Source organism: Arvicanthis niloticus, chromosome 22 (genome assembly GCF_011762505.2).
Source record: "Arvicanthis niloticus isolate mArvNil1 chromosome 22, mArvNil1.pat.X, whole genome shotgun sequence".
NCBI classification, from domain to species: domain Eukaryota; kingdom Metazoa; phylum Chordata; class Mammalia; order Rodentia; family Muridae; genus Arvicanthis; species Arvicanthis niloticus.
Genome location: NC_133429.1, coordinates 46,663,809 through 46,952,166, shown reverse-complemented (window position 1 = coordinate 46,952,166; position 288,358 = coordinate 46,663,809). Strand labels below are relative to the sequence as shown.

Genomic DNA, 288,358 nt, shown 5'->3' with positions numbered 1-288,358 from the left:
CTGAGTACACACCTATCATACGTCAGTCCAGGCATGCATCCCACATTTGGAGATATCAACTGGGTCTTGGTTTCAGAAAGTTTGAACTTTGGTTGAGAGAGACAGAGAGACAGAGAGACAGAGAGAGAGACAGAGACAGAGAGAGAGAGAGAGAGAGAGAGATAGAGAGAGAGAGAGAGAGAGATAGAGAGAGAGAGATAGTATAAGCAAATAAGATAAATGAATATAATATTTACTTTGTATTGGGAAGTCCCTCTCATGGCAGTGCCCCAGTGTCAGCTAGCTGAGGGCTTGATGAGTGGCTGAGCTTCCCTTGTTCTTCAGTATGGTCTCCAGTGCTCACTGCATGTTGCATCATCGCCAAAGTTCCTGATGCTGTTCAGACATCAGCCTCCTCTTCGAGAGCATTCATTTGGGACCTCAGAGTCCTCGGCTGCTCTTTCTAAAGTTACCCACAACCAGAGCATCCATGTCACATTCGAACAAAGTCACTGTCATGATTTGCTCAAGAAACGATGGAGGACAGGATGAATAACCTGAGTCCATAGCAACTGTCACTGCCATACAGTGGAATGACACGAGAAGCATCCTAGTGTTTAGTGTTCTCAGGCCACGCTGTGCTGGGTGCATGGAAGCATTCTGAAATGTTGCATGAGTGGTACACAGGTATGACATGCTGATTTTATTTATATTTCAGAATTTGTCTATTTAAAAAATGTGTTCTCTATGTTGGGAGTCCTTAGGGTGAAAAACTAAGATTCTAATGTTTTATCAGCTTTTGTTGTTTGTGATAAACAAGAAAGAAATAGCTCTTTTGAGAAGCTTGTTTGTGTCTTACTTTATTACCTTCTTTCTGGATAACTTTTTTCCTTCCAATTGCAATTAATTTGAAAGCAATCTAGGCATAAATTCACTAGAAGGGGAAGTCATAGATTCGACTAATTTTGTAATACATTTCAAATATTAGAGTTATGCAGGAAATTCATTCTGAGAAGGGAAGACATTTAATTTCTCACATGTAGTTGAAAAGGCAAACTAATTAAATCCAGTTTGATAAGCTTGAAATATAGCTGTTTTATAGTAGGGGTGAGTTTTCTTTATTTGTTGCTGAAAGCACACTGTTTTGTTTTGTTTTTTTTCTTTTTTAGTTTGTTGTTTATATACTGGTGTTGAAATTGTTGAAATCATCCCTCACCTTGTTTGAGCTCTGCATTCGTAACTGCCACAGTTACATCCTAGGAAATGTACATGTCACAGGATAATCAATGCTTTTAAGCATTACTGCATTGGGATCATGGAAATAATCCTGTAATGCTGTTCATCTGAGGTCCAGGAATAAAGAGATCTGGAAGGTTGTCAAGGAACCAAATAATTTCCCACTCTTCAACAAAAGGATGCCTACGGTGAAGATGCTATTTCTAAGATAACATGTATGTTTCTTTCTGGGTTTTCCGTTTTCAGAGGTCGTTGGCTGCCTTTGTTCTGAGTAATACACGCATTTAAGTTTTGAGAAAATAAGTAAAGCATTGGGATATCTCCAAGTTCCACTTGGTAATTCCATGCCTTTTGAGTGCTGTGTTGGGGTAGAGACAAATGGAAATTGTTGAAATCCTAAAGGCCTGCACCACAAAGGTTTTTCCTTCCAAAATCAACGTGCAGGGTTAGAGAGATGGCAGCAGTAAAGTACCCAGCGCCCACTCAGCATGAAGATGTGAGCGTGGAATCCTAGAACTCACACAGGAGGTTTGGTGTAGGGAAACACCGGTGGTCCCAGCAATGGGGGGACAAACAGCAATGGCAGAAAAAAAACCAGAGATCCCTGGAACTCAGTGGACAGCTACTCTTGACAAATTGGTGAGCTCCTGGTTCCCTGAGGAAGAGGCCCTGTCTCAAAAAGAAGAGGGGAGTGGGGGCAGGGAGTAATAGAGAAAGACACTTGAAATCAACTCGTGGGGTCTGCATGCACTCCCCTACACTCAAATACATACATTTATGTATGTTGCACACTCACACACACAAACACACACATATGCACACACAAACACACACACGCACAAGCACACAGCCAAATTCATAACCAAGATGAGCATTGCTTGTGATAAAAGCATTTAAGACTAGTAGATGAAACTCTCTTTTTCCCATGCCTTCCCTCACATGTGACTGAGAAAATAATAGCATTAGTGTCAGCGGAAGTTCCACACCCAAGTGCTGAGTTCTACCAAAGAGACATACACCAGGAAACCCATGGTGCTCTCTGCTTATTATTGTCTGGAGGGCCCCTTCTCAGAAACATCACATACATTAGCTATGCACAGGATGAAGCGGCCTTATTACTTTAACTTTATGGCTTCTGTTCCCCTTGCCCTTGAAAGTGTTTGAGCGTGATTACCACATCATCGTTAGATGTGGGGCCAGGCAGCATCCCGTCATTAGGAAGATATGCAGAGGAGGTTAATGGCCCACAGAATTAAGTTTGCTAACTTGATTAATTATTCTTAAGAAACGACTTATTTCTATAAGATTATATTGGAAGTGGTAGGAAAAAGACTCACAAGTAGTCAAGCGTCAAGTCATGATTTCATTTTGAGTCAACGCCTCAGATAGTTGCATTACCTGGAAAATTAAACATATGTAACTGTTCTTAAAAGCATAAATTACACCGATGAGGAGGATTGGGTGTGATATTTGAATCAAATACCAAATTGCTCTGACAGAAGGAAGAATCTGCTTTCCTCTTGCTTGATGCCCTACTAAACATACTGCGGGCCTCACTAGGCACTAGAATGTATTCAATTATTTTCATACTTGTTCATATTTGTGACATATTTAAATAAAATGGACACTATAACAGTGCACTTTTTACCTTGGCTTTAAGAAGACAGTGTATCACTATGAAGAATTAAGCTTTATTACCAATTCTCACTTCCTGCCTCAAAGGAAGCCCTATCACCTCCTCTCTTAGGCCTGTCACGGTCCCAGGGTAAGTGGCTTCCCTCCATCTCTTTTGCATTACCCCACTTTATGCTTGACTTTTTTCCCCATGGCCTTATTACTTCCCAACAGTTCACCTTTTTCTTAGGTTTAGTATTTATTCTCTCTCTGTATTGGGATATAAAGTCCAAATGGCCATGGGGTTTTCCTTTTTGATTCTTCTATAATTAAAGGGGTTTGTGACAGGCACATTCTGGGAATAACCAGGGGTTTATTGACTAATTAACTTATTTGATCGTGCCCGTTAGTTCTGAGAGAACGTGCAGGCACACTGACTTGGGGCACTTTGCTTCTTGAACACTTTTAACACTTTTAGGCTCTGATTTGGTGCTTGTCCTCTGTCCTCTTGGAAAGACCCATTTTTAACTTTACTGTTTATGCACCCGGACTTTTCTGGGCTTCAACTGTAGAGTCCTGGGATTCTTTTCTCCGCTCTAATACTAAGCTCTGCTTGCATTCTGACAAAGTCAAGGACAACCAAAATTATCTGATGTTTTGAATTCTTTAGTTTTTTTTTTTTAAAGAATTGAAATATTTCTTAAAAATTTGACAGATGTACACAATGCATTTCGACCACATCCACCCATACCCACCCCTCCACCTCCTCCTGAAACCCTTCCCAATGTCCTCCTCTCAAATTTACATCCTCTTCCTTTTTATCTAACACACTGAGTCAAAAAGTAGTGCTGCCAAATGTGTGGGTGTGAAGCCATCCTCGGAAGATCACAGTCTTTATAGCACTTATGGTCAAAACATTTTGATATTTAAAAAAAATAGCCATTTTATCGAAATGAGAAAGCGTCAACATCAGTACTGTGTTTTATTACAATGAATGTAGGTATGTGAATAAATTTTAGTGTCCAATAGATGTGCCCTTTCCAAGTTTTACATATTGATTTCTGACTCTACTTTGTAATTACAATACAGGCAAGAAAAAGCATTTGCATGTAATATACAGTAGCTGATTTTGCATAAAACTTAAAAATTAATGCGTATCCTAGATTGGAATAAAATAAATTTAATTCTGTCTATGGCTGTAAAATTCATAATCCTTGATCTTACCATGAAAGGTATGTAGAAAAATTATCTATTCAGGGCCATTCCCATGTGGATTCATTCAGTGCAACTTTGCTAGCAAGAACCTGTGAAAATGCTAATCAACCACATTCCTCATCAGTTAAGCCTAACTCTTTATTTGTTTCTTGCTTTGAGATAACTCTGAGGAGGCGATGTAGTGTCACCATGGGTAATGAATGATGCATGTTTGAAATAGTGACCTTAAAACAGCACATTTCTCTTAAAGGAATCAATTTATGCACGGTTGCTTATGCTCACATTCTACCAGCAATTATGGATCATGTCTTTCCTATATAAATGATAGAAAAATCTATTTTAATCAACATTAAATTCCATGAGACTGCAACATCCTTGGTCCCCATTATCAATGGATATTGCATCAAGAAAATAAAAATTAATGGGAAATACAAAAAAAAATTGTATGGAAAATACAGTTTTGTTTGAAAACTAAAGGTTTGGAAAATCAGCAGCACACTGGGAGTATAATGCAACTCAGGATAATGGCGAATTTGCTCACTGAAGGTACAGTCATCAGTCTGGGCTTCCCTCCCATGACATCATCAATTTGCTTCTTCCCCATGACATCATCAACCCACTTCTCTCCATGACATCATCAATCCACTTCTCTCCATGACATCATCAATCCATTTCTTCCCCCATGACATCATCAATCTTCTTATCCCCTATGCTTTTGTTTTTTCAGGCCACTTGCTTCTATCTTCCTTTATCTTTGGAGTTTTCTTTGTTTCTTATTTTGCACTGTTTCCTTACAAGAGCTTCTCCAGTGCCATAGATTAAAATCGAATTTCTTCCTTATTATCTTCTTCCCCTGATCCTCTTTAATGTTTTTTGTTCTTCAGCACACAATATGCTGTTCTGTTCATATAGTTACTAATAATAGAAAATTAGAACCAATGTTCTACATGGTATTTTCTCATGCCTCAAAGCATATATATATATATATATATATATATATATATATATACACATACATATATATACATACATATGTATATATGTATGTATGTATATATATATATGTATGTATGTGTGTGTGTATATATATATGTGTGTATACACACACACACACATACACACACACACACACATACACACACACACACACACACACACATATATATATATATATATATATTTTTTTTTTTTTCTCTCCCTGGGCTGGAAAAACGGCTCAGCACTGGCTGCTCATCCAGAGGACCTATATTCAATTCCCAGTATTCAAGTGGCTCAGAACCATCTAGAACCCCAGTCCCAGGGTATACAATGCCCTCTTCTGGTGTCTGCGGGAACTGCAAGCATGTGGTGTACAGATATGCATGCAAACAAAACACCATTAGATACATAGATTATATATATGTATGTATACATATATATTATACATACATATATATTATACATATATACATATAATATATATATTTAATCTTTATATTTATTCATCTTTATTTTAACATAGAATCTTGACTTTTTAATATTAAAGACCCGGTTGCTGACTGTACATGTCACATGATATCATGTTTTCCATGCTGGCCACACTGGTCTTCACATTCCCAAAGCAGCCATGGCCTTTCAGTATGCATTCTATTGGGTGTTTCCTTCACCACTGTTTACTCTGATAATCTTAATCTGTGGTTTGAACATCACTTTTGTATACTGGCACTTTTTTTTTTTTTTTTTACAAAGTTAAAACTAAATGGTGTTTCTCGTATTATTTTTCTCTTGTGACATTTATGTGCGTTGTGACATACATCAACTTTTCTGCTTGTTTAATCTGTGAGCTCCATGAGGGAAGACTTTGAGCATGCTCTGTTCAGTACTATCTATGACCCCCCATGGCTATCTAACCAACAAGGAAATGAACGACAAACATACATTTTTGTATAAGTAAGTCTTATAAATCATATAACTTTAGTTACGTCTGAACTTAAACTGTCAGGCTATTCCATCAAAGGTTAGAGCGAACACATAGCATCTAGGGTGGATTTGTGCCAAGTCATTACTGTTTCTTCACCTTGTTTTCTGCCATAGTCAAGCCAGTCATACAGAGTGATAATAGTTTGAAGTAACTTGACTTTATTTTTAATTTCCTGGTTAAGACCTGTCTAACTCTGGTCAAGGTTTTTAACATCTATGACCATATCTTTAAAATAAATGATGGCTTCTACTCCTGTCAGATCATGACCAGTATTATATTGAATGACATATCTAAAGTCTTAGGAATATTGATATCACAAGGTTGTGAGCTTTCAGTTCTAATTGCCCAAGATACTATGTGTAGCAAAACATTCTACCATCCAAAATCACATACGACCATATTTAGAGCTAAAGTATTACTTGCAGTGAAAATAAATCAGAGAATGTGTCTGCTGACTTCTCTTTACCCAGAGAGCTCAATCAAAACATAAGTTCCAAGACTTCTGTCATTGTCCTCTGATTAAGCTTCTGCAGTGACCACGCACATTTGCATTTTGATCAAACCTATTGACCAAAGCAGGTGTTCCATTAACTCCACTTTGATGACCACTGTCTCAACACAACCTAGTTTGGGATGCTGTGGTATTTTCAGGTCCAAACTCCAAAGATTTTAGAAGCCAACAGTGATAAATGAGACTGTGTTTCCTCAAAGGGCATGTTTATTTTCTTCTGAATTGTAGGATTATTCAAGATGCTTTATGAAATAAACTTAATGCTGAAATTAGAAGATATAAGAGCAGCCCCTTTCCCCAAGGCACTGTGCGTCAGACCATACCATAAGCTGCACATAAATCTCAGCTCTTACACCTGTGTATATTCTTGTATTTGGCAAGGAACTCTATATACCATTGAGACGTGATATTATAAATGTAGATGCACTTCAAAAATAATGTGTTTTCAGGAAGAAAATCCACTATTATTTATTGTCTTGACATGTCGGCTTACATTTTATTAAGAACATTCTTTAAAGGAGGCTTTTTTATATTAAGCAGCAGCCATAAGATGTGAAGTTATCAGGAATAAAACAATCAGAAAGTATTGTAAACAGAAGATTTTATACAACATTTTTAAAAATTCAAGAAAGTTCTAAACATCTCTTGATAAATCTTTCCCCATATACAACCTTACTTTTAAAGTGATTGATACTAAGCACTCAAATCCAATGGCTTCTTAGGTAAGAGTAATTTAGTCGTCTCTTTTAAAAACACAAATGTGAGAAATAAAACTGACTATCCAGTTACAAAGATGCTTAGGGCATAAAATCTGTATGAAATATCTTCTAGATACCATACACAGGCTAAAAGATACCGTACACATGCATAATATGCTTCCAGTTTTTAAAATAAATAATTTTTGCTTATGCTGCGAAATACTTTAAAAGTGATTAAATTATTTAAATGTATAACATTTACTTTGATGAATTTAAATTCAATTGCTAAATATTAAAATAAAATTTATATCCTGCCAGCTTATTATGTAAACATATTTTCCTCTAGATCTGTGGAAATCATCTGAGTTTCACATTTATAACAGAGATAGTTCAGAGACTCACTGTCTTTGACTCTCAAAATGTTAGGGAAAAAAATAGTTTAGCTGTGAGAATCTGAGCTAGATTCTGACTTCTTACTATTGAAAGTAAGACACATTTTCTGTTGGGTAAATTAGAAGACTTGACAAGGAGAGCTGGAAAGAAAGTCACTGCCTTCTACCTATCTATATCACACTGTCCCCGGAGGGATTCGGAAGCCTCTGTGGGAATGCTCATTTTGGCAAGAATCATAAACCACTACTAAGAGGGACCAAAACGATGACAAAAGCCAGAGTCCAGAGAAGACTGGGCTGACCAGTGTCTTCTGCACATGACTGGCCTCCTTTATGCACGAACTTACAAATTCTGGGATCACCTGCATAAAACTGCACCAGATCAAGCTAGTCAACACTTCAGCATGGAGGAGAGAAGGAGTTCCTGAGCCCCTACCACTCAGTAAGGAGTTATTGACACTAAATGGCTTTTGGGGAAGGGAGGTTCAGGTTTTTTAAGGGCATGGCCCCCCAGTAGTTCCATCGTACTTTAGTGGATAGCCGTACACATGTAGGTAGGTGGCTTGCACAAATTAGACTCTGAGGGCTGTAAAAGCCAAGTGAGGATATGAAGTTATGAGGGCGAGGGGTGAGTCTGCAATGAATTGGGTAGGGAAAAAATAGCAAAAATGATCAAAATACATTGTATGCATGTATGAAGCTCTCAATATGTTAATTACAATGTTGTATGTCTCCCTCTCCTTCAAATTCCAACAAGCAACAATCCCCTTCTTCAAGATCACCTTAATCAAGAATATCTCAAAATGCTTGGGTCAGGTTTTGGACACAACTAATACCACCAGATTCTCCTTAAGGATACTAAATTGTGCTTTCAACCTAATGAACAATATTAAATTGTTCTTCAAACACAAATCTCCTGAGGAGTTCACCAGCTTTTTTTCACTCACCATTCTCTCCCTTATGTGAGCTTTGAGCAGGCTTCCCAAGGATCTGAGGAATACATCAGACTTAGATGATTCGTAGACCTTGGGTTGCTCACATTGTGTAGTGTGTCTTTCATGTTCCTTGTTTTCAAATGATATTGAAATGTGATCGTTATCAGAACACACAATAATTTTTAATTGAAGTTCTGCCTCATCCAGCTAGTAATATGATTGTGTCTTCTATTACTCTGCCAGATAAAAGTCAAATTCTGCATTGTGAAACTGAATTATAGCTCTGGATTAACAAAGAATTCACAATATTTCCACTTGCTGAGAAATATCTAGAAGCAGATCTCCTATGGATATGTTTATAGAAAATGACAAGGTTCAAACAATGCTGGTGAATGTTTGAATCACTGAGAAATCATAAATGTTCACTAACAATGAAGTATTTAAAAAAAACAGAAAGAAGAGGAGAATTTTATGTGTACAGTTTAAAAAGCTGCGACATAGCTGTTTCAATGAATTGACGTCATTAGAGAAGAGGCTCTAGACAGGGAGTAAGGTGAGCATTCCTTTGCTTATGTGGCATGACTGCCCCAGATCAGTGCTTGTTCGGAAACCCCCCGTTGTGTTTATGAGGTTTTACATACAAAACCAATGCAAAAGAAACTTGTTTTCTTATCCCCCATAAGTGCCATCACAATAGAGAAAACAGAAAGTGTTGTGAAAATAGAATGGTGCTGTGTTCAATTATATGAAACGTTAGACATTTACAACACCTATAGCATCTACAAGAAAATAATGTTCCACACACAAACAGCAAAAGCAAGGGGAGACCAAAGGAAATCTAAAGCAAGTTCCAAGTAGAAACGCTCCTCTTGTTGGTATCCATTCATTTTACAATCTAAAAACTTGGCTGTCAGTTAATAAGCTCGGAAGAGATGGTTGGATCATGAGGATAGTAGCTTCATCATTGATCAGTTCAAATTGAGAGAGTAGATAACTGTTGACATCATTTTAAAATACAGTATCTCTGATCACATTTCACTTCACTTCTTTGATTCCTGACTGCATGAAGAGGAGCAATATGATCCTTCCTTTCACCCAAACCCAGTAACCATGGAAACAGCAACTGTGGACCGCCACCTCTGGAACCTGTTGCTTATCTGACACATTCTGTCACTTTCCCAGGAAACCAAGACCCTAGATAGGCAAAGGCTAGCTTGTACCAGGGGAACTTGTCAACTGTAGCACAATGTGATGCAGGGTTGGCTCTGGTGTATGTAGAGGCAAGCTCTACCAAGGACAGAAAACACCTGAGGCATTGCCCCTTTGAAGAGATAGGAAGCTCAGGAGCCCCACATTTAGACTAATTCCTCCCCCACACCATACACTCATGGCTTCTATTTGTCTTTACTAAGTGCTGGGGTGTGTAATGGTTGGTGTTGGATACCAAAGGCTGAGCTTTGAGCTCCTTACTTTCCTAATGCTTAGGCCAAAAAGTTCTTCAAAGCACCATACTGTGCGCTGCTCATCAGCTCATAGAATTTTTAAATTGATGAGATTAGAAAACAAATATGGAGACAAAGTGTGGGACAGAAATTGAAGGAGGGGCCATCTGGAGACCATTCTACCTGGGTATCCATCCCATGTGCAGTCACCAAAGATAGACACTGATATGGATGTCAGGAAGTACATGCTGACAGGAGCCTGATATGGCTGTCTCCTTGGAGGTCCCCCAGAGTCTGACATACCCAGAGACAGATGCTCACAGGTAACCATGGATCTGATCAAGGGTTCCCAATGGAGGAGTTAGAGGGGAAACTGAAGGAGCTGAAAGGGTTTGTGGCTCCATGAGGAGAGCAACAATACCAACCAACCAGAGCTCCCAGGGTCTAAACCACCAGCCTGGGAGCACATAGGGAGGGACCCATGACTCCAGCTGTATATGTAGGGGAGGATGGCCTTGTTGGTCATAGGTGGGGGAGGAGATCTTTGGTCCCATGAAGGCTGAACACTGAGTGGGGGGGAATTTGAGGATGGGAACATGGGAGTAGGGGGTAGGTGGGGACACTCTCATAGAAGCAGGAGGAGGGGTGATAGGATAAGGGGCTCCTGGGTGGTGAGGGGAATGGGGTAAGGGGATAAAATCTGAAATGTAAATATAATTTCCAATAAAAAAAGAAAAACAAACAAAAAATGAAAAAATTGTTTTCTCAAATCATAAGCCTAAAATATCTTTAAGCCCCCCCCCCAAAGAAGTAAAATTCAAGTCAGTAGAATTACAGATTTAAGTGAACTTATCAACTATCACATAAGGTATCTAATACAAAAGAAAGATGACCTAATTAAAGAAAAATACTATATATTTGTATCCTAATAATTATTTTAATGACCACATCTGGTATAAAATTACAAGTCACACAAAAAAGAAACCCATTGCAGTTGTTAAGTCAGTCAGCAGAAGATATCATATCTCTAAAATAAATACTGTAAATATGTTACAGTAGTTATAGAAAATATGGACAAAATAGATGTAAAGGAAAACTTAAATATATAGAATGCTAAATGCTAAAGTATAAATTACAGAGCCCAGACAATTTTCCTTAACTAGCTATTTAGAGAATGATGGAGTTCACTAGAACAAGGGAAAAACCTTGACCAAGCCCCTAACAAACAAGGCTGGATATTCATTATAACATTGATGCAACTAGTGAAAAGATAAATGTCCCATCAAATGCTGCAAAACAGATGTGTGAGCAGGATCTAATCCAAAACACTAGGAAAAATGGAATGAAGAAAGTGGCCACATAAAGGTCAGTATCATCCTAATTATATTAAATATAAATGGAATAAATACACCAATGAATGAAGATCTGATGTTCACCTAAGTTTTTGCTAACCATAAATAGGGAGATGGTATCATACCACAAATGACAGTGATGGTCAGTGTTGCTAACATGACAGAGTCTAGAACAACATGAGAGATGGCTCTCTGTGAATCCTGTGGAGATGATCTTGATTGTTTTAGCTGAGGTGGAAGGACTTGCCCATTGCAGAAGGCACCACTCCTTGGTTGAGGTTCTCTGTCAATGAAGAAGAGAACTGAGCAGCAGCACTGATTCAACACTGTCTGCTGCCGAGTTGTACAAGCATTGTGATCAGATTCCGCCATTGTGATTCCCTGCTTCAGTGGGCCCTGGAACCACAATTCAAAGTTAGTATGTTTTCCTTTCAGTGCTTTTGTCAGGGTATTGTATCACAGGAACAGGAAGAGAAAATTAAGATAGTAAGATAATCTAAAACACTTGCCATACTATTCTGAATGAACAACCTAGAACATTTACAGTAATTAGAGACAAATTACATTTCAATATATTATGTAAACTCCCTAATCTTAATTCAGAGGACATCACTCATCTAAACATGTAAATAGGCCATAATGTATTTGAGAAAAAAAAATTGACAGAACTATTGAGAGAAATGACACATTTATCATTAGAAAAGAAAACACCAGTCTATTCTCTTAATTATTGTTATAGTAAGTATTCACAAAGATTAATGAGAATATAGAAAACTTGAATATCATTGCCAAGTAAATATACCCACTTGGTGTTGATACAATGACCCAACCAGGTAAAGTAAAAGCATGTTCGAAATGTTCCCCAAGAGAAAATTTTATGCCATAAAACAAGACTCAATAAATATGATAGCTCTCATAAAATGTTCAAACATATATCTACCATATGGTTCCACCACTACCACAGTTATATATATGTATATATATGTGTATATATATATATATATATATATCCACAAGAAATGAAAGAACTGTCTACAAGTGTCCATAAATGTTTATATTTCAATAGCTCCCATCTGGAAGCATTCTAAGCATTGCCATCAGGTAGAAATAAATTTCATAATACCTGCAACATAGAATTTTTATCAAAAAAATTAATAAACTCTTGATATCTACAAAATGAAATAAAAGCTAAAATTATCATTTAGAGGAAATAGATAGACCAGAATACATAATGTATGATTCTAGTTATAAAGAATTCCAGAAAATTCTGGGAAACTTACAGTGACAGTGTGTGCAGTGGTTGGTTGGGCTGAGAAGGGATGGCAGAAAACTGATGTGACAAGAAGAATCAGAGGAACTTCTGAGATACCACGAGTTAGTCAGCCTGCCTGGTAGACAGACAGACAGACAGACAGACAGACAGACAGACAGACAGACAAGGAGGGAGGGAGAAAGGCCATGGCTAGGAATAAAGGTGGTGAATTTCTGAGATAGCTGACTTCTTCCTCATCCTCCTGACTTGAAACTGCGTATCTCCCAAGTAGGATGATGTTTATTTTTGTGATAATAACTTCATGGTTTTATGCATGTGTTAAAATATGTACACTTTTAGGATTTATAGTTTATTGTTCATCAATTACACCTTCAATAATATTGTTATAGTAGAATTGTCATCTTCCTGGTTTCCAGGAACATGTCTCTGAAACCCTAAGAACACTGAGGTTAAAATAAGTCAGCCATAAGAACGAGACAACCAAAGAGTACATATGGAGGGACCAGTGGCTCCAGCTGCATATGTGGCAGAGGATGGCGTTGTCTGGCATCAGTGGGAGGAGAGGCCCTTGGTCCTGTGAAGGCTCAGTGTCCCAGTGTAGGGGAATGTTAGGGAGGGGAGGTGGGAGTGGGTGAGTGGGTGGTGGAGCACCCTGGTAAAAGGGGGTTTCTGGAGGGAAATCTGGAAAGGGGATAACATTTGAAATGTAAATAAATAAAATATCCAATTAAAAAAAAAGAATGAGGCACTTTTTGTTAAAACAGTTTTTCATTATCTGGAAGAAAGAAAAGCTATATAGGATTTTGTCATGGTGCTCACAGCATTTCCCTCAGTGTAAACCTCTAGTACCCTCAAGTGTAGAGAAGGCATTCCTCTCAGGATTCCCCAGAGACCAAAAGAATGAGCTATTTAGTACAGAAAATGCTTGTTTTTAAAAAAGCCTCTTTTTTATTTTTATTTTCTCCCTAAAATCATGGAACCAAATTTATATGAATTGCATACTGATAGAAAGCTTGCCTTGTTCTAAATTCCTGTGACATTTCTTCTGGAATTAGACTTAAAATGGCATTTCTTATATTTTAACCTATTTTCTTGTTTCCTTAGATTATTAACTTAATAAACTTACTCACTTTTCTTCTTTAGTGCTTATAGAAGAAATGTTGAATTTTCTTATGGGAAGATAATTAAGAAATAAATATCTCTTTAAAATAAATAAAACACTTCATAATCAATACATATTTCTTTCATCCTTATTTTGGATTGAGTAGTCAAGGAAGACCTTGAAATGGCTCAGTGATTAAATATTTGCTTATGTCACATGAGAGCCTGAATTTTGATTCCAAGCACCCATAAAAAAGCCAGGTGCTCATCCTCACCACCCAGGAGGGACCTGAAAGAAGGAGCTATTGAGCAGCTTAAAATGTTTCTACATGTGTTCTCTGTCTGGAGGGTGAACATTACTTTCCTCTCGCTTCTATTTATTCTGCTAAAAGGCATATCAATTGGGTGCCCATGTATCCAGATTTACATGAATTACATGCAGATTAGGGAGCTTGCAAGTCTTGTTATGCATCCTTTAATCCTAGTGTTGGAGAAGCAGAGACAAGAGTATCCCTGGAGCTTGCTAGCCAGTTAGTCTAGTCAAAACAAAAAGATATGAATATAATTAAAAAATACATGTAAGGAGAGGAGGTTGATAGGGGAGGGAAGGAGACAGCAAAGGGTGGAAAACTTCAGAAAGCGTCGTACGTATTTATGAGAATGTCCAAGAACAAGCTTGACAGGACAGAAACAAACAAATAAATGAGATGGTGATATACAAAGATACCCAGTCTGGAGCTCTGGCCTACACATGCACATGGATATGGGCACACATGCACGTGAGCAAACACATATGCATGCATTATAAAGATAAAAAAAAATGTTTTAAAGTTTTAAAAACTCACAGACCTAGTAGTTTAGAAAAATATTATTTTTTAATTTTATCATATCATAGAACTTGAAGATTTCCCCCTTTTTCTAAATCCACTTGAAATCCCAGTGTATATTTAGAGGAAGAAAATATGAGAATGGTGTCAGGGAGGGAAGGTGACATTCTAAATTCACTTTTCTCAATTTCGCATGTGACAAAGCCATTTATAAAATAAAATACAGTAGACTTCTCAGTCATGTCCCTAGCACTTAACAGTCTGAAACACTCTCATGTACTTTGGATTATCTTCCATGGATTTTCTGTATAATCATTTTTTTAAGAGTATAATGTTAATATGTCAAACTGAAGGTTAAGATATTGGACTGAGATAAAGTAACCTGTACATACATAAATAGTACCTGGAAAGGATGGACCAATGGATGACAGATGGATGGATGACTGGATGGATCTATAGATAGATAGATAGATAGATAGATAGATAGATAGATAGATAGATAGGAACAAATATATATAGATATATAGACATATAGACATATAGACAGACATATAGACATACAGACATATAGACATACAGATATATAGATACAAAACTGAACTGTTTGTATCATGAACTAAACATTCTTTTTATAGGGTACCCTAGATAATAATCAATTTATTCTTACATTATGATTTAATAATTTAAAGCAGTTATTTCATTTCCAAATAACCAGACTGACGTGAGCATTAGCTATATGTCATTAAACAAGCAATCTAATATTGATGCATTAAAACTAGTTTTTATAATTAAATATTAAATCCCAAGAGACTAACAGTGGTTAATGATATGATAACATTTATCTTAACCTGTAACAATTACCATAGATATCTATAAGTATAAAAATAATACTTTGAGAAAGTGACTTCAACAGTCACATTCAAATTGTATTTATCACAGAAGAGAAAAATGAATAATATCCTTTTGGTCCATTGAGTAGAGACTGTGTTCCAGGCTGTTAAAGCCATTACTTGAACAACTGCATTTTATGATTATTAGTTTATTGTGACAAAAATATCATTTATTTTTTAAAGTTCTAAAATATCAAATGCTATTTCTATGTTTCATAGATTTAGGGTTTCATCGTAATATTTCCAGAGATTTGATAATTTAACTTGGTACATTACAAACATTGCTTGAGAATCAGAGAAGATGCATTAATTTGATAAAGCAAAGGTCTTGATATATCGTGTTTCCCTATGTGCCTCGCTGACCTTTAAAAGATAATGTGACGTTTTCTTTCTGGTGTCTTATCTGATCTCAAAAATAAATGAACAAAAGCAAAAAGCCTTCTCCCTCTGATTCTCAAGGTGATATTTAAGACTGACATCCAGCTAGCAGAAGATCTCAAAATTTATTCTTGTCCTGTGGGGATAAGCAAATCATTAATATAAGAAGGTATCAGGGCCATTAAGTGCTTTAAACGTCCACGATAAAACTTTAAAATCAATGAGAACCCTGACAGGAAGCCAATATGAAAACTGGAGGACAGAAGTGATGTACTTTGAACAGGTAAGTAGCCTCACTCCACAAAAGAGACGAGTCTGGAGATTGATTTATTAAGAAATCGAAGCACCAAGATGTTGAACCAGTCTGGTCCCAGCGATTATCACATTGTGGGAGTTCCAGGACTGTTCACATACCTCCACTCAAAAGATGCGTTGCAGGAGATAACCAGCTGCTAGCAGAGTCGCTTGTTACTGGACTCAAATGAATAATCATGCTAACGTTTTATAGAATAGCATGTCGCATTCCACAGGATCCAGGAACAATGAGATTCACACCTGTAAAGAGTTCAACCACAGGCATGCTTTAACCCTAATACCACCTGAACTACAAACCATTATTGAATGCAAATATCAAAATGAAAGACTCAGTTGGTGCCGCCTGTGCCCTGGACTACTCACCCCCAGCCCCTACCTACCCATGGGGGTTGGAGGTGAGGTGGCACGCAGTTACAGCAGCAAGCTCATCTGAACACTGCCCACACTCACAGCAAGCTCATCTGCTGCAAGCGCCTTTAATACCCTCCTCGATTGGTACCAAGAAAGCATCTCTTCTAAGTAGTTCCCGATTGGCTGGTATTGTGTCAGCAATCCTTGGTCTCTCAGGCAGTCTTCAATTAGGTCCTCCTGCAGGAGATGCCTTTGCAGCTAGGCAGTCCCTCCCCCCCCCCCCCCAGCATTTATGTAAAGGTGGCCTCTGCCTTCCTTCTACAAGTTAGTTTTAAGCTGCACTTTTGATCTGCAGAGTTTCCAATTTACAAGGACAGCTTTAATCCCTTTTCAATATATTTTTGTGTATATGATACCTTTGATGAAGGGTATGAGCTAATTCTGAGTGGTTATCACAAGCCATGTGAGGGCTGATTTAACTTACAACTGATATGCACATTTCACAGATATGGAGACCAAGGGACATCAGATAAATCATGCAAGCTCACCATGATTGCATGACTTGGAATGTCAGAACTAGCCTCCTGACCTTAGAAACTACAGGGCTGACATGCAAGTAGTATTTTAACCTATATGTTGTCATTCACACCTTGAGGTATACATATATATTGTATATTTGTGTATATATATTATATATATAATTTGAAAAATATCATTAACTGCTGTCACTTTTCTTAGTGCATAAAACCTTTCAATAACAGTGTTCGTACTCAAGAGACTTTGATATTATAGATGAAAATTTGCTCTGTGACTATTTCTTTTTCTTCTAAGGTTTAAGTGAGGATGGATGGGGATTGGGTGGTGGGGGAGAGGAAGGGAAAGGTTCTACCAAAGCTGGTGATGCAGAAAAAAAAACCTTAAGGCTACTTTGATGTAAAGGAAATTAAAAGGTTGAATGGTGGCCTCCTGTCTGAATGGAGAAAGCTTCTCCTAGAAGCAATAGGCTACCAAATGACCATGTTCTACAGGGACCTCTACATTTTATGTTCTTGGTTAGGATCCTCAGAGGCCCACAAACAATACAAGCTACAACCACACCTTTTGGTTGCTCATCAGAAGTAGAAAATAAGATTATCCTGTTGATGCAACATGCACTTTGGTTCCAGGTCAGAGGGAAATGAAGCTTGCTGGCTGGTTTTCACAGTGCGGAGGCTGATGAGGGAGAAAAGTCATGAAGAAATGTACCTAGGGGTAGATCTTGTGTGTTATGCGAGCCAAGCATGACTTGCTCTCTGGCATAGTAGTGGCATGACTATTAATGAGGCAACTGAGTCCTTTATAATTAGATATAAGACCTGATCCACAGGGTAGGATTAATGTCTGGTAGTGTGAACCTGGTAAAAATTCCATGACTAGCGTGGTCATGTGTCTTACTGAGGAAGCTGGGTTTTGTTTGTTTGTTTTCTGAATGAGCACATCTCCTTTATGAAATAGCTTCACAAACATGTTTGTGATTCCATAGGTTATAGCTACTCTCAGCCTTGATCAGAGATTCTTTTAGCAGTGGGTTATGAAACTTCAGAGACTCATAACTGGCCAAGAGGCTGACAATAAATGATTGTAGAGTGTTCAGCCATAAGTGTGGCATCTATATCAAGTCATCCAGGAATCATGTAATATTAGAAATGGGAGAAAAAAACAATGTCAGAGCCCAAGGAAGACAATAAATGTTTTAGACTGTGGTCTTCTATACAGGGCACGGTTACTATACACATGGACCCATAGCAGCTAGGATTACCTGCATGAGGTATTACACTGAGGGGAGAGAAGAGGCCCAGGAAGTCTCTCCTGAGGATTCCTAGGCTAATAGATACACATTCTAGTGGAGTAGGGATTTGTGAGGTCCGACTCTTCTCTGAGAAGCTATTGGTAACTAACCCTTGCTGGAGGAGGGGCAGATGGTCTCTGTCCTGCTGTAGCCAATGGTTGCTTGCCTTTGCTGCTGAAAATAACTCCTCACCCATGGCCACGAAAGTAACTGCAGATAAATTAATTGGGTCCAAATAAAAAGATTCAAAAATAGGAGGAAGACTGACTAGGAAAGGAAGTGAATGAATAAGAGGGAGAGGGCAGGGGACTGGGGTGAATACAGAAAAATACACACACACATAAACAAACACATGTGGAAATGTCGAATTTGAGTATGCCGTTGTATTGAATCCATAGGATCAATAATTAGATATGTTAATATTGGCATCTATAAAATTTAAGGATTTAGCACAGGAAGAGGTGTACAGTCACCAATGATTTTGTCCCCAAAACTACACCATAGTCAGATAAAATGCACTTTGCTTTCATATTATAAAACTGAAAGTATGCATATAGTATCTTCATTTTAATGGAATCCAAGCAAAAGTTTAAGACATGGATTTTTGTTTTATTCTATCACTTGTATAAAGTCATGTTCTGTAACAGGAAACAATGTATAAAACACTAACCATTTCTAAGCAATATTGACCATCTTGATCCCAGGTGCTCTCAAGGAAATTCAGACTCCTAACATCATATTATAAATTGGTAATTAATATGTCTGATCCTTATTGTGGCTAAGAAACACCTCAGAGTTATCTTTGTTCAGTTATCAAGATAATCTCTCTCAACACATTGTTCATTATTGAGGGAAGGAATTTATTGAGCAGGTTCCCAGTAGTTCCTAAAGGACTCACCGATTGCTTACCAATTCTTCATCTCCTGGCTGCTATCCTACTCCAATGTACCATCTTCCTCTGAGCACCGTTGGGCAAGAGTGAAAAAGATGTGTATACTACAAATTTAAAATTCAAAACATAAACCCCATACAACTGAAGAAATATGAATGACAACTTCAGAGGCATTTTGTTTGTTTGGTTGGTTGGTTGGTTTGGTTTGTTTGTGGGTTTTTTTTTTTGTGTGTGTGTGTTTTGTTTTTTGAAAACGCTTTCTCAGGTCATAAATGGGACTTTGATACCCCTTTCCTGACTCCTTAGGAGATAAAAATAACCAAACACAGGAAGATGAGGGTATCAGTTGAACCAAGACTGAATTAGATATCTCTTTGAACAAGCTGGATGCAGAATTCCTATTCGGAAATACTGATGTGCAAGTCATGTCCCTCACGTTGATGGCTGCCAACCTGCAAACAAACAAAATGGCTCTGACAGGCCATTGCAGCTGGGTTTAGAAGAGCAGTTGCAAGTCACACTGATCTGTAATCCTGTATTTCTTGACATAGTAATAAATCATAGGGCTGTTACCACCATCCCTTTATCATTCTCTTACCTGTACTAGAAAGCAGGAATTCTGGGAAGAAATAGTATATTATCTAATTAGAGGGATAATTAATTCCTCCAGCCATCAGTGTGGCTTAAAGCCTGCCTTCTTGGAGTTGTACCCTTAGCCAGGTCATTGATTCTGCTTAGCTGGAATGTTAGTTATCCACCCAGTCCAGCAACTTCAGAGGAACCACAGATTTTCCCTTCATAGACCTTTAATTCTGCCACGATCAAAATGAAGAATTATACAGGAAAAATCCAACATGTTGAGGTTTTTATCCCCTCTTCCTTCAGTGTTGAGTGGTTACATAAGTGTTTGTGTCAAATGGCCAGGAAGTTGGGAGCTGACAGAAAGAGTGGATAGAGGTAGTTAATACTTGTGGAAGATGGGACCAAATGACTCTTTAAAGAGGACGAGCCAGATTGTATCTGGTTCTAGATACTGTCACTAGACCTTTTGACATATATTCTAATAAACTACATAAAGTGAACATGCTAATATCACAATTCATATTGACCAAGGAAGTTTAAACAAAGTGTCAGCACTTTGCTTTATTGCTATAAGACTCCACTTCCTTATTTGTATAATAAATAAATGCAAAACATCAGAACGTTAAGTTACTTTTGCCTTCCTGTAGGCAGGCAGGTGTAGTTGAGAAAAAAAAAAAAAAAACATATGCAGGTGGGTGCTGCTTCAGGCAACGTACAGAAGCAGGCTTCTGAAATCGTCATTGTAGTCAGTGAGCCAGAGCCTTTGTACAGCAATGTGTGGAGAGGTCTTCTTCCTAAGAAACTCTCTATTGTTTTCATAGATGTCATATGTCTACATCAGAAACTGACATATGTCTATGTCAGAAAAAAAACTTTCTTTCATCCCTTGTTCCAGCTGTTGACATTCACACATATCAATTGAAATGCAAATTATACCAAAATACTTAACATGCTTTCAAACCTGATTTGGGTAATATAACTGAGCACCCAGAGGAGATCAGGGAGGATTATTGAGCTTAGCAGGTTGTAAAACAAGTGCATTTAATATCCTATTGTTCTAATCATACATCTTTGACTTTTGATGGGACAATAACAGTCCAGTTCTGAGCAGAAAAATCTAGCCATTTGCTTAAATCTGCCAGTATTATTATGATAGGTGTCCATGTTTGCTCAAGAAGCCCAGGATCCTTTGTAACCTTCAAGACAATCACAGCATAAAGTCATCAAGATGACTGGAGATTATTACTTGACTTAGTCAACATTCTCTTGTACCAACTCAAGGTTAGTAGTGTCACTTGTAAATGGTACTGACCCCAAGAAGAAAAATTGTTTCCATTCTAATAAGAATGATGCTTCTTGCTTAATTGGGATAAAAGATTTTTAAGAAGAGCAGAATCAGGCAAAGCGTATATAATCACATCTGCTTACAACAGGCTTTCACTCTACTTCTTTCTGGAAGCACTGGGTACTTACTGGCTGCTGGGATCCTCTCCTGGATGATGTAAGAGACTCTAAGGTTTATGTGATATGTGTTAAATGCTCAGCTGGGTTCTAGAAGCTTTCTCAGGTTTGTTAGGGCTACACAGGCTTGCCATAGAGGACTGGTCCTTCCCCATCATTCCAAAGATGCACGTCTGTTTCCTCAACTTCATTCTCATGGGCTCATTTCTAGATGGTACTTCAAAGATTGAATAAAGTCATTTCCATTTGGTCTCCCTGCTAACCCTGCTAAACATTCAGCATTCCAGGCATTCCAGGGCTCATGTCTGTCACCAGTTCTTCTGAACTGGTTCCACTCTAGAGGCTTTCTCCATACAGTTTTGAGCCAAAACAGTTTTGAGTTTTACTTCTCATTTTTAGGGGAAGTTCACCATTCTTGATGTGAATGAGAGTTCCGACCTTATAAAGGATAGCTTTTGTTTACATCACATCAGATGTGATAAAGGCGCATACCCCACACTGTCTTTAAATACTCACACACCAAATGAATAGAATACTCTGTAGTATTGCATGTTAGGTTAGAAATGTATTACAAAGAGTTATAATAGATATTAAAGGCACTACAGTTGGCAAGGTTTACAAAGAGAAAAGTAGTATAGTCAGAGCAAAGTATAATCAGTATAACTCAGAGTTAGGAGACAAATGGGTAAAAATGCATGAAAGATTTGTCAACCTGAGTCCTCTCTAAGAAGGGGTTTAAATTTCAGCCTGAATTTCCAAGCAAAGGCAAGATGTACTGTCATGTTCTTTTTAAGAAGAACACTCAAGATGGTTGCTGTAAAGTATTTTATAGTTAAACATTTTGTATAGGAGCTATAGAGACGGTTCACTTCATAAAGTCCTTCCCGTTTAACCGTGAGAACCTGATTGGTATCCTCAGAACTCACATAAAAAAGCAAAAAAGAAAAAAAAAAAAAAACCAACAACAACAAAAAAACTGGCTGCATTAGCTTCCACCTGTAAAGCTATGGCTGACGCAGTTTTGAAATACAGTTAAGTTTTAACAGAAAGAAAGATAACTTTATTGGGTTCTATAAATGTAAAGCAGCTGAGCATAGAGCTGGAAGAAGCAACTAGACTGTCCTGGAGATCCAGGGCAAAGGGGAAAGTAACATGATGTCAGTTATGAGAGAGGGAACAGTCACTGAGTTACTAGAGCTACAGAATAACCTGAGAGTTTAGTGTCACAAATGTGAAATATAAAGCCGTGATCTTCAGAGTCTTGGAAGTGCATGGAACAGGGAGTGAGGTTGGCTCATAAGGAGTTCATTAGATAGGAAAAATCAACTCTGGTTGACATGAACCAATTTGGTATCTAAAGTAGCTAAAAGAGAGGGTTGCAAATGTGTCCAGCACAAAGACATCTTAGATGCTGAACCTGATATGATTGTTGTATAACCTATGCCATACTGTATTCTATGAATTTGGACAATTACCATGTTTAAAATTTTTAAAGAACTTGACTATGATTTTAGGCAACCATAAAAGAAATTCTTTGCCATGTATGTATTTTTAATTATACTGAACAGAGATGAAAATTCTCACTCACACTTCCTCCAACATCTGACAAATAATCCCTATTTTATCATGAAAAAATTATGGCGTGATGGTTTCTGTTATTCAGTCAGTCTTCTCTGGTAAATGGGAGTTTTGAAAAATAAGTGACTTTGATATCTGTGCTCACATAATTTCTGAACAATGTAGTCATATTTAGAAAATGCATCTGTCATAATTTTTCATGGAAACAAGCCTGTGATTATCTATGATAATATAAAAAAAATTGGGGCACACTAATGTCTGAGATCCAAAAGATTTTCTTCTGTCTTGCACTGTTTCTCTGGTGCAACACTGACTTAGTTGGAATAGTTTACAACTATTTCAGAATCTATTTCCAAACTCATTCATAAATGTTCTTTACAGGATCAGAATCGATAGAATGAACATTTGCTAGGTCGGCTTGCACAGGCAGATAGAAGGTCTGCCCCAGAGTGATGGACGACTCACAGAAGCTTCTCTGATGGAGCTTTCTGCAGGACTTGTAGGCACATCAGTCGGTCAAACTCCTCTTCCTAGAGATGCTTACTACTTGGACAACTTTGGCAAGGGCCTATGTGAATCCTGAACACCTCAGCTTTCCTACCTAGACACTTACGTCTGTTTGCTCTATGAGTTGTATGGCCCTCTCTCCTCCTTTCAGCAGGAAATGGTTTAGTTTGGAGGAAATTGCCACAAAACTACCCCCTATATATTTATGTATGTATGTATGTATGTATGTATGTATGTATGTATGTATGTATTGTGTATGTGTGTATGTATGAATATGTATGCACGTGTTATGTGCATGTGTGTACATGGGTATTGCCTTCTTCTTCCTCTTCCTTCCCCTCCTCCTCCTCCTCCTCTTCCTCTTCCTCCTCCTCTTCTTCCCCTCCCCCTCCTCCTCCTCCTCCTCTTCCTCTTCTTCCTCCTCCTCATCTTCTTCCTCTTCTTCCTCCTCCTCCTCCTTCTCCTCCTTCTTCTTATTGATACGGGGTTTCTTACTGAACTTAGAGCTTGCTGTTTTGGCTAGACTAGATGATCAGAGTATCAGGAAGACCGCCTGTGCTCACCTTCCTGCCTGCATTCCAGAATTATCTTTACAAGCACCCATTGCTATGTATGGCTTTAGTGTGTGTGTGTCTGTGGCAAATCAGATCCACATGGCTTCACAGAAAGTCTTTCACACATTAAACCCTCTTCCGGTCTTGTTGTTTCATCCAGACTCCAGGATTTGTGGTGAAGACACCTGCATCTAAAACAAGTCTTTTTCACCCAGGTGGGTCCTACTTAATGATTTTGGAAACACTTTCACACACTGATTCACTGGAATATACTTTACTAATTTCCTAGGCCTCTCTCATGTTGGTAACTCCAGACTGCTATTACACCAGTTTCACTGTGCTTTTAAGTAGCTAATTTTTTAATGTAAATTTGTCCTGTCTGAAATTACAAAGTCAAAATTCAAAAAGATTGACTTTGGTCACATTTCACTTTTTTTATTGGTAAGGGGGAGGTAAGGTCTCAAGATTACCCAAGATAATGACATTGAAAAAATAATTAAATAAAAAATATTTGAAGCCCATCTGGCATTTTGTCAAATATGGTATCCTGTTTTATGTTGAGACACATAAATGATACTTTAGCACGGCACTTAAAATGCAGCTCCTGTGACTGAGAAATTGAATTTCAATTTTCTGTAATTTTAGTCTAAGTGGTTGAATATCAGATAACGTAGCTTGAGAGAAAGTAAAATATAATGTCTAAATGAAGAGGAAACACGCAGTCTCCTCCCAAAGTACTTTGTCTAAAGAATTAAAGTTCTGACAGATGTATGCCTTGCATCATGTGATGAAACTGACATCTGGCACCATTGTCTGCCCAAGGCCTTTTAGCTGAATGAGGCATAGGTTCTAAGAGGGAACCCACTACTATTCTCTTAAGTAGATATAGCCTTAAACTGACTCCTAATGATTTATTATTTCACTCATAGAACAATGCATCTCTCAGCTCTCATGATTAAAGCATTTATTAGCAACACACAGTGACTAATTCTTAGACCTGGAACTGGCCAAGGTGCAGAGAATAAAAGGCAGTTAAATAGTGAAACCAAAATGGGGCAGCTATCCCACTCTGTCCTCTCGAGACTCAGGGATCATTGTGGAAGAGAGACCAGAAAAGCCTAAGAGTCAGAGCTAATGCCTTATGGACACAGCAGGGAAGCTGCACATACGAATGCACAGGGTTATGACAGCATGCACAGGACTTGTGCAAGCTTAAGTCACACAAGCATGGAAAGAGGCATGGCCATGAAGTCCCACCCCCAGGAGCTACTAGAAACTGATACATGCTGGGAGAGAGGAAGTCAGTCCTTTTCTAAGATTGTATCTCTTGGTAGACTCACCACACTCCAACTGAAGGCTAAACCAACAATGTCTGGGCAGTGAGTATTGTTCTTAATAGGTTAAAACAAAAACTGTCAGGACACAGAGTTGGGTGTGTGTGTGTGTTTGAGTGTGTGAGTGTGTGTGTATAGGTATGTCTGTGGGTCTTGTGTGTGTGTCTGTGTGTATGTGTGTGAGTGTGTGAGAGTGTGTGTGTCTGTGTCAGTGTATATGTGTGTGTGTGTTTGTGTGTGTGTCTATGTAGGTGTGTCTGTGTATATATATGAATGTGTGTGTCTGTTTGGGGTGGGGTTAGGGGGAAGGAGAATCAAACCTGGGAAGAACTGAAGGAGGAAGGTGTGAATATGGTTAAAGTATGTTATCCAATTTCTCAATGAATTAATACACATACGTATTAAAAGGAGTTTACTGAGGAAATTTAAGAATCAACTTGTACTGTGCTCAAAGCTCTGACAGCACACTGAGTGGGAAAAGTTAAGACAAATGTACATGTATTGAGGTGAACATTTTTATGTTCTAACACACAAAGGAGACTGGAAATAGTCTAGAGAAATTAACAGGTTAAAAGCAGAAGGGGAATATAAAAACCCAGAAATTTGTAATATTAATATCAACACAGTTATGTTTTCAGACTTCCACATCTGCTGTTCCTACATCCATGGATTCAACCAATCCCAAACTGAAAACAATCAAAAATGCTCGCTTTTACTAAGTTTGAGCAGATGTCTTTCATTGTCATTCCTTAACAATATATTATACATCCTTGTCCATTCTATTTAATTTCATGAGATACAAAAGATGATCTGTAGGTGACATAAATTACACAGAACAATTGTAAATGATATGTGAGATGCTATGACATTTTTCGTAATGATGCAAGCTTCTGTGTGTTAGCTCTTTCCAAGAATGGGATTAGTGGGCTCACAAAGGTAGGTCAAAGGGTTATCATTTGTCCAGTTTAGGGCCTGAGCATCATTGCAAAGTCACCATCTATAAGAAGAGGGCCCTGACCTTACCAGAGTCCAGCCAGACTGGCACCCTAGTCCAGGGCTTTGATTGTCCATTATCTACCCTGAGGCACATAGCTGGATATAGAACCAGGAGAATAAACAAATACACTGAGAGCAAAACAGTTCAATGTTTTATTTTGATGTGGCATGAGTAATCTGAGTTATGACCACTTAGAGGTTTTATTTTTTTCTTTTAAAATAGAACTTTCAGATTTTTTCCTAACTCCTGTTTTTGCTTGTTTTATAGTTTTATAGCATTTCACAAAGTGAAAACATCAGTTTCTATCTCTAATTATGTTCAAGACTGATGTCCTGAGTTGATCCTTCAAAACTAAGGGGATAGGCCAGATGTGGTATCAGTAACCCCAGCATGTCTATGATGAGATGGGAGCAGAGACAGGAGAATTACCCAGGAGGTCCCACTTCTGCTATCCTGGAGTATGTAGGATGAAAATCAAGAGAGAAACTTCCTCAACAAAATGGAAAATGAATTGATTCCCCAAAGCTGTCGTTTGATCATCTACCAGACAGTATGGAACATGCATGTATGCACACACACACACACACACACACACACACACACACACACACACACATTTTCTCTTATTCTTTTCTTATTTTGTTTTTTCAAGACAGGGTTTCTCTGTATAGTTCTGGCTGTCCTGGAACTCACTCTGTAGACCAGGCTAGCCTCAAACACAAGAGATCCCTCTCTACCTCCCGAGTTCTGGGATTAAAGGTGTACACCACCAGCACACACTTTCTCTTAAAGATTAAAGGCATTAAAATGGTTAACTTGTCTGAATATATAATTCTAAAATATACACAAATAATTAAAAGGATCATGAAGAAAAGTGCTCAAGGTTACTAATCATTAAATAAATCCAAGTCGAAACCATGTCAAATAGCGTCTTACCCTCAAGCAGAAGGCACAGTATAGAAAAGGCCCCCCGCAGCAAATACTGCTAAAAGTACAGAGTGCAATCGAAGTCTGCTGCTCTTAGAATATCAAATGGTGCAGCTGCTACGGAGAATTGTGTAAAATTTCCAAAAAGAACAGCAACACATCTGTCTTCTGATCCAGTAACCATAGCAGCAAATGTGTATGTAGCCATAGCAAGTGGAAGTAGCTACTGATGAGATACCTGCATGTTTGGGTTTATTGAAAGGTATTTTGAATACTGAAGACCTAGAATTAACCAGGATTTCCATAGGAAGATGGATGCCTAAATAAAAAATACTATACTTGCTATGTAATATGATTCAGCCATTGAATAGTAACAGTCTCCTTTCACTGTGACAACATGGTGAACTGGCGGATGTTATCAAATCTAACAGGCACAAAAGACAAGCAGGTCATAGCGCCTCCCACCCCCACCTCCACCCCTGTCAATTTGTGGAAACTGAGAGATCTAGCTGTAAAGACCAGAATGATGGTTGAAAAGTGCTGGAAGGTGCATGGAAAGAGATAGTGGTTAGCAGGTTCCAGGGAAGTGTCGGGTAGGAGGAATGAGTTCATTGTTCCTCAGCAGAGCAGAGCCTCGGCAGCTGACAATGGCTTTGCCTAGTAGAGAGAATATTTAATGCTCCCTACACAAGGGAATCATACATGTTCGAAATGACAAATATGTCCATGATCCCGAAATGATCAATAGACATTGTATGTGTTGAAATGTTAAACTATACTCCATGAACACTCACAAAGTATTTAGAAAACAGAGTCTGGCATAAAGTTGGTACTAAGTGAAGGTTTGAATTTAGGGTAAGAAGAAACAAATTTCCTGAAGGAGAAAAGCTGAGGTAAAGTCAGATTTTCCTTTCCTAAGTGCAGTCTCCACTTGTGCTGTCTTGTTACTTTGTTGCTCACTACCTAGTCTGTCTCCATTCCCTCTGCTCTTTCTGTCGGTGGCCTCTGGTTTTCTGCACCAGGCCTCTAGAAGAACAAGTTTCAAAAAATAATGCTACAAGGTGATATTTTACCAAATATCTATGGAGTGATTCTACTTAACAACCCAAAGTGTACCTTTTAGGCTAAAAGGATAATTAGAAATATTGAACAGGCAGTAACATTTATATCTCTAATATATAAAGAAATGTTTTTATGTTTTATAATTTTATGTGTATAAGTGCATTGCATGAATATATATCTGTAGCACATGCATCCTTGGTGCCCACAGAGGCCAGAAGGCTTCAAATCCACTGTAACTCGATTTATTGGTGTTTTTGAGTTACCATGTTGATGCTGGAAATCAAACCCAGGTCCTCTGTAACAGCAGTGTGTGCGTGTGCATATATGTGGGTGTGTGATACTTAGTAAAATCTATTTATTTTATGCTTATGTGTGTGTTCTGAAGTATAGGTTCATGTATCTGCAGAAGCCAAAGAGGTCAGAAGAGATCATTCATTAAAACCCTCTTTTATCTGCCATGTGAGTGCTGGGAACCAATTGCTCTACAAATGTAGTAACCATTGATCTACCGAGCCATCTCTCTACCCCCCCAAGAGATGTCTCTTTTAAGCAACAGAAGCAAGGTTCAGAATAGTATATGGTTTGCTATCCTCTGATACACAGGCAATAAAGTTATCTATTCAGAAACAATAGCACATGATAACCTAATAAAAGTGATTTCAGAAGGATATAAACAAGAGTAGAAACAAGCATAATTTGACTCTGAACCAACTTAAAGCACGACCTATGGGAAAACTAAATTAGATTAAATGTTAAAAAGACACACAAAAGTTGCCGTTTAATTATTTTCAATGTGAAAATACATCTGTTACAAAGGCATCAGATTTCAATCATAGCAGAAACTTAGAAAAAAGTTTTTTTTCAAAGACGTTAAGTGACTAGATGGTTAGTATTTAATGTGCAGACATCGTATTATGCACAGAATCACTCATATTTCCAAGAATCTATACTCTTTGGGCCCCTCCTATGCCACATAGTAGTGGGCTAGAAACGGAGCTAGAAAACATACTTTATTGAGAAATTTTGGTTTATTCATATAGAAATGTATTGATCATACTTTGAATAATCATCATTAAACATTGTTGCCATATATAAAAAATTGTTAGGCTATCAAAACTTCAACAGATAAGAGAATATAACAAAAAAATACACGTGTAAAGATAGAGGAGCTGTGTGCTGTTTTTAAGTTGTCTTCATCTACTCATTTCAAAAAGTTCGTGTTTCCAAGTCCAGTTACTTCCTTAATATTGTTGGATAATGTTATGAAATAAACAGCAAACATAGATATATGATTTTCGTAGAAATGAAAGACTCTCTTATTGGTCAGGGTTCCCTAGAAAAGGAGAGGCAGTAGGGTATGAGATTTCTGTACAGAGACTCCTAGTTTCCCGTTTTTACAAAAGACACTGAGAGCTGCCTGCTACCCTCTTACTATGTTGCCTTTCTACCTAATAAACAGCAGAGGTTGGTTCTGCTTTTCACATCTAAAAGCCTTGAGTAACACTTTAAATCTTAGGTTTGATTAGATAATCAAAGCAGGTAGGGCATATTTGCAGAAGAGAGACTGAAAGACAGAAAGAGCCAGGAGAACAAACAGCAAGTTCTGCTGTGAGATTGTATCTCCTGGAAATGTTGGGTGCTGCAGCCACCAACATAACCACCTAATCATGTGCCAGTCAAGGACAGTAGACCCGGAGAAATGGAAAGTGAGATGACCACGTGGCCTAAACCGTACACAAAAAACTACAGGTGACTGAGCAGTGCTGGGAGGCGGAAGCAATCTTCCCCAGGTACAAGCACGCCGATTGTTAATCCAGTATCATATAGTCAGCCCTACAACCATCCACGGCATCCACAGATAAGTAACATTATATAAACTACATGGGTTGTGTGTATGTGTGTATGTATGTACATATGTATGTGTTTATACACACACACACTACCACTGATAACAATGATTAAAGAAAAAGATAATATGAATGCTAAGGAAAGCGGGGTCTATGTGAGAGTTTGGAAGGAGGGAAGGGGGAAATGATCTTATCTTGTCATCTCAAAAAACTATATAAGAAATAATAGGTAATAGGAGTTTACCTAAGGGAAAGTTTACTAAATGAAGATGCTTCTAACCTGATCTAGATCAACCACAATTCACATTTGCTCTAAATTATCCACATATATTTAGATACTTAGTGAGAAGACAGAGCCAAAGGAAACAAGAAAAGGAGTGCCTACAACCCCACGCTAGGACACAGACACACACTCATTGATTTTGTGCCCTGCATTCTGGAAAAAAAAAAAAAAAAAAAAAAAAAAAAAAAAAAAAAAAAAACACCAAAAACCAAAAAACTTAAGAATGAGTATTTCCAGAGTAATCATTGAACAGCACAAGAAATGTCAAGACAAATTAAATACATTCCATCTTGTATGGAAGATTTGATGAAGGTCTTCTGAACATTGAAAACACAAGATGTTTCGGGAGAGAGAAAAATTGAAGCTTGTATTGGTCCCAGAGAGCAGCATTGCCCACAGGACGTTTCCACTATCATAAGGCAAGTGTGTAACATTTACTTCAAGCTCAAAGGTTCTACGCTAGATAGTAACACATTAATACAAAGGAAAAAAACTCCAAAGTCTCACAGATTTCTTGAAGCTTAAACGGCTAACAAGGCTCCCTCCCACAGTTATATGAGCAGGAAAGACTACTGGGGACACTGGCCTGTTCAGCTTCCTCCAGTCCCGCAGAGCGCTCCAGTAATATAACTGGTGTTACCTAAGACTGTGTGGGGTTTCCTGTGATGCCTTCCAACCATCCATAATTCTGTAAGTAACCTCACCTCACGTAGCTTTTTGTAAAAAGAAAAAAAATGTTGCTCTTTGTTCTAGAGTTCTTTGTTTCTCTACTCTTACATATCTACTTTGTTTGTGGATTCTTAGTGGATTCTTCTTTTAAAGGTCTCCTAACAATATCTGCTCTGGCTTGGCTCAGCTTCTCCTGGCTCAGCTGTTACCAACTGTCTTCTGGGTCAGCTAGCCCAATTCTCTCCCCGCTGCATCTTATTTTTGCTCCTCTCCTCTTTTCTAGCCCTCCTCAATCCCAACTACCTTCCTCTACCCCTGCTTCCTAACCTCCCTGCTCTCTCCTAACTCCTGCTCCTGATTCCCAGTCCTACAACACCCCCCTCATCCTGCTCCTTAGGCCTCTTGCTGCCTACTCACACTCAGCCTCTACTGGCTTTTGTATCCTCTCCTGTTTCCAGAAGTCCAAGAGCCAAACCTCACTGAAGAGTATTGGGTCATTTAAAGGGCCAGACACATAAAATACTTCATACTAGACCCTCATCCGTATCCCTCCTATAAACAATCGTAACAAACTCATTAGCTTTATGTGTTGAATTTGGTGGAATAATTATTTTCGGTTGTGACTATGTGGTAGGTGTAAATATTTGTTCTTATCTCCCATGAACCACCAAAGAATGCTTAATAACTAAAGATACACAGAAAGAAATAAGACCACTAAACAAAGGCCTAAGGATAATGCCACAAAAAGTTAAAAAAAAACACTATGGATCATTAGGAGGGAAAAATTTGTTAAACTGTGGCCTCATAACTCAAAAAACTTAATTTTATTTAAATGAAAATAATTAATTTTAATTGAAATTTGCAATCTATTACATAAACTATGATCTAATGAACCTGGCAAAAATACAAAGTACATGGGATTGTAGTAGGTACATTTCTGAAAATAATTAGACTAGTTTAAACTGTGCAAATGGGCTTTCTTTTGGGGCATAAGTTTGTGTATCCTAAGGTATCCTTGGGACATAGTCACTTCTATCCCATAAGAATGGTAAAGTAAAATAATTTTACAAATATTTAAAAATAATGTCCAGTGAGACACATTGATATGATGAATGGTTCACTTACAACTGGGCATTATACGTAAAGTCAATTGAAAGCCTAAAACTTATTTGCAAATTGAAAGACATCATAATTATTAATATCAAGTCACCTTCCTAAATTTGTCAGAATGATCTGAAATACATATCAGTATATAAGATTTTTTTATTCAGGTTTATCATTTTATATTTCTGAGACAACGTCTCACGTAGTCCAAGTAGGCCTTAAACTCCTGCTCTCCCTGCCTCAGCCTCACACGTGCTAGATTTTCAAGCACCACCATGTCTATGCTCAGCTCCTGAAAGCCTTACAGAGCAAGGGTACCACAGAAGAAACAGGAGAGAGGGAAGAGAGGGATGAGGGGAAGCTACGTGAAGCAATCCTCCACATGTCAAGTTTCCTCAGATCTCAGCATCCAAATTCCCTCCATCTGGTAAACCCTGAAGATTGTAAAAGCTTAAACAGGATGGGGACTGTTTCACAGTGAGGTTGGAATTAACTGAGGAATAGAAGCATGTCTGTGACTTACTGAGGTCCTTCTGTGATGGAGTATCGTGGACTCTTCCAGGTTAGCTACAAGCTTCCTCTTGAGGCAAAGCGTGGGTTGAGTATGCCTTAGCCCACGTAGAGACAGGAGAAATGAAGAGTAAATGTTAACCTATTAATAGCACCAGAACTCGGGAGTCAAGAGCACACTGTTCTTATATTTTTCAATTCTGTCTGTGATCCTCGTGAGAGCTAAATTGTAGGAACCAATTTGAGTCTGATTACACGGCTGTGAAATAGATATACTTTTATATCTGTTACTTTTTTAAATCACTAAATGAGAAAAAAACACTAGACTAAATTTTCCACATAATTGTGGGTTTTTTTCAAAGTAAAGTAAGGTATATGTTCACTCCAGAGAGAGGGAGTCGGGGAGAGAGGGGGAGACACTGGGGGCGGAACAAACTGGATGGCAAGATCAAAGGAGCTTTTCTAGTTTTTCTGGCTTTATTTTTGTGTATTTATTTTTTATCTGAAATGTCCCATACTTTTCTACTTAAAATGTTTTTTATGATTCGGTCCAATTAAGAGGTTCTTAGCTCATTACCTTTAATTACCCCCAGATAGCACAACCCTAAGGCTCCCCACTGAAGCTCTGCTGAGAACCACCTATTCCTTTATTAGGAAGCAGAGGCTGGGTTTGCTTTCTGTGTAACCTGAGAAACCCTACAATAACTACATTTTTTTTCCAACTGTGTTCTAGAACTTCTGAGTGCCTGCACATCTGTTGTGGACACCCTGGTCACTGTGGCAGTAACTTGATCACGCTCAGGTTCCTGCTGGTCACCTTCTCATCTTACAGTTGGGTTTCTTCTACACTTTACACACCGGTGACCTGTTTTGTTTATTTGCCCCAAGGACAGTTGCCTTCATACTGTAAATTGTGACAACCTTTCCTCAAACCTAGACATATAAAAAGAATATGAAGTAGTAAAAATAAAAATCCTAAAACAGAAAAATGAAATATTTACACCAGCACTAGCAAAAACGACTGATTTTCCAGAACAACAGTAGTTCTTGTCAGTGCCTTTTGATTGGGTTTAAAACACTCTCTTGAGGAGAGATGGCTGTTGCTTATATACCGGTGGATGGCCCCCAACACATGTGCATATATATGCACTACAACTAATTCTATTCAAGGAACTATTAATAACGGAAATCACAAAAGCAATCAGAAAACATAAAATTGGAAGGTGTCTTAAGCAGGGCTAGTGAAACAAAGCATCACGTCCCAGAGTGTTGTGTGGACCAAAGGCGCAGAACTATCCAGAATAGAAAAGTGATAGGGTTGACCACTAGGGGGAACTGAATGGAGATAAAGATCCATGGGTATAACTAATGTACATCGTTTAAGTGTATGAAATTTACTATGAATAAACAAAAAATAAATCATTAAAACCACAAAAAGATTCATCCTTCCAACACACAGGTACTTCACAGACATATAAAATAAAATAAAATAAAATAAAATAAAATAAGGTGTCCTGGTAGGCTGGTGGGGTGTTATCTCTTGACTACAAGAAAGAAACACTTTAATCATCCTGTTAAGAAAGGTTTTCTCCAGGCCACAATCAGCTTAATGAGCCCCCTGGGGTTATTTTTATCATTGATAATGAAGATAAAACTCAAATTTCCAAAGTTTTATGAGATTTCTTGTGGATGGCTCTGCATAATGAAACCTACTTCATAAATCCCTAACTTTGTCAACTTCATTTACCTGCCCACTCTGCAGATACCCATTTCGCTCAGAGGCTCAAGCCACAGTACTGGCAATTAAAAATAAATGTATACATCATTTCCACTCCAGGGGTGCTGAGGCTGAGCAAGCTTCCCCACAGTTATTGTTCTCACGAGGTGAACCTTTCAGTTCCATGCAGACCATTCCTATGTTTTCAGGAGGCGCTCTTCTGAGACACCCTTGTACAGAGGAGTCCTTCGCTGGCCATTCTGTAAGTGATTGATCCATGCCCTTCAATAGAGAAAGCAGTGTTTCTATATGTAGGGGGTTAGCAGGCACCAGCAAAAGGATCATAGTCAAAGCACAGGGCATCTGAGGAGCTGGGTGGGCCACAAGACAGGAATCTCAGTAAGATAAAGCCAGGAGGGCGGTATGCAGAACCGAATAAGCGGGGCCGCCTGCGCTCTCAAAAGTAACAAATACTGAGGCGAATTTGAAAGGTAAACAGGAAACAGAATGACAGACAACAAATGGTAGCCTTGAAATTCCTGTCCTAGAAGCTGAGGTCTGTCACCCAGACACGTGAAAAAAATCAAACTCAGGAAGTCTTGAAGTGTAGCGTTTGATATCTGTGTGTTTTCATGCGAGAGCTGGTGAGGTAAATATTCAGAAATGATGGTTCAGGAATGAGCCCGAATTTCTCTGCCCTTACTCCTTTGATGATTATTATCTAATTTAAGGGTTAAAGACCTCACTGTGGTCAGGCTTGCTGTGGCCTTACCTCAGACTGTCCGTGGATATATAGAATGTATCTGAAGGCTGGAGCACCGAGAGCTCGTTCCCATACCTTTCAGGGCTGACTCTCACTCCAAAGCTGTTTTCATAGCAGTGGAAGCCTTAGGGCTCACCGTTTTCCTCAAGGTGGATTTCTCCCTGCACTCTCTCTGTCTCTTCACAGACTATGCTTCCTCTCTAGTGATTTCCATTAGATTTTCTTGCATTTTTATTATTGCTCTTTTGCTTCTGGTTGAATATTTATAGACAGAAACCACAGACTGACTCACAGAACAAACAACTACACATTTACTTCCCTATTTGGAGCAGCCTCTGGCTCTCAATCAGTGCTGTTCTAGACTTTCTAGAAGAGCCTTTCCCGAAGCAATCATTTTACACGGCAGGGGGATGGCTTAAGAAAGAGGTTTCAAGAGTATTGGTGTTGTAAACATCTATGTTCACTCAAATTATATATTTAATCAAGTGACACAAGAGATTGAGATGTAATAATGACCAGTTTCTCACTGGGATGGTTGAAGTTAAGATAAATTTGGAATTCATTAAATGATCTCCAGACCATAACAAGATTTTGCCTGGTGTCTTAAAACCACTTTCCAAGCACCCTGCGACATTCTCCAGCTGCATTCATGCCACAGAATACATCTTATTAACACTGGGTCTGCATTCATTTCAGCCTATTTATCGCTACAGGCGTGTGTTCTTCTGGAACCTTCTCCGAATTATTCTAATGGCCCCATTGGCTTCCCTCTCACTCCATTTTTTCTTTTGTTTTTGTTTGTTCAGTTTTGTTTTTGTTTGTTTTGGCTTTTGTTGTTGTTATTGTTTGCGACAGGGTTTCTCTGTGTGGCCTTGGCTGTCCAGAAACTCTGTAGACCAGGCTGGCTTCAAACTCAGAGATCCAGCTCACCTGTGCCTCCCTAAGTGCTGGGATTAAAGACTGTGCCAACATATCCCAGCTTCCCTTTCAGTTTTTAAGTAGCCCCCTTATGTTTTGTCCATAAAACATGTCACCTATTTCTCATATAGTATTCTCTGTTTAATAAAGTTAAACTATGTCTTCTTCACATCTGCGGACATCTATTTTTTTTCTTCTTCATTTTCTTCTTACAGAATCTTGGTGTGTGTGTGTGTGTGAGAGAGAGAGAGAGAGAGAGAGAGAGAGAGAGAGAGAGAGAGAGAGAGAGAGAGAAGAGAGAGATCATAGCTTGCATATGTAGGTCATAGGACAACCTTTTTGGTCATTCCTCACCTGCTTTATCACTTAGGACCAACATTTAAATTTCACATCTAATTATTTTGACTAAAACATTGCATTCTACTAGAATGGGGTAAAGAGATTGTACAGATTAAACATCTGTTCAACTTGGGCTCCCAAATTGAAAAGCTCCATAGCAGGCATTCAATAAAAATATACAAAGAAATAAGAACAAAGGTCGAAGAGAAGAAAGGTCTGATAAATCGAACTTTAAATGGCAACACAGGCTATTACAATGTTAATTTCACTACTTTATAAGAAAGAAAACAACTGAGAATGCTACATATTGCATGATTGTAACCACGTGATATTCTCCAAAAGACAAAAGCGATTATTAATCCATCTTGAAGTTGTTAATGGAGGGTGGAGGTTTGTGTGATGGCTGTTTGATTGCCAACTTGATGTACTTGGAAAGAGAGAACCTGAGTTGATGAACTACCTCCATCAGATTGGCCAGTGAACTACCTCCATCAGATTGGCCTGTGAACTACTTCCATCAGATTGGCCTGTGAACTACCTCCATCAGATTGGCCTGTGAGTGTGTGGGGCATTTTCCTGATTGATTATCTTTTTACCATGGAAAATGCTTTACCTGAGCGGGTATTGTGATGCACACCTTCAATTCCAGCACTCCAGAGGCAGAGGAGAAGGATCTCTGAGTTTGAGGCCAACCTGGTTATGATGCAGCTGGTATGAGGATGCAGGTAACCATAAGATAATCACGTATTTTAGGGAAGGAGTATGGAAGGGAATTTCACAATTTCTCCTTCAGGTTGTTTGCTACAAACCTGAAAGTACCCTTAAAGACGAAGTGTTTAGGAAAGTGGCAGAACTGTGTTCTCTTCTATGATCAATGGGTTCCCTCCTCATAGAAGGTTGGCTGGCTTCATGGTACCAGGCACTATTTGATGCTTGTTGAGATGGCCAGAAGTCAAATTGGACAGATGTTGTTCAACATGAGTGCCACTCCTATACTGTTAGGGATATCTTATGGCTGCCACAGTTGAGGTTAATAAGCCTCATGGATAGAGAGGGCCGTTTAATGACCACTTCGCCCCTCAGCAGCTTTGAGTAGCCCTTTCTAGTACATTGAAGGTTAGACCTCAGATCCAAAACAACGGCTCCGAATCCTGTATGTAAGGTGCATGGCATCTTCAGCAACAGGGACATGCATCCTATTGGGTGAGTGATCCTCTGTAAGGCAGACAAGGGCAAGCAATGGCTCATATTATCTGTGGGGGTCTCCCTGACACCCCCGACCAACGGCTCAAAACAAGATTTCCCATGCCTGGTGATGGAATTTCGGCAGACAAGTGGATGGCTCTTGAAGTAAATATTAACATCTCAAGTGGCATATGTGTGTGTGTGTGTGTGTGTGTGTGTGCGCACGCGCGCGCGTGTGTGTGTGTGTGTGTGTGTGTGTGTGTGTGTGTGTGTGTGGTCTTAGACTTATATAATACAATTTGCTGTGGATATTTCAGATATTCATGGTGTTAGTTACTCACCTTTCCTCTACATCTGTATTGTACCCCTCCCCCTCCCTAATTAGACCCCTCTGTTTTTCCATTTCGTTCTTCACATCACCAGTGCCCTGTTATTCCCATTGCTAAATGTGCTCTCTCAATACTCATCCTTGTGTTCACAGATAAGTGTAACTCTCATCCCTCATTGCTGATCTTTCTGTGGTCAAAACGCAGATGACAGATGACTGGACTGTGAAGTGCTTATCTCTGCTCATATGTCCTCAACACAGCCCTCCCACCTAAGCTTAGGGAACATGAGAGAAGAGGGGCTGGAAGAGTCTAAGAGAACCCAGAGTCTGCTGCCATGTGTTGTCTAGATAAGAAGGGGAAACGACATCCATAGAATGTGAACACTATGGCTACTTAAGACCTGAACAATGGCAGCACCCATACACATGGCAATATGGATGCAGGAAATTCATGGGTCCCTAGGTAAAGAGCTACAGGCAATGAATTACTCCTAAGAGAGGGAGTTTTAATCTTCCCCATGGATGAGCCTCCAAATAGTTATCTAATACCAAGTGCAGGCATTACAAAATATATGCACAATTAATAATAAACAGACTTTAGTAGATTATACTCATATAATTATTCACAAACACACATATGTAAGGGTAACAAAGGAAAAGAGGCTGTACATTTGGATGGGGTAGGAGAACATGGGAGAGATTAGAGAGAGGAAAGGGAGATGGGAAATGATGTAATTACATTTTAATTAAATAAACAGACATCTATAAATACTACGTATGATGAAACATAGTTCTATAACTTGAAATACATTTTTAAAACCTTTTTAAATACTATATTCATCATTTTGCAGTATTGGAAATACATCCATGTGTTAGAAAATGATATGTAATTACTAGCAGTTTGTTGTTTTGGGTGTTGTTTGTTTGATTTTGGCAATATGGTATTCATTCCTTGAATATTATTTCAATCCATCATTCTACATTTACTCTTACTGCTTAATAGTAAGTTATTTCATGCAAATTATTTCCGTCAAATGTTTGTAAATTGGACTAATTTCTTACTGACACATGACATAAATTAAAAGTCTTAATATATCATTTATCTTCCCTCAGAAATAGTTTTTGAAACAGTAAAATTTATCTTCATATCATATTAAGAAGTTAGTTACATAGAAATATTTGGTGTGTAAATTGTATTGCCTTTAGCTCTATTTACTTCAATATTTTAGTAAAATACACAATATTTTTATATGAAATATAGGATTATGTTTCATAAATATTTTCACAAAGTTATCTTGATATATAAGGTTTCCTCAAAACATGAACAATCAAACCATGCATTGCATCTGGAAAATGAGTGTACTGATGAGATTTCAAAAACCATTCATTCACTGTTTCATGCTATACCAATTTAAAATTTCTCAGAGCATAGATGTAGGAATATCATTTCTACAGGATCTAGTTCAGTAGGTATGTATTGTAGAGCTTTATTATAATCTTCACAGGAGTTTTGTTGAATTTTCATTGAGAAATATGTATATATTAACAGCACCTGTGCTATAAAAATCTACTTAGAGAGCCCTGAATATCATGTTAGATATTATTAGACACTTAAAAAGTGCCTCAGGTTGACACTCAGAAGTCCAGACTTATTTATTTTATACAATAAAAGAACAACTCCATGAAAATTTGATGCAGTATAAGGAATTACCCTGAAAAAAATTGGTTTGTCTAATTCAAAAACCTCCAATTCAATCACACTTTCCAGTAGAAATAATTCATAAAGCTGTCAACTGGTGTCAGTCAGTTGCATGACAAAGATGATGTAAATGTTCAGAGAGTAAGTTTAACAGAACACTCACACTAACTTTTCCTAAAGCCACCTTCTTACTATTCTACTCCTTGTATTCCTAAAAATCTCATCCCAATGAGCCATGGATTAATAAGAACCCTAGCTACATATACTTAATGATTAAATTAATTAAATTTTGGCAAAAATTAGGAACCAGAGTCGTCTTACAAAATTCATACTCATCAAGGGTGTCCCTTTTCCTTTTTCATTAGACAATAAAAATCATGGCAGACTGACAGATGACATGGTCCATATTTAAACACTAGATTTTCCAGATAATGGGATGCACATTCACAATTATCAATTAGAAGAGAGGGTTAAGATTATGTGATGAGTAAATAACTCACAAAATATTTGTATCGTTTATTCTAGATTTTTAATTATATTCCATAAAATAATACAATGAAGTGTAGAAAGTCTGAGGTCCGGCTTCTGAATCATATTTTGACAGAACATTCTAAATGAATAGATTTAACGTGATGGGTAATATTGGTTGTCAATTCGATGGAATGCAGAATCACTAAGGGAGAAACCTCTGGGCATGAATTCTGCATTGTGAGATGGTGATGAACCTGAGGGTATAAAGGATAAAAGATTATGTCTTAACAGTGACATATTTGACAAAGAGTAAGAACTGTGTTGTTTAATGTTGACCGTCTACCTGTCAGGACCTAGAATCACCTAAGGGCATGCCTGCGAGGGTATTCTTGAATAAGGTGAATGAAGCATGTAGATCTAGGCTAACTTCTGGAGTGACTAAAAGTAATCAGAGTGAAACAAATACCAACATTCATCCCTCTGCTTTTTTTTTTTTTTTTTTTTTTTTTTACTGAAGATACAGGACGTCCAGCTACCTGAAGCGCCCACCACCCTGACTCCATCTCCTACTAGACACTAGATAAACCTTCCCATCTTTAATTGTTTTAGTTTTGTTTGTTTGTTTTGCCACATCAATAGCACAAGTAACTAATTCTCTTAGTGTTCTAAACCATTTTTCCTATTATATATGACATGGTAATAGCCATGTGTATCCTTTGCAATTCAGAGATACATAATATAGTGTAAATATAAAAATATAACAGTAAAAAGTAATATAAGAATTAAACAACCACCCAATGTTAATTAGAGGGTGAGTGGAGTCTGTTTTATCTAACTTTAATGGCATTTAGGATGGATATAGGATGTGATGGGCGATGGAATGCAACAGATGATTCAATTGCAATCCCTGTGGTACAACATTTGACACATGACAAAGCTGACTGTGCCTTGCAGTGTATCACTAAATGATCCTGAGTGCATATGATGTAGCTTGGTGATTTGCAAATGCAGCTCTTACATGAATGTCAAGCGCTGGGAAACACCAGCCAATAGTCCTGATCCAGATGAGAAGTTGTTCCTGAGGCGAATTGATATCAAAGCCTACTGTGCCCCACTAAAGAACGAAGTGTGAGAAGGAAAAAAAAACATATAAAGGATATTTAAAAGACACTGAAACTGAATATATTCGTGATTTAGTTCAGAGAAATAGTTTGTTAACAGGACATGATAGTAAATTATAAAAAATAATGTATAAAAACTTAATTAATGTTAAGCCCCACCCCTATGTGTCAAAAGCTTTATTGCAAACATGAAGTTGGCAGGCAGAAGATAGGAGAGAATTTGTGCAGTGTGTACGTGACTGGGGGTTTGTATTCAGGACACAGGGAACATGTTTACACTCCATGCCCCCCAGCAGACAGGCAGCACCAAATGAACTCAATAATATTTTATAGAATATTTTTTGTCTGACATTGCTTTGGTTTGACATTTTTATATCTTTCCCACTCTTTTGCTTGCATATTATGTTTTCCAAGTTTTATATTTGTGGTGTGTCTGTTTCTTGAGATTGTTTTGAGTATTGTTTTTATTTTTATTTGTATTTTTTTAGCCTGTTTCTTTTCTAAAAAGAAAGAAGAAGGTGTAGAGTTGAAGGGGTGAGAAGGTGGGTAGGATCTGGGAAACCACAATCAGGATATATTGTTTGGACATTCAATGACTTTATGCCTAGACATCGATAACAAAAGTCACAAAATAAAAAGTGAAACAGGGAACTGAAACTTACCAAACACAGTCGTGCAGCTGGCCAATGTACATATAAAAAGATAGAACATTGAATTGAGTCGATTCTTTTGGGTTCTACATGAAATCTTATTATGCGGTAAGTAGTGAAGCATTCAATTCGTGAAATGTCTGGCGGCATGTAGTGTTTGGATGGAAATTAACAGGACTTCTTCAATGCCTGTACGAAAACGAAGTAGTGAAGCCACTACAGAACAGTGCCTGGTGTGACCTATCGCAGTGGAAAATATGCAGAACCTCACATGTGTGAGTCTATTCCTAATGTGTAGATGAGCAATGGAATTTATTCAGATAGCATAATAGGCAATAGAATCACAAATGTTAACAACAACACAGCAGGAGAAAAATAAAGTTCCATCAATAATGAAGAAGGTTCGTGTCTCTTGCTGTATTTGTACAATGGGATGAAATACGTTGGAACCATGAACAGTCCTAATCTATCACTGGATAAATAATGAATGTTAAACAAGAGAAACGAACCCTAAAAATAAAACTTTATACAGAAATAATTGGTTTCCATAACATTTTTTTTTTAAAAGAAAGCTCTATTACTTGCACTTAGGAATATATTTTAGCTGTACATAAATAAAGGAATTTGAGGAACAGAAAAGGAAAATTTGGAATTTTCATGAACTCGCCATAGTTTCCTGACCTATAGATTTCGTCTTCTTGTTCTGAAATTTTGAAGCTATACATTTTAGTGTGTCTATCTTTCTCCATATATAAACTCAATCACATCAGAACAAGTAGACATGTAAAGTAAGATTTATAGGCAAGTATCATGTAAAATGTTATAAAGATTTTTTAAAATGGAATCTAAACAGACAGCTTAAGAGAAGATTGACAGACCCTCAAAGACACACCAATACCTTATGTAAGTAGAACACTTAGAGCGTATTTTAAATACTGTATAAACTGTAATCAGCTTGGCAAGTTGAATTTCTGATGTTTCGTGAAATCTCTGTCTGATGTATGTCTACACCAACCTTTGTAACAAAAGTCACATGCAAAGACTGTTTCTGAGTGTGTAAAGTAATCGAAGTTGTCTTCTATTATAACAAATGATTATTGAGAAACAGAGTAAGGGAAAAACGAACAGACACACCCCCCAAAATGGGTTTATGATGGTAATAATAATAAAAATATTGCTACATGATAGTAATAAAATATTATTTTTAGTTCTCGATGCAAATGGGAAGTAATAAGAAATTGTGTTTTTCCGATTAAGTAGCCTTTGGTGGTGAGATGTTAGGTTAGGTCATAAATGCACAAAAGCCAGCTGTGCCAACCTAACCACAGAAGGTAAAACATGGCAGCAAAATAAATCCTTGAGAGAACAGGGAACCCTACATCATGGCTTTGGCTTTGTTTTATTCCCCACAAATTAAGTAATAGTATTTTACGTTCATAGGCCACATATTTAAGAGAGAGAAATGTAGGCTGGCTGCTATGTGAAATGTCTGCCAATTTCTTTAGGAATGGGTGTTTATAAATATCCACAGTATGACCTTCCACGATTGTGTGTGTAAACACTGAATAAGGGTGACCTGCTGATGGTGTGAACAGTAAAAGGCCTGAGGGGGGTTTCTGCTCCAGTGGTGCTCCTTAAATACTAATGGGTACTTTTTTCCCCTTTTATTGGGTATTTTATTTACATTTCAAATGTTTCCCAATTTCCCTTCTAGAAACCCCCTATCTCATCCCCCTTGCCTGCTTCTTTGAGGGTGCTCCCCCAGTCACCCACCCACTCCTGCCTTCCCGCCCTGGAATTCCCCTACACTGGGGTGTCGAGACGTCATAGGACCAAGGGCCTCTTCTCTCCCATTGATGCCCAACAAGGTCATCTTCTGCTACATATGCAGCTGGAGCCATGGGTCCCTCCATGTGTACTCTTTGATTGGTGGTTTAGTCCCTGGGAGCTCTGGGGGGTCAGGTTGGTTCATATTGTTGTTTTTAACTATGGGTTTTTTGGGGCTCCATCCTGGTTCTCTGTTCTCCCCTATTTGCTTTTGCGAGGTAACCTCACCCACTCCAGTGACTAAATTTAGATATATATCATTAACTCCCCCTACACAGTCCATATTTACATCTGTAACTTCAGTCATCTTCTGGGCGTTTCCATCGAATGTTTCAACTTGCCAATTACAAAATGGAATGTATAACTTCTCTGCAGAGCCAGGAGCCAGAACTTCTTATATGCTTGAGTTTGCAAAGGAGCTTTAACACCCATGCAGGAGCCCAAGTAGAATTTGGAAACTTATGTTAGTTTCTTACTCTCTGTCAGCAGCATGTCACATCTCCTCCTCCTCTAAACATCCATCATCATCACCACCACCACCACCATCATCATCATCTTTATTCTTTTCACCAGCCAGATGATCTTGTTTCCTGTAATGCTGCCAGTGTTCTCTGCTGAGAAGCCGAGTCTGACCACACAACACAGACACCGACTTAACATGCTCCACTTCTCCATAATTCTTGTCCCTGTCACTTGAACAATGTTTAATACTTAACAGCATATAAAAACCCACTTTTAAGATCTGGTTTGGTGCCTTATTTGCATGTATGTCTTTGCTAGAATACAAATTTCTCCAGAACCAGTAGGAAGCTTCAGTCCTCGGCGCATTACTGTGTATAATAAATATTCATGGAATGAACGTATTTGCATGGCTGCTTGCTATAGACCAATCATGCTTAAAGTAGGGGATTATTAACCTGCGATCCATAAAGAGAGCTCATGGATTGGTTTTCTAGGTTAACTATGACTCAAGGTAGCATTGTTTTAAAACCAGAAAATTATAGGCTAACCTGTAATCTTGACAGTAATAACATCATAGATTTTTCATAAATTTAAACTATTAAAGTTATTTGGAATTTTTAAGCCTGTAAAACAGCATCTATTGGTTTCTTCTGGTACAGGAACTATTTTCCACTGCTAGCCTGTTCTGTCCTCATACATAAAGTCATGTAACTAAACAATTATTTAAAATATCTTAGAAAAAATATCCAGCACTGCGTTTTTCTTTGGAAGTCTTCTGTACTTGATTTTATTTCTTGAAGCCGCGAAGAACAAACAAAAAACATTAAATCGTCTACTTTACCATTTGCTTTGAAAACAAAGTGAACCAAAAACAAACTGGGAAATTTATTATGATCCTTCTGTCTGAGAAAATACACTGGTCACTCTGCATGGAAAGCATAACAGTACAAATAAATAGTAAGGAACTTAACTGAGTGACTATGAGATAAAATAAGGAATGAGTTAAAAGGAAAGAAACATAGAATTAAAGCAGGAAGATAAGAATTTATGTGCTGGGGCTGGAGAGATGGCTCAGCGGTTAAGAGCCCCGACTGCTCTTCCAAAGGTCCTGAGTTCAATTTCCAGCAACCACATGGTGGCTCACAACCATCTGTAATGAGATCTGACGCCTTCTTCTGGTGTTTCTTAAGACAGTGACAGTGTACTCATATTAAATAAACCTTAAGAAAAAAAAAGAATTTATGTGCTAAGAGTTGAGGAACACTTGCTGGGCAGTGGTGGCACACGCCTTTAATCCCAGCACTTGGGAGGCAGAGGCAGGAGGATTTCTGAGTTCAAGGCCAGCCTGGTCTACAGAGTGAGTTCCAGAGTTCCAGGACAGCCAGGGCTAAACAGAGAAACCCTGTCTCAAAAAAAACCAAAAAAAAAAAAAAAAAAAAAAAAAAAAGTTGAGGAACACTGATGTGTCAGATACAGGAGTCCACTGGGCAACAGGATAGGAACCTTCTCCTGCAGAATGCTTCTGATCAGAGTCTTGCCAAGGCTAATGATATTCTCAGACAGGAAAACTAACACAGAAAACTTGAGGCATTTAGGAAAAATATGAGCAAAGATGAGAAAGAAATTAAAAAAAAAAAAAAAAACAGGCACATCAACTTAATATGTAATTGAGTGAAGTATTTCCAACCCCACATGGATGACAACTGATTTTTTTTACAAAAACCCATTGCTCATCACACAGAATCTCTCTATGTAGACCCGTGTAAGAACCAGACTTTTAAAGGGCCCAGGATGGCTGATCCACTTGGCTTTCTCTAGTTCATGAGTCTGACACAGCCCATCTCAAAGTTGAAGAAATTCTTCTTACATGTGATGAGAGCGTTGGTTTTGAGGGCAGCTTAATCATACAAAGGAAGAAGTGATACAGAAAGGCAGGTTAGTTTCTGCCAAGTTACGTTCCCTGTAAGGGATAAACAAAAGGGACTTCCTGTCATGTTCCTAGAATGGCTGGGACCTTTCTTGTTGGTCACGGTGAACCTCCTGTTTCTAGTAAAACGTGGGTTCCTTGGGGGGGGGGGGTCTAGCTTTCTTGACATTTCAGCTTTGTTACTCTGGACTGCGTCCTAATGTAATCCATTTTTGTCTGGTCTCTTTGTTTCTTGTAGAGGAACTCAGTCGGAAACCAAGACCCCCTGAATACTATTTTTAAAAATCTGTTTCTAGATTTGTGAGTTTAATTTAACCTTAGTATAGTCAAGTTTGGTTTAGTTATATGTGGCCTGTAGAATTACTTTCAAACTTCCTGCTCTCAATTTTACCACATGTACAGTAATTTTAATATGTGTTTTGTGTATATTTTGTTTACCAGTGGCCAGCAACAAGTAACCCTTGAACCTTTACACCATCCTTTCTTGCCATGGAAAAACAAAGAACAGCAAGGAGAAAACAGATTTACATGGTAAAACAGGTTCTTTCTAGAACCGTGGGATAAAATAAGAGGGTGTATAGTAACTTATTATAGAAGATACTATGCACAAATCTTTAAATATTTTTTTCATTTAACACATCTGGATACACAGATTACTCTGTGTTAGGTATTGACTGTAAAGTGAATTGACAACCAATGGCAATGGAGTGTAGGGAGAAGGAAGGTTTTAATGAAATCAGCACAGACATTATAATTCAATGTGACATGTGTTACAGACACTGGATGGAAAAGGATCCTTGGTATGTAACAGGAAGAACTAATCTGACACATGTCCTTCCTATTAGTGGAATGACATTCTGGCAGAATATGACGTCTCTGTGGATAAACAAAACAGAAGACAGACAGAAGACAGTCATTGTAAACTGAAATGTGAAAGAGCCTGATGCCATCTGATATGTAGGTAGTGGCAAGGCACTAGAAGCAGTCAGTGAGCTTTGGAAAACACTGGGGAGAAGGTGGCAAGGGGCAAACCTGGAAGAGGACATAGGGCTTCAGTTAGTGAGTGAATGAATATCCCATTGCCATTGCACAGGTTCCGTTTAATATTGGTAAGATGCATCACCACCACCACCACCACCACCACCACCACCACCACCACCACCACCACCACCACCACCACCACCAGCAGCATCATCGAGTATGTTGCCTTGTAGCAGGAAACTTATTCTGCTACACTGTATTCCCAGTGGAGGTTCGTGATTAGGCGGTAGAACAGCAGGTGGAGCTGGGAGAAGAAGAGAGGAAGGGGAGGAGAAGAAGGAGGCTATCAGCCATGGTGAACCACGGATGGGTCAAAAGCTGTCCTTGGTAGCAACTTCTATCAAAAGGTTAGATATTGGGTACCAACTCTAATTGTGTGGGCATCTTGTTGATTGAGCATTTCTAAATATATAAATCCTTTAGGTAATCATTAAGTTTTAAGAGTCTCATTTTTACTGGGTACTGCAAAGATGGCAGATATTGTCTGGGATTCAGTCAAGCTTTGTGGTGTAGCAGGATATCCCCCCCCCCCCCCAGTACATTTTGCAATAAAACTTGGTAATTTGGGAGGAGCTAATGTGGGAGGAGAGAGGAGAGGAAGAGGAGAAGGAAGAGGAGGAGCTAGGAGGAGGAGAGAGAGGTATTAGCCATGGAGAACACTTGGGTCCAGAATAGTCCTGGGTAACGATTTATATCTTAAGGTTAGATATTGGGAAACAACTCTAGTTGTGTGGACAAATTGTTAATTGAGCATTTCTAAATCTATGAAGCCTTTGGATAATAATTAAGCTTTAGACTCTCATTTCTACTGGGTACCGTGTGGATGGCAGGACAGTCTGGGCTCAGCCAAGCTTTGTGGAGACAACATGGTGAATTGGCTGATCTAGCCACCATGATGGCATCTCATGGGTGCCAGGGCTAGTGTTTCTGGCTGGCTGCTTTCAGCTGTGGAGTTCTTGGCTTCAGAACATGGAGCATGGCAGCCTGAGCTAAGCAGAGCTGCCACCACATAGATAGTCAGCCCATACCAGTGCCATTTAAATATTAACCTCAACATTGTGGATGCAGTGTGGTGGATTGGCATAGCCATCCCCCACGCCTGCATCTCGTGGGTACGCATCTAGCTAATCAGAGCCCCTGTCAGGGCTGAGGAACAGAGGGAACATGGTGGCTGCCCGGGAACAAACCGGACTGGACACCGTTTTCTAACTATCACTTCTACACTGCCTATTAGAAGTGCCCCCCGTGGATTACATTATTATTTAAATTCTAAAAGCAGGTAGGCTAAAATCATTATCTTAGTTAACAATAATTAAGAATTAATTAGTACCTAACATCACATTCCAGAAATAATTAACTTTCTAAAAAGTTAAGATAGAGATCTGGCCTCTTGTCGTGGCACCTCCCGTAACTCCAGCAGTCACGTGGTGAGAAGATTGAAAGTCTCAGCTCTGCACTGGATATAAAGTGTGGCCCACATCAAAGTAGCTCCATGTGGCTCTTAGAAGAAGCCCACACCTAAGTTCTCAGGTATCTAACCTTTCTCTGAGCTTCTCTCTTTTTCTTAACCCACATTCTTAAGCCTACTAAAATATTTTATTGAACCTAAACTCACTCTCTCACACTCTTTTCTCTCTTCTCTCTTCTCTCTTCTCTCTTCTCTCTTCTCTCTTCTCTCTTCTCTCTTCTCTCTGTCTTCTCTCTTCTCTCTGTCTTCTCTCTTCTCTCTTCTCTCTTCTGTCTGTCTTCTCTCTTCCTTCTTCTCTCTTCTCTCTCTCTTTCTCCTCTGTTTGTGTATGTTCATGTGGGCAAATGTTATTTAATTTTTTATACTTAAAAACAAAAAAATGTAGTATGTCCTGAACCCTTGGCCTAATCTCATAGACTCTCGGGTATATTTTATCTTCGTATCTCTGGTTTTGTACATTAGGGGTGAAAAGATGATATCTTTTTTTTACCCATTATATGTATTGTGGCTAACACTCCTATCACAAAAGACAGTTTAAGAAGAGAGAAAAAACCAATTAATCAGTTTTGTATGGCAAAGGAAGCTTCAAAAATGAGAACTCAGAACTCAAGTCAAGCTGGTTTTCATGCCAGGTCTGATGAGGGATGTGGGACTGGCATGGTGTGGACAGCATGAACTAAGAGGTGTCATCAGATATGGCAAGCAGAGGGATCCAGCAGCTCCTGCTTCCTTATGCTTCCTCGTTTTCTGCTTAGACTCTCAAGTTAGAGTTCCTTCCATCTGGATATTGGACAGAACTACAAGTATCTTCTGACCTGTTTTCAGGAAAGTTATTCCAAAGAGTGATCTTTTCCTTTGAAAAAATATATTTTAGGCATATAATTGTATGTCTTTATTATGGTACAATGTTTATACTCTGGTTTCTCTTCAGAGCTGCATATTCTTTATATAGTATAGTGTGACATTTTGATACCTGCCTGTGATATTTAACAATCAGATAAGCATGCCTGATATCTTTAACCTTGACACTTATATTTCTTTGTAAAAAGCTTTAAAATCCCAGTAGCTTTGGCGAAAAATGGTGTGGTATGAAGGTCTTATTTAGGGCCGATCATTCTGCATCTTTTTATTCCCTGCAAGTTGTCCAGTTTTGGGTCTCTGTGTTAATTACTCTCCACTGCAGGAAGAAGTTTCTCTGATGGCGACTTAAGGATGCATTGGCTTATGGGAATAGTAATAAGCCACTACATGGTATTTTAATCTATGCCATTTAGCAGAATAATAGTAATCGTGGCCTTGCTTTCCTACCCACAAGCTATTGACCAGCTAATGGTACCAGATGTGTGTTCAGTCTTTCTTAGTTACTTTTCTATTGCTGTGATAAAAGACCATAATAAATTGTTTTCCAGAGTTAGTGAAGATGTTGCTGATAACGATTGGATAACAACGTAGGAAGGCAAACAAGAGTGTGTCATGATGGAAGCCATCGGAAGAGAGTCTCAGTCATAGAAAGCTTTCAGTGGTCACACATTAGTGAATCCGCGTCCTTAGGAGACTTCTGCCAATCTTTCATAGAATCAATCTTTGATTGAAAGATCACTGGGGGAAGACTTTGCATCGGCCTTTACTTTCCCAATGTTTCTTAAGGAATCTCACTGTTAATTCTTTTCTAATCTTCTGTTACCAAGCCTCTCTCGGCCTCTCGTCATTGAACCTCCTCCTTTTTAATTTTAAATCAGTTTGTAGCAGGTCTTTCAGGGCAGGGTTTTGTTGTTTGTTTGTTTGTTTGTTTTTCCAGAACTGACAGAAGGGCTCTTTAGTTCTTTAGGTCATATTTCAAATCAGTTGAAAAGAGAGGCTGGCTGGGCCTCAGAGAGTTTGTACAACCAGTGCTTCTGGGTCACCAGGAAATGCAAAATGGAATGATTTGCTTCAGGAGACAGTCTGTGAGAGGTTAGAAATCATGAGCTGGCTTTGAACCTGGATGGTTTCTCGAGGCTTTCAGATGTCTACAGCCATCGAAGAATAGGTTCAAGCCTCTTGTTTAAAATGTAAACAAGGGAGACAAGAACACACACACACACACACACACACACACACTAATTCATATACACATACACACACTCATGTACACATGCACACACACAAAAGGGAGAAGAAAGAGACACAGAATTGGAAGCTTATGGAAATCAACTAAGAAGCAGTGATATTATTCTTAATAAAGCATCTGGAAATGAGAGAAGGCGGGAGATCATAGCGGTATGAGTATCAGAATAAAGGTGCTCATTAGAAACAAGGGGAAAGGTAAGGTCGGCTGAAGTTGGTGATGTGTATGGGACATCTCAAAGTGAGTTTGTGAATACCAAGTTTCATAAATTACAGCCCCCCCCCATCATTCTGAACTCTGAAGCACAGCATCTCTAAACCTACTTTATAACCACACTTCTGTAGCAACTTGGAGTATCTAACACACACAAAATGTTATTCCTTGCCACCTCACATCTCTTCTTTCCTCCTCGCAAAAGCATTTTATGCATTTGTCTTTTAAGGTCCATTTTCTTTTCCTTTAAATTACAAGTAGATCAACATTCCATAGCATGCGCTGGGCGTGCCTCTACCTGATTCACAGATGTGAAGCTTTTCGTTTTCACAGCGACAACCTAGGCAATTAATATTATAATATACAGTTCTTCTTCCAGGCTGAGACTCAGTGTTCTAGTTCCTAAGTTGCAGAAGCAGGCTTCAAATCCACCCAGGAAGTGGCCTTTAGTACTGGCCTCTGATACTTTGCTGCTCTACAAGAAGCAATCTTTGCTTGCTCCTTCCTGGGCAAGAAATTGCTGTGTGTTGTCTCATTTGAATTGCTAAGGTGCCTGATCTGGATGCCCACATGGGCTATCTCCTTCCTTTGATTTGTAGTCATGTATGTAAATGTTGTAACTTGATACATCTCCTGCTTTGCAGTCTTTTTAAAGCAAAGAGACAGCTTCTCCTTCTCTGTACCTACAACCTAAGAAAGCATAGCCCTAAAGCAGATTAGGTACTCCACAAATCCTGAAATCAAAGCTGAGCGGACTCCGTACTACTGACTTGCTGTGTGGTGAAACTTAAAACCTGCACAGCTCAGCTTCCTCTACTGAGGAAAGGAAGGACATCTCTTTGTGTTTGCTATAAAAATTGATTTTAACATGTCCTGATACCCCCTGGCCATCTATTGTTTTCCTTACTGGTTGAGCATAATGAACTTTTCACAAATGGCTGTAGGTAATTGATTCGGTCATTGAGATTACATATGTCCACTGGAAAGCATGAAGTAGCCACATCCAGTTAAAGTCACAGAAGGTGTGTCTAAGATGTAATAATAATCAAACATTTTTACCTTAGTGTATAGTGTGCAGTTAATCACCCACTTCTTGTTTGAACATGTAAAAACTAAGTTTTATTTTTATCTGATGCATCATCCAAACAAAGTTATAGTCATAATTCTCACATGACAGCAGAGAGAGAAGGCTTCATCTCAGCTTTATTTGAAAGTTTGCCCATAATATTATAGTATTTCCATCTGTAACATTAAAAATAATTCAAAACCCCTCATTAAGGCTAATTATATTTATAAGATAGGAAATTAAAATGAGAAATATTGAGAATAAATATCTAATAAGATCAGTTGGGACAGAGAACTAATTATTTTATGAGTGTTTTATTGTTCTCCATAGAAACCATTTTCTTTGCTAAGAAATCATGGAAGATAATTTCATCCAGCTTTGTGCTTTACTCCCTTCCTATTCTCATAAGGAAACTTTCCTTGAAAGATGTTCTGACTGGCAAAAGATAACACACAATTGGCTCTCCTTTCTCAGACTATGGTGCGGATAACACGTGACTCACAGTCTGTGATTATAACCCAGGCTAGACCGGGAAATGTTTGGAGAGCTACAGAGTGGCCATCATTGCAAACCAAACATTACATGTGCATCATTCTTTCTTAAATATGTTTCCTAGACTGAGAACCGTTGTGCTTCACTAGGCGAGAGGAGGCTTTGTTTTAAATAAAATGGAGTGCTTTTTAAAACCTATAGCACCTTTTAACATGTGGTCTCTGTTTACCCTTCACGTTCTTTTGTGAATAAAACTGTATACAATGATGTATAACAGGATATCTTAAAGCATATACATAGTGAGGGATGATTAAATTTAACTAAGCAACATGCATCATTCCATATAGGTATCATTGCTGTAGCAAGGACCCCTAATGTCTAGACTAGAACAAAGAAGTAAGCTCAGGCAGGAATCTAAATCTTAGGCTAAAGCAAGGAAGTAGGCTTCACACATGAAAATGACTTTGGGCTAGGACAGGGAAATAGGCTCAGATACTTTGGTCATCCTGATAAGCCTTTAGAAACACTTATCACAGGAGTGTTCATGTAATTGGGTTTAATGTCCTGCTTTCTCTTTGACAATTTGTGTTTATTGTATTGCTTGCATCTATTGTATTGCTAGTCCCTCAACCTAGAACTGACCTTAATACATGCATGTAATCAAAGTGGTATAAAAGCATAAAGGAGGAGTGGGTATAGGATGGGGGTTCTAGGGAGGGGAAATGGGGGAAAGGGATCACATCTGTATTGTAAATAAATAAAATATCCAATAAAACCCCCTAATGTCTAGTTTCCTCAAGAATACGTTCATCTTTCTATACAACAGATCCACAGATGCACTGAATTTCCTCCTTACTTCCTCTCTGTCTCTCTGTCTCTCTCTCTCTGTCTCTCTCTCTTTCTCTCTCTCTTTCTTTCTCTCTCTCTCTCTCTCTCTCTCTCTCTCTCTCTCTCTCTCTTTCTCTCTCTGTCTGTCTCTCTCTTTCTCTTTCTCTGTCTTCCTTTTTAAAGCCACTTCTTCATAACAACCCCATTCACTCAGGATCACAGGGATCATTCACAGAGATTCTCCATCCCACGAGACCAACATTTTAGGTTCTGTGTATGAGTGTCGTCAGGAATACTAGCACCTTATTGATTGACTCAGAAAAATGTGTTGGTTTTTCTTTCATGTTGCAAACAGCCAGGTCTTACCACTGAGTCGTATCCCACCACAGGGACAGGATCATGACCACCATGTGGGTTAGAGGCACAGTGGAGTGTTCCTTTGTCTTTAGTTTCAAGCCATTCACTTTTGTTAAAAACAGCTTCCCAGAAGAAATGTAATCCTTGCCCTCACAAAGGATGAAATTCTGGGGAAGGATAAGGTCAGGTGCAAATGGCTCATTCAGGAGAACATTTTAGTCATCCCAGGGATTCCCCATTAGGGCTTGAGTTACGATTCATTTACATTGTCTAAAAATAAGCTTTCTATCCTCAATAATACCTTACTGCAAGCTTTAGTAGTGAAAGCACTCCCTGCTAAATGGACTTGGAATTAAATGAAGCAGTAAAGCCACTGAGACCTAACAGTTATAGGGAGACAGAGGAGGGTGTGCTCAAAGTTACTAGAGTCCTGGAGCCTCATTGCGCTCACTCCCTGCGAGAGGGGAAGGTCTCAGAACCTTGGAGCAGTGACCTCTGAGGAAGAGGGAGCTAGCTTGACTGATTGGAAATGGGAGAAAAGAAAGCCCCAGAGCAAAAGAACGTGTGAGCTGGATGAACACAGTATGTCGAGCTGCAATGGAAACCTCTCAGGTGAGTGTAAGCTCTTCCAGAGCCGTGTGAGGTTTCCCGAGGGCTCCTGGGATGGCATTGAATTGGAAGCCTGCCTGTGTGATGGAATAATTTGTTTAGAGCAAGAAACAAAGTTTCCAAGAGCTTTTTTTTTTTGTATTAGACAAATACAAAACGAAATGAAAACCTAAATTAGTAGTCGTCAGATGCTGGAGACGGAGCTGAAGAACTGACTGCCGATCAACAGTACCGTTTCCAGGGATGCACACATTTACCAAAACTCAAGACTATAACAGCCACAATGTGTGCATTTTCCTTGCAGGAAGTCATACTTCAAAACCCCAAGAAAATATTTAAAATGAGCATGCTTCAGTTAGAATGATGAGACTATCATTGTAAGTAAAGAAGCACTTACACATTGGTGACATGTACAGAAAGGCATAGCTGACTTCACATGGTGTTAGATCAGTAACAGTTTAGAAAGTGAGGGGAGGGGCTTTGAACTCTACACTTTGCTTGACAAGTGCCTGTAGACATGCATGCATTTTAGTAGATGGATGATCGAGATGTAGATGATACAGATAGACAAATAGATAATAGACAAGACATACAGATGTTATGTAGATGACAGAGAGATGGTATGTAATCTGTACATTTATTTCATTAATACTGATAGCATCGAACCAATTAGAATGTTGAATTGTGGTTTCCCCCCAAAAAGAGAGGTATTGCTTAGTCTCTGTGTGATACCTACCAACAGCAAATACCTCAGGCTGCGGCTATAGTTAGTAGCTGTAAATATGTGGACTAGGCTACCTGTAAGCTCCAGGCAAACTGGCGGTGTCCTTACCTTTATATGGTTAAGATATTAAAAAGTGCACAGTTTTTCCTCTATGCTAGAGGGAGGATGGCATGAGGACCCCGGGACCACTGTGTTCCTAAACATGTTCCAGAGGAATGTCTCCTAAACTTCAGGATGCTTATTTCTCATCCAGCAGGATGATGTGTCTTACCAGGACCTCAGTATGCTAGTCACCTGGTGCTCAGGTAAGCAGCCTGCCAGGGTACTGTGATCCATGTCTCGGATCAGTGTGAGGATTCATGAAGTGCTCAGATGGACAGATTTCCTTATGATCCATCACTAATTAGAGAGGGCTGGAAAATTTTCACATTCTTGAAGCAAAATTCCAAACATATTATTTCTGTCCTTTAGCTATGTCTGGTGGTTCTTGCCTTCTCTTCTGAATGATACAGAAAATAATCGGTCCCAAGCACTGAGTCTAAGCTTCATATTCACGACTGAGCTAACCTATGATAAAGATGGACACTATTTCTCACAGAGGCAGTACCCAGGTCTGTTGTTTAGCTGAGCTAATAGTAGTTCATAATTGTTCCTCAGAAATTGTTGGGAGTTGACTTTTAGCAGAAAGCAGCTATCAGCTTTGCAGCCATCTTGAGCCATATACCCTGACATGAGACTTGGATTACAATAGCCTACAACAGCTGAGCACACTCTGATAACATCTTGCTTTAGATACCCAGGACTTTCCTTGGGTGTGTGAGATTAAAGGTGTGTGACTTAAAGGTGTGACTTAGAGATCAGATTTAGAGACAAGACCTAAGGGCATGACTTAAAGGTGTGACCAAAAGGCATGGCTTAGAAGTGAGACATATAAAAGGCGAGAGGCAGACAGGAGAGTAGAGAACAATTTGGAGTAACAGAGATTCAGACACTAGGAGTAGGAGTAGACATTAGACACTCGGGAGAGAACAACAGGAGTACAACTAGGAACTAGAATGAGTACAACTAGGAACTAGGAAGTAGGAACTCAAGACTTGGGACTTGGACTAGGAAGAGAGACTGAAGAATAAATGGGATTGAATCACACTCTGTCTGGTCTCTATTCTTCGAGTTCATCCTCACTCTCTCTCTTGCTGAACCCTGACCTGCAGACCGGAGCGGCAGCTTGGGTTGGGAAACAGTGGCCGCCAAGCTTGGAGTGGAGAGGGCCGCAACAAGAAATGATCCATTTCCTGTACGAGCCATGTTTGTGAATGGACATTTATTATCCTGAGATCACAGCCCCTTTTAGACTATTATCAGAGTGGACCAAGATTCCTTAGCTCTCCACAGCCTCAACACCAAGTGATACTCTGATTAGTTTTACCCGCTTGACACAAGTGTCTCTGAGCTAGGCTCAGAGAAGTCATTTTGGCCTTTCTCACTATGATGTCTTACAAAAAAAAAAAAAAGTAATGGCTTAGTATGGGAGTTGCTCTAGTTGTCTGGTTGGGCTGACTATGTATCTGTATCTTTTCAACCACCTATGAATTGAAACTCTATCTCATACTGGTTATGAACATTTGGAGCTAAAGATATATAGAAAGGTAATTCATTGCAGTCAGGTCATGAGGGTGGCAAGAATTAGTAGTGCTCTCCAGGAAGACTCAAAGGTGGTCAGACAGCTACTAGGAGATGGCAGATCAGAATTCAGTCTACCTGGCCTGCTGGTACACTACTGCGTCCCTGGCAGAAGTGTGTACTGTTTAACCTACACAGTCTGTTGTATTCTACCACAGCAGCTGGGGCAGCCCTAGACATCGGGTGTTAATCTCACGGAAGAATAGCCACTCAGCTAGTGACCATTGAGAAGGCCAACTTTCTGAGCTGGACCTTGGTTGTACCACACTTAATGCTTAGAATCCAGGTACCCAGAGTCTACTCAGGGGCATGAAGGCATGTAGCCTTGAAGTTACCATCTTCCTGCCCCAGCTGTGCTCCCAGGCCCATCTGGATTCAGAGATTTCAATTCTAGAAAAGCAGCACTTGCAATAAAAGCCTGCTACTACGGTTCCAAAGGGTTGAGCATTGAAAGCTGCAAATTTAGCAAATGGGTTAAATTGTTCCAGAGCCTAGAGAGAAAAAGACAAAGACAAATCACACAACAACACAAAAGAACGGGAGGGAGGGGCAGGCAAATTAATTTTTAAGAACTGCATGTTTTCTTGTGCTTCCTCTTCTTTGAAAATAAACTAAAGTGATACATAAGCACACAAAAAAAATCTTAATCGCAAACACCCAAGAACATGACCTTGCTGTGTCTCTACCTTGCTTCTTTTAAACTTTATCACTCTTTATTGTTAATAAAATAGACATTTATAGTCTTTGTTAGGTACTCAATTCTTATCTTCCACAATTACCCACTTATATATACTATTTTGTTTCCCCCTGTAAAAACGGGTTGTTTTTCTAGAATATTCTGTTTCAGCTTTTACTTTTGAACGATTAACTTCCTTAAAAACATTTAACATTCATTATTATTAGTGCATGTGCTTGTGCACACACGTGCGTGCATGTGCGCCAGTACACAATTGGTCTTGTTTGCCAGGTATTCGGAAGTCACAGGACAGCTTACAAGCATGGGTCTTCTCTGCCATGTAGATTCTGAAGGTTGAACTTGGCTCATCAGGCTTGGTGGCAAGTATCTTTAGCCAATGAACTTTTTGGCTGGACCGTTTTGAAGTTAACGTCCTCTCAAATTATTTTCTGCTCACTACACACATTGTCCTGCTCAAGTCTTATGGAAATACTGTTCCTCTTTTGTAATTGCAGAAATTGACATTAAAATTTTGCTCTGCAGACTGATTAGGGGAGACACAGTAATTTGTATCCAAGTGATCCCACCTTACTGCCTCTGCCTCCAAATGTGTGTAATATGAATAACCGAGACTGCGTCTAATGGAGTATCGCATTATGAGGATCAGGACAGGAAAGGCCAATTAAATGGGCAGAAAACTGTGCTCTAGTTCTTAAATCCACGCATTTACAGTGCACAAGATTTTTCTCTAAGTAGGGAGGAGAACAGTCTTGAAGTTGTCTAACCTTTCAGTTCCAACCTTTCCTTCCTCTTTTCAACTTCCCCTAGAAGGACATGTTGGGAGGCGGGGAGAAAGAAAAGAAAAACCAAACCAAACAAACCAACATCTGTGGGCTTTACCATAGTTTTTAGCGTTACTCTTGCTCAAATAACTAAATCCCGTCTTAAAAACTTAAATAATGTGAGAGACATAAAGGAAAGGAATTATTTACAATTGCTCACCAACCACTCCCCGCAACTTCCACACTCTCAGTGTCTTGTGCTATTTTTCTTTTCTGCGTTATGTTTTTTTTTTGGAAGGATTTGGCTCTGATGCACACTTTTCTCCAAATTCAGTCAAGCCAGCACTCATTCCTAACGGAAGACCTTAACTGAATGAATAACTAACGACTGGATCGGTGGATGGATGGATGGATGGGTCGCGCAGCCTTTTCTGTCCTAGCTCTTTTCTCTGCATTCTGCAGGCTCCTCTCTGCATCCTTATCTAGAGATTGCATAACAGGCCAGGTCTCTCGGGCCACCTCACACCTGCCTCTTCAGGTTGGGCGCCAAAGCCTTAGGCTGGAGCAGGTCTGGGCTGCCCAGCCACAGCAGATCGCTCCGGGTCAGAACTAAAATCCGAAGTGGAGTGCCCGGAGCCACAGAACCCGCGCAGAGCAGCGCCAACCGCTGCGCCCTCAGGAGCATGCTCAGTGCGCCTCCCTTCCCCGAGCCCCCAGCCCGCGCCCCGCTCCCGCGTCTACCCCCGCACCGCACCCAGGCTTGCTCCCGGGCACCCCAGCCGGCCTTCTCTCCCGCACCCCTCCCCCGGGCCTCGGCAGGCGAGGACACGTCAGGGGACATAAATAAATAAATAAATAATTCCATTCAGCGGATGACAGCGAGGCGAGGCGGCTGCAGCTGGGCGGGGGGACCGGGAGAGCGGCGGTGCGCACCGGGTGTCAGAGCCAGGTAAAGGCGGTGCTCCCAGGGAGGACGGGAAGAGGAGGGGGAGGCGGGAGGAGGGCGAGTGAGGCTACCCAGGAACCGCAGGCGAGTGCGGAGAAACAGCAGCCCGGTGGCTCTCCGAGTGCTGCGAGCCCTTATATAGACAAAAATCCCTTAGCCGAGAGAGCGCGGGCTCCGGTGGGAGCATCAGGATCCCCGCAGTTCGGGGATTCAGAGGTCTCAGGGTCGAGGCCCCCAGCTGTTGGCGCTGCTCCCCTATGCTGTGTCGTCTCCTCTGGGCACAGCGGAACACCAGGCGGGCACTGCCAGATGAATGCCCCTGCGCTGTTCGCCAGCATCTCCCGGGACCCACAGCGTCTAGGGTGGTGTCCCTGAAGTGGGTGTGGATGGTTGGGGAAGTGCCTGGAGGGAATGGCTGCTCTTTCAGCAGAAGACCCTCGCCTGCGGAGAAGGGAAGGTGTTCTGTTTTGGTCCCCAGGAAACCTGGGTGGAGGACTCTGGACGGATGCAGGAGAGGCTGTGGCTTGGCCTAAAGGTTATATTGTCTTCCAGGGACCCAAGAAGGGCCGGTGCCACCCTGTGGTCCTCTGGGCTTCCTGGGCTACTTTGTCACTCTGGGGACAGCAGTCTTGGCCAGGTAGCACACAGGTGGTTGTGAGCCTCAGAGGATGCTGCTTCCTTTTTTACTTCCACTAGCTGATCGCTTTGGGAGGGGCAGTAGTGCCCTAGGTCTCTCTCATTTCCTGGTAGGACTACTCTGGGGGAAATCACACACACACACACACACACACACACACACACACGCGCACGCACGCGCGCGCACACACACGCGCACACACACCAATTTCTCTGCAAGCGTTTCTTTAACTCCCTTTTGGTGGAGTATAAGACAGGGCCACATTGAACTGTGTGGTGGCAATACAAAAGCTAATAGTCCATGTCCCCCTACCAGCTCAAACCAAAAGGAGGTACAGTGAAGGAATAAAAATAGCAGGAATGATGCGCACGGCTCTAAAAAGCTCCGGCAAGAGGAAACCGTGGGCACAAATGCTTTTTTTTGGGAGCTTCAGGCTTCATGGCTGAATCAAGTCAGCTAGGACAGGAAGACTTTCAAGGCCTTCCCAGGTTCACTTGGCTGTCTTCTGTCACCCAAACCACAAAGGTGTGCATACAGAGAAGGCAAGAGGAAACTCAGAGTTGGGTGTGGGCTGCAGAATGCAGGTGAGAGTTGAACAAATTAAGCCACATGAAGATGGTAAGGCAATCCTAACTCTCGAGGTTGTGCTTTTAAGTTCATCTACAAGGGAGTGTGACTGAATAATTTTACTGATGCGGAGGGAGGGGCAAGGCAGAGGGGAGCTAGCTCAGTGTATGCTGCAACCACTCATAAAGAAAGAAACTCAGGAAGCCAACTGGAAGAAAGCAGTTGAGGATTAAACTCTTGAGTCCTATCGTTGTGCAATGCCCCCTTCCACGTTTTATTCTTTACTTTTATTTTGAAGCAAAGTCTTGTTAAAATAGTAAAGCTGTCCTTGGCGTCTGTGTAGCCCAGGGAGGCTCTGCCCTGGCCTTCCTCCCAGGGAACAGGGGCTACAGGCAGGCGCCACTCTTTTCCGAAGCAATCTGCCTGGTTACCAACAGTTTCTAACTTACAAAACACTACACAGCCCAGCAAATGCCCAGTTTGTCTGAAGACACACACATATCGTTTATAACATCGGCCCCGTATTTGGGGCCTTTATCTTTTCTATTGGTAGAGAAGGCAGACTACTTCAAAAAATGCTCCTTATCCAGAATTACACTCTGGGTTCCTGAGGTAAAGTAAGGGGCCTCTACATGGTTCTTTTGACTCTATACTCATTCATCAAACACTCTGGAGATATACACGGGAGAAAAAGGAAACAAAATACAGAGTCAGTGAGACCCAGAGACCACAGTGGTTTCTGCATTTTTGTAAGGGTCTGTGTTTTATGAATAATTCTGTCTTCATTTTTTCCCTTATCTACAAAGTAAGATTGGTTGCACCCGTTCTGAACTACCGTGGAAAATAAACTATGGGAAACCCTTAGAATAGACATTAGCTAATTTTGACTCCCCAGCTCCATTCCAGTTATCCTACTGGGATTACTATGATGTGGTCTCAAGAAATTCATATTCTGAGAAGCGTTTGCACACACACACACACACACACACACACACACACAAGCACACACATGAAAAGCATGGGCTCTTAGTTATCTGGCTAATTTTTCTCAGCACCGTTTGTCCTTCAGTGTTTACCACTTCCTCTTTTTTTTTTTTTTTCCTCTCTGAGTGAGACCTATATCCCAGTTAATCGGAACAGACTTTAGCAGTTGTAAAAAGTATTGTCAGATTTGCCACAAGGCACCTTTTGGAAGTGGCATGCCCAAAGCACTTGGCTCTGCATTCTTCATTGTGAGTGATCCTGTGTGAGTTGGTAATAGAAAGACTCCTTCTTCAGGAGTTCCCTGCCTGGGACTATCTTTGCCAATGTATTGATTGTTCCTCCCTTTTGGGAAGGAATATCAAGTTGCAGTTTCTTCTGTATTTTTAGACAAGAGTAATTTACTCATTCCTGGAAGTTGAAAAATATAGTATCCTTCGTGTCTTTTAGAGTACTATCTTCAGGCAGGCTGTTAGAGTTTTCTACAAACATATAAGAACTTTATAGAGTAGACGTGTGCACACTTACACTTACAGACATGTTTAGGCTCAGGGCTTACTCTATCGGCATAGTTAGTGTCTTAGTCTGCAGTGTTGTTTTTCTACCACAACATCTGATGCCTGATAACGTAAGAAAACCAAAGACACAGATTTGCCTTGTGGTACAGATGACTGGAAAACCCAAACATCATGGTACTGGCATGTTCTTAGTATCCCCTGATGACATGATAACATGTGAATGTAATAGGGTAAACATGTACATACAAAAATGACCAAAATTGTGGGGTGGTCTTAAGTTTTAACAACTGTGACCCCGGTAACTAACCCAGCCCCACCTGACCTCACTAATTTGTCAGAAGCATTATTCCTATGTGAGTGGTATTCTCCAAATCCCAACTCCCCTTTCAAGTTGTCAGTAGAACTTAGCACAACACCATTTTGTAAGAAGTTCAGCGCTCTACGTGAGTTTTGTTGGGGACAAACCAGATTGAAGCCATAGCGATTATTCAGTGAGAGAGCTGAGACAACAGCCACCTGATCCTAGGTTCTGTGTGATACTTCTTTTGTCTTGCATGAAGTTAACCGAGGGCAAACACTTGTTTCTCTGTTGTGTTCTTCAGTGCCTGGCACCTGGTAGTTCTGAAAGACAAATTATAGAAAGAAAGAAGTCAAGAGCAAAAGAATCAGACATGACACGAGGAGAGAAGGAAGGAGACAAAGAGCAGCAGAGTGACCCTCCTCTGTCTCCAGCTCTGACTCGAGCAGGAAGTACCATGGGGACTCTGCCCTCCAAGACAGGAAAGCCAAAACTCTTTGGCAGGGCTTCTAGCCTCGTGTTCTCTCCAGCCATCTAGTCTGTAAGATGTATCTGCGTGAATTACAAAAGCATTTTCTCTTGGGTGGTGAATTAGCAAATGGAGCACACACACCTTAAATATCAGCATGAAACCCACCCAAAGCAGACAGGACTTAAGACACACACAAAAGACTCCTTCATGGACTCTGGGTTTAAGTTCCCCCTCAGAGAGAGGTTAGCTGTGTCTCATGCCACATGAGAATTGAACTTCTATGATCTTTTTGAACATGGAAGAAGATGCTGAATGTGAGGTATCACAAGTCACACCTGACAACTAGCATGGATACAACAATCACAGAAGACATCCTTACTGCATCTGTCCCCTTCCCACCCAGCCTCTGACTTACTTCAGTGGTTAAGACTCCTCCTGGTTTCCAAGTCTTGACAATATCTATCTTCATCAGAACTTCCTTGAGATTGACCCAGGCATTGGGAATCTCTTCAGTCAAATATTCCATTTTATCATACATTATGCTTATTGGGGAAAGCATTCTATGTGTGCTTGGTTCTTGGGAATAGAGATCAATTATCTGACTCATCTGGAATGAGCAGAGATCAAAGCAAGTGCTCTGAAGACTGGCCTGCCTGTATTACGATTTTCGGCTCTGCTTTTAGTCAGTTCGGACTAGTTGTTAAATCTCTTCCACTCTTGGTTCCTTCTTTGTAAAAAGAAGATAAGAACAAATTTCATATAGATTAGAAAGATTAAGTGCCATAGTGTTTGGAGCTAACACATGTATAGAAATAATTTAAGGCATTGTAGCTAGCCAATATTAATATCAGCCTTGGGGTTTTAAAGGTTATTTTCAACTTCACTGGCTTATTTATCTTAAGAGATTGGAAAAGCCAGCTAGATGACATATTGGTGGTGCATAATTAAACATTGAATAGGCTCATTTATTTGGTGCCTTGTTTTGTGTCAGGCTTCCTCAAAACTGTTTGAATCAGCCAGGTACTCAGTTCTTGGGAGGGAGGATCAAACCGGTCAGGAGTGCAGGGCCCCTTTTCATTGTGTAACAATTTGGAGGGCCATCCTGGGCTACATAAAACATTTCTATAATGAGAACAAAACAATCAAAATAAAAACACCCAACCAACTAAAAATTAGCCAACCAACCAACTAACTAAACAATTAAAGGGGCAGGGGAACCAGTTGGATCAATAGGTCAAGAAAGGCATCAGGAAAGGACTGTCTTGTGATATTTAATGAGCAACAGAACATTTCAAAGTATTTCAGAGAAAGCTTTATTTCCTCAGTTGGTCACTTAAATGTTAGACTCCAAAGGCTAGGGTACTGTTTGGAAGATCCTTTGCTTTACACTCAGAATGTAATGGAGCAGCCCAACACAATTTGTAGAAGACAGATAATAGTACAACTACCCACATTGGACATCCAGCAAGTACTGGGGACTTTCCTGTGTGTGTGTGTGTATATATATATATATATATATATATATATATATATATATATATATGTATATGCATATATAAACTGGAAAAAAACTAACAATATTTGAAAAGGAGCTGGCAAAAAGTGTTTTAGAATGCAAGCAGCCCAGGGTTCCACCCCCAGCACTATAAAATAAATAGAAACAGTTAATTAGAAATTAAAAACCGAGTTTAACAACAATAAAAACCAGTCCAGGTAGGGTTGGACTAATTTATACTTGGGTCCACTAGAGACATCCCCAATATATTCATAAATATTGGTGTTGATAAATGATGCACATATTTTGTAAATAATTTTCCTGACCTAATAACAAAGCTCTTGCAAGCACCTCCATTAATATTCATGGGAATCCCTAAGGAGTTTCTGTAAAATCCCACAAAGTCGTTGAGTGACAGCTACACTGTGCTAAGGGAAAGTTTTTTCCTTCAGTTTCCTTTTCTGCTAAAGGTATTTATGGGTGTTTCCATGGCAGCGTTCATGTAGTTTAGTGGCAGAAATCACTTGTTAATATTTGACAATATTTGCCACTGTAGCTTTAGGTTGAAAGTATCTTCTTTAAGCGTATACAAGTGAAATGTTTGCTTAGATAATGATGTATATAAAACAATGGTATTCTAAAGGAAATGTTTTAAATACTTATTTTCTCACTAATAATACTACAAAACTATTAATTAATTCTCCATCAGATTCTGTTTCAAGAAGTTTTCCTGGCACCATGATATATTGGTTAGCCTTATACTACTACATTGAACTCTCTGAGAGAGGAAATTTAGAGATAAAATCTGGTAATTTAACCCCCAATCTTAAAGGATCTCGGATCAGTGGGACAGCAGGCATTTCTTTCTGTTTGGTGAGGTTGGCGACATCCTGGCACATTATGGTGGAAATGTCTAAAAGACAGGGGTCACATCCCAGAGAAGGATTGGGATTCTGTAATCGTGTGTCGGTATCCTCCGTAGCCTTATCTTACAGCTCCAAGCAATTGGGCTGGGTGAGGGATGTAGCTCAGTTGGTAGAGTGGTCAGCTAGTAGTGGGCACAAAATTCTGGATTCAGTTCTCAGCACCGGATTTCATGGATGAAGTAGTTCATGCGGATAGAACTGAAATCTATTGTATGTATCGCTGCCCTTCCCTCAAACTCTGGGGCTTAGTAGAAGTGACCACACTTGTGCTGGACAGCTCCCTAGGCCACTTCCAGTATTCTGTAGCCTTTTTTTCCTCATAAACTTATTTACTCTATATCCTGCTCCCTGCCCCCTCCAGGTCAGCCTCCCCCCACAACACTTCTCCCATCCCCCTCTTCTCTGAGCAGGTGCCCCCCCTTAGGTATCTCCCCACCCTGCAATTCTCTGCAAGGCTAGGTAGGTGCTTTCTCTCCCACTAAGGCCAGGCAAGTTAGCCCAACTAGAAGAACATATCCCACAGACAGACAACAGCTTTTGGGATAGCCCCCTCTCCAAGGAGACTGCTTCCTGTGGCCAGTCGGGAACACTGGTGGAACAATAAATACAGCAAGCCACCCACAAAACTTTAGACCCTTCTTCACTGCCTCCCTTTGTTGTTTCTTTCCTTCCTCCTTCCTTACTCTTTCCTTTCTTTCTTTCTATTTTGTTTTTCCTCTTTCTTCTCCTTTTCCTTCTTTCTCCTTCCTTCTGCCTTCCTCCTTTTTTTCCTTTCTTCTTCCTTTCATCTCCTTTCTTCCTTCCTTTCCTCTTTCCCTTCCTTTCTTCCTTTTTCCTTCCTTCCTTCCTTCCTTCCTTCCTTCCTCCCCCCCTCCCTCCCTCCCTCCCTCCCTCCCTTCCTTCCTTCCTTCCCTTCTGTTTCCACAGTGCATTCACTGCTGTCACATTAATCCAGACATTTGAAAGACCTCCTTCTCTGTCATTGTTCTCACGGTTGTAGGCGATGTACAACTAAAATACACATGCTGTTAGAGACTCTTTTTACTGCTGACCATCTCACTGCAGATAAGTAATACTAATACTAACAATAATGGTAATTCCCACTACCTATATCCTCAAAGGATAAAATTTGAATCAGTGTTCCTGGCTCAGATCTCACTGTCATCAAGCACAAACTGAACTGAACTGTTTCTGTGCCTTGCTCAGACTCGTTCTGTCCCCTGCATCATGTCTGGGGTCATGCTGCCCCCCCCCTTTTCTGAAATGCTGTTGTTGTCCAGCATTTCTGTTCTCAATATTAATTTTACGTTTGGAGATGAGCTTGGACTCTACATTCAAATTCTCTCTAACTCAGGATAGGTCAGAGGTTTCTAACCTCCAGTGGTACTGCTTTTCAAATGTTTTATTTGCTTGTCTGCTGAGACAGTAGTAGTCTTTGTACAAGACTTTTATTTCTCGGCACACTGTGGATTTCTGATGTCATGGATAATGATGTGTATGTTTATGTCTTCTGTGACCATTTCGATGGACTGTGGGATGGCAGGAAACTTGGAGCGCACTGCAGTGTTTCCAGTAGCATGCCTGGCATAATTCAGCATCTTCAGTAAACCACACTCATTTGTTTCAAGGATACTTACAAAGGGGGCCTATTATTTTAAGTGTGGCTCCAATTATGACTAAATCCCCTCTGCTCTTCTGTGGTGTTTACTCAGTTTTGGGGGACAACAAAACAAATCACTTTCTTGGTTGAGCAACTGTGTATCTACGGTGACGGTTTACAAGCCTCGTGTTTCCTCTGTCTAGTTAACATTCTCAGTTTTCCCATCTGCTTTTCCCGTGAGTTGGCTAGGCTCCAATTCATAAGCACGGCATTCTTGAGGCACAGAAGTTTGAGAAAGTCCAGAAACACACAGATGACTTCAGTGATAATGGTACTTATTTGAACAATTTGAACTAATGTTTATGACATATTTGGCCATCAGTATAATCTAGTGAGTTGAATTAGAAAGGCCAGGAAGCAGGAAATCAAAGTATACATAGGGTCTACTTCAGAAAGCTCTGCTTTGTAATCACAGAACTGAGCATGATCATGGCCTCAGGGGAATGAATCAACAGGTGAAGGATCCACTGGGAGGGATGAAGGAAGCTTCACTTTAAATTGTGATTTCAGTCGGAAACTAGGTAACTGTTCTGGCTGGTTTTGTGTCAGCTTGATACCACAAGGTGCAGTTATCAGAGAGGAAGGAGCCTCCCTTGAGGAAATGCCTCCATGAGATGCAGCTGTAGGGCATTTTCTCAGTTAGTGATCAAGTGGGGAGGGCCCCTTTGTGGGTGGTGCCAGGCTGGGCTGGTGCTTCTGGATTCTATAAGAAAGCAGGCTGAGCAAGCCAGGGGAAGCAAGCCAGTAAGCAACACCCTCCATGGCCTCTGCATCAGTTTCTGCCTCTAGGATCCTGTCCTGCTGAGAGTTCTTGTCCTGACTTCTTTTGGTGATGAACCTCTATGTGTAAGTGTAAGCCAAATAAGCCCTTCCCTCCCCATCTTGGGTTTTTGGTCATGGTGTTTGGTTGAAACAATAGAAACCCTAACTAAAAAAGGAACCAATACAATTTTCTGTCTTCTGTATATTAATGAGATTGGGATATAAATGTGTGTGTGTGTTCACGCAAGTGTGTGATAACTGAGCTTAGAGATATGAGACCAACAACGTTGTTAGGGAAAAATATGATAGAGAACTTATGAATAAAGATAGGGTTTTTTTTGAGCACTTCTGTATGTCAGATGGATTATTGTACTTTATCCATGATTTCTGAAGCCTTTAGAAGCATAGTTTTTACCCTTGTATTATACATGAGATAAAAAAAAATCCATGAGGTGAAATATTTTGCCATGTTGACACATCTTCTTGGAGATGCTCTCTAGACTTAGACTGTTAATCTCAAAACATGTCTATTAGTATGTATACTTTAGTGGTTTCTAAGACGGTTTTGAAGCAAACGGCCCCTAAGAGATGTTTAAAAGAAGAGACTACCAATGGATATCTAGTAAGTTAGGCTCTGTCCCACGGTTATCAAGAATGGTAAGCGTCTCTTGCAATTTGGAGGGAGTATTTTGATCCAGAGAGATGATCAGGGCTTAAGAGCACTTGCTGCTTTTTCAGAGGACCTGGGTTGGTTTCCCGGCACCACTTAGCAGCTCACAACTCTCTATAACTCCAGACTCAGAGGATCAGACGCCCTCTTCTAACCACTGTGGACACTGCGTGCATGAGGTGCACATATATATACTCAGGCACACAACCACATACACACAAAATCAAATTAATAAATATTTAAAACTATCGAATAGAACATTTCAAGAATAGGTAGGAAACATGTGGATGTTCTACCATTAGAGCCTATGAAAGCAAGCAATTCAGGACCACTATGGCCTGACAGTGATACCAGAATCTCAGTTCCCTCGTAAGAAACAGCAGGAACCAGGGACACCCTACACCCTTTTGTGGTGGGTACCAATGGATGTCTAAACAGAGTAGAAAGACTTTGGTACAGCTTTTGGCACATTTAAAGCCAGAGAGTGTGATCTTTTTTTCCGTATACTGTCTTCTTCTGAATACTACTTTAGATTTTCAGTGATAAGTAAGAATAAAATAGGTAATCCTTTTTTAGTGTATTGTCATATGAGTAATCAAAATGCCCCAAAGAGAAACAATTATGTCACTGAGGCAAGCTGTTGGTAAATCTAGAACGCATCTCTCTGTAGTCTGTCTTGTTCTGTGGTGTTCTCTTTCATGAATACGCCATTTTCTTCATGTCTGTTAGGTTGCCCCTTTGATCAGAGACTGGAAGTGGACACATAGATCTCCATCTGATTTTTGACTTATCAACAACTAAGACATTTGACTAAAATCTATTTATCAACTCTCAGAACCCAGCTTGCTCATTTTCAGAAGGTAGGGAAGCCCATTTCTTGTTTGCTTTTGTGTGTGTGTGTGTGAGAGAGAGATAGTGAATAATATCTTTAAATGATTGATTTGATCATTTAATTCCAATTTTATTACTTCTTTGGTGAGTCTTCAGGAAAAACTTTCTTAATCATGAAGAATTCTATTCTTTACATAATGATTTATGAGTTTTAGCAGAACAGTTCATAGCCTAAGCCAAAGAGTAAATTCATGATAGAAACAACATACTGAATTCCCAATAACATGCATCTTTCCTATGTGTAAAAATTTCTAGTTTGGGGAGCATATACAAGGATACTCAGCTATTATTATCAATGTTGCCCCCCCAAAAAAAATCCCACCCAAAAAACAAAACAAAAAAAACAAACCTAAAAATTCAGGGTGATGTTTTCACTTAGCTTCAGAGTTAGTGGTCACATTTGGATATCTCAGGGGACAATTAGAGGGGAATTCCTTTTTCTCCAGATGTCATTGTGCACAGAAACATATTTAAAAAGCTACCACAAAGAGGAAGATGATCGTATTACCATGACTTATAGCTGTTCACGTCAGAGTGTAAAACACATAACATCAGGATTATTGACATCCGATAAGTGCCTCTTATGTCTGTGCTCCCTTCTCATCCCCTTTGCCATGTAAGGCAGATTATACACAGGTATACCTGCATATACAGGCAGGGGGAGCAAATCTGCAGCAAGATGAGTCACTGATCCAAGTGCCCAAGAGTCAGTACCTCAGCAGATATTTCAGGGCAGGGAAGATGCTGATGGCATGCTGAACCTCCTCACACATCGGAAATCTGTGCAAATCAGTAAATAATTAAGGGTTCTAAGTGAAGTAATCTGCAAAGAGGCCCAGGGAAATGAGCCCCTTTCTAGCTCCGTCTCTCCCATGATACTATAATTTCCTAAATATTACGTTCACCAATTATGAATAAAATCTAAAGTAGAATTAAGTGTTAAAATAACCAGCAGAGAACACATCTTTCCTGAATAGAAGATGATAAATTATTCATTCTTTGGGGATGAATGCAGTGTGTCATCTGTTGTCTTTAAGGTAGCTACGTCACTGTGCTTCCATGTGTTCTATACTTTTCCATCAACCAGGAACACTTGCACAGCTGTAAATCAACTTCTAAAGTCTTAGAAGTCTTAGAAAAAGGGCGTCTGTCCTAGAACTACAGAACATTCATATACATGTCGGTCTGTCTGTCTAGGCATGGAGGTATCAGGTGCTCATGAAGCTAAGAGAACAGACTGTCCTTGGATAAGTGCAGAGAGAAGGCAGACACTTCACGTACCACTGGAAACACATGGACACATTAACACAAGGATTGTGTTAATGCAGATGTTATTGCCGCTGTCTGTGTTTTTAAATGTTGCTCTAGGACACTGCCCCTTAAACCCAGCATGTGAGATATTTGAGTTAATTGGTAAAGTGTGTAAAGCAAATGCTTTATTTTATACAATAGTTCATGATGTCAAAGTGTAGACTTGTGGACAATCACTTATCTAATGAATTTATTCACTTGGTAAGTTGTTGTTTTCTGTGGATGGCCAGGACTCTGGTGTTAGCTCTGCTCCCACTGACTACAGGGACGATGGGCATAGCACTCATATTTTTCTTATTAATGTCTAATAAGATTAATGCTAGATGTTAAGTACCTAACCGTATATCGGCCATGCTTCAAAAGCTTTCCATAATTCACCTCATTAAGAAGTACGACAGCCCAGTGAGGTGGAGGTCCTTGTTACAATTTTATAGAGCCGTGCAACCAATAGGAAGTATTGGCATCGATCTACAATCTAGTAGGGAAAGGAAATCTTTTCATACAACATAGCCAGGAAGCAAATAAGAGTGTTTTGTAGTTATGATACAGATTAGAATACTTTTCAGAAAATTTTTAAAAGGTGGATATTCTAATTTGTTTCTTCCTGACACTCCATTTTTTCCTAGACAAAGTACTTTATTATGTATCATGACATTAAAAGAATTCTGATGTGTCTGCAAATTTTTATTGAAAATACTGGCTTTTAAGGAATGAGGTCTTCCCTGCTCTCTTTGGTTTGTTTGTTTTGTTTTTCTGCCTTGGTTATTCTTTACAGTTCCTTATCTCAGGATGACTATTGACATTGGAATGTTGTTATTTATTCGCTCTTCTTCTTTTATTTGGTGTAGTATCCCTTCCTAATAGTCATGTAGGTCCCACTTAACTATTGTGTGTCACTAAAGTGCTTGATCTATTTTCCTAAAGCAAGAAGTGCGTTCAGAGGAAAATGAAAGAATCGATGAGACTTGCTGCCAGTGTTCCCTGCATAGCCACAGGGGACGCATTTCCAGACCCCAGTTGATGCTTTAAACCAACAGTAGCATCGATCAGCGTTTCCTCTACCTACGTTTCTCATATAATTTTTCGCCTTGTCACCTCTAATAAGCTCTTTGTGGCTTCTCTTTGGTGTGCTTTATACCAGCACCGCCACTTCTCTTACATGCCTGAGCATTGTTAAGCACTGTTAATGTTAGTCAAATGCTGTCTGTGCCCTGGACTACTCTCTGCCTGACCCTACCAGCCCTTGGGGGTTGGAGATGAGGCGGTGTTGAGTCAAAGACACAGACTCCAGTAGCAGGTCAGGAACACTGCTGCAAGCTCCTTTAATACCCTCCACCTGCGCTCCCATTGGTCCCAAGAAAGTGTTTCTTCTAAACAGCAGCTCCTGATTGGCTGGCATTGTCTGTGTCAGCAGTCCTTGGTTTCTCAGGAAGTCCTCCATTTGTTCTTCTCGCAGCTGCTTTTGTGGCTGTGTGGCCCTGGCTTTTACACAGAGGTAACCTGACTGTTCCTGCTACATCTGAACATACTCACTCTAATGCCTAATGCCGGCATAGCAACAAGTAGCAAATACGTGGATACACTAGACAGAGATACTTTGTGTCCTGGGCTACAGGATTTCATCTTGTCACTTGGAACACTATCCAATTTCAAAAGCCTGAACTGCTTATTTTTGGAATTTTGCCTTTATTACCTTCAGGTCGTGGTTACTCAATAGAAACTGAAACTTTGGAATGTACAACTGGACGAAAGTCTACTGTAACAGATTCCCTTCTCCCTGAACTTAAAGCGGCAGATGCCATAAAACCATCAGCATCTCTCCATTCGATATGACACAATAATGCGAGGATAGACAGAATGAATGATTCAGAGGAAGCTGCAAGATCCTAAGAAAACGTCAGTGTGCTGTCCCCTGTGGGGCACATCAGCATCTCTGTGGAGAGTAATCTGGCCACTGTGCTGTGGGGAGAACATTAATTACACACAATAATGACCTGCCGTGGGAGGACGTGCAGATATAAGATCTGAGGCTCGAACAGGGATTATTTCCTACATCATCAGTTTTCAAATAACACATACCACTCACATGAGCAAAAAATAGTCCAGCGAGGAAATGTATGGGTATTGATTGATTTTATTGCACGTTGGTTAATAACATAGATTTATTAGCCTATCTCAGTATGAACCTGGATCTGTTGTTTATTTTTGTTTCCTAGGGTTTCCCACAAAGGGAGGGCATGGTTCTTAAAATTATTTAATCTGCTTAGAAATTTAATCATGTTTGCTAAGAGACACCAATATATATATGTATATATATATGTATATATACATATATATATACATATATATATTGGTTATTTCGAGACAGGGTTTCTCTGTGTAGTCCTGGCTGTCCTGGAACTCACTCTGTAGACCAGGCTGGCCTCGAACTCAGAAATCCACCTGCCTCTGCCTCCCAAGTGCTGGGATTAAAGGCGTGTGCCACCACCGCCCGGTGACACCAATATTTATGATGACATCTCATACATACATGTGTTTTAAGTTTTATTTTTTAAAAGTGAATGATTTATTCAGCATTTTTAACTATTTTGCATTGTTTTAGTAATCTTATTTTCTTTTCTGCCTTGTGTCTACTTAGTAGCATCTATATATGAATTATAGTCTTCGATAGTTAATGGTTTTTGTATGGAAGTGTGTGAGTGTATGTATGGAGTATGTATATATATGAGAACAGGTGTAGAGGCCAGAGTATGATCTCATGTGTCCTGTTTTAGCATTCTCTACCTCATTCCACTGAGACAGAGACACTCACTGACCACAGCACTGGAGCCATGCTGGCTGCCAGAAGGCCCCAGTGATTCTTGTCTTCTCCCCAGGCAGCGGTGAGGTCAGAGATGCTCCTGAATCACGAAGTGTAACCTTTCAGTACACTCTTGTTGTCTTCACCAAGTTTTCAGAAGGATCTACACTTACATTTTTTTGGAATTAGAACGTGAGAAAGAGAAATTGGTTAACAAAATCTGATACTGTGTATAAGCCAAAGTTTGGGAAATGAGGCTTTTATCTGTAACCCCACATAACTCTGCTGGCCTTCTGGCATCCCTAAAGGCTCTGTTCAATTGTTAGCACAATCTAGTTGTAGAATGTGTTATAGAAATGTTCAAGTGAGTTGGGGAAAAAGTTGTAAACCCACGGTCCACCCATCCCCTGTCTTCTGTGTTCATCTGTCCTGTAGAATCAGCTCCCCCTTGATTGTCCATGTGCCATACTAGAAAATTAGGGGCATTGTAAAAGAGAGATCACATGGGTCATGGGCCTCTGAGTATTCCTGTGGGCAGTTGACTGAATTGTTCACTGATGCATGAAGACCCATCTTGACTCTGGGTGGGACTCTTCCTGGACAGGGGATCTTGCACTGGGTGGTCATGGAGAAGGTCAGCTGACCCTGACTGTCGATGCAGGTTGACCCTCTGCGTGAAGTTCTTGCTGCCTTGAGTGCCCCACCATGGTGGGCTACACTTGGAACCATGAGGTAAAATGTGTATCTTCTCCCCTAAGCTGCATCTGTCATAGTGTTCATCACAGAGGCAGGAAAAGAGACCAAGACATGTTTGCTTCATGCATTGTAATTAAAATGTTACTTTCTCGGCTCTCAAAACATAACCAGTCAAGGAAGTAAAAGAAATTATCAGGTGGAGTTACACATAACCCACTATTTTATAGGGGAATTCTCGTTTATTTACCTACTTACAATCTTTTTTTTTTCCTCTTACATGTTTCATTGTTAATTGAATGCTTCTTTTGACTGACCAAAATAACAGAAAAATATTCATATATATATATATATATACATATATGTGTGTGTGTGTGTGTGTGTGTGCATGTGTGTGTGTGCACAACCCCCTATTTTATAGGGGAGTTCTCATTTATTTACCTACTTACAATCTTTTTTTTCTTACATGTCTCATTATTAATTGAATGCTTCTCTAGATTGACCAAAATAACAGAAAAAATATTCATATATATATATATGTGTGTGTATGAAAACATATGAATACATATGTATATTCAATACATATAATACACACATATAATGAATATATATGAATATATTCATATGTATATATGCACATATATGTTCATATATACATACACACACACATATATGTTAAAAACAGGGAATTATATAAGGCAGGTATTCCTGAATGTCTAAGGCTCTTCTGTGAGCACTGAGATAAAGGGCCACCTTGGAAATGTTCTAGGATTATGACCAATATTCTCAGTCTCTTATGTTTCTAGGTAACATCGACATGTAAATCATAGGCTCACTAAAGGCAAAGGTAGTACATGGCTCCAGACTGTATCTCAGAATGGAAAATCTTTTAAATAGTCAGTTCCAGCTCCAGAACAGAACCATTTTTGTAATGAAATCCCCAGTGTTTGCAAAAGCAATGGTTTGGGTGTGCTTTTCACTTTACTAACAGGGACCAGCACAGTATGAGAGGATCCAAGTGCCATCCTGTAACATTATCATAGAACCAAATCTTACTTTGTAGAACAGCATTGTGTGCCTTTGTGCCTGCCATGCTTTTGTCCATACACAGGGACGCAGCAGCCAACATGGCAGACGTGTGCACCAGGGCCTTCCTCCACTGGTGGGATTCTGCGTGCGCAGCCGTGAGATCTAGGCTTCACGCAGCCATTGAGCCGCTTGCTTTCCCCAGAGGGTACAAGTAAAGTGCCTCTCTGCAGGGAGAAATGCAGCCTCTGTCCAGACTCGGAATCTGCCAGACTTTTATCTTGGCCATCTTCTTAACTATGAGAGACAAGTTTCTGGGCTCTGGGAGTTATGCAGTAGGTTTTTAGCAGACATCTCCTTTCTACATCTCCAGACTGTGTCTTAAATGACTGCAACACTGAAACTTAATACACACACACACACACACACATACAAAGTGACATAATTTCAGTATAATTTTCTTTGCAATTTTCATTCTAATCTTGTTTTAAATATGCCAGTCATCATGAACAAAAAAAATTCCTTTTCTCTTGACACTGATGTTTACATTTTGTCATTTTAGAATCTCATGTTGGAAGGACTCTCTGTCAGGGTGGGAAGTAGGTTTATAGGAAGACATGTGTCATGACTGGAAGAACTTCAGATGTAATGGTCTCACAGATAACCTCTGTGAAATCAACACTGTAAGATAGTCACAATAACTGTGCCAATAGCAACAACATCCTTGGAGCATCATGGTCCAGAACACCATAATCCACAAAGACACTCCTGGACTCAGCTTGTCAAAGCTAAGTTCTAATATGTGTAAAGAAGACTGTGTAAGTGATATTTTCGTAAACCATTCTGTTCTCACAAAAAGTAAAAATGAAGAATATTTGCCGCCCCCAAAGCTCCCTTAATGCCAGAAAATCACAGAGGGGGTCTGTTGGGTCCTGCTCTTGCCCCAGTGTGCGGCCTGACCTTGATCCTGCACTGACTTGATTCAGTTAGTTGTTGGCATTAAGTCTAGCCAAGGGTGGGTGGCTGTCTTCTAAAATGCCCTTCAGTTTTGTTGAAAGGGGAAACTACTTATAACAGTCACCGGAAGCTCATAGTTCCCAGAAGCCAGCCAGACCTACAAAGAAAAAATGTAAAGGACACGCAACAGCATGGTGCCTAAAGTAGCTGGTTTTTGACTTTGCCACCTCAGGTCTCTAACCTTTAGGTATAAATAGAACAGACATTTTTATTGTGCCACGTTTCACCGGGCATATAGTAGAAAAATTAGGGGCACTTGTTATTTCCTGGACACAGAAACACCTCAATGAGACCTTCATAGTATCACTCATGGGATTTTTTTTCTCTTTGCTTCTAAAACAAATACTTTGTCATTATTTTGAGCAAAACCAAATAGACTTTGATAACCTAAAGTATAAAAAAAATCATTTCAACACAGACATTCTGGGCGGGCGACTAAAATAGTCTAAACATGCATTTATCCTCCATATGCTCCTTTCCCTCAATTTATTCCAAAATTGATGGGCACTTTGCTCTGTCTTGATGAAAAAAATGCCTCAGATATTCCTTATGAATATAATGAATGCATATTAGTTGAATATTGTTTTATTTGACAGTCATTTTGGAGCGTAGCCCAGCGTAAATGGAAGACTCTGCTAGACTTGACTGGTTAGCTATTCCGCTGTTTCTGTTTGGCTGACTTGTAAATGTCATGAAGGGATGTTTAGTAAGTAGGATGAGGCAGGAGAACTGGGTTACCTTTATTCTGGAGAAAAGTAGGGCTCACAGCAATTAATCTCTGCATTTGTAGAGGTGAGGTGTCGCTCACATGGTATGCTTTCTACCACAGTCTCAGTGCCGTCCTTACTTAGAAGGTAAATGGAACTCACTTCTACTCGGGCCTAACAGAATGTTTCGATACTTCAGCCAATTAAAAATCATATCCTGCCTAAGATTTTATTCAAGACCTTGTAAATTTTGTTATATGTCATGGTATAAAGACATTATTTGGCTCCATGGCTGAATAAGTTGACAATTGATTGGCATTTTTGAATGATTAGTACTCTGAGTTAATGCTGTGGTATGAGGGCAAAACCACTTCAGTGTTTTAGTATTATTCCTAGGCTTATTTCTCTATTAAATGGAGAATAAATTCTTAACATCTATGTATTATAAATTTACTCAGAATCTCTAGTCCTATGAACACAGCTAAATAAATTATTTCTTGCTCTGGACATCTAAACAGGCATCAGCAGTGCTTTATGAGATATGTCTCCTCCCTGTCACCTCTCACAATTAATATTTTTAATTGAATGCCACTTGGTAACCCTGGCACTTTTTTCATCTACAGTTTAAAAATTTCCAAACTTGTGTGTGTGTATGTGTGTGTGTGTGTGTGTGTGTGTGTGTGTGTATTGCCGCCAGCAGCAACAATGTTGAACCGGGTTCACCTGTAAGAGAGGCTGAGAATAGGGAAAGGCGGGAAGAGATGAAGCCAAGACAAAGTTCTCTGATCAAGGCTCGAAGTTTAATGTAAGACCATCAAATAAAAAGGGGAAGATCCAACCCCCACAGGAAGAGTCTTCTTTGGCACTTCAGCTCAGCAGCATGGGTGAGGGGTGTGCATCCTAGCAAGCTCAGCAGGCAGTCTATTCAACTCAACTCCTGTGGCAGACTTTGAGTCTCCAATGCAGGCAGCTTCCCAGGTCCTTTGTTACTGGGTGTCTAGTGGTAAACAGTGTGTTCCATCCTGCTCAGCCTGACAGGCTGACAGCCTTGGGAAAGGTACTATCTATCTATCTATCTATCTATCTATCTATCTATCTATCTATCTATCTATGTATCTGTACACACACACACACACACACACACCATTTTGGTAAAAAGTTACATTACTGAAGTTTTATAGACCACCATACAGAACAGAGCTTCTTCAACCTTTTGCCCTTGGGACTTTTTGTCTTGGAATATTTTTATGCAGCCCTAGATACATAGGTATATAAATTAGCTACGGAAGCACAGATTTACTGATAAAGTCATTTATTAATATGAAAACAAAAATCTCACACTAATGAAATTCATGTGTTTGCTTATTATTACATACTTAAATAGTGACCAGATATAAACAGGATGTAAAACTATGTTAGCCTTTTATTCAGGATTGGTGGATATTTCCATGTTTTAATTGTCAGTCAGTTCTGAGAATGCTGCTCCAAGCTAATGCATGGTATGAAATGTGAAAAGTGAATTCAAGGCCATTTCAGGAATTGCTGTCCATCCTGTCCTAGATGCAAACGCAGATTCACTCAATACACACACACACACACACACACACACACACACACACACTGAAACTCAGTATGCAACTAAAACAGTAGTTTTAAAACTCAAACTAGTAATGCTGCAGTGTGACACCAAGCTTTGCTGACTTGCTTCCTCCTTGCTGAGCGATGCACGTTGATTACTTTCAGTTCCTGAGGTAAAACATGATGACCAAGTAACTTGCAAAACACCATGACCAGGGAACTTGTGAAAGAAAGAGTTGATTTGGGTTTTGTTTCCAGAGGGATAAGAGTCCATCCGAGTGGGGACGCTTGCCAGCAGTCAATAGACAGGGCGGCCAAAGGAGAGGCAGACAGCCAACAGGAAGTAGCTCTCAAAGCCAGCAACAGGAAGTAGCTCTCAAAGCCAGCCCCCGTGTGACGTACTTCCTGTGGCAGTGCCCAGCCTCTTAAACCCCCCACAAAGAGTGCCACCTACTGATGAACAAGTACTCAGCTATCAGGCCCTTTGGAGGACATTTCTCATCTAAACAATCACAGAAGGAACCAGTTTTTGTTCTGGAGATGGAGCGAAGGCCCAGCAGTAGTGAGCACTTGTCTGTCCTGACAGAAAACCCAGGTTTGATTCCCAGCACCCGGGTGGTGGTTTACATCTGTGTACCTTCAGTTCCAGGAGATCCACTGCCCTCTTGGGTCTTCTTTGGGCACCAGACATGGTTTGCCACATACATGCACACGCAGGCAAAACACACATATGCAAAATTAAAATGAATAGGCCTTAAAAACATTAAAGTCTTAGCTTCTTACAATGAAGCCATCTTGTTTCAATAAAAGCAGAAAACTTTGAATCCGCTAAAAAGCACTGCAGTTTGTGGCAGATGACGGACAAATCTGAGCCAAGGTGTCTCAGGCAGTGGTCCTTGATGCTTCGCAGCGTGTTCTACATTTAGTTACCCCGTTATGCCCCACCATGACCCACAGCTCTGAGCCAGAAGCTGTTGAGTCGAAGGACCCTTGTCTCATAGGTAAACTGGACAAATCTGATGATTTTCTAAATAACAGACTTTATTCTCACAACTCGAAGCCTGCAACCTATCAAGGGCTTTACAGTCTATTTCAAATTAGGAACCCATTATCCCCGTGTTCATAATAAAATGACAGGCTCTCCGATCGTATGATTTATTCATGTTTATTTTGGTGTAGCGAAGAGCAACAATAGCAAAGCATTAAGTAGGCTTGTTGAGGCGCGAATAATTTTTGAGAACTAGTCTCACCATGACTGACTTAAAGTAGCGATTAGCTCTGACCTCGAGTGAAAGGGATTCTAATGCCGCAAAGCCACAGTGGCTTTTCCCTTCTTGATGGGATCTTTGTCTTCCCAAACCTTGGGAGTTTGCTTGTCAGAAATAGCATTTATTCTAGTTAACATTTTGGTTCTTGCATCTCTTGATTCCTACCTCAAATGTATAGCTATCCCCAAATGCTGAACTCTCCAGCTAGGAGACTCTTCATCCCTGGGATATAGCTTTATTTTAATATTGTTAACTGATACAGATTTTGTGTGATCCCAGGGACCTTTGCCTTAGGGAAGGCACTACTTTAGTATCAAATACAGAATATTGTAAAGAACTTATTGAAAGCATTGGTTGATGTTTGTGGCCCAAACTACCTCCCCTAATATGGCCTTCGTGCTGCAGCCTGTAGACAGTACTTGTTAATGACCGATAACATTGGATGCTTAATTGCTATGCAACACAGCCTACTAAGATAATGTTTATTACCAAATATCGAACCATATTTTCTTTAGCCTACACACAAGCACTTATCAATCCATATGCCTAATGTAAGTTATTATATTATTATATATATGGATGTGTGGCTTCTGATACTTTTAAGCCCATTGTGTTTCTAGGTAATCTAAAGACATCTTGCATTTTGTCCTAGCATGCCTGAAAGCTATGGGAAAAAAAAAAGATGAGTAAAAGTGCTTTACATTCAAGATGCATGAGGGCAAGTTTCAGACTTTTGAATAACTTCTACCAATTGGCCGAAACAACACACCGGAATTTCCCATGTTCTAACATGTTTCCAGTGATCCCAATGTCCTAGCACAGAGGAAGACAATGGAGATACAGACTGTGCACAGCCATTAAGGTAGATTGTCCCCTTCCAGCTGAGAGTATACAATAGTGGTGTGAGTCACCCCTGTCCACCCATGTGACATGGCTGTTCTCCGGCATTACCTCTTTTTTTCTCAGATATATATGATGCAAGGAGAACATTTATTTTTAAATTACAGATTTGCATTAAGACTTAATTACAATTTAGTACCATAAATCACTTTACATAGTTTCTCTGTTCAAAGATGAATTATGAAATCCAAGAATCTTGAAAAGGATTAACCCTCGTATTCGCTCAATATTGTTCATTAGTTGATGTCCTTGTACTGCGAGAGAAAGGACCTGTGCTGTATTCTTTGTTACCATACTTTTATTACTCTCTGTGCTAACCTGTGATTTTTTTAGTGACCAGTTATGAGACTGTTTTCCTGGCCACAAATCCATGAGATAGTCATGTGTATCAGACTTGGCCCAGGAGATTTAAGACAGCATTCCACTGAGCTGGTGGCCGTGTGGTACATACATGATGACAGAGCCACTGGGTAAGGGGAGGAGAAGGGAGCAGGTGTACAGAACAAACCCACTCTGATAATTCTGGTTGGTTAGGTTGGCTGGAAGTGAGCTCCAGGGATCTTCCCGTCTCCTGTCCAGCACTGGGGGTTACAGATACTCACAGCTGTTATACCTGACTTTTTCTCAGGGGGTTGGAGATCTGAACTCAAGCCTTCTTGCTTGTGCATCTGGCACATTATTGACTTGCCATTGGCCCCTTGGAAAATTTCTTCATGGCCAGTGCTTACAACAAAATGTTGGGCTAGTCCAGAGCAGCAGTATTTATTTATTTATTTATTTATTTATTTATTTATATATTTATGGTTTGTCAGCTGGTTTCTATGTCCCTTCATTGTGAGAACATAAACAGTATCTTCTATGGCTTCTTTGAGCAGAAAGAAAGAAACTGGAGTTGAAAGTCAGAAGACAATGGGTCAGGAGAAGGTCAGACAAAAAATACTGAATCTCTGATACTTTCACTTGGTAAAATCATTTTGTGACCGTCAGTAGTATTTATTTTTATTTTTCTTCTCTCTTCCTTAAACTACACTGAACAGAGTTTGATTTATCAGTGCCCCAAAATCCCTGTCTGAGAAACTGAGAAATGGGCTTTATTATGTTATTCTGAGTTTTGCCAAAACAAAACAAAACAAAACAAAAGAAAAGAAAACCAACTCTCCGAGTATTAGAGATTCAGTTTTCAAATTGTAGATGCAAAACAAAACAGGTCAACTTGGAAAATTCTCTCCTTCTTCATGTAATGGCCCTTTCCATGGAGAAGTTTGGATAATTACTGACTTTACAGTGAGGTGTATTTATGAAAGAGGAAGGCAGCACAGTATTGTCAGTCTGCATCCGAATTAGCATTATGTAGGCAGACATGACCTTGCCCAGGGGATGAAGATGAATCTCCTGCCTGCGCATCTCAGAAGTGATGGCATTTGTTTTTCCAGTCCCATCAGTTTGAAAAGCTGATGACTAAGGCCTTTCTGTTTCTGGTGTCTGTACTTTTACCTGGGTGACACAAGGGCAGGATAAGGCCTGTATGTCTGCATGGTGGGAAAAAGAAACAGAAAACTGGTTAGAGAAAATTAACAAGATCCTCACAGAAGAGGGAAGCATCAAGTACTTGAGAATAAGAAGAATTTAATGAACAGGCACACCCCACAGAAGGGAAGCACCGGGGTTATTAATGAGAAATGGAAACGCACAAGCAATCACCCCTGTACAGTGGAAAGAACACATGCAGGGTTTTTTTTCCCGGTATTTCCTTTTAACAGTGCACCATTTCAGGCAATTACTCTCTCTGTTAACAGCTCACCATTCACGCCAGTGTCTCAGGGCAGAGCCTTTCATTTACTTGTTTGATCTGCAAACTTGTCCTGTTATTAAGCCAAAGTACAGTTTGGCATGAGACAAAATGTCTAATTTTCTCTGCTGGGAAATATAAAGCTCTCTGGAGTTGTGCTGCTTAGTGACACCTGGAGGGACTTTTACCTCACTAATGCTGGGAATCGAACCCAAGACATTGTAGGAGCCCGGCAAGTGCTTTACCACGGAGCCACGCTCCTAGCAAAACATCTTACTAGTGAAGTTTGAAGCCAGGGCTCCCACTAGTTGTCTCAGAAGTTGAGAGATCCACTCTTCTTCTAAGAGGATTGTAGGCTGTGTTATGATCACGAGCTTCTCATTGTCCCATCCTTCTGCTCTGAGAGCTCGGTTTATGATAGCTCTTAACACCGTCTACTAAAGACTTTTTGGTATTTCCAGCTCACAGTGAGTAGTAGAATCTTGTCACACTCCATCTGGTCATTTTCCTTGTGTAAGGGAGTCCCTCGATCCAGGTATCTTAGGGGTAGATCCTGTCTGTAACTCTTTCTATGCTGCCTGGACTTAAGGCTATTACCCATCATGCCCTCTTCATCTGCTGGGCCAAGTATAGAGTATTGACATTTATTTATAAATACCAGCCACGGTCACATCTTCTGTAACATTTAGTCTTATATACCCAGTTCTCTGGGACACCCTCTAATACATTTCAGTTATTGCCTGAATTTCTGAGCTGTGGTTTCCTGTTTATTCCTAGATTACAGAGATTGTGACAGGGAAGCAGAGCATGTGGAAATGCAGAGTATTCCTGCCTGTAGGTACAACCTGTCTACATTTCTACACCACTCCCCAGATGCTGCCCTTTTCTTCTCTGATAACTCAGGTTGAAATAAACAGGAAATGACTGCCCTAGCCCTATCAAGCCTTGCTGTCAACGTGAGACGACTGTGAATATGCTTTGTGCCTCTCATGTAAGCGAGCTAGAAAACTGTCTTTTAATGAAGCATGAGCTAACGTTAGAAGCACCCATTTAATTACATGTTCAAACATCACTATCAACCTACTCAGGTGTTGCTGGGATGCCACACGAGCCATGATCGTCTTTCTTCTGGTTTGAAAAACTTAAGCTGTGGTCTGCCTCTTCCTTAGCTTAGGCTGTTTAAAATAAAACGCAGAAGTTTGTCAAATGCTTCAATCACATGATATATTGATAAAATCAACCAGTCTGTAAAGACTATACTTGTCTTTTCCATCATCAAGCATGTAATAAATCTCTTGTGCACTTTCTAGGTGGTATTTATTGTTTTGGCTTGGCATATGATTTTATATATCTTACATATTATATATTCATGTTAAATGACATTATGTTAGATTAAAACTACTTCTATGTAGTATAATCTCCACAAATAGTTCTGAGTTTTAATAGATGAACGTAACGTACTGTTATTGCTGTTGTGTTGTTTCTGTTTGTGATTTTTTTTCTCCTCCAATTTGTAAGATGTAAAAGTGGTGTCCTACCTGTCTTTTAGTACTGTGTGCCAAACATTTAAATAATGAATCATTTTCAGAAATCCCTCTGGTGTTTATCTTTTCTCTTGATGGGGGGAGATAGTCTAGTGCCACATTGGCCTGTGGACATTTGTTCTAAAGCAATAGCTTATTTGCAGTGTGTGTGTGTGTGTGTATGTGTGTGTGTTTTCCTTTGTGTCAGTCTGTTCTTCAATTAGTTTGTCCAAGAGACCACCAGTGTCTCTGAGTGTCATGCCCACCACAGTTTTATGATGAGACTGGCTGCATCTTTGGTAACGTGCACGACCTCCGCCTCCACCTCTGCTCTGCCTCGGACATCGCTGCGCCTCCCCCGGCTGTTATTTGAATCTCATGGAGGTTTTTGACTCCAGCTATAAAAAAGAAAATTGTAATGAGATTTTCCAAGTGCCACCATTCCTGTAAGATCTGTGTTTCCTGGAGTAAGGATCCAAGAAATTCTTCTTTCAGGTTGGTCAGCTTATCTCTGGAGTTACTGTGTGCAATACTCTGTCTTTGTAATGTAAACTCGTTTGTTGAAACTAACTATTTATAAAATATGAAAATAGGAAGAAAGCATAAAGGGTATAGAGAATAAAAGTAGCAGACAAGGAAAACTGGGCGGTTAAATGGACCACTTACATTCCCTTCCTTAGATATTACATGCACCACATTTGTGGCCTTGGAGGTTCAAAGCACAAATAGTAAGTGTAGCAAACCTCGCCTTGCAAAGTAGAGAGAGGAGAGAGTGTGCATGGTGCTGTGCCTTGTGGTGACTATAACTGTGTAGCGCTGTGCCACATGGGCTTGCAACAGTACACAATAAACACCTGCATGACACACACACACACACACACACACACACACACACACATACACACACACACGCACACATGCACACACACAGACAAAGAGAAGTGGGTGGCTAGCAAATCCAGATAAACCAGTCTACCTGTAATGTAAACTTGTCAGTAGTGTAGTAGTGTAATGGAACAAAAAACATGACCTGAGGATCTATAATCAAGCTCCGTTCTGAAATGGCTGAAATGGCTGTGGAGCCCAGCATTGTTCAGAAGATCCACAGTTTACAACTCTTGATAGTGCCCCAGGCCCTGGCAGAAAGTAACATAAACCCTTAATGAGCAGCTCAACTTAACTCACCTTGTAACAATTCCCACACAGTAAAGATCCAAGCAGTGCTCACTTCGAAGACCTTCTGAAGCAAGAACCGGGGGAAGCTGCAGATAAAATCAGATCCACAAGGATGCTAATCATAAAGTTACCACGCAGTTGGAGTGTGAAACTATCTCACACATCCGGTGTCAACCCCATCCCACTGACTCAGTATCCTCATAGATTATGTAAAGTTCTTGGCAAACAAGCCGAGACGGGCTTAGCTGCACTTATAGATGGTAACAACACACTACTTAACAACTTTATATCAGAAATCTGCAGCTAGAATGGCTGACTGAATCTCAGCTCCAGAGTTAACTAGCTCTGCATCCTTAGAGAACCTTTCTCATTACTTTCTAACCCATTTCTTAAGATCTGTAAACAGAGATAATGACTATCTGAGAGAAATCCTTCCTATATAGCACCCATTCGGTTGTAGGAGCTGTTTTCCCTATGAACTTGGTAGGCTCCCTTCACTGTGGGCTAGAGTTAGAGTCATGTGACGTGAGCACATTTAAATAGGTCTCGTCAGTACAGTCAAGAGGGAAATGGAAGGCCGGCTAGCAGTGAACAGCATCCCTAATGCAGGTGTGAAGCAGAAACCGAACGATACACCAGTGTGGGTAAAACTGTACTGTTTAAGTTTGTTTATGTTTGAAAAAAAATTGTATGATGGAACTGTTAGCCAAAGAGGCAAATCGTTTAAAATTTACATCAACGGCCAAATATATATGTATAATTTCACATGTGAAAGTTTTTCCCTTTCAATTGTTTAAAATATAATTAATTATCTACAAAGTGGTTTGTATGTGAGTACAGTACAGGTGGGCAACATATATGTTATATGTGTGTTAGTATACATACATATGTCTGTGTGTTTGTAACATATATGTTATACACAGACATATATGTATGCTAACACATATATATGTTACAAACACAAATATTATATATATATATATATATATATATAATGTTACAAACACACACAGACATATATATGTATACTAACACACATATATTACTAGCACACATATGTGTATAGTAACACGCTAATGTGTCACTAACACACACGTGTTAGCAAGAATAATCACAGCACCTTTCTGGAAAGAAAACAATTATGACCATTTAAAGAAATGAGATTTTACATCTCTTTATGACTATTACTAAGAGTCCTTGTTTACCCTTTAAACGTCTGATCGCTTTGTGTCTGTCTTGATTTTTGAAGGAAGAACATGTGACTGAGAAGCGAAGGCTAGGACTGAGACTGAATCCTCACTAACGAGTGCAGTCAGTTACGCTCACTCCCAGAACTTAGGCGACTTAAAAATGACTAATAGAGCAATGGTTGCTTTCCATGAACACATTACATCCCCACGTCCGTCTCATTAATCTCACGTAGCCACACAGTGCTTAACCGTCTTACAGATGGTTACTACTGAGGTTCAAGGACTTTGGTGACTAGCCCACGGATAAACAACAGATGTGGGGTTGGCCTGGACATGGACACAGGAGTTCTGCCTCTGGCTTAGGACTCCCTGTAGAGGGAGAATTCAATTCACATCAGAAATTAGCAGCCACTGTCTGTCTATGAGAACACACCTCCGAGGTCATGATGACTTCACCATACAAATTTGCTCACTTTTTCTTTGATTATTTTTGGCCCTGGACTTCTGAGGTTACAATGGTGGGAGATTGGTCAAATAAAAGGGAAAAGCTAGTCAGATGCAGACAGAGGGGCCCTGGATTGCATCATATCCATTGCCGCCGAGTGAAAGGGATTCCAACTTTCATCTGAATTTATAGCATGTAAGAGTCAACACCCACCGAGGGACCATTCTTTAACATTCATAAGTATTTGTAAATATTACTTAATGTCATTTTCCCACTTGCTAGAACATGGATGGAGTTGTTAGAAGTACTCGACCTTTAAATGCAGAGTGTTTAAATTAATTCATCTTATTACTTCAGTTTCACAGTTGAGTGGTCTCGTAAATAAAACTTTCCCCTCATTAGAAGTGAAGCCAGTCTTGCAGCTCCCCACAGGTCTCGTCTACTTCACACCATGCTATGCCTCACACATTGACCTGAACCCAGGGGAGTCTGCACAGTCCGTGAATCAAACCAGAAATAATCTCCTGTAGCAATGTGTCGTAACCTCAAGAATGGGGGAAAAAAAGTCTATTCATTTTTTTTGCACTTAATTAGGAAGAAAAAAATTAAATGAAGTCTTCCAGAAGTATTTAAAGTTTAACAGAGCAATATTTAGATTTCTCAGCTGGTACAAATCTCATCTCTACCTCTCTGTTGAATGGTGTTATGCAATTCATATTCTCTCTCTCTCTCTCTCTCTCTCTCTCTCTCTCTCTCTCTCTCTCTCCTCCTTTCCCTTTCTTTCATGATTATATATGTGATGCTTGTGATTACTTTTGCTAAAGAAAAACTTCAGCCTCAATAATTTACTTTTAACATTCAAGTAACGACATGCTTTGTGCCCACAGCTGTTCCAAGGCGGTAAGCAATATTAAATGTGACACCTCTCTATGGGTAAATTATAGTCTACTCAGTTTCCATTCCCTTTTATGTACATAAAGCCTCGTCTATTTCCCCTATTTCTTTCATAGAGGTCTCTTTCCCCCTACGCCCTGTGTTATTCAGACTTGACTTTACCCTTTTACACATTTCTTTCCTAGTAAAATATCTTTCTTCACTATCAGGTTAGTCTTGCTAAGCTGATGGGTTGCTAGGCTTTGGTTCTTACTGTATTAAAAACCATTTCTCCATCTTATTAGTAAATATATTCATTTTTTAAATCCAGGATTGTAGCTCCAGCAAAGACGTGAGGCCTTCTAATGCTGCGTTAGGACTTATGGAGGAAATAGACTCTCTATTTTACATTTATTTGTAGGAAAATGTCAAGTCAGGTACCTGACAAGGGTATGTCTCAAGCTTCAGATTCTCAAACGTGAAATAGATGGAGATACTTGGTGGGAGAAGGAAGCTGATACAGAGATCGACAAAGCCTAGTTATGCAACATTGTGCTTTTAGTTTCTACCTGTAGTAAATTTCTGGAGTTCACCATTAGAAATATCTAGATGATTTCTTTGGTGGCTATGCTTAGCACCATCTCCAACCTGTATTCAGTGCAAGTATTACACAGCATGTTAGGAAGGGCTCCACTCAAATACCATGCACACATTGATCCCGTGCCTTCTGGATGCACCCCTGCATCCTAAAGTTCCAGCATTATGTCTGTCAACTGGAAGCCGTTAGCATCTTCCCAGTTGCGAAGGGCACACAGGTTTCTGAGATTTCTAAACAGCTGCTGTGGGTAAGCTTGTTCCTGTTTAAGATTCAGGATAATCTACCTAGAAAAACAGCAAGTCTCTCTCTTATCTGGAAGTTACCAGGAGGGTCACTCAGCAGCGAGCCCATATTTCCTCTAAAGAGTAAGCACTTACTACAGAACTCTGAATGGGTAAGAAAAGTGAAAAAGATTTGGACAGAGAGCTGTTGGAAAGACTGTCGTGAGCTCAGGGGAGGTAGATGGAGATTGGCATTCTGGACAGACAGGGCTTACTTGTATTACCTTCCGGGGAAGACTGAATGCTGCTGATGAGAGTATACCTGACTTACAGGTGTTCATCGCACCAAAAAGTAAATGAATTAGTGTGATGTACACCTTGGGGTACATATGGCAGAATTGTAAAATACATTCCCCCAGTTCTGATAAAAAGATTACAACCCCAAATGTACTTGCAACTCTTTTATACAAAATTAATAACTCAACATTAACTCTCTATGGCTCTGGTCTAGTTTGTGTTCCTTGGAGTTGAAGGAAGCTGGGCACTCGTAGAGTTGTTGTTTTTATGTTGCAGCTACAGAACACTCATGCTAGTGCAGGATCCCAAAGCTACATCATATTTTTTGTTGTCCGCAGATGAAAGAAGAGCAATGTAGCTCTTTTTTTATAGACTGCTTCCACCTGTGAAACCCCACATGCTTCATTTCAGTGATGTGCCAGCAGCCTGTGCCGCCATATTTTTGTGTCAGTTACTCCAAAATCGGCACAATCTGACTACAGCAAATTAAACTGCTCAGTTTGATGATGAACACACTCCTGCCAGCAGCTGTATTTTATTTGTACTTCACGATTAGTAACCTTCCATGGCAGAGAAAAACATTAACTCTAGTTTATAAGCATACAAACCACACTTAGCCTGGTTCCTTAATGTGCCCAGAGTCACACCTTTAGGGTCATCCACTCCCAGGTTTGTGCTGTTATATAATGCTTCAGAGCTGCATGTCGATAGCCTTGAAGGGTGGGCACAGCACCTCCAATCAGGGACACTGCACAGACACAAACAATCTATGATTTGACTTATACCCATGCAGTGAATGCCGTGGGATCTCAACACGCGTATTCCTTATCTTCATAAAGACAAAGTATTAAAAAATATCGGTGTATTAGAGAGAGAGGTCATTGGGGTGGGCCTACCAGTGCAGGGTACTGACTGTCTTAGAAGATAGTACAGCAAGTGGGAATCTGTTGGGAGAAGAAGGGGGCAGAAAAACATGATAGGATTCTTTTTCATCCCTGTTTTTGGTATCCCCTTCCCTTCATTGCTCCTTTGCTCTCCCTCCTCCCTCAGAGATGTGCCTAGCTATAAACTAGACTGAAGGAAGGCACCAGGTCCAATGAATGGGTATTCCTTGCCTCCTGTGATTTCTGCATCCCATGCATGTGGCATCCTTAGAACGAAAGAGCCCCTTCAGAACTCCTTCTGCCAGCATTAGAGTAAACTGTGCAGTGCCACCAGAGTTCTTTTCCTGAGGCCTAAGGCTAGAATTTTCTCTGCCCATTATTTATTGCTATCATGGAGTCATTAGCTTTTGCCATTAGAACTATGCTCATGCTAACGGTGTTACAGCTGATGTATGTGCTCCAGATTCTCATTACAGGCTGCTGACCTCTCCCTATAAATCTGAGCTTGAAGTTACCAGCTTTCTACTTGTTGGCCCTAATTGGAAAGTTCTCTGCTATATACAGGTACAGAATGTACGATCAAAGCTTGAATTTCTGCCCCTTATTAACATTGCCTTTGTGACTTATTCCCTCAATTCTCTTCCCGTTGGAAATCTAGCCAAAACACATTCCTCAGCTTCGAATACAAGTGTGCTTAGGTAGAACCCATTACATACCGCGTAATCCACTAATCAGGAATAATGATACACTGACCGCTACAGAATGTTAAAATGGCCTTTAATAATTCATTACTCACATGTCATTTTTTTTTACTGAATAACCTAGAAAAAAAATTATGAAACTTTCAGCAGTTGAAACTTCTTCTAGTGTTTGAAACATATCCAAGTACAGACCATATAATATTAAATGTTGTGAAGGATATGTATGAGATACGAAATAATTTCATAGCCCTTGTCCTTCAGATGGACTCTGTTGGGCAGAGATGAATGTGTGCCTATAGGAGGAAGAGTGGATGTTTCTGACTTTCTTCATCTATCAGAAGAAAGTATTTCCTGGATATAATCTTTCAGCTTTCTCACTAAAGTGATATGTTCATGCTGGGCTATTTTTCAGGAGGCTATCACAATGTCCCTTTTAAGAAAAAGGACTAACTCTGCCCTGTCCTCAGAAACCCTTGAGCAACCAGATGTCCCTGTTCCGGGTCTTCACATATGACTTAATTAAGATCAGTATAATTCAGTGACACTCATCTTAAATGTACACTTAGACGTTTTGGCATATGCACACATTGAAATAATTATATCACTTGGTTCATTTAAATAGCATTTTAATAGAGTTGTTTGGGATATTCTAAATGAATTTTATTCTCCTAAGAGTCTTTATCTCCTTATATTAAGAGATGTTGAAGCAATTTCAAAGAAGATAATCTTGACCTGCGTGATCTAATGAGATGAAGTAATCACAGTCTTGAAATGAAGATATGTGCAGAATTATTGTATGTCTAAAAAACTAAATATAACCACTCAGATACTACTCTGTGGCACGTATGTGCTCAACTTCCTACACGTACTACATTAGAGTTTTTAAGTAACCTGTGAAGTGTTCATATTTGAGGAAGAAGACACTGACTTTGAGTGGTTAAATTTCACATTCACACAACTAGCTCATCAGTGGTTGACCCAGAAATGCAGGTCAGACTCTTAAAATATCCTATAAATAACTGTGTTCAACCTGGCAAGCATTGGTAAAATCTTCATGTTTATATGCTGAACATTTTTTAAAGATCTATAAAAGACCAATAGAATCCATATTAGTTTGTGTTGATCAATAGTTAACACAGAAAATTTTACTGTTTATACTAGACAGCACCTATAACTTATGTAAATGTCAAATTAGCAGACCACCATGGTATTTTCAATGTTCTTCATAGGTTTCTGTTCCTCTCTGTTATCATATAGAATGTTCTAGACTTTGATTGCTGGACCAGATGTGAGTTACACTACTTAATTTAATTTTAGCATCAAATACTAATGTACTCAATTGCCCTGGTAGCCAGTTCCTATGACTGCGAAGTATCCACGCAGGAGAGTACATGTGGCAAACGCAGGAGAGTACATGTGGCAAATTTCATAATCTTTTTCTTTTCCTTACTTGGCTTTGACCTGAATGATTCTTTTAAAAACTGTTGACCTATTTCATAAAGATTCTCAGTTATTTCAACATCTGGTTAAGGGGCTGAGGGCTCATTTCTCACAATGTTCTTGGCTTTATTACTCTCTGAATTACCCGGGGTTCTCTAGAAACGCGCACCCCACAGAACAACTTTATATTAAAGGGGGCGTGTTAGATTGGCTTGTGAAGTACTTTATGGGTGGTCCAGTATGGGCTGCTGTCACCCTGCAGCGGCTGTGCACTGATGCTGGGTGCTTTGGCAGCCCCAGTCTGGTGCTGAAGGATGGCAGGACTTCTGGAGCAGTCCAGGCTCCTTAATACACAAGGGAAGATTAATGTTGATTCTGGCATCAGTGAAGGGAGGCACAGGCATAGAGGGTAGATGAACTTGAAACCAGTAGGAAGGCACACTCCAGCAATGTACAAAACAGCAAGCAGGCGAAGGAGCAGGTACTTTCCCCTCCTTCTTCTTCATATCTTGGCCACCACTGGGAGTGCGAGTTCCACTCTGGGTGGATGAGCTCACAGGCAATCGGGACAGCCCCTCAAGGGCACCCAGAGGCTCAAGTTTTAGTTGATTCTGGATCTAGTCAAGTTGACAACCAAGTTCATTCATCACGCCGTCTTTGTTCTTTCCTGGGGACATTAATTTTCAATGTGTTCCATCAAGTTTCTGTTTGCTACAAAGCAGTGCATTGTCGTGGTCCTGACATAATCTTCCCCTGTCTAATGTTCCTATATTAAAAGGATTACAGAGCACAGTCATTATCTGTGACAGTCTTTGGAACAGGGAGCATATACTCAAAAGACTGAAGCAAAACAAACAGCTGATTCCAAGCCCCTGACACTGAATGTGGAGATGTCCTATTTCACTGGGCTCTGTGATTCTCAATCCACGTTAAGTAGAGATTGCACAGTTTGACTCAATTCCGGCCCACAGTTTACGATCTCAGTCCACGAGAGGACCACACCTTCACACACCACAACTGTGATTCTCCTGGTTTTCTACTAATTCTGTCCAACTTTGAAAATCAAGCATTCTCAGGACTCCCTCTCACACTCCGGAGTTCCCTAGATAAGCTCCCCAAACATGGAAGCCATTTTACTGTTGCAAAAGGACAAAGATCAAAATGACCACTTGAAGAGGTACATCTTGCGAAGTGGATGTGAGGTCAGAGAGACTTATCGCCTGCCTGCGTGCACAACCTTCTCAGGAGTTGGTGTAACCGTTTGCTGTTTGCTTCTTACTTTGTTCCTCATTTAAACAGTTGAAGGAAACTCAGAGGTATTATTAGGGAAAAGTAGAGGCATCACTTTAGTAAGCTGATTAACAAAGAATCTCTTTTAAAACGAATTTCTTTTCCTCTTTTTCAATGTTTGAGTTGGGGGAGGAGCACACTTACTGATTACAACTTATGTGTTTTACTTAAAAATTTGCGAACATCTCTATTTTGTTGTTCACAATGTAAACTTGTCTTGTATTGTTTGCACACTGAGAGAAAAAGTTCAAGTTTCACTTCTCTGAACGGTGTGATAAATTTTGTTCGCAACAAGAAACTAAATGACTGGACTTTTGAAAAAAAAGTGAGTGTTTTTTCCAAAAATACTCTTAGATTCTCTCTTCCCAGATATCAAGAAGACCCATGCCACTGTTGACTGCTAAAACCATTTATCATGCCAAGTGTTTGAGATTGTTTAGGATTTCTTTCAATGACCGACCCTCCCCTTTACCTTTTGATTGACAGATATAATGGAAGTGGTTGACAGCCCCTATCAAAACCAAGCTCCAGCAACAAGTGAAAATAGCCACCTTTTGTCTAAGCAGCCTCAAAAAGAGTCTGGCATTCTAAGTTTCTTTTCCAAGACATTACACAAAAATATAACAAATATATTTTGGTCTTAGGCCACATTTTCCTCAGCAAGCTAATAGCTCATACATAGTATTTGAAATCACCCCGAACAACATTTTAAGCTCTAATTTCCCTAGACATTTGCGGCACAGCAGCCGTTAGCACGGTGCGTGCTGAAGTGAACTTGGTGGGGAAGCACATGGAAAGGAACCATGGAGGTAGCCATCTTCTGTCTCTGCCCCAGAGGCCTCTCACACCAGGTGAAGGAAGCATCTCTCCTTATTATTCCTATGTACCTTTCTAATAAATTTTGAATCCAGGAATCCATTTAATTTGTCTATTGTGTTGGCAGAGCAGGTGTGTGTTTAGCAGGTGCCAAGTTCTCTAGGTAATTATTAATCATAATCAGCACTCTTTTATTCATGCATTTGAAAACCTTCCTGAGAAGCGTTTTCTCCAACAGAGCTGGTGTGTCCAACAATATCCAGCTCCTGCCTGGTAGGACACAGTAAACTTGCATCCATCAGTGAATTGTTTTAGTCATTCTAAACCGATAATCACGCAGTAATTTTGAGGCACATTCTTGCATTTTGCCAGCATAGAAACAAATTAGTCTGTTGTGGTTTTTGGATTAGAAAATACTGCCTTTGTAATGCTCCCACTTTTACCTTCAAGACAATCATTTTATATAGTTTTGTTTTTTTTTTTTAATTTGGGGAGACTGTCTCAGTAGTAGTGGATATTCAGATGTGTTTCTCCAGCTCAGACCTTAGTGAAACATGGTTGGTTATGCCTTCCAGTGTGCAGTGTGGATAATACTTGTTATAGACAGTGTTTGTGGCTTCGTTTTCTGGATGCCATTAATAAGGAAATTTTCCTTTGGTGAGAGGATGTAAAATGACAGCATGATTCCCCCATTGTGCAATCTCAGACTGTATCCATGGACCTAGAAATAATGATGCACAGTCAAAAACTGCAGATATCACCTGATATTGCTTAATAATATCCTAATATTTCTTTTAAAAATGTATACATATATTTGCTTAAAAATATATATTTATATAATCCATATATAAACACATAATATAAATATTTTATGTAATCAATTAAATATAATTTTAACATATATAAATATAATATATAATATGCATGTTATATATTATAATTATATTAGAGTCATGTATTTATCATGTATTATATATGATATATTATGATTTATATAAATTTATATTTTATATGTACATATAATATATATTATATATGTTAGAATATATTATATATAAATATGTTATAATTATAAGAATGTAAAAATATAAATGTATAAATATAAGAATATATAAATATGTAATATGAATAAATCTAAAATGATTAAAAATTAAAACATATAACTACAAATATATATAAATAAATATAAACAATTACATATATATAAATATACGGTTATATATAAATATGCATATATACTTTCTTTTAAAATAAGCATAATCTAATTAAGTCTTTTCTGTACATATTCTATTAGATTAAAACTTTGTGAAATCTAACAAGAGTTTCAAAAGAGCTTTTTTAACCTGTCTCCTCCTTTCTTTAATTTATCTTTCATTCACTTCACGTTCAATTTGCAGCCCCCCACCTTTCCTCCCAGTCCCACCCTCACAAATCCTTTCCTCCATCACCTCATTCCCTTCTCCTTTAAGAAGGGGAGCCCCCCTCCCTTGGGGTACCATTCCTACCTAGGACATAAAGTTGAAACAGAACCAAGTGCATCCTCTGTCACTGAGACCAGACAAGACAGCCCAGAAAGAGAAGGCATCATCCAAAGGCAGGCAATAGAGTCCTAGACAGTCCCTGCTTCAACTGTGAGGGGATCCATATTAAGACCAAATGGCACATTTTTAACAAATGTGTAGGGGCCTGGGTCCAGCCCCTCCATGGTCTTTGGTTGTGGTTTAGTCTCTGTAAGCTCCCATGGGCTCAGGTTAGTTGACTCTGCAAGTCTTTTTATGGTGTCCTTCACCTCTCTGTCTAGCTCAGTGTTATCTCCCACTCTTTCCCAAGATTCTTTGAGCTCTGCCTGATGTTAGGCTGTGGGTCTCTGCATATGTTTCCAATCAGTGCTGGATGAAGCCACTCATGAGACAGTTATATTAGGCTCCTGTTGATAAGCATGGCAGAGTATCATTAACAGTGTCAGACATTGGCTCTCTCCCATAGCATATGTCTCAAGTTGGGCCAGTCATTGGCTGGCCATTCTTTTAATCTCTGCTCCATTTTTATCTCTATACATCTAGTAGGCATGGCAGATTTTAGGTTGAAGGTTTTCTGAATGGGTTGATGTTCCCCTCCATCCCCTAAAAGTCCTACCTGGCTGCAGGCTCCATATTTCCAGCTGCTAGGAGTCTCATCTAAGGTCACCCCAATAGACTGCTGGGAACCTTCCCCATCCTAGGTCTTTGGCTTATCCCTGAGATGCCCCCCCCCCCACTATTACTTTCTCTCTCCCACCCCCTATCTCTTCACACATGATACCCAGACCTTTTTCCCTTTCTACCCCCTTTCTCACCCAGTTCCCCCCTCCATCCATCTCATTTTCTGTGTATATTTATATCACATACTTTAGTGTTTAGTATTAATTCTCATGCCAAGCATGAATTCTTGGTCTTTTGGCCTCACTACCTCCTCTTCTTTCATATTTTAAAAAGAAATTGCAATTTTATTTTATTTTTCCATATCTGTTTTCTTTTTTGTCTCAACTGTGATTTTTGACAAATTAAAATATCACATAAAACAAAAGCCATCATGTTAAAGTTGGACAAGGAAAGCCATCAGAAGGAAAAGAGAGCCAAGAGAAAGAACAAGAACCAGAGACCCACTTGTTCAGACATCTAGGAGTTCCATAAGAGGACTAAACTGAAAGCTGTTCTATGTATGCAGAGGACCTGGTGGAAACCCGTGTAGGCCCCGTGCTTGCTGCTTCAGCCTCCCTGAGATCATATGAGCTTTACACAGTAGATTTAGAGGGATGTTTCCCCCGTTGTGTCCTCCATCCCTTATGGCTCTCAGTCTTCTTTCTCTTCTTCAAGGTTCCCTGAACTCTGAGGGGAAGAATTTGAGGGAGACATCTCCTTTAGAGCCATGTGTTCCAAGGTCTCCCTCTTTGTATATTGTCTGGTTGTGTGTCTCTGTATTTGTTCCTATGTGCTGCAGGAAGAAACCTTTCTGATGATGATGGCTAAATAAGGCACCGACCTATAACTATAGCAGAGTATTATAAGGGCTCGTTTTATTGTTTCTTTCATTTTTTTAGTAGTATTTGGTTTTAACTAGGTCTCTGAGCTCTCTTGTCTCTGGTTCTTGGTCACCCAAGGAGTGTCAGGTGTGGGTTCCATCCCCTGAAGTATACCTCAAGGCAAATGAGGACATTGGGTGGTTGCTACCATAAACTTTGTGCCACTATTGTACAGCATATCTTGTAGGACAGAGAGTTGATCAAAGGGCTTGTCTCTGGGTCAGTGTTTATATTTCTCTTTTGTGTAGCATGCAGAGTGCGTTCCCATATCAAAGACACTAGAACACGTGGGTGAAGATTCTCCGTGGGCACCAGCTCTACCTCTTGTGTTTAATGAACTGTATGGGTGTTGTCTTCAGCAATGGGGACCTATCATCAGCTAGTAGGGGGTAACTTGTCTTGGCAACAACCTGAGTGTTTGGGAATTTCCATGGGACTCCTTGGTTCAACATCTCAATTAGATGTAACTGTCCTGGTACTGGAAACTTCATTTGGTGACAAGAAATGGCTAGTTGAGGCTCTGTCTCCCTCATTATTTGGAGACTTCATTGGGATAGCCTTCACATACTTTAGAAAGTTTCCACTGCACTGGGTTTTTCTACTGCCCCTCAAACACCCCTCAACTCTACCTGACTTTCTCCATATTTTCTCTCTCAACCCCATCTCCCCTATTTGTCTCAGTTCACTTGTTTTTTTTTTTTTTTTTGCTTTTTGTTTTTTCTCAAATAACTTTAAACATCAAAACTGGCACTAAATCTATTCTAATTAAATTGGAAACCTGTGCTTCACTTTACTATGACTCTGAATCTCTATGAGTGCATGCTAGTTTTCTGCATGAGTTTAAAGTTACTTAAATGTGTGTCAACTTAGTTCTCTTTATGTTCCTTGTTTCATTTCTTCATCATTATTGAAATTCTAGATGCTGTGAGAGGTAGTATGTCTATAATATGTCCATGTGCCCATATATGTGTATGTCTCTGTGTGTGCACACATATTTGTGCATGTGTGTGTTTGTGCATGTGTTTGTGTGTGTATATATTTTTGTGTGCATGAGTGTATGTATGTATATGTGTGTTTGTGTGTACATGTGTATGTATATATATGTGTGTATGTGTATGTATGTGTGTGGACATTGTGTGTGTTGAAAGACTTAGAGAATTAGATAACCATGTAATAACAATGTTAGTAACTGCTTTAAAGAAAACAGTAGCATTTTTCCTTAAGTAGATTACAGAGAAACATTCTCAGGTGCTTTCTTCACTGTGGCTAAGAGTAATTAGAATTACAATCTAGCTTACTGTAACCTAAGAGGATGCTTAAAATAGCTTTAGCGAAGTGGTACCACCAAAGTGTAATCCAGCCCAGAAATTCGAACGCATCATCCGCTCGGCAGCCTTTTCACTGTACAAAGGGTTTGTGGTGAAATTTAGAATTGTTGGAGAAAAGTGTGACATCTAAACAGTCTTTGAAAGCTGAATAAATGTCACAGCTACTTCCAGTGTGAGAGGGAGAATGTGCAGTTATCAAGATGACCTACATCAGCTCACAAAGAAGCATGAATATCCATGATGATGATTTTTTTTTTACTGCCTTTTAGAGAGCAGCATGCCTCCAGAAATACCAGTGGAGTATTACCTAAGTATAAATATTGACCTTCAGATATTGATAACATTTGACATAAAATAAAAATTTTACTAAGATAGGAAAATGTATTTCTTTTAAGACAGGCAAAACCTACACACACACACACACACACACACACACCCCAAACAAAACACAGCAAAAATATGAATTTTCATCAGGTGTTAACACCTAGATTTATTAAACATGAGAAGTTAAAATAACTTACTTTGGGCTTGTTTTATAATATAAATTCCTAGCTTTTAAGAAATACTTGAACCATAGAAGAATCAATGACCTGTTTATGTGATGTTTACTTTCCCCTAGATAATCGTGAGGCTTAGTTTGGCTTCTTTACTCCTTTCTCATCTAAATTCTCTCCACAGGCAACAGAACCCAGCACTTCCCCATTATTGTAGATACACTTAGAGAACTGCCAATAGGCTTTCAGAAAGTGTAAATGTTTGTGAAAGGAAAGGAAAGCAAGAATTAAAGTCATTGTCATCCATGGACTCTGTCAGGCATGTTCAACCCTTAACCCTGGAAAAGGACAGTACCATCTGAGAAGTTCACATTTGAGAACTTTGTAGTTGAGCTACAAAAGATAAAAATTAAGTAAAATCTCATAATACTTAGTCAGTTCAGGACACTGTGTTTGATCACATTCATAGCTGGAGCACGTATACCTTCAGTGTGTGGCTTCCCTCATATTGCCTTCCCTGAAAAGTTCTTATCCTCAGAGTATGTCTCCTGATTCTTTCTTTAAAAGCCATTCTGGAGTGTCACACTCATAGGAGGGAAAATTCAGAAGTGGTTTTAAGGGATTGATAGGAGCCTGCTTAACTGAAAAACTAGACAGTTCTTTACTAGGACCTCACATATTAAGACTGAGAAGTCTCAAAGGTGTGAGATAACGAGAAACGAGGTGTGTGTGTGTGGGGGGGAGATTAGAACATTTAGTACAAGCAAAGGTATGCTGTCTTGAGGCTCCTTTATTTCCTACTCTGGGTTTTTATGATCAATAGAGTGAGGTGAGTTTGTAACAAAGATAAAATGATGGAAGTGGCTTTAGAACGGTAGCCATGGTGAAGGTAGAATTAACTTTAGTGGTACTAGTTATGGGAAGGCATCTGAAGACCTTGACAGAATGACCAGGGCAAAAATGACATCCAACAGAGATAATAGAAAGCCAGAGAACTATGCCCAGCTATGAAAAACTACAGATTCTGGTTATGAAAGAGTTCCAGGAAGCTGTCAGGACTTCAAAGAACAAGGCTCTCAGGCATCTTAAGTCCAAGGGCTGGAACAGTGCCACTGGGAGCTTAACATTTACATTGTAGAGCTGAGTGGTCTGAGAATCTGTCAGCATACAAGGTCTATTTGAAAGTTGTGGAAAAAGCAGCCACTTCCTGCTCTTGGTTGCTGGTACCTGCTGCACCTCCTCACTTCTGCTAGAAACCTGGAATTACAATGGCTGCCACATACAAGCCTGCCTATGGTTCAAGCCCAATCTGGGAGATCACAATATAAGTATCATGAGCCATTAACCTCAGGCTTTTAAAACTCCAGACCAAAGGGCTTCCTAACTCATAGATTAGAACTCTGAGCCTATGAATCTACAAGTCCTGTGCTTAGACCTTGACTATTGTAAGCCTGGGGTTGCCGGCAGTTCTTAACTACCCACTATTCCTATTTAGACAGAGCAAAAGGACCTTGTGTTCAATTGATTGGTACCAAAATTAGAATTATGTTGAGCTTTCTGTTGAAGTCCTGAGTGTGTGGAGAAGAGGAGGCAAGAGACAGGAGTTGACTATTAACTTGTAAGATGTGTCAAGGATCTAGCCAATATCAAGGAGATTCTAGTATAAGATTGATAGAAAAGACATTAAAGACAGTATAAAAGACAGGAAACTATAGGTTAGAAATACAGTATCACTGTTGAAGACTCTAGTAACAGAGGTAGTCACAATGGCCATAAAGTTCAAGTTGGAAAAGTTGGAAGTGAATTACTTTAGAAAGAAGAGACGAGTGGAGGTCATGATTTTTTTTTTTTTTTGATGAAGTTACTGATTGCAGCCTGTGAGTATTGATTGCCATCATTAATTATGAGAGTATTTTGAGGATGGTGAAAAATGGATTTTGAAGACAATGATACAAAAGAAGATAGATGAGTCTTCATGTTTAGGGTGAAGTGGCTTTAAAATGAACCTTGATGAAGATGGATCTCTTCTCATGAAGGAGAAGAGATGAAAATACAATGGCCAGAGAGGGACTACACAGAGCCTTTGCCTGTGCTACACCAGACCTGAATGCATGGAACAAAGAAATTCTAACTCAGTCTTTGGAAGAGAAAGTAATTTGATGATGTTACAGAATCCTGGTTCAAAAGAGTGGGTCTGTTTGTGTGTTTGTTTGTTTGTTTGTTTGTTTGTTTGTAAGTGGAAGTCTATGGGGTGGAAAAGGCTGAGAAAGGACCCAAGTTGTATGACAAATGAGAGAGAGTGACCCAAATGAGAAATACAGAGATGAATAATAGGCCGAGAAAAGGAGTCATTGGAGGAAGGAATTTATTTGAGTCGTAAGAGCAATAACCAGAGAGGCATCATGGGAACTGGGGCCATGCTGGTTTTAGATGTTTAGCTGAGTTCATCTTCCTGTTTCTGTTGCAAATACTGCTGTTCCTGGTTTAACACTTTTTGCTGAGGGACATTGGAGAGACAGTTCTTGGGTTACTGGGCTTTTGTTACTTGCCATTAAGTTCAGTAGAGCACTTGGATGAAATTAACGAGATTTATGCATCTGTTTTCATGGGTTTGGTTAATATTTGATGAATAGATGTGAACATGGACATAAGAGCATGTTTATAACATTTCTCCAATGTTTTATTTTTGAAAGAGTTATGCCATATTAATTTAACATTTAGAATTAACATATCTTATTCCTTTTTACTTATTCGTAAGTCTCTTTGCTCTCAGTGAATTAATTGCTATTGTTACATATCAAATCAGTGTCACTTCAGCACTTTGGTAACTGTAAAACAAATGAACACATTTGAGTTCGCTGTACAGAATCACTTGTTCGGCTATCCATAAAAAGGAAAGTTTGGTTTTAAAGAGGATGCATGTCAGTCTTGACAGAATTAGTACAGAAAACTCAATAAAGTTTAGCCTGAATGTTTTATATAAATCATGGAGCCCGTTCATGCATTTGTTTTGAATACATTTGGTGCTTGTTTATGAATAGTATCCTTTAACCACTTGGCTTTGTGGTCAGGATGAAAAAACATCTCAGGACTGGATTAGAAACTCTAGTCCTTAAAGTTCTACAACACCAAGGACTTACATTTCCGGTCTCTATGCTCCCCTGTCTCTGAAATGCTCAAGTTAGCCTTGGCAGAATGCTTGGAAGGACCGGAGTGGCCAGTTTCACTTCTCAGTAGTCCTTTCAGGTTATATTGAGCCAAAAACCATCTTTCTGTAGTTCCAACCCAATTGCTTCAATTCCAGATCCTGGAATTACATTGAAAAGTTGGAAATTTCTTAAAACTGAATTTCCCCATAGGTTCAATTTCTCTTATTTTTGCAGCCACCTTGGGTTTGAAACACAATCATGAAATTTTTTTCTTCTTCAAAATTTTTTTTCCTCAAGGACAACAGCTGGATAGAAACAATATAATAACCAGGCAAGGGCCTCAACCAAAATCAGTGGGGAGATTCAGAAGCAAGTCTGCCTTCCCCCTGGCTTCTGTACTCATGTGTGAGCTGGGAGCGCCCCATGGGAGCCTGTCTACTCCTGCTGAATCCAGCAGGGGACTTCAGAATGGAGCGGCCTTGGTTCAGGCTCACTCCTACACTCTTTAGATGAAGTTCTTTGAGTCCTGTTCTTCAGAGAATTATATCACACTCGTGTACAAACAATCCAGGTAAAGGATGGGGTATGCTGTTGAATTCAGAGAACAGAAGGTGAATATGGAGTCTGCTTCTCCCTTCATTTCTGGGTGGCTTTTCCTCACGGATGCCCCCACCCCAACTGCTTAGTGCTGTCTATACATGTTGCTAAGAAATATCACAACTCTGCATGGTGAAATTTTGACTAGACAAGCAGACATAGAAGGGTGTTTGCAGTGTATTTTGGCTTTGGGGCTCTTAATGGTTATTATTTTGTTTTTAGTAAAAAAACAAAGAGATTCTATTTGTTTTCTGTGCCTGTAAACTTTTTTCATCTTTGACATAAATGGGAAGGTAGGCATTTACATTCCTAGTTTAAAGATATGTGACTAAAATTCATTCATTCAACATTTTTTTTTTTGTTGAAGCTTTGAGGTTAATTTTAAAAGAAACAATTTAAAAAATATTTTCTTTTTTAATTTTTATTCTAAGAAAGTGGGTGGTCTTCTTTACCTCCTAGTTGTCTAATGATATTTCAGTTGTTTTATAGGTCTTTAGAGGTGTTGTATTAAGATACTTACCAAAGAATACAATAGAATATCTTGGAGATGACCCTGGACCTGGGTTCATTTACAGCCACAGAAATGGCTCTGTAGTTGCAGGCGAAGCCTTTTCTAATCTGCCTCCTAACTTTCAAAGGTCACCTCTAGTGACTGGATAACCTTACCACAGTGGGTTTGTTTCTGGATGTTAAGATAGGATCTGCTGTCTCACACCAGCCAGTTAGCTGCAGAAGGAATGTTATTCTTCGACCTTGAACAGTGAGCACCCTTGCATTTTCCCCCCTCGTGTTAGTCAGCTGCAGATCAGCTGACGTGACTTATGGTTTTGCCCTTGTCAGTAGTCACTCGCTTTAAGTTCTCCTTCTGTACCTTTCACCAGCTGCTTCCAAAACAAACATGTTTTGGGGGCTCACATGGAAAGAAAGAGGAGATTTAGAAGAAGACAGCAGCTAGCTTCACTGTTGTTTTGTCTCTATTATTAACACCAACTATGCAGATATTAATATTCTCTTCAGGGAAACTTTTGAGAAGCCCTAATGACCACTGAGAATTCATAAGCATGATCATCATTAGAAAACATGCTCCTGACCTGAGGGGAGAAGCTGTCTCCTAAGAGAATAGATTCTCTTTCATTTCTCCTTAAATTCTGAATGTGAATCTCCATTGCACTGGTTTCTGGTAGATTCCTTTGTTTTGAGCTGATTTTGTTGGTTAAGTACATCAATACAATTGCATTTAAAAGCTAAATCTCCTGTTCTTTTTTTAAAATCATCTTCCAGATAACAATGCACCATGTGTAAACGTGAATGCTGTACTCACCTAACTACAACGCAGTTCGTATGTTACTAGGTATGTAATGGTGCGTGCCCAATTGCACTGCTCTTTAAAGGAACACCTTTACCAAGTACCTGTCATGTGGGACTCTGTTAAAAACCTGCTTTCTTTATTAGTTAGAAGAGATCGAGTGTCCTAGCTAACACATTTTGTCTGTAACTGAAATTCTTAAATCAAACCACGAGAAAGATATAGTTACGTTGCAAAATGCCAAAGACTATGAGAATAGCCGAATGGAAGTATCAGCTCCCTAAAACATATGGCTGTTCAGACCACCTGATCACACTCTACAAAACTATGGAATGGGAAACATTGTTGATCTTGGTTGTACATGTCTATCCCAGAGCTTAGGACGCTAAGGCAGGAGGATTGCCACCAATTGGAGACAAACTCAGTATACATAAGTTCTATGCCAGTCACAACTGCTTGTATGATAGGAGATTACACATTAGCATAGCTTTCCACAGACGCTGAAATTCATGCTTTAATTTTTTCTCTTAATGTTTTTCTTTCTTTTTTTATTTGTGTTGATTTTTGAGGAATGGTAGATAAGTGAGTTCTCTTACTTCATGGATTTTTCAAAAGAAGAGCCTGCTTATACTTTAAATATTGGTTTTTATATTAATGAAATTCTAAAACAAATTATTTTTAAACACATCAAAGTGTTATTGAACTCTCTGCATTTTAGACATGGGATTTCAGAAGGTCGGACACACTAACATCGTTCAAGGTGAAGTTACACATAAGGCCATGCCAAACGAAAAAGAATTTATTTTTAACTACCTCTTTAAAAAATGTATTTGTTAGACACGATATTATAAATGTCAAACAAGGCTCAATATTTTGATACATCAGCTCACAAACACATGAACTTCAGGTCTATTTCTGTTTCTTTAAAAAATTAAAATCAAGGACACGTGTTAATACAAATGATAAAAAAACCTTTTATTGGCCTGCTTTCATATGACAAAATAGTGTAAATTAAATAACATAGAATCTGAAGTTATGGATAAAAATCAGGCATTCTTTATTTTTAATTTTTAAAATAAACTGAGAGCTGAGGTTATAGGAGAAAGAAAAAGAAAACATCCTTATCTCATTCTCAATATTATTATTTTCCCTAAATATTAATAGTATTTTATCTCACACAAGGATGGAAATGTGGGAAAAATGCCTTTTAAGCTCATGGGGCAAGAGACATAAATATATAGACAGATATGTAGAGGTGGATTGTAACAGACAATGCTAATAATCCATCATATAACTACATTATAATATTCATTTTTAATTCAACTAAGTTTAATTATTGTCACATAAAGTATTTTGCATATTGAACTGACATGTTTTTGCATGACTTTTATTACTTTAAGATACTTGTGCTTAAATAATCTGGTTGTTATAATCGTTGAACTTACATAGTCAGCAGGTTGTCTGTCTGAATCTTCTGTGTTTATCCATAAGGTCAAACAGAACCCTCTGGCTAGACCAGGGGAACTTAAAAGTTCATGTTACTTCCATCCACTCTTTTTTTTTTTTTCTCATAGAAAATGATTTCAGAAACCTTTCGCCACACTGTCCTGCTCTAGATGTCTTGTTCTTCTCAACCACACCTTTAAAGTTAATTGTTTTGGTTTAGTAACCTGTAAACCATCACATATAAAACATACATATAAAAGTCTTATATTTCAAGTAGAGAATCAGCAGGCATCTTGTATTTATTCATTTATATTAAATAGTATTTTCCTCTGCTTAAGCAACAACTGTAATAGTGTTAAATATTATTTTATTATTTCATTGCTAATTAATATACTAGATATTTTCAAAATGATAATTTTATTCATTAATAGTCATGATTTAGTGGTAGGTACTATTGTATCCTTTCCCCTTTCTTAGTTAAGGAAATTAGAAAAAAAGTCAAAATTTTATTACAAAATCTATAGAATCAAGGAATATAGATGGTCAGATTTTAGTTATATTTCTGTGGTATTTCTGAAAAATTTTTCTACTTTTATTGACTTACTGGAGTGTTACTTTTAGTTTTTGAATTAATATCATGGAATTAAATGTATTTTTATAGAAATTTCAAGTTTTTACATCTCAAACACACATGCACATTCTTATATACATTATTGTACTAAAAGTTCAGGGGAAGATCACTTTTTAAAATCATTATTTTAAACATTATTATTTAAAAAATCCAAAAACACTAGATTGAAATGAATTTATAGTTTGGTTGTTTCTTTTTTTGCAAAAACTGTAAGTTTTGTAAATTTTAGTTGGACAGAAAACATAAGTGTACAGATTACAGTTAAAATCCAGGGTCTCTACTAATGATGTGTGCTCATTGAGTTAAGTGATCCTTCCATGCCTAATGAAGACTTAACATCAACCTCAGAATTTTAGAGAAAGCCAATAGCGATTACATCCAAGGCAAGAGAAAGAACTCACTTAGACATGTTATTAGATACTGTTAACACATACTATAATGTTTACATGGTTTCTGTCTCTCTGTCTCTCTCTCTGTCTCTCTGTCTCTCTGTCTCTCTGTCTCTGTCTCTCTCTGTCTCTCTCTGTCTCTCTCTCTCTCTCTCTCTTTTTTTTCTCTCTCTCTCTCATACCTCTAGGAGTCAAGCTTAGCATGTGGTGCTTTCCTGTGGACACTTAACACAAGGGTATCCAGGCACCAGGAACTCAGAACAGAACACCAGTAAGGCTATCTTGTGAGTTCCCTTGACGTGCACTGGTATTTCTGTCTGTCTGCCTCCCCCAGCTCATGGCATTTGTTAAGTTGGGACATTTTGATGTGGATGAATCTGGACTTTAATCTTTAGCTTAGTTCTGTAAGCAAATTATGATCGTTGGAGAAGTTTGCACTGTGTTATGTGACTCCAACTGGATACACTTCCCTGGCGTCTTCTGTCATTGCCACTGTTAACAGCTAGAGCTGACTGTAGCTTCTGTGGTTTCATCTCTTAGCACTGATGCTTCCTGACTAAAATCTGTACAAATACAGTATTTTTATCTATAAAGTAAGAACATTGCAAAGTTTCTTCATATTGGCTATTGCACAAATGATTTTAGTCTATTCGAAGTGTTTGGAGCAAATTTGACAAATCCTAGAAGCCAAGTGAACCTAACTATTGTTGTGATTGTTGTATATCTCCCATAAGCTTGTGTCATCGACTAAAAAGATTAGATATAGTAGTGCCCAAAATTTATGACTAGCAGCCTTTGGGGGTAAACACATTTTAATGAAACTAAATACTCTCATCAGCACAGTGTGATGTCATGTAATTTTTAAAATGCCATGCTTTTAAGTCGTTCTCTTCCTTGTTAGCATTATCACAAATATTAACTAATTAAATATTAATTAAGGACAATTAGCAGACTCCGAGATGCTTCGTTTCATGAGAATCACCTACTTTTCTATCTCAGCTTCATTATGGTTTGAGTCTTCATGTTTGTGTTGATAACACTGTTCAAGCATGCAGAGAACTTGGCACCCGGAAAAGCCTGCCCCATCAAGGGGCCTAGATAAGAAATGTTTTAAAGGTGAGGGAAACCCACTTGAAATGTTGTTTCCCATGATGTTCTCTAAGAAGGTATTTGTTAGATGGATGGGTGGAGGTGTTCTTCCCCTGGGAATGGTGTTGGCTCTTTGGGCAAAAACAGATATTTGATAGGCTTTTAGAACTTGCTCACAATGTCTCCATTGCAAGGTACGTACTTTGATTTAGCCAGCTAACATTCGTGCATCCTAATCTCAATGGAGAAATGTCTCTCTCTCCAAGGCTTTCCAGGTATAGGGCTAAACCTCTTTGAACCTTGAAGTGGCAGAGTTAGGCAGTGAGGTAAGTGCTGTTTACTGCATCCAGCTACCCACACAGAGGCCAGTGGCACCACACTGTGTGGGCCAAACAGTTTCTAATTGTGCATTACTCTTACAGAGCAGCCTGTCTGTGCCTGTCTTTTAACAGCCCCTGGCTTTCTGTAGGGAAAACAAACAAACCCAAACAAAACACATTCTTTACACAGACATCTGGAACACTAAAGGAAGCACCGATTTAAATTGGATACTTAAACATTATACGCACAAGCCTGCCGGGTATGTGATTAAGAAACAGACAACGACACTGAGCTCTTGGCTAAATGAGATTTCTGTGTTATTCTCAACCAGAGCTGCTACTCTTGTCGTACCGTTCAGGCAAGTCCGTCTGTCTGTCCGTCCCCACCTTTCTCACATTTGCTGATTCCTATATCCTTCACCTGAACATGGCTAAGAGTCACAGAGTGCCGAGGGGCTGTCCCCCAAGGACTGATGATGCATACAGGTCTTTGGTGGCCTCAAAGATGAATTTCAACATTCTATACAAGTCACGGCCCTTTTTTGCCCCAGCTTTGACTTAAATATGACTTAAAAAACAACCAACGAGCTATCCAACCAAAAGGTTGCAATGAGTTAGAAGGAAGTGTCAGGAGTATTCCATTCCTCAATATGGTATTTTTTATTGTAATTTTTTATTGAATATATTTTAATCATTTTCTTTCTCCTTCAGTTTTTCCCAAATTCTTCCCAGTTGCCTATATTGTTTTCTCTCTGTGTCCAAAACAACAAAAACAAGACACACACACACACACACACACACAAAGAGACAGAGACAGAGACAAAGACAGAAACAGACAGACAGACAGACAGACAGACAGAGACAAGAGACGAGACAGAATCAAAATCAACAAGCAAAAACCTAACAAAACAAAAAAAATAAAAGCTCAATCTAAGTAAAATGAGGCAAAATGTTATATAAAATACCATTGAGTTGGTTTTGTTTTATCCCACTACTCTTGGACTTGGAGCCTTCCCTGAGGCATAGTTAATATAGCCAGTGAGACCCCCACAAATTTCCCCCTTTTCCAGCAAGCATCAGTTGCACCCAGCTTCTTGCTGATGTCTGGGGGACACTGTTTCCTTGCAGTCACCCATCACCTCTGGCTCTTAAGATGATTCCAGGATTCCACCTCCTCTTCCACAGAGATCCCTGCTTTGAGGAAGACGTCCCTTTGAGGACTCAGTGCCCCAAAGTCCTTCAGTCTCTGAATACTGTCCAGCTGTAGGTCTCTGGGTTAGTTACTATCTACTACATGGGAAATGTTTTTTGTTTTTATTTTTTATCCAAGGCATTGATTTCTGAGTGTGTGTGTATGTGTGTGTGTACATACATACATATACATACATACATACATACATACATCATACATACATGCTTTTTAGAACAGTATTAGTTGGTTTTATCCTAGGTTCTCGGCCTATCTAGTCTTAGGTTCTTGGTCACCCAAGCAGTTTTAGGTATGGCTTTCATCTCATGGTGTGAACTTCAAGTCAAATGGCATTGGGTAGTTGATCCTACAGGTTTTTACCACCATTGCACTGACATATTTTGCAGGAAGGACAGATTTAGTTCACAGGGTTTGTCTCTGGGTTTGGGTTTACGTTTGTTTCTTTTGCCTACAGAGTATGTTCCCACATCAGAGACATTAGAAAGTATGGGTAAAGCTTCTGTGTAGCCGTAGCAGTGAGACCTTGGTGTTAGTTTGTGGAGAGCAACCTATAGTCTTAGCAAAAGCCTGCGTTGTGTGGAGGGTCCACAGGCAGTATTCTCAACCAAGGAAAACAACAAAAACATGATGTTTATTCTCTCCATCTCTCATACAGTTCATGTCACAACTTCGTCCTTATAGTCACTAATGTTTCCCTAAAAGTCTAGTCAGAGAGGATGGTGATGGTTTTAGGTACAAAGACCTGATTCTTCTATACTAGCCAGAGAATCAGAACCTAGTATTGCATAACAGTTTTCTGATACAGAGGATGCTTGTATTTTAGGATTTTATGAGTTTTCTATCTCATACGTAGCCTATGTGATTTCATGTTGCACCGAGTTAAACCCTACAAGGCCCTACAGGACACTGATGACTCTTAATTAGACAGTGGTTCTACTGTAGCTTCAGTAATTCCGACTGGGCAGCTCTGTATGCATCTTTATTCCATCAAGGGGTAAATACATGTGAGGGAAAGAGTCCGTGCCTCACTTACCCTGGCATTCCTCCTCGTCCTACCGCAGTGGCTTTGTGTGCTCACCACCCACTAAATGTTGGTTAAACTAATTAATTAAGCACAAGGGAAAAAGCAGACTCAGCTGGCTTCTTTGATGCATGTACTCAATTCTTAAGCCTGATGTGGGACTAGAGAATGTGGCTTGAATATATAATCAAAGGGACACTTTAATTTGAATTTATTTCCAAGATCAGCTTTCCCCTCTCAGAGGAAGAAGCTGCCCTAGAAAAGATACTACAGAGTGTTTACCAACAAAATGTATCTCATCTGTAGTAAGACAGGTGAAACGAAGCATGGGACAAGACCTAATCAACCTTGATTAGTGGGTTTGTTTTGTTGTTTTGTTTTGTTTTTTTGAAGGCAGAGGGGTATTGTTTTTGCTTTTTCTCTCTTCTTGAAAAATTGCCAACTAACTATGAAATGGACTGTAGTATCCTTTTATCAAATGTGATGCCAAAAGGATCTTAAGGCATAAGGCAACCCCAAGGCTCTGATTGGGTAGTCTGTTTAAAATAAGGAAAATAAAATCTAGTACCTATAAAAAAGCAAACCCCAAGAACCCCAGTACTGTACTGCAGTGGAGGGCAGACAGCAAGCAAGGAATCATGCTAGACCCTGCAGGGAAACAGGTGTGGCGGTCCCAGGGAGGACTTGAGCTGGTAACACAGCTTGTCAAAGGCAAAGGAGGCCTATGTCCTCTGCAGCTAAGGAGTCATCAAGATATAATCTACTCAGAGAAACAGCAGACAGGAAGATAAACACTGAAGCCTCACCTAGCCTCGGATTTCATCCGGTCCCCACTAACTGGCTCCCTGTATGCATTTAAAGCAAGGTCCTTCATTTTAAAAAAATTGCTTTTAGTTATATTGTTGTTGTCGCATGTGTATGCGGCCAAGCTTAGGCATGATCAAAACTCTGTTCACTATGTTTCCTGTACGACTTTATATTGTGTCAGATTTCCCTTTTAATGTACTTTTATTTGAGAATTCCATACAGCTTAGTTTGACCTTATACCTTCTTCTCCCATACATCCTCCCAGATCTCCCCCTACCTCTTTACCCCCTAAATTCACATTACTTCTCTCTTGTAAAAAAGAAAATACCACTACCATGGGGTCATTTGTGTCGGATGACTACTCCTAAGCCTGGGTGTATATGCCCAGTGCCACTCTATTGAAGAAGACTGACTTCCCCAATCCCAGTAACCACTGGTTGCAAACAGGTGAGAAGCACATAGAGGTGGTTTTGTGTCTACTTTCCACCTATGTGCTGTGATTGTTAGCTGGATTTATCTTGTGCCGGTCCTGTATACGCTCAGGTGGGTGTTCTGAGTTCCTATCAAACTTGCTTTAACTGGATAATGCTGCTTCCCTGAAGTCATCCTCTGCCTCTCCCAATCTTCCTGTTTTATCTTTTGTGTAGATTCCAGAGCCTGGAGGGAAGAGTTTAGCCATAGCAACCTCATTTAGGACTGATCTTTCCAAAGTCTCAATTCTCTGCACACATCTGTCCAGCTGTGGGTTTTTTGGTGTTAGTTTGCACCTACTGTAAGAAGACGTTTCTTTGATTAAGGTTCAGGCACACACTGATCCTCCATCATATGTATACACTTTCCTACTTAGCTTCTATTGAGAAAAGTTAATTTTTAGTTACTGTTATTATTTATTAGAGTGTGTATGTATGTGTGTCTGTGCATGTGTGCATGCATGATGCATGTCTGTGTGTATACTTATGTGTGTGACAAAGCACTAGTACAGAAGTCAGATAACAACTTTCTGGAGTTACATGGTCAGAGACCAAACTCAGGTCGTCTTCTATGGAAAGCACTTTTTATTTGGTGATACATCCCATCAGCCTTACAAAATACGTTCCCTGTTGTCATTTCCTGACATCAGTGGGTGAGAGTCTCTTATGCTTTTCCTAAAAGTAGCAACATCAAGAGGTTTCTACCAAAACCTTTTAGAATAACTTAGGAGTTAAGAAATTCAATTTGATTTCATTAAACTTGTTTTGAGACATCGAAGCATCTTATTTCCAGTGAGATGATGTGTCTGAGGCAGATTATCCAAAGTTCTCTCTAACATTGCTTATGATAAGGATTAATACTTTTATAGTTTTTCAAAACAGTGTATCTAAGGGTTTCTCATTTTACAAAAAAGGGTATTTAAAAAAACCAAGTAACATTAAACTGTGTATCCTTGTATCACTGCCTATAGCAGTGAATGGATGATATACTCTTAGTCATAATTTATCTTATAAAAAAATTCCCAGAATTACCATGGGGGTTGGCTGGATAGGCAGGTGAGTGTGGTCTGTAATTACTTGGAGATATGGATAAAATTGGAGGGTACTAAAATTATTGAAGTTACAAGGTACCCAAGAGATGAAGGAAAGATAGATGGGTCTGTGTGGCTGGAAACTTTGATTCCATAAGATGGAGATGTTCCTGCTGGTACAGACATTGTACTGAGTCACTCTTAGTGTTGGTGCATGTGATAGGAGCTTGTGAGCCTGATCTAGGCTGAAGGTGATGCTATGTGAAATCCCACGGTCTTAAATGGAAAGATTCCTGAATGCCCTCATCTATGAACTGAATATATTACAGAGTTCTAGTGACCAGACAGTAGCCAACAATGGAAGAGTTCTACATGTCTCCTATACCCAAATCACCCTTTTATTATGGTGCTGCTCTACTGAGTGGCCTGAAGGAGAAATGCTCTGAGATAACAGAAAACTTACATGTTTTATGTAAGTATTGTGAAAGAAATTATTCCACAATGCAAATTTGAATGACAACACTCTTCTTGTCCTTGATTTCAAAGTTAAGACCAAAATGCCTTTTATGTTGTGACTCTTGAGAGATAATTAACTCAGGAAATGAACCAGGGTTGTTTCCCTCTGCTGTTTGCTAATTTTGAGTTCTATTGTGCTCTAGAATTTAGAATAGAAAATCATAGCCAACTCTGTCCCATGAATATGAAGGCTTTATTACTATTTTTTTTAACAGAAGAGAAAATAGAAACCATATTACCAATGAGAAAAGCAAATAGATGCTCATATCACATTGGGAGGCATTTGGTTTTATATTTAGTTTGTTTGCTTTTCAACTATTTTCTTTCTCTGTCCCTTTTAAAATACATAACTGGAATTTCTGCTCTTTGTACTCTCTTAGACTTTTTAATCAGGCAAAGAGCATGGTCTTTGCTCATTGATACAGGTTTTAACTTTTTGTCATAATGTGAACAACATCAAAATCTCACAAGGGAAATGTGCAAGGCTACATGAAACTTGGGAATAAGATTATAAACAAATCTGTCGCCAAGAACTTATTGTCACGACTCAAGCATGGAATAAATGACATGTTCCAAGACCACACATGCTGTCCATCAAGATTTTCTGCTAACTGTATTTCCTCTTTCTCTTTCCCCAACTGGTTGAAAAATGTTTAAAAAAAAAAAAAAAACTTGGGGATCTGGAGGAGCAAACCTTTTTACAACCATAGCTCCAGAATTACTCTTGAGAACAGGTAACCTTGGCAAAGGTTAGTCACCTCCTGGCCTGGCCTCCCTGGGGCTCAATGAGCAGGAACAGGGCTCTCTTGCATTTGTCTTCTTTCTTAGAGCTTCATGTAGCCGACACGACTGTCTGTGTCTCATGTCTTACAGAGTAGGTTGTACGACTACGAGCATGTGATGTCTTTGTGCTTCCCATAGTGCATGATTTCTGTTAGTTAAAAATAAATAATCAAAAGAAAGCAGTCGTAGCATGTGCAAGGCCCTGGCTCACTATCGAAGCTGTGTTATGCCAGCTGCTTTTACTTTTTTTTTTTTTTTTTAAACTACAGCAAATGTTAACCCTTAATTTGATTTCATGATGAATTTGATTTTTGGTAGAATGTTTACAAGTAGATATTCAAAATGCTAAAACAGTTTAATGGACATTGTGCAAAGAAAAATAAATTATATGTTTATAAAACAAATTGTTGATATATGATTTGAGCTCTGTAACCATTCTTAACATGCTTAGTAAACTTAACAAAATGATTTTCAGCAGCGTGTAGAGGTTTTGAGGATCTAAAGTTGGAATAGAAGTAAAGAGAAAGTATTAAAAGTGCAAAATATAGTATCCATACTCATGACACTCATGTAGATTTTGTAAAGCAGTTTGTTGATTACAGACTTGTTCTTTATTTTTGAGACTATAAGTGCATCATTTCTTCCTTTCCTTTCATATCTCCAATCTGAAATGTCAAACATTATCATATTTTTAAGTTTTCTTGATTCTTGATTACAAGATAACCATCTTGTAACACTGAAACAAAGTATTCTACATGGAGAAGCTTAGTAAATATGAACACTTGTGGTAAACGTAGCAGCGGTGCTGTTTGAGTAGCTGCATGGCCTTTCCTTGTATGACTGTGCCATTGCCATCCTGTCCACAGACAGCCTCAGTGACATTTATCCTCTAATATTTTTATTTTTAAAAGAAACAGGTAATCCAGAGAGGGCAAAGTGGAATTACATTTAATTGCATAGTCACTATCCCAAATACATGTTCTGAACCCTGGTTAGTGTCAAACTTGTACAGAGGCGTTGGTTGTTTTCTGGTTCAAGCTTTCCCCCTGGTCCCCTCTAGATCAGGCTGGAAGGCAACACGGAATCTCCCATGACAGGAAGCACTGTTGTGGGATCTTCGTGGTAGGCTAGTATTTCCCGGGTTTCTAGGTGTGAAGAACGAGCTGTGCATTTGCCTTGAGAAGCCTTGATTACAGAGATAATCAACACATTTCCCAAGCAGGCCAGTTTCAGTTTGTGAGATAATGGTTTTCCCTCTCACCTTAATCCTCCCAGAAAAGAAGCCAAGTGTTGAACCATCACTCAACTTCAGTCCTGCTGACTCCATACCCCTCCTATCCCACTTTACAAAGAAAATAACTTTGAAATGGCTAGTCCTTCTTGGGGGGGGGGGCGGGTTGTGCTGGGTTAGGGGTTGTATGCCTTTCCTTTCTCTGTGTTTAAAACCAACCTGTTATGCTCAGCCCATTAGAACTCTGTTTGATGGAAGGAAGCCTTGCTTGATTTCTGAATGGAATGAATCTGCTAAGCTCATTAAGCTAAGTGGGAAGTGGGAAGCTGTCCTTTGACACTAGTTGTTAAGTGCTAAGCTTTGTTGGGACAAAGGTTTATTTGATGAGGTTCATATAAAAAACATCACCTCCTCTAGATTGTCATGTTTTTACTGTGTAGTGGGAAAATTCATATTACAATTTGTAACTGTATCAAAACCTCACTGTCCATGTTTGTAGAAGGAAAGGACTTCTGTTTGCTTCTGTTTTTTTTTTTTTTTTTTTTTTTCCAGATATTTAACTCAAGTTCTTAATAGAAGAAGCAGATACACAATGTATACTTTAGGAAAAGGAATTACTGTATTTGATCAAAAGATCAGAGAAAGTGTCTAGAAAAGAATTGTCTTTGTTGCTTGGTCATTATAATTATTATACACATAATTAAAATCTTTGAGAAACATGTTTGGCAGCAGGCTGGTATCTGGTACTCAGTTCTAGAGAACAGATTTTTTTTTTTCTTTTGGAAACTATGTATCTCATCTTAGTTTCTTTGCCTGTTACTGTGATAAAATACTCTGACCAAGAAAACTTACTGGAGGAAGGTTTTGTTCTAGTTTATAATCCAAGTTATTATCCCTCATGGGAGAGGAGTCACAGAAGTAGGAGCTTGAAGTCACATCATATCTGTCCCCAGTAAGAGGCAGAGAGTGAGCAATGCAGGTGTCTTGGCCCTCCATTCACTTTCCCTACAGCTGGAATGATCCCAGCATATGTTAAGACTGATCTTCCTACAACAGTAGATGTCATTGGGATGCTCCCCACAGGCTTCTTGCCCAGGTGCCCATCTCCCAGGTGATTCCAGGATTCCTCAGGTTGACAATTAGCACTTAAGCCCCTCATCCACAGACTATAAAGACATTTGTCTGCTGTTTAGTGGAGAGGAATATGGACCTTAGACCCTTTAGAAACAAGAGATGGAAGCCAAAATCCAGGATTCCCAAGCCTTAGGACCTTACATAACTGGAACTCTATACCTCAGTATGACCATACTTAAAATATTTACACAGTGCCTATATTATGTTGTTTAGGGAATGAGATAATGGGTGGGAATTGTTTGGCAAAATACCTTCTAAGGGCTGCAGAGAAGGCTGTCAGTGCATCCCTGCTGTATGTGTCCACAGCACCCTGTAAAAAGTCCAAGAGTGACAGCATGAAGCCAGGGAGGTTCAGAGGCTCCTCTGCCACCTAGGTCTAGCACAATCCATGAGCTTCAGGGTCAGTGAGAGACCATGTTTCAATTTAAGACAAAGATAAAGAGTGATTCAGGATGGCAACCCCAAGTCCACTTCAGGCAACAAAATGAAACTCTGTGCCCTTCACCTCTTTGTTACTGTTGATTATGTTGCTTTCCCCAGTCTCAGATTCTAAGATTCACAGACACCACAATGCATATTGTACAGGGATTTTTACTGTGTCTTCCAGACACGGTATCAAATTACATGCTGGGGAAAAATACCCTTGAAAGTGTGCCCACTGAAACTACACAGAGGGAAAATCGGAAGGTTAAATGTAGCAATTCAAAGTGCCAGACACGTCACCTTTTTGACCCTGGCTATAATTTAAGCCCGGTTTATGTTGCACGGTGAGAAGTATGAACTAATTGTGCATGTCAAAGCAAGTTCTTCAAGAAGAGAGAGCAAACTACCTTTCCCCTATTTGAGAGAAGAGAAGGAAGGGAAAGTGGAGCCTCGGCCTCTGGAGAGCTGTGTGCAAGTTTGCTTCTGGCTAAAAGTTAATGATCAATCGCTGTGCTCTCAGCTCGGAGTCCCCAACAAGTGGCGAATGCAGCTTTTCTCTCTCTCTCTCCAGGTAATTTTAAATCTCTAAAAACTGTGCTCACGCTGGCTTTGGTAGACTATAGGCATGACTTGCTTCATTCTTGTTATTAGATTTCATGTTTTAAGTTTATTGAAAGTAGAGCTAAAACTCATAAATGTTGCCTCATGGAAAAGTACTTAATTTCTGAAATGGACAGAGTTAAGGCTGGCTGGTGAGACATTGTGTGCTTGTAGTTGCAAAGAGAATATTTAAATGTTCTGTGAAATTTGCTATTGTGGTTCTTAGCCCTCCTGGCTGAAAGATGAATTAATCCTAATTATTTAAAAGAATACTTCACATTATGTAGCCTGCCAATTTTTGGTTTGGAGGAAAGGTTTTAAATCATTGGTACCAATTATTTTTGGAAAATAAGAGTAGTTTTTTACTCATTAAATTTTTATTTGTACCTTATGCTATCTAACAATAAAGTGTCCTTATTTCTTAGATGAATTGTTACATCTTATAAATATGCGTGCTTGGTTGGAAATTACTAAAAAAAAAACTGTATTATTTTTGACATACAAGCTACGTAAGTTGGTATGGTGAAAGATAGGTGGATATTCTGCAGTTGTATTTTGTGTGGTACCCCTGAGAAGTGTTACTGTAAGTGAAGACCCAAAAGATGAATTAATCCTAATTATTTAAAAGAATACCTCACATTATGTAGCCTGCCAATTTTTGGTTTGGGGGAAAGGTTTTTAAATCATTGGTACCAATTATTTTTGGAAAATAAGAGGAGTTTCATGCATTAAAGTCAACTAACTGCTGAAGATGTCAATATATATATTATATCTTTCGAATTGGCTATTCTGCATATCACTAAGGCCCCATTAGACAAACTTAGAGAAGGTCTTTGTTCCTTTCAGAAGTGTCTGCCCACTCGTGTCTTTATTCAACAAAATCCCAAGGCCAAGGAACTTGTGCTGGTTGGATTTAGACTAAAACCATATGAGCTTCAGATAGCATCAGCAGCTTGAGTCTTCTGTGGTGCTACATATGTAACTGCACTTGGAGTTTCCTTCTCCTCAGCTGAAATTAAATGTCAGACAATGATTGATGATTTTGCAATGGAAATCTAGAGCTGGGAGGAACACAGAGGAAGATCCATTTTATACACAAGGAACAGTGTCCAGAGAGGGGACACTTAGCAGCATCATGGGCACTGCCGGAAGTCGAACAAGACTTCTATTCATAGGTGACAAGGACAGCTGATGCTGTGCTACACAACATTCTGGTTTATTCCCTAAACAATTTCCACTTTGGACGAGAGCTGGCAAAGCATTCACAGCTAGAGTGCAGGGGACCAGTGATGTTTTCCCGTTCACCTTTGGCATTATAAGTTTGTTTTTCAGTGTGACTTGTAAAACTCAACCCTGCATGTTGCTGTATTTGTGCAGGTTTATTTACGTTCTCCTTACAGGGGGAGTTTCTCAAAGTTAAAGATAAGAAGATCGGCACTTAATTTGGTGCATGGCAAAGCAATGTTGAGAAGTTTGTAATTTATAAGCTCTGAGGTGGCTGACGTTTTAAAGAGAATTTTTTTGTTTAAAAAAAGTTTTAAGGAAATTTAAGATTACTAAAATCTTATGATTAAAACTCAAAGTATACAGTAATGTAAGAATATTCACATAAAGTTTAAAATGATCCACATATAGTGGGAAAACAGAGCAATCATTTTCCACGACACTGTAAAATGTTTGAGACTCTGACAGCTAAGACTGTGTGATTGTGTCTGTGTGTGTGTTCATGTCTGTGTGTCTGTGTGTGTATGCCCACACATTTGTGTGTCGTGTGGAATGTTTGCAGCATGCATGTGTGTGTGCACACATACACATTCACATTGATGTGTGTAGAGACAAGCTCAGACTTTGAGAGTGTTTTCTCTCTTGATCTCACCTGCTGTTATGTCCCTAGAGAAAACACAGTCTCTCACTGAACCATAAGTTTGGCATTTCGATTTGGCTGAGTGGCCAGCAACCTCTTGGGACCCTCCTGCTGGCTCTACCTTTCCAATTATAAGGTGGCAGGCACACAGCCATATCTGGTTTTAAACATGAATGCCAGGGATTTGAACTCAGGTCTTTATTGCTGCAGACCAAGCACTCTTATCCACTGAACCATCTCCGAAGCCCGAGGTTAGTATTTGTTGTTGTTGTTTTTATTGTTTTATGTTGGATATGTGCAGATTTCTTTTTATAGTTCTAGTACACTCTTTAATTGGCACATAACAACAACTAGTTTATACTTTATGCACTGGGCTGTTATCTTGCCATCCCAAATTTATGAATCGAGTTACCATCAAAAAGTTTATCTCTGTTTCCTTATCCCATTATTAGACACAGATAATCGGAATTATACACTGTAGAAGTTTGTCAGGTTCTGATAGGTTTAAGTAACTCAGAGACACATAAGACTTCAGATTCTCTTAAAAAAAAATTGGCAAGGGGGATCAGGGCCATGAAAGATCCTTAATGTCCACTGGCTTTGCAAATCATGGGTGAGTCACATTGACCTGTGAGAGTCCTCGTTAAGTGAGTTCTAAGTGGGGGCTGTAGTAGTTGTTATGCTTGACCTACTCGGTGCAGTGTGCCAAGCAAGCCTGGTATGGGGTGCATCCTTCTAAACATTCCTAGTTCTGCCCTGACAAAGCCCTGCCATGTGGGTGGCTTAGACCAACTGAAAATTGTTCTCATTCCATTTTAGAACCTGGAAGTGTGAAATAAGGCGTAGGCTGGGCTGTGTTTTCTTGTCTCTTCTGGTTCTTGCCTGACCCAGGCTTCGCTTCCCTTGTGGCAATGCAATTCCAGTACATACATCAGTCTTCACATGACATCCTCTCCATACTCCACAGGTATATCCCTATAATGATACCCCTCATCCCGGCTTGGGCGTCAGCCTACTCAGTTTAAGAATCTGGCTCTAGAGGATCCTTCAGAGTTCCATGTGGTAGAAGCATTGTTCTGATTCAGCTCTTTGAGAAGCAGGGGACGCTTTAGAGGGTTTGCGTTAGTGGGATGAGTTTGGGTCTAGAAGGCACACCCTTAAGGAGATGGTGAGGTCTAAGCCCCATCTTCCTTCTGGCTTTACTTCCTCAGGAGGTGAGTAGTCTGTTTCTGCTACAAGCCCAACAGCAGGGCAAACTGATCATGATCCAAAACAGCTTAAACCTTTAGGCAAATATGTGTCCTGTCTTTTAAGTTGATTATTGATTGGGTTTTTGAAACCAAAAGTTTACTAATACAATGTTTCCTAATAATGTTCCTAGTAACTGTAACGAAGTACAAGCCCAGGCTTCTCTTCAGGGAGGTTAAATGACCAGGTAATAGCCTGGCCTTGATCCTACCAACCCCCATATACATTCACCACATCCTAGTATTTCAAATACCAGCCCTTCCACCATCAACCCTTACTTAGTCCACATCTCATCAAAAGAAAGATGTGGGGTAGAGCCCAAGTTCCAGAATAAAATTCTTCTCTTACGGACCTTTGAAGTCTTGGAAACCAGTGTCATTAATTCCAAGCTAAGATAGGAAGAGAAAAAGGAAAAACTTTACAAAACAAGCAAGCAAACAAACAGACAAAAATAACCCCAAACAAACAAAGAAGTAAAGGTTTCACCAGCATGATGCAAGTGCACAGCCTAGCAAAGCAAATTCCACCAGGCCGTGCTCAGGCTTGACACACCGTCCTCTGAGCCTCCACGGAAATGTGGGCCTCAGCCCTGCTGGACTCTGCACCTCAGCTCCGCGCCCCTCAGCCTCTGGATCTCAAGCCCCGTGCTTCCATCCTTAGACTCGGCTCTGCCTCTTCATCCCTGCCTGTGATTCTTCTCTTTCTGGACAAGCAGCCGCAGTTCTGCCTCAGACTTCTTTACTAGCTTTCTGTTGTTTTGCCACTTTGGTTTTGTTGCTTTTCAAGGCAGGCTGTTTCTGATGCCGAAAGAATTTCAGACATCTTTCACCCATTTATGCAATTCAAGGGATGTCAAATCCTCAGACAAGAGGGTCTTCTATGTGTTTTTCTTATATACTTTTCTGTCTGGTCTAGGATTTTAAATTTATACATTTCCTTGTGTGTTTTTCTTCTCATCTGTTTTATTCTTCGAGAATTTTAGATACTATATTTGTTGACTTTTAAAATTTTTGAGGTTGCAATATAATTCCATCATTTTCTTTTTATTTTATTCCCATTCAGCCTTTTCACATTTGTCTCATTGCTCTCTTTCAAATTCATGGCTATTTTTATTAAGTGATGCTGTATAATATTATATATAACATATTAATTATTATACATAATGTATTATATTATTATATAAATAAAATAGAATAAGATAGTCTATAATTAGTATATAATTATACATAATAATATATTATATTAACATTATATATAATATATTATAAATAAATATAATATGTTATCTATTGTAGTTAATATTATAAATGGATTATATAGTATATAATATTCATGCAACAACAGAAATATTATTAAAGTGATAATAATTGTATAATATATTAATATTGAAATGTTGTGTATATATGTTCCTTAATACATAAATATAACCTCTCAGTGTGAATCGTGTTACTTGTATGTGTAAGTTTTCAGAGCTGACCATTTGGTATTGGATAACTAACTGCTGTGCTCTTCCCTGAGGAAGACTATGTCTCCCGCTCTCAGCATTCCTTAGCTGCCTGTAGTTCTTCCTCTTGGGTTGAGGCCTCGTGAGCTTTCTGTCTGCGCACATCAGCTTCTCTGTCAGGGTCCTCATTCAGTTCATGGTTAGGAAGTCGTGTTGGTGAGACTTTACGGAGGTAGCTTCTGACAATGCTTGGAGACACAATCTCATGGTAAAGTCTTTCTCACTTCTGTTCCCCAGTCATCCCTGAGCCTCAGTGCAGGGGCTGTGTTGATGTATCCGTTGGAACTGGTCTCCACAGCTCTGCATTTTAGTTGGTTATCATTTTCTGTAATGGTCTCCTTTTGTTCCTTGATGAGTATTGAGGACTACTCTGTAAGCAAGGACAAGTATTGCTAGTCTAGTTAGGGATTATGAGATTAGTAACATGGCCATTGTAACTTCTGTAATATCCATGACTTCACTAGCTCCAGGCACTTTGCTGGGTTACCAGTACGAGATATGAATTCCCTCTTATTGATGAGGTCTTTAGTCTAATTAGAGAGCTACTGCTTACTTCAAAGGCATGGGTGCCAGGTCTACACCTACACTGAAAGTTATTATGTACTTGTGGTTCCTGAGTGTCCTTGCTGGATAGGACTGTACATTGCTTCACCTTCTTTGGAAGCTCGTATGCTACCTTTTGGTCCCGTAAAAGCTAGTCCCAAGGAAGAGAGCCTCTGGTCAGTTCCAGCTCAGAAACCTCTGGGCTCTGCATCTAAACTGCATGGTGTCTGTTCAACATTAAGGATTTTTTTTTTTTTTTTGCATTTTTAGGGGACAGCCAGGGAGAACAGCAATCCCTTAATATTGTAAGAATCTCTTGGACTCCCTGAGTAGCAACTCAAGAGAGGCCTTCCCATGTCTTGTGTTTTGACTATAAGCATAGACAACCACTCCCAGTGGATTTGAGAAAGAAACTTTAGGTCTTCTAACTTACAAGGCTAGTGCTTTACCACTGAGCTATCCTTCCCACTCTAATTGTGTTTGATTTTATTAACACATTAGTTATACACATTAATGAATCTCAGTGTATTTACCCATCCTATATTCTAGTCCATACACCTCCATACCTTAACTAATCACCCACAATCACTATTCTGCTCTCAGATTCACGGTTTTAGCTCCCAAGCAATTGAGAATGCAAAGAGAATGCTCTCCTGAACACTTCAGTTAGTTTAATGTAAAATCAGCATTTCCTCGTTCTCTGTGGCCTAATGCAACAGTACTGTAAGTGTGCCGTAAGAAACTCTGCTATGCAGGTGTGTCTTTAACTCGCTGACTTCATTTCTGTTGGCTGCATACTCTCAAGTGGTTCATAGTTTTACTTTTGGGAGGCCCTTCAGTACTGTTCCCCAGTGTGGAGGGGTTGTTCTGTTTAACACTGCCAGTTGATTCACCTCTGCTCTTCGTTATGCAGTGAGTTTAGTTGTTACATTATAGCTACTCTAAGTCGGTGAGAGGGTGGCTCGGTAGGTAGGTTTGGCTGCACTCTGCTGCTAAGAGATCCACTCTCTGCTGCTGACACAGTGGCTTAGCCATTTAATTCCCATATACTTCACTCTATCAGTCGTCTGTGGACCTGCTTCATCCCTTTGTCAAAACACATATGAGGTATCTCTGTTCTTTCATATTGTATGAAATACATCTCTCCACTACAAGTGTGCACATCTGGAGGGAAATGAGCACTTTTAGAATATTCACAGTTGTGAGTCCTAGGATTTTTCCTTTTGTTTAAGTTCGGTTTTGAAGCTTGAGAGAGATCACATGTACTAGGCCATGTACCTGTTTGGAACTGTGGAAACCCAGGCTTCCGTTTGTTTTACGTGCACAGCCCTGCCTGTGTTCGCTTGCCTGTAGTTTGTTATTGTTTGTGTTGTAACTGTCCTGTGCGTTTTAGTTGTCCTCTGTGAGCACAGACTCATTCTCTTCATTCAGGCGGGCCTGAGGGTGTGGACAACAAGGGCATGTGTGCACCAGCTTTGCATCATGAGGAGCCTTTCCAATCTTCCATCTTGCACAGAGCACTTTGCCCCTTTCCGCTACTTGGACATGTGCCTCGAGGACAGTCTCCAGGCTCCAGCACTTGCTGGTCCCATAACATCGTTTGCATTCTGTGCCTGGGCAGTAGGAAAGTCCACTAGTACCTCAACTGGTTTTCTCGGTTCGGCTTTAATTTTGCTTACAGCAGAGGAGTTACCTCCAAATGTAAATGTCTAGGCTTCCCTGATACAGTGGCTGATTGTGACTAAATCTAGATAGACCAAACCTGCAGCGGTCATCACTACAGTTTTCTTTGTATCTATTGGCTATAACTGATTTGAATCCTAAGAGTGTGCAAAATGACAGTTTTATATAAATGCCAAAGAACAGTATTTGTATTTTTACCCGCACAATGGAAGACTGTACATCTCTACCAAGATAATTCTGCTTGCAAACTTTTTGACAGCCTGAGAAATATAGTTCTTTGGATACATTCAGTTATTTGAACCAAAGCTTTGATGAAGCCGCGGAGCCCTATATCATAAAAACATGAAAGACTTGATTCTGACTTAAGATGCTTTGCACAACTTCCTATCTATCGCCTTCATCAGCAAACACAGAAGGCTCTTTGAAAATCCAGGATGTGGAGGAGGTAAAGAGACCAGCCAGAGTGGCTTTGCTGGCTACCAAATTGTGTCCCCACATACAATGAAGCCAATGTGTTGGCCTGAATTTTTGGCATTTTGCTTCTGAGTGTAGAAGGAGATTTGTCAGAACTGGTGGGTTGGCACTGGCAAACCTGTATTGGAAAAATTAATGTCGAGCTGTTCTTTCTGACAATAATTGGCACAAAGATTTAATCATTTTTTGAGCCTAGTTCAAAGGCACACTACAACACTGGTCATCAGTTTATACAAAATAAATAGCGGGTCTGAGAATTCCTTAATGCTAAGGACAGTTCAGCACTAGCTCAGTAAGGTGGTGCAGGGTCACTTATACACTGTACATCACTGACATATACCACTCAAAGTAAGAAAGACTCCTTTTGATGTGTGACTGTACAGGTTTCAGTTCATGGTATCTTTGTACCATTACTCTTGGCTTCAGTTGAAGTGGAAAATTATGGCAGGAAACATTGTGGAAAAAATTCTTTTTCCAGAAAGGAGAAAGTGGGGGTGGGGGGTGGAGCAGGTAGAGGAAGAGGCAGAGGGAGAGAGAGAAAGGAAATGGCTGGCTTCCAGGATCCCTTAAGATGTTGTCAGTAACTTACTGTTCTATCACGCCCTGGCTCCCACAGTTCCACCGTTTTCCCATAGTCTCTACCTGGAAACTAAACTTTCCACACATGAAGCGTTTGGTTTGGGGGAATCTCAAGGTCTGAACCATAATACTAGTAAATAGAATTTCCTTCACTTTAATCCCTAGTATACTTAGTTTCTGATAGCAGATAATTTGCATCAACATTTAATTCATTTTTTCCTCCTTAGTAGATTCTAAAGCCATAGATACACTGAATACTTTTCTTATAAATGCTACAAGAAAACAAGCAAAGATAATGATAAGTCACTTGATAGAATATTAGATAGCTTTTTAAAACAAATGAAGCTTTCTGAACTTTGTGTGTTAGTCTCTCCAAATGACTTTAACCTCGACTGACTTTGTGGTAGTATTTACTGGACACTACTGTTGAATAACTTCAAGAGGAAGCTCGATGCATGCATGAATAATATCGCCTCTCGTACAAGAACCTTGGGAGATATTCCTTTAGGATTTTTCCTTTAATCTCTTCATCTTAGTAAATCATGTTCAGCATTTAAGATTCATCCAAAATGCACTCGTGATCCTCTGGGTTTGGATAGTTTTACTTCTCTACAGATGTTGTTATAGAAGACCTGCTTGACTCAACCAGAGTTTGATAAAATCATGCCCTTGTGGAAATTGTTTTAGTGCTTGAAACTCTCATCCTATGTACTGTGGTAATTTTTCGTCTATGCACTGAAGTACTTACAGAACTAAGAAAGAAGGCACTAAGGCAGTGGTTTTTCAACCTGTGGGTCATGACCCCTTTGGGGATCAACTGAGCCTTTAACATGGGGTTGTATATTAGATACCTTCCATCTCAGATATTTGCACACAAGGATTCATAACAGTAACAAAATTACAGTTATAAAGTAGCAACACAAATAGTTTTATGGTTGGGGGTCACCATACTATGAGGAACTGTATTAAAGGGTCACAGCATTAGGAAGGGTGAGAATCACAGCAATAAAGCTATTTTCTCCCCCTGATGGTTCAGTCACCTCCAGCTGAGACATGTTCTTATAGAGACCTATAATATGTTTTAACTTTGTTGTTCTCTCCCAAGCAACTGTACACATAATAAAGAGATGAATTCCATGGCCATATGCTTAGTACTACCAACACACCTCCTTCCAGGTCGGACTGATTTTATAAGTCTTGTAAATGAAATCATAGAATGGAGGGTTCCTTTGTGTGGCAGAACTTTACTGATAGAACTACCCAAGGTGACCAGTCATTCACATCCCCGTGTAGGAGGAGCTTGGATTATATATGAACTAGTGTTGACCTGTGTGTGACGCAGTCTGATAGTGAGATTAGCAGATCTTCAGAACTCTGGTGACACTCAGTGTCCGGGCACCAAAATTATCTCTGCTGCCGACAGGTCTGCTTAGGTGGAGGTAAAGCCACAGGCTCTGTTATCAGTCACTGCAGCGAGAGATATTGTGTGCAAAGGCCAGAAAAAGGGGGAGAGTGGCAGAAATAAAGATAGGGAGCTGTGATCCTGTTACTAAAATGTCAGAACAATAATACAGTCAGTTCGAATCCAGACTGAAACTCAGCAGCCCACAGAGCGGTCGTATCTGACAGCTATTGCTATGGCTTAGAGACAACCTAAAGCAAACTTGCTTGTGACAGGATAGAAAAGAACTCAAGCACACTACAGGCCTGGAAAGGTCTAGAAATAGCAAGTTATAATTTTCTCAGAAAGTGGGAATGCTTGCTCATACCTTAACATGGATCAGCAAGGTGGGTTATGGGTCAGATCTTTCATTTTCTGGTAGGTGAGCTGAGAGTCCTTTGCAGGTGGTAGTGACAAGGATCAGAAGAGATCTTTGGGACCTGGTAAGTGAAAGCAGGCTCAACTTTGCAAATGCTTCCCGAAGATCTACTCGATTCTAATCAACTATTGACTCATTCATTGGTGACACTATTATGAACTGAATATTCATGTTCTCCAAATCTGTGTTGACATCTATAGTGCCATAAATGATGGTACTTGGAGATGCAGCTTTTTGAAGGAGATTACATCATGAAGACTGGTCTTGTGACAATAATGCTCTCATTAAGGACTCTAGAAGTTGTGACCCTATTAGTCCTTTCTAGGGGCATGGAAGACAGATGAGCCCACAGGGAGACAGCTCTTACCAGAACACTTCCACACTGACAACCTGACCTGAGTTTCCAGGTTCTGGATCTGAGAGAGAATCAGTTTGCATTGTTGAAGCAACACAGTCTGTGGAGGTATGTCACCACAGCTCCAGTAAGCTATTGAAAGAAATCACATGACCAAGCAGCAGAGTAAACAGGACAGCAAAGGAAACTATTTAAAGAGGCAGAGGTAAGAAAGGAGAATAGGTAGCCTGTTTTCCAATCAGCCATGATTGCATAACCATCTGAATAATCAGGATACTCCACGCAGTGGCATTTGAATAGGAGTCATAAGTGAATGAAGTATACTTTATCTGACACAAACTAATTAGTGAAAGTTAGCCTTATACTAACTTCTAAGTTAGTTAGTTATAAGGTTTTCATCTTATACAAAGTATATAACCCGGGTCAGAAGCTGTAAGGTTTTTATTATACACAAAGGATATATCCAGGGTCAGAAGTTCTAAGGTTTTCACTGGCTTTTTCTAACTCTCCCACTTATTAAGTGAGTATCAAGGCTACTATATATTATACTAACTTTGCATCCTGAATCATCTCCTCATCTCCTACTGTATACATACATAAAATCAAATTACAATGCAGGGTAAATATTCATTAAATCCTTCTTGCCATATGCTGTACAAAACCTAAGATTTCTTCATTGCCGATTGACCTTTGGACAAATTGTCAAGAAATCTATGAAGGCACTGGCGTGTGTATACCCAAGGGTCTCTTGGGTAAGTGATGACTTGCGACCTTCTTGTTCCTGAAATCATGAAGCTGCAAACCTCCAGCTAACAGCAGAGACCCTGTGCAGATGGATGTTCTCAGTGACTAATGGCTGACAGTTTGCTTCTGATTTATTATGCTTCTGGGTTAAAAACAATTTGCTTCGTTTTAAAAAGCGTTTTACTATGCTCTTTTGCTAATTGAATAAAAAACTTAAATCTCTTTTCTATTGAGGACATGTGTAGTTTGAGTAAACTAATGTCTTTAAATTAGATTTCCTTTTAGAGAAAAAAGAATAGTTTAAGTTTTTTTCTAGTCTATTGGCATAATTTTCTTTCTTTTCCTTTTTAAAACAATGTTGAGCAACTCTTAACTTTTTTTATTATATTAAAAGTGAAATATCATTCACATAAAGACTATTTAGTAGTTATCAGAGATTTGTTGTTATTTATCCAAGTCCAGTAATGTACTTTAAGACAATTATACACAATTAGGCACAACCTTATTAACTGTAATTTCTGTAAAGTAAACACACAAGAAATCACTCCTTTCTTTCTCCTTGGAAAATATGACATGTTAAAGTTAATTTATTATTGTGCACTTCCCTTCCTATCCCCTCTTTCCTCTTCCTTTTCATGTGCCTCTCCATTCTTTTCCCTCCCCTCCCCTCTCCTCCCCTTCCCTCCTTTCCTCTACCCTTCCCGTTCCTAATTGTGTATAATTGTCTTAAAGTACATTACTCCGCTACCCTCCCCTCCCCTCCCCTCCCCTCCCCTTCCCTTCCCTTCCCTTCTCTTCCTTCCCTTCCCTCCCCTTCCCTTTTTTCCCCTTTCTTTCCCATCTGTTCCCTTGATCTTTCTTGGTGAGAGCAGGTCATATGTAGCCAACACTGGCCTTGAACTCACTATGTACTCAAGGATGATCCTGAACTTCTGACTTGCATGCCTCTACTCCCAAGTACTGGGATTCCTGGGGTGCACTCTCATGTCCAGTCTGCTTAGCATACAAGCACATCAAACCAAGGGCTTTGTTCATGCTAGAAAAGTACTGTATATAGTCATATATTTATTAATATGCCTAGTATTTTTCTCATAGCAGAAGTATTTAATAAAGAATTGTGATTTTTTTTTTAATCTTTTGAATTTCCAATGGAATCTTAGATGAGTTTAAGAAACTCCATTTTTATTTTTCATGGGCTACAGTATGCTTTCTAATAAAAGCATACACTTAGAACGTGTGTGGAATTGGATAGGTCCACAGATTATTAACCTACATGCCAGGGCTCTGCTGGAAATAATAAGACCAAATGCTTGAAATATTTGGGGGCACATAACATAGATTTTGGGGTATGATCTTTAAGTCTTGATTTAAAGGCTCATTATGAAAGCTAGTGGTATTTTTAAAACTTGTTACTGACTGGATCTCATTCTAAGTGAAACATGTCCTCTCCTACTAACCTTCTGTTAATGAAAGATTTCACCAATCCCCAACTTTCAAGTGTCTGTCATTTGCTTAGCTCCTCTGTTTCCTACTGTACTTTAGTGTCCATTTCTCAAGGACAGGTATGCTTCAAGTTCCTCAATGGCTCTCAGATCTGCCCTCTGTCTGCCTTTTCCCCAAGGCGACTGATGTACTTGTATTTCCTAGAACACCACAGTAGAGGATGGCCACTGCTCTACCAGCAAGCAGCCACTTAGGCCATAACTGCCGAGGAGTCCAGGCAGCTTGTTGTCATAGCCTCTGTCTCCAGCATCTTTCCCTTATCCTGGGGATTATTGTCTAAGATATAGGCTATGCCATTTTTTCCCCTCACTGTTAAAATAAAAGAGAATAGAACTTCCCAGGCTCCATGATAAATGGGTTATGTCCATTCACTTTCATTTCTCTCCGACCCCATAACTCCATATATCTTGACATAATGCTTTCTGTTTCTTTCAGGACCCAGGCTACAGGTATTTATGCTGTTCCTCACTAGTGTAACACATACTGGTAGTAAACCATGTTTACCTAACTCTGCTCCCAACTCAGTAAAACTGTGCTGGCTTTATTTTTTTTATGCGATCACAACATACCCGAGTCTGGGTGACTTATAAAGAACAGTGAATGTTGGTAAAGAACATACTTATAAAGAACAGTAGATGTTGGTAATCATTAGGTCAAGGTATTGGTATTTAATGATATCATAGGAAGGCCAAGGGCCTGGGGCTGGTTATCTTTCTTTCTTTCTTTCTTTTTTTTTGTTTGTTTGTTTGTTTTTTTGTGATAGGGTTTCTCTGTGTAGCCCTGGCTGTCCTGGAACTCACTCTGTAGACCAGGCTGGCCTTGAACTCAGAAATCCACCTGCCTCTGCCTCCCAAGTGCTGGGATTAAAGGCGTGTGCCACCACTGCCCAGCTCTGGTTATCTTTCTGTCTTTCTCATATTAGAAAGTCCTGATTCCATCTCCAGTGACCACTGGATTCTAAATTCCAAGATTTCAAGCTCTGAATTTAGGGGCATGAATTTAGACTTTCTTAGAGAGATGGTATATGCCAGGAATCCTGAGGATGACAGGATGACATATAGTGTGGTTTTATTAACCCTTTGTAGTAATGTTTGTCATTACTACTTCCTACCAACGTGGTATCATAAAGCTTGTGCACATTTCCCAACCTCTCCAGTATTCTAGCAACTGTTTAAATGCTACTTTACTTGAGTTTTTAAATTCAACAAAATACGATTAAGACAGTTGTCATTTATTAGTTGTGTGCAGTACATACTTCTGACAGCGTCTAAATCATTGGGATATACACACCTGTATGAGATGGCCCAGTCTGCGAGCAGAGACTGTCGTGCTCTCAGTGAATATGTGGACTTAGCACGCCCGCTGCTGTTTTCATTTCACCCTCAGAAATGTCTTCATGGGATTGATTTACCGCATTCAGCCAAACTGCCTCAGTTTTATGGGAGAGTTTCCTTCTAAATAGCCTGAAAATATATTTCTCTATTTTGATCTTGATTAATGAAAACTACTCCCTTGTATATCAGACCCTCTGAGGATCCTGTAAGATAGCTTTTTTACGGAGACTAAATTGTGATTTGGGAGTGGAACAAAGTTCTAAGTACCCTTTTCAAGAAGAAAGACTTAGCCTCGGGAGCACGTGGCCTTAACTGCCAAAGGTGGGCTCTGTCTGCTTGGGTAATGGGATTCCTCTCGATCATTCCTTAAAAACACTTTTCTTGTTAAAAGCAGTTGTTTTGAATCTTGGGGAAATTGTTCAAATATTATACATCTGTTTTTGAGTAGCAATAGCATTGCTCAGATGGAGGAAGAAATTTATATTTCACACTAAGGAAGCCTGCAGAAGAAGACTTTCCCTGTGATAGATTGAAACTCAGGGAACTCAAAGGAATCTTGGGAACACTTCCTCTCAGCCTATCATTTTACAGATGAGGAAATCAAGACCCAGTGTGACTGCCACTGCTTCACTGGTGACACACGTTATTAGCACCTACCCTAATGTGGGCATTAAACGCTCGCTCACATTGTGTTCCAATTTTGCAAATCACTTCAAATTACTGCCTGTTAGAGTCTGGCCTGTCACTTGACTGTTTCTCTTTCTGGTACTTACAGTTGCTTTCCAGTGAGGCTGGTTCCACATCTGCTAGCGTACCCTCTTCAGAGCATCTTAAGTCAAGTGATTCTAGATGGGGCAAATTTCCATTCTGTACAGCTTACTTTTGGTGTTTGTTTGATTAAAAAAAAAAAAAAAAAAAAAAAAAAAAGCCACACAAGAGCGACTTAGGGAAGGGAGGGTGCATTTTGGCTCCTGCCTGAGAGTATAGCCTGTCAGTTCCTGGAAGGTCTGGCAGCAGGAATGTGTCAGGTGCCTGGTCACACTGTGTATACTGTCAGGGGACAAAAGACAAATGCTGGTGTTCTGCTCCATTTCTCCTTTTATTTCCTTATAATCATCCCTAGACCCAGCCAGTGTGATGGTGACAACTGTACGCAATCTTCAGCCCTCAGTTCTGTCTTTTGGAGACACCTTCACAAACACACCCGGAAGTGTGTCTCCACACAGTGATTCTAAGTCCGGCCAAGAAGACAATGAAGATTATCAACACACATAGTTCTATTAAATACACATAGTTCCAAGAATGCTAGTTCTGTTTGACGAGGAGCACTCTGCAAACATTTAGTTCGATAACATTTCAGTTTCTGACATCACAAGGGGTGACACACAGGGTGGGGGTCTCCACTCTCTCCTCACTCCAACAGTTTTTTGTAAACAAACAAAAAAATGGTTAGGTGTTCTCACAACATAATTCTATTTACCAAATAATAGATGGGTCAAAGACATTGGTTCAACTATTCGGCAATGTGTAGGCATACCGAAATTTCAATTTGCCCACTAAAAGTAATAAAATTTAGCTTATTAATATAGTAAGTTGAATAATAAGATGTCCATAAGCTAATGGAAAATTTAAAGGATGCCAAGACCAGGCTTATGTGTTGATGTTTCCACGGCCTGGTTATCTTGCTTTTGCTTTAACTTAGCTTTGATACCAGGTTAAAGAGGAACAGACATGAAATGACCATAGTTTCCTGTATCTGTAAGTTCAAGTTCTGTAGTTCTAATTACCTATAGGTATGCTCCAAACATTCTTGTTTTTAAAAAGGAGGAACATTCTTGCACGCCATTTTGACTAAGACGATGAGACTTCAGTCTTTTACTTCCATACCAAGTGGGTTTTATTTATTTATTTATTTATTTATTTATTTATTTATTTATTTATTAAGAAAAAACTCTGCAGTCGGGTCCTTTATTTCCCTTTTGCACACTAGGCCATGAGTTTGTATGGAATGGGCTCAAGCAGCTCCGGCTTTTTCCCCTTAGTCTTCACAAAGTGTGCTTCTCTGGGTGGTGCGGGCTGGCGCTTCAGCCGAACCCATGTGCCTTTCTCTTTGGCTTCCTTTATCTCCTGATCGTTCTCCTTCCCCGGCTTCAGGAAGCTGTCTCTGCTCTTCCAGTGCTTGATGCGCTCGGTCCGCACATTGATCCTCTTGGCCAGAATCTTGCCCTTAATTTGCTTGTTTTCAATGATGCCCACGGCATGCTGGGTGACTATAGACTCTTCTGGTTTTGCCGTGCTAACTCTTACGGAGCATTCCTTTTTTAACAGTACCATTCCCTTGATGTTTACAATATCACCCTTCTTGTAGATTCGCATGTACGTGGCCAGAGGAACAACTCCATGTTTCCTAAAAGGCCTAGAGAACATTTACCGGATGCCTCTCCTCTTTCTGTTTGTGTTCGTCATTTTGTCGAGTTAACTGGAAGATGGCTGCCGAGGCTGAAAACCCAAGGGATGATTTAAGGTTTTTAAATCTTCCTTTTGTCCAGCACCGGGCAGTATCAGTATCCACTGAGTAAACTACCATCCTGTTGGTCACTCAAGGAGCTGTATGGACCATATTCTCTGTTCTCTCAGAGCTTCAGTTTTGTGTTCAATAGTTCTTGTATATGTATGAGTAGCCTCAAACTCTAAAAGTTGTAAGGCTGGCCATTCTGATATTACAAAGAAAAGCTGTAAATAGATTTGTTCAAGAGAAACATGTAAGTTTCTAGCAAAATAATGCAAACCCAAACCCAAAACTGAACCATAACCCAAAGCTGGAGATAGAATTTACTTGGTGGCTTGCCTCCCAGGATGCAGGAAATCCTAGGTTTGGCTTACCCACCAAAAAGTAAACAAACATGCTAACAAACAAACAAACAAACACAAAGGGCATGGTGGTGATGCATAGCTGTAATTCTAACACTCAGGTGGCAGAAGAAGGAAAATCAGAAGTACAGGGTCACCTTCAGCTACAGAGAGTGTTGGGAGCCAGTAGCCTGAACCCACTTCAAAAAAAAGCAAATGAAAGTGTCCATGTGATAGACGTCCCTTTGTAGACAGCAGTCACTCAAAGAATGTTCCTCTGGGTTCCTACGAGATCTCCTAGTAAAGAACACATAGGAACTACAAGCAGTAATACAGAATTGAGTCTTTTCCAAGGTGTGTTTGCTGAGGGGCTTGGGAGATTCTGCCCAGCGATAAAGTTGGAGGTACTGTGATTGTGTCTGTTAGAGCTTGTCAGCTTCCCTTCTACATCTGCTGTCAGACTAGCTGAATACGTTGAGGTTGAGGTGCTCTAGCTTCTCAATGTAACTGATTACTCCAGCTAATTATAACTGGAGCTGCCAGCATCTCATCTCCTGACCTCACTCCTGGAGACTCAGATACCTTTTCAGGATGCCACAGGAGAAAGGGTTTACCAGATATTTGCAACTTTGTAAAATAAGTTGCCATTTCCCTAACCTTCTCTGAAAGCTCCTCCTTGGTTGCTGCCCATCCCCCGCCCCAGCTGATCCCACAAATCGGGCTTTGTTTTCTGTACCCAGTCTCAGATTGTTCTATAAAGCGACCTGATGCCTCTGTGCTCACAGAAGCAGCAACATGCATTTGCTTCTTTTCCTTGCCTCCTGGAGGTTGTCTGTCAGCGTTGCCTCAGATTACACTTCAGGCTTGGCTGACTTTCAGGAATGATTATCTTTTCAGGAATCCAGGCTAATGAAGTCTGATGTCATTTTGGAAGGTTTGGTGAAGTCAGATATGCCAACACATTTTTAATCTTACTTTCTTGGTTGGGACCTATATCACATTGACTTATATTCTATGGCTGAAGGAAGTCACATGGCCACACTTGAAGTTTGTAGGTGAGAACTGGACTCCGCCTACAGGGAATATGGCTGGGATGGGTGCAGGAGTGCGAATCCTTACAGGAACATACAGTCTTGATTGGAGTGATCTCGGAATGCATAAACAATGCTCACATTGTGGGATTTGACTTACATTTTTTCTTGTTCTTGTCTTTTTTTTTTTTTTTTTTGACTATGATAATGTAAAACTAGATCACATCCAGTGGGAAGTGGATTTCCAATGCTTATCTGTTTCTAGACTTGTGATGTGAGTGCTGAGTGGTGCTGACAAGTCGAGTCTCCCAGCTCCTGGTTACAAACCCTGTCATCAGAATGAGCAATCTACTCTACCAGATGTGTCCTGTTAAGCGATGATGCTCCATGGGTAGTGCATAGGTCTCTGAGTTGAAGTCTCACTGTACACTGAAGAACATCTGCAGTAAGAAAGGGCAACAGACCGTTAGGCTCCCACAAGTCCCACAGTCACATCCTTCAACGGGTCTCTATAAAGGCCTGACAAATATTACAGGTCCCTAAATACTCAGAAAAAGGACTCTAAGTTTCATTTCTTCTGCCTGTTTTGGAAATCATAAAATGGTCGTTTCTTTAAGCCAGTGGAGGAGCTGAGAGCCTGACATCCCAGGAAAGTAACAGTCACACCATGGAACAGACAAATTACAGCCAGAGGGAGACAGTAGAGCCAAGATGCAGACAGCAGAGGAATCACAGCTTCTAATTCTTTAATAGTCTCATTCTAAAGGGAGATATATCCTGCCGGAACATATTGAGGCTTAGAACAAAATATTTAAGTCCTTAACTGTACTTCGATGTGTACAGAATGGGGGCTGTAGCTCCCAAATAATAGTGAAAAAACTTGCTGATAATGTGACAGGTAACATTAAATATTATTTATACAGTCAGATGCCTGTCGTCTAATGCTATCTACCTCTCCTTGTTTGTGCTTGTCTTTGCTAGGTATAATCTTAGAATCTTTATAATTATTCAAGAATTTTAATTCACCTAGGCATAACTAAACAGAAAAGTGATAAAGACCAACACAGAGGTGTTTCTCATTTAGATACAAGTTTATCTTTATTTTACTTTATGATCATGTTTGGCTAATTAAAACCATTTTCAAGAAGATTTTTCAAAATCAAAAGAAAGTAATTAAGTCTCTACAGGATTAGTACCATCCTGTCCCACTGAGGGCAGACAAGGCAGCCATATGTGCTAGGTGACTCGGACTAGCCCATTTATGCTCCTTGATTGGTGGCTCAATCTCTGGGAACTCCCAGGAGTCCAGGTTAGTCTTCTTATGGGGTTGCTATCTCCATCAGCTCCTTTGATCCTTCCCTAGGGGTCCCTGACCTCAGTCCAATGGTATAGCTGTAAGTATATGCATCTGTCTCAATTGGCTGCTGGTAGAGCCTTTCAGAGGACAGACATGCTAGTCTCCTATCTGCAAGCACAACATAGCATCAGTAATAGTGTCAGGGTTTGGTACTTGTCTGTGAGATGGATCCCAAGTTGAGCTGGTCACTTGTAGCCCATTTCTTCAGTCTCTGCTCCATTTTTGTCCCTGAACTTCTTTTAGATAGGAAAATTTTGGGTCAAAAGCTTTGTAGGTGGGTGGGTGTTCCCATCCCTCCACTGGTGTTCTGTCTGACTACTGGAGGTGGGCTCGTCAGGTTCCATCTCCACACTGTTGTGCATTTCTGCTAAAGTCACCCCAGTTGAGTCCAGTGAGCTTCCCCCATCTTAGATCTCTGGAACTTTCTAGGTGTTTCCCCTACCCCACCCTCCACAGATGCATATTTCCTTTCATTCTCTTGGTCCTCTGGGATTCTTGTCTCCCCCATACATGACCCTGCCCACTCCCCTCTTCCTGCTCTTTATTTACACTCCTCATTTGAGCATTATAAACTATAGCACCACTGTGGTATTTTTTCCAGTAATTAATGATGGAAATTAATGAATTAATTGATTTACTTTACATCCCGATCACAGTTACATCCATGTTGCCCTCGCAAATTGGCCCTCTCTCCCACCCTTCCCCTTGACCTCTGAGAAGGTGAAGGGTTCCCCTGGGTACCAACTCACCCTGGCACCTCAAGTCACTGTAGCACCAGGTATATCCTCTCCCCTGAGGCCAGACAAAGCAGACCACTCAGGGGAGCAAGATCTGCAGGCAGGCAACAGAATCAGGACGCCCCTGCTCCTGGTGTTGTGTGACCCACAAAAAGACCAAGCTGCACATCTGCTACATATATGTGTGTAGGGGGGGTGGCCAGGTCCAGGCCTTGTATGCTCTTTGGTCTCTGGGTTCCCCCAGTGGTATTATTATTTTTTTAAAAAATATTTCTTTGGACACAGATCGATATCTTGATTTTCACTAAACATTTTACAAGTACCATCTTACTCTATACTTTTTAATGGGTGTTTTCGAAGGACTATATAAGAAGCTATCAAGGTAAGAGTATTATTTCCAACTAATGCACAGAGGTAGCATTTAGACAGTCTGACTCCCTCATGGTACTAACATTATGACACAAAGGAGGAGGTAGCAGAGACTCTGGAGTCCTGTGACTGTAGCTGGCAAAGCATTGTGTGTCATAAATGGAAAAGTGTCTAGGATTCCGAGCAGAACAATGGGCCACAGGAGAGTCTGCTGGCGGGCAGCTAGAGGAGTCAGGAGACCCAAGAGGCTCATCCTGGTGACAAGGAAGACCCTGTGCCCCATGTCTCTGGCCGGGCTGACTCACTCTGTTGTGATACTTTAATTCTCCTCGAATGGTACTGTTCCTCCCAGACTCTTACAGCCGACTCTAGTTTATTTCTGATTCCTATTCCTGAGATTAGAAAATAGTATAGATCTCTTTCTTATTTGACCTTTGAAAAATGAGTATAGTAATAGAACAACAACAACAAAAAATATCCAGGGATTTTCAGGAATCCTTTCTTGAGGCCAATAAGAATTTAATGCCTTTGAAATGGGGAAAGAATTAAAGGCTAGAGTGTTGGTTATTTTATTTTATTTTATTTTTGTTATTTGTTACTTTGGTTTGCTTTGGTTTTGATTTTATTTTTTCCATGCTTTTGTTTGGTCAGCTTGACCCTAGCAAGATTCATTTGGAAAGAGGGAGCTTATTTAAACTGTGTTTATAAGACTGGCCTATAAGCAAGTCTTTGGATATGTTTTTTGTTGTTGTTGTTGTTGTTTTGTTTGTTTTTGGTTTTTTATATCAATTGTTGATGTGGGAAGACCCTGACAAGTATGGGCAGGGTCACCCCTGTGCAGATAATTTGGGGATAGATAAAAATGCAGCTTGAGCAAGCCATGGAGAGCACAAGGTGTTCCTCCATGTCTTCAGTACCAGTCCTGTCTTGGGCCCTGCCCTGACTGCCTTCATGACAGCTGTAAGCTTTATGATGAAATAAATCCTTCCCTCCACACATTTCGTTGGTTATGGTGTTTACCACAGCAGAAGGAGACAAAAATAGGACAGCTGGGAAGTCTTTGAAGATTAACTGCAAAATGAGAAATATCAGATCGCCCAAGTACCGTTCAATCTTTCTTAAATGTTGACTGGAGAATGTCAATAGATGTTCAGGAGAAAGGGGGTTAAATGACTTCATAGACTTGCTTTAGGAGGTCCAAGTCTTTTACCTAGAATCTGTTTCATCAAAAATTCAGTATTGACAGGAGACTCAGCTCTCTATGTCTCCAACACTTGAACCAGAGTGTCTTGTTTGGGTGGTAGAATTCTGGGCAAGAATTTTATTTCCATTGAATCCTAAAATCAACGTCTGTTATCCATCCCATCAGCACGATGAAAATGGTATTAGAAAAACAACAAAGGAGTTAGGAAACCAACAGTATGAATGTCCTGCCTTTTCCTTTGAATTTGAGACAAGGGATATCATTAAGTGGACTATGCTGGACTTGAAGAACTCTCTCTTGGGGCTGAGCAGGCCTTGAGCATGTAACATTTATGCCTTGGACCCCTAAGCTGTCCGGATCACAGTTCTGTGCCACCCAGCTCCGCTCTTTTAATTCCAGTAGAATTACCTACTGCTGACTACAAACATCTTATAAAGAAACAGATTTATATGTGCATATTAAAGTTTTATATTTTAGCACTTTTATGTTATAAAGCTTATAATAGAAAAAGAACATGCATTCATTATATAATCTTTAAAGCCTCACAAGTTATATAGATCAACTTCCCCAAACTATATGCAGTTAATAGCTCTTTATGTTTTGTTCTGGATAATTTGTGCATGTACATATGCACATACACATTGTATGGTTAAAGAAAAACCTTCCTTTGCCCCCTCCGTGAGCTTTCTTGAACTGTCAAATAAACAGCAAAAGGCATATTTTTGTTTGCTTTTGAAATAGGGTTTTACACATCCTCCAGTCTGACCCTCAAATTTGAGATTCAACTTTGTCAGCCTACTGAATGGGAGATTCCAGACATACCATGTCAGGTAGTCCATCTAAACGTCCCTGAATAGTGGTGACTACCAGGAGAGTGATTACCTATCTGCCAAGGGAGATTTGCATGCTCAGCTCCATTCAGGTGGTGAGGAGAGTGTGCACTATTCCTGCTGAGGAGTAGTAAGTGGGGTTTTTGCAAAGAGGGAAATTGGATTTAAAAAAAATCATTATTTGCAAATAATTGTCTCTGAAATTTGAATGCACCCATGGGACAGACTCTTTCAAATAACGTTCTGTCTACGCAAAAGTTAGGTCTATCACTGTCCATTTCTGACAGATGATCCATGAGATTCTAAGGAGATGCTGGAAGGTTAAAAAAAAAAAAAAGTCAGATCCAGCATTAGGGCACCTAAACTGACCAAGGCCTAGTCTATGAAACTTGGTTGAGGAAGAGGATTGAGAGACAGGGTATAGAGGTTGGATGGGCAGCAGTCTTGATTCTCAGACCGTGTCTGTAGAGCTGCACTTTGTGGTACTGTTACCTCAGTCAGAACACTGCAGCAGTCCACCTGTGCAGCACACACTTTAAAACACACAGAAGCTGGCTGGAGGCATGGCTCAGCAGTTCGGAGCACTTGCTGCTTTTGCAGACGAACTGGGTTTCATTTCCACACCCACATAGTGGCTCACTAATGTCTACCTCCAGTCTGGGGGCCTCCTGTACCTTCTCTAAGCCTCCAAGGACCATGCACACGTGTGGTGGATACTCATACACTCATACATGCAGGCAAGAGCATGATACATAGAAAATAGAAATAAGTGTAATAAACTAGACAGAACCACACTTTACCATTTATGCCCTTCCCCTTTGAGGTGCTCAACGGTTTGTCCAGGTCAGCTACATCCTTTTGTCAGGTTATTAGATACCAATCCGGTATTTCCTAACAAATGAAACAATTTGCCCCTTTGTGATGACTGTCCTCGAGAACTCTATTCAAATATCATTGCATAATTATGTAATTTTCTAGGGACAAGGCAATCTAACAGTCCAGTCACCGTGCTTATGGCTTTTAGAAACAATTTACCATGAAAGTTGTGCGTATTTCCCGGGACTTTCTGACAACATTACTATAAGCCTTGTGCTGTATATAACACAGACCCACTTTTAGTACTAATGGAGGCTGATATGCAAGGCAACCCTGCCAAAACAGGCGCAGAGGACTCAGCTCCCTGCTTCCTCAGGCTTCTGGTGGCCATTGTCAATATTTGGAGTTCTGTTCTTCAGTCTCTACCTTTTGTGATCTGCATCCCTCTTAATGTCCCTGTGTTTCTTTCTCCAGACTCCATCTCTCTAGTCTTCTAAGGATAGTGTGATTACAAGTAGCTCTTACCTCAATAATACAGAAAAAAAAGAATTGTCAGAAGCTTATATTTTTGCTATTTGAGGTACTGTTACATGCCCTGAAATCTGGGACATAAAAGTAGCCACCATTCAGCCTACTGTGATTGTTCTCTTTGTGAGCCTGAAAGCATAATTCCATAAACCAGGATAATTGTTTGATATTAGCAATTGATTTCTAGTTCTTCACAATTTAGTATACATTAATATGCTATTTTAACTTACCAATTGCGTTTGTGAAATCTTTAGTTAACTTAATCCTTAATGTCAATTAGAATTCTCAGAGTCTAATTTAACTGCAGTAAGTTTGCGTCTCAAAGTAGCTTTTGTGTGGCTGACATTAGGAGGCCCATGCAGTCTTGATATCTTTCTTGTCTAGATGTCAAAGTTAATCAGTCAATAGGATTTAAAGGATGGACCACTTAGAAAACAGTAAAAGAGCCTCCCAGGATCACCTCCCAGTTTGAATTCAATTATAGGTTGGAAAAGACACCAGTTAGTTCCATTTAATTACCGTTGTTAAATGGGATGAGCTGGCAAGCCAACTTAAATCACTGTACGCTAGTTTGGCATTGCTACATTGTTTTGTGTAGGGAAGAAGAAACAGACAGCACAAAGATCCGGTGATTGTTCTTTAGGGAGGATCTTAATCTACTCAGATGTCACATAAGCCAGTGTTGGGTACTTGGTTTAATCTAGAAAATCTGGGGTATTTCCAATAAAGCCAACACTCTCCCAACTGAGTTTATCTAGGCTGTAGTTTACTGAGTCAACCCTGTCTGGTTAAGGTTCGGGAAGTTAAACAAAGGGACCTTAACAGATCATTAAGGAACATGGTGATAATCCTGTACCATGGGATGCAAGAGAGCCTTGACCGAAAGTCTGGCCATCAATAATCACTAACACCACTATTGCTATTATCTCTAACATGGATTAACCAACTTAATTGATAAAGTGATATTTATTTTAGAACACAAAAACATTTTCTGTTGAAATCACCTGAAGTAGTGTTTTCGATGGACCCCAACTTGGTTGTTATTAATAGTAATAATTAAACAAGTTATAACCACTTGAAAAACTTGTAAAAAAACATAGAGATAAGTAAGTTGAAACAACCGTGAACTTTAAGGCATCCATGTGTACTTGTAGTTCTTAAATTCAGTAGTTAGTATGTGAACTCTGAACCTCGGAAAGGCATGTACAAGAATTGAAAGCTAGAAATTCACCACAGTAATAGCAACAATTTGGATACTTACTGAACATCACTTTGATGCTCGCACTTTGCATCTTCAATCCCCCATGCCTCCATAAGTACTTTGATTCAAAATACTGCTTTCTCTGAGTGTAGTGTACAAAAGCAATTGAATCGAGTATCTAGACGTAATGGAGTCATTGAAGCATTATTGATTCACATACCTTGTAAAGCCTGTGTGGCATGCATGGGTGCAGCCAAGAAATAGTATTAGCAAATATGGGTGTTACCCTGTGATCGTGCTAACAGCAAGCACTGCTTTGTAGTAGGCAGGAGGGAAGTAGCCCACAAACCTTTTACTTGATGAAATAAAAAATAAAAATTTCATCTTTTCTTAAGAATGGTTGGTTAAACTGTTAAGACATGATCATTAATTGTTAAAACTGACAATACATATTATATTGTGTTTGTGTGTACATGCACACACCTGTGTGTGGTGTGTGTGAGAGAGAGAGAGGGAGAGAGAGAGCGAGCCTGTGCTTAGTGTCTATAAATTAGACCACAATAGATCAAAATCAGTAGAGAAAGGATATAACATAGATTAATTTAAAGAATCAAATTGAGCCTTTCTGGATTATTAAGCCATTTGTTGAAAGTCACCCATATTGTCGATTGATTTTTCTAAAATCTGGGTTGTTAGATTGTACACTATAAAATTTCACAGACATTTTGGTGAGCAGGATTCACAGCATCCTGAGATTTTCCTCAGAGCTCCGTTTATTCTTGCTTCTTAACTGATGTGTGTAAGACATTGGGTATAATTAATTGTAGCCTGGGGCCAGAGACTGGGTTTTAGGGATGCCTCGGGCCTTCCTCTGAGACTAATGCCTGCTGGGCTTCCTCTGAGACGTGCCTGGTGCTCAGTGAAGTTTGCTACTCCAGAGGAAAAATGAAGATAAATTAATCATCTGAAAATAGAAAGACTTCCTACATTGACGTGGACTGGCTAATTGGGGTGGGCTGGAGCTCGTGACTTACCCAGCTTTTGAAAGCTGTGGCAACCCTAAGCCATCCGGGCAGGACCGGAGCCGACATAAGCTGCTCTTCCACAGGCCTTTCAGGTCCTCTGAGTGCAAACACTTCACTGCTAGGAAACGTGAAGCCTTTAACTCAATTTCTTGTCAATTGCTGAGATCCAATCAGTGACTCTCAGACTCCTTTGCTCTCTTCATTGGTCTCCCCACACCCTTCATCCTCTTACACAAGCACCTCTGACCCGATCGATGGTCACAACGTCTCCTCTCAGCACTGTATGTCAGCCTGCCCTGGAGCCAAAGAAGTTACCCGCGTATTTAATGGAAAGAATCTAGTTTCCCACTCTTTCTTATGCTTAATCTGGTTCAAAGTATCTTTATACCAAATTTTATATATTTTGTACCATATTGAGGTTAATATCTTTAATAGAGATATTTAATCTATTAGATTTAGACTTGGTTAAAACATTTGACTTTTGAAACAGATTCTTAAAATATTTACTTTGGCCCCTCCCCACCCAGCACTGTGTGTCACATGGTTAAAACCTGTATCGTATTGATAGTATTTAGGATTATTTTGTTAAATCTCATATGTATGTGCACACGCGCGCGCGCACACACACACACACACAATTTAATGCCAAATTAAGTAGATGTAAGAAACTGAGTAGTAGCAATAAATGTCAGTACATTTTCTTTGTTATAACGTAAGTTGAATACTCTGTTATTTGCGTGATGTCTGCACATGTCCAGGTGTGCGTCTGTTTGTGTGTATTATATGCAGAAGCCAGAGGGCAGACTCTAGAGTCATTTTTCGGGAGCCATCTGCATTGTTTTAGATGTAGGGTCTCTCACTAGCATATGGAACTCATCCATTCACCTACACTGGCTGGATTGCAAGCCCCAGAAATCCTCCTGCCTCCACATCCTAGTGTTAGAATCCTAAGAAAGGACCACGTGCTGGACTATTTACACAGATGCTGGGAGTCAAGTTCATTCCTCACACTGCCACAGAAAGCACTTGATCCACTGAGCTATAACCCCTAGCCCTATAATCTGTTATTATATATTTAAGAAGCTGATTCTTCTTTTCTTTACCTTGTACATTTCACTTTAGCCCCATATATATGATTTTCTCAGTGACGCCTTAGTAAGTAAATTGGATTGACAATCATGTTTGTATCTGCATTCATGCACATTTATTATTGTAGTTATAAAAGATGTGTAGAATTACTGGGGTGAATTAAAGCTGGTGACTAATGAGGCAGTGTACTACAGTTAAACATTGATTACCTGCTTTTGTTTTTCTGTAGATAATCTGGAGTCTGCTCTACCTCTTCCTTCATATTGCCTTCAAATATTGCACGTCAACACAAAGTGACTAGGCTTAAATATTCTACATAACACCCAAAGTTGTTAAAGTGGTCATCTGACAACAGGTAAGCCTGTATTTTTCGCTTGTAGTTCCTTTGGTCATACTTACAAATAAAACAGACAAAACCTAACTGCTTCCAAGTACATAGGACATTACAGAATTGTTCACAAGGAAAAGCACAATGCAGGAGTATGTGTGCTCAGGCTGAATCTTGATTGCTGATCAACTTCAGCAGCTAAGAAGCAAGAGGTGGTTTGTGGGATGTGCCACTTTCCCAAGGGTAAGGGATCGGGACCTTAATACTATGAACTGTTAGCAAGAGTGCCAGCAATAACTGCCTTACCCCCAGGGTTTATGGTCTCTCAACCCATAGGTTCTCAGCCTCAGTAATGGACAGATGCCTGTGGTATAGTGTGGAGTGTACCATAAATCCAACCAGAAAGTCTTTATTTGTTCGCATGCCTTATGTGGCACTCTTACACCTGAGGGCACACTTTCCTTTCCAGGCAGATAGTTACTGTTGCTCTTAGAGGTCATAGCCGGATAAGACTGAGTGTAACTTTTCTCTTCCTCGGGTAGCACGGATAACTCCTTCAAATGCTATGGAAGATAGTAAGGATGAGACTCCCCGGTCCGTACCAACTTGATTTCTCCCTATCTAGGACTCAAGATAGAGTCCTTTGGGTATATGCCATGTTATGTATTCAATATCAATGTCTTACCATCACATTCTAGAGGACAGCCAAGAGCAATTGCAGTAGACTCTGGAGGTCTGTGAGACCTTGTTGGCCACCAGCTCTGATTAATGAGAAGCGCCCCTTGCCTTGGTATTTTTGTTCATGGTTTTGTTTTGTTTTCTTTTTTGTTTGACTATAGTTTTTAGTTGGTGGATTTTTGTTACATTTAGAGTAGTAATGTTTGAGGTCTTATACCTGTGTATGCTTAAATTTCAGGAACCTTCTGCAGTAGTTTTCCTATGGAGATTTGTGGAAGCCTTTAGTATTAGGTCTTGATTGTCTACCCTGCCCTTTCACCCTCCACCTCTTCGTGCTACCTCTTGTATCCTTCCTCATCCCCAGTCATACCACCAGTTCTGTTTTCTGAAAAACCCTTCTTGCCATGACACTTGACTAATTCCCTCACCCTCTGAGGATGTTCCACATGAGACTTACATATCTACAAACTCCAAGCTAACATCTTCAGAGGAGAGAAAAACCAGAGGTATTTGTCATTCTGTCATTACCTTGTTCAGAACTCTTGTTTATAGCTTTGCCAATTTTCCTATAAATTTCAGAATTTATTCTTTCATATAGGTGAATATCATTCCACTTTGTAAGTGTACCACATGCCATTCATTCATCAAGGAAGATTTAGGCTGTTTCAAATTCCAGGATATCATGAAAAGAACATAATTGAACATGGTATGAGCAAGTATCTCTGTAGTAAGATAAAGTCCTTTGGGTATATGCCAAGAATGGTATAACTGAATCGTGTGGTGGTTCTAATTCTAACTTTTTCCAGATCTTCCATATGTCCACAGAGACCATCAACATGACTCCTCCCACCAGCGAGTAAGAGTTCTCTCTCCATGCCCACCCCAGCAAGTGTCAGTTTTATATCTTGACATTTTGACTGATGTAAGATGAAATCTCAAATTTGTTTAGCATTTCAGTTTAATTTTCAGGGCTAAGGATCATCTTGACTATTTACAAATTATTTCTCAGGTACTTCTTTTTGAGTATTTTCTGTTTAGTACTTTGCCTCTCTGCTTTTTTTTCTTGATGTTTGGCCCTTTTACTATCTTTGTGTATTGTAGATACTAATCCCCTGTCAGATTGTATAGCTGGCAAAGATGTTTTTTCATTCTGTAGGCTGTTCATTTACTAGGATTAAAACTCAATATCTCGATAAGAAAGGTCAGGGGAAAGCCTTACAAGTAGAAGGACTCAAGCATCTAGGTAAACTAAGCAAAGCAAATAAAAGATGTTAGCAAGCACAGGATGGAAGCATAAAAGAAATACCGGATACCATAAAAGACCAAATCTTCAAATTACACGCATAGAAGAAAGAATCCTACATTAATGGTTTATACCAGATCTTTAACGAGAGCACAGAAGAAAATTTCCTATACTAAAGTAAGGTAACCATACAGACATAAGCAGCCCAGCTAGACAAAACTAACAGGGAGGCATCCCACAGTGCATCAACGTTAATACACTAAATATACAGAATAAAGAGAAATGTCTAACAAGACAAAACCATACAAATACAAGCAGCACACTGAACCCCCACCTAGAGAAAACAAAAAAGAAACTCCCCACAGTATATCATACTCAAACTCTACATATACAGAATAAAGAAAAAATATTGAAACCTGCAAGAGAAAGACCACACATGTCACATATAAAGGGTAAAAGCTGATTTTAAAGGAAGACTTTAAGATCTAAAAAAGCCTGGAGCTCAATAATTCTAAAAGACCAGGACTGCCAACTTAAGACAAAGTTACCCAGAAACACTGCCTGCCATAGCTGAAGGAGAAAGAAAGTCTTTCCATGATACAAGCAACCTTCAAAATTTAATATCAAACAAAAATGCTAATCCGAGTACTGGAAGGAATATTCTGAGCCAAGGGGAAGAGTCAGTGTAGCCAATAGACTCTAGAAAGAAAACAAAGCTGAAACCCCACCCACACAATCACAGCTAAGAATACAAAGCATCAGAAAGCATCAGGATGACTACAGTTTACACATGACTTTCACTAATAGCTCTATTAACGACCTCAACTCTCCCATCAAAAGACAATCCCAAGCCAAAAGAATAACACTGGACACATCGCTATGCCAGACTTCAAGACCTTTTCAGAATCACAATAATAAAAATACTGTGTTGGCTGAAAAACCAGAAATATAGACAATTAGAACAAAATAGGAGGGCCAAATATAGGTGCACAGAACTATAACCATCTGATTTTTGACAAAGAGACAAAAGGCTCACTGGGAGAAGGAAAAGCACCCTCAACAAATGGTTCTGGGAGCCCGGTTACACACATGCAGAAGAATGAAATTAGATCCATAAGATTATCCTGCACATAAATCAGATTTGAGTGGATCACTGATTTCAGTTTGAAACCTGAAACCCTGAAATGCTAGGAGAAAACCTAGGCAGTGCCCTACAAGACACGGGTGTAGAAAAGCACTCTGCAAACAGAACCACCGTTTTAAAAAGGTGATAATGCCCCAAACTGACAACTCGGACCTCATAAAACTAAAAATTGCATTGCAGCTAAGAGAAACATCAGTCAGGTGAAGAAAAAAAACCCAAAAGCAACAGAGTGTTTACACCAGCTGTGCATCAGAGGATTCGTACCCACAGTCTACAAAGAGCTGCAGAGGAAGTCAGGGAAATCAATGCTCCAACTGAAAGATACCTAGGAATCTAAACAGTTCTAAATAGAAGACGCACATGACTAAATAATACCTCAAAAAAGATTCATTCTTCCTATCAAATAAAGGAATTCAGATTAAATAGCTGATTCCCTCTCACTTCAGCCAGAGTGGCTAAAATATGTACTCTCTTCTACCTGGTCCAATCTATCCGTGATGCTTTCTTTGGAATATTCTGTTTGAATTCCAGACTTTCCCATTTCAAATTTTATTTCATTTTGGGGTTTCTTTATAGATTCTCTGTATTAACTACTGCCTTGGATTGTCTTCATTATTTAAATCAACTTCCTGTTTGTTTGGTGCTCTTTATCACAGCAGCTTCTCATACCCTTTTTGAGGAGTTCTTTGTAATTATTTTTATTATTTATGAGTTCTTTATCATTATTGCTATTTAACATTTATGATTTTTTGCATCATCTAAGTCTCTTTTCTCAGGTAACATTACCATGGGAGCACTATGTTATTTAATTTTATTTTATGTTGTGAGATCATAGTTAAAACATTTCCTTTTCCTCCCCCCAAACCCTCCCATATGTCTCTTCCCTCCCACTCTCCTTCAAATTCGTGGCCTCTTCTTTTTTTCCCTATATGCATGTTTATATATGATGTATATTTCTAAATATCAGTTTTTCTATCTGTTTGATGCGACCTGTATGTTTTCAGGGCCAGCTGTTCAGTACTGAATAATTGGTATGTTCCTCCCAGGCCCCCCAGGGAAGACAACTTCCCCCACTCCCCGCTCTCTCCAGTGGGCTATAGTTCTTCGCATACAGTTGACTCTGGTGCACTGATTTCTAGCAGACTGTTGTGTAGGTTAGCTTGTTCTTTGCTGAGCCCATTCAGTCCAGAACAAGTAACTCGGTGATGGTGTTTGAATGGGGTGTAAGAAGTATTGTTGGCTCAGCCCTGACATGTGGAGCTCACCTAAGCTGAGTGAGAGAATGCTCATAGATAATCCTCAGGAGTCTATGGCAGGTGCTGAGGGCTTCTCCTCATTCATCTGGAGTAAGAGGAGTGGCTGTATGTATCTAGAGTCCCAGCTTCAGGAAGGGGGACCTGCAGGCACAGGACACATAGTCCTCCGATGAGCTGCAGGCTTGAATGTGTTGGAGGTGGCAGCGCTGTCTTGTTTCTCCATGGAGGGGAAGGGCCAGCCTGTTGGGAAAGGAGCATGTGAGCCTGGAGGAGAGGGATGGATGTTATGCATTTTAACATGACAGGAAAATGAATTGCAAAGTGTTACTTCTAAATGTTTACCATGTTAAATATGATAAAGACTACATCATTTGAACTCATAGATTAGTAAGGATAGAGTGTTTCAATTGCATTCTGCACACAAGAAAGTTACAAGGCCAGGTCCTTACTCCTTATAACTGTCTCTACACTCTACAAGAAAGAGCTCTTTACTCCGTAAATGCCTTTTGGTATTTTCTCAGTGATTTTTCTGGGTTTTCTTTCTTAAATCTTCAAGCCAAAAGGAAAACTGGTCACTTTGAATTTTAGTTTTGAAGCGTGGTAATAAGTTCAGATTGATAAGACAACTCTCAAGGCCCGAGCTAGCTTCTACCAATGGTTATCATCCACTGTTCCCTCTGTTCTCTTAAAGCATCATGCACTTCTGACAACACTATTTTTTGGTACTCGAATGTTGCCAGTGGATCTTCAAACCGAAATGGTCCTGTTTTAAAACCTAATAAATGAGGAGCTAAGAGAGATACTTAGTTTAGTTTCCAACAAGAAACAATGCAAAAGATTATAACACACTGTAAAGATATACACCATTTAAAAGTAATTCTTGACAAATATGTGGGGATTCTTGTCCAATTTGTAACCTCAGTAGAATATTAACCTAATACAAGTGTTTTTCACTAAAAAAACAGTAACCACTTTATAAGCCTTATTTGTCCATGCCTGAACCTATTTTGTTGCTGGTCTCGTTGACATTTGAGTGGGCTTTTGTTATTTGAGAGATTTTTTTTTTCTTTCTGAGAAGACAACATAAACACACACACACACACACACACACACACACACACGGGCAAGCACACATGCATGCACACACTCATACACACATGCACACAGACAGATGCACACACACATATGCATTTAAATACATACATACACATATATAGGTGCATGCACATGTGGGCACCCCCCCCACTCCTATAAAAAGATCAACCCCCTACAGACCAAAGTAACAAGTTCACCAAAGTCCACATGTTTGAACAAGTGGAATTATTTTCAAAATCTATTTTTAATGATGGTTCTTAAATGTTTTAACCTTCCTTGTAGCCCCCCACCCACCAGAGGTAGTGAGAATGAAAGGATATGGGGGAAGTGGACCTGTTTAGAGAGGTTCTTTGGAGAAACTCCCATCTGTGTTGTCTGGAAATCAGCAGGTCAGTTCACAGGTCAGCAGCAGCAGCTCGATCCACTCACAAACACTTCATAGAAACACCAACTGTCCATTTCAGTAGAGTCAGGATAGCAAACAAGAATCATTAGCAGTGGCCCTATCTAGCAGAGACAGCCAGGCCTTGGCCTTGACTCTAGTCAGCAGGAGGGACCAGGGAAGAATGCCAGGAGAAGTTCTTGGCTGTGCCTCTCTCAGGGAAGATCAACAAAGATGCCAGACTCACAAGCACTGCGCAGCTAGCTCTACAAGCAAACCAATCTGAGCCCCCATCACTGTCCATCTAGTCCTATTTATACCCTCCAAACATCATGGTCTCCAGTCTTGCCTCAGCAGAGGCCTTGATGCCCCAGAGAAAGGGAATGTTACAGGGATGAGGTGGAAGTGGGTATGTGGGGGAGCACCCTCTTAAAGTGGAAGGGGAGGGGAAATGGGATGGGGGGCTTATGGAGAGGAGACCAGGAACGGGAACAATATTGGAATTGTAAATAAATAAAATAATGAATTAAAAAACGAACTAAGGCAGATTAGTGAAGGAACCACTGGGATTTAGGGGGTGAGTTACAGGTGTATAGATGACTCAGAAGCAATTGTATCCCCTGAAAGTATAGCACAGGAGCTCCCTGTGAAGCTCCACAGATCTCAGAATCTCCTGTCCTCCAAGCGTTACTGTTCAGGGCCCCTGCCACAGCAGTGTACCCACCTCTGTATCCTTGCATCGGGGCCCTGGTGAGAGTTTCAGCCTCCCCTGATTTGTGAAGTTTGCTGGCCTTCTATACCTCCTGTCTCTGTCCCAGGGGGAAATATGTTAGAACAAACTGCTAGAGAGTAGTTTTAGTGTGTCAAAGCATCCCTGAACTAGTCAGTTTTACCACTGTGACCCATTACCCCAGAAAATTCACTTTAATGGTGGCAACATTTCTTTTTCGTTAATACTTTAGAGGTTCTAATCACTGACACCTCATTCTTTTGTTGGGGACCACTGTGAGAACTCTGAGGCAAGGCAGCATGGGATGCATTGTTCCAAAGACACACACAATGGGAGCCAAGATGAAAGGCAGAAAAGGCCACAGTCCCAGAGTTCTCTACAGAAGCACACACCAGGGAGCTAACTTCCTTCCCTTAGTTCACAAGTTAAAGGTCCAACCATTTCACAGCAGCACCAAGGGCAGACAGACGGCCAGACAGACGGCCAGGCCTTCATCTCTACAACACTGGGGAATGTTTAGCACCCAACTATACAATTTCTACAGGGAGAAGTTTTCAGGCTGTGACTGTTTTGGAACTCGAGTGCTCTTGAGTGTTTCAATCCTTCAGGATATTTAGACACGTAGAATATAATAAAAATATCAAGTGGGTTTTCTTTGGCCTATTTTACTCCCCGAGCACGTAATCAAGTAGTCTTATTTCTGATCCTATGTAGTTTATGTTAGCAGCAGCAGTTAGATCTTGCAGCTCACAAGTTACTCAGGCCAAGTTTCTTGATATCACCAAAATTGTCTCATTTTAAAATTAGAATATCAAAGGATTTTTTTTGAAATTGGATTGATTAGTAAATATTGTAATAAGGACATACTTAACAATAACAAGGATTCAGAATTTACTAAGGTATATCCCTTTATCCATAGTATTTTTGTATACCTACACTACATTATAGGTTAATTTGAATATTACGCAATTAGGTCAATAGCATAAAATATGAGAAATTTGATGAAATGTGTTAACATTTTAAAATTAAGTAACCAATTTTATTTTATGTTTGAAGAGAGTTTTTGCACACTACGTTTTGATTACGACTCCCCTTCCCCCAAGTACGCCCATACGTTCCCTACCTCCCAACTCCCCTAAATCTACATCCTGTCTTTCTCTCTTTAACTAGAAAACAAACAGATATCTCAAAAGAGAGAGAACCATATAATAAAACAACTTAAAGTGAACGCAGGTAAACTTGAATAGGACCAAAGAGACAAACAGGAAATAATGGAGAGCCAAAGATAAAGCACAGGAAACGTATATACACAAAGTCACAAGGCTAGGCTCACAGCCAAAAAATGTAAAATTGTATGTGTGTGCGTGTGTGTATGTGCATGTGGTGTGTGCGGACATTTATGTGGGCATGTGTATGTGTGTACGTGTGTGTGTGCATGTGTGTATCTGTGCATGTGTGTGTATATGTGTGGGTGCAAGTGTGTGTGTGCATATGTGTGTGTCTGTGTGTGCATATGTGTGTGCCTATGTGTATGCATGCATGTGTGTGAGTGTATATGCGGGTGTGTCTGTGTGTCTGTGTGCTGTACATGTGGAGGGCAGAAGACAACTTTTGGGAATCAGTTCCCCACTTCCACCATGCTGTTTCCTGGGATTGATCTCAGGCCATCACGATTGGTTCCAAACACCTTTACCCGCTGAGATGCCTTGTTGACTCCAGTGTTCAATTCATGTCATTATTGTGTTTGGCGGTAGCCTTCATGTCCCCCCCTCTCTATTTAGTCTAGAATAACTTGTTACTACACTGTATATTCTTAGAAATAAAAAGTTTACCATTTAAAAATTCCCAGTTGCACTAATTTCTTACCATCGACTCTCCCAAATAGACCTGGAGGAGACACATTTGCCATTTCCTTCCTATGTTCTTCTAAATGTGTAATTTCAGACTGCTTTAAAAATTGTCAACATATGGCTAAGCAATATATGTAATATAGATCTAACAAGAAAATAATACAATATAAAACATAATAAATTTTTATTTAATCATGGTGTCAGCCAAAAGTTGAATTTTTTTGATTTTCTATATTGTCTAAAGCTTATGTAGCTACAAAAAATCCTCTACTACAGCCAATAGAAATAATAAAATAACTCATATAAAATTGCAGTTGTATCTCTGGGATTCATGAAATTACAATATCATTTAAATTAATCAGGCAAATATTGACATAGAACAATAACAAAACCAAATATGTACAATTTTTAATAATAACTGCTGGACTGGGTGTTTTTCTCCTTCTGGGTTTTTTCTCTAATATCTGTTATAGACATCATTAAACGGCAGTTATCCAGTTTACAGTTAGTCTGTAAAGAAAGCTTCACTGAAACACCGTGCTCAGTTACGCCACTGTTGTCGATGACACTACAACTCAGTTCGGATAAACACTCAGTGCAGACCCTGTAGCCTGGAAACCACACAGTATTCATTTGTCCTTTACAATAATATCGTTGTGTGAAGCCTTTTATAATTAAAGTTGATAAAATACTCTTATTGATCCCATTAGAAAGGACTCGAGAGGCACTTGCCTTCCTGTCAATGTGTTAACACACAGAGGACATTATACTGTATACCTCTGGCCCTAAAAGAACACACTAAAGGATCTCTTTGTGTGCATGTGTGTAGTATGTTCAAAAGGAAAATCCAAAACCATGGATCACAGGCATCAGGTGTTTTCTTAGGATAGGAGAACCCAAAATGAAGGGGGTGTTCAGAAAGAGGTACCATTCAAAGGCACAGAGATGGAGCTGTGTAGAGTCTGTGAGGGCAGATAATTTTTGCACAGTTGGCTATGATTTACAAGGTACTGACTGTATGCTCTAAGCCTGCTAAGACAAAACACTTTAGGTATTCTCAGCACACATACTCACACACACACACACCCACACGCACACACAGATACATATGTGTGCACACACATGCACATGCACACACACATACATGCACACATGCACATGCACATATACACACATGCATGCAACATGCACACACACTCATGCTCGTGCACACACACATGCACATGCACACACGTGTGCACACATGAGTGCTCATTCACACATACACACATGTGCATACACATGCACACACCTGTGCACACACATGCATGCACACACATGCATACACACATTAGTTCTATCCTCATGTGTAATGAACATTATATGACAATGTGAGTGGTGGATTAAGCTGAAGGCAACTGAGTTGTCATTCTACAGTTTAATGCACATTAAAATATTAATGCATCTTAAATATATGTGTGTGTTAAAATCATGTACACATTTACAAAAAAGAGAAATTATAAAAGAAATTACATTTAGCCATAGGCTGATTTTTGGAAACCATTACACACACACACACACACACACACACACACACACACACACTTGTATGTGTATGTATATGTATATTCACAGAAATGTGACCTTTTTCTGTAATCTCTATACCTCAAGAGAGGATGTGGAGGTAAGGTTTCCAGATTGTGAAATTTCTTATATACTAAACTGTGCATCATTTCTTCCCACAGGAAAGTTTTAAGTGTTCTTAGGTGTGTGTGTCTGTGTGTATGTATGTATGTATGTATTTTATTTATATAATATATATAATATAATATATAATATATCATATAATATATATTATATCATATTATATAACATATATTATATTATTTATATATTTATACATCATATATTATATAATAATATAATATATATCATATAATATATATTATATCATATTATATAATATATTATATTATTTATATATTTATATATCATATATTATATAATAATATATAATATGATCTATAATCTATAATCTATAATCTATAATAAATAATCTATAATCTATAATCTATAATATATTAAGACTTTTCTCTAGTCCTTCAATAAGGAAGCATATTATTGGTGTAGCTAGTAGAAATTCTTTGAAATGAGAAGAGAATGAGGAGGAGGATGGAGAGGGAGGAGAGATTGACAAAATGGCCAGTAACCTTAATTTTGGAAGGGCAATGTTTTGAGTTAAGATATTATTAAGGCTTGCTGATGGCTCAGTTGTTAAAAGCTTGCCACAAGATTATGAGGACCCAAGTTCAGTCCTTCAGAATCGACATAAAAGCGTTATGTATATAATCCCAGTGCTGAAGAAACAGAATGAGAAGTGACTCCTTGGAGCATTTGTCCCTAAAAACAGCCAAATCAGCAAGCTCCCAAGACTGTAAAAGACTGTTTTCCTGAAAACTGAGGTGGAGAACAGTAGAAGGAAACAGTGTATATCAACCCTTGACATGCATATGCAGGCACGAGTACATGCACATGCACACACGTACATACACACACACACACACACACACACACACACATGGTTACAAACCACACCCTGCACACATACAGAAGAAAGCATTTGTTGTGTAGTAGTTAGTTTCTCCCTGGCCCTTCAGTATGGATTCTTCATGTTCAAATGTTGTCTTCCCATAATTAGGTGCTTTCAGATTTTACCTCTTAATAATCAAGGCTGTCAGAAAATTTTTTGTTTTGATTTTCTAATAATTATCAAAGTACAAGAATACTGAATATATTAGTGAAAAATCACATGGTAGTTACATTGAAAATGCTATTCTAGCAACTGTCAAGGGTGATACACAAAATCAAAAAAAATAACATGATCTGTCATCTCTTTTCCACTAGGTTACTTTAGTCTCCAGTAGAAGTGCAGAAATGCCATCAGACTCTGCGGCACCACTTCCAAACCCACTTCCTCCTGATGGAGGGTGGGGCTGGGTTGTAGTCTGCGCGTCCTTTATCTCCATTGGATTTTCATATGCCTTCCCCAAAGCTGTCACGGTATTCTTCAAAGATATCCAGGAAATATTCCACACCTCCTCCAGTCAGATTGCGTGGATATCGTCCATCATGCTGGCTGTCATGTATGCGGGAGGTAAGGTTCTCGCGGGTACCAAGGGATTTCTGGAGTAAGAGTGTAGTTTCCTATCTTCACCTACTTCAGATTGACTATGTCCATATATTAAAACTCTTAACATGTTAACCAGTGGAAATCAACCGAAAAGCACGATTGAACTGCATTCTATATGGTGTGTGGTAATTTATCATTATTTATCTGTTTACTTCATTTTGAATTTTAATGGAATATTTGTTGGACTGGAGAATTATCTGTACAAGTGAGCTTTGGGAGACTATCAAGGTTCCAAGTGATTCTGCTGTTTGGTTTGGAGTGAACGCCATGCTATGATGTGGGGATTATATGTCAGCATTGCCGTAGCTGACCAATGGGCTTTCTTGGAGTGAAAAGGAAATCTGTTCCTTTCAGTGTATAAAGCTAGAACACACTCTGTTTAGTAGTGCCTGGAGTAGTGCCACCCGCCATGTATTTTCTGCAGATGTTCAAGTCATTGTATGTGGAATAATTCCTTATTATTTCAGGATCCCCAAAACAAAGACATCGTTTTATTGAAGTGGCTGCTTCAGCTATATTGTTAGAATTTCTGTTAAAATGAGAGTGTGAATCATGAGAGAGAAAGAATCTATTAAACCACCTCTCATTGGAGTGTAGAATAATGAAATTTTCTCATTATTACGTGACTGTTGTCTTTAAAACATTCTCAACAGCAGACTAAACTTTTATAGATTGTTTGCATATAAATCATTACTTAAAATGTATGGGTTTTAGAACTTTTATTTGCCAACTGGTAATTTAAATTTAAGGAACAGTTACAGAATCAGAATAGAAGAATGTAAAGCTAACCTTTCTGTCATCTAATGTCAATTTTTACTATATAAGTAAAGGTTATATGATTCCTAGTGAGGGGCATAGAACGTTAGCAATAATAACCAATATTTATTGGAATTTGCTCTTGGCCAACGCCTCATTCCACACTTGATTTGTGTAGTATTTTGCAGTCTTCTTAAGAATCCGAGAGATTATTTTCTTCTTTCTGTTCTGGGATGAAGGACATTGACAAACTAGTTTTCCAAAGTCACAGGTCTCACTTCTGGATACGCAACCTGAGCCTCAATTGTGCTCTCATATCTTTCTCTGTATATCTACAGAATGGCAGAGCCAGGCTAATCAAGTTCTGAAAACCCAATGCCGTCTCTTGCTTTGTATTGTTGACACACATTCCACCTGTCCTGGAGGCATATGGGTTATTCTGTAAGATGGCATCTCTCTAATGTACTACCAAAGCCAATATTTGATCTGTAAATAATCCTACTGTGTGTGTGTGATAAGTACATTGCCATCAGTGTGAATTTTCCACTATTTGTATATTAATGATTTTAGATTAATCAGGATTGAATAATACTGACATGGTTAAACTGTTGAGTTTTTACTTGAATATCAACATTAATATTTAAATTCTATTGGTGCTTATATTTGAAAAGCTATGACTTAAAAACTTAGAATATCGTTTGGATGCCTGTTTTAAGAATTGTATTGCTATTTCTTATATCTACATAGAAATGTTTGATCTTGTGCAATGCATCATGTTCTTCTATAGGTCTGGTGTTCTATGTTGATGCTCTGCTGGACTAACAGATTTGCCTTGACCTGACAGGTCAAGGTAAACATTAAGATACATCCAATTATTTCCCCTGCTTCTTACATATAACTGAATTGAAAGCCGCTAGAGACTTGATATGGATCCATTGAGTTTGGACATCAAGTTCCATTTTCTCTTTCATAGTTTTCTGTTAAAAATATTGTTGACTAACTTAAAGTCAAGAATCAGAATTGGATGTAGTTAAGGGCAATTCCTGAGTTGCCTTTTCCCAGCTTTTCATACACAATACCCAATTTTCTATGGCTTCAGGACATGCAGGCTCATTGGAGGCTCACTCAATACTTCCTGTGGTACCTTTTCTAACACCCTGACCTGTGCTGTCCTCTAAACCTACTCCCTGTGTTGGGCAAAGAAAAGGACCCTCTGCATTGTTCAGTGTCCAGCCTTGGACTTTATGAACTTTATTTTGGACTATATTCTGTGTCCAGAACTGATTATTTCACTCTTTTGAGCCACAGGTCACAATAACCATGTACTTCCTGGAAGAAAAATAAGAACTGGATAAGATCCAGTAAGTCTTGGACAAAATTTCCAACTCAACAGTCATTGTCCTCAAACAAAGGAGAACTGTTTTATAGAGATGCCATAGTCATAGCACAGACTTTGTGCTAGCTAGATGAGAAGGAGGATATAAAATGAGAGAATGGCATCATTTAATTTAATATTTTAATTTTCTAAAATTAGTAGTGTGATGTCTTGATGAACATTTTTTACTAGGCTTGTCATATATAAATAATTTCATTTTATGAATACATTTATTTTCTTTCTAAGTTGTGTATGGTACAAATTTCAAGAAGCACAAAGGAATACTATGTTTTGAAATGGTGTCTCATATATTCCATTCTGGCCTTGATCTCATTTAATAGTTGAAGATGTAAGAGAACCTTGAACTTCTGATTCTCCTGTCCCTACCTTCACAGTATGGGATAGCAGCACGCCCATGACGTGCCTAGGTTATATAGTTTGGGGTTGAACAGAGGTCTGGCATAAAGGATAGGTAAGTTCTCTACCAAATGCAGTACATCTCCATTCCTCAAATGAAAACTCTAGAAATCAATAAATACAATGGTAATTCGATATTAAAAATTTTGGGGAAATCACTAAGGTATCTAGAGTAATAGAAGAATAAATTCTGTCTAAAGTAAAGTGGATAGGTGTTTTCTGTGTGGTTGCGTTGAGAAAATAATGTAAGGCACGTAGAAATCCTGAGTGTACAGTGATGATAAGATGATGATAAGATCTAGAAAAGATCCTAATAAGCCCTTGGAATATTGCCCCAAATCTTCAATTTTCATGGCTGTGACTGTTCGCATGCTATCGCTGGCTATGTAGAAAACAGTACAACACAGTGCCAGGCTTTTGTGTATTGGGTGGAGAACCCAAACACCATTAAACTGTAGCACACACTGCTCAATGTAGTTTATGCATTCCCATGGTTCCTCATACTGTCCACGTTTTATGTCTTATCCCTATAGCCGAGCTTGTATCTTTGAATAAAGACAGACTCTGTGCCAGGCATGCCGGTGTACACCCAGAGTCCCAGTGCTCAGTAGGCAAAGACAAGAGGAGTTCCACAAGTGTGAGGTTAGCCTGGTCTATGTGGCAAGTTCCAAGTCAGCCAGGACTACACATTGGGACCTTATCTCAAACATATGAATGGGCCAGATGTAGTGGTACATGCCTAGTTTAGATCCTGCATGCAGAGGCAGGGGGGCAGGGAGCAGGGGGCAGAGAGAGGGGCAGAGAGGGGCAGAGAGGGGCAGAGAGAGGGGCAGAGAGAGAGGGGGGGCAGAGAGAGGGGCAGAGAGAGGGGCAGAGAGAGAGAGGCAGAGAGAGGGGCAGAGAGAGAGAGAGAGGCAGAGAGAGGGGCAGAGAGGGGGGCAGAGAGAGAGAGAGAGAGGCAGAGAGAGGGGCAGAGAGAGGGACAGAGAGAGGGGCAGAGAGAGGGGCAGAGAGAGGGGCAGAGAGAGGGGCAGAGAGAGGGGCAGAGAGAGGGGCAGAGAGAGAGAGAGGCAGAGAGAGGGGCAGAGAGAGAGAGAGAGAGGCAGAGAGAGGGGCAGAGAGAGGGGCAGAGAGAGAGAGAGAGAGGCAGAGAGAGGGGCAGAGAGAGGGACAGAGAGAGGGGCAGAGAGAGGGGCAGAGAGAGGGGCAAAGAGAGGGGCAGAGAGAGGGGCAGAGAGAGGGGCAGAGAGAGGGGCAGAGAGAGGGGCAGAGGCAGGCAGATCTTTTTGAGTTCAAGCTGATTTGGTCTCCAAAGTGAGCTCCAGGACACCCAGGACTATATGGGGATACCCTGTCTCAACACCAAACCGAACAAAACAAAACAAAACAAACAAATAAACAAAAACCTAATCCACGAATGAATGGAGGAGTCAGGAAGTCTGCTGGGAGATTGTGTCTTGTAAGCCCAACAGGGTCGCACCATCCACCAAATCTCAGCAATATGTATAAACAAGACATGAAAAATTTCAACACCAGCTGACATTCCAGTGTGGACGGGGAAATCTCATGGAACCCCGCCTCTAGACGAAAAGCTACGAGCAATTAATGACTGATGAGAAAGGGTGAATCATTCTCCCCCAGAAATGAGCCTCCTCATGGGCTATGGTCATCTATTACCAAGTGGTCAGTCTCAAAATACACACATACAAATGACGCTTTTATGTACCTGCATGTGCATGCTCAGTGGTAATAATTAAAGAGAAGAGAGTCATGCATCTGAGTCAAGGAGAGAAGCGGAAGCAATGAAAGGAAGGAAAGGGAGGACATGATATCATATTTTACCATATTTGAATTAAAATGCTTACAGTGATAAAATATAAAATTAAACAAAAGTAAATACATTTTACTGCTAATAAAAATAATACACCTTGACATCAAGACATAATGTTTTCTATTTAAAAATTGTGCAAATATACATAACAGCAACTGATTTGAAAGGGAGCATGATTTGGAGAGAGTAAGGAGAGGCAGTATAGGAGGTCTGATGGGAGGAAGGGAAAGGAGAAATTGTATAAGTATATTTTTATAACAAAAAAGAAAAGGACAAGAATACATTTATAAATCCATCTAACAGAAAATGATCGGTCCAGACAATCTTCAGCCTTCAACAACCTTCATGGTGATGAATTCAGGAGAACTTAAAAAACACCCTTAGAATCCACCAGTCTCCAATCATCTCTCATGAATGGGACACTGAGTAATCTAATGGAAGATAAACAGAAAGAAAGCATAGTGTATAAGCCAGAACGAGAAAGACAAATTTCACTTCCTTTTCTTGTAATGGTTTACAAGTTCTTTTTGGCTAAAAGGCACAGTGCCTTTAGAAGCACAATATTTTTAGTAAGATGTAGGTTGTATACTGTAGGATTCATTCATTTAACTTGTAAAAGTTGATCAGTTTTTGTTCCATTCTTACAACTGTGTAAACACTTCCCCAATTAATTTGAGAACATTTTCATTACTTCAGAAATAAATCTTGTATCTTCTCCCTGTGACTTAACTGTCTGTCTTTATAGATGTGCCTACTCTTAGCTTCATTCTCATAAATGCCCTGTATCATTAGCCGCTTTCATTTTCATAAGGCAAAGGGGTGTGTGTGTGTGTGTGTGTGTGTGTGTGTCGGCATGAAGGGTAAAGGTCAAAGGACAACTTGCAGTCCAGGTCTCCTTCTACCGTGAGGATACTGAGCATTGATTTCAAGCTGCCAGAGTTGGCAGCAAGCGCCTTCGCTTACTGAGCCATCTCGTGACCCCCCTCATTTCCATTTTTTAAACTGTCTACAACAATCTCATTGAGTTTTAATTGTGCTAGCCGTCCAGTGCCGGCCACTTGGCCTACCCCTCAAAGTCTGTATACCCTGTCAGACTCTATTACAGAAAATTAGCTCTTCCTCTTCAAGTGGTTGATAATCAAGGATGAATGTTCAGGGCTGAAGAGTCCTCTCCCCACTTCCCCTCTTAGCACTGGGATGTTCTCTAGCTTGGACCTGTGCGGTTCCTGTGCACGCTGCCGCGGTCTCCATGAGTTCATACGTGTGTCAATTCTCTTCTGTCTGGAAGACACTGCTTTCATGGTGTTCTCCATCCTTGCTGGCTTGTAGCATCTTCCTGCTCCCATTTCCCATAGTTCCCTGGTCCTTTCAGAGGAGGTTGTTGATGGAGAGATTCCCCTTTAGGACTTAGTGTTCAAATCGCTCACTCTCTACACATTGTAGAGTTTCAAGTCTCCATGTTAGTTCCCATCTCCTGTAAGAGGGGTCTTCTCTGATGATGGCAAGGGAGAGACACCCATAAGCACAGCAGAGTGTTAGTAGGGTCATTTTCTTAATCAATACATTCCTTTAACAAAACAATAGTGTTTAGTTTTCCCATAGGCCCAGGGCCTATCTTCTCTCAAATTCTTGACTGCCCAAGCAGTAATGAAAATAAACGTTTTTTTCAAGGACAATAATTTAGAATAGAAGTCTGATTGATTTGATGAATTAAGGCACAGGTATCAGTATTTTTACCTATTGGTAGATTTTTTTTTAAAGTGTGATTGACAACTGTTCTGCAGTGACTATCAAGTCTTCTGTCAAGAGTGCATTGTCTTTGGCCACACCCTCAACTCTGTTTTATTATGATTTCTGTCTGTAAAGAAATTTAACACACATTTCTGAAGCCACTTCAGCTTCTATTTCACACCACAGTTCCTCCTTACAGAAGACAAAGTCAACATCTGATTGAAAATATTTCAATTTTTTTCCTACATAGGAAAGACCTCTACTTATAAAGGCCTTTCTTGTTTGATGATTATAAATAAATTCACAGACCATGAGGTGAAAAGGCAGGATAGCTTAGCACAAAGCATAATAAGTCTCTCCCAAGTTTTACCGAGGTTATGTTTAACACAATGCTAACCGCATTTGCCTAGAGAACATCTAAGAACTGACACACTCATTAGGGCTTTGCTGTCTACCTATTAATCACTGCAGTGGGGTCACCCAGAAATATGGAGTGTTGTTTTGAGGTCTGGCCTGTGATGTCGGGGCTGGAGCCTCTTGTAATAATTAGTTGGCATCTGGGCCCTGGTAGCAAGGCATTATCTTCTCTTCTGATGTCTAAATTAAAAATGAGACTAATAACAGGTATGCAGAAAGGGTGGAAAAGAATGCAAATTACGTCGATGCGTTACTTCATCCTCAGAATAATGGCACTAAATTACAGCAACCCATCTGGCTGCCCATATGGTCTCCCGGAGTTCTAGCAAATTCTGGCAAATAGGTCAAGCTGAGTGGTCATCCCATTAATACAGCTCTAAGTGGAGGTAGAAAGTGTATTCTGATCTCAACTTCCTGCTTTATTGAGAAGACTATGGAATTTATTGCATGAAGAGCGATGGACTAGGATAGTGTTTTTGTGTAACCCTAGTCTGTTGAGAGATAACACAATGGGAAGTCCATGCAGGACCCCCAAATATAAATTTTGAGAAGATAATTTATATGATTATTAATTATTTCTTATATTTTCTCCCCTCTAATTCAACTCGAAGGAGGAATGCCAGTCATTCCGGTGAACAGAATTGACATTGTCCCCCTGGAAAATTGACCTGGTCAGTGAGAGAGTTGAAAACCCAATGTGATAAAGAATAGACATTGTTTTATTATGCACCACCGTGAGCAAAGGACCAAGCATTAAACCATTGAGCTTATTGTCCTGGAGGCTAAGAAACCAAAGGTTTTAGCACAACAGATTTGTGGGCATAATATACAATGTATAGCTGGGTTTTTTTTGTTTTGTTTTGTTTTGCTTTTTTAAGATTTAAAGAAAGCCATTATAGCCCTTTGTTTTGTGCTTGTGCTTTATTGTACATTATAATATTTGCATATTTGGGAAGAGCATTAATATAATTCATATAATAAGCTCTTCCTGAAGCAATAAAAGCAAAGGTAGTTCTGTTCTTGTGTTTGAAATAGTTAGGGGTTTTGTCTTAACTTTTCAAATCCCAGAAAGTCTACCAGGTGCATTTGGATAATCATGTACATATTATACATATGCCATTAATCTGGATGGCCATCCTTGAACAAGAATTTGCTCAGCTGCCCGTATTTGCATACATCAGGCACACTGTGCATACATTTGGCCCTAAGGTGACAACACCCACTGTTCCCTGCACACCAATTGCATAAGTATCTGTTAGTTTTCATTAGAGACAATGATATCTAGATAATTCAATGTTACAAAGTGTGATAAGGTCTTAAATGATATAACTTGTTCATTTACTTCTTTTACAAATATACATTCCATTTCCATTGTGTAAACAACATAGCCCAGTCGACACTTTAATGAGCCATCAGATGCTTTGCTTTCAAAATGTCTTATTTAATTACGACTGTGCTGTGAATCAGGGAAGAAACCGAGTCAGAGTCACAAAATTTTGTGGTGAAAGCAGATCTCATAGCTGCACGACCAATCAGCATCTCTGAGCTAAAGGATGAACATTAAGCATTCACCAGGACAAAGGGACATGTTTGAGATAGAGAAAACTATGTATAGAAAGGTCTTAACAGAGCAGAGAAGATTCCAGTAGCCCAAGAGAGATTAATATGGTTGCTATACAATGGCAAGTTGGAGGAGGAAGAGGAAGAGGAGGAAGAGGGAAAGGACCATACAACCAGTGGCCTCATATCTTTTACCCTCGTAGATGTGGAAAACCACAATCTGAATATAGGAATAGAGGCATCATATTGATCTCCCTGGACAGCCAGAAAGACCCCAACAGAGAATGCACCTTAAGCCAGAGGGACTTCTTCCTTCATGGTTCTTCATGAGACTCTCCTTACCTTGTAGGTAATCACCTTCTTGATGTTTCTCTTGGTGTTTCTCTTGTTTGCACCCCATCTTCATGTTGTCCTCTCTCCAGGTTGGCACTCGTCATAGGAACATGCTGTGGTAGCAGTGAAGGCTTCTAGGTAGACTATATACAAAGGCAGTTAAGCTCAGAATACGCACAAAGATCACAACAGTGAGTGTTCTTTTGAGTGAATTTTCAAAATGTCACATTCAAAAAGGAGTAGCATCACCAACTAGAACGGGATAAATACAGGTGACTATCAATGTATTCTTGATTGCAACAAATACAAAATTAACAAATGATAAACTCTATTCTAAGGACCAGTGAGCATCTCTTTATCATGTTTGTCTCAGCTGAGCAGCAAGTGCCATGCCTTTTTTTATTCTAAAACCTCTTATTTAATTATACTCTTGAACTGCTGTCATAAATCTGACCACAGACAACACTGTAAATTATCCTTGGGTGAGGCTTCTTGAACACATATTCTATATTGGGTTATCAAACTTCTTAAATTTAAGCATAGCAATCAGCATATCACCACCACGCCTGGCACTACGTAAGCCTCAAAGTCAGAAAGTACAAACACTCAGGGATTTTTTTGTGTTTCTAAGAGCATGAAAAAGAACTCAGATCACTATCTCCAAGCTCAAATAAGAAAGCTGATCATTGCCCCCCTTTGAACACTTCTTGAGAACATAGACGTTGGTCTGTTTAGATTTTCAACGCATGACACATACCCCCCAAGGACTTTGAAAGCTCTGGGAGCACTGATGTGTGTATTGCAAATATAGTTTGGTGAGTAAGAGCATTTGCAGATACAGAGTCTGAAGTAAGAAGGGTGTCCCACAGCCTCGTAGCTTCTCTGACTGAATTATATCAGACTGGTTCCCGGGGCTGTGTGGATCACTAATTACTCATCTGTATTGTAATTCTGCCTATCACTTTCTGACACCAAGAGAAGCCTGCATAACACAGGGCTAATTTATACAGAATTGATAGCATTTATGCAGCCAGGCATCAGTTATCACCTAGATTTTGTAAAAGTTCTTAAATGAACACAACTTTTAAATATTACACAGACAGTAATGATTACAGCTAGGCGTTTGTTTTTCTTTTTCTTTTTCCTCTAGTCTCAGCAACAGCATTAAGTGTGAATGCTTTGAAAAGCATATAAGGAATATTGACAAAGCTCTTAAAACATTAACTGGTGAACAAATAAATGATGGTTGCAAGTCTTGGATCTTTCTGACTAGAACGGGCACTGTATGCGCCAGAAGGTTGCTGACTTTGGTGATCTACAAGTTCTCCCACTACTCTTGTGACCTCACCTCTCACACAGATCAATGACTTCCACCACAAAGAGGCAGTCTGTGTGTTTTCTTAGCACACCGAGAGAAATGACTGTGCAATCCTAGAAGGCTGAAAGCAAAGGCGATCATTCAAAACACACACACACTCTCTCTCTGCAACTTTATCTCTTCTGTTTAAAGAATGCATGAAAGGCGTCTGCAAAGGAGGCAGGGATTGGAACGTTGGTGCAAAGTGGGGCGATTGCAGAGAAGTCTTTGTAAACAGGTGATCGGGGTTTCTTTTCTGTTTTTGTTGTTGTTGTGGTGTGTGTGTCTGTGTGTGTGTGTGTGTGTGTGTGTGTGTGTGTGTGTGTTTCAGTTTTACCAGGCAAACAAGTGCTGATGTCAGAGACTTACATTGATTTGGATATGGAAATAGAAGAACCATCTGCAGGGTCTAGGAGGGTGCCAGTGTATATAAATCCCCACACCACACAGGAGGGACAAACTTCGTGTTCCTTGCACCCACACAATGGTGGGCAGGTGTGGAAGCCCACCTGTACTACTCAATCCCTCTTGCAAGAGATGCAGACAGGGGACTCCTTTCATCAGATGACTAGATAGACTAGACAGGGCAATGGCCTCTGTGCTCAAGTAAAAGACCCCGTTTTCATTGGCAAGATGGATTCTAATCAAAAGAGGACAACCTGACCTTGGCAATTGTCCTCTGTGTGCACGCACACAAAGGTGCACATGTGAGTACTTACACACATTTGAACACACAAACATATGCATGAGAGGAAAGATTTGTTTTAAAAAACCCAATATATCTACAGAACAAAATAATATTTCGGGATCTGTTTTAGCTCCTTATTAGGAAAAAATAGAAGATTCCAACCCTTTGGGATTAAACCCAACAGGTGAGAACCACTGTGATATTGGTGAAAATATGAACTGGTATGTGTTTTGGCAATAACTCATATAATTTCTGTATGAGGAACAACCTCCTAAATACCTCTTGGTTATCAAATGTATTCCACAGTGAGTTTCAAATTTATATGAAATATTGATGAAGAGTTAATTAGGCTCTTTCTGTTAAAACAATTTAGCAAGATGGCTCAGATAAAAGGAACCCTAAACAAAGAAACCGCCCCACAGGAGATGTACTCTTTGGCTGTGGTAGAAAGGATTGCTTGGTGATCTGTTAACCCACTTGTGTTAGGCTTTGGAGTGTGGAGGACGCACATAGGAAATAAAAATTTAAATAGAATTTAAAGTAGAAGTGCTTTCCCCCATTTGGGTCCTTCACAGGGAAGAGTGATTGGGAGAATGTGTCTCATAAAGCATCTTCATTTCTTCTTGGCTTCAAGCAGCACCAACCTGTTGCTTCAGCAAGCTTATAAATATTTACCACACACACAATGAGCTTAATAAGTGGCAAATTAAATTAACCATATATATGAATACCACTTTTATCCTCCATGAATCTTATGTAGTATTCATAAAGGCTTCGGTGTAATAGTTTGTTTGGTGGTTTACTCTGGATAAGTTTCTTTTCCACCAGCATTTTTCATCTGTCCTCTGGCCTCCTTTATCCTAAGATTTCACGTTGCCTTCTTGTTCCATCATATACTCAAAACTTCCTGAGCATGTAACTTACTTTTTGACTAATTTGTAAGAAAAATCATCTCTCTCTTCCTTTCCTTCAGTTTTACCTCATTTAATTTTTAAGACATGGCAGCACTGTGGAATATGGGGTACTAGTTCAGAGATAGGGCACTTAGCTATGCTTAGATTCCGGTGCTGGCACTACAGGCTGGCCCTACAGGCTGCATGCTTGTGCTGGGTGCTTTTGAGGAGACATTCAGTGTTTCTTCGGGCCTCCTCCTTATGCACAATGGCGTACATCTATTCCTGTGAATCTAGTTTCTGAACTGTCCTCACTGCCCTCCCCCTGATCACATTGAATAAGAGCACATGGCTTTCTGAGTGGAAGACACTTTACTATAAAATCTGGTTATATTAACATGGTGCTTTAGCTTTGAACTTAACTTTGTATTAAGAATTCAAACTTTACTAATGATGTAGTTAATTCTGTAATTTAGAAACTTGAGCAGATGAACAGACAGACAGAAAGAATCGCATGGCAATGCCTGCCATGCCTCCAGTTTCCTCTAAAAGAACCATGTTCGGGGACGACAATGGGCCATGTCCCCATCACTTTCATTACTTTCACATCTTTATCTAAGTACCTCTAAATTAAATAGTTTAGCCTTTAGTCTAGGTATTATGTTATTCTTAGGACCAACACACACACACACACACACACACACACACACACACACACACGAATGAATACATATATTCATTCCTTTTAAAAAGTGTGTCTTGTATAAAATGCATAAATCACCAAATCCATACTTGATTAGCAAAATGTCACTGTGCCTGGGGCCTTGGCAGGGGATGGCTCTGTTGTGTTTGAACAGATTGTCAAACAATGTGTGCCAGTCTGAAATCTCTCCGGTCACATAGAGCTGCCAGAGAAAGTTCAAACCAGAGTCTCTGAGATGAAGATAAACACATTTGTGGGTTGGTGTTTGCGTTCGATGTAGCCCATGCCTCTTCAAGAAAGACAGGCAAATCACATTTTGCCTTCATTGAGTAGAAGTTTCAAGTCTAAAAAGAGTTACAATAAAACAGTATGAAATTCTGAGAGGTATGGTTTATGTGAATAGATGTATTAACTAAATTTTATGATATTGGAATTTCAGCAAGAAAGAAACTGGAGCCGTTGAGTCTCAGAAAAGCCTGAAATGACCAATTTCATAGCATGCAGTGCCACTATATAGAAACTATGGTACCAATAAAGAATGAATGAAAGTAAATTTTGTAAAATAATTTAACATAATTTTCAAAAAATCATCAGTGATAAGTCGAGGCACGTGAAAGCAATAATATTTAGCACGTTCCATGCCAAGGCATTACTCTGCCCTTTTTCCTGGTGGTTATTATGTGATTAGTTTACTACAAATAAAATAATGTTGAAAACAGGTTTAGCCTCTAACCCCGTTGACTGTAGTGTTTATGCTTCTGTCAACTTTTCTGTCTAGTGGCCATGTGATCTCTCAGGCATGTACTCTTCCTCTTTCTTTTGTCAACCTTCTCTGTGTTGTTCCTATGGTAAAGCTGAATTTATTGTGTTGATAGTTACCACCATGCAGCATGACTGACCAAGGAGCACAGTCTAGGAAGGATAGTTACCTTTTTTCTTACATTATTATTGCCTGTACTTATAAGAGACTTAATTCTTTTGTTTTGTTTTTTTAATCTCCTTTTCTATTCTAGCAACATTCGTGAGTTTGGCCTGCATTTTCTTTAAAGTAGAGCTTAGTCATTGGAAGGAAGGCACAATTAGTTCCCACGCCAATAGAAATAAATCATTTGTTTTGAAAAGGATTCATCATGGTAATATGAAACTTCTTTCATTCCAGATATAAAAATAAAGAACAGAAGTATAAACTGTTGCAGTAATATAGACTTAGGAATGATCTCTTGGCAGTAACTCTTTAAGCATATTGCCCACACCCTCAGATATTTAGTATTTCCTTTACCGCCTGCAGGAATTGAATGATAATCCTCTCCCCCACCCCTCTGTCCCACCCCAACAGGCTCATGCATTTGAATCCTGGGTCCTTGGGAAGTGGGACTGTTTGAAAGATTTAGAAGGATTAGGTGGTGTGGCCTTGTGAGAGGAAGTGTGTCAGTAGGAGAGTGCCTCTACATTTTGACAGCCTACTCCAGGCCCAATCTTTCTCTCTCAGCCTGTGGATCAGGATGGACCTCTGTTACTCCACAGTTCTATTCATGCCTTGCATGATGATAATGGACTAAGCCATTGGAACTGTAGGCAAGCCCCCAGTTACATGTTTTACTTGACGAGAGTTGTTTTGGTCATGGTGTCTTGTCTTTTCCCTGCAATTGAACAGGTAACTACCATAAAAAAAAATATAAGTCATATCCTAATCCCAGGTCCTGTTATAGTCTTTAAGATGTTATACAAGAAATAGCTTCTATCATCATCAGCATCAGCATCATAATCATCATCTTAATGATTGACCTAACCATTCCTCCTTTCAGTCCTCTGACTTCTCAGTTCTGAAACTCACCATCTCTAGGGATACCCTTATTCCTGTGGTCATATTCTCACTTGTAATTATGAACAATTTTGAAAATCATATCAATTTTATGATATCTTATTTTCTACCCACGGGGCCCTATTCTCTAGTACCAGACTTATTATCATTACAAGCATCAAAGTCTTTAACACTGTTATCCTATTAACCTTCTGTTACTACCACATCTATCGCTGCCCTCCATGTTTTTATGTCACTGATCTAGATAAGAGATTATCACTTCCTTGAATACTTGATAATAATTTTCTTGGATCTATGGTGAGAACAAAATTCTGGTTAAATATAACTCTATACCTACTTAACTCTTGCATCTCTGAAATTAAAAGTAGTAAAACAAGACAGTTCTCTTCTTTGGTCTCTCTTAGTTTGTAGTCAGTAATCTCAAAGGGGCCTGTAATACTGCTTTCTATTGTCTTAGCCTGCGTTATCCCATAGCCTATAAGATGAGAAGATACTTCTTTTTTTCCAGTGAAAGACTGCTGGCAATTGAACCCTGGACCTCTGAAAGAGCTCTTAACCACTGAGCCATGTTTCCAGCCTAATTTCTTTTAAATTTATATTTTGGGTCAATTTTTTTCTATATTCTTGAAATTCTTTCTGTATATTTTCTTCCATTTTAACAAACTTCTTTCAAAGATTTTGAGTTCTTTTTCAAGCAGTTCACCTATTTCCAGGCCCTGGAAAAAGTTCACTATCTTATTTGTTGGTTATTTTTTACTTGGTTTATGTATTTCTTTTTGCTTTACATTGACATCTGAATATCAGAAGTAAGGTCTTAGTGCAGGTTTAGAAGACTAGCTTCCTCTGGTAAACTCTCTTATTAGGTGTTCAGTACCGAGATTGTAGACAGGCAGTCTCCCATGGCCTCTTAAAGCAGGCTATCTAATGCCCGAGTCACCAGGCAGCCATCTTAGTACCTTTAATCTACAGACTTGTTGGTAGCTTCTGTATCTACTGCTATGGACTTTATAACTGGGTTCTAGAGATTGGCTCAGATGATAGAGTACCTGGAACCTATACCCAAGTAAGGCCATTGCAAAGTCTGGAGTTATAAGAGCTTACCCAGTGCTAGGTATGCCTGGACCTCAGTCTGTGAAGATGATTCTGGGTCCTGAATAGGTCTGTACTCTGTATCTATTGGACTGAGGCTTGGCCTTGGGTATACACGACATGGAGACTGCCTCATGCTGGGACTAGTGTAGGGCTTAGGGTCAGTAGCCTTGTGCTTTCTCATGAGCTTATATATCTGGCAGATTGATATTCATGTCCACCCTCATCTCTTCTGAGTCCAGACCTAAACTTCTAAAGCTTCCTTCTAACACCTTCAAATGCCTCACAAACACTTCGTATGACATATTTTAATTTCTCCTCTCAGCATTATTCTTCTTATCAGGTGCACAGGCTGCAAACTCCATTCTGTGGTTGTTCCTTAATCCCCAGTCAGCCACTATGTTGCTTCTCCCTACTAACTGTATGCAGTAACTGATCACTTTTCAGACTTCTGTTACCATTACCTTGTCCATGACATTCATTGACAGTTGTAGTCCAGGTTATTATTGAAGTCTATGATTTCGTAATCTCTGTCCCCCAACAACTGTCCACAAAATACCAGAACCCAGGTTCATTTGTGTCTGAACCCGTGTAAGGCTTTCATCTCACTGTGAAGACCTACCTCCACCATTTCCTCCCTGCCCTTGGTTCCTGTCACCTCCTTTCTTGGTCATTCTAATTACAGACTCTACGTTCTCTTCCCAGAATGTGTCAGCAAAATTTCACCTCTGATTTTCATCGTGTTCCTTGTCTGTAATGATTCTCTCTAAGATTAAGAAATGGCTTCATTTTCTGCTTCATTTCTTTCAGATATGTATACAAGATACATCTTATAGCTGTGTAGGAGTTCATGGTTTTGTTTTTCAGATCTAATAAAGAGTATATTGAGATTCTCCTGGGTTTCAATAATCATTGCTAAATGTTCACATAGAAAAAACATAAAAGTGTTGGTTCCTAGAAAAGAGGTTTCCTCCAGGTACGAGATATAGAAGTTAAAGGTGTGGAGGCTGTGCGGCTGTGTGGTGCGCTGCGGTGTGGAGGCTGGGCGGCTGTGCGGCTGTGCGGCTGTGCTGCTGTGTGGTGCTCTGCGGTGTGGAGGCTGTGCGGCTGTGTGGTGCGCTGCTGCGGTGTGGAGGCTGTGCGGTTGTGTGGTGCTCTGCAGCACTTACTCGTGCACTGCTCTCAGAGAAGACAGAGCAAAAGAGCCCAAGTGCTCAGAAGATGTTGAATGGAAAGAAAAGAGCAGAACTTTTCAGAGGAAAAAGAAGACTTGAGATGTTTGGAAAGACTCCATGTTTCAGTGTCGAAGCAACATGGAAATGCTTAAAGTTAATTCTTTCCCAGAAAATGAAGGGAGGAAATGTCATAGGTATAATCAAGCACATGTCATCCCATATGGCAACCGTGTGCTAGTAGTATAAGGTCAGAGAGTAAATATACAGAGAGAGAACACATGAATCCTGATAACCCTCCAGCTTCCTGCTTGACCCTTTCCAAACAATAATTACTTATTTTCAACCACCATTCTCTTCTGGGTTGACTTTTTGTTTCCTCTGTGTCCTTCCCTGCTATGTGAGAAGGGTTTGCCCTGTGCTCCCTCATCAACATTGTGCAGCCCCTCTTCTCTCTTTGCCATCCAGGCACAAAGAGTGTAGAAATTCAGAGTTACAAGCACAGTTGTAAAGAAGAGGAGAAGCAGGTATAGCAACTCAATGTCTACTTCACAGACATTTGCCATGCTAACAGTAGAGGCTGCAGCCTTAAATAGCTTAAGCAAAACCTAGCCTTAATACTCCCTCTTGTCCTGATGTGGTTTTGCTGTTGTAGAGACTTCATTGACTCTATAAGCAGCCAGGTGCTTTCCAAGAAAACTTTAGAGCTGAGAATCCGGAGATGGTGGAAGGGCTAGAGTAGCCACTGCGACTCTCAGATGCATCTTTCTTCTGCAGAGGATCAGGTGACAGTGGAATTAGAGGAGCAGTCATGTGAGCAAACGGGCAGGCTTTTACCCTCTACATTTGCCAAAGAACATATTGGGTGTCTCTCCAAGAGCTACTTGTACTCTCATAGTTACATACTAGTTTCCAGGTATGTGTGTTCCTGGAGAACATTTGCATGCTTGGAAAGGAGAAAATGTCTGTAGAATCTTCTGTCGATTGTAAATAAAAGAATTAAAACTGAACCTTTTAATCCAGTGTATTATCCCCGGAGCACATAAACCTCTTTCTATATGACAGATCACCACTTGCTGGAAGTGCCTGGATGCTTTGCTCTCAGGGGTTTGGCGAGCTGCCTAGAGGGATAGATCTGGAGCTTAGGACACAGCAGTGACTGGTGACTAGGTATATGGTTTAATTAAGCAACATTACCAATTAGTAATTCCACTCAGGATGTCTTAATTGAAAGCGTGTCTAAAGGAAGATTTTTTTTTTTTAATCTTAAGAATGATGCTTGTATATTTAAGTCAGTCCTATGTAAGTTCTATAAATAAGGAGAGAAATTCATGTTAGAAATTTTTACTAAGGAAAATATTAGATAAGATAAATTATGCAACATTTAGTATACTTCCTGGTAAAGAATTGTTAAAATACCACCACATATTGTTCCAGTGTGAAGGAATAATAAATATTGTATCTCCAGATACACTGTTGAATGAATGTGTTCTATGAAGAACATTGGGGCACAGAGGTCCAGGGAATACCTCTTTGTCTCTATTCATAATTACATAGAAAGCCGATGGTGAGTCTGTAATATAATTTTATAAATAGAGTTTGCAAGAAACCTTTTTGAACTTCACATATGTGGATAGTGTTTAAAGAAATACTGTAATTATGGTGAATCCTGGATTTGTACAAGGTGCAGGAAGCTTTCCTTTCTTGATTTACAAAAGAGGGATGACTGAAGGTCACAAGACAGAGTCCATGGCCACAGTCCACGGGCACAGTCCACAGGTACAGTCCACAGACGCAGTCCACAGACGCAGTCCACAGGCGTAGTCCACGGCCACAATTCAGGGGCACAGTCCACAGGCACAATCAATGAGCACAGGCCATGGGCAAAATCTATGGCCACACTTCATGGCCACAGTCCACGGGCATATTCCACAGCCACAGTCCACAGGGCACAATCAATGGCCACCATCCACGACCACAGGGCACAGTCCACAGATTATGTAGACTGAGTGTATTTGCACTTCTGCATTTGTATAATTGTGTACCACTGCTTTTTGATTCATCTCTTCTTGGTGGGCCAGGATCCATTTTTCTTAATAGAAATAGTAGTTGGGGGTGGGGGGACAACAGTAATTTAGAGGAAGAACTTATGCTTGCACACATAATTATTTCTAAGCAGAGCAAAAAAAAAAAAAAAAAAAAAGGTTGATGAATAAAGAACAACTTTCCTGTTAGGAATAATTCTCCAAAGCCAAACTTATTTCTCCACAGATTTTTAGTTTCACAGGATTTCTGAACTGCTTAGTTATCCTCTGAGATATGTGAGATCACTTTTTTTTTTTTTTTTTTGAAAATTTTACTAAAGAAACAGAAACTAATAGCAACAATTATCATTATCCTCCTTGGTGAATACTATATGCTTTTACTTCTCAATGTGCTTAGATTCTAAAAACACGAACAGTTATCCCATCAACCGCCTTAGCATTCTTCCAACAACCTCCTCATTTTTTTGTTCCTTACGAACCATCATAAATCAGCACCATAACCTGTTACACACTGCACTTGTTTCTCCCTGAACTGCCTTCTGCACGCGATTGTTGTAATTCATTTTTTGAGTGTTGACAGTTTACATGGTACTGCTCAAAACATAACATCTTTCTCAAATCTACGCCGTATTGAGCGTAGTTTCCCTAGACTAGAGAATAAACTCCCACTGTGCCAGCCCACTTCAGCCCAGCTCAGGATCTTAGCAAGTGCTGAAAATGAACGGTGAGTGCTTAGATTTCTGAAGGGATTCTGAATTCTGGTTTCATTTCCCCTCTGACTATGTTTATACTTCTTTCTGCTAAAATGGGTAGAAGTCCATGCAGCCCATTTTAAGATTTTGGCAGCATTCATTACAAAGCTACCATCCGACATTTTGGAGAATTTTATAATGTAAAGGATAACATACTATTTGAGTAGCCAAATGATGTGCATTCAATTAAGCAACGTCTTAAAATCTTTTGAAAACACAGAATATTTGAAGTTTGCAACTGTAAATTAATAAATGCCTCAAATGTAGCATATATTTCTTTTATGTAGAAGGTCTATGTAAGAATAGGGAAATTAAGAGCCACTAGGATGGCTCCGTGGGTAAAGGCTTTCTCTGTGAAGCCTACATATCTTAATTTGACACTTGATATCCACATGGGGGGAGGAAGAAATTGATTCCTGAAAGTTATCCTCTGACCTCAACATGAATGTTATGGTACTTGCCACACACATACACACACACACACACACACCATAAATAAAATAACAAACTTTAATATAAAAAAAGAATAGAAAATGGAAGAGCAAGGGAGTAAAAGAAATGAAGGTTGCTGATTAAACACATTCTAGCAGGTACGCTGTTGGTTAGTTTGTTTGTACAGCTATTCTTACTGCAATTGGACGTTGACTATATGATCTAGATTTTGACCTCTGCTCACTACGAGGGTGTAACTGAACACCTTTGAACATTAAAAGGGTATTTAAGTTGGTTTGGAGGGAGGAAATGGAAGAGAGGGTAACATAATTATAATCTTTAAAAAAAAACCCAAATAATACAAAAAATGGTTACAGAGGAACAGGAATCCTAATCTCTGGTTTTGGATTCCCTGTCATTTTGCTGTCAGGGCTGCTAGTTCTTTGACTGTGCTCTCCACAGTCCCGAGCTGAGACCTATAGTCCCTCTCTGTCTTATATAACACAGCATTCAGGAAGCATTACCTACATGGTCATAGAGATTATACATGGTAAGGTACTCGGGAAAAAAGATGACAGCAGGACTTATGCTTTTGGCCTCTCCATAAAAGATTAGATTATGAGAACACAAACCCAAGTGCTGAGAGCCTTAGTACTGCAGCATGAATCGCCCTCAACTAATATATTTACCAAAAGAAAAGGAGAAGGGGATTGGGGTGGATGATCAATCACAAGCAGAAACTTGTCAGCAACTCGTCACACATGGTTTGGTGGCAAAGGATCAAAAGCCTCATTGGCCAATGGTGGCAGGATCAGAGTTCCCTATCAGAGTTCTGATTCCAAGAGCAAAACAAATGTAGATCTAGAATAAGCTGCACACTCAAGTCCAGTTGGGCATCTGGTCTGGAAATAAGACACGGTCCTTGACGGTTACTCTTTTGTTTCAAACCGGTTCTGCTTCGGTAGATACTGAAGGAGACAGTACAGCTGCTATATCGAGTACAGAAGATGTAATATGTGAAATGTGAGAGAGTGGGGAAAGTCACTGACTTAGAAAGCATATAGTAATACCAGTATACTCTTGAATCTCCATGGAAGCCTGATTAAGTTATAACACTTTACGAATCATACCTTTTGTGGTTTTACAATGGTTACATGAGAGGAAATGAATCATCTCGTAAACAGATCATCTTTGTTAATATGCATCTCAAATGGAAGTAACTTGTCACTTAAAATTGGACTTTTAAAAGTAGGGAGATGGATGAAGACTGACAGTGCAGGAAAGCTACACCCAGCACTCAAATAGCCCAGTGAGGCTTGCTGACAGTTTACTTGGCTTGACCCCTGCATGAAGCCATCCAGTTGTCTGAGGTAAAAGGAGCTGTAGGAAGGATCTTTCAAGAGATGGAAAAGCACTTTTATTCAGATGTCACTAAAGTGCTATGTCTGCAGATGGATGATCCAGCTCTGCACAGAGTCCCACTATGACCATGCTGCATACTGGGAATCTTGGCTTCCAATTTCAAAATTCAAGCCTCCCAGTCAGTACTTCAGGAAATACTGAAGGACTTCCCCTCCACTTCCTGCTGCCACACTTTCTCACTGTTGTCAGAGTTTTTTTGAATTTCCAGTACTAAAGGCACTAGCAACCTCTGGTACCTTGTGTCAGTGTGTTGCTGTCAGCACCACCTTCCTGTGCTGAGCATTTGCTACACTAGTACCCATTAAAAAAAAAAAGTCCCACGACTGATATCAAATGAAAAAAAAATAGCTGAGAAGCACAGGGACTAAAATGAACTGCTGGAGTTTCAAAGCTCTCTCTCAATAATATACTATAACAACATATTGTAAACATTGGGAGAAGTATTGTGTTATGGGCATATATTAAATGTAGCTGCATCTGAATACTGATAAAACAAAGTAATATTAAAGTCATCACATTAATTATTAAGGAAAATTAGGTAGATAGTCATACATCTGGGCAAAACATCTGGGCAAAATCCATGTATAATTTTTCTTTTTCTAACTAATTTTGAGAGATATTTAGATTCCAGCTGGCATTAGTAAGATCTACTCTTTCCTGAAATATACTTATTTTCCAGATTGGAGTTGTCTCATACTATTCTATCCCACTAAATTACAATTTCGTTGGTCAATTTAAAGAAGTTTTACGCTTTTACAGTCCTTTGACACTTATTCTACAACAGTGTGTATTCATCCAACATTTCCACACATGTACGAAGACCTCATAGACCTCATGTTCTTTAACATATTAAATTTCTTCAAGAATTAGTCCAGTGGACAACATCCCCACTGGTACTCTCCTAATTTCCTTTATTAATAATTTAATTAGTTCTTCATATTAAGTTGTGATCCATGCTCCTGTAGGTCTAAATCTGTCCATAATATTCTTATATAGATTCAACTTATGAATCAAAACACAAACTGCATTAAGTCTTTCAACTTCCTGCAAATCAAGTAGCAGAAAACTGTGAGACATTATATCGGTGATGCATTAACTGTCTCACACCCATCTGAAGACATCAATCCATTTGCTTTTGAAATAGCTGACGAGTTTCGGAAGGGTAGAGTCATCCTTTTCCAAATAGCAAAACTGAAATCCAAAAGGTTAAAAGACTGGCAGAGATCACAGGACCAGCTGTAGGAAAGGTAGCCTGATAACCTTGCTTGTCATTGCTTCTAAGGAAGTGGGCAGAAGGGAAGAGACCCGGATAAATGCCCAGTGCAGTTTACTTTTTCCCATCATGAGGTTCATGGCGTTCCTAAGCACTGTGGATCTGAAATGCACAGACTGCAGTCCAATAATCTTTGTGTGGTAACCATGTGACTCTTAGGCAAGCAAGCTCAACTGCCCCAACCTGACTCCTTCGTCTGCAAAATGTTTACTTATGTCATTCTTGGCTCCTTCATAAAAGGTCATATGACCCACACAACAAAGGGAGAGTCCTCTGAAAATGACTGAGTGCTTTTATAAAATATAAGCAAACATTGTTTCATGCTACCATGGCATTTCAGAGCAAGAAATTATCCAGAAGAAAAGGATAGGTGGTGAAACCTAAACTTTACCATTAAGAGGTGTGTGATTTCAGCCAAGTCAGTGAACTGGTAGAAGCCATTTTTTGTTCACTACAATACAGGGATTTAAGTGGTGTTTATATCAGTAAAAATGCTGGGATGTATGTACTACAGGCTGTGAGAGGAAGTATAAAATGAAAAGAGGTAACGAAGTCTTCAAATGCTGAAAACAAGTTCTAATAGCACAAACAGAGAGAGGGGAGAGAAAGGTGGAGAGGAGAGAGAGAGACATAAAGGAGAGAGGAGGTGGAGAGGAAAAAGAGGGAGAAGAGAGGACAGAGGAGGAGAAGGAAAGAGAAAAAAGAAAAGGAGGAGATGGAGGAAGAGGAAGGAGAGGAGAGGGTGGAGGAGAAGGAGGAGGAGGAGAAAGAGAAGAGGAACACAAAGAACAAGAAGAAAAGGAGGAAGAGGAGGAGGAGGAAGAAGAAAATAGAGTCCTCTTTAGCCTGTATTGTACTTGTGATATTTTTATGTCTGCATTGTAAAATGTAATTGTTCCTGAATCTCCATGAGTTCTTAAAATAATGAACCAAAGCAACCATAAGAGGGCACAGCGGAGAAGAAGGCCCTGCATGACCAAAACCTCACTTCCCACTCTGGATTGGGGTATTCTTTCTTACATACTGAACTCTCCCCAGGAGTTTGACTCCTTTCTTCATGCATTTTTTTAATTTTCTCAAACCTTTGGGATGCTTGCTTTTCTATTACTGTATCAGGGCCTTCCTTCATAAGAGTTGAAGTGACATTTCATATTGACTTTTATGGACAACTGATCACCCCACTCACTCCATTACATCAATTTTGTGTCTGAGCCAGATACAGTTAGCCTTTAGACTTAACCACTCCAGGCTCTGTACCCTCCCCCTGCCAATACGAATTTTACAAATGGGAGTGTGCTATTGTGTAAGAGTGAACATAAGAGGTGACTTTTACAATATCACAAAGAGAAAAGGTAATTCATTATTATCGGTATGAACAAATATTCTGCAGTTGCCAACACAAGGAAGGCTTAACACAGGTTCTGACAGGTGTTCAAACATGCTCAGATGGTAACCATTTTTGTTTATCTGAATTTTGTTAAATGGCAAGCTGTTTTCGTTCATCTGACTTCAAGCCTGACTTTCTGGGTGTAGAGGTAATGAGCAGAATATTAGAGGCTCAATTAGAGCCAGAAATATGCCTGAACTTTCCTTCAGATAACTGACATTGTAGATTTGCTAATTTATTTCACTCACAAGTCCTCTTTATACATAGCTAGACCTTATTCACATATATTAAGAACCCAGTGGTGAAAACAGAATAGTCCATGTTTCATGATATTTATAATCTTAAAACATTGTTCAAATCTTCAAATACTACCCCAATTGCATACAATCCTCTAGTTTCTTAAAATGGAGCTAGAAGCCTCCCCTCCTGTGACAGCAACTATAAAGGTCACTACATTTTCCATATAACTAAATCATCTTTAAAAGAATTTAAAACATGGTACAGAAAATGAAGGCAAAATTGTTTTTCATAGCTCGTGACTATAATCTAAACACCCCCTTTGTGCTTTGTGATTCAGTACGGAAACAGCGATGGTATAAATAGCACGGTACTACTGGTCTCCTAAGGAGTCAGTTTGATTTGAGGCATATTTAACTTATACCTCAGAGCATAGTTTTCATGTCAGGAGAAAATGTTTTTGCTACTAGGAAACCTCAATCCTATTCGTATCGCGAGTCTGAGATGTTGTATCTCTTCTGAAGTTGCTGTATTTCATTGAATCATTTTAATGGGCTCTGGCTGCAGAATATCAATATCGCGCTTGAGATGGAAGGTGGTTCTGGTAATGCCTGATGCCTCAGCATCATTTGTAAAGCAAATGATGGTGAGCTTGCGGCCTAATGGCCACTAATTTATTTTGAATGCGTGATGCATTGCCTCAGTCAGTAGTGAGCCGGTTCACTTCAGCTTGTGAAGAGTTCAGTGTGTGGAGAGTTTTATTCTTTAGCATCCGATGGAAAAATAGGCCCATTTCAGAAGAAAAAAACAAACTGGGAAGAAATCTGCAATTGTGCAATCATGTGGGAGTAGCTGATACATTTATCAGTTCTGTGTAACAGTTCTCATGCTTCATGCTCTGTGCCTTGCCTTATCATGGGTAACAATGGCACTCTTACTAAAAACCAATGAAAAACACCCAAACAACCTTCCTTGATTTTCCCTTTATTTAAGCATGCAGTTCCCACTGGTTTTAGAGCAGCTGTTTTTTGTTGTTTGGGGTTTAAGTTTTTTGGTTGTTTGGGTGTTTGGTTGTATGGGTTTGCCTTTTTGAGACAGGGTTTGTCTGTGTAGCCTTGGCTGTCCTTGAACTCTGAGATCCTCCTGCCTCTTCCTCCTTGGGTGCTAGGATTAATGGCGTGTACCACCACCACCTTTCTGGGACAGTTTCTTAATCAATACCTATTATGATATTTTTTTCAGCAGAAAGAAGGTATGTTGCATTTTGTACGTTAAAGATTGCTATACATCTCAGTACTTAACAATATTATATAAATTGCCAGTATTCTGCTTATTGCTTAATTGCATTGCCAAGGAAGATAAATTTGATGAGATTATTGAAGTTCCCAGATGTTATCTTTGCTTAGTGATGGACCTTTAAATGCAATCAGTGCAGTCTGGAAAACCTCCTTCCTCTGGTAACGTCATTAAATAATTTTAGTTGAAACTGGCCTCTTTGGCATTTGATTATTAACTGTGTTGATATGGTGCCCCTCCGTTGCTATGGACAGTGTTGATATTTATGGCTATGGCTGTGATATAAAAAGAGCCTGGGATTCGAGTCAATGTGTGTGTGGAAAAGACTTTCCCATCTTTGTTTGTATCATGACTTGAGATCTTATGATAGCCATACTCTAGACTGGTTTCTGTCACTCTCTTCATTATCCTTGATGCAGAATTCCTGCCCTGAAGGCTCAGCAGGGTAAGTGGATGCATTCTAGGATCATTTGAAGATCTCCTACTTGTATCACAACACCAGTGTGCCTTGGTTTCCCTCCAGAATTTGCATATTATACCTTGTCTTCTGTAGGCCGATGGTCTCTATCAGTGTACACAGCACAAAGAGCTATTGGATGGCAGAGACTGGTAATGCTTTGCCACTGCCCTGTGTGATAATGGCCACCATCCCCAAAATTCATTTTACTATTTGTGCATTTGCATAAGAACTGGATTGGGGAAAGTTCCAGAAGCTGCAACCGTATGCAAAGAACTACAGGCAGTAAAGGAAAACTGGAAAGGAGAGAGGTGGCAAATATATATATATATATTTGCATATATATATATGCAAATATATATGCAAATATATGAATATATGCAAATGCAGTGACCGTGAAGGACAAGAAAGAGACCATGCATCTGAAGGAAGGTTGGGAGAGACAAAAGAGAGTGGAGCAATATAATTGTATTATAATCTTAAAACAATAAAACAGACTAAGATTTTTTTAAAAAAGAATAATATCAAATTACATTCTCACAGAGCCGCCATCCTGCCTGTTTTTCTTATCCCAGAGAGACTGGATTAATGCAATGCATCCACACTAATACAAGAGCAGCTATCTGACCTAATCTATTTATTGCACACCACACTAAGAAAAAGCCCAGTTCCCTAAAGGACATACACAGGAGACTATCAACCCAAGATGTTCAAGAAATTCCAGCAACCAGGGAAGTCACACTGGGGTGACTTCTCAGTCTTACTTTGGTTTGGATTGGTAGGGAGGTCTTGAAGGTTTGCTTATGCAAGTTTGAAATAGTTCTTGATAGTGTGTAGTGTCTTCACCAAGTAAACAGTCTGGAGAATGTCATTTACTACAATGAGACAGACAGACAGACAGACAGACAGACAGACAGAAAGGATAGTGAAAATCTGAAGTTCCTTTTTTAAGGGGAGAGAGAGTATTTTTGCTTGTGAACCAAAGAGAATACCTGAGCAGTCAGGAGACAAGGGAGCTCCCAGAGAGAGAGTAGATCATAAAATTTGATTACGGACTTTTATTCTAGCCAAGACTTTAAGAGATTAAGTATTAACATCAGAGGGCGAAACTGGTTCAGATAGCAAATGGAGGCTCGTGGAGCTGGTGAGAGAACAAAGCGCACATTCAAACTGGACTGCTACCGCAGTTGTAAAGGGAGGTGAGCCAACAGGACGAAGCCCTGCCCTTTGATAGCAGATGTGGAATTAAATTATCTCTCAAGCATAGGCGCCGCCCTCCTCTTGGCTGCTGTAATATATCTAGTGAAAGACAGCTGACTCATTTAACTGTTTCCCAAAGGCAGATGAAGATGGTACCAGTCAGAATGCCCATCTCATGCCTAAGTAACATGGCAGGGGATCCTGTGGAAAAACAACAACAACAATGACGACAACAACAACAATGACAACAACAACAACAAACCAAAAAAAAAAAAACAAAAAAAAAAACAAAAAACCCAAAACCTTCTCACACATAGTTCTTATAGGGGCTTATTAAAATCTATTTACCAACTCCAAATTCTATCATAGGCCAAGACTCTTTTCTTGATCATAGATGGTTCTGGCAGTCAGCCCACTTTCTGCCGGGATTCTAGCCTATTTTTTTTTTTTCTTTTTTGGCACTCATTCTGACTTTATCTTATTCAGGACATCTGGTAGTCTTTGTGTCGCACACTGTAGCCTTGCCTTGGAGGAAGGAAGGTACCAATGACTGGCCACAGGCAAAAGGCCATTGCACACTGAGCTTAAGCTCTGAGCTGTGACCTTTAAGTGCAAGAGAATCAGTTGAGGTCCTTGAAAGTTGTTTAGTGGCATCTGTCTAGGACAGCTCTAAAGATTCTCCTGCACAAGGTGGAAGGCATTGGACACCTTGAAAATCTTTTAGTGTTTGCAAGTGTGCTGGGAAGAAGCAACCAGTTCTCAGAGCTAGGCTAGGCCTTCTCCTTCTTAGCACTTTACTCTAGGTGGAGTCTCAGGAATGACAGCCATATCATGATTTCTTATAAGTGTTTATTAAAAATCAGGCCAAAGTGGACAGAATGGAGGGCTCGGTGGTTAAGAGCCAGGGATACTCTTCCAGAGGACCTGATTCCCACATGCCAGCTCACAAAGGCTCAGTGACAGGGAACCAGTGCCCTCTTCTGGCTTCCACTGGCAACAGACATGCATGCACGTTGATGCATAGACATACAGGTAAAACATTCATACAAATAAAGTAATGAACTAAATTTATATTTCAACCTGGCAGAAGCAGCTCTTCATTCTGCAGAGTGGAGAGCAGGATCCGCTTTCCTAGGGTCACATACTAACACAGCCACAGCTTTAGGTAACCAGCATCCTCACTCAGCCTTAGAGCTCTTGCAAGAGGCAAAAAGGCATCGACTTGAACCCTTGGGGGCTCCCGAGGCCAGTCAGGAGTTGCGAGTGATAACGCTATGCTATTGATTTGTTGGTTTCCAGTTAATTTTGGGATGCAGAGGAAAGAAGAGCCGCAATGTTCAGATTGCTGCCGGCCAAATTGCTGCTTCACGAGCCAAATGCCCACATGTAGAGAGGAAGGGAGAAATCACAGTGGAAACGAGGGGATGGACAGAGATTTGTCACAAAGAAAACAGAATTAAGTCATGGGAAATATGTTAAAGATATTTGATGAGACGCCAGGGAGACATTTGAAATAATCAAGCACTCACAGAATTTATCATGATCTTAGAAAATGAAAAAGAGGAGGAGGAGGAGGGAAGGGGAAAAACAGAGAGCAAATATGGCTGAGGAAAGCCATCAGTGCTGTTTTTTAGTATGAGAATCTCGGGAGATCTTTTAGGCTGTAGTAAACGTGAGAATGAACAGTTCTCATGCTGTGCCTTCAGCACCATCCTTTCCAAAGATAAGTACAACTTCCGGCATTCCCTTTCTTTTAGTCAGTGTGTCTTGCATATCTGTGTATATCATACGACGTGAATACCTTCCTAATTTCCCAGGTTAAGGTTTATTTGGTGTCTAGAGTGACAGGCTATGGATGTTTCAGAAAATATACCTTCCCATAAGAAACATCGTGGGTATCTGTATATTGTGGAAATAGGTAGGTGATTCAGTGCGCAGAAATTGTTGCATAAAGGAGCCATATATGACTGAAGAAGGAGTGGTACCTAAGATTCCAGGGGAATAATCCCTATAGTAACTAGTTAAGGGCGCACAGTGTTCATTTCCTAGGAACTAGCAACATTGAAGTAGTAAGAGAAAAGTGAGGTGCTCAAACTAAAAGAAGAAAAGGTTCTTTTAAATTACAGAAGAATCAGGGCAAAAGCATAATTAATTATTTACCAATGAAATGAGGTAGAGTTTTCCTTCCCTGGTATTTTATGCACTTTAGAAAATGTTATATTAATATATTGTATCATTTGTCATTAATGCTTTTTTATGCTGTTATACCTCGCTTTTCATTATGTGTTTTTATTACTCAAAACAACTCTTAAGTTTAAATGTTTTTATCATACTATTTCCTTCCCCAAGTTGTCCTAGATCCTCTTCTGCATCCTACCCACCACACTTTAAGTTCTTATCAGAAAATAAGATACAATAACAACACCCCAAAGCCAAGAATACAAAATAAAATTACCCACTCCCCACCAAAAGAAAAAAAAACCTGTAACTGAATAAATGTGCATACAAAAAGGAGTAAGAAGACTAAGAAGTTCCATCCATCCTGTATCTTTAGCACCTAAGTGTATGGATAAAGCTTTAGAGAGAGCAAGTATTTCTGAGTTGTGTTAATAAACAGTGCTCACATGGATCATAGACCACAAACATGCATGGAAGGCAGAGGTATGTGATAAAATGGTCCATGTCTCATTTTCACATATTTCATCTTTATTCCAAAGCTGGTCTCTAATTAAGCTGTTTACCAAAGAAAACCAGGGTCATCGTTATGGTTTTTAGAGATCACTTTAGTGACCAATTTATGTCCAGTAAAAGATGGGATATAGAACAAGTAAGGAAAGGTCAACCGGGGTGAAAAGAGCCACTTGTCTGGGAGGTGTTTAAGACCTGGAGTTGACGTATCTGTTAATTCGTCTGGCGCAAAATGTGGAATACAAGCACTGAGCGAAGATGATGTTTAGTTTGGGGCTTGGTTAAAAGAACGGTAATGTCATTCGGTGAAGCAGGAGTAGAGGAGAAGGAACCCATATTATTCCAGAAGCTAGATTAAAATGGGATTTGTATCTCCAGTTACTTTGATGTCCTCCATGACGTACAAAGCTGAGGATGTAAGAGAGGGGTTGTCCTGCACTGCGTAAGTGCTCTTAATAGGGTGATGGCTGAAGAAAGCTCAGAGGCAGAGATGAAGACGTGTCACCTCTAACAGCATCTTCATCCTAGAGCATCCAGTTAGCCTTGGGTGTGGTGGCTCATTGTAGCCCCAGCATTCGAGGAGCTAAGAGATGAGGATTGCCTTGAGTTCAAGGCTAGCCTGGGTTACACAATGAGTTCCAGGCTAGCCTAAAAAAATAGAGAGCAATCCAAAGTGGGCAACCTAATTCTATCCATGTTGGCATTCCACACCAGCTCTCTGTCTACTTCTATCTAAACTTATCAGAAAATTATTGCATTTTTCCCTCAAAGAATATTGACAAGGTTCATACATAGCAAATAATTAGAGTTCTTATGAAAGACTATGTCCTTGCAGTCTCATTTTTCCTCAAGGCTGGAAAACAATATCGGAAATTTCTCTTTAAAATAAGTAATAGTTTGCTATCAGCAAGTACACAGATGAATATATGAATGTATACATGTGATTTTGGAACAATAGAAAAGAAAGGCTCTAAAATGCTTGTTGCTTAAACAGAAAACATGCCCATGATCCACTGTATTGTAATAAAATTAGCAAAATCTACATTTGAACAAGTCAGTAATTATACCCTATAAAACTATAACAATTAAGTTATCATTTAGTGCAATAATTAAAAGTATTTTAGAACAAGTTTAGAATCTGTTATCTTTTCCCATTCTTGTTGGCTAAATGGAGGAGAGTAACGTAAGATGAAAGAAGAGCAGTGCTTCGACCTCTGAGAGAAGGGGGACACGGGGCTTGGCTTGTTTAAGTCACAGTGTGACAATCTCGAAACGCTTGCGCTAATAAACTTATTGCTTCCTTTATATGTGCATCTCACTATTTGTGGAAGAAGTTTTCAATAATGGCCTTAGAAAATTGGAGGGAGGATAATCTGTAGTTAGCATTTTTCCAGAAGTGTATTGTTTCCTGCGGGCAACGCCGTATATTCTCACGTAGCACCTACTTTACAAAGGAAGGTTAGAACTGCCGGCTTCAGTTTTATGACTGTTGAAACCAACACCAGGATATAGTCAGCAAGAACCGAATATTCACCCCATAGAATGGCTGCAGAGCATCAGTTCATTCACCGTAATCCATGGCTAATGGTGGACAATATCGATTAGGGGAATAAAACTGGGAGTGTGGGAAGAACAGGGCCATTTTGCTGACTATCGATGACTCTGCTGACAGGTCTGTGATGTAGACCTTAAAAACACCAACCACTGTCTATTCCTGAGTAGTGTTTCTCGATATCACAGAATGTACCACTTTGCCTAACTGTGATAATTATCCATCATATTTGCCAGGCATACACGTATCTCTGTGCCTCTCTATTTTAAGATAGGCCTGTAGTTCACACTTAGCTGGTTGTTTGACATCTTTTTCTGAAAAAGAAAATGGAAACATCTTAGTTTATCCGATTACTATAAGATAATGTTTAATCTTTCTTGTTATTTTTTAGCCTTGTTGCCATTTATAACAACAGAGCTGTCAGCTTATTTATTACATGACAGAGAGCTATTCAAGGGGCCCTCCAACTTTACTGTAACACCTCTAGACTCCTTTTGTGAGTTTTGTACATTCTGGAACCAGATATCTAATAATCTACTGTTGGTACTTTGTTAACTGACGATATTTTAATGTGATTCCAACACTAAGTAGAATGACACTTTTCCCAGAATCATAAAAGTAGGCATGCTTCCTACAGTATATATTATGAACTGTGAATGCATATCTAGGGATTTATTAGTAAGCAAGCATCCTACAGTATATATTACAAACTTTGAAAGCATATCTAGGGTGTTATTAATCACCCCATCTGTATATCTACTTCTGTATCTACCTGTCTCACCCATGTCTGTTCTTCACACTAGACTTATCAAAGCAAGCTATTAAATTAGTATTTTTGTTTCACTGTTCACAGGATGAAATTTGCCTCACATTCACAAGGCTGTTTGTAGCAGGCTCTTTACAATGCATAGGAAGTGAGATATTTCTCTCAAGTTTCTACTTTGTAGATCATTTTTAGCTGTAGTTTTATCATTGGCTTTTAGACAGTAAAGCATTTATGTAAAAAAAAAAAAAGAGAGAGTCATGGTGCTGTACCCACAGAAGTGTCCTTGGAGTCAGATGCTTGGCATGTTCCCAAGTCAGTTTGTTCCAGGTTCAATGAGGGGCTCGACCTCAAAATCTAAGTGGGGGACTATTGAGGAAGACATCTGACATCAACCTCTGACCTTCACACACACACACACACACACACACACACACACACACGCACACACGTGCAAACACATATTAGATTGACTAGTACCTTCATTGTCATAATCAAATATTCGATAACAAACAGGATTATTTCACTAAATATTAAACTGCAGAGATTTTAACGAACTAGTCTAATATTTTAGATAGCTTATCCACTTTAAACCATTCATGTGTCTAGCAAACGTGACATTGAAGGATTTGTGTGTGTGTATGTGTGTGTGTGTGTGTGTGTGTGTGTGTGTGTGTGTGTGTGTGTGAATGGCTCCACACTTGTGCTTGCAGACTGGATATTTAAGGTTGTTCTTCATTGGGAAAGCCTTCAAGATAATGCAGCAAAACAGAATGGTGCGTTTTATTAAATTGTGATATTCCACACGTGTGGTTATAATGTTTACAGGTTTACAGGTTTAGTTTGGATTTTTTTTTTTTTTTTTTTTTGTGTGTGTGTGTTTCGAGACAGGGTTTCTCTGTATAGCCCTGGCTGTCCTGGAACTCACTCTGTAGACCAGGCTGGCCTCGAACTCAGAAATCCACCTGCCTCTGCCTCCCAAGTGCTGGGATTAAAGGGGATTAAAGGGGATTAAAGGCATGCGCCACCACCGCCAGGCTTAGTTTGGATTTTTGAGGGTTACAAACCTTTGTCCTTTCAGGGTCTGGCACAGGTTTGTGATTCTTGGGATGTTTCAGAATATTGGAATATCCTGCTTGTGCTGTACATGGGCCTTGTTATTTGTGGTGTGCGTTGCAAAATCTGACTGATTCTGTCCTTCCTTCTAGAGTCTACCTTATAACAACCCCAGAACACAGTATCTCTCCTTACCTTCTTGGTAGTGTTTGAAGCATTTTCTGAATTCTTCTGTCACTTTACCTTTTGGCTGATAAAAACATTTGATTTGATTTTTCTGTTTAGTAGTCATAACAATAAACCTTAATAAGGTTTAATTTGCACCATTACATCTCCAACCCCTCTTCCCCAATGATCCCTGAAGTCATAGTTGCAGGAGTTGAATTATATCCAAGTGCTTGAAATTAACATTATAGAAGGTACAGATATACATACATACATATATACATACACATATACACATATACATATATGTACATGTACACATACATATATATACATCAGCATATACATATGTATATGTGTGTATCTATATTTATATCTATATGTCATCTATCTAGACATTTATATTTTTATCTAGATAGCTATAGATATAGATACACAGATACATGTTCAGTAATTCAAAGAGGTCATGAATTTTAAAGAGAGCAAGACGTAACATCGGAGGGTTTGGAGGGAGGAAAAAACAGGCTGATATACTGTAATTATATTTAAAAATAATAAAAATATAAGAAGTGATTTTAAAAAGCAAATATAGAGCCAGTGTGTGAATCCACAAATGTCTGTCATATGTCACTCCACATCGACCAGTAACTATTCTTGTGAAAACATATGTTCTTCCTGAGCAACAGAAGCAAATGCCTGGAGCCTGGCAGAGTTCTGTGGGAATCACAACACCAAAATTTCCCAAAGAGATTCATGAAGGGCTTCATAGTTTTGCCAAATGTTTGCTTGTGAAATTATCTTGACATCAAGACTCTGAAAATAAATTCACAGGTGTCTCGGGTTACTCTTTTTGTTTATCCAGTGAAAACGGAATGTCTTCACTTCGTAGGAGGAAGAGGTAATATTCACACATCAGATGTAGTCTAGCTAGTTATGTTTCTTATATCAAGGGCTTTGCCCTTCTTTGGGCTGTCACTGGGCTACAAACATGTGGGTAGGGTACACAGTACACTTAAGCCCCGGTGCAGTGTCCTTTAGTATAATCTGACTCAGGGTAAACAGACAGGATCTTTTTCAGTCTACTGCTTTTTTTTTTAACTGTCTTTTTATTCTGAGCCAAAGTTTTGCTGACCTTCTCCTGATACTTTATGCATACTACTTCAACTTCTCTATGTTTTTTTCAGAGTCAGGGGTCAGAATCAACACCAACACTCTTATCTTCTGTGCAAGCATTTGATGCTGTGTGTCACCAACTCTTAAAGTATTTGACAAGTCTCTTTGGCATATTACACACAGGATGCTATGGATGTGGAAGAAGCCCTTCTTCATATGTGGGCACTTGGTTATGAGCCTTGAGGAAGAGCGTTCTCATTTATTGGCTTGGATCTAGCTTGATTGTCTGAACAGAATGTATTAAGATAATTCCGACTCATAATCCTTTTACTGTGCTGCATGTTGTTCCATATTGTGAACTGAACGAAATTTATTACATAGTTTTTTGAAATCCGAAATGTTTTGTAAAGCTATGTTCCAACTTACATATCATTTTAATCACACAGATAAAACTAACCACTGACAACTGCAAAATTACAGGCACCTTTATGGCCAAAACTTTCCAAGTGCTAAAGTCTGCCTAACAATTCTGTATAAAACCTTTTTCTTGTTACATTTTTTAGCACAAAAATAGAGATAGTAACTTTTTTTCTAAAATAGAATTTTAATCTCAAAATTATTGGATCCTCACTGCTGTTGATTTAAAAATAATGAATAATCATGGGGAAAAATAGGTAATATATTTTTATTTATCCTCTGTGTTTATGTCTTTTCTCCACCTTTGTGCTTTTAGTTAATTTTTTCAAAAGTCATTTCATCCATAATTTATTATTGAAAATAGTGTGTGGTAGTAAGTTCTTTCCCGGTAGAGTTATAGAAAAATGCTACAGGAGATTTGAACAAGTGAAAGAAAGTAGCACAGAATTGTGGACAATGACCACTAAAGTGGATAGGTCTTTTTTTTTTTTTTTTTTTTTTCTTGTAGCTATAGGCAACTATTGATTATTAGTAGGCAAGCAGATATAAGCTCTACTTTTGTATTATTCTCATACAGATAGTTGCAAAATAATTGTCTAATTCAAATCTGACAGAGATAGAGGATACTGGACTTCTGCTTACCAAAAATTAAATGATGACACAGTACAACAGTTACCTGTAATGTTCTACTGACTCTTTACCCCAATATCCTTTCTGCTTGTGAAAACACAGAATTGTAATCCACCCATTTCATGAAAGTACTGTGTCTAGTCACTAAACATCTCCACCTCTGAGCTGGCCAAAGGCATTTTACCACAGCTTTCAGATCAAAGATAGCTACACTTTGACCATTTAGATGCAATGGGATTTAATACATTGTACCCATAAGAAAGGGAGGTGAAGCTGCAGAGATGACTCTACAGTCAGGAGCTCTGCTGCACTAGCAGAGGACTTGGGTTCAGTTTCCAGCACCCACGTTCGTTGTTCACCAGTACCTGATGACCCAGGAATGTTTGATCCCCTTTTCTGGTCTCTGCAGGTACCTTGCATGCACGCATAAGGTATACATGCGTATATGCAGGGAAGCATCCATTCACACAAAATACAATTCATAGTTTTAATAATAATTCACATGCATACTTTTGTTATTTTGTATTTAATAATACAAGTATATGTATACATATATTATTAAAATACAAATATTTTAATATTTGTAGGCATATTTTTTCCTACAAAATTTTCTTCGGTAATCTCAACCTCCAGATGGCTGTATTTGGAATGAGGTTTCCCAGGAAGCAACCAGGGCTAGAAGAGGCTGTGTACTTGGAGCTCTAAACCTACAGGGTGAATATTTTTTATTATATTCAGTGAACTCTCTGTCTCTTGACATACACATGTGAACACAGAGTGTGATGGCATTTTACCTAAGAAGAAAGCAAAGGGAAATCAAGATGAAATATACTGTGTTCACCCTGGAATATAACTGTGTTCACCCTGGGTCTTTGACTTTTTGTCTGTAGAAATACGTTCCCCTTCTATAAGCCAGAAAGTGTCCGGCATTTTGTCATGGCAGTGAAAGCAAACGCATGCATTTCTTCAGAGATTCTTCATGATTGAAAGTTTTATCTTCTCACAAGTTTCAATAAAGTACATAAAGTACGTGCTTGTAAACAACTTAGAAATGTAGCCTCAGCTCATTCAACATGTTTGAAAATGGCTTCCCCTAATTTAAATGTCAAAAATGGGAAGCCACTTGCCACCTCTTCAGCTCTATCTGCTTTAATTCAGGTAGATAATGTCTGAATTAAATCAAATTCAAACAAACATTTTAAATGCATCTGAGAATTGTTTGAAAAGTAGACACTGAAAAAAATCATATAATTATCTCATAAAAACTGACTCAAATTAAAATATTGATTCAACATATATACATTTGCAAAAAAGATTAAAACATGAACCCATATGCTGTTTGATGATTTTTTTGAACCAATGGCTATAATATTCAGCAAATTATAACTTATCAAATGAGGACACAAAAGAGTCAATAATATTTTTTAAGCAGGTGAGAATAGTTTAAACAGGCATATCTTGAATAGTTTTATTAGTCTTATCTTCAAATTTAATGAAAGATAAAGGTATATACTGTTAAGACATAACCATAGAATATTCTTTTTTAAGTTTTAAACATTGTGGATGCTAGACATAGTGTAATAAGCCACAAAGAGAAAAGGAAATGACTTATTATCCCATATATGCATATATATAAATTATGTCACATGCACACACATATGTATAAATAATTTTAATAACTCTCATAGAACTAGGACGTAGGAAGTATGGTTACTAGTGGTATGCGGGTCAGTGAGGGAGGAGAGGGATGCAGCTCAGAGCATCCTCAGTGGTCATTACATGTGATGAGTGAGTTTGAGAGATCTACTGTACATCAGCAACAAGGGCGAGTAATACTATGTTGCATGCTCGATGTTTGCTAAGCAGACCCACAGACCAAAAAAAAAAAAAAAAAAAAAAAAAAAAAATGCTAGCGTATGGAACATTAGCATTACTTACAGGGACAGAAGTCATGGAATCAGACTAGACAGGTGTGTTCCTAGAAAGCATCATGACCCTGTCATATAAAACTAGATCTGAAGCATAGATGAGCACACATCATGTTTTAAAATGGAAAGAAAGCAACCAAAGTGATAGAGTAACCCATGTATAACACATCTATGAAGGAAAATCTCCATAAATGTAGACATATTTCTGCATCCCTTGGAGGTAGACATATTGTTTATTAGAGATATAAACCTTTGAACTATAAAGTATACTTTTTAAATTGGCTAATGAAATATATATATATATATATTTCATATGTGTGTGTGTGTGTGCATGTGTGTGTGTGTGTTTGTGTGTGTGTGTTCCTTATCAAAAGCTTGGTAGAGATTAAATTATTGCAGCATTCAGTGTAATAAAAAGCTTCAGAAGTACTGCCATCTTTCTATAGCGCATACTGACATAGTCCTTTTAAACTCCTGTTTCCAATTTTAGAAAAAGGAGTTCTGTAAATATGAATTGTTTTTAGTATAAGATGATATGAACAGCTGTATAATTATTGTTAGGTATGGGATTTCTTTTATCACTTACGATCTTTTACTTCGATATGAGACATAATCAAGAAAGTCCATTGATTAAAAAAAAGTAAGAAGATTGTATGTGTGTTCATGTGTGTTTGTGTGTGTATATGTTCGTAAGTGTGCTCATGTGTGTGTGTATGTGTGTTCACACGTGTATGTATGTGCATGCACGTGCATGCGCACGTGTGTGTGTGTGTGTGTGTACACGCATGTGCAGGAGCTGCTGGCTAGGTTGATGCATTGATTTTCCTCTAATCAACACTGTCAGTAAGTGCCTCACCTTTAAGCTATTTGACAATGTAACCCTATGACCTCAATGGCATCTACAGCCATCACCTGCTCGTGAAAACATCCAGAGGCATGCATTCTGAATTTCAGAATAACTTTAGAGAATCTTCCTAGACAGCTTGTCCCTGTATGAGTTGCCCTGAGCATGCTCACATTCAAGGAAATGTCCGATCATGGCACTAGGCTGCCCAAACAGCATAGAGCCTTCATGTCTCGTCTGCACATGTGTCCTAGACACCCACAGATGGTAAGTAAGAAATAAGATGAGGAATCAGTTAAGAAAGACAGAGGTGTCTCTCTCGGGTGGGCTACTAGTATTTTCTGCAACACAGCCTATTTTTAATTCTTCAGAAATGAATCCAATGAATTCTAAATATAATATATAATATATAATATATAAATATGATGTCAAGGGTAAAATTTATGAACTGTGCATTATGCATGTAAAAGAAACTCAGTCATCCCTCTCAGCAAATGACGTTGCACAGGAGTGACAGCAGAGCGCTGGACCTACCTTCCAAAGCCATTACTTCGAATCTTCAATTTCCTTACGTATAACATGGAAATCAGGTAGAATTTCCAAAGCCTGGGAAGACTGTGAGGATTAAATGGACTTTTATATCTGAAGTAATAGAGCATACCCACAGGGTGTTATCATTTAACCGGCACACCAGCCTTCGAAGGGTAAGATGATTTCCTGTCAGAGAACAAGCCCACAGAAACCGGGAAGTGCTTGATGGCTCTGTTCCTGTGTCAGGAACATTAGAATGAAGGCTGCTGTCAGTTTTCTTTAGATGGTCATAACAGGCTTACCATGATGCAGTGGGCATCCCTATACCCATGCACATAGTAGTAGCACTACATGCACTCAGTAGGACTCACTTGGTTTAATATGAAACTGGGAAGTAAACGTGTGGGGGATGGGCAATAAGAGGGATTGAGGGGAGTTGATATGAAAACATTGTACTTGTGTATAAAGTCTTTATATTTTCTAAAAGAAAAAGACTGAATTAATAGTTTTGATAAGATGTTAGCTTGTCTACTTTCTCTTTTTCTCACACACGACCAATCATTTTTACATGCGACAATTAAAACAATGGTTGAATAAACTTATAAATAAAATACTTTGTTGATAGAAGACAAAATAAACAACAAAAATGATTTTTCTTTTTATTAAAGCAAAGTCATAGAATTTTTCCCACAAGCAGGTCAGTGGCAAGGATAAGGAATGAGCCTTGTACACAGAAGAAGATAGAAAACCATATAGTTCAGAAAATGATCAGTAGATGTATAAGTTCATGTCAAAGTAGTATTTGGTGTCCCCTGAAATCGTGGGAGCTTTGTCTTTGGTAATTGTTGCTTCTGCAGACACTTGAGTAGGAGAAATATCATGTGTTTGTATGTGTGTATTAGTGTATGTATTGGAGTACTTTGAGGGAGATGGGGAGAGACACAGAGAGAAGCATAGAGAGGGCATGCACGCTGAGAACAGTGAACACAAATGATAGCTATAAAGCATCTTGTCATCTATCAGCCCTCTCTCTGTTACGTATCAGATACACATACCATGCTAATCCGTTTCCTTGGTATCTACAGTTACCCTAAAATGTGCTCATTCAGGACTCATTAAAAGGTCCTCATCTTATCTAAGGATTTGAAAGGCTCACTGGCTATAGGTCAGTATACCCCGGATGTCTCCAGCTAACACAAATGAGCATGAATCCTAGCAAATCAAATGGAGAAAGTCATCGGTGCAGACTGTGGTAACTGAAGATGATTTCCTTGTGCAGTGTTTCAATCCCCATCCATTGTAAAGTGAAGGCCACCGAAAGTGGCCTAACAGTATACCCACATGTTTGTCCTTGAGTGGAGGCCTCCATGGCGAGATGAAGAAGGGAGATTTTCAGTCCCAAATCCGAGGCAACATAAACGTAAGGCTGGAGAAGAGGCTGCTATCCTCTGTCCAAATAAAACACTTTCCCAATTCAAAATATCTCTTTTAGAAATATACCTACGACAGGAGGTGGTGGCGCACGCCTTTAATCCCAGCACTTGGGAGGCAGAGGCAGGTGGATTTCTGAGTTCGAGGCCAGCCTGGTCTACAGAGTGAGTTCCAGGACAGCCAGGACTACACAGAGAAACCCTGTCTCAAAAAAAAAAAAACCTAAAAAAAAAGAAAAGAAAAGAGAAGAAAAGAAAAGAAATATACCTATTATATAGTAAACAGGTACATTTCTATAAATTCAAATAGCTTCTTAGAGACCTGCACAGTTGCTTTCGTTCATTTCACTCGACAGAATCCACAAATTCAAGTTTGAAATATAGCCAATACAAAACAAATTACAATATTTTATCATTTCTTCTGTGAGTGTTTATGATGAGTATAAAATTTTGGATCGCTCCAACTGATGTTCAGTTCCAATTCCTCGCTTTAGATTTGATCAAGTACATTTTTGAAACATTTATTATTTTGCAACTCCAAATTTTCTCATAGAATTTGAGAGACTTCTATGTACTCTTACTTATGTAGAGGAAAAAAAAATACCAGGAGCAAGAACTATGAGTCTGTGCTTAGAGAGCATGATAATGTATGAAGTAGACTTATTCTTATATATGTAGATCATATCAGAACTTTGCTATAGGAAGGACAGTTGCATTCCGAGTCCCTGAGAGACAATCCTCTGCATATGTGCTCCACTCAGGAAAGTCACAAGACTCAGCTAACCTGTGTGGCTAATTCTTTGTTGTGACTTTGATATTATTATGAAGACTCCCCCTACACTCTCTCTCTCTCTCTCTCTCTCTCTCTCTCTCTCTCTCTCTCTCTCTCTCTCTCCTCCTTTCCTTTTCTCCTTCCTTACCTCCCTCTTTCCCCACACACAAACACACACAACCAGTAAAGGGACAACATATAGGTAAAGAAGAGAGAATACCAAGTCCAAACTTTCCAGACTTCCCTTGAGATTCACGCTCAATGCTTCATTTTTCCCAGAAAGCATTGTGATAACAGTCACGGAGAGTTGCCAAATAGGAAGATCGTCAGAGGCTTTCTACTTCCCAGTTTTAACTTGTGAGCTGGTCACAGAGACATTCTTGGCTAGTATGTCCCACTTGATGTGCAGCAAACCTTCGGACACCCTAAAGGAAAAAACAACATCACAATTGCCAAAGGTGGTCAGTGTGACAAGTGCACATTGTTTGCAGAGTCCTTTGATTTTGTTATCTCAGTTACAATTTCTTAGTAAAATGCCCCTCTATACTCCACATGCCAGGCAAGATCCAAAGTGGGGAAAAAATTTTCTAGTTGTCTTAGCCTTTCGGTACTAAATGCTAAATATCTTCTGTGCATTTGTTTAAAGCCATTTTGTAATCAAATGACCCTGACTCATTCTATATTTTACTACTTAATATTAATAGACCCCCCTGTAGGTGGAGCTAAGGTGGGAGGAGTAAGGAAAGGAAGAGGAAAAGGAAGAGGAGGAGCTAGAGAGAGAGAGAGAGAGAGAGAAAGAGGAGAAAGAGAGAAAGAGAAGATGATGCAGAGCAGTTGCGGGTAACAACTTACATTTAGGTTAGCTAATTGGGAAACAACTCTAATTGTATGCCATATTGTTATTGAGCATTACCAAACATATAAAGCCTTTGATTAATATTTAAGCATTAGAGTCTCATTTTCCTACCGGGCCCGCATGGATGGCGGGATGGTCTGGGCAATGCCCAACCTTGTAGAGACAGCATGGAAGATTGGCAGAGCCATCTCCTATGCTGGCATCTTATGGGTGGCAGGGTTGATGTTTCTGGCTGGCCTTTTCTAGCTGTGTCGCACATAGCCTCTGGCCGCGGAATATGGCGGCTGAGCTAGGCAGAGCCACCACAGCTTAGATAAATGGCTTGACTAGCAGCTGTTTTAAATATTTAGTGCAACAACCCCCTAAATAAATTAATCAAATTCTTTGCACCCCAGTTTCATTGACTATTACATTCAATTAGGCAGTCCAACCATGGAATAAACCACGACAAAACTATGAACTAACACATTTACAAACCTTAGCTCACTCTTTGGAATGAATAATAATTTCTGATAACTAATAGCATATGGCAGCTACCTATGAAGAACTTATAATAAAATCCATGAGCAAGACACATGAACTGAGAAGAAAACAACTTGCATGTTGCATATGTTCCCATCTGTCAGTGCAACTGGACCTCTGAGAATGGACAAAGGTGGGTAGCAATATTGTCATCCCCATAACACCCTCTCATGAAACAGACTCTTACAGTTTTATGAAAGTGAGCATTACTCTTGATTCTTTAATTCTGAGTTTGCAGGACCAAAAAGGGAATAGGAACTCCACAGGAAGACCAACAGAATCAACTAACCTGGACCCTTGGGGACTCCCAGAGACTGAACCACCAACCAAAGGACATACACTGGCTGGATCTAGGCCTCCCTGTATATTAAATGTGCAGCTTGGTCTTCATGTGGGTCCCAAACAACTAGAGAATGGTCTATCCCAAAAGTTGTTGCCTGTGCTTGAGATAATGTTCTTCTAGCTGGGCTGCCTTGTCTAGACTCAGAGAGAATGCACCTAGCCTTGCAGAGACTTGAAGTGCCAGGGTTAGGTGTGGGGCACCCACTCAGAGGAGAAAAGGAGGAGAAGCAGGAAGGACTCAGAGAGGCAGTGGCCAGGATTTGGATGGTGAGCTGGATATAAAGTTAAAAAATAAAACTAAATTTTTTAAAAAGAGAAATGCATATCATAAGAATTAGTGGCTAGACCAGTTTTATATGTGTACAGTCTAATCTTGTGGATGGTTGTATGTGTGTGTGTGTTTCACTGACTATCAAGCAGAAGTATTTTGATGAGTGTTAACACATAAGAATGTTTATTATGAATAGAGCTAAAAATTGTGTGTATATATATGTATATTATATAATAATGATAATCATTAATTATATGATCAATCTACATATTAAATGTGATTGCATTGACTTTAAACATTGAGATTTATTGACAAAAATAAATAAGTAAGCTTAGAATATAATCACTTGTAAGGCTGTTCCCGACATTTTTGGTTGTGAAAACAATTCATGATTAAGAAAAAGCATGTATCTTGACAAATGTATGATTTTCTCATTTCTCCCTCTTTCCTGTTCTTATAACAAAACACCCTGTTGATATGTCAGACAGTCATGTCCCTTGGGGATGGGGATTAGTTTTAATGTTGGGTGTCTCCTCAAGTTAATATTAAATATTTAGGGATTCTTTCCATAAAAAAAGTCACAAATTGCAACATACTTTTAAATTCCATCCACAGATCCTACAGATCAGAGATACTTTAGGAAATCCCTATCTCTTAACGTTAAGAGGTAAAGAGTTTGAACTGTCTCTAAAAAGAAAAAGATCAATGATAAAGTAAATCTCATTGTGCTAGAAAAAAAGATTACAGATGATATAAATATACCCACACAGAATATCAATCAAGGTAAGGTACAAGGTTGAAAGTAAAATGAATTCATTAAGATTATAATTTTCATTTTACCTTGACTGAAATATCTGTAGAAATGAGAGAAGTCTCCTTCACCACAAAGGAGCACCAGCACCACTAAGTGTTTGTTCTTATGGTTGTCTTTAATTAACAACAGCTACAAGGCAGGAAACATGAGATTAACTCAACCTGTGGATATCTATGGATATAAATGTTTGTTTGCCACACATTATAAAATAAATTGTGATTTCCGGCTTAAATTCAAGTGTATATTTGTGCAAATTTAGGCAAAGATACTTATGAATATAAGTATCTTTGAATTATGCCATTTGTCCATGAGTTATTCAGTCACCACACAGAAAATGGAATTCAAAAATCTAAGAGCTGAGAACGTATTGATTTGTGAGTCCTGATTATTGATGAACACTTTGGATTTTCTGGGTTTACTGTTTATCTTCACATCCATCATCATTCATAAAATGGTATTCATTATTTTCTTCCGTAGATTAGAGTACATTGAGGATTACAGTGTGCTTATTATTTTGTTCTTCATGTAGGTCAGTTGGCTTTACCCTGGGAGCTTGGACAATGATGCGGTCAACTGAATTCAGCTAAGCTGAATTAAATCGAGTCAGTTAACTAATTTTGAGGAAAGAAACAAGAAAAAAAGCCCTATAAATCATCTACATCTGAGTCAATAATTAATGATGGCCAATTTATTCTGATTGTCTCTTTCTTTTTCACTCAGAACTATTTTAATTCAGCTATATGCCTTCCAAAGAGAATGCGCATTTCCTAGGTAATAAGGTCAGGTGAAGTTTCCTATAATGTGCGAGTTTTGTTGTCCTTATCACATCTTTGAGGGACGTTAGCATACTAAAAAAACAATTCTGTTCTTTGCTCTCCTCTTATCATTTTTCCTTTCTTCTTATTTCCCAGCCCCATAGTTTTGGAATATCTGTACGACTGGCCTTAGATCTTTTAAAAAATGTTATCTAGTCTGCTGCTTTAAGTACAAGGTTTTATATTGTTTGGGGGGTTATTTGAACTTTACATTTTAACTACTTCTATTTGCAGGAAAGGATGTGAGTATAAGAGTAACTGAATTTCAGTATGTTTTAACTTTATCCACGTAAATATTCTCAAAGGCAGCATGATCAGATGCAGCCAATTTTAAAACTGTAGTATAGGTTAAAAACTTACTTTTCTAGACCATGTTACACTCACTTCCCCTAAAGCCACACCCCTCATTTCAGGTGAAATATAACTTTTAAGTTACGGGAGAGATGTCAAAGGAAGTCATCTCTACATCAGCCGACTCTAAAACAGACTGACATTAAGTGTGAGTGCACCTAAGTCACAGTAGCATTTTGTACAATGGGAAACACCGTCCGCTAAAGTAAAGCACAATGCGCCAATGTTCAGCCATTACATTTTATAACACCTAAGACAGTTTCGCCGCGTTATCTTAGTGATCTTAATTATTATTGATTGTTTTATACTTACATCTACATCCACACAACTGCATTGAAAAAATATATGTTAAAGAGATCATGTGAGTTATTCCCTCTGAGTCCCTGGCCCCAGGCTCGATGCTCTCTCACTGCTGGGGAGGTAAGACCGCCTCACACCACTGAGCTCTTCATCCAAGCAGGTACCCATATTCTGTAAGCTTTTCTGCTGCTGCTTCCAAGGCATTGTGAGAACTGGTTACACAAAGGACTTTTGTGTGGAGTCAGGTTTCATTTTCATATTCTTCAAAATGTGAATGATTATCAATGCAAATCATGGAATGCAATACAGAAGCCAAGTGCTTAGAACCTGATGGCTGTGCTAGTAATGTCGCGGTTGCCATGTGATCAACAAAAAGCAGCATTTTTTCTATTGATTATTTATTTGTTCCTTTTACATCTCAATATCTGCCCCCCTCTCCTCAACAGTCCCTGCCTCCCACAGATTATTCAGGATGGTTCAGGATGTTGTATTCTGTACCAACAACTTCAAGGCTATTTTCTACTTTCTGCTGTATTCCATTTAGTGTATTTGGTTTTACATTGAGGTATTCGGTCTACTTGGACTTGAATTTTGTGCATGGCGATAAATATGAATCTATTTGAATTCTTTTCTTAAATCATTTTATTCATTTACATTTCAAATGATAAACCCCTTCCTGGATTCCCCTCCACAAGCCCCCCCATCCCATCCCAGTTCCCATTTGCCTCTATGAGAGTGCTCCTCCACCCACTCACTTACCCCTGCTTCACCCCTCTAGCAACCCTCTACACTGGGGCATCAAGCCTCCACAGGACCAAGGGCCTCTCCTCCCACTGATGTCAGATAAGGCCATCCTCTGCCACATATGTAGCTGGAGCCATGGATCCCTCCATGTATACTCTTTAGTTGGTGTTCATTCAGTTAGACAGGCACCGTTTATTGAAGATTATCTCTCTTTTCCATTGTATGGTTCTGGCTTCTTTGTCAAAAATCAAGTGTCCATAGGTATATGGGTTTATTCTGTCTTTGATTTCATTCCATAGATCAACCTGTTTCTATGGCAGTACCATGCTGGTTTTCTTACTACTACTCTGCAATGTAGCTTGAAGTTAAGGATGATAATGCCACCCAGAGTATTTTTTATTGTTTTGTTTTTCCATATGAAGTTAAGAATGGTTCATTTAAAGTCTGTAAAGAATTGTGTTGGAATTTTGATGGAGATTGCATTGAATCCATGCTTTTGGTAAACTGGCCATTTTCATTATTTTAATCCTACCAATCAATAAGCATGGGAGATCTTTCATCTTCTGATGTCTTCAGTTTCTTTCTTTGGGGACTTGAAATTCTTGTCAGAAAGTTCTTTCACATGCTTGGCTAGAGTTACACCAAGAAATACTATTTGTGGTTATTGTGAAAGGGGTTGTTTCCATGATTTCTTTCTAAGGCCATTTTTCATTTTTTAAAGGAAGGCTACCAATTTCTTTGAGTTAATTTTGTATTCAACCACTTTGCTGAAAGTGTTTACCAGCTATAGAAATTCTCTAGTAGACTTTTGGGGGATCACTTATGTATACTATTATATCATCTGCCAGTAGTGATACTTTGATTTTTTTTTTATTTCCAGTTTTATCTTCTTGCTTTTCTTTAGTTGTCTGCTCTAGCTAGGACTTCAAGTACTGTTTTGAAGAGATTGGGAGGGAGTGAACAGCTTTGTCTTGTCCCTCATTTTAATGGAATTGTTTTACATTTCTTTCAATTTAATTTGATTTTGGCTATTGGCTTACTGTATATCATCATCTTTATTGTGTTTAGGTGTGTGTCTTATATCCCTGATCTCTCCAAAATTTTTATCATGAAGGGATGTTGGATTTTGTCAAAGACTTTTTAATATCTAGTGAGATGGTCATAAGTTGTTTTTCTTTCAGTTTGTATATAGGGTGGATTAGATTGATTGATATTTGTATACTGAGCCACCTCTGAAACCTTGGGATGGAACCCACTTGATGTGGTAGGTGATGGTTTTGGTGTGTTCTTGGATTTGGGTTGCAAGTAGTTTACTGAGCATTTTTGCCTCAATTTTCAGAAGGGAGATTAATCTGAAACTCTTTCTTTATTGAGTCTTTTTGAGTTTAGGTACCATGGTGACTGTGGCCTCATAGAATGAGTTTGGCAATGTTCTGTCTGTTTCTATTTTGTGGAATAGTTTGAGGAGTATTGGTATTTTTCTTCTTTGAAAGTCTGGTAGAATTCTATACTAAAACCATTTGGACCTAGACATTTTTTTGCTTGGGAGACTAATGACTGCTTCTATTTCCTTAGGGGTCATAGAGCTATTTAAATAGTATATCTGATCTTGATTTAACTCTGGTATGTGGTATCTGTCTAGAAAATCATTCATTTCATTTAGATTTTCTAATATGTGGAGTATAGGCTTTTGAAGTAAGACCTAATGATTCTTTGAATTTTTCCAGTGTCTTTTTTATGTCTCCCTTTTCATTTCTGATTATTTTATTTGGACATGCTCTCTCTCTCCCTTGCCTTTTAGTTAGTTGGCTAAGGGTTTGTCTATTTTGTTGATTTTTTTTCCAAGAAGCAGCTCTTAGTTTTGTCAATTGTTTTTATTGTTCTCTTTGTTTCTAATTGATTTCAGCTCTGAGTTTGACTCTTTCCTGCTGTTCCCTCTCTTGGGTTCTTGGGTGCGTTTGCTTTCTTATTTGTTTATTTTCTAGTGCTTTCAGGAGTGTATTTATATTGTTAGTATGAGGACTTTTCCAATTCTTTATGAAGTCCCTTAGTACTGTGAAACTTCCTCTTAGCGCTGCTTTCCTTGTGGCCCATAAGTTTCAGTATGTTGGGCCTTCATTTCCATTGAATTCTAGAAAGTTATTAAGTTATTTTTTTTTTATTTTTTCCCTGATCCAGTGATCATTAAGTAGAGAGTTGTTCCATTTCCATGTATATGTAGGCTTTCTTCTCTTTCTATTGTTGTTGAAGTCCAGCTTTAATCCATGGTGGTCTGATAGAATACAAGATATTATTTCAATTTTCTTGTATCTGGTGAAGCTTGATTTGTAGCCTACTATATGGTCAATTTTGGAGAAGGCTACATGAGCTGCTGAGAAGAAGGTATATTCTTTTGTGTTTTGGTGAAACATTCTGTAGATATCTGTTAGACCCCTTTAGTTAATACCCTCTGTTTTATTTCTCTATTTACTTTGAATCTCGATGATTCTAAGTAACTTTATGAGAGTGGGGTATTGATGTCTCCTATTATTAATATAGGGGTTCCATGGGTGGTTCACGCTTTAGTACTGTCTCTTTTGTGAATGTAGGCGCCCTCTCGTTTTGGCCATAGATGGTTGAGATGTCATTTTGCTGAATTTTTTTCTTGATGAGTATCAGGTGTCTTTCTACATATTTTTGGCTACTTTTGGTTGAATGTCTATTTTATTAGATAGAGAATGGCTACTCCAGCTTGTTTCTTGGATCCATTTCCTTGGAAAACCTTTTCCATCCCTTTTCTCTAGGGTAGTTTCTATCTCTGATGCTGAGGTGTGTTTCTTGTATGTAGCAGAATGATGTATCCTTTTTATATACCCACTCTGTTCAAATGTGGATATTGAGAGTTATTAATGACCAATGATTGCTACTTTCTGTTGTTGTTGATGTTTGGGTGTGTTCAAATGTGTGTGTGTGTGTGTGTGTGTGTGTGTGTGTATTCTTTGTGTGGAATTATCTATTTCTTGCATTTTCTTTAGTATGGTTATGCTTCTTGTATTTATTGGAGGTTTTTTTTTCTAGTATCCTCTGCAGAACTTGATTGGTGGAAAAATATTGCTTAAATTTGGTTTTGTCATAGAATATCTTGTTTTCTCCATCTATGGAGACTCAAAATGTTTCTAGATTTAATGATCTGGGATGGCATCTGTGATCTCTTAGAGACTGTAAAACATCTTTCCAAGGTCTTCTGGCTTTTAAAGTCTCTGTTGAGAAATCTAATAGGTCTTGCCTTTATTTTTTTACTTGGCCTTTATCCCTCATGGCTTTTAATATTCTTTCTTTCTTCTGTGCATTTAGTGTTTTATTATTATGTGGCTTGCAGTTTTTCTTTGCTGGTCCACTACATGTGGTGTTCTGTAAGCTTCTAGTACATTTGTAGGCATCTAGGCTTTTTTGGTTAGGAAAATTTTCTTCTATAGTTTTGGTGAAGATATTTTATTGCCCCTTTTAGCTAAAAATCTTCTTTTCCTCTTATTAGTCTTAGATTTGGTCTTTTTATAGTTTTGTGTTACCAACTTTTTGCTTTAGCATTTTCTTTGGCATATGTATTAATTTCTTCTATGGTATCTTTTAAGCCTCAGATTCTCCCTTCATCTCTTGTGCTGTTGGTGATACTTGTATCTGTAGTTCCCGTTCTCTTTCCTAGGTTGTTCGTCTGCACAATTCCCTCACTTTGGGTTTCCTTTATTTCTATTTTCATTTTCATGTCTTGAACAGTTTTGTTTATTTCTATTACCTCTTTGATTGTATTTTTCTATATTTCATTAAGAGACTTATTCATTCCCTCTTTAAAGCCTTTTATCATCTTTATAAGATTAGATTGAAGGTCATCTTTTGCTATTCAGGTGTGTGAGGATATTCAGAGCTTGCTGTATCAGAATAGCTGGATTCTGGTGGTGGCATATTGCTTTGATTTTAGTTGATTGTGCCCTTACGCTGACTTTTAGCTGTTTGGTTCTCCCTAGTGTTGGCAGGCCTGGTTTCACCTGATGGGAGCAGGCATCTGGGGTTGTAGGTAGAGCTGGTAGTCCCTGGCAGTAGCAGGCTTCAAGGGATAAATGCCAAGCTGGTCAGCCCTGATGACTTCAGGCTTCTGTTTATCCTGGGTGGAGGCAGGTTTCCAAGAATCCAAATGGAGCTGAAGGATGTTCCTTGAGGGTTCCTGGGCAGCAGCCAGTCCCCAGGAATGCAGGCAGAATTGTGGCCAAGGGAAACAGAGTGCAGAGGGAACAGGGTGGAGCTTACTCTCTCTGGGTATTCCCTGAGGGGCTGGCATTCAGAGAATTGGAGTAGAAGTCTCATCTGGTGGTCATTGATGGCTCGAGGCATCTGCAACAGTCAACATATCTTAAGTGAAGGAAGTGTGGGCCTGACAAATAATTCAGAGGCAGTTTCAGCCCTAGGGAACCTGATACCCTGTTATGGCCTCTGAGTAATATGCATATATCCATGCATGTGTCTACACAAGTGCATACATGCATAGAAACACATACATGAACACAGACACATACAAAACATGGACACACACAAACATGCATACACATATGCATACACATATGTACACACATTTACTGCACACAACACATACAACACACAATTTTAAAAATAAAATCTTAAAAAATGGGAATCAATAAAATGTGATAGTAAATAACAGTCATATTTGAGTATAACTAACAACTTAAGCTCCAGTTAAAAACTTAATGTGCCTATATACACATTATTTCAGAAATGTAGACTAAAGCTTTGCATAATTCCTGGATCTTTTAAAACATAATTACTATCATTTTAAAGATGCTTGTTAACTGTGTTCCATTGAAAACTTTTGCATTACGTTTGATTGATATTAGTCTTACAAACTATATATGCTAAATGTTTCAACTTTTCATGTGTTTTTTATAATATAATTAAAAAACTCAATAGGAACTGAGGCAGTGGGACCAGAGATTAGGAGTACTTGCTGCTCGTGCAGAGGATCTGTGTTCAGTTCCCAGAACACACATTTGACAGCTGTAATACTAGCTATAGAGAATCCGATTTCCTCTTCTTGTTTTCACACACACATAGACACACACAAACACACACACTCATACATTACACACATACACACTCACACTACACACAGAGAGAGAAACACACATATATACACTCTGACACACACAGACATCCTACACACACAGACATACAACATATGCAGACCCACATACACACACTCTACACACACAAACACAAACACACATGCAAACACACACAGACACAGAGACACACACTACACACACACACACACATAAATTCACACACCCAAGCAAAAACTCACATTTACATACACACTCAACACAAAGTCACACACACATTCACACACATGAAAATTAAAATTAATCTTAAAAAGTAAATTACTCCCTAAATGAGAGTGGCAGTTCTTTTTTCTAGTTCCCTATAATCAGGCCTTTGAGATAGGAAGATCACCCTAACCCTGGACGCCCATCTCCCATCTCAGAAAAGCAATTCAAATAACGGTTAAAAACAAACCAGTCGATGTGATGTATATTCACATATACACGTGAACTGATCTCTTCTGAGATCACTGACCTGCACCATCTCACCTCTCAGAACAAAGAAGAATTAAGGATAAATCTATGATCCCTTCAACTAATATTTTTTTTAATCATTTGTCTACCTCAGGTCCCATCAGTAGTATGTTGGTGAATAACTATGGCAGCCGGCCTGTGGTGATAGTAGGAGGATTATTATGCTGTGCCGGAATGATCTTGGCTTCCTTCAGCAAGAGCGTGATAGAGCTTTACCTCACTGTTGGCCTCATTGGAGGTAAGCCAGGTTCTGCTTTCATCCGAACCCGTATGAAAAGCATGAACAAAAAACAATTCTTCATGTTCTGTTTGACCTTATCCTTAAAAGCAAGTCTCTTCTCAGTTTTTTTTTTTTATCTGATACATTAAAATACTACCCAGAGTAGGGATAAATGATTTTAAAAAGTTGCCACACAGTTAGGCTTGTGTCATCCTGCAGGTATGGCAACAGAAGTAGATTGGGTTGGTTTTGGCTTGGACATGTTTTACTCTTGATTAAGTTGGGGTGGTGGTGTAAATACCTTCTAGTATGACAACTTCCCTTATAAAACATGAGTTTATTTTTATTTAGGCTTTCTGACTCATCACTAATAATGTTAAAAGTGGTGTCAAGTAGACTGTTGAGATAACATTCATTAAGCATCTACAATAAAATTCTTCTTAACTATACTTTAATGAGTGGCAGAGAGAGCTACTTAACCTTTCTCTTGTTGAAATGACCTGCTTACAAATGCTCACACAGACCGTGGAGATGGCATCATTGTGCCTTATGATAGAGCCCCTTTCACTGAAAGAAACCTAAACTGTATGCTTCAAGACACCATTTTTATTTTCCTTATCAATAAATTTTATTTAAAAGTATAAATTTTATATTTTCAGAGAAAATGGACTTCTGGATAATAAAGGCTAAATTAACATTTTCTCTTTAGTTTTGAATTGAGGTCAGTCTAGATTTAAACTTGTAAGCCATTTGCTGAAGAAAAAAATTAGGCTTTACAGGCTAATGAATAGCAGACATTACAAAGCATGTCTGCTGTTTGTATCACATATATGTTATTATAATTATATATTATACATAGCATTATATATAATATTATATGTAATATATAACATTATAAAACCAGCATAGGGGAAACTGAGGCAAGAAAGTTTGAGCCCAATGTTAGTTTTGACTGCACAGTGAGTTCAAGACCCAAATGGACTACATACTAAAAGCAACAAAAGTAAAGAACTGCAATAATAGTGATGACCAGTCTTGACATGTGTCACCTCTCCATGTGACTCTGGCTTTTAAATAATATTTTTCATATTTTAAATGTCAAACCTAAGCATTCTATATCAAAGCCAAGGACTGTAGTGGGGAGACTGCCTGTTTTCCATATCTACAGACATCCTGACTCTCTTGTTTCTCACTAGAGAAGACAAAGAAGGTGAGATAAAGATACCATTGTTTTGAAGTTCCCATACTTGGGTTTTCATCACCATCCCTGCTATTCAGACACAATTACAAGTGTTTGGGTCTTGGTGGCCTTGGTCATTCTAGAATGTGGTGTTTCCAGAATGAACCACTGTGTGGTCTTTCTAGAATGAACCACTCTGTGGTGTTTCAGGCAAAAAGTCTTCATCTTTTTCAGAGAGAAGGCAAATAAAGATAAATGAAATTTCCTACGTGGGTTCTTGGTTCAGCTTCCTCTGCTGACAAGCTACCTGCCCATACATCTATGAGAATCTGCCTAACTATACCAGTTCTACATATCTCAGTGCTGCACTTGAGGAAAAGTTAGAGAGGATACGCCCTCTTTTCCTAAAAGTGCTTTTTTTTTTGTTCCTTTCACAGCTTTTAGACAAAATTTATTCTAGAAATTGTCATCAAGGGTTTTGATTATTTGTATATACTGTTATATATCCCAGAATATATCCAGCAATATGGTTTTTAATTATCCAAAGTAGTAGGATAAAGGATTCACACCTTAATCATCCTTTAGAAATAGAATAGTATAAATAGTAATATAGCAAAAGAGATAATTTACATAAATTAATTTGTGTGCTTTTAAAAGGACTATTCGTCTACACTGCTGAAAAGGATCATGTCTAGGGGATCTGCAAAAACCCATACTGCTGAGAATCTCAGGGTGGGAACTGGGCCCCAAAGAGTCAACTAAAGCTTCTTAAAATAAAATGTACTCCAGCTCATAAAAGGACATTTTTAGTTAACCCGTGGGTAGCTCTCTAGATATCACATTTAGAATGTGGTGGATATGCCATGAAATCATGGCATAAACTTATTTCTCTATTTTATTATTGCCTGGTATTGAGCACAATATCTATGAGGAGGTAGAACTGTTTGAAATTGTGACTCTTTTAGTCTGTGAACAATTCATTTTAGTGACATAGCAGAGCACCCACATTTTTAAATCTCTCAAATCTAGTTCATTTTTTTTTTTGCACATAAGTATATATGAAGAGGAAGGAATCAATTTACCTGTGGGATTATACGATTCTGATTAAGAATTCATAATTTACTCCTTGCTATAGCCTATTCTGTGGTGTTGCTTTTATACCCCAGAAGTACCTTATGTGTCTGCCTTAAATCCAAGGACTCTGAAGCAGTCTTACTGTGTTTAGTTATGAAAACCAATTGAGGTTGGTTTTTGTATACTTACATTTCTATTTATAATCCTCAAAGATCACAATGTCCTGCTGCATGTCTGATTGTCTTATTTTATATAAGTGAACATTTTGAGGAATTTCTCTGGAGAGTAACATAACGTGATATTGTTTTCTTTCTTTCTTTGCCCTGTTTTCCCTTTTGTGTTTCAGGTTTAGGATTAGCATTCAACCTGCAACCAGCCTTAACAATAATTGGGAAATACTTCTATAGGAAACGGCCCCTTGCCAATGGCTGCGCCATGGCTGGAAGTCCTGTTTTCTTAAGCACACTGGCTCCTTTCAATCAGTATCTAGTTAACGAGTACGGCTGGAAGGGGAGTTTTTTGATTTTGGGAGGCATATTTTTGCACTCCTGTGTGGCCGGAAGCCTCATGAGACCTGTCAGGCAAAGTCCACGTTCTGTGAAGTCTAAAAGTAAGGTTGGCTCAAAGCATGATGCAAGTATGAAGAAAGCCAGTAAGGTATCAACAGCACAAAAGATTAATAAGTTTTTAGATTTCAGCCTTTTTGCTCATAGAGGATTTTTGATCTACCTATCTGGAAATGTCGTGTTGTTTTTAGGGATTTTTGCTCCTATTATATTCTTGGCCCCATATGCTAAACACAAAGGAGTGGATGACTATAACTCAGCTTTTTTACTGTCCGTGATGGCTTTTACCGATATGTTTGCTCGGCCTTCTGTAGGATTAATATGCAACACTAAGTTAATCCGTCCACGAATCCAGTACTTCTTCAGTGCGGCAATCATGTTTACCGGCATATGCCATCTCTTATGCCCCCTAGCGCATTCCTACTCAGCTTTGGTGGTCTACGTTATATTTTTTGGAGTGGGATTTGGAAGTATTAGCAGTCTCCTCTTTGAATGTCTTATGGACCTTGTTGGAGCTGCCAGGTTCTCCAGTGCTGTGGGACTTGTAACAATTGTGGAATGCTGTCCGGTTCTCTTAGGCCCTCCTTTGGCTGGTAAGAATATTTCTCATCAAGGACAGCAGAATAATAGCATAAGTGTCTGTGAACAAGTATGTTATCTGTAGGGATTAGTGTGCTTTATTAGATAATTAATGTGTGAATAACATTGCTTTCCTAAAAGACTAGAGAGGTTTTTACACCTGAAAATTTCATAGTTGGTTTATTTAACCCAAAATTTAAGATCTCAGGCTGACAAAGTTATGAGCCTAAGTTAATATCATTGATATAGCATGCAGGAATGAAGGAGAGTACATTAGAGTTCATATTTTTGAGTAAGTAATTTCTGCTCTATGTTTATAAATGACAAAGTTGAGACGTAGACTTTCAGGATCTGAAATGGTCTCAAGAGATGGCCATGGAAGCAACTGTTCTAAACTTCCTACTGAGAAAAATCAAATACATGTAGAGACCACCGGAAAAAAAATGCTGAGAAACTGGCCTGAATTTTTAAAAATAAATTATTTTCTTAAAAAAGAAAAACACAAGAAGGTTAGAGGGACAGGACAAAAAGAAAGATGAGAAGAAAAACCAGTGGGAGAAAATAAAAATGGTTAAAATAGACATTATAGAACCACTGGGTTTTGTTGGCCTTCCTGTGAATTATTTTGTGACTTCCTTTGGAAATAGATTGAGAATGTTCCTGGAAGGAAACTAGGGTAGACAGTTCTACTATTTAATTTTACAATATAAGGGTAAATAGAAAACACTTTCCCTGCTGGATTTAAGTTAAACCTTTCTTTACTGTTAGATTTTAAATGTATTTGGGTGCTGGCCATGACATGGTGTGACTGGTTAATTGTGATTGAGTCATCTCTAGCGATGCCTGTGTGTGTATCGTGAATACTGAGCTCATTTATTTAGGTTCTCGGCCTGCTCCCTCTTGTTCAGAACCCTGATAATCTAAATTTTCCACCATGTCTATGTTATGCCTACTCAAACAATCACCGAACCCTGACTGGTGTGCAGAACAACTGTTTGTTTTTTAAACCAGGGAAATTTTCTCAAGTGGGAATATTTTAAAGAGCTCAATTTAGTACTAACTATATTGCTATGGAAACATTAGGAAATCTGACCAAACAGATGCACTTGAAAGTGTACATTAAGATTACTTAGGATACAAGTTATAAGTAATAACAATACTGGACATTAAAGTTTGTCCGTCCTTAGGAGTTACTAAGAATTTAATGCTTGCATACAAAGAAGGAAAATCTAAGCATGAACTGAAAAGCTAAAAGTGTTACAGAGTCAGCTGACTTTCAGCCTCAATGGCACCAGGCAAGTTTTAGTCAAATGGAACAGATAGATTCTTCCCGGCTAGTGTGCGATTCCATAAAACAAAGAAGGTTTTAACCTCCAAAGTTGTATAACACCTATGAACAAGGTTCTGTGAGAATGTCCTGCAACAAGTTAAGAATACGAGCTATGTTTGGCCTCATTTAAAATTCCACAATCTGGAGATCAGAGAGATGGAACAGTTCTGCTGTTCCAGAGGACAAGAATTCAGTTCCTGGTACTGCCATGAGGGAGATCACGAAGGCTTGTAACCCCAGTTCTAGGGGATCCATTGTGCACTTTGGGTTTCAAAGGATACATGCAAATACATGTGCATAAACAGTCACACACACACACACACACACACACACACACACTTATACACACAAAATAATAATAAAATAAAATAGATGTTTAAAAAAATAGAAAGCAATCAGGCTTTACTTTGATAACTATAATGATGAAAATTAATTTAAAAAAGTAAGGCAATCCATAGTTCACAGAGCACATTCAGATCACTTTATAGTCACAATAATCAAGAATAGCACAGGTAAAAGCTCAGTCTATGATGAGCGCAGTGAAGCCATTAACGAACAATCACAAATCCTAGTGGCTCTTTCCTAATTAAAGGCAGAACTGGGAAAAGAGGAGAGAGTGGGGCTGTGACTGGGATGTAGTACAAAAAAAAAAAAAAACAAAAAACAAAAAACAAAACAAACAAACAAACAAAAAAAAAAACCCATAAATTGTGGAAAGAAAGGGGGAAAAGCAATAAGCAGGGGGATGGGAATGAGGTCACAGAACTACCTGCAAGTTATACAGCAAGCCCCAGCCATGCAGCTTTAATAGTTGTGATGCTTAGGTAGTATTGTAACTGGCCTGGAAAAAAAAAAACAAAACCGGGCGGTGGTGGTGCATGCCTTTAATCCCAGCACTTGCGAGGCAGAGGCAGGCAGATTTCTGAGTTCGAGGCCAGCCTGGTCTACAGAGTGAGTTCCAGGACAGCAAGGGCTACACAAAGAAACCCTGTCTCGAAAAAACAAAACACACACACACACAAAGAAAATGTTCTAAAGAGAGTCTTATGTATCTTGATCTATCAGATGATTGAAACTCTGGACCCCAAAGAAATGAGAACTTCCCCAGGAATTTCATGCTGTGAGGAGGGAAAGGAACCAGCCAGAGAGGACCATTCCCACAGTTCTGACTATCTATGAGATCACCTCAAAGGATAAAACTGAAACCCAGACAGTAAGGGTCAGTCTTTGGTGATCATACCTTGACCTGAGTCTGGTGAGAAGTCCATAGCCTTGCTACTCTGTGAAAATTTTGATTTTTTTTTTTCAGTACCCAGAAATTGAATTGGAGGGTTTTGTGGAATTTTTTATCCCTTTTCCTAAGGTGGCCACATTGAATAAGCTTCTTTCTGCTTTTCACTATAACAAAACAATACAAATAAATAATAAACACACAACCATGGAAAGTGATATAAATGTCTGGTGCAAATTAATAGTTAAATACATATGAAACCACATGCCTGTATACTAAAAAATGATTTATATTCCTATGTATTATTATACAAACACATGTATGCCTAATATATCTTGATTGTTATATATAAGTCGATTATATTTTATTGCCAGAAATAGTTTTTAGTAAATGTGAGATGCTGGTAAAAGTTAATCCTATAAATATCTGAATATATATAGAAACATAATCTACAATATTTTCTATATTAAAGTATAATTTGATACTTAATTTAAATGAGAGGAATACAGTTTGTCTGAGGATGTTTCTTCTAGATGTTATAGTCTTATCAAGCCTTCTTAAAGGATGTTCTTTGTCTCATAGGTAAATTGCTTGATATAACTGGACAATATAAATACCTGTACATAGCCAGTGGGATAGTCGTGTTAACATCAGGCACTTACCTACTGATTGGCAATTGTATCAACTATAGCCTTCTCGAAAAGGAAAGGAAGAGAGAGAAAGCAAAGAAGATGAAATCTGCTACTCATCAGTCCAAAGAAATGGAGGCTATGAGCAGACCTAAAGAGGACGAACTTGCTGTCAAAGTTTCTAATGCACAAAATCTTCCCTCAGAAAGGGACAAAGAAAGTAGTATTTAACAAGTCTCATCTCCGAATCAGTGTTCTTGAATTTACTTATGAGTTTCTTTGTGTTTTTTTCAAAGAATTGCAAAGGATTTTAGCTGCAACAAAAGATCACAAACAGTAAGGAAACTGTTATCTTCCCCAATGACATACTATAAATTAATGCTTTATAATTGGTTGGGATGGTTAACTTTTGAGATTGTGCATGTAGAAAATCCACACCATTGCTTATCTGCGCGTATGAGTTTTGATGAAAACAGAGAATTTTTTTTTTTAAATCCTCTGCCTACTTTTCCTTTTAGCTGCAGAATGAGATGGGCATCCTAGACCCCAGCTTATTCACAATTCAACATTAATTCCACATAACAACTCTCTTCAAGGTTCATCGTTCATCTGGTATTAAGTCATGAAGTGAATTGAGGACAATCATTTTCCTTTTCAACACACAAAGAATCACACATGTATTCACACAAACACTGAGTATCGGGAGATCATAAAGAAATAAATGAATTTGAAAAAATATTATCATAGTCATTTTTAAGTTGAAGGGGAAAAAAAAAACCTCCTCTGGGAAGCGGGAATGTGTTACGTTTGCATGCAGTTTTGCAGTGTGGATTAAAAATCAAAGTGTGAAAAATCAAAGTGTTGTTAACAAAAAAAAAAAAAAAAAAACTAAAGGAAAAATCTACATGGATAAGTTTGGCTAAAAACAAAACAGGTTTTCCACCATCAGTCTGCTACAGTCAGGCCAGTTTAATCCACACACCTGTCCACCCAGTCTCTTTGAGAGGCTGCAATTAGGGCTAGCTGCTAGACAATAGAGCCCCGCTATTAATTTCCAGAATTCATACCTAACACATGAATTGATTTAAAATGCAGTGACATTGAACAATCAGCAGAATCCATTGACTTTAGAAGCCTCTTAAGCCATAATGTACATTTTTGATGACTTTTTTTATTGGATATTTTATTTATCTACATTTTAGATGTCATTCCCTCTCCCCATTTCCCCTCCCTAGAAATCCCCTATCCCATCCCCCTCCTCCTTTTTGCTTTTATACCATTTTAATTACATGCAAGCATTAAGGTCAGTTCTAGGTTGAGGAACTAGAAATATAATAGATGCAAATAGTCAAGGAACAAGCAAGACAATAAACACAAATAAAACCTGGGCTCAATGCCAATTTAATGGTGTGCTGAACTATTCAAGTAAAATAAATTAGAAGAGCTGACATGTTCAAGTAGACTAGATTCTATTTTTTCCCCAGCACAAAGTAGTGACACAACTGTAATCTCATGAGTAATTCATAAGAGTAGAACTGACAAGACCATGGGTCATTTCTGAGCCCACTAACAACTTATAATTCTCTACTACAGTAATCAAAAGCAAAAAACAATTTCAGGCCTTCAATTCCATTACAGAAGACACCTCGTGGTATAAAAGAAGGAGGGGAAACACTTGAAAATTCTGCCCTCTACTGACTGGACTACCCATGACTGCGAATAGAAACCAGAAGCTGGGGCATGTCCCCAGGACATTTCTGGCAATATAGGCCGTAGAGACTGACAGGCGTGTAATTTATAACACACTAGCAACATGGCAGAGAATTGTTGCTCAGGTTACTTTAGCATTTGCTCATTTTCCAAACCTAAAGTGTCTAGAACTCAAAATCATTCTTACAAAACTCTCTGAGAGGTCTGTGATTTCTTATTGTGTACATAGCAACTGAAACTAAATACTCTTATATGTTTCGTGTCTTCTTTCATTTTCTGATAAATAGGAAAAATTTAGTGCTTTATTATTGAACTCTTACAATGTCTTCTTCTTTCTTCTTCTTTTCCTCTTCCTCTTTTTCTTCCTCCTCTTCCTCCTCTTCCTCCTCTTCCTCCTCCTCTTCCGTTTCAATAGAGGTGGGTGCTATTCCTATTTCTTAGAAGACTCTACGTAGACACCACATTTTCACAATATCATCATTAAAGTTTTGATTTGCTCATAACAATTACACGCTGCTTCATCCATGTGGTTTATAGGTTCATATTTAGGGAGCAAAAAATGATTTGGGTTTTCTTTATTTATCAATTGCTTTCTTGAATATGAAAATGTTTCTAATTTTTAATTATTCAATAAAAACAAGATGTGCCAATATTGTAGAGAAATTAAGCAAGGCAGTATGTAACCCCATATGACTTTAAAAAAAAAAGTTACTCCCACCGTATCTTGAATCACCTTTATATGATTACTTCCTTCATATTCACTTCTGTTTGTCCAAAAAAAAATCATCCTAGTCAACCATAAATGCTTCCAATAAGAATGTCTTGTACTCTTTGAAAAAACCTTTAAAAACTAATATACCTATCAGACAACAGGAGGAGAGAGACAGTAAGGCCATGAGCATGGGAACCGCAGTCAAAATCCATGTGCTCTACCACCTGCGTGAGGAGATGCTGTCGGTGGATTCCAGTGCCTTCCTTTCTCCCTGGGAAGTGGTGATGTCACTTGCTGATGAGTCAAATCAAAACCAATTTGCATTTCCTTCTTTGCTTTTCAGTTGTCTTGATTCACTTAATTTGTTGTGCTGATTGCGTTGATTTTTTTTTAAGAGGGTGGAAGGATTGCAAAGCGCATGACCTGATGTGTAGAGTCATGCTACAAACATGACAAGTGTGTACATCTGTAATGGATGGGTCCTAAGTTAAGCCATGTCTCACTTGAATCAGTAACAAAACCAGAATAGAAAAGAATCCAGTCGTTTGCTTTTACCAGTCCATGGCACCTGTTGAGATATTTGCTGCTTTACTGAAGTCTTTCAAAGACTGAGAAAAGACTACTGGCTTAAAGCATGTGTTCATAATCACCCGAGTAGAAGAAGGAACCTTGCTGGCACCTTTCTCTGCAACGTTAGGGCTGAATACATGCCTGCCACCAAGGAAGAATAGATTTTAGATGTTCAAGATAAAAAACTAGATTGATACAATTAAAATGCCCACTACACCCTACTGATCACCTCAAAATTATACAAAAGGAACTAGAGTACTCACAATTTGTGATCATTAGCTAGCTTACGTATTTTGTCATTTGTTGTTAAACATCCCATATTTTTTGCTATTTCACTATTGCTACATCATCCATAGACAGATAAGTGGGTATGTACTTGTTCTGGCCTAGTTTTTCCAGATCCTTTTTGAAGAGGCAATGGGCCAGAAAACATGATGTTTTAGTATAAATTCACCTGACTCACAGACTTTCCCTTTCCATTCTGTGTTCCAACCACCTTCCCTCACATGGTCACATGCTCCACCCAGACACCAGAAAATAAGTAAAACTGTTCCGTTTGGTATGTTCAAAAGTATGCTGTAAAGACAAAACTTCTTTACTCACTTGCTTCTATCCCTACAATTATTATGGAAATTATAAATGTAATTGTATATAGATTTATAAATAGTTGAAATTACATTCATCCAAAAAATGCCTTATAAGGAAAGAAAAAAAACTCATACAATTTCCAACCTTTAATAAAATAAAATATCCCAAAAGTTTGGCTCAAGTTATTGGGAGAATGCAAATTAGAGCAGGGGCTAAAAGGTCTGTGACATGCAGTCTGCCTATGTAATGCCTTTTAATATTTAGACCAAAGCCATACTAGAAGAAGTCATTAACTTTGTGTAACAGAATCTCTCTCTCTCTCTCTCTCTCTCTCTCTCTCTCTGTCTCTCTCTCTCTCTCATACACACACACATACATGTGCAAGCTCGGGAAAATAATTTTAAAAATAGTTTACTGTCAAACCAAACTTTAGTCTTTGGTTTATCGCAAAGCAGGAAGAGTACCTAGGGTTTTCACTCAACGTCCAAATACAGACGACTGTCTCATAAGCGGGTAGAAAGACAGATATAAAAGTGTAAATTTCATCTTGGAAATTAGACCTAACTTTAATCTGTATAATGATTTATTATATGTCCATTAGCAACTGTAACCAAAACATAGTATCAAATTGCCTGATTCTCTTATTAGTTTAAATTATCTCAAATGATAATTATGTAGCAGCTTAAAGTGTGTTCATAAAACCTTGTCTCGTCTAAATGACGGTATGTTTATGTGACCCCTATGCCATATATTTTCCCTGAAGTTGGAACAGAAGAAACCATTTTTTTTTATTACACATAAACTATTCCTATGTTACCCGTAGGTGTAAACTGTAAACCGTAAAACTTTCTTAAAAACATGATTTGGATTTTAGTGACTATCCCATTTATAGGAATGCCCCAGAAATCAAGAAATTTTTATGAGATAATTCAGTTCATTGGGACAGCATATACTTATTTTCATCATTTGAAAATAAAAACACGCCAGGCGGTGGTGGCATACGCCTTTAATCCCAGCACTTGGGAGGCAGAGGCAGGCAGATTTCTGAGTTCGAGGCCAGCCTGGTCTACAGAGTGAGCTCCAGGACAGCCAAGGCAACACAGAGAAACCCTGTCTCGAAAAACCAAAAAATAATAATAATAATAATAAAATTAAATAAATAAATAAATAAATAATAAATTAAAATAAAATATAAAACAAAATAAAAACACACCATATGTAGTTACCTTTCAGCTTCTTCTGAGCATGATCCTTGATTCAAAGATGTTACTGCTTTTGTTGTCTTCTCTTGCTAGGCTTTGTGGAGAGCTAATGCATCCCTCCTTGCTTGAGGAGATCAATCTCAACACACTATTTTCCACATGATGTCATCTGTGATGCAGGTGCCCTTATTAGTTTGTGATTTCAAGAATAGCTTCCCTGAGGCAATATGTCCCTCAGGTCAGAACTTCACATCCTCACACATAGAAAAGACCCTTCTGATTCTAGGCCTGAGAGTTCTGAGAATCTGATTTGACAATCTAGCAAAATAAATCAATCTGTCCTTGGCACTTACCTTCTGGAATTTCCCCAATTTTCTAAAAGTGCCTCAGGCCTTGAGGAACTAGAATTAACCATGGTGGTGTCAACATAGCAGAGCCACAGATGCAGAGCCACCGCCACCGTTTGCAGTTATAAATGTCACTCAGATTGTTTTAATGTCTTCACAATCTCATCACTTCTACAGATTTGACTTCTGTGTGTCCATATGCTTCTGCATGTGTGAGAACACAGGTAAAAAGCCAAGAGACACACACGTCAGAAACTCTCACGTAATAAAAACACAAGTTGTTTCTGTTAACACACTTAAATGAACAACACACTGAGGTCACCATTTCTACCATGCAAACCGTAGTCTTTGAGTGTTCGTATCTAATAGAATTTGCATCTTCACACAGTGTTATAAGTTTAGGAGTTCTCATCTTGCTTTCTCAGACACATTGATGGACAGAGTCTGAAAAAGTTACGATAGTATTGCGAACAACATTTTCAAATGTCCCTCTGTTGAGCAGAATTAACATCGGCATTGAATGAATCATGCCTAGTCCAGTCCCCGCTGCTTCACTGTCCTTCCTACTCTTCTCTGCCATTTTAATTCACTCTTCGAATTTCCTTTTCCTGTAACATTTAGAGACAGGAAATGTATCTAAGATACATTAAGTCTTTAAGATTCTTGTCTACTCTTTCTGGACACTCTCCACACAGAAAACATCCTTGGTGGTGGTCCTTCAACAACATTTGCATTGTCTGCATACTCTTTGAATACATCATATTCAAGTCTTCATAAGACTTGTTTATAAGGTGAGCAACATTCAGCAGTAATACAGAAAAGCCAGTATATTATCAAATTATTAACATCACAGTGACTAATCTTTCTTTACATGATAAAACAGGCTTTACGTTTATATAGATTACATCTAATGATAGTTTTTTTACACCTACTTTATATACAACACGCTCACTGAACTAACCACAAGTTTCTATGGGCTGTGTTTCTACAACTCACATTGTACTGACTGACGTCTGAGTAATCCTAGACTTCACAAGATAGGGCCAGCCAATTGAAATGCTGGTTTTGGAGGGATGGATGTAATGCAAATATAATGTATCTTGAGTTGTAGCATACTTTTGTTTGACATACACAAATAGTGAAAGTTATGTTTAATTCATCACATCATCTTGCTTCTCTAAGCTATCTTTTGTTAATTACCCACATTTAAAAGTAGTATATTAGAACAGGGTAGAACCCTTGTTTAAGTGTATCCCAGTGCTCTAACTGAGTGCAAGACTGAAGATAGAACCCATCTTTTGACTAACATTTCTTTAGTTCTATGCATTTATAAGCCCCGCTGTCAATATTGATGACCTTATATAATGAATAAAATATTTTCTAAAACACACTTAAAAATTCTTCATATTCAATATAAGTGCATTTGTTAATATTACTTTGCAGTGTCAAGTTTATAAGCTCAATTTGAAAAATATCTGCTCATTGATGCACTACAGAATTCTAGGTAAGGCACAGACAGTAATATGTTATTGGATTTTGCATATTATATGATGTTATATTAATAGTAAAGAGTAACATAATACTGGTATTCATGCCAGTATTATGTTAATAGAAATTTTATCAGCGTTTTTTTAATTACCCTTTTGCCTATATCTAGACCTTATTTTTAAGGACACATTCATTTCCTAAATAACTGTCATCATTTAATTTAAGGACATCACTCATACAGTGCTCTAAGAATCTGAAAATATATTAAGGAAAGTACTAGAATGAGTTCTATCAGGCAAAACTAGACACTTATCAGGTGTCTGATGACAATGCAAGCAAAGCTTTAATGTCAGAGAATGCTATTTACATTTACTGCGCCTGCATAAATATTGTTTCTATAATTAAAAATAACAACAAAAGAAACCCCACCAAAAATCATTCATAGTGAAATCATTCTCTGGAAGAAGAGTTGTAACTGTTCTGAGTTTATTTTGGCAAAGTTCAGGAAACAGTATTCTGCCTATACAAGTGTTTGCTGTAGTCACTAGGGACATCTGCTATAGGGTGCATTGTAAGGAGGATGTTCATAAACTGACATGGTCCAAGAGAATCTTGTGTGCATACAGGAGACCTTAACTCTTCTCCAGGCAGGTGCATGCTGGTTATATTCAACTAGACTGATGGCCAACTAACCAACTGACATTGTGACAGTGGACAGCTTCAGTACCTATGACATTATTTTTTCATAATGATAAAATTTGATATCATTCTTTAATCATACAATAATTTCTATGCTGGAGGTGAGATGGAAGGACCTTCCCAAACATTCATTAAGATTGACAATTGATTTGAAACTTTTAAAATATGCATTAATGAAATATTTTCTAGAATAAAAATTTCTCCATTTGTGAAGGGAATTTTGAAAAAATATTAGAACTTACATGCTTTCAATAAGTATTTTATTATAGCTTTAAATTGGAACTACGATTGTTGGGAAAGTTATGTATCATGCCTTGTTACTAAAAAGACACACTTAAGATATACTTTACTATAATCACCCCGATCTTTGAAAGAGTTTCTGAAAAGGATGCGTTTCAGACTTAAACTGTAAATTTATTTTAATTATAAATTATGCCTTAAGCTCTGCCTCTAAGATTTCAAAGTGAAACGTAATGTGTTTTGCTCTCTATGTATTTTGATGACCACTGAGCAAACCACCACACAGTCACATAAATATGGGTTTTCCCTGAAATAAGATCAAGATAGCCTTGCTTATCACCTAAGACGATTCAGTTGGCTGTTCTGTGATATAAGCCACGGCTGTATCTGCCTCATCTTGTGACAACAAAATATAAAATATTCAGTGTGAATGCCTCTCAATATTTAGAAATGTGAGATGATAGACTGTTCTTCCTTTGCCTTCCAACAAGTGACTATAAATAATCTTGATGTACATTTCTGGAAAGTTTTGTATATGGAGCAATTCCTAATTTAGAGAAGAAGACATGTATAAAAGTGACCTCTCAAAATGAAAGGTAACTGTTGTTTTCATAGAGATGCCTATTTTATTTTCCTTGAATGTTATGTAGATTTATTTAAATCCAAAGTAAATTGTTTTGGTAATGAGCTCCTTTTAAGGAAAATGTCCTGAGATACTGAAGCACTCAGGCTCCCTGTCCCCATCCTGCTGTGCTGTTGTGTGGACATAATGCTTCAGCGAAGGACTTACTAGAGTTGCTCTGTTTTGCTGCTTAACAAATTTGGAAGCAAATGCCCACTTCCTCTGTGAGAGTGTGTGTTTTGCCTGCTGTGTCAAATATATTTTCCAAGGTTTGTTCTTTCCTTCTATATTCTGTGGACAAGGATGTTTCTAGATTAACTACTTTTATGCCCCCTAGGGCCAGGCATAGAGTCATTCCTCATGAACATGAATGAATGGAACCAGATAATTGAGAGTCCCACAGTTTTCTCTGACGTGGCCTGAGGTGAGGGAAATTTTCTCACTAGTTCCAAACAATAATATGGAAATATCTTGGAGTCTTTTCCCTACTGTAATTGATATTCTGTCTTGAAGGAGCCATTTTAATTAATTTCCTCAGTCAAACATCCTATGCAAACGTTGAGACATGCAATGCAGTGTGTTAACTTTATGGTACTTGTCAATTAGTTTTATTTTCTTTATAAAGTCAGAAATGCTCTATTTAGGCTTCCTGGAAATACAGACAATCATTTTAATTACTAAAGGTGCTACTTATTTTTCAACATTGGATCATGAATGCATTCTTGTCTTCTGAGTTTTATGTGTTCTTTTTTTAGGGGTGGGGAACAGTGCAAAAAATTAGATTATCTTTTTTGTCTGATTTATGCAACTCAAGAAAATCTGTAACTATTTGTATTCTATTGTTACTGTATTTTAATGATTACCACTCTTGAATTTAATTGCAGGTCTGTGCTATTTGTTAAAAAGTACATGTGTATATATTTCTACAGTCTGTAAGAAAAACCTGTATTGCTTTTATTAAAGTAAAATTTATGTTCACGTTGTATTTTTGAAATGAGACCTGTAACTTTTTCCTTAACCATCAAATGCTACGCTAGTCTATGCTGATCAAAACATGGTGTCCAACCCCATCCCACATGTAAGGGCACTTCTTTGCCTAGATGCATATAAGTGATTAATATCAATGAAAAGATTTTGTCAACATGAAAAATATATATAAAAAACTCCTAGTGGCTGAAAAAAAAATGTATACAGTTTTCTTTTTCACTGACTTGCTTGAATGGGTTCACACTGACTGAACATAAATGTTTCAAAAAGATGTTATTGCCTGAACCACAGAAGCTCTTTCCCTCTAACTTGATCTTAAGATGATCTTTATTTATTTGAACACTTTTAGAAGAGTAGCAAAAAGAAATTTTCTGTATACTATAGACTTATACATTGGCCAAGACTCCCTCAGTATCAGTCCCCACCAGAATATTGGTAAAGCTACACTCACACGTTTACCTAATAGTTTATGGGCAAGAGTAAACCCTCAGTGTTGCCCATTATATAACTTTGCACAAAATAGCTTGTGGACATACCATAGTGTTGCATGACTTTTTTGTGGAGATAAACAAGCATCTCTTCACCTCAGATAAGACACCACCAACAAAAAGAAATGATTCTGCCCAATTCTAGCTGTGTGCACCCATGAAGACCTGGGTACTTGACAGGGGCATTGATTGGTAAAGGGTTTCTTACATGAGTGTACATGGAGACTTGCCAGTTCACAGGTCTGTGACTATAGTAGGAGATGCATCTATTTGTTCTTGCCATTCTCAATTCTGGGCTCTTATAGATGGTGCTGTTATTCAGTTCACAAATTAAATGGTCTTTCCTATTGGAAAACTGACTCTTTTATGTAGCTCCCCCTCTTCTAGGCCTGATTGCTTTTTTTAATGTGAAATCCATTCTGCTTGAGATTACATTTCCCCCTCTTTCATAGCACCCACACAGTGCATCTTTCTTTGCCCACTTATGTTTAATCTATATGAACTATAGGGATTTCTATAGCCTACATATATTTCGGCGGCAAAATCCTTTACCCATTTAGTACGTTTTCTTTCATTTTCAGAAGTTGGAATATAGTACACAAGATGTAATTTTTAGATGTATTTTCCATGTTTCTGTATTCCATGATTTCTCAGCCTTGCTCAGTGTCTGATAATAAGTTGAGCAAATTCTCAGTAATTATTACTTAAAATGTTTTGTTTCTGATTCCTAAATCTTCTACTGATAACTACATTATGCATATACCTTTGTAATTGTCACACAGCTCTTACTTTGGTGTGGCTTATTTCGAGGTAGTTATGTTATTTTCTCTTTGCTGTTCAGTGTTTGAAGTTTCCAGGATGATATCCTCAAGCCTAGTTTGTTAGTGCACTGATGCCGGGAAGACCCAGAAGCATGTCAATGGAAGGCATTCTTCACTTCTGCCACAGGAGTTTTGATCTCTCACTGTCTTAGTCAGGGTTTGTATTCCTGCACAGAACATCATGACCAAGAAGCAAGTTGGGGAGGAAAGGGTTTATTCAGCTTACACTTTCACAATGCTGTTTATCACCAAAGGAAGTCAGGACTGACACTCAAGTAGGTCAGGAAGCAGGAACTGATTCCAAGGCCATGGAGGGATGTTACTTACTGGCTTGCTTTCCTCACTTTCTCAGCTTGCTTTCATATACAACCCAAAACTACCAGCCCAGGAATGGCATTACCTTTTATAATAGTCCCTTTCACCCTTGATCACTAATTGAGAAAATGCCTTACAGCTGGATCTCATGGAGGCATTTCCTCAAGGGAGTCTCCTTTCTCTGTGATAATTCCAGCTTGTGTCAAACTGACACACAAAACCAGCCAGTACAAATCACATTTCTTTTTTATCCATAGAATTTCACCTTCTGTATACATTGCCCATCTGCTCCTTCATGATATTTATCCACAAGGGCCCTTGGCATATTAATCACTATAGTTAGAATTGTGAAATTTTGGTTTCTTTTAGAAACACGGAAATGCTATAAGAATATGTTTTTGTTTTAATCCCAGTTGTGAGATACTGTCTTAGTTAGGGTTTTACTGCTGTGAACAGACACCATGATCAAGGGAAGTCTTATAAAAGGCATCATTTAATTGGGGCTGAATCACGGGTTCAGAGGTTCAGTCCATTATCATCAAGGCAGGAGCATGGCAGCATCCAGGCAGACATGGTGCAGAAGGAGATGAGAGTTCTACATCTTTATCTGAAGGCTGCTAGTGGAAGACTGACTTCAAGGCAGCTAGGATGAAATCCTACAGGCACAGTGACACACTCAGTCCAACAAGGCCACAACTTTTAATAGTGCCACTCCCTGGGCCAAGCATATATACAAACCATCACAGACAGGAAGCAGCTTCAGATTGTTTATAAGAGCTAACTATGATTTGTCTCATGCTCTAGCAGGGATGTGATTTTGCCAGCTGCAGAAAGTTTCTGCAGTTGTATGATATTAGTAATTCTGAGGATTTTTCAGAGGGTGTATACATGCTAGGGCCCAGTGAGTTGAGAGGTTGTTGGTTGGATGTTGGTGGTTTTTGCTAGGTGTTGCTTGTTATTGGTTGTTATTGGTGGCAGTTTGTTAAGGAGTAGTACATGAATAAACAGCAAGAAGAAAGTAGACATATTTATGGTGATGATCAAAGTTGCCCAAAGGGACTCAGTGCCCCTAATCAGCAGGAAGTAGTCTAATGATAATGCCCCCCCTTCTGACCCCTGACATTATTCAGAATTTTTTCCTTTCCTATCTATTTTTCTCTCTTATCTAGAGTTTGGTGGGTGAAAATGTGGAATAAAAGGTGAAGGGTGGAAGGAAGAACCCACAAAGAAAATGACAGCTATAATTCATAGTTGTTGAAAATTTTCCAGACCTACAATTTTAATATCCTGGTATATGTCAGGAGTCTGGTCTGAATGATTGTGCTAACACTTCAAAGTCCATAGTGGTCTGTTTGAAGAATTTTTGTTGTCTTATTTCTGTTTGTTTGCTTGCTTATTTTGCTATTATTTTTTTTCTTTGTAAAGTTCCTGGGATTTTATGATTTGATTTGGTTTAGTTGGTTTGGTTTTGAAGGTGGAGCATTGTGTTTTGATTTTTGTTTTGAACATTTTACTGTCAGATGTTTTATTTTTAGTGGCTATGCATGATGCATAAGTAGAAGGAATTATTGTAAAGGGCACTGTAGACAAGGTATGGAAACCATTTTATAGCACTTTTATTATGTCCTAGTTTTTTAAGGAGACTGTATGTTGAAGTTGTAACCTTAGTACATTGTGTTTCTTAGCTTCTTTCTCCTTTAGGTGAAACATGATGTCAGCACAGTCTAGATGGGATATCTCCATTTCCCAGGATTCATTAGACTGATCTAAGTCCAACAGTCTACAATTTCACCAGCAAGATTCTGTGGTGCAAATGTTAAGATCAGAATACTTGATTTATTTCAAAATGATTTTTTCCTTCCAGTTCTAGAGAGAACTTTTCCCTGACATCTTGCTGTGACTGAGCTCCTGGAGGGAAATCTCACTGTGTGATATCTTTGATACCCCCAGGATTATTAATCTCTCAGAAAATCCCCAATAAGCCTATAATGGTTGATCAATTTTAATTCAAACCTTCTCTCCAGTCTCTGGATACTGCAATGAGTTCCTCTGGCTGGTGGGGTCTTCCTGATGTGGTGGTTCGCTATTCGTCCTTTCTGTTGGATGGGTGGCAGTTTGTTCTTGACCTCTCTTCTTTGGATCCAAAACCAATCTATGCTTTTTCAGCTTGATTGGCAGTTTATATATTGTGCAACTTCTAAGCTGCTGTCTTCTTGGAAATCCAACTTTAACACCTGCATGGTCTTTAAATTGGGTCCCATTTGGTAATCTTTAATTTAGGGATCAAATTCAATGTGTTTAGTATTGTGAACTTTTAGCATAGTGATATTTTTAAGATGGCAATTTAAACTATATCTGGTGACAATAAGAAGTGGCTCTGTGAGTTGTCAGCATGAACTTTATTGATTATGAAATCAGGACCTTTATAATTGTATGCAAAGTTCTTATTAATGGGACATTGGTCTTTGGTGTGTGTCAGTCTCGCTTATTAACCAAACTATCTTGATGCATTCTTATCCTGAGTGATGTTAATTAGTAACAGCAATTATTAGGCATGAATTGTGATTACAGTATTTGGAGACTATTCTGCAAGAATTTATTTGGATAAAATAGATGTTGAGAAACAGTAGGAATCATGTTTGTATTTTCTTTCAGACAGAGAATCATGAGTATGGAAAGCATATTCAGTACAAAGCACTTGGGATGCTACCCAATTTTAATATATCTGTATATATTATTTAACATGTAATATACAATAATATATATTATATATATATATATGAAATGAACATATATACATATATATATATAAACTGTTATTTTATCTAAGATACTAACTTTTGAATATCATTTTACCTCAAGAAGACATTAAGCCACTTTGAGAAATTAAAACCTTCTAGGTAAATCCTCAAAATTATATTAGTACTTTATTATAAACACATTGCTATTCAATGAAGGATTTAGGTAAGAATGTGTTTCTGTGAATAAACAAGATGTACTAGATATAGTCATGACTGTATCAACATATTTTAATCTCCAACTCACTATCACAACAATTAAGAATAATCTAGAAACAGCAAAAACTCAGTAGTCACATGGTATAGCTGTCACACCTGGGATTCACATCAACAGTGGCTGCCTTCACAAGCCTGAGGCCATTCACAAACTATCATGGGAATAAGAGGGTTTCATCAGGCCCATCCTTGTCTGAGGAGCTATAGACAGTTAACGATAAGCCAAGGACTAGCCTCAGCTTGGAAAGGGGTTCTGAGGAAGGGGTGTCTTAGAATGATGAAACAACTTGAAATTAAATTGTGGGTCCAAGCTCACTGCCCGTGTTCTGCACAAGACAGCTTTCCAGGTTGCACTCTCTGGGCTCAGCTTGAGGCAGTTTTCTCTTGCTATTCTAAAAAGTCTCTGGATACCTTTCCTCTTACAGACCAAAAACCCAGTCTTTTATTTACATATCAGTTCAGTTATCACCCTAAGTTCCCTCTTGATTATCCCATGACCAGCATTCTACGATGCAAGCCCCTTGATTCTCAGAGACAGCAAGCACAAACACAGACAATAAGATAGCTGGGTTGAATTCCACGTTGAAATTACTATCCCTACCATGCCTGGTCCTGGACCTAAACTCCGTCTGTCTCAGACTGACCTTGAACTCAGGAATCTGCCTGCCTTTGTAAGCACAAACAACAACAACAACAACAACAACAACAACAACAACAAGCTTAGCTGGGTGGGATCCTGCTCTGTGATCACCACTGCCTAATTCTCTTCATTTTCTGCCTTAGTGTCTTTCTGACAAACTGGCTCATGGTGTAGCTGCCTCTGTTCCTTTAGATGTGTGAAGCTCCTTATACAAATCATATTGAATCATTATATTTTGCATAGTTGAAAAATTATATATTTTTGGACTCAGGTTTTCAGCCTTAAGGGCTGTCCTGAAGGTCACAGTGTTCTAGCATTTTGAGGAGATGTTAGAAACACACTTGCCTCCGGGACTCATGCTTTGTCCATGGAGTCAGACTTTGGCAGAGAGGACATTGCTCAAAGGAGGCATGTGAAAATATGTACATTATTATACAAACAAGCCTTATGCCCACAGCAACCATCAACACTGGTAGAGACCCACACCCTGCTGACTCTGTTCCAGGGCAGGAATAATGTCATTCTGTCCCTTACACAGTCAAGCAGGATTCAGCAGTAATGTAGCCACTGGTACACTGTGTTGTAAGAAGCTCTTCACCCATGCTCATAAGTGCAACCACAGTTTAATGCAGTGGGCTATCCACAAGGAAAAGGAAGTCACATGGTAACAGAAAGCTGTGATTCAGCGTTAGATGGAGAAAGGGAATAAGATGAGAATTTGGAGGTCAGACTTTGATTAAAGAATGTACTGCATCTACTTTATTGTACACGAATAACCATTTATATAGTGAAAACCTATTGACTGTAGTTGGATAGTCCAATTACTTCATATTGGACAGTGAGCGTTCATACAACCAGGGTTTCTATTCAGAGTAAGCAAATAAAAGGAGACATGAGAGTTCATGTTTGTCAGCCGGCCAGCCACTGGTACTCACACCACTTCAGAATTCTATGTTCTGACTTCTGGGAATACTCAGGAGCATGGTGTGCCATGCTTTTTATTTAGAAGCACAGTATACCAGGTAGGCTGACCACTAGGTCATGTCTGCATTTTCTACAAAAATACTGTGTGTGTGTGTGTGTGTGTGTGTGTGTGTGTAGTGGGATACCATCCCACTACATTTGTATAAAGTTCAGCGATTGGGCTGTATAAGAGGTAAGTGGAGTGAGGAGAGGAAGAGGAGGAACTGGGGAGAGATGTAGGAGTCATGGAGAGCAATGCATGTATCAAGAGCAGTCCTGGGTAACAACTTTTATCTAGGTTAGTTAATTAGTTAACACTTCTAATTGTGTGGGCATCTTGTTATTTGAGCATTACCAAATATATAAAGCTATTGGATAATCTTTGAACATCAGAGTCTCATTTCTACTGGGTACTGCGTGGATGGAGGGATGGTCTGGGCTCAGCTCAGCCTTGTGGAGACAGCATGATAGATAGGCAAAGCCATCTCCCACGCTTGGCATCTTGTGGGTGCCAGGGCCGGTATTCTAGTCCACCTGAGCCAGCAGCCTGAGCTGTGGCAGCAGCGAGAACATGCCACTGCTTATGGCCTCAGGCCTTGCCTAGTCGGGAAGATGGCAGCCTATAACCACAAGTCAGATCAAGTGCTGCCTTATAAATGACACCATCAACATCTGTGTGTGTTTGTCTGTGTGTGTGTGTATGAGAGAGAGAGAGAGAGAGAGAGAGAGAGAGAGAGAGAGAGAGAGAGAGAGAGAGAGAGAGAGAGAGAGAGTTTGTGAAAGAGTAAATGAAAGCCATGATAATTCCCCAAAATCTGTTTCCAAGAAGCTTCAGGATATGTGTTTTGCCATTGTTTGTACTGTGCACATTACTGAACTTCTTTCTCTGTGGTGGTCTCTTTGTCACATGAAGATGTGGGGAAAGGAAAGAAGAAACAGAAAATAGTAAAGTGAAGAGGGAGAAAGAGAGCAAGAAGCCAAGACAGCTAAACATGAACTTTTACCAGCAAACTCAATCATTCTCAAAACCCAATTTTGGTAGCATCTTGCTGCCATCTTGTCGTCAAGAACTACATGGTGTCATTCCTATGCCAACCACTAGGGAAAGGCAAGTTTAAAGTGTTTTGGATAACTCTCCCCCTATAGCTCTAACTTTCCTGTGTTTTTAATTTTTAACTCAAGAGAGGGTCAAATAAATATCAGATGCCTGTCACCATGTATTCTGCATTTGAGAAAAGTTTAGAGGGGGGCCCTCATGTGCCATGTAAAATAGTATTTCTCTGTATCAAAATCAACAACCATTCTCTCCAGCATATAATCTCAATTTCCTCTATGGTGCTTGGCTGCGTTCACATGGTGTGGGTTGATTATAAGGTTTTCTAGGTCACATAAAGAACTTGGCTTACATGCTAAGAGATGTAGCATTTTTTTTTGGAAATTATTTTCATAAAAATAGACAAAACTGAGAAAAATGTCATCATAGAGAAATCGGTGATCAAAACACGATAGTCCACCATCCACACTGCTAAAGAACACTGCAACCGAAATACAGTATTCCACCATGTCTTCCACCATGTCTATTCTGCCATGGCCCCTGGCTCAGTTCACTTAAATATTTATAGTCTGCCATTTACTCTTAATCTACAGTCTCTTTCTTTCCCTTCCCAGGACTGTTTTATGTCTAATCTCCCTCTCCGTTTCCCACCATGACTACTTAACCTTCACATTCTAGTGAGATTTATACAAAACCACTCCTACCCTCCCAGAGAACCAGCAAATTTCCTACTTTGTGAAGAAACTATCAAAATCCTGATCTATATTAGAAATTATGCATTTATCTATGGCAGCGTAATTTCTCAAACATTCCTAAAATCCTTTTATAATTTCAAGTATCTCCTCAGATGTTTCCCTTCTTGCTTTGAGAAATATACTAATTCTTTTGCCTCATGCTATTCTGTAAGCCTGTAATCCTTTTACCCATCTCCTGACCTGATGTATTACTACTAAGGCCCATTGGATGTTTCACAGCTACTGACTTTCTCAGTGAGAAAATTCCTAATTAAATCTCTATTATGAATAGAAGCTGGAATGGAATGCATGCATGTAATTTCACTCAAACTAATTTCTGAATGAAATGATCAGGCTGAGGAAAATATATATGTGTGTGTGTGTGTGTGTGTGTGTGTGTGTGTGTGTGTATGTGTGTGTGTGTGTGTGTGTGTGTGTGTGTGTGCATGCAAAAGAACATACATATACCAGAAGTTCAGTCTTCTTCTAGATTAAGTATAGTGTGGTCACGTGCAAAATGCTATAGGAACATTTTGATATTTTTTCCCCTTCAAGGGACCTGGCCCTGACAAGCCCTTATTCAACCATTATCACAGATGTCAAGTGCAAACTTTCCCTTGTCAAATTATTACCTTCTCCTAGACAATCATGCCTTTGGATTTTAGCCCTTTGAATAGTTGAAGGATCTAATCACAACTCTTAATAATAAGATGCAGAGATGATGATGAGACATGAACATTTTAAAATATGTATTTATTATACACACACATACACACACACACACACACACACACACACACACACACACAGCGAAATCTCTAACAGCATTGCTCATGGTTAGGATGTTTTGCATTTGTCAGGAGTGAGTGCACACCAAGTGCCTGCAGATCTGTACCCATTCTGAGGATGCAAGAGAACTCTTCAGGTGGGTGAACCTTGCATATTGACAATGCAATTACATAAGATTATGCCTCTCTTTAGTTACTGGCATGAATTTTATAATCCATAAGGCAATAACTCAATTGTAGATATAGCCTATAAGTACAGTTTCTTCATTACTACTTGCTAGAAAACACAGATGTGGGGTCCAAAATAAGTTCCGGGGATAGTATTTCTCCATTGTATCAGATTTCTCTGTGCTGACTAAACTCTTAAGCTCTAGACTTGTTTATGGCTACACACTTCAATACCCAAGTCTATCCTTACAAGTTATAGGATCAGCTCTGATAGGGTAGACTTGGAACAATGGCTCAGCTTAGTCAATCCGTGTCTATGAGAAATCAGACCTTTGGCCAGGCCAGTGCTGGAGTGTGGCATAAGAAAGGCTCTATGTGAACAGAGTGACCTGCCTATGGATGGATGATGTTTCCCTAAGGAAACCTGAGAAGAGCACAAAGATGCTAGGTAGGCAGAAAGGAAAAAATCACTACTGTGTATATTTTTAAATTGATAACATTAAATTACTGCTTCTATTGACTGTATTTTCTCATTTCTAATATTTTTAATTGTGCTAACTGGGTCCTCATGAGATTAAAATTTAAAAGTAATCAGTGTAGCAAGTTTCTGACTTCTATGTAAATGAAACCACACTAAAACGGAGTGTGTCCATTACCCTAAATTGAAAACAATTTAGGCACTTCTTATACTAAAGAATAATTGAATATAAAGAGTAAAAGTATTTTCTGTAATGCAGCCAAGCTTTTGTTATTTTTTCGTCAAGCTTAATTACAAGAAAATCTATTTAAAGCAGTTGTTCACATTTTCCTCTTTAGTTTTTTTTTTAATCTTGCAAATGCAACAGTTATTTTAAAATTAAGTCAACCAACAATTTAGAGTTGTTAATTTTTTTTTACAATATTCAAACTTTAAATTCTTTAGAATGAAAATTAAATTGAAAGTACATGTTTATGATGCTAACCATACAAATGTTTTCAGAAAAGTGCATAACATAATTTACATTCATGTCAGTAAAAGATTAGAATCACATTTCTCTAAAATGATCATTATTTTCTAGTCTGTCTTTCATGTAACATATTAGGTAGAGAATACTTTTTAAAATTTACAAAGCTCTAGTTAGGAGAGCAAACCATAAGAGAAAGGTGTAACTGTCTTTATGTATGCTTTCTTATAATACTCTACGTGTTTCAAATTTCTTGATAAACATGCGTGCATGCATAATTTTTTAAAGTAGGAGATTAATATTAGATAGCTGGGGGAAACCCAGTCATGATGAGAACAGTAAACAAACTGGCTAGAGATGACAGGCAACTCTGGCAGAACTTTCAGGAATGTTCTTACTGTAGGCCATTGTGGACAGAAGGAAATTCTGCTGCTTCTTAGTTTGTCAGCTCCTAAGGAAGCACCTCTCTGAGAGGCTGCATGTATTATCTTCTGACTTAAACTGAGAGGCAACACTTGGAAATTTCCTGGTCTGGCCAAAGTGCCCTCATACTTCCCTCCAATTCCTGAAATTGATTTTTCAAAAGTCTGTAGGCTGGCAGTTTGATGGTGACTTATTTCCTGGATTCCTGTGTTTTATCCTTCTATTTTTTTAATGATTATATGATTTTTCTTATTTATTCATTTATGTATTTATGTATGTATGTATGTATGTATGTATGTATTTATTTATATTTCAGATGTTGTCTCTGCTCCCGACTAACCCCTCACAAAGTCCCTTCCCCCCTCTTCTCTCCCTTTCTCTTCTGAAAGTGTGGGGTCACCTGGGTGTCCTCCAGCTCTTGCACATCAAGTCTCTGCAAGATTAGGCACATTCTCTCCCACTGAAGTCAGACAAGGGAGCCCTGTTGGGGAACAGATTCCAGAGTCAGGCTACAGCTTTAGGGACAAATCCTGCTCCAGTTGTTGGAAAACCTACATGGAGACTGAGTTATATGTCTGCTTCATATGTGTCATGGGCCTCTGTCCAGTCTGTGTATGCTCTTTTGTTGATGGCTCAGTCTCTGAGAGCTCCTAGATGCCCAAGTTTGTTGACACTGTTGATCTTCATGTGGAGTTCTTATTCCCTTGGTAGCCCTCAATTCTTTCCCCAATTCTTCCATAAGAGTCCTAGTCCTCTGTTCAGTGTTTGGCTGTGGGTATCTGCATCTGTTTCAGTCAGCTGCTGGGTAGAGCCTCTCAAAGGACAGTAATGCTAAACTCCTGTCTGAAAGCAAAACCAAGGGGGTACCATTAATAGTGTCAGGGATTTGTGTTTACCCATGGGATGGGTCGCAAGTTGGGTTGGCTATTGGTTGGCCATTCCTTCAGTTTATGCTTCATCTTTGTCTCTGCATTTATTTAAGACAGGACAAGTTTTGGGTCAAAGGTTTTGAGTGTAGTTTGGTGTTCTTATGCCTCCATTGGGGATCCTGCCTGGCTACAGGAGGTGGCCTCTTCAGGTTTTATGCCCTCATTGTTAAGCATCTTGGCTAAGGTCACTCACACTGACTTCTGGGAGCCTCCCCATCCCAGGTCTCTGGGTCTTCCTAGAGATTCCCCTACCTCTTTCTTTGTAGCTGTTCTATTCTCCTTCTCCCCCTTTCTCTGTTTCCCTCCTTTGCTCCTTCATAAAATTCCATCTGTGAATCTGCAATAAACTTCTAAACCTCACCTCCATGGCCTGAGAAATGCAGTCTTTAAATTCTTGAGACAAGATCCCAAAACTTACTGGTTTGGGACAGCTTTGGTGGCCAACACCAAGTTTTGGAGAACCCCAAAGCTCTTCAAGTCAAGCTCACTAAGAGCTGATAAAAAGCTCTGCACTCTTAAAGACACCCTAAACATGGGTGCGTGCGCATTCACACACATGCATGCAAGCATGCACACACACACACTAAATAAATATATACATTCATACATACATATAAAAATACATAAATAGATGTGAGATTTTGTGTGTGTATGCTTCATATTATTTATTGATTATTAATTGAAAATAGTCCTTTTTATATGGTCTCCCCTCTCTCTACTCTTTTCAGTCTTCCCCATCTCCCCTCCCATCCAGATCCACCCCTTTCTGTCTCTCCTTAGAAAATGAACAGTAAAATAAAACAGTATAATGAAAATATAATAAGATATGATAGGATAAAACAAAAAAAACAACACATGGGAAGAGAAAAAAAAGTAAGACAAGGATAGAAGCCAAAGAAAAGTCACAGGAAATAGACACAGACACAAAGATCCATTTGTCTGCACACACACAGATCCAATGAAAACACTAAATAACAACTGGAAGTCATAATACATGCAAAAGACGGAGGTTCCTGCGCTATACAGGCTTAGGTTCTTGTTCACCTAAGCAATGTTGAGTGTGGGTTCCATCTCGTGAAATGAGACATAAGTCAAATCAGAAAATGACTGGTCACTCCCACAGGCTTTGTGCTACTTTTGTGTTTTTGCACCAACATATCTAGCAGACGGGACATGGTTGTAGACCAAAGGAATTATGGCTTAGAAGCTGTTTACATTCCCCCTTTTGGTGATGTGGAGACTATCTTTCTGCACCAAAGATGCCAAAAGGTAATGATGAAGGCAATAGCTAAGCTCTACTTCTCTATAGTCACTGAGTCGTGTGGGTGCTGTCTTTACCGACAGGCACTTTGCTGTCAGTTTGTGGAGAGCAACCATAGTTGTTCAATTGCCTGGGTTGTTTGGGAACCCAGTTCCATTCCTATGGGAATGACTTTGGACAATAACTAAATTAGACGTAACCCAACCCAACACTATTACTGGAAGCTTTATTTGGTGAGATGTCCAGACAGTTCTCTGTCTTCAAATGATTTGGTGACTTCATTTAGATTGCCTTCTCTCTCTCTCTCCCTCCCTCTCTCTCTCTCTCTCTCTCTCTCTCTCTCTCTCTCTCTCTCTCTCTCTCATCTCTATATCTATCTATATCTATGTTTATGTCTGTCTATGTCTATACCTATATCTTATCTATCCATATCCATATCTGTATCTATAACTATATCTATATTCTATCTATAATACAAAGCTTCTCTTGTATTAGGTTTTAATACTATTGCTCAAATGGCCCTTAATTATATTTGTCTCTCCCTATATTCTTTTCTCTTCTTGACACCCTCTCCACACTTGTTCTTCCAGTTCAAGTCAGTGTCTGCCCCTCATCCATCCTTAACCATCTATTTAATTTCTCTTTCCTAGGGATATCTATCTGCCACCTGCAGCCCCTTGCTGTATAGCTATGCCCTGTGAATATATGGATTATAGCTTGATTATCTTTAACTTAACAACTAATATGTACATGAAACTGTATACATACCACATTTGTCTTTCTGGGTCTGGGTTACCTCACTCAGGATGACTTTTTCTAGCTCCTTCTGTTTACCTAAAAATTCCATGATTTTATTTTCAATACTTTATTGCTTTCTAGTTTTTTTTTTCCCTTGAAAGCTGGGTAATGAGCAGAGTTAAAAGAAGAATGCCTTCTAGACTATTGGAGAACCCTGCTATTAAGGTCCCAGTCCCCCATGACCAAATGGCTTTCTGAGCTCTGCACAAAATGGAAGGCTCCTTTTCTTAGAGGGGCATGGCTTTGCCTGGAAAGTGTCCCTGAACACAGGCAGGTGGCCTTGTCTGAAAAGTGACCTCAGACAGTACTCTGCAAAGCTCCATAACTCAGCACACACATCCCACTCTGGTTTTCTGCCCACATGACAATTAGGTGCTGGATTATAACTAATTAGCCCTTCCCACCTGCTTGATACTGTGACCAACTAACCCTTTTTGACTATACCCCTAAAATTACCCTTATAGATCATATCTCTGGAACAATAAAGTAAACTTGTCTTGCTGCAGCTGTCTCTGGAAGTCCTTCCATCATACTTATAACTGCTCACTTTCTCCTCTTTGGCTGGTGGCCAACAGCCTCCAAGGAGAAGGGAGGACCACAGTAGACATGTATAAAGAGCTGAGTCAGAAACCCTACTACACCCAAGGCTTCACCAGATAATCAGAATCCAGCAACATCACTCAAGATAATCAGATACAGTCCTAGAACCCCATAACACCCACTGGACAGTATATAAACAGAGACCAAGAGCAATACTCTGCTCCACATATCTGGGAGATGCCACCTTGATCTATCCTGCAGCTGGACCTTCTTCCCCAGGATCATAATCCTCAATTCAAAGATTTCTGTTAGAGACTGGACCTGACCTTCAGCTAAGATAGTTATACGGGTGAGCAACCTAGAGGAGATAGGCTTAACTGTAGTTAGAGATTTAGAGTCTGTCTTAGTTAGGGTTTTCATGCTGTGAACAGACACCATGACCAAGACAACTCTTATAAGGACAACATTTAATTGGGGCTGGTTTACAGGTTCAGAGTTTCAGTCCATTATCACCAAGGCAGGAACATGTTATCATCCAGGCATGTGCAGGAGGAACTGGGAGTTCTACTTCTTCATCTGAAGGCTGCTAGCAAAAAACTGACTTCCAGGCAGCTAGGACAAGGTTATTATAGGAATACACTTATTCCATCCAACAAGGATATACCTCCTAATATTGCCATTTCCTGGGCCAAACATATACAAAACCATCACGAGTCTTAAGTTTGTGTGACAACCTTCAGCATAATAAAATATAACTTTTGGTATACTAGCTATGAATATCTACCTTCTTCCATGCAACAAGCTGTCACCAATTTCTCACATACTTACAAAATGAGTTGTTTTTTTTTTCAGTCACATTTCTTGATCTTTGGACTGATGTACACTCTGGGATAAAAGATTCAGATCTTACTTCCAATTCTTCTCATGGCTTACAGAAAATTTTGCTGATTTAAATGAGGATAGAATATTTCCAGACTTGTACAAGGTTTCATTGATAATGAGGTAGACTGACGTTTTTCATATGATACAGTTTGATCCTCTGCCGTAATGGTGTAAGGCACAGGATGAATGCCAGACAAACTTCAAGTTCCACAGCAGTATCACTTCATTTCTGTCTCAGGACAGACAGAAAAGAATGTCCTGTTCACTGTAGCTGCTTCCCGACAAGGACTCTAACCATTTAATTAATCTCTTAACTTTTAACATGGTGAAGTCTGATCATTCACAGTTTTCTGTGTCACCTCAGGGCACCTGTGGATTGAAAGAAAGTGGTCACAGGTACTGTCCTCATCTGTCCCCTTTTCTGAGCCACCCCAGGGCTGCTTCTCACTGGCTTGTTGTAATAAAGACTTACTCTGTGGCATGCTTCCTCCTATTTTTATATTTCTTACCTTTTTCTTTGTGTCAGATGAATAAATTCAATCATTTTTTTCTTCTCAACAGGCAAAGGAAAAAAATGCTTTCTAAAGGGCCACTTGTTAGTTTCAGCATGAAAATTAATAAGAAGAAAGAGCTAAATAACATAATTCTTCCTTTCCTTCTCTATTTGGAATTATTGATAAATCCAATTATTTTGTGTTAAAAGAGGAATATACCAAAGTTCTTTGCACATTAGAATTGAATTGATCCTAATATTTCTAATTTGTCATAATAATAAATGAAACAGTATCATTTCTAGCATAACCCAGTGTGTGTGTGTGTGTGTGTGTGTGTGTGTGTGTGTGTGTAAATGAAGATGTGATTTAGCAGATGCTCATTGGGAAAAATGGGCTGTTCTCTTGATCATGTTAAATATGGTGTGTGTGACAAAGATGGTAATGTGAGGGGCCAGGAGGCCATGTCAGTGGGAGAACTGGTGCTAAGCATGTGGAGGGCCCTGAACTTGGGCCTCAGAAGACATATAAATATGTGTGTATGTGTGTGCACACACAAGTGCACACATGCACAAAAATACACACGCTTACAAACATGCAGACTCATGTACACACGCACACGCACACACACACGCACACACACACGCACACACACATACACACACACACACGAGTCTTTCTACAGCTATGATGACCCCAGAGCCTTATACACAGAAGCCAAATTATAGAGGTACCAGTGGGGGTTGCACACCCTGCGGTAACTTATTCTCTGCATTTTGTGCAGGGGTGGCTATCCATAATAGCTCTCATCTATTCTCTGGGTATAAGGGTAATTATATTGATTTAGGAAAATGACAGTAGTGGGGTTTCATTAAAGGTCCCCGACCTGACCAGTCACAGTCCTTAGATGGGTTTACAGTACCAGGTATGATTTTTCTCCGATTGAGCAAGACTTAAGACAAACTAGATTTAGCCAGCTGTTGATTATCACCATAATGTAGATACAACTATTGCGACACAAAGGCTATATTGTTGGGCCTGTCATGTTTTTGTTCATAGGCTTTACAACTGACAGGGATTGTTGATTTTCTCCCACAGAATCTTCTATCATATCCTCTGATACTTTGAAAAGTAGTTCTCAGTGAGAAAGCTTACAGGTCAGTTCCAGGTTGATTCCTTCAACTATAAAGACTGTGGTGCCACTTAAACCTTTTTTGAGTTCATGATTCTTTAGATATCCCTATGATAGCTGAAAACCCTGTATTTTATTAAATAATTCTGAATAGGGATTTGATTATTGACACCTTCCCTTAGTTAATACCTTCAATAGACAAAAACTTTATTAATAGGTTTCCCTCCAGGGTTTATAATACTCCCAACCAATTGTGCACTATATAAATATTCTTGTATTGTTCAAATGCTGATTTCTCTGCCCCCATATCTGGTTGCAATCCAGACATGTCACTGCAGTGTTTATTCTAAGAATCTCTGGTCTCAGTGTTGTATAAACATTGCTCAGTGTGATTTGTCAATCAATCAATAATAAATATTCTCAGATTTATCAATAAAAATAATCAATCAATGACTGAGTAAGGGAGAAGGAAGAACTGGGCTTCTGACCTCAGCCAGCAGAGTGAGAGAAAGAGGAAGAGATTTATCACTTGGAGAAGGTTCAGGAGCCACCATGAAAACACGCCTGAAAGAGAGAGAAAATCACTACTGAATGTTAGCATCTCAGGGATTTTGTCTGGGAAATAGCCAGATAAACTCGGAGGATTAGAATAGACTAATAAGCGTTCAAATATTGTGTCATAAAGCTTGATTAAATAATTCTTATCATTTATGTCTCACTTATTTGGGAGCTAGCCAGAATAAAGGGAACAGTTGCTTTTAAAATTGGACTAGCATCAGCTTCTCCTATCCAGAGTAGAGCCCCAGTTTGAGACACACTGCTCTGGCAAAGGGAAGAGCAGATGGGGACACAAGACATGGGCATCTGATGATGTTTCTGTTCAAAACTATAGTGATCACTTTACAATGTCTAAAGCCAGGGGTGATGCAAGGTGAGGTCTACAGAGTGGGAAAGAAAAAACATTTTAAGAATACAGTTTTGAGCAGTTATAAAATGTATTACCTGAACACACAACCATTCTTTATAAGGCAAAAGCCCTTTTCTCTGACTTCTGCAGACATATCCCTCCTTCTATAAATAAGACCAAAATCATCTTGAATCTGTTTACATGGCCACCTCCCTCACCCAGGATGCTTTAATTACTTTCTAGAACAAGAGTAAAATTTACCACCTATTTTTCTCTCTCTTCATGCTTCGCCTCTTTCTACAATTTATTTAGACCAATAACAACAACAAAAGAGATGGCCTTTCTTAGATATGAATCTAATCATGATAATGTCCCACACTGTACAGCCATTTTCCTTTTGCCCATAACAAAGCTAAGCCTCTTTCCCATGTGATTTTATTCTCTATTTTTATCTCCAGTGTTTTCCAGGACTTCCCTTTTCTTTCTTGAAAAATAATATAAATATATATTTCCTTTAACTCCTCAAAGGTCTCTCTATATATATCCTGTCATAGCAAAAATATAGCTATTCTCCATTACTAACTACAGAAATTATTTTCTCTTTTTAAACCAGTAACTTTTTTGCAATAAAAAATTATAATTTGTAACTATTTCATGCATTTGATTTTCATCTTTGTTTTTCACTTCCTTATGTTTCACATTAGAAAAGACAATGTGTGTCTCATGCATAGATGTACCAATTGTTGTATTCGTTATTTGTTCCTTTGCCTAGCATAGATTATGATAGCTATGATAATAACATGGCAATTTAATTAATAAATATAACTTCTATACAAATAGCATTGGTGTTGTAATACAAAGAAACTTTCTATACTAATATTATGGGCTATGAGAGAGGCTAATACACAGTATAATACATTGAGTTCTTGAGAATGTATCTAGCTGCAGCCAGTCTTTCACTTGATATCAACACCTTCTGCTGCTTCATAGACCCTCTGAATGCCAAGTAAAACTCCAATTAAAATATGATAGCTGATTGTCCTTTAGCATTACATTATACTGCATGGTATGTGACCTAACAACTCTGAAGATGCAATGAATCAATTTGAGAGTTAGAAGATCATGGCTAACCTAACAATGCAACCCAACCAGCCTGGAATAAATAAACACAGAAGTATCCCAGGTTTATAGCAATTACCTTAAGTGTGCAAAATATCTAATTGCTAACTTACTGTTATAATTTGTAAATGGCTTCTCTAGGCTCCCATCTATTGGTCTTCATCTGTGGATGACATATGCAAACAGAAAATATTACAGAAATATGCACTTGTATTCTGCATAGACTTTGCCTCATGGCCATCTGGGTACACACATGGACTCTTTATTAATGTTTACCACCATAAGTCTTATATTACACTTTGAAACCTTTTTTTTTCTAGTATGTGTCATTGCTTCTAATTCTTGGATATATGAATTGCATAGAAAAAGAAATGTTCTGCCTGATTTCTGGTACCAACAACCCTATTTTCATACTGTTCACATCAATTAAGGGAAAGAGGGAAGCATAAAACAAAGTCTCCTTCAATCCTACAGTCACAAAGTCAGAATTTTAAATGGAATACAGACACAACAAGAAGAGGTAATGTGTTATAAAAAAGATACAGATGGAAGACGATGCGCCTTTCAGAGAAGAAAACACATCACAACCTCGGGCTGCAGAAAGTTTGGTGGGTTAATAAATAAAAGTGTCCTGGGATAGAAGAAATCACAAAATCTTTGTGACAAAAGAGTTTCAGACGATTTTTCAAAGATGTCTTTTGCCAGATGGAATCGAAGTCAAGGGCACTCCAAATAGACAAAACTATATGAGACTCAAGAATCTTTCAATAATGAGCTCTATCTCCATAAATGGGATGAATTATGGTTTTCCTAGAAAGAATAAATTAATAGACAACTCAGAGTGGAGAGTTCAGCTTAGGGAAATAAACTAGAAGAAATCACAAATGTTGCTTATACAAGATCCAGGGGATATTGAGTGTCATAATGATGTAAATATGAATGCGTCCTGCTTCAACTTCCATTTAAAGAATTATTTGAGGTGCAGCTCTTGGTGTAATATAATGAGAAGAGTCTCAAATTTGTGGCTAAAACCAGTGGATAACGTGGTATCTTACTATGCATTGCCTGGTAGTAGCCAAATGCAGTAATGATTTTAATTTTAGTAGTTAATTTTCCCATTCCCTTAGCCTGATGAAGAACTGCTTATGTGCAGAAAGTTTTGTTTTCATGCATTTTATTTTTTCTTTTATTACTAATTTTATTTGTCTACATTTCAAACTGTATCTTCCTTCCCAGTATCTTCTCCAAAATCCCCCAATCCCATCCCCACTCCAGTTTGCCTTTATGAGGGTGCTCTTCCACCCACTCACCCACTCCTGCCTCACCTCTCTAGCATCCCCCTATCCTGAGACATCAAGCCTCAACTGGACCAAGGTCCTCTCCTCCCATTGATGTCAGATAAGGCTATCCTCTTCTACATATGTAGCTGGACCCATTGATCCCTTTATGTCTACTTTTTGGTTGGTGGTTTAGTCCCTGGGTGCTCTGGGTGGTCCAGTTAGTATAATGTTCTTCCTATGGGGTTCCAATCACCTTTATATTTTTTAGTCCTCCCCCTAGCTCTTCCCCTGTGGTCCCTGGACTCAGTTCAATGGTTGGCTATGAGCATCTTCATCTGTATTAGTCAGGTGCTGGTAGATCTTCTTAAGAGACAACCATACCAGGCTCCTGTCAGCAAATGCATATTGACATCAGCAATAGTGTTGGAGATTTTTCTGTGCTGATAGGATGGATCCCTAGTTGTGGCAGTCTTTGGATGGCCTTTCCTTCAGTTCCCCATCCCCCACTGCTATATCTTTATTCAATTTTACTATGTTTATAGCAGAATTATTTATAATAGCCAGAAGCTGGAAACAACCCAGATGTCCCTCAACAAAAGAATGGATACAGGAAATGTGGTACTTTTATACAATGGAGTACTACTCAGCTATTAAAAACAGTGACTTCATGAAATTTGCAGGTAAATGGATTGAACTTGAAAATATAATCCTGAGTGGAGTAATCCAGACTTAAAAAAACACACATGGTATATACTCACTGATAAGTGGATATTAGCCCCAAAGCTCAGAATATCCATGATACAACCCACAAACCATATGAAGCTTAAGAAGAAGGAAAACCAAAGTGCAGATGTTGCAATCCTACATAGAAGGAGGAACAACATAACCACAGAAGGTAGAGGGAGGTAGGGACCAGGAATGGAGGGAGAACAGGAAGGGAAATAAGAGGGGCTAGGATCAGGTATGGGAATGGATAAGAGAGACATACAGAGTATGAAGAAATCTTTATATGGGCTTATGAGTAGAAAACATGGTAGCTGGTCAAACTACTTCCACTGCTAGAAAATTCTAAGAAATGGATATGAGCATCTGGCACACTTTCTCCTATGTATTCAGTCTGGGAACATAGTCAATGAGTCCACATCCAAGGTAAGTCTTCTCACCTCAGTTATGCATCTTTGGAGATCCCACCTCCCAGCTATACACACAGACACACAGAGACACACACACACACACACAGACACACACACACAGACACACACACACAGATACACACACACACACAGACACACACACAGACACAGATACACACACACACACAGACACACAGACACAGATACACACACACATACACACAGACACACATACACAGACACACAGACACACACACACAGACACAGACACAGATACACACACACACACACACACAGACACAGCTACATAAACACACAAAGATCAGGAGATTCTCCTAGGTGATTGTAAATATTTTATAATTGACAATCAAAATTAAGCATCACAGCTCTAATTTTTGACAACTTGGCATGCAAACACTTCAAATAAAACATTCCATCTTGACTCCTAAGTTTTTATATTGCAAAGTTTATTTAGCATATCTTGTAAAAGTAACTTTATTCACCAGATGTCTCAGAGGCTTATTGCTGAATAAGCTAACCCTTTTTAGCTCTTTCTGTATTCTGGCTGATTAGCTCTACTCAGCTGTTCTGGCTCAAACTCTTCTCCAAGCTGCCTGATTCAAACTGACTTCTCTCAGCTTCTGGCTGAATTGTTCTGCTTTGCCTCAAACTGTTTTAACCTAACAATCTGTTTTAATTTTCTGGTTCCTCCTCTTTCTTTGGCTTGTTGTATCTCTTTTTACCTGTACTGAACTGCATGGAACTCACTGAAATATTCAAATGCACCACATTGCTTCTAGCACTGACTTTTTGAACAGAACTTACTGACCAAACACTCAACTGGTTTCACTATCAAACATGGCTGCTTTCTTCTACAAACTAATTTACCTACATTTTGGGGACTGAATTTGTATACTAAGGGCATGTCTGTACTCCAGCCAGAGGGATTACAGGTATGTGTAGTGTCTGCACTTGAGCCAGATCACACAGACCTAGAAGATCTTTGGATGTGATCAGAGAAGCCATGTTGCTAAATTAAAATTCCTGTACATTATCTTGAAATGTTCTTATCATCTTTAATGGTTCCAATGCTGGTTTAAAGTTTAAAGTCTATTCTTAGACACAAGACCATCTCTTCACTGGGAATATCCATAATTATTTTAAAGTTACTTACCTCCAATATGCAAATGACAAAGAGACACACAAATTCCAGCAAAGCAAACATCAAGCCACATTTATACTCTATATGTGGAATCTGGGACTCATGAACTCCAACAGTGTCCTGTTTCTCAAGCTTTACTACCTAAAATACATACAGACTTTTCTGTTGGGCCAACTTGACTTCAAACACGCCATTTCTTAAGTGTATACTCCATGTTTCCATGATCTGACATCTCCAACATCCCATAGTCTCCCTTATAACTTAAACTTCGGTTTCCCAGCTTCAAACAACAGCCTTCTCAAAGTCTTATTTCAGGGGATGTAAACCCTGAACCACCTAGCACTAGTAAAGTTTTAGAAGCTTGAAGGAAGCCTTACTGAGCCCCTCACTCTTGTATCTCTCTAAGTGCAAAATTAGCATCACTCAGGTGAAACTTACATATTCTGCTGCCAGTTCAAATGCTGCCTGGTCTCCTTTAACCACAACTTCTGCAGCATTTCAATCCCTTGAAGTATCATCTGGAAGACACTTTTCCTGGGTGGCCATTTTGGAGCAGATAATGCCTTCAGAGTCATTCTTAGCTTAGGCTATCAATGTATGAGGTCTTGTATTTGGAGGACTCTTGTTCCAATGCAGAGGTCACTAGTATACTGGGGTAATGTGAAAGTGAGGTGAAATAAATGCCCTGATGGCCCAAAACATGTCCTCTTCCTTTACCCCCTAAGTTAAGTTGGTCATAGATATTTCTGTACACACTGAAGCAAGCCTATTTGAATATGACACCTCTAACTCATAGCCTAGCTCTTTTCCTCGTAGGTATAGAAAGCAATTCTGCTTGTACAGTTAGTACTTGTAAAAGGGTTTTGATGGGAAATACCCCACATATCTTCTGTTTGTTTGCAATTTTGAATCAGTCTACATTCTCATATCAGAGTTGGGTAGACTCCTTTTTACAAGAAGCCTTGAGATCCCCTCCCCCCCTTTTTTTAAAAATCAGATGAATACAGAAGCTAATTTCACTCCATTATGCTCTTTTGCCAGGATGTTTTCCCTTTCATCCAGAAAGAAACAATGGAGACAACCAACAGGAGTAAAGTCTCTGACACCTTGAGTCAAAACAAGTCACACACACACACCACATACATACACACACACCACATACATACATACATACATACATACATACATACACATATCACATACATCACAGAGACACAAATATACACATACCATATACAAACAGACATACACTGCCATATATATACAGACATATACCACACAAACAGACACACTCAAGACACACATCTACACACACACATACACCACACAAACACGTGAACAGACACTCCATATACATGTATACATACATACATGCATACATACACACACACTACATTCACACAGACATACATCGCATAAACATACACACACAACAAACACATACCCACATACACTCAAACATACCACACACACACACACACACACACACACACACAGATTCCCAAAAGTAAACATTTGACTTAAATGCCACTTTAGAAAATAAAGATATGTTGAACGTACATAAATAAGTTGAGTTTCTTGCAAGGCAAAGAAGACAAAAAAAATAACTAAGTTCAGTAACTCAGCAACAGTTAAATGTTTTACATCATGTAAGGTGGGCAGTCAGGAAGAACTTTAATGACGAATAAAAGTCCATCTGTCATTTGTGCTGTGCTGTTTATTTTGGCCTCCCCCATTGCTGTTCTTTGTGAACCAAAGTAAAATGAATTGAATAAAACCACTATATGAGTCATTCGTCTCCTTAGTGTTCTGTAAAAGAAAGCACTCACTGCTTGCTTCTCAGTTATGAAATAATAGATATTCATCATAGAAAGTGGAGATATTAAAAGAGTATAGAGACATATTACTGTAAATCTACTATTGCCACCAGGTAATATACTTTCTGTTTAAGGATACAATATACATAATTTATTTTATTTTGTTATTATAAATATGACTGTATTTATGCCACAAGTATATAAAGAATAAAACTTAGACTACAGACTCTATATAAAACTCAAATAGCTTGTCTCCTGCCTCATCATTCACTGTACGATGGCTTCCAGAAGCCCCCAGCTTTCATAAGCATGATACATAATACATACATAATAGCGTGTAAATATGCCATAGATTTACTGACCTAATAGCAAACAACAGGATTTTAAAAGCTGTATTAGTTAATTATTGTGACAGGGCAAATATATAAATACAACTAATGAGAGAAGTTTTAAAAGTTATTTTGCTATTCAAAGTAATACCAAAGCCCTTTCTAAGAGTCTAAGAGCCACTCTCTGCCAGCAGGGATTCAACAAACACACATGCTCTCACCAGTACTAGCTTTATTTATTTATTTTTTTTTGTCAAAATGATAGTTCTAGATTGTCAGCAGTCCTGTATCAAGAAGATACTGTGTAAAGTATATTTTAATAATGCATTTCTGTCCCTTAACAAGCAAGTAATTGCAGCAGGCCCTGATGAGAATGTCAGCAGGACCTACCTAGCCCTGAGTTAAGGATTAGGTTCTGCATCTAATTAACAGTTACTTGTCCATTTCTTCAAGAATATACTGTTGGGATTAGAATACAGAAACCTATTTTTTTAATGTGACCCCCAGAAGTGTGATAATTTAATATGCACTGAAACTAAAAAAAAAAAAAAAAACCTGATCACAAATACTGCTTAGTCCCTTGAGTCAAACTCAATCCTTCCCTTATGGGGAATATTGTCCTCATTATTGTTTTGGGTTTTTTTCCTACCAGATGGGTTGCTAATTTAAAATCCCGGAAGTGATAGGTGTTTTATTATGACAACCCACTCGGCTGGAAAGAGTAAGACCCTGGCTTTTCACACCTTCATGATGAAGTTAATGAGTTCATATAAAATTTATGAAACTCCTCTCACTTATTCAGATTTATAAAATTGCACTCAAGGAGGACAAAAGTTTCAGGAATGTTTGGAAAACGTCTTCTCCCCCGACCAAAAGCTGTAGAACTGAGATTAAAGATGCCATGCTTCTCTCCATTACTGTGACTCCATCGGCACAGCTAATGTCAGCATGACGAGTCCATTGCCAGAGATTTGTTGTTGTTGTTGTTTGAGCCTTTCACTTCTCCAAATCATAGTTCGTCTGATGATGAGGGCAAAATTCCCCCCAGACCCCTCTAAAATCATATATTAATGACATTAAGTGATAACCTCTTTGGCCTTACACATAAGCTCATTTCAGTCATCAATGCCATGCCTTGCTGGCATTCAACAAAAAAAACTTTTATTTAGGCAAATATGACTCAATTCACAGCCAATTTATGTTGATGTTTGATGTGCTGCTGTGTATTTTAATGCTAAGTTATGCACCATAAGGTCTAGTTGCCTAAAGACTGAATTCTCACGTTTATCAACTTTTGTTGTGCAAACCTTGCCCCTTAATGTAAAACTATTGGTTAAAAAAAAAAGATGCCTACTGGGCAGAAGAGAGGTAGGTGGAGTTTTAGTTCCCCAGCTTGGGGTTTGAGACTGGAACCACAAGGAGAAGAGAAAAGAATAGAGAAGACACCCTGGGCTTGTGCATCTTGAGAGCATGGCCATGAGGGTCAGCAGGTGGAAGAGGAGTGGTCCAGGTGGAACATGGCAAGTCATATCTCAGGGTTATTGGCAGAGAAGTAGACAAAACAACATAGTGGAGTGGTATCTGCCCAACTTTTGTGCTTTAAGGCTTATTATAAATATAAAGGTTTTGTGTCAGTTAGTAAAGTAAGTGATCTAAGGTGGGGTAGAAACTCCCAAGTAATATTTACTAGAACAAATTTATTTTACGTCAGATGTTTGTTGTATTTTAATTCAAGGGTTTAGGGGATTCATGCCATGGATTCTTAGAGTCACTCTTATCAGGGCAGTGGGAATGTATGGTTAACCAGAGTTCGAGGTGGACATGAGGCAAAGAGTTAGAAGTCACGGCCAGGACCATCTCATAGGTCCACACCAAGTGAAATAGTTCTTCTAGAAAGTTTTCCCAGATAGACAGTGGCACCAGGTATAGACCAAGTCCACATCACACAATTATTTCAGGGAATACTTCATATCCAAACCATATATATTCTGTATATATCTATGTGTTCCTATCTAAACCCTTTGCCAAAGTCACATCACCTATCCAGCATCATACAACTCTTATTCTAAGTTATCTGTGCCTCTTTTGACTCTTCACAAGACTTATTTTCCATGATCAGCAGCAGGAGCAACAAGGACACAAATGCACTATACATACATACATACATACATATATATACATATATATATATATATATATAGAGAGAGAGAGAGAAATAGAAAAATATTAGAATTATATTGTACTATGAAAACTGTTGTTGATGAAACAGAATGGTTGACTGGTCACCTCATATTGGATAACCATGGGTGCTTTCTCCCACTTTATGATATGAGGCAATATCAGAGATCCATGAGTGGACTCCAATAAGAACAGACACGAGGACTGGGCAAGTGCAGGGATGTCTTTACTAAGTCGTAATTAAAACGAAGAATTTTGATTGCTAAGCAACAATAAATAGACTGTTAAGAATACTGGAGGCTATTTGCAACTTTGAAGCAAGAAAAGAGGGACATAGAGGTCAGAACTTTGGAAGGAGATATCATGTCAGTAGTGTTTTAGAAACAGAATCCACAAGACTGGCTAACGTACTGACTACATAAAGGCCAGAAATTAACCAGGATTCCTTGGCGAACGTCCTGGGAAAATAAATGCTGCCTTTTCCTAACCATCAGAAAACACTAAACTAGAGGCACAAGGTCAGGGGTGTATACACACACGTACTTCTTAAATTCTGTATTATTTGAGTTGTGTAAGGAAATTAGACACTTGTGTCAACAGATCAAGTAATGAGTTCTCATTGACCTGAGGGTCCTGGGAAGAAGCTTGAGTTGGAAGCCCATCTCAAAACCGACTTTCTAAACAAAATGAATATTTTGACTTTACAAGTTAGAAGTTTGTTTAGAAATGATACCACCCTGGTTTTGACTCCCTTAACTGCGTAGTTTGTAGACAAATTGGGACAGAGGCACTTCGGCTTGATGATAAGCAGCAGCTATCTTCTAAATAGAAACCTCATGATGGCAACGAAGAACCTGGCTTCACAATTAGCAATTATCGTCAGAGCCCACATCACTTCAGAAGAAAAGTTGTTTATACAAGTTCAGATAGTATGTCCTAGAGTCTTCAACGGTTAGACAATTCTTTTTATTTAAACCATTGTTGGCTTTTTTTTCTAACTAGAATAAATAGGATTTTAACAGAAAAAGTAATCAGTATTTTCAAGCCCAGTGGACCACTGAAATACTGTCCTTAGGTGAAGCCTCATTGACCCCTGCCTTTTTTACTGCTAAAGAGGCTTACAAGCTTCAGTCCCTTCTCCTTCCTCCCTCCTTCCTCTTTTCTTCTTCTCTCTTTGTCTCTCTGTGTGTGTTTCTCTATCTCTCGTTTTTCTGTCTCTGTCTATCTCTCTCTTTCTCATTTATCAGTCTCCTTTCTTTCTTTCTCTGTTCAATTCATTATTCCCTATTTTTTTTGCTTAAAAGAATTAAATTCTGATTCTATCTAAAGGATGTTGCTGTTATGGTTTGTGGTCACTATTGAATCAATAATTTTATGAATTCTGCTGGCTTTATTTTCCCAAGTAATTACATCACCGTTTTATTCTTCAAATGACTCACTTATTTGCGACCATCTCTAAATGCAGGCAGTCTGGTTTGAGAATATGTCCATGTTGGCCAGAGTCTTTTATTTCATTTTTGTTTGTCTTGTTGCTGCCATTTCTTAAAAAATTAATGACTTCATTCTCTATCGGTATCATAAGGAAAAACATGAACTGTGGGATATATTCAGAAATATAGTCCCATAAATTGTATTCATTGATATCACTTGCTTGAAGAGTGAAAGTGCATGTTTTAGACACACCATAATTTATAAAAACTTTCAGCTAAGGCTGAGAAAAAAGTCTGAGTACTCTAAATCTCAGGACAGGGTGAAGATATAAAATATCTTAGAAAAAAGTATACTACTTGATATATTTTAGGTCCTAACTGTACTGTCACCAGAGACAAACACATATTAATTAATGGCTGTCAAAATAACTTGAGGGCAAGCAAGCAGTGATACTCACCTTGACTTTGGAGATCACAGAGCAGAGTAGGTTCCTCCTGAAGCTTGCAGCAAACAGTTGGTGCAGCATTATTGCCTGCTGAACTGCTGAACCAATGAGTCCTTTGCCTTTTCTGAAACATTTGTTATTTTAAGCAAACATTGCTCATTTCCCGACTCCGAGCCCATTGTGTTAGCCTCCGAGGAACCAGGACAATCTGATTCTGAGTGTGACTAGAGATAGTCATTTCTTGTGATTTTTTTTCTCCCATTGAGTGACCGTATAGCTCACATTTTTGTGCTTCCACTCCCTTTTGAGGACACCAGTTTGACTCTTGCCAACTGCATAGGTAGAGATGGGCAGTCCTGTCCTCTTTTAGATTCCCCGCCTCATCTACCTAAGCCTTCCAGTCCTATCACTAACTTCCATGCATGAAACATTGGTGAGCCCTAATATGAGGAGTGTGGAGACGTAGTAGATTCCTCCTCCCTGTTTAAAACTAAAATGAGTGTTACTTCTTGCTTTCCTGGAAGGATAAGTTTGTGTGTAGCTCGCCTTGGGAATCTACCCTTTTCATTTTCATAAGACAAACACTGTGGGTTTTTATGAAATAACTGCCTTGTACAATAGAGTAGACCACTTGTAAAGGCAGATTCTAATTAGATCAAGTCTTTAAAAGATTTTAGTTTATGTTGTTTACTTCAAGAAAACTTATTGACTGTGTTTGAATAAACCCATTTAATTCCTTTTCCAAGACAATATAAATAAAACCAAAATAATAGAACAACACTCAAAAAATTGTTTTTTTCCCCACAGTGATATGATTTAGTCTAAATGTAAGCAGCTACTTTCCTGCACTAGAAAGTTAAATCAAGTGAGATGGTGACATATGCCTGAAAGATCCAGAGCTCTTAGTGAGTAGGCAGAAGAGTGGCAAAGTCAAGGGCAGTCTGGGGTACATGTGGATTTTACAGACAGCATGTACTATATGGTGAAACCTTGTTTCAAAAATGAAGGTTTAGGAATTCAGGAAGGATTAGCATGCAAGACTTCCCTCCCCAGAAACACACACACACACACACATGCACACAATAAAAATATGTTCCCTTAAACAAATATAAATAAATTTTATTTGGAACCAAAATAATAAATTTTCTTAAAAAAATGCCTGGTTTTGCTCCACAAAATTATTTTGAGCTAAGAGAACATAAATATCAGTTTCAAGAAAAAATGTGGCAATATCTTTATTTCTCTTCGGATATCCATCCATCCATCCATCCATCCATCCATCCATCCATCCATCCATCTATCCATGCATGCATCCAAATAAGTATCTATTGAGGGTCATTCTGGCATTTAAGTGTGGAGATCAAGAGACAACTTGCCGGAGTTGATTCTCTTCAACTACCACATGGGTCTTGGGAGCTGAACTCATGATGTCATTATGTTTGCACCAAGGAACTTCAATTACTGAGTCTCTCTCTCTCTCTCTCTCTCTCTCTCTCTCTCTCTCTCTCTCTCTCTCTCTCACACACACACACACACACACACACACACACACCACTCCCAACTTAGATTTTATTTTTGAAAGGAGACTATGTTTAACATTGTCGTGTTTGTAGCTGTTTTGATGAATACGTTTTCTGATACAGAGATCTGGAAACTGCAGAAAACTGTTAAGTGCTTTTCCATGAGTGGCAAATAACTCTTTCATAAAAATGAGGAAGTTGCACTTGGAAAAAGGATTCTAATATCTCACATTGGGAGTTTGACTTGTTATTTCCCAATGGTCTTCCTTTTTTGTCCAAGTCTAGGTCGTAGGATGAGGACATTGTCAGGAAGGGTCATTTTTCTGCAATACTGGTTCTGAAATTGAGGGAGAGATTGCTCAGCAGTGCATGGTGGCTCTTCTAGCAGCTTTCAGTAAGACTTGAAGTAGGACAGTATCTTCCCTCCCAGGACCAAAAGGCAGTGGAAACATTGAAAGATTTGCTATTTATATACCTGTTCATAAATCCCACTTGCATCATAACCCAAGACCCTTTGAAGTGCAAACATTTTCTTGCAGGCTTTACAGAGGTGTGTGCAGCTGGTGCCCATGATGGCAATGTGCAGTAAGCAGTGTTTCAGTGACTGTAATTCAGGTCCACAATTCATCTTTCTGTCTGCAAAAGCCACTAGCACTTGATCCTCTGTAGATCCACAAGATTGCTGAATGCATCAAGGGATCTCTATGGCCCTCCCAGGTTTTCAGAAGGTTTTAACTAAACACTGCTGAACCATCAGCCACTGTGGAGTGAAGTCAATCCAGTTTGAAACATCTAGAATTATATTTTGGCTCCAAATTTCATTTTGTGAAATTTGAGGCTACCAAGAATTTTTTCCTTGTTAAAGATATCACTGTGTGGGGGGTGTGGATTTACAAGGGAGGAGTGGCTTCACACCTAGAGACCTGTTGAAGGGACACCAATGAGAGAGCAAAGCCAAGTCTGTCTCACCAAGACAAACGCTGTATTTACAAAACTGTACTTAGGGCTGTGCCCTGCTATATATGTCTCTGCCACAGAAAGGATTTTCCGAAATTTCAAGATAATTTTTCGAATCATTCATACTAACAGTGGTGACATTTATTGGTGAAATCTGTCTTCTCACTGGCCTAGAGAATGACCCTTTGGCATTCATTTTGTTGTTTATTATTTACAGCCTCTTCAGTGTGGTAAGAGGAGCCATCAGTATGTCATCTCACTTTCTATGCAAAGCCAGGACCTTTCCATTTCTTCCCCTGCTCCTTGTTAGAGCGCCTTGCTCCAATTTACACGCTGACATTATTAGTTTTAGTTTTTTTTTTTTTTTTTCTGAGCAGGAAGTTTATCTGCTAAATAAATGACTCCTCAGGCCTCTCAAAACTAGAATTTATTCCCATTTATTTGGGGACAGCAGAGACTGTCGAAAATACTAACACCTTTATTAAATGTCTGGGAACTTGATGCGTTTGCATGCCGTTTGTTTGTCATAGATTGGAAACACCAAGACATGTGTGGACACAGTGAAAAATAACTGCTGTTCTAAAGGAGAGTGTCTGTCCTCTGCTGTATTCTAATGAAATGATGCCAAGATTTTTAATTCTTTTAAAAATATTTCAATGTATTTTGTTTTAAAATACCACATAGTAATTATGCACATTTATGTGGTATGGTATGACAATTCAGTACAATGTTCATTTAAGTAATTGGATCTGGGTGACTGGCATCTATTGCCTCAGACACTAATAATTTCCTTGTGTTAGGAAACATCCTAAGTGTTTAGAAATATTTAACTCTTGTCAGCTGCGTATCTTGCTGTAGGCCATCTGAAGTCATTCCTCCTATGAAACCTCATCATCTGTCTTCCATCCCTCCCTGCCCACTCTCTCCTGCTATGATTGCTGCTATCTGGTTTTCTGTTTCTTAAAGATCAGCTCTCTCTATCTTCTGCATATGAAAGCATGTAGCTAGTTGTCCTCCAAAAGGAAGGCCTGAGATTTCATGTAACACAATGGCATCCAGTTCCATTGGAGACACTACAGATGACAGAGTTACATCCTCTCTGTTAATTGAAGCTACTCTTCAACAATTTTTCACATGTGCACAATGCATGCCGACTATTCTGTCCCCACTCCACCCTCTCCTATCTCCTTCCTGCCTGTCCCTGTCCCTACTTTTTTTCAGGTCCCTGTTCCATATCAAAAATCTCCAGATGCTTAGCCTTAGAAATTTCTTCTATCCTGACTTCCAAAACTGCCCCAGTGAACCTCATATTGGTGTTCCTGAAACAGAAATAATGATCAAATGTAAATTAAATAATTAAGCCAAAGATTGTAAAGCATACACTTACATAAATATGTTTACAACTTAGATTATCTATTTTTTTTATAATATTGGCCATAAGAGCAGAGCAGTGGAGGAAGGTCTATATAAGGCGAGGAGGCAAATCAACCCTCCTGACATCAAACAATTCCTTATTTAGTTTTCCATCAGATCTCTTCCCAGAAAAAAAACTTTCTCTGCTGTGTGTTCCTCGTTTAAAATTATATATCACAGTGCCTTGTGGGCCCTGTGGTATGATGATATAAGGGATAAATACAGAATCCTTGTACAGAGAATGCAGATTGTTCTATGTACCACTTAAGGAGTCTACAGCAGGCTGGTGCCAGAAATTATTTCCTGTTTGTACTGTTGTAAACAAGATGGAACTGGAATGTGCCAACGGCCCTCTTGGACAGGCACAGAAATGCTACTTGAGAAGGCAGGGATGTGGATTCTACTATGGGTTTCTCCGTTATCTCTATTTTTAAGTTCTTCCATCTATATATCTAGAGGGTAATGTGATAAAAGACTACCAGGTTCTGAGATTTTATAATTGGTCTCAAGAGGATGCCTGAATGTATTAAAGAGGCAAACTCTCCCCTTGTCAGAAACTCTTGAGTTGGAGAAAAATCATACCTGATGTTTTCTTGACTTTGTTCCTTGTGAGTGAGGAGGTGTTTCCTTCTGTTTAAAGATGCCTGGGATGCACAGAACAGGGCTGAGCTAAAATACTGAGAAAACTTACAGGAATTACTATAAGCATAAAATACTTTATATTTACTTCTTCCCTCTAATCCCACTGCCTCAGATTCAAGCTTTTGTATTTTTTCATCCTGGGAAATACATATGAGAGAATTTTACTTGAATGTTCTTTTCTCCTGGTGCTTAGGATGCTTATCTATGGAGGTACAGTCATGGCCCCCGTTCTCCTGCAACACCTCAGACCCTAGGACCACACAGGCAGCATCTGTTTCACTCCCTCACACTTGGTTGTTGATGGGAATCCAAACAAGCATTGCCTTCTCTCTCTTCACACAACAGAAGGTAAGCTATTGCTGCTCAGATGTTCAATGACGCCATTGTAAACAGTGCTGTGTATGAACAGGAGTTAAAAATAATTGCATCCCACTCGAAGGGTATTTTTTTTTTTTTTGTAAGCTATGATACAGCAAAAACAAATAACTACTGATCACTTTTAAGTTGCTCCTGGGTGGAGTATTGAGTATTTACTCCGGCTCTTTGGCATTCAATCTCATGCTGTAAACTTACTTCTTTGAGCACTGATATCTCACATCCACCGATTAAAAATACTAGAATATTTGTAATCATTGACATGAATAAAATTGGAATGTTAACCCATATATGTTTCTCTAACTCTTGATATATTTCTGTCTCACTCGTAGGTAGTATCTCACTTTCACAATTAAGATTTTAAGAGTTCAACTTGGATGATGTTCTGGCAACTTCCTTAACAGTGACTCTATGGAGATACAGCAGTGACAAAATGATATACTGTGCATGTCGTGATACTAATTTACCTAATCGGACAAGGAACTTCCATTCAAACTGTAATGAAACTAGTATTAACACCTTTTATGATGGAAGGTAAGGCTAGTAAAAGATATCTATACTTTATAGATTAGGAAGAAAAAAAACCCTTCTTGCCAAGTGGACAAGGTCTGCGTTTGGTTACACCTCTATCCTGTGCCTTCTGGACAAATGAAAGTTCTCTTATCCTCAAAAGTCACCCATGCAGCAACAATTCCACAGCCCTCTCCTTGGGTAGCTTATAAATTCCACCAGTCCACACGCTGTCCTGTACTTAGAGTGTGCAGTCACTTTTATCCACTACTCCAAGTGGCTCAGATCCATAGAAAGGTCAATGTGTCATTAGCTCTTGATATCTCAGTGCTGTATATTGTGTCTTTTATATTGTAGAGTTTATCTTAATTTGTCTGTCACTTTCCCATCCTGATCCCTCAGACATATTATATTCTAAAATCTTAGAAGTTTCCATCATTTCTCCTCTTTCTTTGAGCTGAGCTGAGTTTCAGTTTCTAAGGATTGAGAGAAATGCACTAACATGGTTGTATAGGCGCTCATTTTAACATGAAACAACTTTCAACATGAGCTCAGCAGTGGGTCTGGAGCAACTCTTGGGCACAGATGCTGAAATCTTTTCTGCATTCATTAACAAAGCCCAGTGCCTGAAAGGAGAGCCTTGTTCAGGTGATCACCAGGAAGCATGCTGGGATATATGTGTTTACAGTGCCTTTTCTTTGACCCAGCCCTGGAGCAAAGGCAGCTTTCAACTTACTTTTAACACATTCTTGTTTGATTGATTGCAAACAGTGTTTGTGTGGTTGCTCTTCTAATGAAGTCTGTCTCCCAGCTGCCTAATTTGTTGTATTGTCCTATTACAGAAGTAGACTATTTCTAATATAGAGTAAGTTACCTGACTACAGATCTGAAAGCATATCTACATGCAGAATTGCTTTGAAGAAACACAATTTCACTGCCTTTATTGGTATTGATAATAGCGGTATTGATTTTTATTCCCTCTATACTTTATAATATTTTCCCCAGTAAGTTATGTGCAAAAATGGGAAATAAAAATATTACCCACACAAACTCCTTAGGTCAATTCAGAAATCTTAATTTCATGAGTATTTTATAAATGTCAATTGATTACATACTTTTTCCATTCAAGAACAAGCACACTGGGCTGGAGAGGTGATGCTGTATTTAAGACTACCTGCTGTTTTTGCAGTAGGACTAGATTTGATTCCCAGCACCCACATTTTAGCCAGTCAGCATACATTACTTCAGGTTCATGAAATGCACTCTTTTGGCCTCCATGGACTCATGCATGGTACATTCATATATGCAGGTTAATATGCAGGTATGTTAGATAAACCAAAAGTATTTAAAATGAACTAGAAGTTTATCCATCCATCCATCCATCCATCCACCCATCCACCCATCCATCTATCACCTACCTGTCTGTCTTTCTGTCTGTCTGTCTGCCCATCTATGCCTATCAGTTCTTGTTTGTCTCCTCATTCATATGTATACAGTTTTTTTCAATGCCTAATCTAGATTTTTAGCAATTGTAATTTTGGACTCTCTGAAAAAGGATTCCACATTGTAAACAAATAACACAGAAGTTTGGTTTTTTTGTAAATAAAAATTCTCCTATAGAATCTTCACTGAAACACAACACCACAGAGAGGCAACTACTCTTAGTGAGACCCTTTCAATTTATATAAGAGAGAGAGAGAGAGAGAGAGAGAGAGAGAGAGAGAGAGAGAGAGAGAGAGAGAGATTTTCTTTACTGCCTTTTAAGCTTTAAACAATAGCATAGGTAACAAGGCTACATTTTTAATTTATTTTGTTTTGTTTGTTTTTAGGTAGAAATTGTTTCTGTCAGTGGTTCTCAACCTTCCTAATGTTGTGACTTGCCATTCCTCATGTTGTGGTGACCTCCAACCGTAAATTTTATTGCTATTTTGTAACTGTAATTTTGGTACTATTATGAATTGTAAGTATCTGAGATTCAGGATATCGAATATGTGACCCCCAGAGGTGTCACAATGCATAGGTTGGGAACCACTGGACTATATGAATAATTTTAGGTCTCAGGAAGTGCATATGCCTAGAAATGAGCCCAAGCCGGATAATAGAAAGACTCCTGGCAGTTAGATTAAAGCTAATATTTCTCAAAAACTTATGAAATGGGCTCTTGTCTCAGAAACACAGTCATTTACCTTATCTCTGACCAAAAGAATACATGGTTGCCTCGCCACTGATGTATACCTGTTGTTGAATCTCAAGATCCATTTTGGCCTCCAGGTTCCTACAGTTCGTATTCACAAGTACCCATTATACATTTAAAAGCCTTCTCATTAGTGTCTTAGCCTTTCTTACCCCTCCAAGCTTCCCTCCTTCCCTACTCTAAATTTCCAGGCCTGCTCCATCTGGTGAGCTTCCTGCCTGCCGCCAGCTACTCCTCCTCAACTTCCTTATAACCCAGCTTCTCCAGTATTCACCTCTTTCTGAATCCACATTCTCTCTCTTAATGTTTGCTAAAATTCTTTCTTCCCTGCTTCCCTAGCCCTGGCCACGCCCAGTCTATTTTTTTCTCTTTGCTCTAGACTATTATATGTGCTTCTGGATGTTCTCTTTCTTATGCACAAATAAATCTTCCGCCTAAGGGAGCAGCCATTTCCTCTCATCAGTGTTTTTACTGTGGCCCTCACATACAAATAGAAGGCGCATAGTGAAATCTTATACAACTGTTACCATTTCAAATTAAAAGAGCATAGTATGTTAACTTTGAGGATTTTGTACCAAATCCTCCATTGTCTGGTAGTAAAAATGCTTTCATTCCCTTTCAGGGATCGGTTTCCTCGAGGTAGCCAAGAACACTTTAAGGACACCCCCTTATCTAACTTCTGGGAAAGGATGAGTCCAAAACAAGGGCTGCAGTCACATACCAGCTGGGTGCTGTGGTGCCTGGCAATCTTAGGTCATTATCACTGCTGACTCCCTTGTTTCTCCAGAAGGTCTGATGCCTAGAAGGCATTGTTAAAAGGATTGCACTCCTCCCCTCTGTGGCTGGAGCTTAGCAGCATGCCCTGAAGTTAGAGACACAGAGCTGGTTACTAGAATTTAATTGTTCTGAGTTCTGTGTGGCCTGGGATCTCAGAGCCACACAGTTCTGCAGAGATACATGTCTCCCAGTGTGAACACACACGACCCGCAGCCTCTCATCTTCACTTCTTATATCACTGTGGTGAGTTTGTTAGAATTCATGAGGCAACTTAGATACATTCTTATTAATGAAATCTATTTGGATTTCCTTAGTTTTTACCTAATGTTCTTGCCTGTACCTGATATTCCGTAAAAGCTGCCTTTTTTTTTTCTTTGTCTGTGTTCATTACATCTCTTCAAGCTTCTTGTGGGATGGTAAAACCATGCCAGGAAGCTTGGTAAGGTAGAGCAGGTTGAGACCAGGAGACTTGGTGAGTACCCCTTGAGACTTAGGCACCTCCCTCTCCCTGCCAGATTCTTGACCTGGAACATGTGCCACACTCCCCACATAAGAAAATGTGACCTGTGGTCACATAGGTCCAGAACAGAGTTCTCCATGCTAATGATGTACCTAGAGGGACTGAGGGTTTAGCTAATAAGCTTCCCTTTCTAGACTCTTCCCTGCAAAAGGTATTGAAACTCAGGTCTACCCTGAGACATTGATACAGTATAGCATGCAACCATTTTCCATGATGAATATTCAATAAACAGTTTAGCGTCATGGACTGTCTCTCTCACCAAGAATCGCAGTGGGAAGCATGGAGGAGATTTTTGACTACTGAACCACAACCTAAGCCTTCAGCGGAAGGCCTCTCTGTGCTTCCAGCCACAAAGGTTGGCAAGCTAAAGACAATCACTGCTGTCCTAACTCAGAGCTCTCCTTTTCGCTAGCCCGGGCTAGATGCTGTCCCAGCCTGTGGACCCCTGACTCTGCTCCCAAACTCCTTGTGACTCAGCAGTACCTAGATGTCCAGGAGTTTGGGAGCAGCTGGTCCCAGCCCCACCTCGGGCCTTCATTCCCAACTTCTTGGAGCAGTTCTTTAATAGTAACTAGTGACCCAGCAGCCAGAAAATACTTTAGGCTCTCTCACACCTCTGACTGTTCTACTGAGGGATAAGTACAGTTAAACTCCCAAGTGTCTGTGCCCTGAGGCAAGCAGAACCTGGACCAACAACTTCTCTTTGCTGTAATCACACATTTTCCTTGGTTTTCATGAAAACCTTAACAGTTTTGAGGTATTTCATAGAATGAAATTCTATAAGGACTGGTCTGATATGTTCTTTGACATGAAACAAAACAATGTATTCTGGGGAGAAAGGACACAGATGTAAAGGGTCACATTCATCACATCCTAACAAAGGTGTTTACCTTTAATGTCATTTTCCCCTTGATCTTGATTACCTGGTTGACATGGTATTGGTTATGTTTCTCCTCTTTGTAGGAAGTTTCTAGACACAGGTAACTCTTAAGCTATCAATGATGTGAAACAGTCAATTATGGCTGTTCACAGGTTTAAAAAAAACTCTTTTGTGGCACAGATTTGTCTATACACTTAATTTCCAGGCATTTGTATTAGTGATGAGTCGGCGATATTTGATTTCAACTTTGGGATAAAAACCAAATAAGAAGCAAGGGGTAAGTAAAAAGCAAAAGATGTTTTGGATCAAATCATTCAACGTTTCCCACCCACACCATGCCCAATTGACACCCTGAAGTGCTTCCTTGCTTTTTTGCCTAAAATGATCTATGTTCAACCTGTACATTGATTGCCTAGATCTGAGGATCAGCCATTTCTCCAAGTAGTCCTTTTGTCTGTTCACTGAAGAACTTAGTTAATAAACAATATAGAAGTTTATGTTGATAATTCGATGCCAATGTTTCTAGGCCCTCACAGCTACCAAAGGAATTCTCCAGAAAAACAGAACCGATACGCTACATCTGTGGTTACCTATGGGGCATTGGCTCTCATGATTAGAGAGGCTCAGCTGCATTAATTGTTGTCTACAGTCTAGAGTGGGAAGGTAGATGTGGAGAGAAGGCCATTACAAAGATACCAGAAGATGAAATTGTCTCTGTCTGTGTCTAATAACTTCCTACAAAGAGTTCCAATTTAATAACGGAGAAACATAACCAATACAATGTCAACCAGGTAATCAAGATCAAAGGGATTGAAAATAAACACCTTTGGCCAGAAATTCCAGATGGTAACTCCTTTAGGCAAACCAGTGTCTAGGGAAGGAGTGTAACCTGATCTTACAGAGCTGTAACCCCATAGCCTGAGACCAGACATTAACCTAATGTCATTATTAGCAAGGCCATGAATAACTAGCCCTTGTTTTCCTAGCACAGTTTCCATAAGAGAATTACATGTACAGTGACTCCTGTTCCCACCTCAAACTGTATGGTGACCAATCTGGACTGCCCTCCTTCACGTGGTATGACAAACCAACCAGGAAACTATGCACTAAGACTTTCACCATAACTGAGCAAGTATTTCCCAAAGTAGAGACCTCCCTACAGCTTACGGCTGTACACTTACAGGAGGTAGTCTGGTTACTGGCCATTCATCTGCCCTCTGGATGTGTGCTTATTAAATTGTTTTGTGTTCTTATTCTGAACTGAAGGATCAGTCCCGTCACCGACTGCCAATATTTCCCCACTGAGGTGTTTGCCAATCAACTACAGTTGGTGTTCTAATGGTCTCCGAGTCAAAAGGTCTGAGAATAAGGGGCCATATGAGTATTTAAAAAAAAAAAAAAAACAACAAGACAAACAGAAAACCAAAAAACACAGACACAGAGGGACACAGGAAGCCTGATGTGTGAGGGCATACTGTGGTTGCCTTAGTCTATGACTACACAAGCTATCTTTTGATGGGCTAGAATGATTTTTTTTTTCAGTGTGTGTAAATGGAATTCTATTTTCTGCCTTCACCGTCAATCTAATTCTTACCTCTGCTTGTAAGTATTTTTAAGTATTCTCCATTTACACATATAGAGCAGTGTCGAATATTTTCCTATGGCTGGCTACCACCTTTCACCCATTTGACAAATACCTCCAGCTGAGTGTGCTGGCTAAGTGCAGAACTGCACTCCAGCCACTAAGGACGATGAAGCAGGACATGTTAGCCTGGGTAACATATTGAGTCTTTGTCTCAAATAAACTAGATCATCACACAGAGAGCACCCTCAGAGAATGAGCTCTCTTTATCTCCACCACCTTCGCCTCCATTCGCTCATGACTTGATCTATTAGCTAGTCTCCTCTGCCCCGAATCTATCCTTTCTGACACCACAACAATATCCCTGCTTCCATATTGGGGAAGATATTATACTGTCCATCTGATAATGTAGTCTACTCTCTCCTTCCTCATAGTTTTCATTCATTTATTTCCTTGACAGCATATTTTCCTCATTTAACCTTAACTATCCTGCTGTAAAAAGGTGATCTTTGTAAAATGCATAATTTACTATCAGTGTTTAGTATAAACAACCCCATGAATCCCTGTAGGATAGAGAATGCAGACAGCCGGGATATGTGGACACCAAGAGCTTTCAGAGAACCTTGGCCTGGGAGAACCAGTTTCCTACCTCTCATTGGTTACCCTAAGTCCCAACTTTGGCACATCTCCAACAGGATGTTGGAGTTTCCTGTGCAGTCTGTCTTCATGTCTTGACAATGGAAACTCTGCTTATTTTTTATCCATTTGTTCATTTTTCCAGGTTGTAATGATCTCTGCTTTCATCCTTACATGGTTCTGGGTTTGCTAGGGGTCTTTTGCTCTAGGCTATATCCTGAGTTCATATCATTTCTGCTATCTGAAGATACAGCTTTGTATTAAAGCAAAAACCACACAATGTACAGTTGTCTATAAGGATGGGTGTGCATTTCAACAACTGTGCTTATTATCTTCTCATTTCATCAGTGATCAGTCACTGCACATCAATGCCCTTGCTGTGAAAATATGAGGACCAGGGTTCGGATTCCATAAGCTTCATTAAAAACTGGGCAAGCAAGGCGTAGCTCTTATAGGAGCTCTAAGCCCCAGCACATAGAAGGTTGGGACAAGGCCTCTCTAGATCTAACTAGATCACTAGACTAAACAAAATGGCATGCCGTGTCCAGCGAGAGATCCTGCCTTAGTACACAAAATGAAGAGCAACCAATGGAGAAAAGCACCTGATGTCAACCTCTGCCCTCCATATGCATAAACATGTAAGTACATCCACAAACACAAGCGTGATACATGAACACATTAAACACATGCACATATGGAAAAGAGTAAAGGTCTTATTCAGGATAATTCCAATGCTGACAGCAAAGGAAGAATTATATCTGCAATTAAAGGCAAAACAAATAACTGTGTGCTGTGCTCATTCTTTTGCATTTGTTATTCTGCTGGACCTGAATGGAGAGAGGGTGAGTGATGGCTTTATTGTTTGACAATCATTTTGGCATCTTACCACAAGTGGAACTGTGCACAGTCTCAGTAACACTGGTGTGGAGGTGGAGTTCTTATCCCTTTGTATCACCAGGCTGTACTGTGAAATGGAGAGTGTAAAATGATCTGGCCAAGATAAAACCTACGGGAGGCAGGGAGGCAGTCAACAAGCTCTCTCCTCCCAGATGCCCATCTGCAGAAGGCACTCCCCAAGATAACTCCTCACAGACGCCCATTTACCACATGTCTGTGAGGCTTCTTCAGATGGTGGCCTGCACTTTGGGCTATGGTCATTTCTAGGCCTAGCCCTCGTCTTTCTCTGTTGCGGAGATCCATGTATCTTCTCTTCATCTGCACTTGAACCCCAGTTTTATGACTCTAGATCTGACCTATTGCTCCTGCAAATCCCTTTCTGCACCCTGGAAATAATATCTACTATGCTTACTGAAATGTGTTGAGAAGTATCTCAGAAATGTGAACTCCCATGAGTTGTCAGCTATCAGTTCTCACTAAGAAATTCTAAAATCAAGAAAGGTACTTCTGTTAGTCTCTGCTCTGGCTCCCAGAATCAGGATCAGTGTTAACCTTCTACTGACAATTGCTTAATACTGATTTGTGGTTGCCAAAGCACAGAAATTATTTTTATTTTTGAAACTCTTACCTATTTTCAACCTTCAATTTTTTTCTTGTCCAGACTTTGACAAAAAATACAAAACAAACAAACAAACAAAAAAACCCCAAAAAATCCTATGTTAAGCAATTGTGAGGAAGAGGATAGCAACACAAACTATTTTTTTTAAATCTCAGCATCACAACTTCATATGATAAAATCAGCATTTTAATATTTTATGTTTTATTGCATGCCCCTTTCCAATTTGGGTAGAAAACAGAAAATTGACACTCTTCCAACTTAAATTTATTCTTGTGGACTGGTTATCTCACAAGTATCCTAGGTCAAGAGTTGTGGATGCTTTATTCAGTCTTCTAATTCCATTCTATACCCATTCTAACATGGAGAGATCTCCACCAGTTCAATTGGAGTGCCTCCTATAACAAATCGCTCTCCTAGCTCAGTGAATTCTCTCTCTAAGCATTTTCCACTAAGCTCTAGATTTTTATATTAAAGAGCCTAATTTGGTTTTCCAGTTCACTGTCTTACTGACTAAATATATTTATGGAGCAGGCTGCTTTTAACACAGCCTCTTGCTTAGGTCTAAAGCTTTCTCCTTCCTTTATAGAGACCCAATTTGCTGCCTTCATTCTCTACAATTTGTTTCCATAAACAGGCGACCATACAGAGGTCAACAGTGAGAGTCTAACATCCTGAAATTGAGCACATGATTATCATTTAATGTGCCTCTCTCTTTTTTCTCATTCAGGGATAAAATAAACCTCACTTGGAGGTAGGATGCGGGGAAATTTTATTCTTTGCATGGAGCAAATGCATCTGCTGAGAGCTTAGGACCTAAATGCTTTTGCTCTTAGAATGAATTATATATGGGTGAAGCATCTCCACTGTATCATATACCCTCAGACAAAGGCAGTAGAGGATTCCTGTAAAAACCAGTACTTAAAGCAATAGGGTTGAGGGAAGCTTAAGATGCCAAATGGACCACCTTTAGACTGTTTTTAGACTCATGATGGGCTTCTGAAAGTCAGCAGGCCAGCTGACCTGTGCTTTATGCCATTATGCCTAAGTCTCTGACCACAAGGACCATTACAGAGAATTAAAGGCCGTCCATTTTCAATGACTGCTGATTACTTTGCTGCTCTGATGAGGACTTCCACATACAATGTCAGTTAGCATGCACGCACCAATTCACTGGTCCCCGCCTCATGGACTGTCTAGTTGCCTCAGCAAGCCACGAAACAGATACGCTTAACATGGGTATAGCTTACTCTGGTTCACAATAGATTTAAGCCAAACAGATAAAATGAGGAGTGTTTGAGGGCCAGACCGGTGTCAGTTGTCAAGAGAAATTTATATTACAGAATTAATAAAAACATGTGTATCACTGGGAATATGGCTCCCTGGCTTCATGGTAGAGGGCTGCTAGCCTAGCATGCATGTTTGTGTGTGTGCATAAATATATTCATATGTATATGTTTTATATACATTCTACATATGTATTAGAGTATTTACACATCATACATTAAAATTTATACACTCTAATGGTCAATGGAAATAGAGGGGTTAACATAATGAAATTATAATTATGTGAGTGAACATATCACACTTTCAGATTTACTTTGCATGCTTTGGTTTGATTTTCCCTGAGGATATCAACAGATTGTAATAAAATTAAAATGATTAAGTGCTAAAGTGAATTCTTCTCATGTAAATTTTATTATTTACTGATTCTCAAAATAACCGTTGCTGTTTGCCATCCATACTTTCTTCTCCCAGACTCTTTGTACCAGCTGGATTATTTACTACACTCACACTTGTTTCTTCTATTCTCCAGTACAATTGCCACAAACGCTCCTCCTTTCCATCTCTGCATCCTTGGTGGTGTATTATCTGGAACTCAGAGTCTAAAAAAGAGATGCCTTGACCTTTCAATTAAGGTACGGTATCAAATGTGACCACTTTAAAATTTAACTAACAGCATTCAAAAAAATGAATAAAAAGACGAATATTCAAATAAACTTTCATTATCATAAGTTCCAAATGATATGCTACCATGATGAAAAAGTACCCTGTTGCAATCATTTCTTCACATTAATTTGTATCAAGCTTTATATTAATTCCTAGGAGTTACTATGGCCCTTCCGTACAGGCAAGGCCCATGAAGCATGCAGAGACTGTTCCAAGCTCACACAACTAGAGGATGACAGAGGTCAACTCTATGCCCATGAAGCATCGTAACTTGCACTTACTATCATTGGCTGAGAAGTGATGGTGCCTCCTGTAGAAGAGCTGCCATCAATACCAGTGCCTTCCATGGGTGTATCTCTTTGTAAACCTTCTAGGATATTTATTTCATTCAACTAGTCCATTGGATAAATATTTACCCAACACCTACCCATGCTGGGCTGGTAGGTGCCAAAGACAGACGTGAATGTGGGCTGTAGGATTTCTAGCTCTCTAAACGCAGCCATTGAGCGATCTCTTTCTTCTCACAATTTGCTCACAGGTTAGACATTGAAACCAGAGCAAAGCTATCCAAAATTAAGACTCAGTTTCCACATAAAAATCATGGGGCTTGCAACAAAGTGTCTGCCTGTTAGAGTTCTGAGACCATTAATGATCTCATGCACAGAAAGCGATTAGAACTATTCCTTATTCTATGGAGTGATACATTGCTTGGCTATTGTTCACTTTCCCTGCCTACCCACCTCTATCCCGAGGCTGTTCATGTTCTGGATCTCTCAGTAATTATTTGTTGAATAGACGGATGCGAGAAAGAAGTGATGCACCTAAAACTTCTAAAGATAATGTTACTCTTTGAAAGCACTCTCTGCTTGACTAATTTGCTTTGATTTTTATTTCCGTTAGCACATAATGCTGAACAGGGTCCTTACATTTGCCAGCCAAAGTCTGCTTTGGCCCCTAAAATGTGTGCTTTCATCATTAGTCAGCTAATGAATAAAAGTTCAGTCACTGCTGGAGAGACTTGAACTCAGAGAGAAAGAGGTTATTCTTTTCACTGTAATGAATCTATTTATATGAGAATAGACCATTATGTCTTTGGTGTGAAGTCCGTGCGTTTTGAATGGTTTCTTGAATTCTGTTCTTTCCCTTTTCTTTAAACAAGCCGTTATTATTCTTTTACTCGTTACTTATTCGGTTTGAAAAAAGATCCTTTATATTTTTTTTTCCTCCCTAAAGTCCAAGTTAGCACAGTTTCTGACTTCTCTTTTGTTGTAAGCAAAATTACTTTGTCTTTGCTAAAGAATTTGGTGGAGACATTCTTAAACCAGATTTAGTTTATAAATTCTTAAAAGTTGAAAGGGCTAACTAAAATTTCCTACCTAAATAACAATCAGGAATGTTGGTTACAAGATAGATTCTCAGAGTCCAGTTGATACAAACCAAAGGATGGAGACATGCTGTCTGTTGCATCCTGGAATGGCATCACAATAGCAAAATAAGGAAGAGATAACAGATAAAATGGAAGGCATCGAGATATTTACCCTCAAACACAAATTCTGTGGCAGATTAAACTGAGTGTGACCATTTAGTCATTTACTAGATGTCTCCTGAGGTGTCAGACTCCACTGTGCTAAGTGATGGACTAAAGATGGCATTCATACTATGCCTTCTATCCTAGATGCTCTTTGAATAGATGTAGATATAAAAAATTGATTCATTTTTTTTTCATTGAGGAACGGATAGAGACTTAAAAGCATAGGGAATGCTAGTGAACCATCAGATCTGTGGTAGTCATTCCTAGAAGAGGTAAAGTCAAGGCTGAAGTTCATGGGTTGTGAAAGGTTAGCTGAATATGGACTACAATAACAGCATTCTAATTATTGATATGAGCAAAAGGTTGTGGGGAAATAAGCATAGTTTGTCTATAGATGTGTAAGTGTGTCTGTGTTGTTTGAGTATGAAATGTATGGTGAAATAGCAGTTGATAACCTCGAGCAGGGAAGCAGGGAAATTATGGGAAAGGAGGCGAGTGAGTCTATGTATTCTTTCAAGGGGATTCAGTTTCAATCTCTAAGCTAAAAGGAGATAGATATGGGTTTAAACCTGACCCAGTCAGATTCACATTTGAATAGATTAATCCATGAGCTGTGTTGAGACTTGATTTGAGAAGTTTAAGACTGGATATAGGGGAATGTGGTTAGGAACAATTGGGTAAGACATATAAGTCAACTGGATTAAGAAGCTGCAAGGGGAGGGATTTGACAAGAGAATCTGGAGCATCTGCAATCTGCAGGATCAGTGCCTACAAGGATTTGAAGGATGGTAAGTCAATGGTGAATCTAAGATATATTGCTTAAGTAGCTAAGTGGATACTAAAGAGGTCATGTAATTTAAGTAAATCCAGTTTAGATACTGCATACTTGCTTTGTGTCCAAATGTGCCATACTAAAACAAAACAAATTCGACGTGTCGTTACGAATAGGACACAATTCCAAAACAGTCTTTTTGTTTTCTTTAGGCTCAAAAAATAAAACAGACAAACTGATTTTATGAACAAACTGAAATGGCAAAAAAAACCCCAAAAAACAAAAAACAAAACAAAAAAAACCCCCAGACATTTGTAGAAGAAATACACAGGGGTAGCTCAGACAATTTTAGCTGAGGCGTGAACTGGGTGGGTGTCTCAGGCTAGGTTCTTTAATGCCACTTTGAAAATGAAAATGGAAGATCTAGTAATCATTCTTTAATTGCACTGCATAAAAAGACAATAAAGCTTAAGCAATACGTAGATAGTCGATTCAACATGACCTGGCAGAGAACTATCCTGGATGGTTGTTGTTGTTGGTGGTGGTGTTGGTGGTGGTGTTGGTGGTAGTGGTGTCGGTGGCGGTGGTGGTGGTGGTGGTGTTGGTGGTAGTGGTGGCGGTGGTGGTGGTGGTGGTGATGGTGTTCAATTTCAGCCAGTGCTCCAAGTCTGGCTGAGTGATCTCTGTTTCATTGGGTTGGAAATTCTGTCTGTACAGAATTTCCTAGTCATGACAAGAAAATTAAGACACTGTATTTTAATCTAAACACAGTTGAAGGTTATTCCAATTGTATTCCTTATAAACCCAGTAATACCACAGTTAACAACAGATAAGTAAAGGAAGGCAAAAAAGACATAGACTGTGTAGTGGGGAAGGGATGAACTTCCTTACTTTGTCTCTGAATCGGCCGTTCTAATTCTTGAACCTTGAGAATGAAAAAGGATAAACAACTATTGAGCGCCCAACTCTTTGTTGTTTATTCTAATTTATTTTTCTGTGTGTTTTTTCCTGCTATTTCACATAAATATGTGCTTTTAACTTCTGGAGACACCAGACATGAAATATCCCAAGTTCTCACTCTGAGCCACACTCATGATTTATGGAGTCATAGATCGGAGCTGAGTCATAGGCTCTTCTCTCCCAGCTTCAGCCTTCAAACACTTAACCTTCCGGACTGCAACATTTTTTCCCTGAGATTAAGTTTTATGGATTAAATAAATTGTCCCTCAAATACTGCATAAGTTATGTAGCAACAAACATTATACTCTTACTCATTTTGGGGGGCTATGTCACATAAAATGTCTCTGAGTGAGTGAAGAGGGGTGTTTGTAAAACAGTTTAATTAAGCCAGACAGTAGTGGTACATGCCTTTAATCCTAGCACTGGGAAGGCACTGGAGACATACCTGAGTTTGAGGCCAGCGTGATATATACAGTGAGATCCAAGAGAGTAAAAGCTATACAGAGAAACCCTGTCTTAGAAAACAAAAAGCCAAAACAAAACAAACAAAACAGTTTAATTAAACAATGAGGTGCAAGACTGGGAATGTAAATACTGTTGAGCATATTATATTATAATTAAAATATAGCATAATCAAAATTTACATTTCAAATTAATTTCTCAACATTCATTATTTAGAAGACAAATACTGTCCTGGTTAAACTCATTACGCACAAAACAAAACAAAAGACTTGGGTGTAGGAGGCGGAGCTATAGGGAAGCTGGAGAGACAATAGGACTGTGGATGGAGAAAAGAGGATGGGAAGTGAAAGTAATAATGCAAATATAAATATACGTGTGTGTACATATGTATATATATATATATGCATATAAGTATATATCTGAAATTGTTAAAGATAAAATTTAATTTTAATTAATAAAATATTTTAAAGGTATATTATCTCTACTATGTTATAAACTAGAGTATCATAACAGGTTATAATCATGAAATGTTTAATCGAGTAAATAATTGTAAATAATTTTGCTTAATATTTTTTAATACATTTGGGATTACATACTAAAAACATTTTGAGGTAAACGAAATGTGTCCCCACTTTTAAGACACAACTGACAGACACATCTTCAACAAATGATGCTGGTAAAACTGGGTATCTCAATGCACAAGAATACAAAACGTCTTAGGCTCAGTCATCTGACATGGACCCTGTCCCTTCTGTCCAACCGAGGAAAGAATTTAAGACTCTGAGGAACAGTCTCTCTCTATGAAAAAAAGAGGTTTATCTACTCAATGCATAAACAGCAACAATCAGGCAGTTCAAGTCTCATTTTCAGTTTAAGCTTACCAGGACTCTAAGCCCATGTTTGTCCCTGCATTGAGGCTTTCAATTTTGTTTTGTTTTGAGCTGGGTTAATAATAAATGCACAGAGCCATTCTGTAACATGCATTTTTAATTCACCTTGTGTATATTATGCTCTGTCGAATTTTTATATAACCTGGGAATCTGGGAAAACTTTGTGACTCAGTAACAGCTACACAAATCTTCATGAGTAATATCCATATGGCAATTATGTCAGATAATTAGTCAGGCAAGTGACTCACAATATTCTACAGGGTTAAAAAAAAAGGATCAGTAAAGACTGGTTACCCATGTTCTGGTTAGATGACTCAGTGGTAAAGGTGCTTGAGTGTAGACCTGATAACTAGATCTCATGAGGAGTCAGGGAAGAACTAACTGCAGAGAAATTTTGCTCTCTGATTTGCCTGCCTGCACATCTGCACAGAAGCAGCTGGTCATACTGCATCTTCACTTGAAAGTAGAAGTGATGGATGCTGGCATTCGGTGCCTGTTTGCTTTGCATGGTTCAGGATAGTGAGCCCATGAAATTGTACCACCTCCATTTAGAGTGGACCTTCTCATATCAATCTGCAAAGTCCTTCACTGGCAGGCCTAGAAATTTGTCTCCAACATGACTTGAGGTCCTGTCAAATTGTTAATCAGCGTGTTGTTGCAGTTATAATATAGAAATATAAATATTTGTGTATCCATGCATGTGTGTGTGAGTGTTCATATGTGTCTATCTGTGTGTGTTTTAGATAGTCTACTAATCACAGTTACGTGTGTGTTTGTGTGTGCATGTATGTGTGTCTGTTACATAGTCTAATAATCATAGATGTGTGTATGTGTGTGTGTCTTAGTCTACTAATGATAGTTAGATGCAGACTTTCATAGGTGAAATAAATACTAGAAAGATTATTTGCCTGAATGTTAGAGTTAATCCTCCATGGCAAAGCATATATATATATATATATATATATATATATATATATATATATATATATATGAGACAAAATGACAAGTGAAGCCAGGACCATTTTTTGGAGCCACTGAAATCTTCACATAGCCCTATAACAGACTACTTTCACTTAGGAGTGGAATAGAGATACCTTTATTATGGATATAATTTGTGGGATACTTGTCATTTTATCTCAAAGGCAAGAGGAAGACATTGTTGGTTTTCAGGCAAAGGACTCTTGGTATAGGAGGAGCTTTCAATGGGCAGATTAGAAGGTAAAGTAGGAGATGAGGTAGACCTATGTAGCAATCCACAGGGAGGATGAGAGTTGACATCACATGGAAAATACTCAAGTCCTAATGGATATAACTTGCTGACCTGCTAGCTATGATGAGAAATGAGAAAGAAACCTAAAGAGAGTTCAGAAGTATAGCTTCGGGCTTCCTACTGATTCTTGGTTCTTCAGCTTCCCTTAGCTGGTTCTGAGACTTTGAAATCCCATTACCATCATGCCAGTTCCTCTAAACCACACAAAGGTTTCTCATTTATATCCTCAACATTTGGCATTTTACAGTGGTTTAACAGAATCCATGCTTTGGCTTTCTCTTGGACCCAATGCCTTGCAAGACATGGTCCTCATTGAGTTAGAGAGCCTAGCATCCGACGAGTCTTGAGTTTAGGTTTACATGCAGGTTTCTTTAAAAAATGCAAAGCATAAATCTGTGGTGTTCTGCTGATGCATTTAGAGTCTGTGCCTACCATAGGATGCTTGTGAATATTTTATATTCTGCTCTCTTTTGGATTTTTAACTTATCTATTTACCACCTTCAGCCTTTGGAAGGAACACTTTCATTAAGGATAAGAAATAACAGGTCTTTTCAGTAATTTCAAGAATGAGGCAATGGAGGCAAGCGACTACCTAACGCATTTGCAGGAACTGTGTTTTAGTCTTAGAACTAAAGTTTGCAGACTCGTGAAGCCATTATAGAGAATAATGGAGACCAGTTACCTTCATCTCCCACAGGCAAGTACATGAGGGGAAAAACCTGTGATTTCGAGAGAAAAGAACGAACATTATCTCCTTGTGTCAATTAGACCTTTGCTGAATTATTGACCATGGCTACAGATAATTTATTTAAAACACTGTAATGCACTTTCCAGTGCTCCAAAGGTAAACACAGCTTGTTTACAACACATGCAGGCATCTCTAGCCAGGTTATTCCTAAATCCTCCATTGTTGTGTCACTGGCATACTGTGAGCAGAAGCAAAAAGTTCTCAGTGTTACTGGAATAGAATTACCCAGTCAGGTTTTAGAACCTCTGACACAGTATATAAGTACTTCTCATCTGAGAACATGCTTTAATAAATGGCCTGAGAGAAGCCCCAGCTTTATCCTGACTTTGTCTCTCACAGGCTGGAGATGCACTTGTCATAGTCATTCAATGTTAAGGAATGTGACTGTTTCTGTTTAGAGAGAGTGAAAGGCACAGAATGGGTTTCAGTGAACTGGTTGGGGGAGGCACACAGAGGAGGTAAGGATGGAGCAAAGCTTCCTGGAGGATGGGTGGGAACAAAGAAACCTCAGCTCTTCTCAGAGCAGCAGATGTTCTCACAAGGATATCCTTGCAACCCACAGTTGTCATCATCATTACAACTTTCCACCTTTTGCTCTTCTGGGGAGCAACTCTAGGAGGATGTACATGATGAGCAAGTGACCTACCACCAGCCTCCATGCCCATCTTCAAAACTGTGCTCTGATTTAAGAGAAAATACTACTTTTCAGTGAATGGGGGTGGGGGTGATGCCCATTCATTCTTCAAAGTCCGTTCATGAGCTCTGTGATCTGCAGCAGACATAAAACTCTTTGATGAATTGGGGTGATAGGAGTTGCTGAGTGCCTAGAGTGCTCTTTTATCAAAATAATGCATACAAGAGTATGATGTAAGGCATGCTCTTAATTGATTAAATTCTGGTCTTAGATACGGACAATAAGAGCCTGTGAGGAAGGTGTGGCAGAGAGCCATTTGACCTGAGTATTACAAGCAGTTTCTTCATTCTTGGTGTGTGCTACATAGCATGGCATGCTTTTACAGTGTGTGGTTTGTAGGCCCAGCTCCTTGCAAGTGGAGAAAGCATCTCTGAGTTAGATATCTTGGACTTTGACTATCCAAGAAGCATCGTGGGAGACTCTGATGAGATCAGGTACATGTATAACATGAGAAAAATCTTATAACTGGGGAGGAATATGTCCCTTAGGCATGGTTGCTCACCAATTATTCTAAAATTGTTTAAGTCACTGTCTCTATGCTATTACAAATTCAAACCAATATCAAAGAAAAATAATAAATTGAATTATTGTACTATCTCTGCCCTGTGTTATAGAAACACAGAAACACACACACACTATATATATATGCACTTATGTGTATAAATATTTATATACATATATAATATATTACATGGTACATATTAATATATACCTTTAATATGATAAGTGATATGTGGCATGTAACATGTGATATAAATTAATATAAAATGTAAAATATATAGTATATAGCATATAGTATATAGTGTATAATATATAGCACATAACATATAATATATAATATATGATATGATATGTTAAATATAATATATAATATATGTAATGTGTAATATATAATATGTAGTATATAATATATTACATATAATATACAATATACAATTTGTAATATATAATGTATAATAGATAATGTATAAACATCAAACTAAATGGAGAGAAACTTGAAGCAATCCCACTAAGATCAGGGACAAGACAAGGCTGCCCACTATCACCCTACCTATTCAATATAGTATTGGAAGTCCTAGCCAGAGCTATTAGACAACATAAGGAACTCAAAGGGATACAAATAGGAAAGAAAGAAGTCAAAATTTCACTAATTGCAGATGACATGATAGTATACTTAAGTGACCCTAAAACTTCCACCAGAGAACTCCTAAACCTGATAAACAACTTCAGCAAAGTGGCTGGATATAAAATCAACTCAAACAAACCAGTAGCCTTCCACTACTCAAAGGATAAACAGGCTGAGAAAGAAATTAGGAAAATGACACCCTTAACAATAGTCACAAATAATATAAAATACCTTGGAGTGAACCTAACCAAGCAAGTGAAACATCTGTGTGACAAGAACTTCAAGTCTCTGAAGAAGGAAATAGAAGAAGATCTCAGAAGATGGAAAGATCTCCCATGCTCCTGGATTGGCAGGATTAATTTAGTAAAAATGGCCATCTTGCCAAAAGCAATCTACATATTCAATGCAATCCCCATCAAAATTCCAAATCAATTCTTCATAGAGATAGAAAGAGCAATTTTCAAATTCAATAACAAAAAAAACCAGGATAGCGAGAACTATTCTCAACAACAAAAGAACTTCTGGGGGAATCACCATCTCTGACCTCAAACTGTACTATAAAGCAATAGTGTTAAAAACTTCATGGTATTGGTACAAAAACAGGCAGGAAGATCAATGGAATAGAATTAAAGATCCAGAAATGAACCCACACACCTATGATCATTTTATCTTTGACAAAGGAGCTAAAACCATCCAGTGGAAAAAGGACAGCATTTTCAGCAAATGGTGCTGGTTCAACTAAAGGTTAGCATGTAGAAGGATGCAAATCAATCCATTTTTTATCTCCTTTTACAAAGGTCAAGTCCAAGTGGATAAAGAACCTTCACATAAAACCAGATACACTGAAACTAATAGAAGAGAAGGTGGGGAAGACCCTCGAATACCTAGGCACAGGGGAAAAGTTCCTGAACAGAACACCAATGGATTATGCTCTAAGATCAAGAATTGACAAATGGGACCTCATCAAATTGCCAAGCTTCTGTAAGGCAAAGGACATTGTCAATAGGACAAAACAGCAACTAACAGATTGTGAAAAGATCATTACCAATCCTACATCCAATACAGGGCTAATATCCAATATATACAAAGAACTTAAGAAATTATACTCCAGACAAACAAATAACCCTATTAAAATTGGGGTACAGGGCTAAACAAAAAATTCTCAACTGAGGAAACTCAAGTGGCCGAGTAGCACCTTAAGAAATGCTCAACATCCTTAGTCATCAGGGAAATGCAAATCAAAACAACCCTGAAATTTCATTTCACACCAGTCAGAATGGCTAAGATAAAAAACTCAGGTGATAGTAGATGCTGGCGAGGATGTGGAGAAAAAGGAAAACTCCTCCATTTTTGGTGGGATTGAAAGCTGGTACAACTACTTTGGATATCAGTCTGGTTGATTCCTCAGAAAATTAGACATAGCATTACCATAGGATTCAGCTATACCACTCCTGGGCATATACCCAGAAGATGCTCCAACATATAACAAGGACATATGCTCCACTATGTTCATAGCAGTCTTATTTATAATAGCCAGAAGCTGGAAAGAACCCAGATGTCCTTCCACAGAGGAATGGATACAAAAAATGTGGTACATTTACACAATGGAGTATTACTCAGCTATTAAAAATAATGAATTTGAGAAATTCTTAGGTAAATGGATGGAACTAGAAAATATCATCCTGAGTGAGTTAACACAATCACAAAAGAACACACAGGGTATTTACTCACTGATAAGTGGATATTAGCTCAAAAGCTTGGAATAGCCAAGACTCCACTCACAGACCACATGAAGCTCATGAAGAAGGAAGAACAAGTGTGGATGCCTCGGTCCTACTTAGAAGGAGTAACAAAAATACTTAAGGGAGCAAATATGGAGACAAAGTGTGGGACAGAAACTGAAGGAGAAGCCGTCAGGAGACCATTCCACCTGGGTATCCATCCCATGTGCAGTCACCAAAGGCAGACGCTGATATGGATGTCAGGAAGTACATGCTGACAAGAGCCTGATATAGCTGTCTCCTTAGAGGTCTGCCAGAGTCTAACACATTCAGAGGCAGATGCTCACAGCTAACCACTGATCTGATCAAGGGTTCCCAATGGAGAAGTTAGAGAAAAGACTGAAGGAGCTGAAAGGGTTTGTGGCTCCATGGGGAGAGAAATACCAACCAACCAGAGCTCCCCAGGGTCTAAACCACCAGCCTGGGAGCACATAGGGAGGGACCCATGACTCCAGCTGTAAATGTAGGGGAGGATGGCCTTGTTGGGCATAGGTGGGAGAGGAGATCCTTGGTCCCATGAAGGCTGGACACAGAGTTGGGGGGAATTTGAGGGTGGGGAGGTGGGAGTGCGGGGTAGGTGGGGGCACATCCTCATAGAAGCATGAGGAGGGAGGATGGGATAGGAGGTCCCTGGGTGGTCAGGGGAATGGGGGTAAGGGGATAAAATCTGAAATGTAAATATAATATCCAATAAAATGTATTAATTAGTTGTTATATTTTTCTCTTTGTTATGAGTACTTAAGGTCTCTTAGAAAAGCTTCTAAGAGCCACAGTGCATTGTTATCAATTATAATAGTTTTCTGTAGAACTATTTTGAGCCCATTCCTCCTACGAAACTCAAAACTTTAATATCTTTGACCAACAACTTGCACAACCCCAACTCACAGAAGGACTCCTGTGTGGATTCATCTTGTATAGATTCACCTTTTAAAATGATACAGAAAGGTCATAAAGGATTTGTGATTAATGAAAAAGTTGACTTTAAGTTTACCTATATTAAAAAAAAAACTCCCTTAAAAAAAGGGAAGATATGCTTACAGAAAACAGGGTTTAAATGGAAATTAAGTCCTGACATCCCATTCTGTTTATTAAAAAATGGACTGTAGAGGCAACTTAGCCATTAAAGGCTAGGTTCACAAAGAAAAACGAGAAAGAGAAGCAGCTTCAGTAAGAAGTTCATGGCCAGCATCAGGTTAAATATGGCTTTTAGAAAGATATTAACTGACTATTGTATTAGCATGGTCCATTAAATAAAGTGTTTCCCCGGAAAATTGTCGCATAAGTAGAAAAGGACGGAGAAACTAAGAAAGAATAATTATTCTTTGTTTTGTGATGCTGGGGAAACATGACTGGACCAAAGTTCACAGACTCAAGAAGGGAAGGCAGATCTGTTTCTGTTGTCAGAGAGAATGCAAGACTGCCTTGGTTACTAAAATTTTATGCTCAGCATTTATACATATCAGGTAGCCTTTCATTAGAGTTTAAATTCATGCACATTTCCCTAAAGGACAGACAGAGAGCATTTCTAAGCCATGGCCACTTGAGAAGGTTTCTGGAATGTCCCCAACCTGCAATTTTTATTGAATAACTGTACTGAGGTACAACTCAGAGAACCTGCAATTCAGCTATTGAAGAATGCAGTTTGGTGTTGGTACTACTGTCTGACATATCCCCTACTGCATGCTTTCTCTACCACTTTCCTTTTTCTTTTCTTTCTTTTCTTTTCTTTTCTTTTCTTTTCTTTTCTTTTCTTTTCTTTTCTTTTTAAGCCAAAATCATCTGTATTTTATGTAAGAACTATCCTAGTAACAAAGAAGTGGAATTTCATTTTGGTTTGTATTTACCACCCCTTTGTATATCTTCTTTGGAACAAAAGCATAAACATATATGGCCAGTTTCTATTTGCATCGCTAATCTTTTTATTATTGAATTTTAAGAGACTTCTAAATGTTCCAACTACCTCATCAGACATTATTAGAAAATGTTTTATTTTTGTGAATTCTCTGTTGGCTCTGGAACAGGTTCTCGAGTAGCTCAAGCTAGGTTTGAACCTTGACTCTAGGTTATAGAGTCAAGGATTATCTAGAACTTCTAATCCTGATGATTCTATCTCCCACATAATGGGAGGAGAGTCATGTACCCTAACATCCAGTTTCCTGATGCTTTGGCTTTCAAACTCAAGGCTATGGGTAGGTAGTCAGGCACTTTATAGGTGGACACAAAGGCATGATAGGTGAGGACTCTCCTGCCAAGCTATGTTCTCAGATCTGTAGGCCATACTCTAAATTCATAGTGACTCAAACATCTAAAAGCTTCCTGGGTTTTGACACTTCCACCAACATTATCAATATTGCTGTAAATTTTTATCCTTTATCAAAATGTTGAATTTATGGATGTGTGCTGACACACATCCATACATTTTTTAAGATTAATATAATAGTTGCACCATATTTCTTCATTTACAAGGTCTATATCATCTTTGTAAATGTGTTGATTAAGAACATGTAAATGATGCCCTTTGAGCATATACAGTCTCACTAGACCCCCTCCAACTTCCCCTATACCCCTCCCCCACCAGGCGCCTCTCCCAACTTTATGACTTCCTTGTCTTTAAAAGTTAGTTTTATTTCTGCGTGTGTGCCTTCAAGCACATGCATTTGCATGTGTGCGTACCATGTGTGTGGGTACTTGAAAGGTACAGGGGTGTTGAATCTCCCTGGAGATGGAATTAAAGACAGTTGTAAGCTGCGTGATAGGAGTGTTGGGAACACAGAGTGCTTCTGGGAAAAATAGCAAACCTCTTAACCATTGAGTCACCTCTCCAGCCCCTCCTCTTTCTTTTTAACACAGAGTCCAACTGCTGCCCTCTGTGGGTGCATGTGCCATCTATTAGAGCATGCACAACCTACCAGAGATCATATTTGCTAATAGCCTTTCAGATAGGGGTGGGGCCTCCTGAGCCACTGCCCTGTCCCATGGAAAGTTGGATGGCTTTCTCTGTACCAGCAAACACAACTGCTGTGATCATGCATCACATGACCTAGAAGACACTACTTCCCAGCAATTTCTCTGACCTCTGGCACTCAAATTCTTTCTGCCTCCTCATCTATGACGTTTCCTGCAAACTGAGAAGAGAGGCGTGTGCATTATAGATGCCCCATTTTGTGCTAAAAGCATCCCTTCTTAACCTCCCCTCCCTTGCTTTAATGTTGAGTATCAGTCTCTTCGTAATGCCTTGCTTTCATGACGGATATCAGGTTGCTTATAGTTTAAGAATTGCTCTTACCATCTATGTGCAGAGAAGTCCTATTCCATATATCATGGCCATTCGCCATTCCCATAAGTGTGAATTAAAAGGAATTTGCTGAAAACTAAAGCAGTATAATGTGAACTCTGGCTTGACAGTAGTATCTTGGAGAATCGTATGTTATTATTTTGAAACACTTTTTTTCCCCACATCTCTGAAGCTTTAGCAATAATTTCCTCTTCCTCTTCTTCGGCTGTATTTCCTACCATCATAGATGTCTGTGTTATTGAGGTAGCTACCGAATAGCGTAATATGTGTTGCGTGGCTCATCCTACAAACACTGAGACTTGGTCAGTCCCTAACTCTGGTAGATTCTTCTCCCCCCATCTCTCATCCCTCCACCTTCTTACCGAAGTTACCTGATTCAGATATAACCACATACTGTCTCTGTTACTGCAATTGTCTTTTACCTGGCTGATTTTTTTTCACTGTGGTCCCAGATCAGTGTTTCTTAAAAGCAATTTAAATCATGTCTTTTAAAGCTTCTCCATCATAGTCAAGAAAGCATCAAGACTCCTTATCACCCATGCCATGTGGTCTGATGCCTCTCTCTCTCTCTTTGGCTTCATGAGCACACACCAGCAGAAGTTATTTCTTTTCAGGAAAAGTCCACCACGGCACACATACGCTTCCCAATACCTGACAAGTTTTAAAGCTTCAAGTGTTAGCGCACACACAGTGATATGCTCCTAAGCCCTCCCATTGATTCTTCAAAAGTTTTGTCCATGGCTAAGCAAAAGATCACTTGCTCTGAGAAGTCTTGGCGACGATATTTCATTTAAATGCATTAGATGTATGCTGGACTCACTATTCATCATTATGCTCTGTTGAAATCCGTATTTTATTGACTGCCTCTCCCATTATATTGCTTGAGGTGAGCGTTTCCGAGTTGCAGCTTGTTTCCTTTGTTAGGTCTAATACAGTGCTCAGGCAGTGTGCTTGAACCCTGAATAAAGAGAAATAGACAATGAATTATTCTTGGTGCGAAAGATAGTGGAACATTTCATTTATATTAGTGATTGAAGGGCTAGAAATGGTGGATCATGTCCGTGAATATCAGCAGGCAGGAAGAAGAGAGAGGAGGTATGAGGAGTTCCTGGGAGTTTTATTTGTTTGTTTCCTTTTCATCACAGATACCTACCCTGACAAGAACTAATATTCTATAAACCTCCCAAAACCTGGAAAACTTTCCTTTACTTAAAATTCTGCTCTACCCTAAGGTAGACAATCTTTTGAAATTTTTAAAAATTTCCTTGTGCTACTTTTTAAATTAGCTAATACAGAGTAAAGTATAAGGTTCAACCTCAGCCAACGAGGAATAGCTAAGCTCCTCTCTTTCATTAGAAAATAAACCCAGAGGTCATCTAGCCAGCTAGCTTAATGTGATCTTGGTGTGCTGGGTACATATGTTTCTGGGTTTGGCAGCCTGAGCTATGCAGCAATATCTATTCTTCTCTTTTGTTGTTGTTAGATGGTTTTCTGTGTATGGGTGTCAATCCTGCATATATGTCTGTACCATGTGCAGGCCTGGTCCCTCAGAGTAAAAAGAGGGTATCAGATCCCCTGAAACTAGAATTACAGTTGATTGTGAGCTGTTATATCAATGTTGGGAATAGAATCTGGGTCCTAGAACGGAAAATTCAGTGTTCAAGACTTCTCAGTCATATCTTTAACTGTACAGTGTTAAAAGCAAAAATTTCAATACTTTATGTTCTACTCAAAAGTCAGTCAATATGTATACTTTTCTCAGTATTACTAACACATAATGACCATTTTAAGTTTTTTAACGCCCTCTATGAATTGGCAGGCTTATGTGTTTTATGTATGTTTGTCTTGTAGATGAAAATATAACTGTTTAGTTAGTCTTTCAACTTCTGGCCAGTGAATGTTGTATCCTGAATGTTTTATAAGATAAATTATCATTTCTATCTCAGACAGTAAACATATTATTAAAATAGCATACTTGGTTTATCTTTGTAGATTGCTTGTATTACAAAACTATACAAATAGTTTAGCTTTTATGTGTGCATTTGCATGTTACATGGGTGAGGTGTAGGGCAGAGTTTATTGTCATATTTGCATGCTTCTGTCTCTGAATGGCAGTTTTAATTTAATATTATAGCCAATCATTCTATACATGTGTTTTAGAAATTGCTTGACTTCTTTAGAAATGTGACTGTGAGCATGTGACAAAGGCACATTTTATAATAAAGTTCACTAATGAGGAAGAGAATAAATGTAAGTTATATACATTAAATATGTAGAAAATGTCAAACTTCATCCCTTAAAAGCTAATGATGGATTACTTGTATGTACTCAGACAATTTAAATACTTAGAATACAAATAAGATTATGATAAGTTACCCATCAGTCTTAACATTTGTGACAAAATAAGAAAAATAAAAGATATACCACTCAGTTCTTCTTTGTGAAACTACCTCCCATTAATCAGAGAATGAACATGGTGAATAGTATGAATTGGTATCGAAAATAGCTTACACAAATTGTACTCTTTGAAGTCATCCAGGGATGTTTTGTCAGTTCTGTCAAATATTAAATGGAAATGTGGAAACAATTCCTTAATAAGAAATCTATTTTCCTTCCAATGATACCCCTAAGAGTTCAGCTGAGCGCCCCTCTACAGCCTGTGTTTTATGGTCACCATGTAATAAGTCTCAAAGTGTAGTGAAAACTGTCCCTCGTAGTAAGACGCAACTACATTGGTTACCTTATTTCCAATGACCTCTCTTTAACGTCTGTAAGAACTTCAAGACTGATTGAAACCAATGCAAAGAGTCTGTTTCTGCAGCCCTGCTTAAGGCAAACATTCTTTACCTCACACAGGTGGAGGCCTTAAACAGACCCACCTCTTCCTTTGTACAGTTTGTTGCAAATGTCCTGGGGGTGGATGATCTCTTGGACTTAGTGTTAATAGTATGGCTTCCTCTAGGCTCTCTGTCTTTTCTAAGGGTTCTTCCCACCTTGTGGCTTTCGGGTGTGCTCTCTGCTGTGGTGCCCTGGCTTCTCTTTATATTTCCCTTGTAATCTTGCTCCGCACACACTACTTCTCCAGAGCCAATCTGTTTCCCAGAATGGAAAGGATTGTTTATCTCGAGGAGAGGAACTTTACCCCCGGGAGCTGTTCTGGTCAGATAAGCAGACAGCTGCTGATTGGATGGCACAAGCTTGGCTCGGCTTCCTCTTGGTCTAGGCTGAGTCCAGGAACACAGCCACGCAATGATGGTGGACAAGGGAAATGGAACTGCAGCCAAAGCTGATAGTAGGAAAGGTTTGGGGCCGGGATAAACGCTGCAGGGACTCTAAACTGGAATATATTTTGTTTGAATTGATCGTTTGTCACAGGTTTCTCTCTTTGGCTGCTCTTCGGTATAATCCTAGCAGTAATTCCAAAGGCCATTAGACAAGTACTGTGTCACGGACCTGAATTTTGGAAACATCAGTCTCCCTCAGAAAGCCCTACTGTAATAACCCCTTACAAGCAGCAAGCCCCCTGCCTGCCAGAGTGTCCTAATACAGGCTTTTCATAAAAATTATCCCAGCCCCTGGTTTGCTATATCTGCAGCATTTCATAGTCAATAGGACTATTCAAAACGATGAGTTAAAATACTTGTGACTGGTTTTCTTGAGGTGTGAACCAAGAATTACAGTGAAAGAAGCATTTGCCCAGCTTTTTCCCAGTGAGGGTGCTCCATCTGACCCTGCAGCTGTGTGTGGTGGTAACACATCTGCCACAGGACAACCCTTGCCTGCCTCGGCACTGACTGCATATATAAAAGCTTAAACCCTGAGACCAATGCGTTTTCTACCTGCCCTTCGTGGATTTCCTCTGTTTGTTTTTCCTCTAGGATAATGTTATCACCCTACATATACCAAATAGATGAGAAAGCACAGGATTTTCTAAGAAGGTATCATGTTGCCATGAGAACTGGACTATTTCAGATATATCCGTAGTAGTCCTCATTCAAAAAACGAGATGTTAGAGTCACTTTGAGACCTTGTTGAAACACAGATTGCTGACCTCGTCTTCATTTTCAGAGTTTGGATTCACTCCAGATGCTTTGAGATCCAAGAGTTTGGAGCACATTCTCATGTCTTGCTGGTACCAACCTTTTTTAAGGTGTCTGGAATGAAGGGAATTGCCCTACAAATGTCTCAGCTGCACAGTATGTCTACCCATCCGCTCTGTTGTACCTTTTGCCGCCCGCAGACATCAGCACTCAGCATCTTCCTGTAACTCCTCACTCTTGAGCATCATTTAATAACCAGAGGGCATGCTTTAGCCTAGCTTTATAAATTATAATCCTTCCACATTTTGTATTTCAGGGATGGTACACAGTGATTTATTTTCTTGAGATCATGTGCTGTGTATAACTTTGTGTCTGAGAAAGGTAGTTATGTCCTGTGATGTCGACTCGGTTGTGTAGACTTGATGGCCAGTCACTGAACTGGGTTTATTAGTCTAAGTGTTTCCGTAAATGGAGACTCATGTCTATTATTTCAGGTCTGCTCCTTGTGAAGTTCAGATGGCATTATAGAGACTTTAAGTCTGGCTTGGGACATAGAGCCTTTGCTGTCTTACTGCAAACTGTTGTATAAAAGCTACACAATGATCCACCTATCTTTTTTTCAAATCTCCTTGCATAGTCCTGAGATGGCCTGATAAAGTCACTTTCTTTCCACGGAGACCATGTATGAAGATATTTGCAGCAGGTGTGATCTATCTGAGGATAGTGGCTTTTGACAGTTTTGAGCTGCATCCTAGGCCCTTGTCATTTGTTAAGATAATTAACTCCTGACTACATGTAACTTGGAGAATACGGTAGCCAGAACTTGAAGATGGATGCCAATTATGTCTAGAAAGATGGTTAGACAGTAACTTTGAAGTACTGGAAGCCACTAGACTCTATGAAAGAGTCGTAGCAATCCTTGTAATTACGCTTTTAAAATCCTTGAAATACACTCTGTTTTTGAAGTTGTCATAATGAAACCAGTTATTATGTGTAATTAGTAAATGCAAATAAAATCAGTTGAAATTCTTGACTGTGCTGTGCCTTTAAAGCCCACACTTCATCCATGTATCAGAGAGGTAACATTAACACATGCATGCGAAATGGTTGCCCTGAGAAAATGCGAGAAATTGGAAACTGAGTGTCTTAGAAGAAGTTTTCATAATAAACGAATGTTGAAAAAGTCAGCAGAAATCTAACCTCGTTTCTTTCTGCTCAGTCTCTACACACATAAGCAAATGAAGGTCTCTGGGTTCTTGTGGCTAAACAGTATAATAATATTCCCCCAGCTTTATGGAGGTATAATTGGTGAATGAGAGTTGTTCATATTTGAGTGGTAGCACCTCATGACTTGATATGTATATTTTTAAATGATTTCTACAATACATCTGTTGTTTCACAGTTTTTGTACATGAGGTTACAATATTTATGGTCTACTCTCTTAGCAAGTTTCAAGGATATAGGAAAATATGACTTAGTGCAGTCACTCTGCTCCAGGATTTACCCACCTTGAGAGTGTCAATTTTTACACTTTACCAAGATCTTCCATTTTCCCATCTTTTCCTTTCTCAGACATGATAGTATCTGGAAAGTGAAACCATTTATTTAGGACCGTCTGACTTGTGATTCTCTACATTTAAGTATAGATCCCTCTTTCTTACAAAGGCTTTAAAAAACAGCTCTTGAAAAGATTCTTGTAACAGTGATTGTGGGGCTTTTAAAAAAGAAGACTATAATGTAAATAGAAATAAAAATTAGTGAGTATCTCCATTGTAATCCACTCACCACATACATATACACTCATAAGCATATATATGCATACCATACACATACATGAATAATCTTATATATACACCACACATTCACACATAAGCAGCTATAGACAACACATATACACACATAAGCATATATATACACCAAATACATAAATACATAAGCATATATACACACCATACACATACACATATAATCATATATACACACAACACACATGCACACATATGCATATATATACAACACATATACACACATAAGTAGATTATACACAACACACATATGCACATAAGCATATATACAACACACACATACACACATAAGCATATATATACAACACATGCATATGCATATAAGCTTATATACATACCACACACACATAAATACATAAGCACATATATTCACCAAATATGCATACTACATGTTTACACATAAACATACATACACAAATGTAACCAAACATATAGATACCATATACATTCATGTACAACTTAGAGTTTCTTTACTGGGATGAAACACTGACTGTGAACAACGTGGGGAAGAAAGGTTATTTCAGCTTACAACTCCCAGATCACATTCTATCAGTGAAGGAAGTCAGGACAGGAACACAAGGCAGGGACTAAAGGAGAAGCCATGGAGGAATTCTGCTTGTTTCCATGGCTTGAGAGTCCTATCTGTTTTATAGCACCCAGGACAAACAGCCCAGGGCTGATACCACCCACAGTGACCTGGGCTCTCCCATGTCAATCAGGAAAATACCCTGCAGACTTGCCTACAGGCATAGTCTATGAAGGCATTTTCTTCATTAAGGTCTCTTCTTTCCAAAAGGCTCTAGCTTGTGTCAAATATCATAAAACTACCTAGGATAATGTATATATAATATACATACAACACACACACACACACACCCTTATTTAGACAGGCAGTTTTGTATTGCATGAACATTGCAGAGTGTACTTATGAAAACTAAGGTGTTACTGTTTGATAAAATATCATGGTACCTGCATTTGTGATATCTCCTGAATAAAATACAGTTGGTGGCACATGAAAACACACACATACACACACACACACACTCACACACATGTGTGCACGCACACACACACATACTCCTATCTTTCTGTTCATCAACAAATATCCCACTCAATCACATAGCATTATTCCCACTATATATATAAAACACTACAAAATGGAGATATCAATCAGTGAGCCTACTGTTTCCCACATGAGTGTCATTTTGCATCGTTATCCGACACAAGTGCAGACTAAGTGCTCCAAAGGCCAAGCCCTTGCTCAGAGTGCTGAATAAAGGTCCATGTACCCCTTCAGCTCTGTACCCTTTTACCTCATGTCCACGGCTCACTGTTCTTTCTCTTGTCTCCACTACCCTAAAACACCACTTTCCTCCGTGTATTTTGTGAATTACATTAAATTGTGATGTTTTATAAATCTTTCCCCAATGAAGTATCCAAGACACTAGCATAGCCAATAGCCTTCTCTGTCAGCTTATTCATCAGTTTTATGATCTCAGCTTCTCAATTTGTGGTCCTACCAATAGCCTCTTCAAACGATTCCTTGGTGTTTCCTCCAGAGTTGTATTTTGCCAGGGTTGGAAATTTATTGCTTGCCGTTTCCTATCATACTATCTTTCTAGACATTGTTTTCTATTCAAAATTTTCCCCAATAAACCTAAAACTTGTCTAAATCGATGACCTCTCTTAAGTTTCAAGATTCCAGTGGAAATATCTAATGACCTACTGAGAGCTCAGTATTTAGTATCATGTAAATAATGATGTTATCAAAGTAAACCAAGTCGCTACAAGGCTGCTTGAACTAGTTTAATCCTGTATTGTTTATGGCTTAGGCCTAGCTCAGTTGCTTGTATAAGTACTTGACACAAACTAGACACTTGTGTACAGGGCACCTCAGTCGAGTGACTGACTCTATCAGTCTCTAGCACTGAGCTAAATTCCCAGCCTTGCCCTGATGTTTTAACCACACGCTAAGTTAATTCCATGTTACCATGTCTCAGAGCACACGAATGCTTTTAAAGAAAAATCAAGATTCCTGATCGTTACCTCCACTATAAAATGGGAAGGATGAGGACATTCCCTTCTTACATGATGTGCAATTTTATTGTTTACCACGTTCTGTAGCCACAATAGCCTTTGCCCAAGTGGTCAAAACTGGAATTCATTTCTTTAGCTCTTGGCACTTTTTCTGCCTCAAATGGTCTTCTACTTTGAACCCTAAGTTTTGCCATTCAGATCATGCTTCCATTGTGTTCCCCTCTAAGAGAACTTCTGAAATTCCCTTATTTACCTTAATGATAGAAATACATATTGTTTTATTTGCAAATTATCACCAATTGGAAGTTATTCTGCCACGTTGCTCTCATGTTAATTTTGACATGCACCTCAAATGAAATGCAAGCTACTCTCCGATTTGTTGGCTTATCTAGTTCCATTTTTTTCTCTTGCATGAAAGACTTACAATAGCGTAACTAGATAATGAAAGGCAAAATATAAATTACTTTCAAAGCACGGATTGCATTATGAATGCATAAAGAACTACAACAAAGGCTTATGCTCTCTGATGGGAAGAGATGATTGTGTAAGGTCATTAAAAAGTAACTCAAACTCCATTACATTAACAAAAGAAAAAACTCCACTAGTGTAGGGCTGTGAAGTCTGCTAGTAATTAAAACTATAGTGTTTACCCATGCACAGAGTCCTTAGAAACCAATCCAGTTTTCTTGTTCCTTTGTTTTTTGAAGTAAGCTAATGTTAAATGATCATCAGCAAATGATAAATGTCTTTCACTTAATGAAATAATGGAGCTAACAAATGGCAGTCAGCTGATGCTGAAACATTAGGAGAGACGTCTATATGGAACTCTTTAATGGAAGATTTAAATGAATAGATTTACTCATTATTGGCATAATTCCCATCACAGCTAACATTATTAAAAGATGGAAACACAGTGTTATGTGTCTTCTGATATAATAGTAAACTCGGGAAAAATATCACTCCAGATATCCACAAAATGTACAATTGAGTTAAGTCTCCATATACAACTACCAGCCAACTAAATGTGAATGAATGGAAGGCCATGCTTGGATATGTGGCAAGGGTGCTATGGAGTACATTCTGAATGCAAAGACTAGAAGCCAAATAATTCTGTTTTAAAATCTGAACT

General features: G+C 39.0%; 1 protein-coding gene and 1 pseudogene across 6 annotated transcripts; one reads left to right on the top strand and one right to left on the bottom strand.

The window, feature by feature from the left end:
* Positions 1–58,604: 58,604 nt before the first annotated feature.
* On the top strand, positions 58,605–222,154 carry Slc16a7 (solute carrier family 16 member 7). 6 transcript variants are annotated; one of them, XM_076920382.1, is made up of 8 exons: positions 58,782–59,003; positions 68,716–68,846; positions 103,331–103,400; positions 143,374–143,499; positions 154,734–154,983; positions 206,284–206,427; positions 209,010–209,822; positions 212,952–222,154. In XM_076920382.1, exons 5-8 carry the CDS (start codon positions 154,764–154,766, stop codon positions 213,227–213,229), a joined length of 1,455 nt encoding a protein of 484 aa, XP_076776497.1. In that variant the 5' UTR covers positions 58,782–59,003; positions 68,716–68,846; positions 103,331–103,400; positions 143,374–143,499; positions 154,734–154,763; the 3' UTR covers positions 213,230–222,154. The 6 variants fall into 6 exon arrangements, with proteins under 6 accessions (XP_076776502.1, XP_076776497.1, XP_076776500.1 ...); XM_076920386.1 differs by lacking the exon at positions 68,716–68,846 and adding an exon at positions 106,010–106,105 and having other exon boundaries at positions 58,966–59,003; XM_076920385.1 differs by lacking the exon at positions 103,331–103,400 and having other exon boundaries at positions 58,805–59,003.
* LOC143435733 (large ribosomal subunit protein eL21 pseudogene) lies at positions 132,082–134,131 on the bottom strand (annotated as a pseudogene).
* Positions 222,155–288,358: the final 66,204 nt, after the last annotated feature.

Excerpts from the sequence above, each read along its gene's own strand:
- Slc16a7 (XM_076920387.1), top strand. The coding sequence starts at position 154,764 with ATGCCATCAGACTCTGCGGCACCACTTCCAAACCCACTTCCTCCTGAT. Across the intron at positions 154,984-206,283 it reads GGCTGTCATGTATGCGGGAG|GTCCCATCAGTAGTATGTTG; the intron begins GTAAGGTTCTCG and ends TGTCTACCTCAG. Across the intron at positions 206,428-209,009 it reads CACTGTTGGCCTCATTGGAG|GTTTAGGATTAGCATTCAAC; the intron begins GTAAGCCAGGTT and ends TTTGTGTTTCAG.